The sequence below is a fragment of the Mobula birostris genome, chromosome 9, assembly GCF_030028105.1.
Source record: "Mobula birostris isolate sMobBir1 chromosome 9, sMobBir1.hap1, whole genome shotgun sequence".
NCBI lineage: Eukaryota > Metazoa > Chordata > Chondrichthyes > Myliobatiformes > Myliobatidae > Mobula > Mobula birostris.
In genome coordinates, this window is record NC_092378.1 from 42,730,998 (window position 1) to 43,019,355 (window position 288,358).

The 288,358-nt window shown below is 40.4% G+C and overlaps 2 protein-coding genes across 15 annotated transcripts; both read right to left on the reverse strand.

Moving 5' to 3' along the window:
• Nucleotides 1-42,211: 42,211 nt before the first annotated feature.
• Nucleotides 42,212-52,031, reverse strand: efcab10 (EF-hand calcium binding domain 10). Its single transcript, XM_072269415.1, has 4 exons — nt 51,909-52,031; nt 47,555-47,719; nt 47,378-47,468; nt 42,212-42,378 (listed from the first exon to the last, which is right to left on the reverse strand). The coding sequence occupies exons 1-4, from the start codon at nt 52,009-52,011 to the stop codon at nt 42,333-42,335; spliced, it is 405 nt and encodes a 134-aa protein (XP_072125516.1). The 5' UTR covers nt 52,012-52,031; the 3' UTR covers nt 42,212-42,332.
• Nucleotides 52,032-62,168: 10,137 nt separating this feature from the next.
• atxn7l1 (ataxin 7-like 1) lies at nt 62,169-231,499 on the reverse strand. 14 transcript variants are annotated; one of them, XM_072267913.1, is made up of 11 exons: nt 231,413-231,491; nt 180,818-180,859; nt 167,749-167,971; nt 131,866-132,158; nt 95,731-95,813; nt 95,163-95,419; nt 80,960-81,146; nt 80,722-80,843; nt 75,833-76,757; nt 67,359-67,440; nt 62,169-64,610 (listed from the first exon to the last, which is right to left on the reverse strand). In XM_072267913.1, the coding sequence occupies exons 2-11, from the start codon at nt 180,849-180,851 to the stop codon at nt 64,573-64,575; spliced, it is 2,244 nt and encodes a 747-aa protein (XP_072124014.1). In that variant the 5' UTR covers nt 180,852-180,859; nt 231,413-231,491; the 3' UTR covers nt 62,169-64,572. The 14 variants fall into 14 exon arrangements, with proteins under 14 accessions (XP_072124014.1, XP_072124022.1, XP_072124013.1 ...); XM_072267921.1 differs by lacking the exon at nt 231,413-231,491 and adding an exon at nt 217,253-217,447; XM_072267912.1 differs by lacking the exon at nt 231,413-231,491 and adding an exon at nt 217,275-217,361.
• Between the last annotated feature and the right edge of the window lie 56,859 nt (nt 231,500-288,358).

The window sequence follows — 288,358 nt, forward strand, 5'->3', positions numbered from 1 at the left end:
ATATTAAAAACCAAAGACACCGGATGGAATCAACTTGCACTTTGGGTTGGGTGGGGGGGGGGGGGGCAGGGAGGCAACTTCCAACAGTGAATCAGCCTTCCACAACATTCTCCACCAAAGACAATACTTCTAGAGGAAGCCATTTTTCAAATGGTTCTTTGTGAACAAGCATTTAATCACAAGCCATTTGGGTCTCCTTGACAAGTTTTGTCCCCCCTGAAAACTCTAGGACAGCTTTCAATGCTGAAGTAGCCAAATGGTTATTTTTGTCTGTATATTTAATATTTGAGAAGATGCAGCTGTTTAATCTAATCTTTCTTTTATGAAATATCAGGTTTGGATTGTCGTTCCTGTGTGGATTCTACCCAATTTTCTGAGTGTTTCCAGCAACTTTTTATAATACCTAGATTTCCTTCCCCAGGACCAACCCCAGTGGAATTTTAGTCGGGCTGGCTCAGTGAATCCTCATGCTCTGTACAGTGCTGAACATGGCCAGCAAGGTTCCCAACCATGCTTTTGGAGAGGAGTTGTGCCAAGAAGTATTGGAAGTGAAAGGATGCCAGGACTGTGAAGCCACTGAAGCCAGTAACAAAGAAAAGAAGCAACAGTTCAAAATAATAATATTCACACAGTGCCCATCCAACCAAGATACGTTTGGTGCAAGGATTCTAGCTGTGGCTAGTTTCATTCTAGATCCTGTATGGCCAGATGTCGAATTAATGAATTCATGTCGAATTGATGGGAATGATTTTTTTTTCACATTCCACTGACTTGAGCATGTCCAAACTAATATTGATGAGCAGGTTTAACAGCTGAAGTCAATTTGGAGGAAATATTGCAAGTGGTGGAGATGGGCTAGTTAATAGGGATGTTGCTCCTATCAGACTAGAATCTGAATACTACTTCAGGAGATACAGTTGCTGCTAAAGGGGGTAAATTTAACATAATGAAGAATATTACTCTCATCAATTAACAAGGACAGAATTACATATCATTTAGATTGTAGTTTTCCTTTGCTTTCTGTTCAAGGGTAGAAGTATATAAAGTTATAAAATCTATTCTGTGTGGATGTGAATCTGACTGTGCACTGCCTATTGCTTCTAAATATTTTTACAGCACCATGTCAAAAGTGGCATCTCATTAACATTCACGTGACTTTACAACGCACAGAAAAGCTGACACACTGGCCAATGTATACCGATAGTCATTTTGATTCCAGTAATTTTAGTGCATGAAAAGTCTCCAAAGTATTCGTTTGAGGCGCAGCAAGTCTTTTGTTACAAAATAGCATCCTAATGTCATCATCGTCAGGTGCCGTGCCCAGTTTGAGCTTTGACTGCCATGGCCCACACACTCCTGTTTCAGGTCAAGTGGATCAATTCATTGGTATTCATTTCCAGTTCTCTGGCTGCTGTCTGCATCATCATTTGTCTTTGTCTTCCTCTTGCTTTCTTCCCTTCAATCTTTCCCTTAATTACTGTGCATTCTAACTCCTCTTTTCTCATCACATGTCCAACGAAGTTACGTTGCCTTTTCATGATCTCATAGATTATTTCTCTTTTTGTGTTTGCTCTGTTCAGGACATCCTAATGTAACTGGGCCAAAAGGAAAGTTAGCCAAAAGGGCCAAATAGCAATACAGGGAAGGAAGCTGTCTCTTCCAATGAAGCGTGACACGGTAGTGTAGCAGTGACAGAGGACAGAGACCCAGGTTCAATTCCGCCGTTGTCTGTAGGAGTTTGTACGATCTCCCCGTGACCACATGGGTTTCCTCCAGGTGCTCCAGTGTCCCCCTACATTCCAACGATGTGAGGTTACATAGAACATAGAAGACCTACAGCACAATACAGGCCCTTCGGCCCACAATGCTGTGCTGAACATGTACTTACTTTAGAAATTACCTAGGGTAATTGTCACATGGGTATAATTGGGTGGTACAAGGCTTGCTTTGCTGGAAGGGACTAATGTACCTCTGAAAAATAGACAAGCTTTATACGGCTATATGTGAAGACGGTTGAATTCTGTATATTTGCCTACATTCTGGGAACCTAATGGGAATACCTCATCAAAGCATTTCTTTTACAACTAGGTATTGCAAAATCACATCATGAAAAGCTGAGATGGGATAGATAAAATCACACATTGGGTAAGCAGGAAAGACAAAGGATTATATGCAGCAATTGAAAGCAGCAAAAATTTCTTCACATGGAGAGCTGTGAGGATGTGGAATTTCATGAGGCAGAAACAATGACATGATATCTTTGATTTAGTAGGAATCTGGTAACAAGGTGGTGAATATGATAAGAGCTATTTCCACTAAGGGAGGACATACAGTATGCCTTGATGTTCAAGGTGACTGAATGGCCTGCCCTCTTGGGTTAATTTCAATTTTTTTGCATTGCTTATTTTGAAATTTATAGTAATTTTATGTCTCTGCACTGTCCTACTGCGACAAAATAATAAATTTCACTTCATGTAAGACAGTGATATATTCTCTTTAGTTACCATTATTCATTACCATTCACTTTCACTTTCATCATAATTAACTCAAGTTCTGCAAAACTTTTTCATCCTACCACTCAGGCCCAAGTGGACTGGGCCAGCAAGGTTTAGGATGGTCCTGTTTACATGAAAGCCTGACTGGATTGGCCTGTGTTTGGCTCATCTCCCTCTAAACCTGTCTCATCATGTACCTGTCCAAGTACCTTTTAAAGGCTGTTAACGTACCTGTCAATCACTTCCCCTGGCGGCTCATTCCATATTGACTACTCTCCGGCTGAAAAATCGTTGCTCATCTGGTTGGTATTTAATCTCTTCTCTTTCACCTTAAATTGTATTTATGTTGCATTTATGCTTTGAAATTATTTATGTGGAAAGCAAAGTTTTACACTGTACCTAGATACATTTGACAATAATAAACCAATTATCGATGTTCTAAATTACTTAGATTGGCTTTTGGATCACATTGGCCTTTTGAACATTTTGCTGTTTGTTCAAGGAGTGAGATAATTCATGCTGGTGCTCACGTCCACTGATGGAGAATTTATCCAGTCATTGCCAAGAAATAGACTGTATGAATTTACATTGTTACTGGTTTTCAAGTTGTGCTTCTCAATTTAAGTTTGTAGCGGTAGCTCAATGTTTGCAATGGCTCCAAGGCAAAGAATGTTTTATTTCAGGTCCCACTCAAAAGATTTCAGCACATTATCTAAACTGATACTACCGTTTGCTCTCTCTGGTTTATTGTAAACAATGACAAAAATTATTTAATCAGTTTTAATTTTGGCTCACCCCACTGAAGTGAAAGTTCACATGGAATTTGTATCTTTCAGTAACATTTTACCTCAGTAAAATGAACTAAAGCTACTCTTGAGCACATGTACAGAGAGCACTGCCAAAGAAAACAGCATCCATTATCCAGCACCTCTACCATCCAGGCCATGCTCTTTTCTTGCTGCTGCCATCGAGAGGGGGGTAAAGGAACCTTCGGTTCCACACCACTAGCTTTGTGAGCAGTTATACCCTTCAACCATCAAGCCCCTGAACCAGTGTGGAAACTTAACTCACCTCAACACTGAATTGATTCCACAACCTATGGATTCACTTTCAATGATTCTTATTTACCGTATTTACTTATTTATTATTACTGTTATTATTGATTTTTAATTTTTTTCTCAGCTCAAGCTGGTAAAACCTAAGGTGTGGGCATATCTAAGCACATTGATTTCTCAAGTGTTAGAAACATTTGGACTATTCTTGGGTATTTAATATTGTGGATTTCTAGAGAAGTACATAAATATAGCTGTGTAGGCCTAATTGTTTAATACTATTGTGTAGTGACTTTGGGATGACACAAGTTTTAGATATTACTATGAGGACAAAGTATATGAGGACAAAGTTCATGTTCCATAATCCTTCAATTTCCTCTTTTAATTTAGCACATTTCTGGTGTTTTTCCCTTATTAATTTCTGCATCTTAAGTGTGTTTGGAATGGCTATATCTATTAAATAAGTTGTTCTTTCTTATTTATCTTGTATTATTATATCCATATTGTTATTATGGATTGTCCTATCTGTAATAATGAATCATATAACTTGTATGACTGTAAAATTGATCATGCTTGTATTTATAGTCAGGTATGGTATCTTTTGTAAGTTTGTATTTTAAAGCAAGATTTTGGTGAATGATCTTTGCCACTTAATTGTGCCTGTGTAAGTAATCAGATTGAGTTAAGCTGCTACAGGATCTTGTAATGTGTTGGATCGTTACCAGATTTTCTTGGCATTTTCTGTATTTATCATTTTGAATTTGTATTTTTGATTTTTTTTGTGTTAACCACTTGGTACTGTATTGCCACAAGGAATACCTTTTTTTCCGGTAAGAGGTTTCCAACTCTGAGACAGGCATTTGACACTTCCTTGTGAACATCTAGTCTGCTCAGATCATGGGGATGTCTTCCATGGAGGGTCATGCTCTTCCATTGATTAACTTTTTCTTCTATAGTGACAATGTCTTCATTTTTCTGGGTTGTGTCTTCATTTAAGTTTAGTGGTGCGTACTTATCAGAATTACATTTGCTCACGTGCAGTGCTGAATCCCATTTTTGTTGATGAAAATGTATCCTTAGAAGTTTTATCTGACTTGTGTAAATTTTTGTCTGTTATTCCTTTTCCACCTTCCATCCTATGTAGTTTTAATTTAAGTGCATTCAGGACTTTCTAAAATTTGTCATTTTAGTTCTTATTTTCTTTGTAAATTTTCCAAATCAGTTTTGGACCAAGATATTATGCAAAGAGAATGTTTTAATATAGGTACAGCAAAAATGTTTACTGCCTTTGCTATATTTTTACTATTGAGCTCTTTTTGGCAGTCCTGAAGTAAATTCAGTTGAAAGTTTCCCTTTATTTCACTATAATTTATTTTTGTTGCGTGTTGATATCCCAGATATCTGTGTTTCATGTTCATCCATCGGTTGTATTGTATTCTGCTGCTCTGTTTTATGTTCTACTAGCTCTTTTGCACCTTCCTTTATTTTTAATAATCTGAACGTATGTAGTCCAAAGTTCAAGTTTACATCTTTAGTAAATAGTTAATAAATTGCTTAAATTGTATTAATTGTTTTTGCTTTACTGAAGAAGGAGCATATAATTTCAAACCACCCATGTATAGAAGGTGTGTTGAGGTATAACTTGTTTGATTGTCTCTGATTTGATACTGTATTTTTGTCGGACTCAGTACATTAGAGAATATGGTTAAAGCTAAATAAAACCATAGTGGGCTGAGAGAGTTGCCCTGGAAAATGCCTCTGTTTATTTTGATAATGGTGGTTCTTCTTTGGTTAGTAATAGATCGGGTGATTATAGTATACCAATGCTTCATCAGTGGTTGTAGGAATTTCACAGATATTGGAGTAGTTTATATCTTAAGAGCTTCTGTTAACCACAAGCGTGGGAAGAATCACATGCTTTCTGGTAGTCAATATAACAACATGAAAGATTTCTGCTTCTCCTTCAGGCTTGGTTTAGAGTTACAAAATCTATTATTAGTTGTTTGTTACATCTTTTCGTCCCCTTACGGCATCCATACCCTTACCCTTATTATTCTAGTTTCATTTTTTCCTCAGCTCATGCTGGTAAAACCTGAGGTACAGGCATAGCCAAGAACACTCATTTGTCAATTGCTAGGAACTTTTGGACTATTGCGGCTTTCTGGAGATTTACATAAATATTGCTGAGTTGGCCTAATTGTTTAATGCTGTTGTGTAGTGACCTTGGTATGATACCAGTTGTAGATATCACTATTGGGACAATGTAAACCTTGTTCATGTTCCATAGTCTTTCAATTTCCTCTTTTAAATCAGCATATTTTTGGTGTTTTCACTTATTGATTTCTGTAAGTTATGTGTGTTTGGAATGGCTATATCTATTAAATAAGTTGTTCTTGCTTGTTTATCCTGTATTATTATATCCAGACAGTTATTAAGGATTCTCCTATCTGTAATAATGTATTGGTCTTAATATAATTTGTGGGACTCTGACTCTAAAACTAGATCAGGCTTGTATTTATAGTTTTATTAACATTATTATTTGCGCAGTTTGTCTTTGCACGTTGATTGTATGTCAGTCTTTGTAGCTCTTCATTGATTCTATTGTATTTCTTTGTTCTGCAGGAAATTGAAACTCAGAATAGTATATGGTAACATATATGTACTTTGATAATAAATTTACTTTGAACTTTCAACTTTAAAGCTTGCAGCAGCCAACAAAGATGATGACTGAAGCAATTTTTCAAGACAAGGTTTAAAGGAAACTGCTTTATAAGCAGTTACATATTTTAAAAAATGACAAAGATGAGTAGAAATGCCCTTTTAAAATCAACAGATTAGAAATCTCTCAGGAACATTTGTTATTTTCCAGAAGGTAACATGTGAAGGCATAAGGTAAAGAATGAGAAAATGAAGACAGTGCATTTGATCTTATACCTGTACTGAGTGATCCGCTGTCTCAATACATTCCCGCCATCTACCCTTTGTCCAGGATTCTTTCCGTTTTCAAAAACCCATGAAACTTTTTGATAGAGAATGCCAAAATTCAAAACTCTGTGAGGATATCTCTGTTCTCTTCACACCTAATCTGTTGATCATTCATCCTGATCTCATTGGCACAAGGTTTGGATATCCTTGTCTCTTAGCACCTACCTTGTCAAGCTTTCTGTGGAGGTAATTTGCATGGACAGAGAGGTTAATGCTATGTTTTTCAGGAGAGAGGTGTTATTTATCTTATAATGAAAGTCTACATTATCCAAAGAGAGGGGACTGGTTACAAGGCCAATGGACATGGGAGAAGGCAACAGTCTTCAACTTGAAGCAACACATTCAAAATGCTGGAGGAACTCGGCAGGCCAGGCAGCATCTATGGAAAAAAAAGTACAATCAACATTTAAGGCCGCGAGCCTTCGACTGTCTTGCCGAAGGGTCTCCATCCGAAACATTAACTGCACTCTTTTCCATAGATGCTGCCTGGCCTGCTGAGTTCCTCCGGCATTTGTGTGTGTTACTGGGAATTCCAGCATCTGCAGATTTCCTCGTATCTGCAGATTTTCTCTGGTTTGTGGTTGGAGTCAGAAACTTCTCTCTTTTTCATCACATCACAAAAGTTTTACCATAATGTCAAGCAGATGCTACATTTTGAACAGCTTCTAAGTTACAATTTATGTTGTAGCCTGATACAGCTATTGTTTGCAGAAGTTTGAGTAAAAAATAGTCAAATAACTCTCCATCTCCAGGAACGGGACAGTATCTGGTGGTACCACCAGATGGGGCTAATTCAAACCAAATCAATGGATAGAAACTCAAGAGAGACAGCAGATGCTAAAATCCAGAGCAACACACAAAGTGCTGGAGGAACTCAGTAGGCCGAGCAGCATTTGTGGAGGAAAACATACAGACAAGTCATTGATGATCCATTTCCCTTGACAAATGCTACCTGACCTGTTGAGTTCCTCCAGTCCTTTGTTCAACATGAGAATTCATTCGGGAGGATATTTTGTTCCCCTGAGCTGATTCACACAGATCCCCTCAAAACATTGTTTTTTTATATATACTCACACATTCAGAATTCTATCTCAACACTAGTCCCTTTTTCAAAAATATTACACTTGCAGGTTGCAAATTTGCATTTTCCTCATTTGAGATTGCACCCATTGGTTTCATTATTATCTTGGTTACTAAAATGCCTTTTATCAAGGCCAAGCAGTCCATTATCAGAAACTTTCACCTTATCTCAGCTTTCTGTCTGTATCATTAACTCAGTTTAAACTTCTCCTTTGTGTCTCAGTGATGACGTTTAGCCACAGTGCAGACCGAGCTCTGACCAAAGTATTGCAACATTCCATAGACTGTAACAGTCACAGAAGAATGGGAAGTGACCTCAATGAAATAGTGCAGTGCCTGACAGATTAGGCGCAGGGATTTCATTGACTTCCTCCTTGACAGAGGGCACCAGGGAGAAGGGCATGCAGTTTTTCGAGGAATACACATTTCCTGATGAAGCAGCTTATGACTGCACCTCCATAACCTTGAGAACTCCACATCTGAAACTGATGATATTCAGCTACCACACGTGAATTCATTCTCTGAATTTGCTGTTGGGTTTGAAGCGGCTATAGCCCAATAGAGGAGCATTAAAATTAGCAGCAGGAATAGACCTTCTCCACCGCTCATCAAAATCATGGCTGATCTGCAAATTCAGTGCTACTTCCCTCTATTCCCTTAATAACCAGATTAGCTGCTCTTGTGCACGCTTGGTGGTTGATGTAAAGCCCATCGCTGAGGACTGACACACAATACTTGTGAGACAAAGATCCTCTACCATTATCACACAGGTTCACAACAAGACCTAGGAAGATGTGCACCAACCCCCTTATCTTTGCAGTCACCGCTCTGCAATGAGGCAATTCAGCAGCACCATCACAGTCTTTAGTCAGTTGATGAAAAAGGGTTTTGAAGATCAAGGCCTCTGACCTTCATAGCTTATGGATTACTGCTAACGACTGTGTTGCAACATACAGCACAAACCACATCATCAAGTTCGCCGATGACACGACCGTGGTGGGTCTCATCAGCAAGAATGATGAGTCAGCACACAGAGAGGAGGTGCAACGGCTAATGGACTGGTGCAGAGCCAACAACCTGTCTCTGAATGTGAACAAAACAAAAGAGATGGTTGTTGACTTCAGGAGGACACGGAGCGACCACTCTCCGCTGAATATCGATGACTCCTCTGTAGAGATCGTTAAGAGCACCAAATTTCTTGGTGTTCACCTGGCGGAGAATCTTACCTGGTCCCTCAACACCAGCTCCATAGCAAAGAAAGTCCAGCAGCATCTCTACTTTCTGCGAAGGCTGAGAAAAGTCCATCTCCCACCCCCCATCCTCACCACATTCTACAGAGGTTGTATTGAGAGCATCCTGAGCAGCTGCATCACTGCCTGGTTCGGAAATTGTACCATTTCAGATCGCAAGACCCTGCAGCGGATAGTGAAGTCAGCTGAGATCATCGAGGTCTCTCTTCCCGCCATCACAGACATTTACACCACACGCTGCATCCATAAAGCAAACAGCATTATGAAGTACCCTGTGCACCCTTCATATAAACTCTTCTCCCTCCTGCCATCTGGAAAAAGGCACCGAAGCATTCAGGCTCTCACGACCAGACTATGTAGCAGTTTCTTCCCCCAAGCCATCAGACTCCTCGATACCCAGAGCCTGGCTTGACACCAACCTGCTATACCCTCTACTGTGCCTACTGTCTTGTTCATTATTTATTATTATTTATTGTAGTGCCTGCACTGTTTTGTGCACTTTATGCAGTCCTGGATAGGTCTGTAGTCTAGTGTAGTTTTTGTGTTTTTCTCTTACGTAGTTCAGAGTAGTTTTTGTATTGTTTCATGTAGCACCATGGTCCTAGAAAATGTTGTCTCATTTTTACTATGTTCTGTACCAGCAGTTATGGTTGAAATGACAGCAAAAAGTGGCTTGACTTGCCAATAGACCTAACCCTTCAAAGAACTGGGGTATTTACAGCAGGTGCCTCAGGATTCTGAAAAGTTACCACCAACACTACTACTATAAAATCCTTTAAATTCACTTTAAGGACATGCAAATCAATGATAGTGGCCTCTTTCAGAACTGAGACTCTCCTTATAGTCGGTCACCTTCACTGTGCGGACACAATACCTGCACGCTGGAAATCAGGCTCCCAAAACAGGCATTCTTTTGCAAGTTCTGCCCAGGAAGGGATTACCAGGCAGGCGGTGAAAAGGATTCGTGAGTGTGCTCAGAGCGTCCTTAAAGTTACGCGGCATCTCCACAGAGTGCTGGGAATGCCTGGCCCCTGACTGCTGAAAGGGAAGGAGGAACATCTGGGGTGCTGTCGAGAAATGTGAAGGGCACATCAAACCCATATGAATGCAGCAGTATTTGAACGTCAAATACTGACCAAGTAAGGGGTAAGATCATATCATCAGATAAGAAGCACATTCGTTCACAAACTGCCCACCTCCTCAGGTATCTCCTAAACAATCTAATACCTGAAGGCCTGCGTTTAAAGCGAGAGGGGTAACCTCAGAGGAGACATGAAGGGTATTTTTATTAAACAGAGTTTTAGAAGCTCTGGAATGTTCTGCCTGGGGTGGTGGTAGAAGTAAAAACATTAGAGACTTTTAAGAGACATTTAGATAGACACAAGAATGTGAGGAAAATGGAAGGATATGAACATTGTGCAGGCAGAAGAGATTATTTTAGTTAGCTGTTTGGGGTATCCAAAACTAGAGGGCACAGCCTCAAAATTGAGGGGCGACCCTTTAGAACAGAGGTAAGAAGGAATTTTTTTTAAGCAGAGAGTAATGAATCTGTGGAATGCTCTGCCACGGACTGCAGTGGAGGCCAAGTCTGGGAGAATAGTTAAGGCGGCAATTGATAATTTCATGATAGTCAGGGCATCAAAGGATATGTTGAGAAGGTGGGCGTATGGAGTTGAGTGAGATCATGGATCAGACATGATGAAATAGCGAAGCAGACTCAGTAGGTTGAATGGCCTAATTCTATTCCTATGTCTTATGGTCTTATTGCTAATTTAATTGGTTCAGCACAGCAAGGTGGGCTGAATGGCCTGTTTCTGAGTTGTACTATTCTATGTTTTATGTTCTAATCTCATTAGCCATCTCAGATCCTACAAAACCAGAGTGAAAAAAGTCATCCTTAATCCCGTGGGGCTGCTAAAGCTGCCATGACAACAATCCCTAGAGCACACTTCTGCCCACGACCACCTCTGGCTTACAGCTGAACACAGACACATGGAGAGGCTACCAGCACCTGTTTCAGCTACAAAGTATCTCCATTTCAGAGGTGCACGCTGTCTGTGTTCAGCACAATCTTAAACTGGTGCAAGCCACTTGAAAGTTTGGATTCCATCCAATGCTGGATCCTGGTCATTCCCATCCCTATTCTTGGTCGATGTTCTCACCGTCTTTTTTTCCCTTCCTTTGAATCACAACATCAACACCTTGCCCCACAACTAACATGTGTACCTTCTCCAGCACTACGGCGATGGAAGAAAGGCCCATTTGTATGTTCAGTTGTACAACAGGATATTGCTGGTAATGAGAAGCAGGCTCTGATCCTGGATTGGTTGAACCCAACGACATAATGAGTAGTCTAACTTACCTTGATATGAGTTACAGAAGAATGAGGAGGGTGTTGATTGATATGCGAGAGAGAATAGCTGATAAGGAGATCAGAAAGGGATTAATGATGTTGTTCCATTGGAGGCTGGTATGGACACAATGGGCTGAATAGCCTCATTCTGTATCATAGTAAACAACTTTCCTGTCCTTTGAGATACACAAGGCCCTTGGACTTGAGCAAGTGCTTTCTATTCCTGTTTTCATCTTCTCTAATATTCCCAATTCAAAGAGACCCTGTTCCCAAGGATCTAAGAGGGACACATCCATAAAAGAAACAGGTTATGAAAGTTTCAGGGTTCATATGCAACATGCTCAATCAATGTTGTTTACGGTTGCACATTACACTTTCCATTCCCGGTATCTACTCTGTACTCCGCTACATACTAGTTTACTGGAGGGAATACAACCAGATGTCCACCCAGATGCTTACCCATCAGCATGTATGGTACTGTAACTGCAAAAATATTAGTATCAATGTGTCCTTAATTACACAGAGTCCTTTTAGATAAAGTATATCCCAATATGCATGTCTGGGAGCTTTGTAAATTAAATGTATGGATCTCTAAACCTTAGAAAGTGCTCCGTGCATTAAAACAAGTTTTGTTTGCAACTGCAGGATACAAATTTCTAATTTACCTGACATGCAATGTTCCATAGCATTGGAACTGAATAATATAATTTCTGTACAAACTATGCATCAATCACAAGTTTGTTTGAGAAGCAGAGACTTTATTCTATGATCTTCTGCAATGGATGGAAGCCCTTAAAATACTTAGTGGGTACTGTCCAATGAGATATAGGGCCCTTCTTGGAGTAAATTTATCCTCAAATCTCAGCTGGGTTATGGGGATTTCCACCATCCATCGTCCAGTTGGAGACAAGGATCCAGGATGGAGATCATCATCATTGGACCCTCCAACCAGAAGGATTTGGGCACATGGTCAACTTCAGGAATACCCATCGAGGTCGTAGGTTCACCTCACTGCCAGACTCACTGACAATAGTTCAGAAAGGATGATGCCTTTGGTTACAGCCTGCTTCAGGTTGTAGACCATGTTCTATGTTCATTGTCAGTTCAGCAATGGGCTTACTGATGCACTGAGGGATCATTTAGTTTGTGGAATTTTACAAGAAAGATTTCAAAAATGACTCCTAACTGAAGCAAAACACACAATTAAAAGAACATTTGAAATTGCTTTATGAACGGAAACAGCAGCCAGAGGTGCCACTGAGTTGCAGACAGGAATGAAAGTGAGTGTGAACAAAATGGCAACATCTGAACAGAAACCTGCCTGGCCAAACAAATTGTGTTACCATTGTGGCAGGGGCTTGCACATGCCAGAGTTCAATGCAAGTGTAAAGTCAAAACTTGCAGAAAATGCAACAAAGTTGGACACGCACAAAGAACATGTTGGGCAGACAAAAATAAAAGGACTGCACAGAGAAGATAAAAAGTCAGGTTGCAGTTTCCAAAAGTGCACTAATCTTCATGCCGTTGATGAACAATCTGATAATGATGCGAGTGACACAGGACTGCGTAGCCTTGAGATTTAAAATGTGAAAACTAACAGGAGACAGTCGTGGCTTACACCAGAAGTGAATAGCAAATTAATTAAAATGGAATTGGACACTGCTTTGCTGCTTCAGTCATTACACAAAAAGAGTTTGAATAGTATTTCAAAGATAATGAACAGAAGCCTGCAGATGTCCAACTTAGAACACAGTATACTGGGAAAAAGGTAACTCCCATGGAAGTACCATTTGTAACAGTGAAGCACAACTTCCAACAGGCCACATAGGCTGTAAAAACGGAAGGGCCAGCATTGTGGGGCTGTTATTGGCTAAGACAACTACAACTTAATTGGTGATCCATTCACCATTTGCATGGCACATCCCCTGCAATAGATTCAACTGAAAGCAAATTAAGAAAGGTACTGGATGATGCCACAGCAGTGTTAAGAATGACAGTAGAAAACTCCAACATAAAGTTTAGGGGTAACATGAGGGGGAAATTCTTTACTCAGAGAGTGGTAACTGTGTGGAATGAGCTTCCAGCAGAAGTGGTTGAGGCAGGTTCTATGTTGTCATTTAAAGTTAAATTGGATAGATATATGGACAGGAAAGGAATGGAGGGTTATGGGCTGAGTGCAAGTCGGTAGGAATAGGATAGGGTAAGAGTTCGGCACGGACTAGAGGGACTGAGATGGCCTGTTTCCGTGCTGTAATTGTTATATGGTTATAAAGGGTGAAATAGTGTCAAATGAACATGCCACAAGCAAGGTTTACAAAGCAAAACTTATTGATGGGAAACACTTCAGCAAAGTGGACTTAGCTGAGGCCTACCTACAGATGGAGATGGAAGAAGAGTGAAAAGTGTTTCTCACCATAAACACTCACAAAGAGCTTAATCACGATAATAGGCTTATTTTTGGAGTAGCATCTGCATCTACACTCTGGCAGAAAGCGATGGACCATGTGCTGCAAGGTTGCCCAGGCACTCAGTATTATCTGTAGGACATCATTGTTACCAGTAAGGATGATAAGGAGCATGTCCAAAATCTCAAGAGTGTTAAAAAGATGAGAAGATTATGGGCTCAGAACACAATGCAACGAGTGAGAATTCTTTAAACCTAGTCTCACTTACTGTGGCAATAGCATTGGCACACAAGACAAGATCACGTGTGCTGAGAAAATTCAAGCAGTACTGGATGCCAAAAGGCCAAACTATTTGTCACAGTTGTGGTCCTCTTTAGAATTTGTCAGTAACTATAACTGTTTCCTGCCAAACATGGTTACCATGCTCCCCCCCTTGAACTCATTACTACAGATCGGAAAGAAACGTCAATGGACAAAGCAGTGTGAGGTGTCTTTCCAAAAGACAAAGGAAGTAGTGATGGAAGACACTGTATTCACATGTTACAATCCACATTGTGCAGTGAAGCTTACCTGTGATGTCTCGCCTAATGGTATAGGTGCGGTCGTGTCACATGTTCCCTTACTGCTGCAGAGAAAAATTACACGCAGCTTGACAGAGAGGCCTTGAATCTGGTTTGAGGTGTAACTCAGTTCAGTCAGTACTTGTAAGGAAGAGCGTTCACCCTCATTACTGATCATCGACCACTAGTGTCCATTTTCAATCCACAGTAGGGTGTTCCACTAAAAGCAGCAGCGCAAACACAGAGAAGGGCTCTGCTTCTTGAGTCACACAATTACAAGATCAAATTCAAGAGGACGACTAATCATGGAAATGCAATGGATTCTCTCTAATGTAAATAAATATTAACAATTGACACATCACCTCCTCTTAAAGTGCAAGCACAATCTACATTCCCTGTGGCTGATTTTAACTCTGTAGGTAATTTAATGGGATTGATAGAAGAAGGCTGTTCCGGATCAGATTTAAACAAATCCTAGAAGCCTATCCTTTCCTCTCCATCACTTGAAATCATTCCAATATTATGTTTCTTTGTCCATTTCCCAGATCTAGCTTCAACTTTATTCCAACCTCCTTCCACGAACCCACACTCACCTGAACCCTCCATTTGCGGTTCCTTTTCTAGGTCCCTCCCCCCACTGAATCGACGCTATTTCCCAACATCCCCAACCATTCACTGACAGCAACATCAGCTGCAACTCCTCGAGCTGAGCCTCCATGCTCGAGCACCCGAACCGAGACAAGAGTTAGCCAAACCAACAACTTGAGCTGAGCTGCTCCAGCCAGCAGTTGGACCTTCCAGATACAGGCGCATTCTTACTACAAACAATTATTTTGTGTTTTATATTTGTAATTAATTTAGGTCACTTTGACATGAAAGTCTTTTTCTGTTGATCAGTGTCAAAAAAACAAATTAAATCCATTGTGATTCAATGTTGTAAAACAATAAAACATGAAAAGCTTCTGGTGGAGAGTGGTAAATACCTTTTATAGGTAGGTATATATATATACCTACCTATAAGATATATATATGTGTGTGTGTGTGTGTGTAAATTGAGATACATTGTATATTAAGTTGAAGTTTATAGCTAAGCAGGGAGGAGTGCTGTGTATTTAATATTTGAGTAATGTAAATATATTGTCTGATTAAGCATTCTTTGTTATTTACATAATTTATTATGTTATATGTAGAAGTATGTGAACGGCATATGTAATTATACCACCATGTCATAAGTCTGCACCTCACAAAGGTAATGAAAACTAAGCGTACACGTTCTCCTGGGGTCCAGTGTTTTTCTTTTGATTAATTTCTGGAGTTACAAAACATAACACAAGTAGGTAACATCACTTCATCCATAACCTTTGTCACTACCTCAAAAACCTGAGATAAGTTAACAAGCTGTGACTTCCCCCAATGAGCCATTCTGACTGACCCTAACTAGATTAGATTAGATTAGATTCAACTTTATTGTCATTGTGCCGAGTACAGATACAAAGCCAATGAAATGCATTTAGCATCTGACCAGAAATGCAAAGAAAAGTGTTATTTACAAAATAACTGCGAATAAAAAAAAGTGCTACAGCACACAAATATAAAAGTACTGAGACAGTACAATATGGGTGCAATACTGCTTAGCGCTGTGATGTGAGGTTCAGCAGGGTCTTCCTGTGATGTGAGGTTCAGAAGCTCTTCCTGTGCCTGCTGGTGCGGGAGCGGAGGCTCCTGTAGTGTTTACCGGATGGGAGGAGAGTAAAAAGTCCATGGTTAGGGTGAGATGCATCCCTGATAATGCTTTTCACCCTGCCCAGGCAGCGTTTATGGTAGATGTTCTCAATGGTGGGCAATTGGGTGCCGATAATCCGCTGGGCAGTTTTCACCACACGCTGGAGTGCTTTGCGGTCCAATATGGGACAATTGCCATACCACACTGAGATACAGTTGGTGAGTAAGCTCTCAATGGTACAGCGGTAAAAGTCCGTCAGTATCCTGGGACAGAGGTGAGCTTTCTTGATGCTCTGCAGGAAATAAAGGCGCTGTTGTGCCTTTTTGATCAGGATGGAGGAGTTCAGGGACCAGGTGAGATCCTCAGAAATGTGGACACCAAGGAATTTGAGGCTTGATACACGCTCCACTACAGCTCCGTTGATGTAGATGGGAACATGAGTGTGACTCCTGGCATGCCTGAAGTCCACAATGATCTCCTTGGTCTTCTGGGTGTTAAGGGCCAGATTGTTGTCCGTACACCACGCGGCTAGGTGCTGAACCTCATTCCTGTAGGCTGTCTTGTCATCCGCTCTGATCAGACCAACCACCGTGGTGTCGTCTGTGAACTTGATTATGGAGTTAGAAGCATGTACAGGAACGCAGTCATAGGTGAAAAGGGAGTACAGAAAAGGGCCCAGCACACAGCCTTGAGGCATGTCAGCATTCAGAGTGAGAGTGGAGGAGGAGAGGTTGTCTAACTTAACTGATTGGTGTCTGTTAGTCAGAAAGTCCAAGGTCCAATTGCAGAGGGATACGCTGATACCAAGCTGGTGAAGTTTGGTGCTCAGCTTGGAGGGGATCACAGTATTGAATGCCATGGTTTTCCAATAGCTCATAAATTCTATCCCACTAATCCTTCCAGTAACTTCCCTACCATTGACGTGAGACTCACCAGTCTATAGTTTCCAGAATTATCCCTATTTCCCTTTTGAAAAATGGAACATTAGCTACTCACCAGTCCTCCAGGACCTCCCCTAGGGCTAGATAGCATATTGGTCAAGGCCCCAGCAATCTCATCTGTTGCCCCTCTCAATACAATAACCTGCAGTATATCCCATCAGGCGTAAGGTTCTTCAGCAGACCTACAACTACCTCCTTGTCCATCTCAAAATACCCTAGCAAATTGGAGCACACCTCATTGTTCTCCCTATCCTCCATGTCCTCCTCGGCAAATAGTAATGGAAAACACTCATTTAGGACTTCACTCACATCCTCTGTCCTCAATCACATGTTCCCTCCTTTATCCTTCAGTGGTCCTCCGCATGCCCTAGTTATTCTCTTGCTCTTGTTTTACAGAAAGCCTTGGTAGTAACCTTTTATACTGCTTGCAATGACTTTCCATGGCACCTCCTGACTTTCCGAATTCACTCCTCAAGTTCTTTTCTAGCTTCCTTCTAACCCTCAGGGACTCTGTTTAATTTTAGTTTCTTAAATCTTTTACATTTCCTATTTCATATTGACTAAATTCACCACTTTTTCAACAACCTTGCCATCCTCATCCTTCCTCCTTACTGGAACATACAGAACCTATTCTGTACTCTGTATAGTTGGTCTTTTACACACCCTCCACATGACAGATGTGGACTTGACCAGAGGCAGCTATCCCTAATTAACTCTCCCTAGTTTCTAACTAACTCGCTTGTAATTTGCTCTGCTCCACTTTAATACTCTCCTGCATGGTCGCGCTCATCCCTATCTACAGCTATCTTATCATTTAAGGAGCTGTGATCAGCGTTCCTTAACATTCTCCCAATGTAAAGTTAGTCATCTGGTCTGGTTTGTTACCCAATACTATGCCCAGTATGGCCTCTTCTCTTGTTAGTCAACCCTCCTGTCTGCACCTATCAAATTCTGCCTCATCTAAGCTTCTTAGCCAGTCTGCCTGCATAACTGTTCCTCAAAGTCAGTGAGCATGGGGGTGGGGGTGGGGGTGGGGCGTGGTCTGTCGTATAATCCCATCACAGTGACTGCACCTGTTCTACTTTTCAGTTCTACCCATATAGACTCAGCAAACTTCGGTCCAATTAGAGTTTAGTTTTCCAATTAAAAACTGTTGCCGACCACAGAAAAATGTTGCATTGTGGCGACCCGCTTTCTGCGCAGGCGAACCGACTCACAAAATGGCGCGTGCGTCGGCAGAGAGGCCAGCCTCAAAATGGCGCTGGGCCTTCTTCTTCACCAGCAAGGGGAGAAAGCCCGTGTGCGGGAAGAGACTTTTGTAATGCACCTCTGACATCATTTCTGCCCGGAGAGGGCGGGAACAGAACTGCGTAAAAGCCAGTGCCGTGAAGTTTCAATAAATTAGTCTCAAGTGCAACCTGCAGAATGCACGTCGTTATTTCTAGCTTTGTGTGTAGCACATCGCTACATTGCTGACCCCAACAGTCCAAATGGGATTTGGACCAAAGATGATCGACTCTTCATCTGTTCACACAGTTTCGCTAAAACTGCCAACTTTCTGGACGCTGCGACCACGTGTGTGGTTTGACCAAGCAGAAGCCCAGATCCAGATTCAGCAGATATCTTCTGATTCCACACGTTACTATTACGTGGTGAGCTCCCTTGATCAGGAGACAGCCACCCAGGTTGAGGACTTCATACAGTCACCCCTGGAAGAAGGCAAATATGCAGCATTCAAAGTGCTGCTCATAGGGATCTTTGGCCTCTCACGGCGTGAGCGAGGTGCCCGCTTGCTGCACCTGGACGGTTTGGGAGACAGGCCACTGTCAGCATTAATAACGAGATGCTGGCCCTGGCTGAAGGACACAAGCCCTGCCTCATGTTTGAGCAGGCATTCCTAGAGCAACTACCCGAGGACATACATCTGCTGCTGGCCAATGCAGATTTCAGTGACCCCAGAAGGTGGCGGCCTAGGCAGACGAGCTGTGGAAAGCCAAGAGGGAGAGTGGAGCGTCCGTCGGACAGATTACCAAGCCACGCGCCCAACAGCAGGCCAGACCAGGCCCGGCAACGGAGCGCACACAACCCAGAGGCGGGAGTGCGGAGGCCAATGAACAGTGATGTTTCTACCACCAGCGGTGGGGCACAGAAGCCCGTCGTTGTCGCCCACCCTGCAAGTTGCCAGCAAAACGCCAGGGCCAGCTGCCACTAATGGCTACGGCGGCTGGCCACCAGGACAGCCTCTTGTACGTCTGGGACAAACAGTCGGGACGCTGTTTCTTGGTCGACACCAGAGCGGAGATCAGCATCTTACCCCCAACGGGGTATGACACCCGCAACAGGGTGACGGGATCCATCCTGAGGGCTGCAAACGGCAGCACGATTCGGACCTGTGGCACCCGCACAGTGCAGCTGCAGTTCGGTGCCAACCGGTTCACGTGGGACTTCACACTGGCTGCCGTGGCCCAACCTCTCCTGGGGGCAGATTTCTTGCGAGCCCACAGCCTGCTGGTCGACTTGCAAGGGTAAAGACTGGTCCATTGCAAGACTTTCCAAACGTTCTCCCTGGGTGAAGCCAACTTGCCGGCCCCACACCTGGACTCCACCACGCTGTCTGACAACAAATTCACCAGAATCCTGGCGGACTTTCCGTCGGTTCTGGCACCGCAGTTCACAGCAACCATGCCCAGACACGGAGTACAGCACCACATTCCAACCCAGGGACCACCCCTCCACACCCGCGCACAAAGGCTCCTCCCGGACAAGCTCCGCCTGGCGAAGGAGGAGTTCAAGAGGATAGAGGAATTGGGGATCGTACGGCGGTCCAACAGCCCATGGGCTTCCCCCCTGCACATGGTGCCCAAGGCAACGCGGGGCTGGAGACCATGCGGCGACTTCCTGGGCCATAGGATTACCAAAGACGGGGCAACACCTCTACCCGCCAAGGTAAACGCAATCCGCCACTTTGCCCGGCCCAACATAGTCAAAGGCCTGCAGGAGTTCATTGGTATGGTGAACTTCTACCAGCGTTTCCTCCCCGCAGCAGCCCGTATCATGTGCCCTTTGTTCACCTGATGTGGGGTAAAGGCAAGGACATTATTTGGGACGAAGAGGCCATGGCCGCTTTTGTTAAAGCCAAGGAACAAGGAACAACCTGCATACCCAAAGACCTGCAGAACTGTAAGTTTGTATTTGTACGAAGGGGCGCACACCAGGCACCGCTACAGTGGCCGTACGAGGGGCCGTTCAAGGTGATCAGGAACAACGGGTCCACGTACATTCTGGACATTGGAGGGAAAGAGGAGGTTTTCACGGTGGACCGACTCAAACTGGCCCATGTGGACTTGGCGCAGCCAGTCGAGGTTCAGGCACCGCGGCGCAGAGGCGGACCGCCCAAACAGAGACTGATCCAGACTGTAGACATTGAAGGGTGTATTGCAGGTTCTGGGGGGGTGGGTTATGTGATGACCCACTTTCTATGCAGGCAAACCGACTCACAAAATGGTGCGTGCGTCGGCAGAGAGGCCAGCCCCAAAATGGCGCTGGGCCTTCTTCTTCACTAGCAAGGGGAGAAAGCCCACGCGTGGGAAGAGACTTTTGTAGGGCACCTCTGACGTCATTTCCGCCCGGAGAGGGCAGGAACGGAACTGCGTAAAAGCCAGTGCCGCAAAGTTTGAATAAACTAGTCTCGAGTGCAACTTACAGACTGCGTGTCGTTATTTCTAGCTCTGTGTGTAGCACATCGCTACAGCATTACTGATAGAATTTCTAGCTGACTACTTCATAAAATCACTTTTGAATTTATACTGCACATAAATGCATAATGAATAATTAAATCCATATGTGAACATACATGAACTTCAGAAGTCAATAAAACATGAATTATATTTCAAATATAAATTATTTCAATCTGTGGTAACTTTTGTCATCTGAAGCTAAAATATGGTAAAGTGTGGTTAGCTGGAACAACTTCTGAATGTGAATACATGTTCTTAGGTGGATCTGACCAATTTGGATTTGCAATGCATTCTGATTATCTATTGTTATGGTGCTGCTCACATACTTTGCCTGTGTTCTGCATTTTAATACAGATAGTATGCTTGTGGCAAAAACAGGGCGATTTTGTCTCCATTGCACCTTGTTCTTGGTTAATGGCACCTTAAGTCTATGCAAGGGTTAAAAAAAAAGACAGTTCGTGAATCGTTTTCTGCTTCTGTGCTAATTCAGTGGTCCCTAGACAGTTTGCTTCAAAGAGGACCCAAGCCATCCAGACTATCTGCCTGTTGGCAACCATTTTTATTTCAAAGTTCTGTTTTTTTCATTTCAGAAGCTTCAGTTATTTTTTCAATGTATTTTTTTTCTGTCTGTGCTTTTTATATTGGAAGTTTTAATGTGGAACCCGTGCTTATTACAACTCCTAATAACAATGGGCTGAGGTTGGTAACTTCCATAGCTGGTGATATAATGATCACACAACATTCTGCATTAGAATTGCAAACAATTCATTTTGCCAATCAGAACCATGTTCAACTCCACACCTCCACTCTGGCAATCTGACTTTCTATTTTTTTTTAATCGCAAGCCATATCACCTCTATATCTCTATCTGCATCCATTGTCATTTACATTCCCTGACCTCTTCCAGATCATCTTCATACTGCACCTGTTTGAAAACACTTCCTCAGGTCTCTTACATCTGGATCTTTAACCTCTCAGCTCTCCAGCCTTTGACCTTTTTTCACAAAGATACTTTCTCTGCTGCCAAACCACTTCCTGTGTTCCACTGCTAATGGTGTTGCAAAAATTAGTCAAAGTAGTTGAATCCTAACTGCTTTCTGAAGTAGCTTAGTGAGCCACCTACAAAAATAGAACTCTCTTTCTCTCAACTTTCTCAGAAAACTTGAGAATGATGCATCTTGAAACAGTCAAGGAGCCAGAATGAACCACAGCAAAGAAACAGGCTCGTTGGCCCATTACGTCCACACCAACCATCAACCACCCATTTACACTGATCTTATATTCATTTTTTTTTGTTCTCCGCACATTCTCGTCAGCTCTCTCCTGGATTCTAAGATTCACCTACACACTAGGGGCAACTTACCGTGGCCTGTAAATCTACCAACCTATTTGTCTTTGGGACTTGGAGAAATCAGAGCAGACGAGAGAGAGGAAGTCCAGGCACAGTGAGAACGTGCAGACTCCATAAAGACAAGAAACCCGAGATTAGGATTGAACCCAGATCTCTGACACTGTGTGGCAGCAGCTTTAATACCTATGCCACTGTGCCATGCTAATTTTTTACAAATTGCCAAGATTTAAGTTTTGGCTTCAGCCTTGTCACAATTCCATCACATTCCCCATTGATGTCTTCTCACTCCTAACGGATTATCACAGGCTAAACCAGAGTGCCTTTTTTGCTGCCTCGGTAAAGTAGCCAACATAATCAAATACCCCACCCACTGCAGATACAATCCCTTCTCCCCCCTCCCATCAGGCAGAAGATACAAAAGCCTAATAGCATGTACTACCACACTCAAGGATAGCTTCTATTCCGCAGTGAAAAGACAAAAAATGGACCCCTAGTACAATATAATGGACTCTCAATCTTGCAATCTATTTCACTGACTTTGTACATTATTGTCAGCCTGTACTGCACTTTTTCTATAAATGCAAAATTTCATTCTGCATATTCTTTGTTCAGGGCCCCAAACAGTCCTTGCAGGTGAGTCAGCACTTCACCTGTGAATCTGCTGCGGTCCTCTATTGTGTCCGATGCAGCCTCCTCTACATTGGTAAATTAGGAGGCCACTTTGTCAAGCATCTTTACTCCATCCAACGAAAGCAGGACTTCCCGGTAGCCGAACATTTTAATTCCAATTCCCTTTCCTATTTCAACATTCAGTCCATGACCTCCTCTTGTGCCATGATGAGGTCACCCTCAGGGTGGAGGAGAAACACCTTATATTCCGTCTGGGTAGCCTCCAGCCTGATGGCATGAACATTGATTTCTCCTTCTGGTAAAAAAATTCCCTCCCCCTCCCCTCTTCTTCTATTCTAGCCTTTCATCTCCTCTCACCTGCCTATCACCTCCCCCCTTCCCTTTTCCCTATCTGATCAGATTCCTTCCTCTCCAGCCCTTGGATGGATAGTGAAAGTTGTTGTTGTTTTGCTTTGGAATTATGTATCTCTTACCTTCGACTCCTTATAAGACCACAGGACATAGGAGCAGAATTAGGCCATTCAACCTATCGAGTCTGTTCCACCATTTGATCAGGGCTAATTTATTTTCCTTCTCAACCCCATTTTCCAACCTTTTCCCCGTAACCTTTGATGACCTTACTAATCAAGAACCTCTCAACCTCCACTTTAAATGACCTGACTTCCATAGTCATCTGCAGCAACGAATTCCACAGATTAACTACCTTCTGGCTAAAGAAATTTCTCTTCCTCTCTGTTCTAAAGGAGTCTATTCTAAGACTGTGCCCTCTGGTTCTAGACTCTCCCACTCTATCTGTCTTTCAGTATTTGGTAGATTTCAAGGAGATCTCCCTATATCTTTCTAAACACCATTACTACAGGCACAAATCCATCAGTCACTCATCTTATGTTAACACTTTTATTCTTGGGATCACTCTCTTAAACCTCCTCTGGACCGTCTCCAATGCCAGCACATCCTTTCTATTATATTCAAGTCCTCTTGAAATAAACAGTAGCAAAGCCTTTGGCTTCCTTACTCCCAACTTAAAATTCAAGTTATCTTTTTGGGCGTTCTGCAGAAGGACTCCCAAGTCCCTTTGCAACTGCAATTTCTGAATTCGATCCCGTTTAGAAAATAGTCTACACCTTCATTCCTTCTACCAAAGTGCCTGACCAAACACTTCCCAACACTATATTCTATCTGCCTTTTCTTTGATCATTCTCCTGATCTGTCCAAGTCCTTCTGCAGACTCCCTGCTTTCTCATCACTACCTGTCCCTCCAATCTTTGTATTATCAACAAACTTGGTTACATAATCATTAATTCCATCATCTAGATCATTAACATACTGTATAATGTGAAAATGCCCCCTTTATTTCCATTCATTGCCTTCAGCCATTCAGGCAATTTCTGCCCATGCTCATATGTTTCTCATAATAACATGGGCTTGTACTTAGCAGCCTCGTGTGCAGCACCTTGTCAAAGGCCTTCTGAAAATACAAGTAAAACTGCCGGTAAAGATGGCACCACCGAACGTGTGCAACAGCTCCTTGGTAGTTAAAAAGAAAATAAATCTGATCAAAAACGTCACTAAAAGTACCTTTTCTGAGGTAATTTGTGTTAAGTTATTGCAGATTTGTTGCAGATGGCATTCCAATGCCTGTAAGACTGGCTCAGGTGCAAGGTTGGATTGCTCTGGGTACCAAGTTGATTTGAAGAGCTTGAGAGCAGCACTGGGCTGGGTGGCGATATCTGGGACCAGGGTGAGTGGTTGGGCAACATGGTCTAGGCCTGGAGCCTTTCATTGCAGCAGGGTCCTAGTGCAAGATACAAATCATTGTTTAGACAATATGAACACTGGCCCAGATCAGAGGCAAGTACCAATTTTGCTCATTCCCTATGATGATCACTCCTCTCTCCAAGGTGCTGGAGTCTTTTGCTGTCCGTTGTTTGGTCAAATTAAACACTGGCTCAGGTAGACTGAAAAGACAAAGTGTTGGGATCTGGAATAGAGCCGATTTTGCTCATTCTCTGCAATGGTCACTCCTCTCTCCATGTCGCTGAGGCTATGAAGAGTGCCACAGTTGCTGTGCCTGCTAATATGATGAACTGCTAAGTGAGGCTTTGGACCTACTCTGGGCTGTTCCAGGGTTCAGATCTGAGGGCACAATTTTGATTCGGAATGCTGTTGCTCGTTTCAATTTTTTGTATGATTGGTATTTTTTTTCTTTCTCCTGTGCATTGAGTTGATTTTTATTTTTATTTTTATTCTTTTTTTCTTTAATTGGGCTCTTTCGGGTTTCTTGCTTTGTGGCTACCTCTGAGCAAACAAATCTCAAGGTTGTATAACATATTTTGATAATAAATGTAGTTGAATCTCAAAGTGAACAATATCCACTGATTCTCCTTTGTGTATCCTGCCTGTTATTTTCTAAAAGAATTCCAACAGATGTCCCTTTAAAGAAACCATGCTGACTTCAGCCTATGTATCATGCACCCAGAAGCCTCCATTTTAATAATGGACTCTAACATCACGCCAACGATTGAGTCAGGCTAACTGACCTATAATTTCCTGTCTTTTGCCTCCCTCCCTTTTTAAAGAGCAGGGTGATATTAGTGACTTTCCTGACCTCTGGAATCACTCCAGAATCTAGTGATTCTTGAAAGATAACTGAAAATGCCTCCATAATGTTTTCAGAACCCTGGGGTGTAGATCATCTGGTCCAGATGTCATATCGACCTTCAGACCTTTCAGCTTCCCAAGCACCTTCTCATTAGTAATAGCAACAGCCTCACTTCTGTACCCAACACTCTTGAATTGCTGGCATACTGCTGGTGTATTCTGCAGTGAAGGTTGATGCAAAATACTTATTCAATGTATTTGCCATTTCTTTATTCTCCATTACTACCTCCCCAGCATCATTTTTCAACAGCTTGATGTCCTCTCACCCCTTACTTTTACTTGATATTTGAAAAAACATTTGGTATTCTCTCTTATACTTTTGGCTACCTACCTTAATATTCAGTCTTTTCTTTCCTTATTGCTTTTTCAGTTGCCTTCTGTTGGTTTTTAAAAGCTTCCTAAACCTTTAGCCTTCCAGTATTTTTTGCTATATTGTGTGCCGGTTGTGTTGCCTTTATGCTGTCTTTGATGTGCCTTGTCAGCCATGTGTGTTGTCTCATCCTCCCTCTGGAATACCACTTGTTCTTTGAGATGAACTCACACCGTGTCTTCTGAGTAACTCCCAGGAACTCCAGCCATTGGTGCTCAACCATCAAACTCTGCAAGTGACCTATCCAATCAATATTGATTAGCTACTCTGTCATATCTCTATAAATACCTTTACACTACTGTAACATCACTGTACTGATACATCCAGATTTATCTTCTCATACTGCAGGGTGAATTCTATTATACTACGATCACTGTCTCCTAAAGGTTCCTTTACCTTCAACTCCCTAATCCAACCTGGTTCATTACACAAAATTCAATCCAGAATTGTCTTTTCCCTCGTGAGCTCATCCATAGGCTGCTCTAAAAAGCCATCTTGCAAGCATTCTACCAATTCCTCTTGTGTGATATAGCACCAACCTGATTGTCCCAATTTATCTGCATTTTGAAATTCCACATGACTATTGTAACATTGCCCTTTTTACAAGCTCTTTCCATTTTCCATTGTAATTCTTACCTTGCATCCTGACCACTGTTCGGAGGATGTATATAACTCCCATCAGGGTCTTTTGCAATTTCTTAACTCTACCTACAAGGGTTCTGCATCTTCCGATCCTAAGTAATATCTTATTGAGAATTTGATTTCACTTTTTATCAATAAAGCCACCCCAGCCCCTTTGCTTATATGCCTGTCCTTTTGATATGATGTGGATAATTAGATGTTAAGCTCAAGGATCCCAGCCTTGTTCATCTTTCAACCATGAATCAGTGATACCCACAAAGTCATACCTGCCAAATTGAACTGTGTTACAAGATTGTCAACCTTATTTCAGATTCTATTGAAATATAACACCCTCAGTCCTATCACCAACAGGAGAAAATATGCAGATGCTGGAAATGCAAGCAACTCACACACAATGCCGGAGGAACGCGGCAGGCCAGGCAACATCTACGGAAAATAGTAAAGTTCCTCCAGTATCATGTGTGACCCTCAGTCCTTTATTCACCACCCTCCTTTTCAGTTCTGTATCCATAGTGCCTAAAGTTAAATTTTTATCCCTTTATAAACTTGTTTTCTTATTCTTTATTGTGGAGACTTCAGTAACCTCTCCTGCACTCTCCTTCCTTTTTACTTTATCCAGACTTTTCCCAGCTGTTGAACCTACCCCCTACTACTTAGTTTATCCACAGCTGGAGTTATGCAATTTGCCAGGGCCCTGGTCCCAGTGAGGTTCAGGTCATAAATCAATACCAATATAAATTGGTTATAAACCAATTCTTAAATACAGTTCATAAATTTTATTTAATAATGTTAATTTTTAAATGATAATCAATATTTGTGTAGTATTCATAATTATTATAGATGTTAATTTTATAAACCTCATAAGCTTCAGCTGAACAGGCAACAGTTCAACAAACTCCAAGGCACAGAACAAGTAGAAAGAGCCCACATCAGTTCATGTTTGTAGTCTTCAACCACATCTATGTAAATAACATTTCACTTAGATCATTTCAAAAGCTACTTCTTTCATTCCAAGCTCCGCTGTCACATGCTGAACGAAGGCCAATATAATGCATATGCCTGAGGTGCAGTGTCTCGTGAAAGAGCGTACTTGAAAATTATATCTTTTTCTCTTCCATTAAATCTGTTTGCTCTTCTCACTGAGATCATGCTGAGGAGTAATACTGTGATGTCTCTTTGGTAGTGTGGCTCTTCCTCAGTTGCCCATTTTTCTTGTGTACCAATAGGCAGTTAATGTCTGCAATATTTCATTACATAAGGACTCACTGCCAAGTCCAATTGCTTTTCGTATCCAATATACACAAAGGCATTCATCCAGTAAAGTCCATCAGTGGAAAACAGGCAGGGATGAAGAGAGGACTGGAATAGTTTATTTTTAACTATTCCTACTCAGGCCCTCTGTTGTGCTCTGGCAAAATCAAACACCTCAGCACTGACAAAGGTCAGACTTGGGGTATACCTCGTTCCGCTGTTGAGATCACATCCATCGGCCTGGCCTCAAATTTTGCTTCGAACTTCTGGTGGCTAGCTAGTTGAACAAAAATATGAGGTTCACCAACTCTGGCATCTCTCACCCATGGTGGCCAAGTGGCTTCAACTCACCACTGCACTTACCCTCTGTACAGGCTCTCCAACCACTTCGACAACCATACTTCACTGCATATATTCTCTGAGGCAATCCTTCTAACTACATTGGTACCTGCTTCCTGCTCACCCTGCACTGCTATGAACAATTGCCCCTTCCACCACTTTCACAAGCTCTAGGATACTCTTCTCCAACACTAAAATCTTGTCACATACCTTTTACCCTGCAAAGACCTTCCTCAAACTGTTCCCCCTCCACCCCGACCTCACACCCCCATTACCCTCACCTCTTTCAATGTGCTTTTGCTCAACTTCCACCCCATACACAAAAGTGCATGCAGACAGACACAAACTACATTCTTACATTTATCCTCCTGCCTGAATTTACAGTTGGATATCTTTCTGTACATGAAGGAAATTATAACTATTAAAGTTGACGTTTATCCATTTAGCTTGCAGGAATTGAACACTGCTTAATTTGTGTTTAGAAATTGCATATCTTCAAATTTTCAATTTCTAAACCTTGCTGTTCCATATTCCATATCACACAATTTGAAAGAGCAATTTTAGGTATATTTGAGAAGGGACACAATTTTTGCTGTTGGTACCTTTAAGCCCTGATTTCCCAAGGTTCCACAGAGGGACACTGCTGCACTGTGGAGTAGGACAAAACATAGACTTGGATAAGGAAGTCCACACATTGGGAACTAAGACATAAAGCTTTTTGTAACAAAGTGGTTTAGTTACGTTTAAGCTGAAGATGATTGAAATAGTTGAACTTGGGTTATCAAATGAGGGTAACAGACAAGCTGAAGCAGAGATGGAAAAAGGTAAGGTTATGGTGTTGAAAGCCACCCTGTTCAGAAGATTAGGGCAGGATCAAGGCCACAGAGGTCTTGATCAGCCTCGGAGTCCAGGGAGAGGGTGGAGTATGTGGCAGTAATCCAAGAATAGTATTTATCTGCAATCAGTTTTTATGCATGCAATATTGGATATTTTATAAGCAGTTCCACCAAGTTTCACCAAGGGGAGGAATATATTTTGTGATCCTAAAATGTTTGCCAAAACTTTTTTTTCTCAATCCACCTTTACTCCTTGAGCCAGTCTTTTCCCAATATTGTCTGGTATCATGGCTTTTCAACCATCCTTGGAAACTACTCCTCACATCTGCACTAAGGTTTTCAATGCAATATTGGAGTGGGTCCTCAAATTTGGATGCTTTTGCTAATGGCACTTTATTGAACTTCATGATGTACATTTTCCAGTTTGTGAATAAGCATTCCCAAGCTATATTGATAATGAAGTGTAAACAGTTTAAAATTATCCCCTCAGGCTGCTCAGGTGAAATACAAACCTCTTGAAATGTCCCACAGTCAGAGTTTCCCTTGCTTTGAAAACCCATGACTATAATTTTTATGGCTTGTGTCCTGGGTGTAATTTTGCAAATTGAAACTTAGTTTTCACAATCAAATCATTTCATGCCCGAAACTGGAAGACTTACGACCGGAGATCTTCAATTCATTAATGGTACCTCTGGGCTTAATGGAGCTCTTGATTTGTTATTGCTGAGTGCTCATACACTTCATGAAACAACTGAAATTATGTGCCGACTGAAATTCCTCAGCAGTTTTAGAAACTATCTCCATCGGTGTGTGCTCAAACGTTTCTAATTCCATAGCTTGGATTGAATTTGTTCGCCTGTTAAGCAGTATATAAACTTGTCCCAAGGTTGATGATTTAGGAGGGTATCTCAGTTACAATGTTGTGACAGACTCTTCATAAGTCAAAAACGACGTTCCATGACATTTCTAGCCCTACTGTTTCCACTGCTTGTGAGGGTACTAGATTAAAGGCAACCTCTTCATTACCTCACTGAACAAATGCTTTCTGTGCAGCGTTAAAGCATTCATTTCGGCACTGTAGCTGTCTGAGCCATTTCTGTCAGTAAGATCGTTTCTGAATATTTTTGTCAAGTTTCATTTAAACTGCTAGAAGTTTGCCCTAGGTTCCAACAATATCATGTGCCTTAAAGAGCATCTCAATCAGTTCAGTATCAGGACTGAAGGCCTCCTGCACTTTATATAGAGTCCAGGACTCCTGATATACTCATATTGGACCACCGCTGCCGTCTGGCACCTTTCCCATTCTAAAGTTAGAAAATTTAACTTGATAATCCTATAAAATAGCATTTAATTCATTGATGCTCAAGTCTAAACCAATGATGTTTTCACTCTACAATGCAACATGGTGCATTAAAGTATTAAATCATTTGAAGCTTTTAGCAACTTCACTACTTAGAACATAGAGCACTAAAGCACAGTACGGTCTCTTCGGCTCATAAAGTTGAGTTGATCTTTTAACCTACTCTGTGAACAATCCAACCTTTCCCTCCTACATAGCCCCCGCCCCATTTTTCTATCATTCATGTGCGTACCTAAGAGTTTCTTGAAAGCCCCCAGCGTATCTTCCCGTACCACCACTCCTTTGCAGGGTGTTCCATGCACTCACCACTCTCTGTGTAAAAAAACTTACTTCTACAGCCTTTGCCTTTGTTTTGCCCATCCAATGATTCTCTGGTATACTTTGTTCATTCTCTTTATTTTTGTGTAGTAGCTTGCAAAGAATGCAGATTAACATGTGGGCAACTGGGAAAGCTCTGAAATGAGTGGCAGTGTTCTAGCCTCTGACACTGAGAACACAGTGCTACCAACATGGTAAAACATCTGACAAATAGTACCACAATATTTGCATTTAACATCATCTCTGATCGGACGGATGGGCCGTGCAAAGCTAAAGTGTGGCGTGTCCATGGGGTCGTAGACGGTATTGGTATGGCTGTCGCAGTTGGAGTGAGCGACTTAGAGAGGAGTCAACACGGAAGAGGTCCGAGGCCCGTCCACCTAACCCAGGGTGCGAGGCTGGATCACTCCAAGCGCTGAGCCCATTTGATGAGATCAAGAACGTCTTCGGACTGGGCAGCCTAAGTGTGTCGCTGCACCTGGATCTGGGTCCTAGAGCGAGGCACTACCCGCTGCTTGACAATTTAGTCTGGGAAGCTCGAGTGTTGGGACCGGAGGCGAGGGTCGGGCTGATTTCGCTCGCTCTGCCGCAATGTTCGTTTCTCTCCCTGCGGTGCTGAGGCTGTGAACTGCTCTGGCGGCTGTCGTCTCTGTGAGTTTTTGCCCCGTTAATGTGATGAACTGAGATCGAGACCGAGACCGGGGCCTACTCCGTTTGCTCTGTCGTCTGCTCCTATTGACTACATGACGTATGTATGGTTTTTGTTTCCCCTCTTTCTCAGCGCAGTGGTTATGGTCTTTTTTAACTGGGTTCTTCAGGTTTCTTGCTTTGTGGTTGCCTGTAAGCACACAAATCTCAAGGTGTATAATTTATACATTCTTTGATTATAAATGTAAGTTGAAAGTTTGACCTCTCTAGAAAAATACCACCAACCATAAGATCTGTAAACTTCTGAACTGTGTTTTATGACTATCTTGAACTGTTTTGAATTGGCAGAATAGAAAAGGCTGCAAAAGAACAGCTAGCATCCACCCACGGAGATCTCCTGCTCTTCAGGTTGTTACTGGGTCAAAATCACAGGAATGGATGCAAAGAATAGTCCCAGTTTTGTCCTCTTTTATGTGCTAGAGTCACTGTAGACTGCCACTTACAAAGTGTGGGAGCTTCTGTCTGTGTCATAATGTGAAGCCAAACTGTATGGGCTTAATTTTATAATTATTGAGAAATTATTGCAGAGAGCTTTGTTATTGAATAATTTTGAAAATGCTTTGTTCTTAACTGAGCAATATTTTCTCAATATGCTTCCATTTACATCATATCTAGTGCAGGGGATGGAAACTCTTCTGGTGAGTGCAACAGAAGAGAAGAGACGGATGAAAGTTCTTTGTGCTTGTCACCAGTATAATCAGGATCCACACTTATGTCTAAGCATTTGGCTTGGCTTGTGGGGCCTGGACAAGTTCTCCCTGCGTCAGAAGAAAGTCTGTTATGATTCATGCCATGTACACCTGCAATATGCCACTAATCTCTTCCTATTAAGCATTTCCTTCCAAGCGACTAGAGGGAATATCTGTGAGAGTTATTAGTCAGAAATGCACAAAGGAGTCAAGCAGGTGCCGTGTTTGTAAGCAGAAGGTATTAACTGCAGAACATACATTGGATGACTTGTTCCCTAGAGTGTAGAGCAGAACCGATGGTACACAAAGACAAATCATGATTCTCAATATAGAACAGAGAACAGGAACTGGCCCTTCAGCCCACAATGTTGTGCTGAACTAATTAAACTAGTGACACCTATGCCCTTTTATCTGCCCATGGTTCATACCCCTGCATATCTGCATATTCATGTGCCTATCTAAGAGTCATTTAATCACCTATACCATATCTGTCTCCACCATCACCCCTAATCAATGCATTCCAGGCACCCACCACTCTCTGGGTATTTCCCCCATCACATTAAATGCATGATCTCTAATATCAAACATGCCTACTCTGCGAAAAAGTTACTAGATGTTAATCAATAATTCTCATGATTTTATAAGCTTCTATCAGGACTCCCCTTAAACTCTTCAATTTGTATTACAGTTTAGCCAGCAATATGAATCCAGTGGAGGAGGGAAGTAGGGGATGAGAGATGCACTGAGCCAATTTGAAGGTCTGTGGCCATTTTTTTGGAGCTCCCAGACGATCTTCAAGTGTGGCAGTCTATGGTAATTGCAGCACGTAAAGGCGGGTAAAACTGGGACTATTCCCTGTGGGTCTGACAGAAAAACAAGCCATAGAGCGTAAGGGTTCTGTAAGTTCACAGGTCCTACGGTTGGTGGAATGTTTCTAGAGGAGTGCTGAGGTATTGGTACGCCAGCAATAGCAAGGGTAAATACTGTAACATCATTTGTCAAGCACTGTATTTGACTATATTTGTATCATTGTGCACATGTTCCCAGTGTAAGATCCTTGCATAAACCTGACACACCTTTTAAAGCTCTCCAGGTTTCCTACAATCCAAAGAAAAGGAGAGTTCTTACCAGCACCTTTGCTGCCTCTTCCATCCATCTGCCTATCGGAAAAGTTAAAGGAGATGAAAATCCGTTGTAATTCTGAGGACAAATAAAATAACTTGAGGAGTTTTAAAGACTTTGCCATGCAAATGGAAATTTGAATCAGAAAGATTCCTGCAATTTTATAAAACATACGAGAAGTGAAGTGGATTTAATGATTTATTGGTACTTAGAAACATAGAAACATAGAAATCTACAACACAATGCAGGCCCTTCGGCCCACAATGTTGTGCCGACCATGTAACCTACTCTAGAGACTGCCTAGAATTTCCCTACCACATAGCCCACTATTTTTCTAAGCTCCATGTACCTATATAAGAGGCTCTTAAAAGACCCTATTGTGTCCACCTCTACCACGTTGCTGGCAGTGCATTCCACACAAACCCCACTCTCTGTGTGAGAAACTTACCTCTGACACCCCCCTTGTACCTACTGTAAAAGAAAATAGCCATTAAGCTCATGCCAGAAATTCAGGAAGTTCCCTAAATGTCAAATCAATCGGCATGCCTAGATTCACTCAGAGGTCACTTTATGCACCCGTTTATTAATGCAATCATCTAATTGGCCAATCATGTGGCAGCAATGCAATGCATAAAAGCATGCAGACATGGTCAAGAAGTTCAGTTGTTATTCAGACTGTATATCGGAATGGGGAAGAAATAAAATCTAAGTGACCTTGATTATTGGTGCCACCTGAGATGGCTTGAGCATTCCAGAAAATGCTGATCTTCTGGGATTTTCACACAGAATCATCTCTAGAGTTTACAGAGAGGTACAGGTGGTACCTCATAAAGTGGCCACTTAGTATAGAAAAGCAGAATCATTTTGCAGTGAAGAGACTACCAAGTACTGAGGCAGAAAGGGGGTCTTAAACATGGAACACATGAAGTTGGCATGCAAGCACTTCTAATATGAGGAAGTCAAACAGACTAACAGAATATTATTGCAATGAGAATGGAGCAATAAAGAGAAATTTTGAGATAACTGCAGAGCATTGATGAGATCACACCTAGAGAACTACATACAGTCTTCATCTCCTTATTGGAGAGATTATGATTGCTCAGTTGCAATTGAGAGAAGGTTTATTTGGTTGACTGCTAGCCTTAAGGGATTGACTTATGGGAAAGGATGAACAGGCCGATACTCATTTGAGCTTGGGAAAACGTAAGGAGATCTTATTGAAACATTTGCAATTCTGAGGAACCTTTACAAGCTAAATGCTGAGAGCACGCTTCCCCTTAGAGTGGAAATGAGGAGGCATTTTTCTCTATCAGGTAATTGTGAGTCTTTGAATTTTTGCACCTTGGAGACCTGTGGATGCTGAATCATTGAATATATTTAAAGCTGTGCTGATAGGTTTTTATTGTCAAAAGGAGCCCAAGGTTATGAAGAACAAACAAGAAAATGGAATTGAGACCAAGATCAGGTCAACCACGATCTTAATGAACGACGGAGCAGGGTTATGTAGCTTTATGTCTCATTCCTGACCTTATTTCTTGTGTTTTAATATTGTTATAAACTCCTGGAAGTTCTGGACTGTTAGTAGAAAAATACATTTGAACTGTTGTCAAAGATAATAAAGAAAAGAAGTTTGATATTAGTTATTAAAGTTCTCCACCCTGCTTCTGACAGTCTTTTTGACTTACCAAATCTTTAATATATCAAATTAAATTCTGATTTGATGAAGACAGTTCTGATTTGATGAAGACAGACATGAGAAGCAGAGGAACATCTGGAGAAATTTCTGGAATGCCTGGTTCACTGCTGTTGTTACTGCGCGATCGAGAATCTCCAAAGGGTAGGCCCCAAAATCCCCAGCTTTGCCTGCTGCTGGCGACTGAGGCTGAGGTCGAAACGTTCGGATAGAGATGGTGCTCGGTACTCGGTGTCGGAGGGCTGATCAGAGCTTGAAGTTTTCGAACGACTCAGAGTCGGACTGTGGTCGGGCATGGCAGGGAGAGTTTTCTTCCTTCTCCTGTCTGTGTGAGATGTGGGACTTTCGAGAAACTTTGAACTCTTTTACTGTGCCATGGCCTGTTCTTCATCAAGTTATGGTATTGTTGCACTGTTGTAACTATATGTTATAATTATGTGGTTTTGTTAGTTTTTCAGTCTTGGTCTGTCCTGTGTTTTTGTGATATCATACCGGAGGAATATTGTATAATTTCTTAATGCATGCATTACTAAATGACAATGAAAGAAGACTGCGTGTCCTCATAATCTAATCTAATCTAATCTTCATAGTTTTCCATGCTTCATATAATTCAATATATAATACAATTTGACTTGATCTTAAATCATTTGAGAGTAAATAAGTTGGGCAGCAAGGCAACCTGGGTAAAGAGGTTCAGGGAGATATATCTGGTAGCTAAAACCATACTGATTACTTCATTTCTGGATGTAGCTACAGACGTTCATTCAGAGTCCAAACTGGTAAACCTATTTTCTTCTCAAGCCCTGACCCACCCTCAAATGTTGTATACCAATTAGCCTTTAATTCATGCTTCAAAGCCATGTCTTAATGTCAGGAATTTTGTATGGAATTTGGATTTCGCCCTCAATTGATCCCTTGAACATATTCTGAGATTAGCTACATGGATGTCAGCAAGGCTTTTAACAAGGATAGTTAAGAAAAAGATCTAATGGTTCAAGGGATCGAACAGACAATGACAATTTGGATCCTAAATTGGGGCTGCAGCAAAAAGCAGAGGACAATGATTGACAAGTATTTCAAAGACCAAATGTGTTTGCCAAGACCTAGTATTCAATCTATGAAGAAGAGAATCTGGTTGTTTAAAATTAAGAAATAACAGACTTGTGATTACATTAGTGAGACCATTCTATAGACTAAAACAAACAGCAAGGGCTCAGCAAAGTAGCAGAAATGTGCAGAAGCCAAAGTGTAATGTAACTAAGGGATTTCCGCTATCCAAGTGTAGACTGTGATATCAATAACACTGGAGCCAATGAGGGTTGGAATTTCTTAAGTATTTTCAGGAAGATGTTCTTTGTTTTTATGTTTCTGTCCGACAAGGAAGGCAGCGTTGCTGCACTTGGTTCTAGGAAATTAACCACATCAGATGTCGGTGGAGGACAATAACTTAAGGTTTGGGAAGCCACAGGAAAGCATATGAACCACTCCAAGATAAAAATTGTTAATTGGAGAAGGATCAATTTCAATCTTCACCAAAGAAAATATAAGCGTGTGGTTGAGATTCTGAATGGTGTAAAAATTGATGAAGGAGACGTACTGGGAAGTCTAACTACATTTTAGATGTTTAAAAAAAAGCAACTCCTGGTCAAGATAGGTAGATGTGGCGGTTAAAAGGGCATGCATCATACTTTCCTTTATTAGCAATGTCATAGAATATAAGAGCAGGGAGAGTACGGTAGGAATGTATACAACACCTATTAGGTCAAATTTGAATGCTGTGTATAGTTTGATCACCATGTTACAGTAATTTTGTGATTGCACTGAAGTGGAATAGAGGAGACCTTTATGGATGTTACCAGGACAAGAAAGGTTGTGCCATGAGGAAATATTTGAATGGCTGAGGTTGTTCTCTCCGAAACAGAGACAACTTAGAGCCAGCTCAATTGTATAAATTTGGGGGCTAGATAGAGTTAATTGGAAGGACTTACTACCTATATGGAGGGTCAAAAGTCAGGGCACATAAATTCAAAGTATTGGTTGAAGAGTTCAGGAGATGATGAGGAAACAAATTATTTTCAGAGATGTTTGGAAGTTACTGCCTGAAATTGTGCTACCAGATACCCTTAGCACATTTTTAAATAGCCTGGATGTGAACTGAGTTATGAACTGCAAGATCTGCACATTACACGCTGTTATCTGGGAATAGATCAGGTAGCTCTTTGTCAACTAGCACTGATGCACAAGGACAAATAACTCCGAGTGTGTTGTAACTGTTCTATGCTTCCATGGTTGTGTAAATAATGACAGGGAAATAGCATGTGCTACGAGCATTGCACCTGGGAATGCCCATTGGTAGAAACTTGAAAAATAAATAGGTGCAAATACTTCAAAACATGAATTAAACAGTTTTATGCAGTTCACTCATTAAAGAAAAGCAAATCTGTTCAAATTCTATGCATATTTCAATATCACTGCAAATGAGAAATCCCATGCCTTTATTCTCTGAAATTAAACTGAAGCACAGTTATTTGGGTTTGAAGCCATTTTCATTAATCTTCTGCTGAGGGAAATAAAAATTAAGCAACTCCCTGAGATTTCTGAGCATAATTTGGTCCTAATTAAAATATATGTAGATAAGCACTTCATATTCTCTGTATTTGTCTTATAAGTATCCCTAAAGGAGAATTAAAAGAAATGAAGTACAGTATACAGAAAGGCATAACTACCATGGTTCAAGGAACTGAGGATCAGAAAATTAGATAAGCACTTTGGGATTTGAATTTTTTAAAGCCTCTGAAACATAACACTGGATGTTGGGAATACTAAGGCTGAAATTTGTCCCCGTCTTTAATCACCTGATTCAGAAAATTAAATCAGATAAATCATATGATCAGTTGATAGTTCTGAAGAAGCAATGTTGGCTATGCTTCCTCTCAGTATTGGTGTATGGCATTTGCAAAGTACGTCATAATGTTGAGTACATTTTGCATCATGTCAAGCCAAGCAAACTTTGCAAAACGACTTGCTTGCTCCACCTGCGATTCACTGGGGAGTTGTGACAGGGCGAATGTTCCTTTTGGAGTATTTTAATTGGGAGCCACTTAAATGGGAAGAGTTTTCCCATTTAAGACTCCAGAAGGTCATGAGTCTTTGGAATTCTCATCCTCAAAGAAAAGTAGAAGCAGGATTTTTGTATATTTTGTGGTACTTTGACCAACAGTTAGCCTGTCTTGTTTTATAGATTTTCTGTTTCAACTTAACAATTATGGTTCATCTTCATGTCTCACTAGGACATGCAACAGGTAGTGGAGCCTGGAGTTACATATAGGCAAAACAGGTAATAATGACACCATTTTCTGTTAGAAGACAAGGAAATCAGTGAAAACAGCAGAGTACAGTTGCAGCAGCAGTGTTGTTCAGTCTGATTCATTCGCAGCAGAATCTACCATACATCTCCCACATCGACTTTATGACTAGAGTTGCAGATCACATAACACAAGAAACCGGCCCTTCAGTCCAACTAATCCATGCCAAACACAGTTCCTCCCTGATAGTCCCAGTTGCACATGTTCATCCCATAATTCTGCAAACACCTCCCCTCCATGTCCATAGAGTCATAGAAAAGTACAGTACAGGCCCTTCAGTCAATCTAGTCTGTGCTGAACCATTTAAACTGCCTACTCCCATCGGCTTGCACCGAGAGCATAGCCCTCCATACCCCTACCATACATGTACCTACCCAAACTTCTTTTAAACATTGAAATCAAGCTCTCATGCACCACTTGCACTGCCAGCTCATTTCACACTCTGAGTGAAGAAGTTTCCCCTCATGTTCACCTTAAACTTTTTACCTTTCACCCTTAACCCACGATCTCTAGTTATAGATCTACCCAACCTCAGTGGAAAAAGCCTGCTCGCATTTACCCTATTTATACCCCTCATAATTTTGTATATCTCCCCTCAGTCTTCTACTTTCCAAGGAGTAAAGTCCTGACCTATTCAATCTTCCTCATAACTCAGGTCCTCCAGACCTGGCAACATCCTTGTAAATTTCCTCTGTACTCTTATAACATTATTTATACCTTTCTTGTAGGTAGGTGACCAAAACTGCACGCAATACTCCAAAATAGGCCTTACTAATGTCTTATACAATTTCAACATAACATCCTATCTCCTGTACTCAGTACTTTGATTTATGAAGGCCAACGTGCCAAAAGCTTTCTTTACGACCCTGTCTACCTGTGATGCCACTTTCAATGAATTAACCTGTATTCCCAGATCCCTTTGTTCTACTGCACTACTCAGTGCCCTAACATTCACTGTGTAAGACCTAACATTGTAGGTCCTACCAAAATGCAACCCCTCGGACTTGTCTGAATTAAGTTCCATCTGCCATTTTTCGGCATATTTTTCCAGCTGGTCCAAATCCCTCTGAAAGCTCTGATAGTCTTCCTCGCTGTCAATGACACCCCAATTTTGGTGTCATCTGCAAATTTGCTGATCAAGTTAACTGCATCATCATTCAGAGCATTGATATAGATGACAAACTACACTGGACCCAGAACTGATCCCTGCGACGCTGCACTAGTTACACACCTCCAGTCAGAGAAGCAACCATTTTCAACCTCTGTCTGGCTTCTCCCACAAAGCCAATGTCTAATCCAATTTACTACTTCACCTTGAATGCCAAACAACTGTATCTTCTTGACAAACCTCACATGTGGGACCTTGTCAAAGGCCTTGTTGAAGTCCAAGTAGACAACCTACACTGCCTTGACTTCATCACCTTTCCTGGTAACTTCCTCAAAACACTCTATAAGATTGGTCAGACACGATCTACCATGCACAAAGCCATGCTGACTATCCCTAATCGGTCCATGTCTATCCAAATACTAACATATCTGGTCCCTTAGAATACCTTCCAATAACTGATGTCAGGCTCTCCAGCCTAAAATTTCCTGGTTTATTTTTAGAGCCTTTCTTAAACAGCAAGACAACATTGGCTATCCTCCAATCCTCTGGTACCTCACCTATTGCTAAGAATGATTTAAATATCTCTGCTAGGGTCCTGCAATTTCTGCACTTGCTTCCCACAGGGTCCAAGGGGACACCTTGCGGATTTGTCCACCCCAATTTGCCTCAAGACAGTAAACACCTCCTCCTCTGAAATCTGTATAGAGTCTATGAAGTTGATGCTGCTGTGCCTCAGTTCTGTAGACTCTCTGTCCCTATCCTGAGTAAATACAGATGCAAGAAATGCACTTAACATCTCCCATGTCGCTTTTGGCTCCACACATAGATTACCATTCTGGTTTTCTCCCTCCTCTCCCCTCACCTTTTAAATCTACTCCTCATCTTTTTTCCTCCAGTCCTGCTGAAGGGGTTCGGCCCAAAACATTGACGGTACTCTTTTTCACACATGCTGCCTGGCCCGCTGAGTTCCTCCAGTATTTTGTGCGTGTTGCTTGGATTTCCAGCATCTGCAGATTTTCTCTTGTGATACCATCAACATTGTCTTTTTCTCAGTTTAGAAACTCAACCCAAGGACCAGACCTATCTTTGTCCATATTTACTTTGAAACTAATGACATGATGATCACTGGATGCAAAGTGTTCCGCTACATGAACTTCTGTAACCTGCCCTGTCTCATTCCCTATTAGCAGATGAAGTATCGCACACTCTCTCATTGGGACTTCTATGTAGTGATTAAGGAAACTTTCCTGAACAGATTTGACAAACTCTATCCCATCTAGTCCTTTTACAGTATGGGAGTCCCAGTCAATATGAGGAAAGTAAAAGTCACTTTTTATAACAACCTTATGTTTCTTGCAGCAGTCTGCGATCTCTCTACAAATTTGTTTCACTAAATCCCATGGACTGTTGGGTGGTCTGTAGTATAGCCCCATCAACGTGGTCATTATCTTTCTTATTTCTCAGTTCCCAGTCTAACGGTGCACCCATAACATCTCACTAGATGAGATCTCCAATCTGTCCTTGTTCAGCACTGTTGTGACATTTTTTTTGATACCCCTCCTCTGTTAGTCCCTCCCACTCTGTCACTTGTAAAACAATGAATGCCAGAACATAGAGCTGCCAGTCCTGTTCCTTTTGCAACAAAGTCTCACTAATGGCTACAATATCATACTTCCATGTGTATGCCCTGAGCTCATCTGCCTTTCCTACGATACTCCTGTCATTGAAATATACACAGCTCAGAACATTAGTCACACCATGCTCAACTTTTTGATTCCTGACTTTGTCTGAGGTCTTAAGAAGATCTGTCTCCACAACCTCTCCACTATCTGTTTTGGTCTTCTGGTTCCCAATTCTAGTTTAAACATCCTCCCCACCCCATGCAGCATCAGCAAACCTTCTGGCTAGTGGCGGGTGTTTTGTGTGTGTATGTTAAGCTGTATAATCTTCCTATTTCTGGTCTCACTCACGCGTAGCATGGGTAGCAACACTGAGATCATAACCCTTGAGGTCCTCCCCTTTAATGTAAACCTAACTCCCTGAACTCACTTTGCAGTAACTTGTCGCTCTTCCTACCTATGTCGTTAGTACCTACATGGACTACGACCTCTAGTTGTTCACCCTCCCACTTAAGAATCCTGAGGACTTGATCCGAGATGTCCCAAACCCTGGGAGGCGACGAACCATCCAGGAATCTTGTTCTCATCCACAGAACTTCCTTTCTGTTCCCCTAACTAATGAATCCCCTAGCACCACAGCTTGCCTCTTCTCTCTCCCCCCCCCCCACCCACCTTTCATTCAAGTCACAGAGCCAGACCCATTGCAGAGACCTGACCACTGTAACTTTCCTCTGCTAGGTCATCCCCCCAACAATACCCAAAGTGGTGTAACTGTTGCTGAGAGGGATGGCCACAGGGGTACTCTGCACTGGCTGTGTAACCTCTTTCCCCTTCTTGATTGTCACCCAGCTTCCTGTGTTCTGGTCCTTGGGTGTAACTACCTCTCAATATGTCCTTTTCTATCACCCCCTCAGACTCCCAAATGAACCAAAGTTCATCCAGTTCCAGCTCCGACTCCATCATGTGGATATACCACAGCATATCCAAATGCTTCATAAATGCTGCAATCTTACCCACCTCAACCACTTCCCTTGGCAGCTCATTTTACATAGTCACTATCCTTTGTGCAAAAAAAAGGTGCATCTCAAATCAAATTCAGAAGACATCATCTTTTATGTCCAAATGACATGCAATCTGGTCTTGTGACTGTTGCATCCCACTAATAAATGGAAGGAGACCTACTGCACGAAATGGTCAACGTGAACACCTTCACTTATATTCTTTACCCAATTAAGAGAGAAATTTCAGCTTTTTAAACATGTCTTCTGGGTAGTTTTTCAGTATTTTATTAAATTAGATGAGGGAGAGTAAGAACAAAGTGTCCAAAGTTCCATGCAGTTTGACTGTTTGAAGAATCAATTTATCTTTGCCTACTTATCATTCATGCATATTCTTTTGTCTTTCAATGTCATATTGGGTCAATTCTATATCGCTCTGAACCACAGCAGTAGTTGTCAGACATTCAAGTTGATCAAGGTACCTCTCTGAATTTTCACACTGGAATGTGCATTAGATAGTCCCCTGACACAGGGTTCCAATAGAAACCAATAATAATGTTAACATCAAAGTCATGGTAAATATTATTTATTCAAGTACATGTAGCGAATATTATTGTTTGTCTCAATTTTACACTAAACATATTGAGATGAATGTTTGCTACGATTACTCAGTTACAGCGAAGGTTTTTATTTATCCAGCTTTGTACGGAGAATACATCTTCATTAATCCAGCTTTCCTGATAACATGAAAAAAACAAATATTAGTTCTAAATTGTGTCTGGTGGTTATTGTTTTCAGTACCTTTTGAGATAAGTAAGTAAGTTTTAAGAGCTCTTGAAAGCACCAAGGAATCTTGAGCGGGGTTACTCTGAGTTAACAAAAGACTCATCTTGGCTGCTCATGACTGCAATATTCCATCCTATTACTGAATACACATACTAAAATAAACAATTACCATATAAAAGCATGGATTTTGCTGATGTTGGCCTACCTTCTATCCAGTGTTACCCCACACCCAGCCTAACCAATCTAGATACAAATAACATTCTGATAGAAGTGTCTCTCAGTTCACCTTGGGCATTCCTATCTTTTAAAGCTGCCAAAGTTTTTTAGTGTTGATCAATGTCTCTTACTTTTAAATATTTATAAATTAAAGGATATCTAAAACATTAAAGAAAAACAAATAATTAGAAAGGAGATAGTTCCTTCCTTTCTTTGCCACAGCCTTTAATCGCCATTGAAGGCACTTAGGTTACCATTTAAGCATTAGGATGAACCAGTATAATTTCTAGTAATGTCAGCAAATGACGATCTGCTGCTAAGCTCCATGGGTAAACAAGTGATAGACCACACTGTTAAATATGTCACTAACAGTGAGTATGTTTGACAATACTGTACAAGCAAGGACATTCTGAACATTTGCATTTACTCATAAATTCCAGGCTAACAATTCTAGCTTTACTTTTACTACTTTACGGCCATTAGTACAGCTAGCAAACTGCTACACCCAAACTCCAGTGGGCTGTGTTCAGACCTAATCTTCAATGCTCTCTATGTGGACCTCCGAATCAGAATCTGAATCAAGTTTAATATCAACAGCATATGTGGTGAAATGTGTAACCTTGCAGCAGCAGTACAATGCAATACATGATAACAGAGAGAAAAACAAAACTGTGAATTACAATAAGTTTCTATTTATTAAATAGTTAAATAAATAATGAAAAAAAGAGAAATTTAAAGAAGTACTGAGGTGGTGTTCATGAGTTCAATGTCCATTCAGAAATTGAATTAGATGACAGAAGGGAAGAAGCTGTTCCTGAATTGTGGAGCATGTGCCTTCAGACTTCTGTACCTCCTTTCTGATGGCAGCAATGAGAAGAGGACATGTCCAGGGTGATGGACGCCACCTTTCTGAACCACTGCTCCTTTAAACTGACTTGGATACTGGCTTGTACCCATGGTGAAGCTGGCTAATTTTACCACTCTCTGTAGCTTACTTTGATCCTGTGAAGTAGCAGCACCCCCCCCCCGCCACCACCAAAGCAGCAGCCAGTCAGTATATCTGTGGAAATTTGCGAGTGTTTTTGGTGACATACCAAATCTTTCTCTCTCGGATTGTGTGATTTTCCTCCAAGGAGTCTGATATTCGTAAACATCCCAAACTCATTTCAGTAAGTAAATTAATTGGCTACTGTAAAATGCACCTCATGTGTAGTTAACTAGTAGCATCAGGGGGAAATGGACAGGGAGAATACAATGGGAATAAGATAATATTACTGCCCTTAATCCTCAGTTATTGGCATGGACCTGTTCGGCAAAAGGACCTGTTTTTGTGCTATATGACTCTATGACTCTGAAAAAGTATAATTTTTTTCTAAATGTGTAAAGTGTTAACACTATCAATAAATTAACAGTTTTACATTTTCATAACAAAAGATTGCCATTTGGACTTCCGTTTCTATTAAAATGCAAAGCACAATACTTTTCTAACTGAAATATCAAGCATCCAGATACTACGTTCTGGCAAATTGCTAAAAATAAGGCAACACGTTAGCTTAGCTGCTCCCATATTCTTTTTGGTTTTCACAGGGAAAACAAACAATGAAAATTATGGACAATTTCTCCCTCCAAAATAAATGAAGAGTGAAACAAATCATAGAATCTCTCAAAATTCTCATTGCATGTATTTTAAAATCATTTTGGTATTTTATGAAATCAGCAAATGTCACTGGCAAGATCAGTTGCTCATCCCTAGAGGCCATGGAGGTAAAGGTGGTAAGCTTCTACTTAAATTACTTAGACTGTATAACTAACGTACTCCTATCGCATCGTAAGGAAGAAGGTTCCAGGATTTTTGACAGCATCTAAGGAAGAGAACTCGGAAATAATGGTACTCCCATAGCTTTTGTGACATGTGTCCTTTTACATGATGGAAGGTGTGCTCAAAGAAACCTTAAATCTTTATCACACAAGGTCTATAGAAACAGATCGCCAGGGACTTAACAATTTGTTTGAATCATTTTTTTTCTAAAATACCTATATGATATATTATTACACATATTGAATTACATATGCAAAAAAAAACAATTAAGAGAAAAAATCTGCAAGTCCAAGTATATTTAACATTAGCATGTTTCCCAGATTGAAAATTCAGATCTAGATTCAAAAATATCTGAACTCTAAGCAGGTGTCACAGATTGAAAGACAGTGAATGTTTTTCTACTGTTTTAAAAAGATGTAGGCGAAAAGTGGGTAACTATAGGCCAGTTATTATAATGTCTGTAATTAGGGACAATGCTGAAGCTATCATTAAGGAAGAAATAGCAAGACATCTGGATAGAAAAGATTCCACTGGGTAGACATAGCAAGGATTCATGAAGAGCAGGTCCTGTTTGAGTTCTTTGAGATTTTAGAGGGAACTGATAGATGTTGTATACATGGATTTCCAGAAGGAATTCAATAAGGTGCCACATGAAAAGCATTCATGGAGGATGCATGGAGTTGGGTGCAATCTATCAGCATGGATAGAGGAAAGAGGATTGGTTAACCAATCGAAGGTAGACAGTTGGGATAAATGAGTGTTTCTCTGGTTGGCAGTCAGTTGTGAGCACTGTTTTCTTTAAGCCGCAGGTGCACGCCGCATAATAACTGAAATGCTCCCACGCACATAGCCTTTGTTGCCACGCAGCTGTAATTTTCTCTTATAAGACCATAATATAGAGGAGCAGAATTGGGCCATTTGGCCCATCGAGCCTGCTCTGCCATTTCCTCTCAACACTAATCTCCTGTCTTCTCCCTGTATCCCTTCATGACCCGACCAATCAAGAATCTAATATAATCTTCTTATATAACGTTAACATTTAAAGTGCTGTGCACTTTTCAGGCCATGTAAAAATTTCCTGCTCAGAGCTATGGTTGGTTCATGTGTAAAAATAATTAGAGGAAATGTTAGTCATGAGCAGAGTGCTGCAGGGGTCAGTGCTGGGCTCACAACATATACAATATACATTAAAGGTTTGGGAGAGGGTACTGAGTGTAGTATATCTAACTTTGCTAAAGGCACTAAACTGAGTGGAAAAGCAAGTTGTGCAGCTGATATGGAGAGTCTGCAGAGATATATAGATAGATTAAGTGAGTAGGTAAGGGGCTCCTGTTGTGCAGAAAGACTTGGAAGTGCTTGTTCATGAACTGCAAAAGGTTGGTTTATAGGTGCAACAGGTTATCAAGAGAACAAATGGAGTTAGCTTTTATTGTGAGAGGAATTGAATTTAAGAGCTGAGAGGTTATGCTGCAACTGTACTGTGTACTGGTGAGGCTGCACCTAGAGTACCGTGTGCAGTTCTTGTCTCCTTTTGAGGACAGATATACAATCTTTGGAGGCGGTGCAGTGGAGGTTCACCAGATTGATTCTGGAGATGAGTGAGTTAGCCTATGAGGAGAGATTGAGTCACCTGGGACCGTACTCACTAGAATTCAGAAAAATGAAAGGGATCTTATAGAAACATATTAAGTTATAAAAGGGATAGATAAAATAGAGGTAGGAAAGTTGTTTCCACTGCAAGACAGACTAGATCTAAGGAATATTATCTCAAGATTCGGGAAAATAAATTTAAGATGAAAATGAGGAGACACTGCTTTTCATAGAGAGTAGTGAATCTGTGCAGTTCTCTGCCCAAGGAAGGAGTAGGGACTATTTCATTACATATATTAAAGACACAGTTAGATAGATTAGGAGGGAATAGCAGGGAATAAAGATTTATGAGGAAAAGGCAGGTAGGTGGAGCTCAGTCCATTGAATGGTGGAGCAAGCTTGATGGGCTAAATGACCTACTCCTGTTCCGATTTCTTATGTTCTTAAGGTATCAGCCACACTGCTGTAGAGAAGAAAGGTCAAATATGGTTCCCAGCATAGCCTGTTTACCGATGGATCCAAAGGAGATATTTGATGCCTAAAGGGCTCAAGATAGGAGACTGGCAGAAAAAAAATCTAATTTATGACATTTATTTAATTTCCTTTGCAGGCACAACCAGTTTCTTCCTTTGACCTCCATCACCCAGGACATGCCTTCTTCTCATTGCTACCATCAGGAAGAGGGTACAGGAGCCTGAAGGCACACACTCAATGACTCAGGAACAGCTTCTTCCCCTTTGCCATCCAATTTTTGAATGGACATTGAACCGATGAACACTACCTCACTACTTGCAGTATTTATCTAATCTATAATAAATATTTACTGTAATTGACAGTTTCATTATTATGTGTTACATTATACTGCTGCCACAAAAACAACAAATTTCCAGTAATATTCTGAATTTGATAAATTAAGTCTCCATATCTTTATTTCCCTATTTATAAAACCATTTTAAAAGATTAACTTTCTAGTTCCTTTTGCATTTTTAGACTGAATTTTACATAATCTCATCATCTTTTCATTGTTCTCTTTTCAACACCATAAGTAATGTAAGACTTCAAAAGTATATTTATCCATCTACACATATTTTTTTCTAATTGTTGAAGCGAAAGAACTGACAGTACCAAGAAACTGACAGATTTAAGAGACACGATGTGATTTCCCATATAACAGATACTACCATTGGACAAAGCAGCAAAATATTCTGTATTTCTATTCTGTATTTCACTTCTGCATCACAGATAATACTGGCAACATCTTCAACTTCTCGCAGATAATTTAGAAGTTACTTGTGCGATCCTAAGAGCAAGACTTCTGTACTTACGCCTCGGATTTGAATACTGCCAGGTGGATTTTATTGTCATGACCACCTGATGGCACCTTTGCAAAATCCTTTACTCCAAGGGTTTTCAAAGCTGAAATGATTCCAAACAGAGTAAGCGCTGAGCTTCAAAGTTTCACAACAGTGCAAATCATAGAGAATGGGACATGAAATCCATACCTTCTGTGTACTGCTTCAGAGTTATATACCCTTGTTTTGTAGGATCCAAAATCCCAAATACAGCATCCAAATTTGATTCATCGAACAAGCAAGGGTAATTTGTTTGAGTGTTTTTGGCAGCCTTCAATTGCTCCAATTGCTCTACTAAAAACTCCAGAGGCTTAGCTGCAAATATAAAACCATATTTAACTAAACAACAAGAACTGCAGTTCAATCAACTATGTTACTGATGTTCCTCAAATTAACTAAATTAAACAAAAATAAATAAAATAAGGTTTTATAAGAACCAGGTCACAAATTTAATGGGAGGGAATCATATTTTATAACACAATCCTAACTAATTTCTATTGGTCAGCCACACTTCTGCCTTTCTACTCAATCATCAAGAGGCATCACACCAGTCAAACCTTATGTGAGGTTAATCCTCATTTGGTGAGGTTGGTACATTTTATTTTAAAGGTGTAAAGGATTTGTTTTATTAATCTTTAGAGAACATTTTCCATACTCTTCTATGAGAGGTTGCAGATTCTCCTCCAGTGTTTAAAGGGCTCTACTTATTTGTAGCTGCTGATTTTGAACATCTACTGTGGAATGCATTGGTGGATCTACGATGTTCTTGTCCACCTCCAGTACCGGATGTAGCCTGTTGGAATGATTGGTTCAGGAGCCTGCTTGTCTTCCACGTTAGTCACAAACAAATGGTTTTCACCAGAACATTGTGTTCTGTCATGGACTGAACACCGGCAACAACGATAAACGGTCCTGGCGTAGGGTTTTGGCTCGAAGTGTCAACGGTACCCTTTGCGGAAAGATGAACTAGAAAAACTCATACTCTCTGGAAAGATTGAGGGGAGAAAACCTAGAGGAAGACCTCGGCTTATGTACATCAAAAGCATAGCCAGGTGGCTACACATCGAGGAAATGGAAGTCATCCAAAAAACGAAGAATAGATCTATATGGGAAACTATGGTCACCAAAGTCCGCATCGGATATGGTACCTAGACAGACTCTTCTCCATAGATGCTACCTGGCCTGCTGAGTTCCTCCAGCATTTTGTGTGTGTTGCTCGGATTTCCAGCATCTGCAGATTTTCTTGTTTATAAAACTTGCTGATGTTTTTGTTTCTAAAATAGGAGACCTCTGCTTGGTTTTGACTCAATATAAATTAACCAAGTAAAAAAAAGTATTTTTAATCTACTACAATTCTGACTACTCTAGGAGTGCTGTGCCACACATAACCTGAAAGGAGTTGTGGCGAGGAGCTGGCACTCTGTGCTGGGCTTCATTAGGTTCAGTACGCTCCACAAAGTGAATTGTCCCTTCTTCAGTATGCCTTTCTGCATGGGAAAGGCACACTAGGATTCACAGGGAATCTATAACATTCAGTGATTGTGATGCTATCAAGTTGACTGAGCAGCTAATCAGACAGAAGACAACTTGCAGATGACAAGTAGGAAAGTAAAAAAGCACTTATTTCACCTAAATGTTCAATTACCCTTGAGAAGGCAAGATCAAGTTTGACATGTTTTAATCTCAAACTTTATCTCACCACTGGCAAAATTCCAGCAGAATGTTATTCCATTGTTCAAGAGAGTAGCAAGGACAAGCCAGGAATATAGGCCAGTGAGCCTGACTTCAACAGTAGGAAGGTTATTGGGGGGAATTCTGAGGGACAAGATCTACCATCACTTGGATAGTCAAGGCCCGAGCAGGAATCGTCAGCATGGTTTTGTGCATGGGGATCACATGTGATGAATCTTTTGGAATTTGTTTTAGAGCCAACTAAGGGGATATATGAAGGCAGGGCAGTGGATGTTGTCTGTATGTAATTTAGTAAGGCATGATAGGCTGACCTGGAATGTTAGGTTGTGTGGAATTCAGGGAAGCTAGGAAGGGGGATTCCAAATTTGCTTGATTATTGGACACAGAGGGTGATGGTTGAAGGTCAATTCACATCCAGGCTATTTATGTAAATGATTTGGATGTGAACGGACATGGCACAATTAGCAAGACTACTTATGATACTAAATTAGGAGTTCTTGTTGCTAGTGAAGTAAGTGACGATGAATTGCAAAGAGTTAGGGAAGGTGGAATGGAAGTAGCCAGGGCATCAAAGGTTATGGTGAGAAGGCGGGGGAGTGGGACTAAATGGGAGAATGGATCAGCTCATGATAAAGTGGCAGAGCAGACTCAATGGGCCGAATGGCTGACTTCTGCTCCTTTGTCTCATGGAAATGGATTCCAACAGCTAAGTGTGAGGTGATGCATTTTGTACAATAAAGCCAGATAAGATTTATACAGTGAATGGCAGGGCACTGATGAGTGTTGTGGAACAGAGAGATCTGGGAAGACAAATGCACAGTTCACTGAAAGTGAACAAGTAGACAGGATTTTGAAAGTGGCACTTAGCACGTTGCCCATCATCAGTCAGGATGTCAAGTGTAAGCGCAGGGATGGTATGTTGCTGTCATATAATTTGTTGGTGAGACTAGTTGGAATATTGCGTACAGCTTCAACTACCATGATACAAGAAAGGCATTGTCAAACTGGAGGGGGTGCACCAGAGATTTATGAGGATGCTTTCTGGACTAAAGGGCCTGAATTATAAGGAGAGTGCAGCCATACTAGACCTTTATTCTGTGGAGCACAGGAGAATGAGATTGACCTCACAAAAGTTTATAGAATCATGAAGGGTATGGATAAGGTGAATGACATCATTTCCTCAGGGTTGGGGAGTCCAAGACGAAAAACCACAGATACAAGAAAAACAGGGAGAGACTTAAAAGAGACCTGAGAAGATAACTTCTTTAAGCATTACTCTATGACTCTAATGGGATCAAACAGAAGTCTGAAATATGCACAATTTTTTAAAAAAATGCTTTTAAAGCCATGAAACTTTCAAATGGTATTCTAAGAGAATGACAAACCTCAAGTATAATTTAACAATGTGAGAAAGATTGTTCAATAGCAGACTTGGTGCTGGGATAGGATAAGTGTGATGGGTGAGGTAGGGCTTTAGGCTGTGGTGTTGAGTGCTTGATGCTAGATTGTGGTGGACAAAATAGTGCCTGGCATTGAATGGTTGAAGCTGGGTAAGGTGGGTGAAACGAGTGTTAATGTGATGTTGAATGTGTGTAGATTGGTGAGAAGTTTGGAACAATGCGGAGAGTCTTACTGGGAGTGGCATTAAAGGAATGATACTAGGGTGGGGTAGTTGAGGTGGTTGACATGGGGTGTGACAGAGGATATCCATGCTGTTAAAGGAGATTTTAGGGTGTGGCGTTGACAGGCTGGTGTTGGGGTGGGGTAGCTGAAAGGTGGCAAATTAGGGTGTGAAGTTGGTTGAGATGATGCCGGTGTGGTGGGTGAGGTGAGTGAGAATGTGTTTGGGTGGGGCTTAAGAGCTGATGCTTAGATGGCGTACGTGCAGTGGGTCAGACAGGGTGTTAGGGTGTTGCATTGGAACTTTGATGCTGGGATGGAATGAGTTGGGCATGACAAAGGATGTGATTTAAGGAGTTGATATTGGATGTGGTAGATGAGGTGAGTGGTATTGAGAACTCAATGTTGGGGTAAGGTGGATGCAAGTAAGTGAGGGATGCCAGGCTATGGTTTTGAAATGAGATGAATGCAGTGGGCGAGATAAATTCAGGTGGTTTGTTGCAGTATGGTGTGGGGTTGTGGGCATGGGACTGGTGTGGTCAATGAGGTGGACTGAGTGGGGTGAAGTGGGATTTTGATGCATGATGCTGTAGTGAATTCAGGTGGGATTTGGAGGGATGCATTGGCTGAGGAGGAATGTGGTGGGTGAGATGGGGTGAGGTATAACGAAGACGGAAAGGGGGCAGGTGTGATGAGCAGGAATGAGGTGGGGAAGTTCAATGAGGTGGACCGAGGAGAGTCAGGTGGGGAAGGTGTGATAAGAAGGGATGAAAGGGTGAGGAGGCAGGAGCAAGATGTGGAGAGATGTTATGTGGAAGGATGAGGAGGAATGAGGAGACAATTAGATGAGAAGAGGGAAAATGGGAATATGAGGATGCATGAAGAGGGATTGGGATGAGGAAGAATGAGGCATTAGATGGCATCAGGAGGATTGAGGGTTGAGAAGGAATGAGTGTAATTGGGGTGAGGACAGATGGGGGTGAGGAGAAATGAGATGAAAGGAGGAAGGATAATGAGATGAGATAAGGAAGGATGAGATGAGATCAGCAGGGAATGCGAAGAGAAGAGGATGGGATGAGGAGGGTGAGGTGGGTTGAGCTGGTCATGACTGAGACCGGCTCGGTTCCTCCCCCGGACCCTCGAGTCGACGTATTCCTTATGCCCAGGGCCTCGGCCACGAGTGTCCACGTACCCGGCCGGTGGTAGAGCAACATGCTGGTCAGACTGTCGATCAGCTCCAGTATCTGGTGCTCCGCCAGGTACTCCAAGGCCTCTTGCTCCCGGGAAGACGCCATGCCGTTGTTGCTGGGTAACGGATCGGAAGCTGAAGGATGACGCAACGTCCGCTCATGGTCCCCACCCCCTCCCGGACGACGAAGTGTAGCTGTTTCCCTCACAGCCGGCGGAATGACGGAGCTTTCAACGCCCCCGGAGAGCCGGAATGTTAACCGGGCGCCGGTACAGGCGGCTGGGTGCTGGAGGTCGATTCCGAGCGTCCTCTGAACTTGACCTGTGGCCGATGCATAAGAGTCGGGGTTCTTGGAGTACCTGGGTCCGGTCCATTGGCAACTCTGGTGCCCAGTCCGAACAGTGCCGGTACGAGTTGTTGGAGCCTGTCACCGAGGGATCTTCAGATCAACCGAATGCGGGACACCTCGGGTTTGATACAGCAAGCGAGGAATCCAGTGTGCTACCAATCAAGCGTCCAATGCTTCTCTGGTGTTAAATGACCAAAGATACATTTCTACCCCACGAACTATACTGGAAAATTAAATCGAAGGATAACCATACCGCTGCTGCAGACCATTCCCCCGAAAGGATTTCAGTCCCAATGAATTAAGGTGACGAGGATTACAGTGGTGTGCACCACAAAAAAAATCAGCTTTTTAATCGGTAAAAGATTACAGCGAGTTCGTTACAGGCAGATTGGCTGACTACAAAGACAGGTGGGAAAGCAGGTTGCCAGGTCAGATAAAGTGGGCTAAACAAATCTCGGAGTAGAACGTACGAAAAATCAAGAACAAAGCTAATATATAGACATAGAAATAATTCGCAGCATGAATGGTCAGATTGTCTTTTATTGCAGAAGGGGGTGAAGAATGAAATCTTGGAAGTCTTGGTATACCTGTGAACAGCCTACAATCTTGGCATTAGAGGCATTTCAGAGCAGCTTTACTAGTTTGATGAATGCTCTGTGACCAAAATCTTAACTTTGTTTCTCTTTCCACACAGGTGCTGCCTGAACTGCTTAATATTTCCACCATTTAGTTTGTTTTATTTCCTCAAATGAAGGGGTTGACTGAAGAAACATTTGAATACTTTGGGCTTCTGCTCAGGGTTTAGCACAAACAAGGGATTCCAGAAGGGTTTGACAATGTAGATCCTGTGATGATTCCGCTGAGAGTACCTGAAAGTAGCAGCTTATTTTCAGAATAAGGGGGTCATCCATTTAATGCACCATTTACAATGAGAGGGAATAATTTTCTGAGGTTCATAAATCTTTGGTATTCCCTACCCCAGAGAAATGTGAAGGCAGAATCAATGAAGGCTGAATTTTTGCTCCACAGGTACGTAAAGGGTTAAAGGCAACAGATAGGGCAGTGGAGCTTTAGCCAAGATCAGAGTAGTTGTGATTTTTTAGAATGGCGGAGTAGGCTTGAGAAGCAGAGTGACCTCTTACCTGTTATGTTCTTGCCTCTTATATTCCTGCCTTTGGATTTTTTAAAGTTATATCCTCGTTTGTTGTGACCCCAACTGCAGCTATTAAATGTTTCCATGAATGATGCAGTAATCATGGGAGAGGGCAATAGCTTTTATGCTTTACTATCTATTCCTTACTGGGATCAACTGGCATTCTGTATGGTGGTGCACCATCAGGTGCATTCTTGAACTTTACAAAGCCCTGATTATCTTATTATTCTCTAATTATATTTCTGGACCTGTTAATCACGGAGATTGCATTTATGCATGATGCCAGATTTTGTTGTTGGTAGGCTTAGTTGAATCTTGCAGTGTGATTTACGTCCAGAAGTCGTGATTAACTGTTAGGACATTTCTCCCCAGCCGGTTCTGCTGAGTGCTGCATAACTATTGTCCATCTGGCTGCTCTCAAGTTGGGTCAGTTCATGGGATTCTAGCTCTGCCCTGGCCCATTTCAGTGAGTGTCATGCCTTTTTTTTTATGTTGGCATTTTGATCACTGTGACTCTGTTGTATCTCCTCCTGTATTGTTTCCCCAGAATCATTCTGGAACATTTCCCTTTCAGGGTTTGTCCTCCCGTGGTTTGTCCCACACAGCTTTTGCAATGTACTTCTGAATACTGTCTTGCTGTTCTCTGGTCTACTATATCTTCTCATGCTTTCAGCTGTTTAGTCTTCCCCACTGAGGCTTTCCTTGTGCTGCTTTTTCTTGCATCTTTTTGCATTCTACTGCCCTGACTTCCTGCACATCTCCCGTTTCCATGCTCTCCTGGTGCTCGAAACTTGCAGACTAGTATGTTCTTCCTCCCTCTATCCTACTGACTTGATTGATTCCCAAGAAGGCTCTTTTATTCTCTCCATGCTATGAGATGCACGTACCCTGCTGGTAGCTCAGATTCAACATCACATTATGTTTTTAGAGGTAATCTATTCAGCTTTCAGATATAAATTTATTAATATTAGTGGTGGGGTGGAGATATGTTTCTACCAAAGGAGGTGTAAGGCACCTTCCCTCTGCTAGCTTGCAGGTCACCCTTGGGCAACCTGCTTAGCCCCCTATCAGGGTCACATGAAGCTATGGGAGCAGGTGGTGAATGATTGTATGAACAGCCGATGTATATCACAAGTCCTGGGTATGAGACCACTGATGCCAGGCAGGCAATCTCTGAAGAGTATTGATAATGGTCGGGGCCACCTGTCTTGTAAAGACACTGCCCAGGAGGCGGCAATAACAAACCACTTCTGTAGAATTTGCCAAGAATAATCATGGTCATAGACCATAATCACCCAAATCATACCTGACACATGATGTTGATGCATATCAAGTAAATATAAAAGGTAAAGTGCCTTTCAAAACTGTTAATTGTGCAGTATTTTTTTATTTCTTTGAAAATAAGAGTTAAGTATATATTTACAATTGAGAGACTGTGGTCAACTTTACAGATTTCACCAGCTGCTCCTTAATCTTTCCCCTTCACTTAATCAGTCACCATTTCCTGTTAACCTTGGCATATGAATATCAGATTTTACTTTGACTATCTTGGCAGTGATGCCACACACCAAATTGGATGAAGGTGTGGCATTGCCACATGCCTTTCCAATCTTGCTATTACATTTGTAGATGTAGAGGGGTTGGGAGGTGATGTAAAAAAAGACAAGTTGTTGTAGTGCATTTTATAGAAGGGTCATTGAGTATCAACAGTGTGCTGGTAATGGAGAGAGTGCATATATAACTTTAGGCCTGTTAGGGGTGCAATTTGATATCATATCTCTTAAGTAGGACACTTGTCAATACAGAACCACTTGTGGTTTGTAAAGTGCTCAAGGATTTTGTGACTATTTAAAATTCCTCTACCTGTGATCATTTAAAAATCATGTTTCATTTTAAAATCTGAGATTGGAGATCACCCTATTATTGAAGGACTCCTGGATCTGACAGTTCCAATTACAGCCAGGCGAGTTAAAGAAGGAACAATCAGCCACAAATTAATAGTACAGCAACTTGTGAGCAGTATTCACAATGCAAATATAGCCTTAAACATCACAATTTTAGAAATATTGTAAATGCCTGTTCCCTACTCATAAAATACTTTCATCAAGTTAAGACTTTTTCTGCATTTTCTACAAAACACTTCTGGGAATATTTCAGGGGAAACTAAGATTGTGAGCAGAATGCTCCATCCAGTGGCATAACTTGGAACTGAGAGCTTGCAAGTTGCCCAAAGGTCAGTGATGGCTGATGGTAGAGAGGACTTTTGACACTACAGTTTAATAAAATGGCATGGAGTGTGAGACATGGTCTTTAGCAGAAAGCAGTAATTAACGAGTAGTGAAGAAATCAGAGTAACAAGATTGTTGTTCATTTTCTTACATTAAAATTTAACACACAAGATAACATCAAACCTGGTCTTTTGCCTACCACATGCTGTGTATACTAATTCCATATGTCTGTGAAGATGCCTCTTAATGGTTGTTATTGTTCCTTCCTGCATGGTCTCTAGCAGCCTATTCTAGTTGCTGGGTGGAAAAATGTCTATTTTATGGATAAATGATTGATTTAATAGTAATTTCAGAATTACATTGCTTAAAAAAAAACCCTTGAATTACAATTTTAATATTTTTAGGTGAAAAACAGGAAGTTTGACAGGACTGCCACTTGATCAAAAATGACAGCCAGAGAATTCAGAAGCTATACCAGTCTGATTTATGATTTAACCATTCATAATATTGCTTTGATAAGAGTACTATATTTTAAGACTATATTCAACTTACATGGCTTGTTAAAATTTCTTATTTTCAAGATGTTGATTGAGTCCCAAATGGTGATAATGGAAACACTAATGAAAATTAACAAACAACGGGTCAAAATGCTGGAATACGAAACACACAATTGATCAGCGGTTACACAATTCCAGGATTTTAACTTACCCATCAGTACTTTCGGAGTACCTTCCCTATACAGGTGGACCACATTGAATGCTACATTTCATCAATAAAGGAATGATGTAGAAAGATCTCTTCAAAAACAGAAAAACCAAATGGTTGAAATACAGAAAACTGGATCTGTTAATTTCTGTGAAGAACCTTTATAATTTTGTGTTATCTTTAAATAGAACAGAATAAGTGGGTAACTGAAATGAAATCATTAGTTTGATAGAACATTTTCTCACTTTTGTAATTTCATTAAACACATCACATATTTCAGTTCTCATAGTCAATAGCCACCACAGATGGAGAGTCTCAGGCCAGAGGACACAGCCTCAGAACAGAGAGGCGTCTTTTTAGTACGGAGATGAGGAGGAATTTCTTTAGCGAGAGAATGGTGAATCTGTGGGATTCTTTGCCACAGGCAGCTACAGAGCCCAAGTCTTTACGTATATTTAAGGTAGAGGTTGATGATTCTTGAATGGTCAGGGCATGAATGGATATAGGGAGAGGGCAGGAGATTGGGGCTGAGAGGAAAAATTGGATAAGACATGATGAAATGGTGGAGCAGACAATGGGCCAAATGGCCTAATTCTGCTCCTGTATCTTACGGTCTTATATGTTTCAACATTTTGCAGACTCCAACAAACCTGATCAGTATTTCCAGCAATTCAGAATTTTGTTTACAGTGAATAGAGTTAACCTGTGGGCCTTTTGTCTGTCTGAACAAGTGGGCAGTTTGCCAAAAGAACACAACATTGAAGGATCATTGCAGACAGAAATGATTTCCATGACCTGCATCATGCCTTGTTCCAATAACTTCATTGGTTAAGCTGCCTTGTTCAACCTTTTTTTGCAAAAGGAAGCAGTTGCCAAGTGGAGTTCCTTTAATGCTTTTCCCAAGTCGCAGGAAACGTCCTCAGCGGTATGTCAGTCTTGAGCTGCAATCAGTTTTACTGCCTTCATTCTCTTTATTCTCTAGCTTTTGTTAAAACTTTGTATGGTCTTTTCTGAGACGCTCATTAATATTCATTCAGCATATCATGTGTTGAAAGGTGTTTCTAATTAAATACTGTACTAGGATTCTCAGCTCAAACCTAAATGTTCCCAACCCAACAGTTGATGGTGAGAACATTTGGTAAACATTTAAAGGGTGTCCTGGTAATTTATAACTATCATTAAATACACCCATTCTTTATACTTTCCGTCACAATTTTAATAGCAAATAGCAATCTTCACTCCTGCTCACATCCATTTTGCCTCCAGACCACCTGTTGACCGCTATTCTTCTATGACCTTACTCTTTTTTTTTTGACGTTCCGGACTGGTTTTCCAACTACTTAGGGAACCTCTAATAATCTGATTTAAAAATCAAACCCCTAACTAAGCATTTCACTGATGTTGCCAGTATTCATTCTATTTCGAACTGTGAAAATCTCAGGGGAAAACAATGGCTGCTGGTGAGCTCCTTACAATTTAAAAAAAATGTCTGTGATTAGGATTAGGATTGTGATTGCAGTGGTGATTTAATACCTAATTCTGTTGTGAAGATACTTCTGCTTGAAGTGACTCTCCAACACACCAGATTTGCTTTAGCTGAGATAAGGGTTCTATATTAATGACAGGTGGATTACAACACTGAGTCTAATAAATAAATGTTTACAAAGGCATGCACATTTTGATTTCTGAATTGTATTTGCTAGAACCCACAATACAATGAAACTTGAAACAGAATTGAACTATAGCAGCAGCTTGGAGCGTTAACGTGGTTGTGTGAGCATTTGAGGCAGGGTTTGGGGATTTGGTCTAACAATAACTTGTTTCTACACTTATCAATGTGGTGTACTTGTACATATTGAAAGTAGGAAACAAGCCATTCAGCATGTTTACTATGTGTTGGGGGTAGTGATGAAGTTTACCTTCTAAGGCCCAGTGGCCTGTCAACATCAGAGAGGTCCACCTGTGAATAACTGCTACTTGTCTTTAACTGAATGTCTTTGCAAATACAATTTTGAGCAGCTAATAGATATTGGCTACCTAAATTGTTGGAGACATGTTACTTAATTCTAAGCTTAATTAAGGATTAAATATTAGGAACTCCAATAGCAGATGATTCATTGAACAGGTGGTGTTTATTTTGATATACCTGTTGATTAAACTACAAAAATATGTTGCCAAGGTTACCATGGTCCTTCATGAGTCTGTCAGGATAACATCATTCAGTCAGACTTAAGGCAATGGAATACAAACTGCCATCAGGATTCTGATTTAGATTGTGTTAAAATGACAGAACAGCATTTTTCCAGTGGTCAAATGAAAACTACAGTAACAGGCAAAAGATTAGAAGTAAATGCTACAGTGTGTAACAGTTTGATCTGTGGCTTCACAGTTCCAGACACCCAAGTTCAGTCCAGACCTTGGGTGCTATGTGTGACGATGTGAATTAGATAATTATAATTTATTAGTATGATTATGTTGTGTGACAAATTATTCATTATGACAGTCACTAACATAAATAAGGGCTTTGATCCTGACAAAACTCTTGATGGGGGCATAAGATATAAAAGCTATTACATATTTTAAATGTATTTCTTTGATGTGGAACTGACACTTAGATTATGAATTAACTTTCTGTATATTAAGTTTACTTTGCAAAAAAGGTACGAATAAACTGAATATAAGTTTTAAAATGGAATTTTAATTATGTGTGGTTTGAATTATACTTAAGAATTGGTCTGTGATTTAAACTTTGCATGCACTTTCTTTCTCTCTCTCTCACACATAATACACACACAATAATATTGTAGGTGACAAGAGCATGTACAAGTTTCCATGTGTTTCTCGGGGCATCTGTCAAAATTAAGGTAATTACTATTCATCAAGGCATATTATCATAGTCCTGGCCTCTATGGGGAATCTCTGTACATGTAAGGAAGTCACTTTTTTTTTTGCACATACTAAGCTTCATATGCCAGTCATTAATAGATTATCTTCCTTTAACTTGAGTGGATCTAATCAAAGTACAACCAATTTCTGAGCTTGCCTGAAAAAAAAGTATTCAAAGTTAAACTGATGTGGTTAATTAATACTGTATATAAAATAGTAAATATGGATCTGAATACATGATCAAATATTAAATCTATCTGAAACAAGTGGTTGTTATTATCAATTTTGGTTCCAAAAGTTGTACTTGTACTTAAACTTGCAAAACTGTTCTGTCCATAATCACAGTGCTCACTCACCTGGATCTTTATCATCAGTGTGTGCCCTGTTGCCACTTGGTTAGCAAATAGACAATTTAGATCTTAAACAATTGTGGCCTATTTAGAATAGAATAACCTCCAGGAATCAACATGATGGCACAACACGCTCTCAGCAAGGCATGCGTAATTTCTTTTGCAAATTGGAACACTAATGCTACATTCAGCATCTCAGGAACTGACCCAAACACTGAAGCTCATTGTGCATTGACATAAAGTTCATGAAAGAAGAATGAACACTAGTACTCTTAAGCCTCAAAGGCCAGGAGTACCTTTCATCTCAATTTTAGGATTATTCAATGCAAATCACACACGTTGGATAGTAAGTAGGTCACAACTATGAACATAGTTTCATGTAAATTTATATATATTTACACTACGGTGGGAAATGCTAGAAGCTGTTTTAGAACTGACCGAGAATCACTTATATTTTGCTCAGCTGCAGTGATCATCTTGAAAGAATTTTTGACTGTTACAATTAGTTCAAAAAATTCCAATTTGTAGAAAGAGGACTATGAGTATACTTTATATGTAACTTAGTAAATGTATCCATTTGCCATTGATAAGCATGAAATTCAATACTTTTACACAATTTCTGCTTTTAAATCCATGATTTTGAAGAACGAAATTTAAACTTTTATTGAGCATGGCTGCAAATTAAAATGCCATATTGTAATAATGAACACTAAAATAAAATGCTGCATGTGGAGGGGAAAGGGTGGGAGAGAGGAGATGGAGAGGGTTAGGGGGAAAGAGAGAAAATGAGCTGCAGTGTAATACGGAAAAATGATCACAGTGGAATGCAATTGAGGGGACATTCAGTTTTGTAATTCAGCTTGTTTTCCAAACCTTGGCCCTTTCAGTTCAGAAATTTAAGCTTGGCATAAACTATGCACAGCATACTTATCGACAGGTTTAGTTGCAACAGATCATTAGCTGGAGACTTATTCCAATGAATTGGATATTCCTCTTCCTAAAACTAGACCGCAGAATGTTTGCAGCTTCAGATTATTTACCTGCTTATTGTTGTGGAGCTGACAGACACAAGCTATGCTATCAACTTAGTTCGCTTTATGGTTAGAACAAAATTAATTCTACTCAAACTAAACTGTTCAATAACATCTATATTCAGAAGAATTTGGGGTGACCTAATTGAAATTTATCGAATGGTGAAAGGCCTTGATAGAGTGGATGTGGAAAGGGTGTTTCCTGTGATGGGAAAGTCTAAGACCAGGCAACCCAGCCTTAGAATTGAGGGGCGTCCTTTTAGAACAGAGATGGGGAGGAATTTCTTTAGCTGGAGAGTAGTACATCTGTGGAGTTCTTTGCCACAGGCAGCTGTGGAGGTCAAGTCTTTATATATATTTAAGGTAGAGGTTGAGAGATTCTTGATTGGTAAGGGCACAAAGGGATACAGGGAGAAGGGGCTGAGAGGAAAATTGGATCAGCCATGATGCAGTGGTGGAGCAGATGCGATGGGCCAAATGGCCTAATTCTACTTCTATGTCTTATGGTCTATAGCCATTTAACTTCTAACGTTGAAACAGTGACCACTAACTAACACACCTATTAACATTCATAAAGAAGCTCTGAGAAAATGTAGGAACAGAAGCTTGTATTTGCATCTTTTTTCAACACCTTGTGAATGAAGTGCAGTTGAAAGGATTGAGAGTTTCAAGTTCCCAGCAGTGCACATCAGCAATATCCTGTCCTGGTCCAATGATGAAGATATCATGACCACAAAAGCTCAACAATGCCACTGCTTCATCATGAGCCTATAGAATTTTTGCATGCCCCCTTGACCCGCACCCATTTTTATTGATACACCAAAGAAATCATCAAATTTGGATGCATCACAGCATGGTAAAACACTACAATGCCTGTGACCACAAGAAATGCAGATGAGTTGTGGAAACAACTCAGCATATCACAGAAACCATTTTCCCCTCTATGGACTCTGCACTGCTCACTGCCTTGGTAAAGCAGTCAGCATAATCGAAGACTCTTCCCACCCCCACCGGTTAGAAAATTCAAATGTCTGAAAGCCTATACAACCAGACTCAAGGACAGCTTCTATCCCACTGTTATAAGATTATTGAACAGTCCCCTCTAATGATAAGATGGACTCTTGATCTCACAATCTACCTCGTTATGGCCTTGCACCTTATTATCTGCACTTCCTTTGTAACTGTGACAGTTTATTCTCTGATCTGTTATTGACTTACTATAAACTACTGTGCCTCAATGCACTGTTGTAATGATCAGTATGGGTAGTATGCAAGACAAGTTTTCCTAACAACATGCAACAATAATAAGACCAATTTATCACTACAGGTCAGAGATCCTAGAACTGGCATTATGACAGGTGAGCAAATTTGATTTTCACATCCAAATTCCACAACAATGAACCGATGCAAAATTAAAACCACATTTCATCACTCTCAGTTGCTGACTTTATCTTCACTTAAATGGCTGACGAAACATTTTCTCACCCAGGTTCAAAAACAAATTCACTAACAATTGAAGGAAGTCCATAAATTGTAGTAAAGATGCAACAGGAAAGTGTACTTCTTAGAAACATATAAATTATTTTTTTTATTTACAAAGCCTGTTACAAAACAAAACAAAAAAAACATCCCTCACTAGAGAATATCTCCAGGCTGGGTGTTGAACCATGGCAGTGTCAATCAGAAACAAAGTTTGTTCAATTTATACGCCATTGAATTAACTATTTACAGCTATTCTAGACACCATTCTGTTAACAATACCACAAAGATGAAGATAGGCATGGAATGAACACAATCATACTGCTGGAGGAGAGGTGGTGGGTAGAGAAAAAGATGGAAAGTGCACAAAGCAAAATGAAAATGTGTAGTGTATAAAATTCATTTACAGAAAAGCAACAGTTACAGTATGGCACAGCTGATGAATTTTTACATGCTTTTGATATCTCTGAATGGGAGATGGGTAGAATTTAAATCTGCAGTAGGAAAGCACAATGAGGCAGGTGCAAAATCTTATCTGTGCAACAGCAGTATTAACTCACCCATGACAGACCAGCAACGCAAAACCCACAGAGTTTTGTCAAAATGCCATGGGTCAACAGTGCAACAAAAAAATAAGGTGTAAATAGAAAAACTTTTTCCCCAAGAATTCACTGAGATTCAGCAATAATATAATGCTGTATAAACTATTTTCTACAAATTTTTGATCAGCTTTATATACAATTTCAATACAAAAGAAGGCATACAGTAATCTGCTGTCTCTTTATGGCTGACAGGTTTATGCATTGTGTCCATGATTTGTACTGGTAAAATATACAATACCAAGGCCCACAACGTGGGCAACTACTGACACGTTATAATTACCAAACTGTCCCCTTCAGTCACGGACTTTTCTTGCATCACACTATCCAGTAGCAGTTCCTGACCAACACAGTCAGTTTTAAAAGGAAAGTTTGTATTTGTGACAGACCAGCATTATTTTTAATATATTTATATTTATATATTTATATATAAAAATTATTCTAATTACTGGGAATTCATTTCCCACCCCCTGTAGTTTTATAACAACCCACAATAAATTAGAAAAATTAAAATACTTAAAAGCTCCTAAGCTAATCATGACAAACATTTGTGCAAAAATAACAACAGATATGTACACAATCTTCAGTCTAACAAAATGTACATAGCAAAAATTCAATCCAAATTTATTTAAAAAATATATAAACACACAACTTCTGACATTCCTAAATTCTATTTCTGAACCTATCTTGGCCAGTTAGAGCATTAATTGATAAATCATAAATTAATGAAAATTAATATTAACAATTAAATGAACTTTTTAACTGTGTGGATGGTGATTAGCCTAAGAAAAATAGTTCTCTGTGCTGCAACTTCATTTCAACAGTCTCTGCACACCAGCTTTATTTTGTTACACAGAACAGCCTTCACTTGTAAAATACCACTATTAAAACCATAAAAATCCATTCTTATTACAGGAAAGTCCTTGTTTACTATAATCCCTGCTTGTTCTTTTCTAATTGGGAAGAATCCATCACAAAATAAGTGCACTTTTAACACTGAATAATAAGACATCATTAACACTTCCTATGCTTTTGTCTCAATTACCTCTCAATAGTCCCTCTGCAACTTCACTCATTACATTATCACACTAGAAAACTCCATTTTATAATACCTTCCAATACAAAGCTGGTGACAATCCAGTTTCTGCCACTTGCCTTTTAACTTAAAAAGATACTCTTTCAAATTTCCACCTCCACTAATTAATGAAACAAATTTTGCTATTTGCAAAGATAAATTCCATTTGAAAAGCTTTTTTTGTATTCATTTTGCTGAAGTCTCTACACAGACATGGAATTATAAATGGAACAGTAAAGCATAAGAGCCAGTAGAACAAAGATCAGATATTTTTTCTTGAACACTCCGCACTGTGAAAGTCTACCATGTCACAAAACAACATTTTGATGAAAGCCGGTATCATTTATATTTTAAAAAAACTATAGGGATACAGATCAGTGTGATCATGTGGGATTCAATAAATCCTGCCAATTGTCAAAATTTTAAATAATATGGGGTAAAATATGATTTGATAGGTTTGAACTTTGTGTACATATCAAGTCAATTTAGATCATAATTAACATTAATTATCTTTTGTCGATGGGGAGGGGATAATCATGATTACCCTGGCTTTTATAGAATCCGGCATATTGCATTACTGGGCAACCCTAAACCACCACCAAAAAGACAAGTGATACAATTCAAAAATCACCACAAGGTCATTCAGCCAGCATTGCTCATAGAATGGGGTAAAGGCCGCTCAGAGGTATTGACTAAGATGGAGGCTACTTCACATCTTCGGAGCAGAGGTTCTTGTCTTATCGGTGCAGTCCATTATGCAGTTGAAGGTAAGTACCAGAGCCAGTTTGAACTACTGAATCTTTTCAAAACCACTATCCCATGAAAAGAGTTTTCACTGCTGGAGTTTTGGCTGCAAAACAAAAAGAAAAAAAAATTAAGCTGTATGAACTGAAGAGACAAAACACTCAGCTAATTGCATAAAGCAGGAGTAGAATTAAAGGAAATATTATCCAAAAAAGGGGATCCAGTTGAAATGCATTCAACTTTAGTGTAAGTAGTTTCAAGATACTCCTGATGGCTTTGGTTTTGATTTGAAGATGAAATATAAGGATTTTTTAAGCAACTGGCTTAGTGGCATCAGTGCCAGATTTCGGAACGAAAGGTCCCGAGTTCGAATCCAGCTGGCTTCCCTGCACGCTTTCCATCCGTGCTGGGTTATGAGCTGGTGATCTCTTTGGAAGCTCACCCGGCAGAAGGCAATGGCAAACCACTGCTGTAACTTGCCTCGTACGCGGTTCCCCAGTACGTCAGAGAGGCGTGGAGGGAAATCGTCCGCTAACTGGAGAAACTCCGGATGTGACTTACCTTTCCATAAGACTTTAAGGAAAATAAGACATTGATCTATTTTACTATATTAAAGGATTTTAAGTAAGTCTTTCTTTCAATGAGAACACAGATATTGTTTCCTCAATCTTCAAAACAAAATGACAATTAGGTTAGCAAAAGAGGGGGTATAGAGATTAGGTGAAATAACAACTGATCAGACATAGCATCGGATCGCAAAGACTAATGGGCTACATCCTCAACTGATCTAAACTTGGGCATATGCAATCACTGGCTGACCTCAAAACATCTAGAGCATTTTGTAGTCAAATCATAAGAATTTGCAAACTATTTTATTCAGGCTCATGTGTTTATTATCATTGGTATCTTTCGAAATTTGTGCTGTACTGTTACATGTTACTGTTCAAGGTAATAAGTACAATAAAATTGTTTCATGTCTCCTCTTCAGAACCTACTTCCCTCATTGCACTGGAAGACCAACTCTTTCAAATGGATTTGTCTGGGACTCACACCAGTGTGTACCACTTTTTATTATGTTAGCACGTCATTATACTGCTAAGGAAGTGCGCTTCATTAATTGCTGCTTTAATTTGTATATGCTATGCTTCCGGAAAGATGGCAGCACAATCAGTTGCAGTGGCCTCCCTGGGTCCGAACAAAAGTGGAATTGTTTGTCCTTTGCATCTTTTTTGTGAACGCAAGACACTGCTGAACACTGGGAACATTATGTGCTGTAGGTCTGTCCCACTGGAGAGTTGCTCGATGATGGTGGAGCTGGATTTACTCCTCATGGTGTTGCCACCTGCTCCAGCCATCTGAGAAAAGAGCATCAGAGGCAGTGCACGATCTGGAAAAAGCTGCAAATGATTGTCTTGGATGTTTTTCGTGTGATCACAGGACCCAGTTGGACATTGATAATGTAGAATACTGCAAGTTTGGTTCACAGGTTCATCGATGAGGCCAATGTCAGGGAGCTTTATCGACTTGGTTGTTGCACACACAGGCAAATTTTGCTCTTTAAACATTTAGGGAGTTGTGATGTACATGTCTTTTAAAAATCTTGGTATAAAACAGCCTCTTCCACATAAATAAAATTTTATACCACAGGTGGTTTTCATCCTTAACAAAACAAGGAATATCAGCATTGTAGTTAACTGTACTAAGCTATTTGATTCCACTGTTTTCTTTATTAATCCTCCCTTGCTGTGAGCCAAAGTTTTAAATAGATTAAACTCTTTAAAATTTGAGGACATTTCTACCATATAGCAGCTCCCTAATTTTTGAGAGCAACATGTTTGGCTGAATAAGAATTTCAAGCACATTCTTTTAACCGGTTTCTATTTCTCCTCTGCTGCAGTTTGAGCTGGGTGAAAAGTACCGATGTAATGTTTATTTATTTTCTATGTACTAGTAGAGTACATATGTTCAAAATACATAAAGTATATCATTTTATCATATATTTTATGCTTCTGGTAAGATGACGACACGCTTGCTTGGTCACAGCGATTTCTTTGGATCCAACAAATGGTGCAAACGTCTGTCTTAAATGATTTTCTTGGAATTGCAAGACCCAACTGGACAATGGTGATTCAAAATACTGCAAGTTTAGTTCATTGGAGAGACAGAAAACAAGGGTGGAGTAAGGCCTTGGTTATTGCGAGGATCGGGCCATCATGCTCTGGCATTGGCTGTTACAGCCACCCTGGGAAGGGGGTGCTGAAGGCAGTGTGAGAGAGAAGAGAGGCACAGTGGTTGCACTGGAATCTCTGCCAGGTCGCAGGCTGGCTCTCTTGTCAGGACTGCTCACTCCTGAGAGGACAAGCTGGAATGCCTTTGTCTATGGCTGACCTAACACAAGATGAAGAACTGTCACATGCTTGTTCTTGCAGAAACGTGGCTCCATGTCAACATCTCATGCAACATCAATCTCCACGCCATGACAGTCAGGGAATTGTGCTAACATTATTTTATGATCGTGTGTGTTATTCTAACTATATGTGCAGCATTTTGCACCTTAGCCCCAGAGGAACACTGTTTTGTTTAGCCATACACATGTGTATGGTTGAATGACAATTAAACTTGAACTTTATATACTTGATGTTAATTGAATCTGCGGTTGTTTTGCAAGTGAACATGATTTGGATCAAACTGCTTTTGTTTCTATGGTGAGCAGGATTTGGAATGAAAATAAAACTGTTTGCTTCAAGTTACCACACTAAAGAGTCAATTACAAAACATTCCTGCCATCAAAAGGTCACTCAGATGAACTGCAACCCTGCAGGAGTCATTAAAAGTTATAGAGATATTCTGTTACCTACTTGTCTGTTACCATGTGCAAGGCTTGTTGTGGTTGAAGGACTGGATTGTGATAAAGATATACTGCTACTTTTTCCTATCTGTATAAAAGAAATGAAAAGGTTAAAAGAAAATCAAGACCACACATGAACATTTCAACAGCAAGTTATCAGGTGGCAAAATGAAATGCATTATTAAAATATAAACCTCTTGCAATATTAAATCACTCTGACCACATGAACATTTATCTTTTCAAAATAATTATCCAAAGTTAGTTTACATAAGCATTTTCAGGACAAAATTAAATGTCAAACTTCATTAAACTATAGAATCAAATCCATTGTCAACACTGCTTTTGGAGACACACCTCTTATAAGCAGGCTAAATAAGCAAGAAGTTGTCAAATTACTGCCATCAGCGCAATAATAGAAACCATTTTGGCCCAGTAACCTGGTGGTTTTGAGAAGCAATTATTTTTAAGGTTCAGCTAAAAGGATTGTAAATACCATCACATTTCCACAGATTTGAATGGAAAAATGCTGCAGTTGGTTCATCTTGTATAGACAGGTAAAATGTTAAAAATGAGAACAGAATGCTAGAAGAACTCGGGGGGGGGGGGGGAGGGGGGGAGGGGAAGGGAAGGGAATCAAGCAGCATGCATGGAGCCAAAAGGTATGTCGGCATTTCAGATTGAGATCCTGATGGCTGAGAGGAGACTGATTTGGAGGTGGGTGGGGATGAGGGAGGAGTTGGAAATTAGATTTGTTCTGCTCTTTGTGAACTTGATATATTCTGGCTATTCTGTATTTGGCTGAATGCCAGTATTGCATCAGTACCAGAGCAACTTGGCTCGAGGTGTAGCCAACTCTGGAATGCTAATAACTGGAATACAGTTGGGTTCAATAGCTTTTACTTTGTCAACTCATACAGCAGTTTCTCGACTTGGTATGGAGTGAACTGAATTGTCTACAGTCTGGTCTCTATAACAGTGGAGACCTCAGGCATAGACCAGTACTGTCGTTGAGGCATTAATATGAAAAAGTCATTATCACAAGCTTTCTGCAATTCTCTAGAGATGAATATAATAGTGGTTATTTTCTTAAGATTTCTGCATGTAGAAGTTTTAAAGAATGTGGAAATAATGGCACATTAATCCAATTTCAAATCTGCTTGGTACTGAAAAGCAGCAGATAACAATTTTTTCTGCATTAGAAATGGAATTGTGGAGTTCTACAGTTATTTGTTTGTAGCACTGTGGTGTGCAGCCAGGGGATGACTTTGAGCTCAAAAATTATAAAATTTACAGTAAAAACAAACATGCAGGAATGTCATGAGGTCCTAAAAGATCCTCCAGAAATCTGTGCTTTTTCTTTGCAAAATTTGTACCTTCAGAGAAGCACAAGTCCAAAAAGAAGCAACAAATTTTGCACATGCAACCAAAAGCTATTTATTAAAATTTATTTTCATTGAAGAGGGCACCACTGAAGAAGACAGTCAGATCATGACAATATCTTTCCAGTATCCAAAAATCCGTAAGGCACAATCTATTTGGTGTAACACTGTACAACAAATCCTGTGAATTTCTAGATACAGAGATTTCTTGTGAAAACTAATGTTGTGTGGATTCCTTCATTATTATCATTCCTTCATTAAGTCCTTAAGAATTGGGGGGGGGGTTTAGGACTACTGGTAAACTAAATGGGACACAATGGCTCTTTGTGGTACAACAAGTTGTCTTTATTTAACAATTGTTTAAATATCACATGGATTGTGATGTTGACTAGATTAAAATGTTGCCATTCTGCTAATTACCTTTAGGAATCAAGAACTATTTTACTGACCCTCATCTTTCAATAGGCTTAAGAAAGGCTCTAAGAATAAACCAGGAAATTATATGCCGGTGAGTCTGACATCAGCAGTGGGAAAGTTACTGGAAGGTGTTCTAAGGGACTGGATATAAAATATTCGGATAGTAAACACGGCTTTGTACATGGTAAGTCATTTCTAAACAATTTTATAGAGTTATTTGAGGAAGTTACCAAGAGAGTTGATGAAGGCAAGGCAGTCAATGTCATCTACATGGACTTTAGCAAGGCCTTTGACAAGGTCCCACATGGGATACTGGTCAAGAATGTGCAGTCGCTCAGCATTCAAGATGAGGTAGTAAATTGGATTAGACATTGGTTTCGCAGAAGAAGCCAGAGAGTGGTTGTTGATAGTTGCCTCTCTGACTAGAGGTGTGCCACAGAGATCAGTGCTGGGTCTGTAGTTGTTTGTCATCTATATCAACAATCTGGATGATAATGCGGTTTACGTGGATGACAGCAGGAAGCTTGCAGCTGGATCTGGACAAGCTGGTGAAATGGGCTGAAAAATGGCAGATGGAATTTAATGCAGACAATTGTGAGGTGTGGCCCTTTGGGAGGACCAACCGGGCAAGCAGTAGAACAGAGGGACCTGGGAATACACATCCGTAATTCTTTGAAAGTGTCGTCACAGGTATAGAGGGTCATAAAGAAAGCTTTTGTATATTGGCCTTCATATTTCAATGTATTGGGCACAGGATTTGGAATGTTATGTTGAAATTGTATAAGAGGTTGGTGAGGCCTAATTTGGATCCAGGTACTGCATCCAGGTTTGGTCACCTAACTACAGGAAAGATGTAAATAAGATTGAAAGAATGCAGAGAAAATTTACAAAGATGTTGCTGGAACTTGAGAACCTGAGTTATAGGGAAAGATTGAATAGGTTAGGACTTGATTCCCTAGAATGACGAAGATTGAGGGGAGATTTGATAGAGGTATACAAAATTATGAAGAGTACAGACAGGCTAAATGCAAGCAGGCGTTTTGCACTGAGGTTGGGTGACACTAGTACTAAATGTCATGAGTTAAGGGTGAAAGGTGAAATGTATAAGGGGAACATGAGGGGGAAGCTTCTACACTCAGAAGGTAGGAGTATGGAACAAACTGCCAGAGCAAGTGGTGGATGCCGGATCATTTTCAACATTTAAGAGAAATTTGGATAAGTACATGGATGGGAGGGGTATGGAGGGCTATGGTCCGGGTGCAGGTCGATGGGACTAAGTAGATTAATGGTTTGGCACATACTAGATGGGCTGAAGGGCCTGTTTCTGCACAGCAGTGTTCCAGGACTCCATTTCTTAGCAGTGAAATATATGCCCAAGACATTTAATTGCACTGATTTCTTTCCCAGTATCATGCAAATGAATATTTTTTCCCCTGAAGTGAAATATGACAACCACTTCTGCGTTGCTTCCATTCTTCTAGAGATCCTACAACCAGTACCTTTTACGAGCCTGTTGCAATTCCAGCATTAGGACAGGAGAGGTGATTCCACACACTCACCTTTGATCCTGACCATTCTGGCTGCCAAAGCTCCAAGTCCCACGTGCTAACTTGCTACCTCCCAACCTCCCAATTAATGCTGTCAATCTCAGTATCGCTCCCACTTATGTTATCAGTTGAGACTGCATTTCAATCCTCCTTAACTTCCACCATGCAATTTTTTTCTCGAAGCTCTGGGTTCCAATGCCCTTTCGTTCAAGTTTACTGTCATTTGACTGTACATATATACAACAAAATGAAACCACGTTCCTCTAGGCCACAGTGCACCAATACATATATCACACACAGCACATAAAACAAAATATCACAAGTTAATAAAATGTATTTCAAAATGCATGTGAAGTGCTCAACACAGGTAAACAGCAAACAATATAGTCAATAGTAAATAGTGAAGTGGTCTTTCCATGATTACAGTGAAAGCCAAATTAAGCTCATGAGTGCCAGTCAGTACCTTGCTATGCCCCCAGTTAGCTCCCCAACCCTCTTAAGTTTCCAGTAGGGGGTCAACTGCCAAACTGCACATCAGTGTCCAGCTATTTTGTGCAACAAGAATTTAGTCAGTGTTACACCACACATTTATTATTCTGCTGTTGATCTGCAAATCCTTCAAGGCATAGAGTCTAAATGCAGTGGATTCTGGATAAATGGGCAATCTGTTAATCAGGGCAGCCGCTTATTTGGGACAACTTCTAAAGAACAAAAACTAATCCAGAAAATAGCTGGGATTTCTTTTGTTTATTTAGGGCACTCTGCCGCTTAATTGAGACAGAAGGCTGTTGCTGAAAAGTTTCTAACTAGCATCAGATGCAAGTACTTATGTGGTGATTAGACACTACATTGTGCTTGGAGCAAACTTTTTAAATGGCATCAGTTGTGTGTGTTTGTGTCAAATAGCAGTGATTCTTGTCACTAATAGAAGGTGAGAAATAAGCAGTAAGACAATTCTGAACTGTCTTACTCACTGCAGATTTAAGCATTCAGGTTTGGAGATGTGAGAAACAACCGGAAGCGAAAATGAAATGTTTTCACTATTTCAGCAAGTTAGGAACTGTGACGAATTTGAAGGTATCATCAATCGATATTTTGAATGTTACAATGTAAATGAAGATTTGGAAGATGCACAAGTCTGTAACTAGCGTGGGTCACCTACACTTGTGTGGCTGTTAAGACACCACACCGTGCTTATAGTGAACTGTTTTAAACAGTGTCAGTTGCATATGCTTGTGTAATGTTATTTATTGAGCACTGAATGAAGGTAGTCCATTATCTGCACTAGGTGTCTGCACTGGTTTTGTTCATTTATAGTCAATCAAAAGAACACTGCAGCATACACTGGATGACTTCCTCCATCAACAACTATTGGGAACTAATGCACAGTTTTATAGTATTGTGAGATACTGGTAGTGTTCTAATTTTTTGTAAATACACAAGGTAGTTTATCCTTTTTTATACTTTTTTTAAACTATTTCCATGAAACAGCCGTTTAATTGGGCCGAAATAATCGGAGCAAATAGGGAGACAGATTCTAGAAAGGTAATAATAACAGGATTGTAGTGGTGGGAGATTTTAATTTCCCAGATATTGATTGGCATCTCCCTAGAGTGAGGGGTTTAGATGGGGTTGAGTTTGTTAGGTGTGTTCAGGAAGGTTTCTTGCCTACAAGAGGAGAGGCTGTACTTGATCTGGTATTGGGAACTGAACCTGGTCAGGTCTCTCAGTGGGACAGCATTTTGGAGATAGTGATCACAATTCTATCTCCTTTACCATAGCATTGGAGAGGGATAGGAACAGACAAGTTAGGAAAGCATTTAATTGGAGTAAGGGGAAATATGAAGCTATCAGTCAAGAACCTGGAAGCATAAATTGGGAACAGATGTTCTCAGGGAAATTTACGGAAGAAATGTGGCAAATGTTCAAGGGATATTTCTGTGGAGTTCTGCATACGTACGTTCCAATGAGACAGGGAAAGGATGGTAGGGTACAGGAACCATGGCGTACAAAGACTGTTGTAAATCTAGTCAAGAAGAAAAGAACTTACAAAAGGTTCAAAAAACTAGGTAATGATGGAGATTCTAGGAGATTATAAGGCTAGCAGGAAGGAGCTTAAGAAAGAAATTAGGAGAGCCAGAAGGGGCCATGAGAAGGCCTTGGCAGGCAGGATTAAGGAAAACCTCAAGGCATTCTACAAGTATGCGAAGTGCAAGAGGATAAGACGTGAGAGAGTAGCACCAATCAAGTGTGACTGTGGAACAGTATGACTAAACACACTGATGATGGTAGAGCAGTAGATGTAGTGTAGTGTATATGGATTTCAGCAAGGCATTTGATAAGGTACCCCATGCAAGGCTTATTGAGAAAGTAAGGAGGCATGGGATCCAAGGGGACCTTGCTTTGTGGATCCAGAATTGGCTTGCCCACAGAAGGCAAACAGTGGTTGTAGATGGGTCATATTCTGCATGGAAGTCGGTCACCAGTGGGGTGCCTCAGGGATCTGTTCTGGGACTGCTCCTCTTTGTGATTTTTATAAATGTCCTGAATGAAGAAGTGGAGGGATGGGTTAGTAAATTTGCTGATGACAAAGGTTGGAGCTGTTGTGGATAGTGTGGAGGGCTGTCAGAGGTTACAGCGGGACACTGATAGGATGCAAAAATGGGCTGAGAAGTGGCAGATGGAGTTCAACCCAGATAAGTGTGAGGTGGTTTATCTTGGTAGGTCAAATATGATGACAGAATATAGTATTAATGGTAAGACTCTTGGCAGTGTGGAGGATCAGAGGGATCTTGGGGTTCGAGTCAACTGGACACTCAAGGCTGCTGCGCAGGTTGACTCTGTGGTTAAGAAAGCATACGATGCATTGGCCTTCATCAATCATGGGATTGAGTTTAGGAGCTGAGGGGTAATGTTGCAGCTATATAGGACCATGGTCAGACCCCACTTGGAGTACAGTGCTCAGTTCTGGTTGCCTCACTATAGGAAGGAAGTGGAAACCATAGAAAGGGTGCAGAGGAGATTTACAAGAATGTTGCCAGTATTGGGGAGCATGCCTTATGAAAATAGGTTGAGTGAACTCGGCCTTTTCTCCTTGCAGCGACGGAGGATGAGAGGTGACCTGACAGAATTGTATAAGATGATGAGAGCCATTGATTGTGTGGATAGTCAGAGGCTTTTCCCCAGGGCTGAAATGGCTAGCACGAGAGGGCACGGTTTTAAGGTGCTTGGAAGTAGGTACAGAGGAGATATCGGGGTAAGTTTTTTTTTAAACACAGAGAGTGGTGAGTGTGTGGAATGGGCTGCCGGTGACAGTGGTGGAGGCGGTTACAATATGGTCTTTTAAGAGACACCTGGACAGGTATATGGAGCTCAGAAAAATAGAGGGTTATGGGTAACCCTAGGTAATTTTTCAGGTAAGGACATGTTCGGCACAGCTTTGTGGGCCAAAGGGCCTGTTTTGTGCTGTAGGTTGCATCTGTCCCAGAAGTTGGTTCAAAACTCTCTATGACTGACTTTATAGTAGGATACCTTCATTTATTCTATCGAAGAACATACAAAGACTCGGAGGATATATGGTGTACTCTCAGTTCATTTAAATTGTATTGTTCATGCATTTTACTGGGTTCAAGTAAAGGTTCTGAAAGAGAATGCATTCAAACATTTTGGCTTAGAAGATTATCTAAATCAAATAAGCTATCGCCTCCTAGCAATAACACCCCACATTGAAATTACTTCCTCTATCAGCGTCTTTTTGCTGAAATTATGCAAAGATGATTACTACCTCTGGGCCATGCTATCTCAGTAACACAAAATGACAAAATGCTAAATTATGAACGAACAGGATGTAATAAATTGCGTGTCCAAACTGTCGCCTGGAGTCTGGTCCATAATTTTCAGAAAACCAGTTCAGTTGTATGCATACTACTTAAATCTATACTTTGTAAATTAGAAAATAAAGTTTTAAGAACTATTAAATTTGAACACCAAGATAAGCCAGTATAACATTTGAGAAATCTACAAATTGTGCAAACCAACAAGAACACCGATTATATTTCACATATTGATAAGGTCCTATTTTAACTGTGGTTTTGTGGCAATTATGAATCCCACATTCTTAGTCCTCTGTTGCAATTTTTTAAAAAAAATATGGCAAATGCTGGGAACTGCCCTGCTCGCTCTACCAAGAAAGTATAGAAAGGTGGAGATCCTGCAACAATGGTACAAGAGGGGAGCATCAGCAGCCATCAGATAGCGGGAACTTCCATGGGTCTGGACAACTGCAGAAATTTTGACAAGGGAAGTCATCCCACTAGTGAGCAGACCAAAGAGTCCTGCTCCTGAGACAGCAGGATTAGACAGAGCACTGGAGCCACATTCTCCACTAGCTCACAGTGTGATGTTGTCATTTCAATCAGACTGTAAGCCAACAGCACTGAAGACCATCCCGCTCGCCTCCCTGCGAAAGGATAATGCCCGACCAGAATGCAGAAAGAGAGTGGTTGATTCTCAACAGGAGTCAGTAAACAACATCATTATTCCCAAGTATGAAATATTTTGAAAAAATATAAAAAGCCCTCAGGCAATTATATCTATTTTGCTCCCCAGAAAGAGCACATCACTTTTCAAATTAAGAATGTAAAAGAATACAAAGATAATTTTGTCGCTCTTTTCCACAACTCATTCCAAATTTCTGAAACTCTTCTGACAGTGGGGGGTTTACATATGTTTCACAAACACCACTGAATACAAAGAGTAACATACACAAAATGCTGGAGGAACACAGCAAGTCAGGCAGCATCTACGGAGAGGGATAAAGAGTCGACATGTCAGGCTGAGACTTTTCATCAGGATTTCTAGCATCTGCGGAATCTCTTATGTTACTGAATGCAAGGAAACTTTCACTTCTGGAATGCCTTTCATGGTCTCAAACTTTTAACCAATTAAATTCATCCTGTGTTGTCACTACAGCAGTGCAGAAATCAACTTGTGTTCAGGATGATCCCATAAAGACCACCGAGATAAATAATCTAACAATCTCTTTCTCCAGTAATGCATGCAAATACATAAGACAACGAAATAATTTGCGTCCCCACATTACAGCAAGTTTTCTTGAAGAAAGAATCAACATGCTCACCTGGCGGGAGACAGAATTGTTCGAAGTTTCCGAGACTGAAGACATGACGTTGGCAGCACTTCGTTTGTGAACACTGTTCATACCAGGCATTTTGGTTATTTTATTGGATTTACTGCTGGAACTAGAGTTTTTACGTTTTTTACCTTCTGACTTGTCAAAAGGAAGCGGCAGCGAAGACATAGCATTATGTGCTACTAGTGCATGGTCCCCTGGGTGATGCACCAGGGAGGAAACAGACAAAGTGGGGTCAATACTGCTTACCACCATGCTCATGTGTTTAATAGAGTCCGTCGAGCTGCCAGGCAGAGTAGTCCGTCCTGAGGGGTCTATTTTGGCACTGAGTGCGTTGGTTCCATTGTTCGTATTGTGCACAGACATTGCGCTGTAGGAAGATGTGGCTGGAAATGAGTTCAATGCAGTGCCAGGGTTCAGTAGGCAGTTCCTTTTGTGTGATCCTGAAAACGATGGCATTGAAGCTGAGCTCTGTAACGTTGAAGGAAATGGGGAGGAGACAGGAGGTGGAGGTTTCTTCCTCTTACTACACGAGCCCCTCTCACTGCGGGTAGGAAGGTCCTTAACTTTGGACGATCTGCTGGTTTTCGTTTTCGGTGATTTACTGAGCGATGGGGAAGGTACAACAGCAGGTACTGGTGACAATAACGACGGGGCTTTGAATGCAGAGTCCATCAAACTAAATGCAGTGGCTGCATGTGGAAAGGCAGCATTGTACGACATGATGGGTTTGGTGTCTGTTGTGGTCACAAACCCTGCAGATGACAACATGGGGGCTGTCATTACGTAAGAGGGAGTAATTGCTGAGCTTGAAGGAAGATAAACTGCAGAAGGGCTGCTTAAAGGCTGCAGCACTGATGTGGAAAAAGTTGTGGGTGATGGCATGGGGCTGTCCGCTGCAGGAGGAATTTTCCTAAAAGTGTTGGGTAAGAGACAAAGAGAAATATGTTAGAATTAATATTTTAATGTAGTACCGACACTTATAAAAATGACATTAAAGACAGAGGGAAAACAATTCTAATTTCAGTCTCCTTATGATACAGGACACGTCTGAGGGAAGATTCTGGAACGTGTAGCAAAATCACAAGGATCTTATTACAATTTTGCATAAAACACATGTACTCTTTCAATGCAGCTTTGTTGCCCAATTGCACTTTTGAATATATCCTCAGACCTCTGCTGGAGAATTCCTGGATAACCACGGAAATAAATGAAGGCATTAAGCTAAGTGCCCATGAATACAAAGTCACCAAGAGTAGCGGGAAACTGAAAGATTGGGAGAAGTTTAAAAAGCAACAATGAACAACTAAGCAAGCAACAAGAAAATGGAAGATAGCTTTTGAAAGCAAATATGCACAAAATATGAAAACATAGTAGAAATAGAAGGTAAAGAGGAAAAGGGTAGGTAAAGAGGAAAAGGGTTGCTAAAGTCAGCATACGTCCCTTGGAAGATGAGAAGGGGGAATTAAAATTGGGTAATGTGAAAATGGCCAAGGCTTTGAATGACTATTTTGTGTCAGTCTTCAAGGTGGAGGATACATCTAACATACTAAAGAGACATGTAATAGATGCAGTGGGAGGTGAGAATCTCAATACAGTCACTATCACTACAGAGATAGGGTTGAGTAAATTAGTGGGCCTAAAGGTAGACAAGTCTCCTGGTCTTGATGGAATACATTCCAGTGTACAGAAAGAAATGGCAAAAGTTAAAGGAAGAGTTATTTGTGATAACTTATGACAATTCTCTTAAGTCTGAGCAGGTCCCAGAGAACTGGAAGACAGTGAATATCATGTCCCTGTTTACAAAAAAAGGATGTAGGAAAAAGGCAGGTAACTATAGGACACTTAGCTAAATATCTGTAGCTGGGTAAATGTTTAAATTTGTCATTAGGGAAGAAATAGTGAAAGTCTTAGGCACATATATATAGCTAGGATGCCCAAGACTTTTTCACTGTGTTGTATTCGTCAATATGGAGCAGAGTGAGTTTGTAAATCTGGTGAGAGCAAAGGATGTTGGGAATGGTGAGAGTACAGCGCCATGGGAGGGGTGTGGGGTAGATAGCAGAGAAGACAGCCAGGAGTGGGGATGGCGCAGGTAGACACACCCAGCCCTGAGACACCAAACAATTGGCTTATTGATCATTACAGAATGTCTCTCTGGTGTTTCTCACTCCTTTCTCCTCTTCCCCTTTTCCCAACCGTGATTCCCCTCTCCCTGCCCACTCTCAGTCCACAATAGAGACCCATATCAGAATCAAGTTTATCATCAGTCACACATGCTATGAAATTTGTTTACTGATTTTGCAGCAATTCAGTGCAATACATAAAATTACTACAGTACTGTGTAAAAGTCTTAGGCACCCTAGCTATATATACATATGTGCTGAAGAGTTATGGACAGTACTATATGAATCAGGATGCATGAAGTTGAGGATGATGTATTGGCATGGATAGACAATTGGTTAACCAATGAATGGCAAAGTATAGGATAAATACGTGTTTCTCTAGCTCGCAATCGGGGAGCAGAGCGCTGTAAGGATCACTGCTGGGCTCTCAACTGTTCAGAATAAACATTAATGATTTAGCAGAGGTGACCAAGTGTAGCATATACTTTATTGTCGCCAAACAATTGATACTAGAACGTACAACCATCATTGCGATATTTGATTCTGCGCTTCCCACTCCCTGGATTACAAATAGATAGTAAATATTAAAAATTTAAATTATAAATCATAAACAGAAAATAGAAAAATGGAAAGTAAGGCATATCTAATATTGTTGATGACACTAAATTGAGTGGAAAAACAAATTGTTCAAGGGATGTAGAGAGTTTGCAAAGAGATACAGACAGGTTAAGTGAGTGGGTAAGGGTCTGGCAGATGGAGTACAACACTGGTAAATGTGAGGTCATCCACTTTTGAAGGAAAAACAGAAGATCAGATTTTTATTTAAGTGCAGAATGCTGTGTGCAGAGGGACTTGGGACTTTTGCATGAATCACAAAAGGTTGGATTGCAAGTGCAACAGGTTATCAAGAAGGCAAATGCAATCTTTGGCCTTCACTGCTAAAGAGATTGAATTTAAGAGCAGGGAGGTTATGCTGCAAATGTACAGGGTACTGGTGAGGCCACATCTGAAGTACTATGTGAAGTTCTCGTCTTCTTGCTCAAGAAAGGATATACTAACTTTGGAGGCTGTGCAGGTTGATTCCAGAAATGACTGGGTTAGCTTATGAAGAGAGATTGAGTCAACTGGGACTATATTTGCTGGAAGTTAGAAGAATGAGAGAATCTTATAGAAACATATTATGAAAGAGATAGATAAGGCAGAGACAGGAAAATGTCTGTAAGTGAGACTAGATTCAAGGGAATAGACGTGCTGGAGATGAGCAGGGGGTGAATCTGTGAAGTTCTCTGCCTAGGGATACAGTAGAGGCTATCTCATTAAATATATGTAAGCAGGGAAATTAAAGGTTACGGAGAAAAGGCAGGTGTAGGTGGAACAAAGTACAAAGAGAGATCAGCCATGATTCAAAGGTACAGATGTCTTACTCTTTGCTCCTATTTCTTACGTTCTTATGTTCCATGAAGAAACTTCTCCAGATCTCAACCTTAAATGCCTCATACACTACCTTGTTCCTATAGTATTTAGTTCTAATTTTTGTAGCTACACCGGGAACAGCCTCTAAAGATCTACCTTTCCTCTCAATAATCCTTCATTTCCTTAGTCCAAAAGCCTACTGATCTTGGCCTTACATGTACTTAACAACTGAGTATTCGCAGATATCTGAAGTAGAGCATCCTGAAAACTCACTACAGTTCAGGAAAAGAAATTTCTCTTCCTGACATTTCTACAGTAAGTAGCCAAATCTTATTCCCAAGACTGCACTAATATAGGCCCTAGTTACCTACTTATTACATCCGTTATTTTTACAATGACTGCAAGGCTGTTTTTCTCTACTACTCCAAGATTTCCACTCTACCAGTTGATCATTCCTGAGCATGGAGCTTCTTGATATTAATTTTAAACTTGCTTTCTATTATAGTGCAAACCAGTATCTTTTGACCTTAATGTCATCTCAGCCATTTCCTCTTAAACCAGATTAATGTAGATTAGAGTTGAGATTTATGGGCAGCATGCCAATCAGCATTCTTGCCATGCCCTGAACTTCTTTGTTACCCTGGTGATTGACCATTTTGTTCTATTCACATTTTCCATCAATTAGTGTTTAAATTTTTCCCACCAATATTTATCTCCAATTAGCATTACATTGAGAAGCATGATTCAAAACAAATATCAAACTACCTAACGATGGAGTTGAAAAGCAAGCATGCTCAATGATGAAGAATAATGCAGGTTTAGATCTTTGTTACTCAGTCCTCTGAAATGAGGGAAGAGGCTCTCAGCTCAACTGCTTCTGGTTGCCATCAACCAGATGAGTAACGAAGTCAAGCAGCTGAACTCCAGCTCTACTGCAGCACCTCAGATCGACAGCAGTAATGCAACATTCTGCATGCTGTCATGGGCAGTAAGACTTTCTCCCTCTGCTGCAAATGAAAATAACCAAGAATAGACAAGGTGCATCCCAATTCAAGGGGACTGACCTAGTGATCAGAAAACAACTTTCAGCAGACCAAAAAGTTACCTCATTACCATTATATTATTCTGCCATCCATCTCAAAAGTTTGATAACATTTACACTCCAGGCAAGCCAAAGTGGAAACACACCTGTTATATTTTGGCATTCATGCACGACAGGTTTTTAAGAGAGTGATTTACAAAATGCTCAGCAGGTGTTTATTAGGGACAGAAATATAATCTTCATGTTCAAATTCTTCTCACATTAATCTCATAGACTAAGGTGGGCACTAGACTCACTTCCACATCTGTGAATTCAGGTGCTTTTCTACCATTGAATTAAGTGCCAGTCGAAAACGGTTCCATCTTCTGTCAAAGACATAGAAACCTCTGCCCATCAGGCGACTTCCAAAAGCGCAATACTACAAAACAATGCAAAGCGATTATTTCAAACCACATATACTGAGATGAAATAAAATTCCACAAATGTCAAGTGTTGGAAGGTAACAATGAACCGTAAGTAAAATGAACAGCATACTCCTAGTGGCTTTGGGTGGTGCCCAGAATAATGACAGTCCAGTTTTTCGGTTTCCTCTGAGCCATCCACTTCTCCTTCATCACTGGACATCCGGTTTGCTAAGTCTCCGATTATGGACAATGGCAATTCCAATACTGTTGCACTGTTAGATGCCATATTATTTACACTGTTGATGGCTGAAACTCGGCTGAAAGCAAAACATAAATACTCAATTAATTTCAGAGCGGGTACATCAGATGTCAAATATTGAACTTTTGGGGAGGACAAAGAGCTCGACAGGAAGGAACACGGCATGAAAATTACAATAAAAACAGATAATTAAGCCCAACCCTTCCATTTCATTTTTATCACACACAAAGACGTGCAATTTCCAAGTCCTTGTTTGTTTTCAGATCCTTTTCAACAACACAACTAAATGACTCTTAGAAATCTCTGGTTCAATCACTAACTCTGGTAGTCCACATCACAATCTTATAACCCTCTGCAAAGGGCTCCTCCCTTTCTATGCCCTGAATTTCTTACATTTTTCTCTCATTTGAAAATGTCATAGGGTAATACGGTGCAGATACAGGTCCTTCAGCCCAATGAGTTCATGCCCACCAAGCTAGTCCCAATTTCCTTCTTTTGGTCACATCCCAGCCGGCCCTCCATGTTCTTATCTAAGATACGATACTATTGTATCTACTTCAACCCCTTCTTCTGGGAGCTCATTCTATATACTCACCCTTTGCGTGCAAAAAGTTGCTCCTTCAGTTCCTTTTAAGTCTTCCCACTCCCCTTATGGTAAATCTTCGTCCCTACCTTGGGTATCAAGAATAAAGTCGCCACTCATTCTCCTACATTCCAAGGAATAAAGAACCAACCTGGCCCACCCCTCCTTATAACTCAGGACTTCTCGCCCTGGCAACAATACTCAAAAACTTTTCCTCTGTTCTTTTCCAATTTGACCATATTTTCCCTCTAACAGGGCTAACAAAGCCACACACAGTATTCCTCACAGCTATTACAACTCAAACTTAACGTCCCAACTCTTATACTCAGTGCTCTGACTGATAGAGGGAGGCCAGTGTGCTAGACACTGTTTTCACCACCCTGTCTACCTGTGATACTATATTCAATGAACATGCACGTGTACTCCTTCACCCATCTCTTTCATTACACTCCCTAGTGCGCTACCATTCATAGTATAAATCTTACACTGTTTGGTTTTCCAAAATGCAACATCTCTTACTACCTCAATTGAAATCCATTTGCCACTCCTCAGTCCACTTCCCAAACTGATCAAGAACCTTCTTCACTATCAACAGCACTTCCTAATTTTGCATCATCCACAAACCTACCAATCAAGCCTTGTTCACTCACTTCCAAATCATTTATATAAATAATAAATAACAAGGATCCCATCACTAACCCCTGCAGCACACCACTAGTCACCAGCTTCCATTCCAAGAAACAACCTTTAATCATCATCCACTGCTTCCTATGACTGAACCAATTTTGAATCCAGTTGACTACAAATTTCCTGGGTTCCAGGAGACCCAACTTTCCAGGCCAGCCTATCATGTGGGACATGTTGAAGGCCTTGCTAAAGTCCAAATAGGCAAAATCCACTGTCTTACTCTCATCTACCTTTCTGGTTACTTCTTCAAAAAACTCTTAAAAGATTTTCCAAGCATGACTTTCCATGCACAGAGCCATGCCATGTCTGATAATCAGATCCAGTATAACCAAACATTGGTAGATCCCATCCTTTAGAATACCCTTCTGATCTTCCCAACTCCAGATGTCAGGCTGACTGGCCTGTAGTTTCCTGCTTTCTCCTTGCTAATGTTCATAAACAATGAAACAACATGAGCCACCTTCCATAAGATCATAAGACACAGGAGCAAAATTTACCCATTCAGTCCATTGTGTTGGCTCCATCATTTAATAATAAATCATTTATTTTCTCTCTCAACCCAATTTTCCAGCCTTCTCCCCGTAACCCTTGACACCTCCACTAATGAAGAACCAACTTCCACTTGAAATATACCAAATGACAGCTTCCACAGTCACCTGTCGCAACAAATTCCACAGCTTTACTACTCTCTAGCAAAAGAAATTCCATTTCATCTTTGTTCTAAGTGGACATCCTTCTTTTCTTTTTTTTTTATTATTAATTTTTTATTGCAACACCAACAAATTAAATTCAATACAACCAATTGCCAATTACATTTTGACTGTTTAACCCAGCCACCCCTCAACCTTCATCACCACCCTCCACCCCTCTCTCCCCACCATCCCTCTCCCCTCCACCAACCAACTGAATAGTAGTACATACACAAAGCATTCCTATTTTAACAAAAGATCTTTTAAGTTAGATATCAAATTTGTCCATGTTAAGATTGTGTTTGGTCATGCATCATTTACTCTTGCTGATGAAAGTTCCAGGTAAGAAATGTCCAAAAAGCTCCGAAGCCAGTGAGTATTTGAAATATCATGGGGAGGTTTCCAACGCTGGCCTACAATCTTCTTAGCTGCAGTCTGGCCTTCCAGCCAGATTTTGCATGTTTTTTCCATAAGGGAAAGGTGGGAGTCATCATTTAGAAGATGTACAGCGGGGTCCATTGGTAATTGTGCCCCTGTAAGTTCTGTAAGAGTACTGATAACCTTCCCCCACAAACCAAAAACCCCTGGACATTCCCATACAACATGTATAAACAGCCAAAGGTTCAGTGGGGGCAAAATGAGCAATGTGGGTCAGGAACCAGTCCCATTTGATGTCTAATTCTCGGTGTTAAATATGCTCTATGACAAAATTTCAAGTGCATATACCAATGATTTGGGTTTTTCGAAGCACTGGCAGCATTATCCCAAATCACATCCCAGTTTAAGTCTTGTCCTAATTCAGATACGTCTCTATCCCAGGTTTTCCTTCCCGATGTGGACATATAATTCTGGGAGTTTAATTTATCATAGATATATGACACTATCTGTCCTGGAGCACTCTGTATCCAACTTAAAATGGGATGGTCCTTTAAATCTGACCCCCAAGGAAAGCCATAGGCTTTACAAGCTGATGTAACTCAAAAATAGAAGAAAAGAGAGCGTTTATCAATATTATATTGACATCCTTCTTTTCTGAGGCTGTGCTCTCTGGTTCAAGAGTCCCCCACTGAAGGAAACATCATCCCCACATCCACTCTAGCTAGGCCTTTCAATATTCGGTAGGTTTCAATGAGATCTCTCCCTCATTCTTCTGATCTGTAGAAAGTATAGGCCCAGAGACATCAAATGCGGCCCATCCATTAACCTTTTCATTCCTGGGATCATTCTAGAAAATTTCCTTTGGATTTCTCCAATGTCAGCACATTTTATCTTGGATATGGGGTCCAAAACTGCTCACAATATTCCAAATGTAGTCTGACCAATGCCTTGTAAAGACTCAGCATTACATTCTTGTGTTTTATATTCTAGTCCTCTTAACCTGTTCTTTAACAGATTTGACATTGTGGCCCCTGCCCATCCCCCACAAGTCATCTGTTGTCGGCCCCCAACCAACACATATTCCACTCTCCCCTCCTACCCGTCCTCACAGTCCCCCACCCTGCTCTCATTACTATACCCCTTCCCCACACGAAACCACCATGGTGGGCTTCACAGCTGAACAGCTGAGAAGACAGCTGAAACGTCTCAACCCAAGCAAGGCTGCAGGACCGGATGGTGTCAGTACCAGGGTGCGCAAAGCCTGTGCCCCTCAGCTATGTGTTCGCCATGTCTTCAACCTGAGCCTGAGGTTCCGGAGGGTTCCTGTATTGTGGAAGACATCCTGCCTCGTCCCTGTGCCGAAGACGCCAGGCCCCAGCAGCCTCAATGACTACAAACCGGTGGCATTGACCTCGCACATCATGAAGACCCTGGAGAGACTTGTTCTGGAGCTGCTCTGGCCTATGGTCAGGCCACACTTAGATCCCCTCCAGTTCGCCTACCAGCCCGGACTAGGAGTTGAGGATGCCATCGTCCACCTGCTGAACCATGTCTACGCCCACCTGGACAAGCCAGCGAGCACTGTGTGGGTCATGTTTTTTGACTTCTCCAGTGCGTTCAACACCATCTGCCCTGCTCTGCTGGGTGAGAAGCTGACAGCGATGCAGGTGGATGCTTCCCTGGTATCATGGATTCTTGATTATCTGACTGGCAGACCACAGTATGTGTGCTTGCAACACTGTGTGTCCGACAGAGTGATCAGCAGCACCAGGGCTCCACAGGGGACTGTCTGGTCTCCCTTTCTCTTCACCACTTACACCTCGGACTTCAACTACTGCACAGAGTCTTGTCACCTTCAGAAGTTTTCTGATGACTCTGCCATAGTTGGATGCATCAGCAAGGGAGATGAGGCTGAGTACAGGGCTACGGTAGGAAACTTTGTCACATGGTGTGAGCAGAATTATCTGCAGCTTAATGTGAAAAAGACTAAGGAGCTGGTGGTAGACCTGAGGAGAGCTAAGGTGTGTACATCCAGGGGGTCAGTGTGGACATGGTGGAGGATTACAAATACCTGGGCATATGAATTGACAATAAACTGGACTGGTCAAAGAACACTGAGGCTGTCTACAAGAAGGGTCAGAGCCATCTCTATTTCCTGAGGAGACTGAGGTCCTTTAACATCTGCCGGACGATGCTGAGGATGTTCTACGAGTCTGTGGTGGCCAGTGCTATCATGTTTGCTGTTGTGTGCTGGGGCAGCAGGCTGATGGTAGCAGGCACCAACAGAATCAACAAGCTCATTCGTAAGGCCAGTGATGTTGTGGGGATGGAACTGGACTCTCTGACGGTGGTGTCTGAAAAGAGGATGCTGTCCAAGTTGCATGCCATCTTGGACGATGTCTCCCATCCACTACATAATGGACTGGTTGGACACAGGAGTACATTCAGCCAGAGACTCATTCCACCGAGATGCACCACAGAGCGTCATAGGAAGTCATTCCTGCCTGTGGCCATCAAACTCTACAACTCGTCTCTTGGAGGGTCAGACACCCTGAGCCAATAGGCTGGTCCTGGACTTAGTTCCTGGCATAATTTACATATTACTATTTAACTATTTATGGTTTTATTACTATTTATTATTTATGGTGCAACTGTAACGAAAACCAATTTCCCCCGGGATCAATAAAGTATGACTATGACTCTTGAAATGAATGCTCACATTGCATTTGCCTTCCTTACTACTGACTCAACCTTTAGAGAGTCTTGTGCTAGGTCTCCCAAGTCCCTTTGCACCTCTGAATTCACTAAATTTATAAAATAATCTATGCCTTTATTCCTTCACCCAAAATGCTTGCTCATACACTTCCCTGCACTGTATCCCACCTTTGTCCATTCTCTCCTCTGTCTAAGTCCTTCTGCAGATTCCCAGTTTTGTCAACACTACCCGGGCCTCCACCTATTTTTGTATCATCCGTCCTCATTGTTCCCATCTTCAGCAACTTCACCTGTGGCTAACAATGAAGAAATTATCTCTGCAATTTCTTCTCAAGCCTTGTACATCATCCAGGCATGCAGGTGGTAGTCCTGAGTATTTATCCACTTTAATTGCTGTAAGGCTGCAAATACCTCCTCCCTGGTAATAACAAATGATTTCCGAAACATCATCACTTTTTTCATTCATCTCTTGAACAACAATTAGTAACCAAGATATATTCGTGAAAAGTCTCACCCTTTGTGGCTTGAGACATAGGCGGCTCTGCTGAGTGCTAAGAGTACTCTTTCCCAAGTCAGTACAGTCGAGACTCTTCGGTAGGACTGGTCTCAGCCCCAAATATCTCAACTGTACTCTTTTCCATAGATGCTACCTGGCCTGCTGTGTTCCTCCAGCATTTTGTGTGCATTACCCTCCTTTTGTCTTTCTGCTTTTGCTCTTAAAAGCATTCTTAATCTCTTTATGGTTAAGGGATTCACTAATCCCTCACCTCTGAACCCTAATGTACCCTTCCTTCTTTTTCTTGAATAAAGCCTCACTATCTCTTATCAGCCAGGGTTCCCTAATACTGCCAGGTTTACCCTTCACCCTAACAGAAACATAAGGCCGTTAGACATAGAAGCAGAATTAGGCCATTCGGCCCATCGAGTCTGCTCTGCCATTTATTATGGCTGATTCATTATCTCTCTTAACTCCATAACCTTTGAAGGCTTGACTAATCAAGAACCTATCTACTTCTGCTTTAAATATACCCATTGAATTGGCCTCCACAGCTGTCTGTGGCAATGAATTCCAGATTTATGCTGCTCCTGAACTTTTGATATCACACTGTTTAAAGCCTCCCACTTGCTATTCATTCCTTTTCCTTCAAACAAGTTCAATCAACCTCTGCTAGATTTTGTCTAATTCCTCAAAATTAGCCCTGTTTTTCCAGAAAGTACTAAGGTCAAGTTTTGCTTTCAGTTTCTATCTGGTTCAGTTCCATGACATATTTTAATACAGTAACGCATATAAAATGTTGAAGGAACTCAACAGGTCAGAAGGCATCTATGGAAATGAATAAACAGTCGATGTTTCAGGCCGAGACCCTTCATTAGGAAGGAAAGGAAAGGGAAAGATGCCAGAATAAGAAGGTGCTGGGAGGAGGGAAAGGAGGACAATCTTGAAGGTGATAGGTGAAGGCTGGTGGAGGGGGAGAGGTGGTAAGTAGGAAGCTGTGGTGTGATAATTGGAAAGGGCAAAGGCCTGGAGAAGAAATCTGATAGAGGAAAGTGGATCAAGGGAGAAAGGAAAGGAGGAGGGACACCAGAGGGAGTTGATAGACAGGTAAGAAGAGATAAGAGGTCAGAATGGGAAAATGAAGAAGGAAGCATGAGGGGAAAAATTACCGTAAGTTAAAGAAATCGAGGTTCATGTCATCAGGTTGGAGGCTACCTAGATGGAATATGAGGTGCTGCTCCTGCACCCTGAGAGTGGCCTCATCGTGGCAAAACAGGAGACCATGGACTGACATGACTATATGGGAATGGGAATAGAAATTTAAATGGCTGGCACTGGGAAGTACTGCTTTTTGCAGAAGGAGCTAAGGTGCTTGACAAACCAGTCCCCAATCTACATTGGGAACACTGGATACAGTAGACAACTCCAACAGATTTACAGGTGAACTGTTGCCTCACCTGGAAGGACTGTTTGGGGCTCTGAATGGAACTGAGGGAGGGGGTAACTGGGCAGGTGCAGCTGGGACAAGTGCTAGGAAGGAGATTAATGGGGAGGAATGAATGGACAAGGGAATCACAGACAGAGTGATTCTTGCGGAAAGCAGAGAATGGGGGGGAGATGGGAGGAAGAAAGCAAAGTTGTGTTTGGTGGTAGGGTATGGTTGTACATGGTGGAGGTTGCAGAGAATGATGTGTTGGATGCAGAGGCTCAGGGGGTGGTGGGTGAGGACAAGACGAACTCCACCTCTATTGAGACGGCAGGAAGAGATGGTGTCCAGGAGATGCAGGTGAGGGCATAATCAATGCTGGAGAAAGGAAACCTCATTCTTTGAAGGAGAACATCTTTGATGTCCTGGAAAAGAAAGTGTCATCCTGGGAACAGATGCAACAGGGACAAAGTAACTGAAAAAAGGGAATAGTATTTTTACAGGAAACAGGATAGAAAGGGGTACAGTCGAGATAGCCCTGGAAACAGTGGATTTATTATAGATATCAACAGATTATTTGTCGCCAGTGAAGGAGTCAGGGAGATTAAGAAAAGGGAGAGAGGTGTCAGAAATGGACCAAGTGAATCTAAGTGCAGTGTGGAAGATGGAGACAAAGTTGATGAACTTGACAAGCTTGGCATGGGTGCATGAAGCAGCAGCTTCAATGCAACGCATCAAAGAATTTGGAAGCATTACCAGAGAAGGCTTGGAACATGGACAGTTCTACCTAGCTAAGGAAAAGGCAGGAATAGCTGGGACCCATGCAGGCGCTCTTGGTTACACACTGAGCTTGTAGAAAATGGTAGGAAACTAAAAAAGAAATTGTTGAGGGTGAAGACCAGTTTTTCTAGATGGAGGAGGGTGGTGGTATAAAGGAACTGGTTGGGTCTTTTGTCAAGAAAGAAGCAGACAGCTTTGTAGCCTTCTTGATGGGGTAATAGACATATATAGGGACTGAACATCCAAGGTGAAAATGAGGCAATCGGAGCCTGGGAATTGAAAGTTGTTAAGGAGATTGAGAGCATGTGATGTGTCATGAATGTAGGTGAGAAGGGACGGAAGGTATGCAGACTCAAGTCCAGTGGGGCAGGAGCAGGCAGAAACAATTAAGTTTGTGAAACTTGGGTAGAAGGTAGAAATGTGCAGGGTAAGAGAACTATGAGATTGGTGGCTGTGGAAGGGAGATCTTCAAAGTCGATGAGGTTGGTAATAGTGTCAGAGACAATACTCTGATAGTCCTGAGAGGGGTCATTTTTTAAGGGGTAAGTAAGAAGAGGTGTCTGAGAGTTGCCGCCTGGCCTCAGCAAGGTAAAGATCAGTCCATCACATTACAACAGCAACCCCTTTGTCTGCGGGTTTGATGGTGAGGTTGGGTTTGGTGCAGAGAGAATGGAGGGCACTGTGTTCAGAGGGGATAAGGTTCAAAGAGGAGAGAGAAATGCCGGCCAAGCCATTTGATGTCTGGTAGAGAACCAGTGCAGTGTCTCCAAGAAGAGGAGGGTGGTTGGATATGGGAGAAAGGGTTATCACTGCAGGGTGGGGAAGTCTTGGCAAAGAAGTAGACTCAGAGACAGAGGCAATGGAAGAGTTTGGTGTCGCGATAGGTGTGGAACTCACTGAGGTGCAGGCAAAGGGGAACAAAATTAAGGCCTTTGCTGGGGACAAAACATTCCGCCTCAGAGAGGGGAAGGTTGGAGAGATTGATGAATATACGGCAGGGACTAGAGCTCAGATCAGAAGTGGGAAGAGAAATGGTGGCGTCAGAGAAAAGGGAAGGATTGGATGTTCAGGGAAGATGTTTTGAGACAAAGATGGAGGCTCTGAGAACCCAAAAAATGATGGAGGAGCCTGACAGACCCGAGGTTGGGAAGTAGTGGTGAAGGAAGTGGAGCCCAAGGCCCCAGTGGCAGTGGGAACGATCTTAGCTTGGAAATGGGGACGGCTAAGGTTGGGGCTGGAGGACACGTAATTCGCAGTCTGGTGAAACCCAGGGTGGTTGGAACCGGAGTTGGAGACAGTGGGATCTACAGCCTAGAGGTGTCCAATTGAATCAAGGGTCAAGCGAAAGACAGAAAAATCTTTAGTCTGGAGGTTCCCAGGACCATTGGAACCAGATTTGGAGACAGCAGAATCCATGGTCTAGACTCATCTGATCGAGTTGATGTCTGAGCAGGAGGCAGTAAGGGGCTGCAGTTTTAAAACGGGTGATATTCTGATCCTTCCTCAATGTGAGGAAGGTGAGGAACCAGCAGTTGAAGGCATGGATCCGGCAGAGGATGAAATGTTGGAGAAGTCCATGGCAGGCAGTGGAAAGAGAGGCCCAGAGCTCTGGCAGAGACTGAGACAGGGCCTACAGGTATCTCTGCATAGTGGAGAGAGTGCATAGAGTACGGAGGGAGAAGCAATCAATCAAATGCAGATATCTGGGATCCAGGGTTGGTCCACACTGAGAAGCCTGAAAACAAAGCTGGAAGTTATATGGAGCAAGACGGAGGTGAAGACAAGTTCCCAGGAAGGACACATGGCTGTGATAGCGAGTCTGGGTGAGCACATGGCCGAAGAGTCTGACGGCAGCAGAGATCACAGAGAGGGAGCAGTGAGAGAGAGTTTCACTGAACTCCCTTCAAAGAGAAGAGTTAAGTTTCTTCAGGGTGGGTGATTCTACACATTAAATCAACCCAATCCTTTCCTCAAACAAAATTAGCTCCAGGTTTTCAATCCTTCACCATATCTGCACTTTCTCATATCTCTGAGCACACCAGTGAATCGGTGCTGGTGCTCTCTATTTCCTTGTTTGCCAGCTGGAATGTTGAGTCCCAAACAGCACAGAATATTCTAAAATGTTGTCTTAAACTTCTAAGACTAATTTTATATTCTGATTTTCCTGTAATTTGTTCAGTAGATATTCAGCCATTAAGTATACGTATTCAGTGTAAACTATCACAATACTTCACAAGGGAGATCACCTGAACAATATAAATATTGAATTATTGAAGTGGCAGAAAATTTGAAATAGGAAAGTGCACGAAATACTCAGCAGGTCAGACAGCAGTGTGGAATGAGAAATAAGTTTCCATTTATCTTATAAAGTTTATACCCTGCTAGTGCTATTTTCCCTCGTGTGAACCACAAGGCAAAGTGCCAAGAGGCGGTTTGACCCTAAGCTGATAATGTATGTTCAAATTTTAATTTTATCCTCAGCCCAAGTCTGTACCAGAATACTTCAAAGAGAGTTCTTTTGTTTTGGGGTGGGGGAGGAGAGATTTAAATGGTCAATGATGCTCTCTTTTGAGAGACTGTAATGATTAAGACAAAAACAAGCAGCATGGCTGTCCTACAGACAGATAAGGTGAGCATAAGCAGGCTGAGAGAAGTCATTTCAATGAAGTAAGAGGGGGAGGGCAGTCACACAAGAGGGGGTTCAGGCCTTTCTCAACTCTGCCTGTTACTTGGGCAAGGCCATCCAAACCACCATCAGCTGGATCTTCTGCCAATTTCATGGACGTTATGTTGCATCTCCATCCCTTCCCACCCTGGGCTCAGCTGTTGTCTGTATAGTGCAGGAGACAGCAAACAACAGTATGGGAGGCAAAACAGATTGCAGATGCTGTAATCCTGGATCAACAAACAACTGAGCCAAGGAACTCAATGGGCCAAGCAGCATCTATGGAGGGAAATGGACAGTCATTTTGGGTCGAAGCTCCTCATCTGGACTTGACTACTGATATCCCACCATAGATGCTACCTGACCCACTGAGCAGCTTCTTTGGGTTGATTGAAAAGTATGAGGTAATTTGCTGAGTCCTGGGTGTGTCTCCAGAGTGCTGTAGCTGGCAGAATTTGATGCCATTTTTCATTTGACCCCAGCTGGCCCTTTGGCTTTTACTGAACGGCAGAGTAGGGACAGAAGCCAGCAGCCAAATGTTGAGCTCTGGGTCTTGAATTCTGCCAACACTAGGAGAAAGCCTGGAATGTCTTCTGCAGAAGAATAATTAGTGCAGGAAGCAGCAGTGAGCAGCAAACTGTGGGGCACATCACAGGACAGTTGCGGCTGCCTGCGAAGATGTGGAGGATAAAAGCTTTGGGTGACAGGGAATTTGACTTTCATCAGCAGAGCAGTTTAATGGAAGTGGAAATGGGTTTATTGTTGTTGCTTGTACCAAATTACAATGAAAAGCTTGACCTGCATACTGTTCATACAAATTAAATCATTACACAGTGCATTACTGTAGAACAAGATAACAGAATGCAGAATAAAGTGCAAAAGCTACAGAGAAGTTGCAGTACAGCTAAACAATAAGGTGCAAGGTCACAGCGAGGTAGAGGGTGATGTCAACAGTCCACATCATGCTAGGGAACTATTCAGTAGTCTTAAAAGAGTAGGGTAGAAGCTGTCCTTAGGCCTGGTGGTGTGTGCTTTCAGGCTTTTATATCTTCTGCCTGAAGAGAGAATGACTGGGGAAGGGGGAGAAGAGAGAATATCTCAGAATGTTGGGAGCAGTTGAACCTACCTTTGGGAAAGATTATAGATCTTTCTCCCAGCTAACTTCATCAACAACCTCCAAAAGCATTACTCATCAGAGAAGCCAAGCAGGTGGATCTCACCAGACAGTGGATAGTGCCTGCACTCCTTCCTTTGGACTTCTGCTACCCCTAACATCTGACGCACAACATCAGCTCACGTGGTATACCAGTGAGTCTTCCAGGGAAGCAACACTGGTAAGAGAAAAATAGCGGTAACCCTCACTCAAAATCGCAGTCAATGTGAACACGGTTCAGAATCAAGATCCTGTTCTGCAGTGGAGTTTATGAGTATGCACACAATGTAAGAGCAGCTCTTCAAAATCAAGCTGCTGCTAAGAAATACATGTTGTGATTGAGCAACAACATGGAAGAACATGACATGTTCTAGTAATGTTTAAATTTCTGACAAATGCTTCCTGAGGAAAACTGGTGTTTGCAAGCATCATATTGGAGTAACGTTGGTTGACTGGATAGAATGATGTGATACAGATGAGAAAATTGCATTATTAACTATTTCCCCCAAGAATTCATCTTCCAGCGGACATTGCTGTAAAAGCCAGGTTGATGCTGAAAAAAATGTCAGCATCTTTATCAGCCAGTTACTTAAGGTTGATTTGCATTAAAAATTTCCAAGATTATTTTTATGATGAACATCCTTTTACAAGACATCTTTTTGGAACAGAGATTAGGAGGAATTTCTTTAGCTAGAGGATGGTGAATCTATGGAATTCATTGCCACAGACAGCTGAGGAGGACAAATCATTGGGTATATATTAGCAGAGGTTGATAGGCTCTGGATTAGTAAGGGCATCAAAGAGTACCAGCAGAAGCCAGGAGAATGGAGTTGAGAGGGAAAATAAAAATAAAAATAAATTTGTAAAATAAAAATCAGTCATGATGGAATGGCAGAGCAGATTCAATAGGCCAAATGGCCTAATCTTGCCCCATTATAATTTAAACAAACCATCTACTGTTTTTGTTTTCTAAACACTAAATCATATTGTAATTTATAAAAATGTCCCCAAATTAGATACCCATTTCAATTTATTACTACAATGATGCAACTTGTAAAATTCTCCCAGCATTGCTCATCAGGATTCTGAGCAGTAAAGCAGTCATACAGTGAGCTCTTATACAATAAGGATGAATTCATGACCTACCTGTCATGACCCGTGCATCTTCATTTCCTATCTGAACTTCATTTTCCCTGTAACTGTAACACTATATTCTCTACTGCTATTACTTTTATTATATATTCATGTTTGGAATAATCTTTTTGGATTACATGCAATTGTTCTCACTGTATCTCAGGACATGTGCCAAGAATAAATCAATTCCCAAGATTCCCATTTTTAGTATATGGTGATATAATGTGCAGGCTGAAGTTTTCATTGTTTGCTATGTTTTTTTAAATCAAAAACTAAGTATTTTGAATGATGTGGTTGGTGCATGTACGACAAGGCGGCATTTGTGGAAAGGGAAACAGAATTAACTTCCCAGGTCAAAGGCTTTACATCAAAACTGAAGAGAAAAGGAAATGTTAGTCTTCAAGTGCAGAGAGAGTGGAGAAGGGATGAATAGGACTTAAGGAATATTTCTGATAGGAAAAGGTCTGGTCTGCCATGGAGATAGGTTGCAGAGCTCATCATGGGTTAATGAGGGTTGATAGAGAAAGAAATGAACAAAGGCTATGAAAAACGAGCAGCAAAAGAGTGAGATGACAAAGGAACAGAAAAGGTATGAAATGCAGAGCTATGGGTTCATGCCCAGCATGTCTAGTTGAACTAATGGAGAGAGAAAAAAAAACAGGTGTATGTCAGAGATGGATTATTTGCAGCAGAACTGGACAGATCTGATGCAGACAGAGAAAGCAAGTTAACTGAAGCTGCTATCTACTTGGATGGAAATTGAGGTTCAATTCTCAGCTTACATTACATTTATCAAGGAAAAAGCACAAGAGACTCAGACACCTTGCTATGAGATAGATATGTAGATATGTAAAATAAGCCAGATGGACCAGGGAAATGAAAAGCAGCTGTTGTCTGCCATGTTATCTCATCCCAATCTGACCTATCTTCCCTGTGACCTTCTGCACTGATATGACAAGACTTAGTGTCAGCTTGAGGACCTATCTTCATCGAATACACACAAACCACAATTGTACATGGAAGATAAGCTATGGTTCAGGAGTTGAAGTACATGGTTCCAGGCTAGAATAATGCTGCATCAGCTCCAGTATAATAGCTGGTGCTGACAGAGTTCAAAACTCAAATGTAACAAACCGAAATTGCTTTATCCATTTGGCAGCCTGAGTTTACTTATGTTGTACTCAGGCCAACAGACTCGTGCTGATGGATGAACAGGCCTTACAATTTCCTTGGCAATTCTGAGTGCTGCTTTAAGCAGTAGGAACATATTCATGATACAGCTTGAAATCACTTGATAAAGTTCTTAAGTTAATTTTCAGAACAGTGTTGACAAATACATACAAAAGAAAAATCAAGAGTGCAACTCACCTAGCAAGAGCAGTGTTCAATGATCTAGATTTTGCTGGCGATGCAAGTTTAGTCTCTAAACCAGAGTTTGTTAAAGATCCTGTAACCTGCTCTTGTGTAGGCATTGATTGGCTCTGAAGAATGTCCTTTGACATCTGAGGGTGCTCCTTATCTTTCACAGTTTCTTTCTCCCTCGAGCGAGCTTTGTGTTCAGCAAGAAGAATGTCAAATTGTTTCCTTCGACCCGGCACTGCTCTCCGATGGTTAAGTGAATGGGTCTGTAGAGAGGCCGGAAGAAAAATTAAGGAACGAACACAAAATACCAAATCTGGGATGAAATGATGCTTGCAATCATAAGGCAATTAAAAAAATTACACAAGTTATAAATAGTAAGTCTTACTGCATTGCTGACATGATTAAAAGTATGACAAATAATTTAGATGTGAGGTGGCTGCCTTTTTATTATGTATTTAAATACTATACTATTACGTATGTACAATGACAGGCTGCAAATTAAATTCTCTCCTCAAAACTCCAACACAAATATTACAAATGTAAGACAACCAATCATTCTGAGCAAAAGGAATACCTTGCAGGTAAGCGACCTTGTACATGGCTTCTTTGTCTCAGGATCCATAACACCACAATGTCTGTTGGGATCAAATTCCCTCTCTGTTGAAATGAAAAAAGCACTTCAATATACTAACCATCTACCAAGATCAGGCATATCAAGATTTTCCTCTGACAGTGATGGGTTATAAAACACACAAAATCCCAGAAACGTCTTATGTGTCAGATGAGGCAAACTTTGGGAAACTGCACCTCTCACATGACTTGGGACTTCTGTCTTGTAGACACATTTGTATGGAAGTCTCAAGAAGTTTTATTTTTACGGACAGAGATACAAGCTGTTCCAAGCAGAACTGCTGGCTTTTCTGAGAGAAACTTAGGGCACTGCTTTCCAGGCTTCTAAGAAAACAAAAGGTTTCAGGTTTTACCAGATACATCAAAAGACAGAAACATTCAAAAAAAGTCACGTGCAATAAGCAGACTTAAAATGTTATCCATTCACAAGTTTTGAACATTATAAACAGACTCTAAAAAACTTTATGACCTAATTTATGGGAGGTTAGATTATATAGGCACAGTATTCCAAATTGTTATGAATAAAAACATGGAGATTTATAACAGGAATCAGTGCTTTAAAAGGAACAATTGAAATATGATAGCTAAGTTTTATGAACAGCTACATATGCAAACCTAAGGGTTTTCTTTTGACTTACATTAATCAAATTAATGAAGGGCATACCTTAAGTCTTATTTTCTGTTCTATTTCTCCAAAGTTAAGCAGCTGCAGCAATGATTTCTTATTTGACTTTATTATTTCAATCTAAGCATTAAGTGGGAGGGCAAGCAGCCAGAAGTCGTTATAGGCATTGGTACTTATGATGGCAGTAGAAAAATGAATGTGGTGTACAAAATGAACAAATATAAAAATGTAGGACATTGACGGTTGTAATCTCTGGATTATTCCCTGTGCAATGAACCAATGAGGGTCTAAGTAGGAGGATAATGAAAGTGTTGGAAAGATTCTGTTTCATGGGGCAGAGGGGACTTCTCCAAGAGAGACAGGTTGTATCTGAACCAAAGGAGGACCCATATCCTTGTGGGGAGAATTACTTTGGAGGGCTTGAACTTGTCTGGCAAGGGTGTGGTACCCAAAGTTGTACTGTATAAGATGAGAAAAATGAAGTAAATATAAAGAGATTAAAGTGAGAAAGTCAAGTAGTCAGAACAGGGAGGGAGAAATACACACAATGTGCTAGAGGAGCTCAGCAACTCAGCAAGCATCTATGGACGGGAATAAACAGTTGACATTTCGGGCCAAAACCCTTCATCAGAACTGGAAAGGAAAGGACAAGAAGTCAGAACAAGAAGGTGGGGGGAGGGGAGGAAGAAGTACAAGGTGGCAGATGATAGGTGAAACTGGAAGGGGGGGGAAGAGGTGAATTAAAGTGCTGGGAAGTTGATTGGTGAAAGAGATAAAAGGGCTGGAGAAGGGGGAATCTAATAGGAGAGGACAGAAGACCATGGAAGAAAGGGAAGGGGGAGGAGCACCAGAGGGAGGTGATGGGGAGGTAAGAAGAGAAGGTGTGAGAGGGAAACAAGAGTAGGGAATGGTGAAGGAGAGGAGTGGGGAACAATTAATGGAAGTTCGAGAAATCGATGTTCATGCCATCAGGTTGGAGGCTACCCAGACGGAATATAAGATGTTGTTCCTCCAACCTGTGTAGTCTCATCTTAACAGTAGAGGAGGCCATGGACTGACATGTCGGAATGGGAAAGGTAAGTAAAATTGAAATGGGTGGACGCGAGGAAATCCTACTTTTTGTGGCGAACATTGCAAAGGTGCTCGGTGAAGTGGTCTCCCAATCTATGTTGGGTCTCACCAACATACAGCAGGCCACACCAGGAGTACCGGATACAGTAGATGACCCCAACAGTCTCGCAGGTGAAGTGTCGCCTCACCTGGAAGGACTGTTTGGGGCCCTGAATGGTAGTGAGGGAGGTGGTGTAAGGGTAGCTGTGGCACTAGTTCCTCTTGTAAGGGTGTGCCAGGAGGGAAATCAGTGGGAAGGGACGAGTGGACAAGGGAGTCACGTAGCGTGCTATCCCTTTGAGGGAGCTTTGTTAGGCTAAACTGTATTTATTTTAATGCAATAATCCTGACAACATACTATTGCCATTACAGAAACATTGTTGAGATATGGGCAGGACAGGCAGCTCAACTTTCTGGAATATAGATGCTACAGGTATCATAGTGGTGAAGGTTAAGAGATGAGTGGGAGTTGCACCATTGATAAGTGAGAATATCATGACAGTACTTAGACAGCATATCATGTGAGTAACATCTAGCAAGGTCATATGGGTAGAACTCAAGATGTAAGTAAATTATTTTGATAGAATTATACTACAAGCCCATCAATAATCAGTGGGAATTTGAAGAGCAGATAGGTAGAAAGGGAAATCATAAAATTGAAATAGCAGGTGATTTTGACAAGGGATATTGGGGTCTGGTTCAGTAGCACAGGCAGCTGGGATCAAACAAGTCCCTGAAAGAGTATAAGAGATGTGGGGAAGGGGGGCAAAAGGGGAGACATGAGATATTCCTAGCAAATAAGGTAAAAAAGAGAATCCTAAATGATTCTATAAGTTTACAAAGGCAAAAGGGCAACTAGAAAGAGTAGGACCTCTTAATGAACAGTGCAGTAATCAACATGTATTTTCACAGGAGATGGGTGAGACTGCAAATAAATACTTTATCATGGAGAAAGACATGGAAGTTTGCGAATTCTGGTAAGAGAACACTGACATCTGGAATCATACAGACATTCCAAAGGCCGTGGTGCAGTCAGCTGTGAAGCATGTAAAGGTGGATAAATCCCTGGGACTTGATCAAGTGTATCTCAGGATACTGTGAGAAGCAAGGGAAGAGACTGCTGGGACCCTGGCAGAGATTTCTGTATTTTCATCAGCAATAGGGAAGTTACTGGAAGACTAGAAGATGGCTAAAGTTGCTGCAAGGACAAGTCAAGGAACAACAGACCAGTGAGCCTAAGATCGGAGGGTAAATTAAAGTGAGGGATTCTGAGGGGTAGGAGTTAATTGTATTTGGAAAGGCAAGGACTAAACAGCAGAGCTTATTTATGGAAGATCATTTCACACAAATTTGATTGAAATTTTTTTGAGGAGGTGACAAGGTCAAGCAGTAGATGTTGTCTACACGTACTTTAGTAAGGCCTTTGGTAAGGTCCCGCATGGTAGGCTGGTTTAAGAGGTGCAAATCTATGGGTAGCTGAGTAAGATAGCCAAGTACAAAATTGGCTTGGCGGTAGGAGGCAGAGGGTCGTAGTGGAGGGTTGCTCCTCAAATTGGAGATCCGTAACCACTGGCATGTCAAAGGATTAATAAAAATTCTGTTTGACATACTGTATATATGTTAATAATTTGGGAGAGAATGTAGGTGAGATCAAAATAAAATTTGCACATGACACCAACATTGATGATACAACAGAATCAAGATCAGCTGGGAGAGTGAGAAAAAGAATGGTTGATGGAATTTAACTCAGCCAAAATGATGTATTTCATGGAGTTACGCCAGATAAGAACATACAGTGAAAGCCAGGGCCCTGGCAGCATCATTGAATAGTGAGACCTAGGGGTACAGTACAAGTTCCCTAAAAGTGGCGACACAAGTCGAAAGAGTGGTGAAGAAGACATACAGCACACATTCTTTCATCTGCTGAGGCACAGAGAATAAATGTAGGGATGTTAAAGTTAAACAAATCATTGGTTAGTCCACACTTGGAATACGTGCGAGGTTCTGGCCGTTATAACATAGAGATTCACAAGGATATACCTGGACTGGATGGATTGAAATACAAGGTCAGATTGGATAGGCTGGTACTGTTTTCCTTCAACCGTTTGAAGCTGAGGTGTGACTTTACTGTGATTTATAAAACTGGAGGGGCTGAGAGAGGGTAAATAGCCACAGTATTTTTCCTAGAGTTATTCCCTCTGCTGGCTGGGGTTGGCCATGTCTATGTGATACGCAAGGCAGGATAGTACGATATAGAGAGCAAGCTGTTGCCCATGCAGCAGGCTTCCCCTCTCCACGCAGTTCATGAATCCACAGGGAAGGCAGGGACCGACACAGTTTAGCACCAGCAGCATCACAGGAGTTGCCAGTCAGAGTTGATCTCATTGTAGGACTGCCTTAGGAATAACAGCTCCAGATTTTTCCTTGGGGTTTACTCCTGAGTCTTCCCCATGAGTGTATATAGCCACAAACAGCGGAGGTTTGAGATCAGAGTTTTCCTTCTCCTAGTTGCGATGCCAAACACTGCTGATGAACCCCATCTGCCCGAATTTCCCAAGGTATGAGAGTTTAAAACTAGAGGGCACAGATTGAAAGCGAGAAGGAAAAGATTTAAAGGGCATTTGTGGTCAAGGTTTTCCACACAGAGGGTGCAGGGCATATGAAGTGAGCTGCCAGAAAGACATTTGGACAGGTATGTGGATAGGCAAGGTTGAGAGGGATATGGGCCAAATGCAGGCAAATTAGATTAGTGTGGATAACCAGTTTACTTAGCATGGACATGTTAGGCCAAAGGGCCTGTTTCTGTGCTGCCTAACTATGACAGGGGTTCCCAAAGTTTTTATGCTTGGACCAAAACCAGTGAACAAGTGGAACAGTGAACAGTGAACAGTGGAACCCAGGTTAGGAAACCCTACTCTATGAAATCACTCGGAAATGTTTTTAATTTTCAGACTCTAAATTCTTCTGTAATGCAAGTTTATAAAATTCCCTACTTTATTCCTATCTATCAAAGTTCTAAGTACATTTATTATCAACGTGTACTATATACAACCTCAAGATTTTTCTTCTTTTAGGTAGCCACAAAATGAAAAGAAAACAATAGAACCCATTAAAAAAGACTGTCAAACACCCAAAAGTACAGAAATAAAAACAAATCGTGCATACAATAAATGCAAGCAAATAACATTCAGAACTGAAGTTCACAAAAGTGAGTTCACAACTACAAAGCCATTCAGCACTGCAGCCGATCTAGGAGTCCGTTAGTTGCAGGCCACAGCCTTCGCTCAGTAAAGAGACAAGTAAACTTTGCCAAGCTGCAAGCTGAACACCAGCCTGTCCCTCTCCTCCAGCCCTGACACCCTGACCTTTTCAATCTGGCCCAGCATTTAAACTGGCCAAACCTCCGGTTGTTCAACAGCACAACAGTGAACCTTGCTGCATTGCAAATAAAAAATATTTCCAAGTTCTCTGTGGTACTGCTCTCAGGCTGCCTGGTTTAATAAAGATGAGCATCCTATTATGGTAGGTGCAATGTATCAGTTTGCTAACCAAGTAAAGGCATCCATTTAACAACATAGAACAATGCAGTTTCTTAAGCAGTTCAGTTAACCAATACATATTTGCCGTTGAAGTTAGATAATTATTATCTATTTGAAACATCAGGCTGCAGAATACATTCCAAAAGTTCAAATGAAAGATTATTGACCTGAACCATTAACTTTCTTATCTTTGCAGATGTTGCCTGACTTGCTGAATATTCCCAGCACTTTCTGTTTATAGTTAGGATGTTTTATATTCAAAATAAATTAACAAAAGTGGATTGTAGACATACCATTTTTATTCTAGTAAACAGTAAGCCAGGAATACATATTGTACATATGTGAGAACAACATTGATTTATACATATGTGAGAGCAATGTTGATTTATGATGAAAAATATTTATTTTCTTTTAAATCTGGAAATTTTTCCCATTGTATTCTGTAATTCTATTGATCTACACAATGACCAAGTCAGATTCAGCTTTTACAACATGGTATTCTGACCTGAGAACTGAAGGCTAACAGGTCACTAATCACAAACTGGTGAAGACAGCTCAGGTTCAGCTAAATGTTTCTCTTCCAGTTGTTATTACACTCACTTAAGACAGGGTACATATCAAGCACTATTGTACATCAGCCGAGCAAGATTTTCTAATGTGCATGCCAAGAAGATAATTGTCAACACATTCTTTAATCATGTGGGCTTCACTGTAGATTCTGTTCCTCTTTTCAGCCAATATTTAAGCAATTCAAGGTGATGCCTTGACAGCTGATTGTTCTCCAAAAATGCTCAAGCTATTTTAAGACAACATACCCAGCACCAATTTAATGATATACATGTTAACCATGTTCTAATAATCAATTCAACATTTCTAAACTTTAGATAACTTTTTGATGCTTCTTCAGCTCACCACACAATAACTGTTTCAAATTTTTAAAGAAATATGTCCGTCACAATAAACATTAAATGATATCACATTGACTTACAGCTAAACAGGAAATGAAACTAAATGTTTCAGGACACATTTCAAAATCATTTCCTGTTGATATGCCTTTGGATAAAATTTCTACTTTCCAACATGTGGTGCCTTAACTCTAATTTATGATATTTGAAGCACAGGCCATTTCATGTAACAAAACTTTACGATATATTCACAGAGGCAATACCTTATTGGCAGTAAATATACCTTCAATTTCAAGTTAACCAACAACAATACAACATGAAAACATCAGTAAAATACATGCTGGATACACTTTCTTTCCATTGTACTGGAATTATTTTAAATGAAAAGATTCAGCATCAAATTTATCGTCACTGACACAAGTCGAGAAATTTGTTGTCTTGTGGCAGTAAATTCTGGAAATGTCATAAAAGATAATGCTGGAAATAGTGGTCACGCAGCACTAGTGGCAAACAAACAGAAATCAAGCAATTTTTCATTGGTGGAGAAGGGGTAGGGTGGACCAGTCCAACTTAAAAGATTAACTGGTTTCCTCTCCACAGACACTGCCTGATCAGTCAAGTACGTCCAATGTTCTTTATATGTTTCATTCTCTCTAATGCAAATTCTATCATCAATTTGTTTTCTTGTGCTACATGAAACACCATCACAGGAAAGCAACATGCATCATCAGGGACCCCCACCATCCAGAACATGCTCTCTTCTCGCTGTTGCCATCAGGAAGAAGGTACAAGAGCCTCAGCACTCTCACCACCAGATTCAGGAATAGTTATTACCCTTCAAACATCAGGCTCTTGAACCAAAGGGGATAACTTCACTTGCCTTATCTTTGAAAAGTTCCCACAACCAATGGACTAAGTTTCAATGACTCTTCATCTCATGTTCTTGATATTTATTGCTTATTTACTTATTATTATATCTTCATCTTTTTGTATTTGCACAGTTTCTTGTCTTCTGCACTCTGGTTGAACGCTCTAGCTGAGCGGTCTTTCATAGATTTCCTTATGGCTATTATTCTATAGATTTACTGAGTATGCCCACAAGAAAACAAATCTCATGGTGACATTTGGTTGAAAACAAATTTACTTTGAACTTTGAGTAGGAAGATTTTTAGCTAGAGGGTAGTGAACCTATGGAGTTCATTATCAAAGATGGTTTGAAGGCCAAGTCATTGGGTACATTTAAAGTGGAGGTTGATAGGTTCTTGATTAGTCAGGGTGTCAAAGGTTACAGGGAGAAGGCTATGATGGGCTTCTCAATGGGGTTGAGAAGGATAACAAATCACCCATGAAGAAATGGCAGAGCAGATTCACTGGGCTGAATGACCTAATTATAATCCTCTGTTTTATGGTCTTATAGTTAAATAGCATGGGGTAAAGGTGCTGATAGCTTATTTTCCAAAACTAATTTGACAGGGAATGGGAACTGGAGTGAGAGGGCAGGGGATAGGGCTGTTGGTTTACAAGCAAAGGCAGTGTGTAGTGAGAGTGTCAGGAAGGACAGGCACATGATAGGACAAAACTGCAATTAGTAGAATAAGTTGCAGTGTAAAGGATGTTGGATATAGGACTGAGCTTTTAATATCTAAACACATGTAGTTTATGGCATAAAGGAGGGGAGGAGAAGATGGCGGCACGACGTAGCGAGCGCGGCTGCTCTGAAATGATATTGTATTTGATGGAGACAGATGTGAAGAAGCACGAAGGAACATCCGGAGAAACTTCTGGAATGCCTGCTTCACTGCCGCTGCTACTGTGCGATCGAGAATCTCCAGAGGGGAAGGCCCCAAATCCTCGGCTTTGCCTATTGCCTGTTGCCGGGGTCGAAGCGCTTGGCAGAGATGGTGCTCGGTGCTCGGCGGGCTGGTCGGAGGCTCGAAGTTTTCGGACGGACTCAGAGTCGGACTGTGGTCGGGTGCTTCCAGGATGCTGCATCGGCAAGTTTGCGGCGCTGGAAGCTCATGTCAGGGAGAGTTTCTCCCTTCAACCTTCTGCATGAGATGATGGGACTTTCGAGAGACTTTGAGACTTATTTTAAACCACGCCCATGGTCTGCTCTTCATCAAATTACGGTATTGATTTGCACTATTGTAACTATATGTTATAATTAAGTGGTTTTTGTCAGTTTTTTTTAGTCTTGGTTTGTCTTGTGTTTCTGTGATATCATTCTGGAGGAACAAATTGTATCATTTCTTAATGCATGTGTTACTAAATGACAATAAAAGAAGGACTGCGTGTCCTCAATCTAATAATCTAATCTAATGATCTTTTAGCACAGCTAGTGATCAGCAGGTTTGCTGTTGTGGGCATCATTGAGCCACAGCTGAAAGTAGATTAGAGTTGGGAGCTTAACATCCAAGGATACGTACTGTATAAAAAGGATAGACAGGTAGGCATATGGGGTGGTGTGGCTCTGTTGGTAAAAAATGAAATCAAATACTTAGAAAGAGGTGACATAGGATTGGAAGATGTAGAATCCTTGTGCGTAGAGTTAAGAAACTGCAAGGGTAAAAAGACCCTGATGGGAGTCATAAACAGGCCCCCCGAACAGTAGCCAGGATGTGAGCTACAAATTACAATGAGAGATACAAAAGGCATGTATAAAGGGCAATGTTACAATAATCATGGGGAATTTCAATACGCAGGTAGATTGGGAAAATCAGGTTGGTGCTGGATCACAAGAGAGAATTTGAAGAGTGCCTTTGAAGTGAGTTTGTGGTTGAGCTCACTAGGGGGTCAGCTATTCTGGATTCAGTATTGTATAATGAACCAGACTTGATTAGGGAGCTTAAGATAAAGGGACCCTTAAGAAGCAGTGATCATAATATGATGGAATTCAGCCTTCAATTTGAGAGGGAGAAGCAAAAGTCAGATGTATCAATATTACAGTGGAGTAAAGGCAATTACAGAGGAATGAGAGAGGAGGAGCCAGCCAAAGTTGATTTGAAAGGGGCACTAGCAAGAATCACAGGGGAGCAGCAATGGCTGGAGTGTCTGGGAGTAATTTGGAAAACACAGGATAGGTATATCCCAAAAGTATATCCTAAAGGCAGGATCACGCAATTGTGGCTAACAAGGGAAGTCAAAGCCAACAAAAAAAGCAAAAGACAGGGCATATAATAAGGCAAAAATTAGTGGAAAGCTAGAGGATTTGGAAACTATGAAAAATTGATGGGGGGGGGGGGAAGGTGAAATATGAAGGTGAGCTAGCCAACAATATCAAAGAGGGTACTAAAATTTTTTTCAGATATAGAAACATAGAAAATAGGTGCAGGAGTAGGCCATTCGGCCCTTCGAGCCTGCACCGCCATTCAGTATGATCATGGCTGATCATCCAACTCAGAACCCTGTACCAGCCTTCCCTCCATACCCCCTGATTCCTTTACCCACAAGGGCCATATCTAACTCCCTCTTAAATATAGCCAATGAACTGGTCTCAACTGTTTCCTGTGGCAGAGAATTCCACAGATTCACCACACTCTGTGTGAAGAAGTTCTTCCTAATCTCAGTCCTAAAAGGATTCCCCTTTATCCTCAAACTGTGACCCCTCATTCTGGACTTCCCCAACATCGGGAACAATCTTCCTGCATCTAGCCTGTCCAATCCTTTTAGGATTTTATGTTTCAATAAGATCCCCCCTCAATCTTCTAAATTCCAACAAGTATAAGTCTAGTCGATCCAGTCTTTCATCATATGAAAGTCCTGCCATCCCAGGAATCAATTTGGTGAACCTTCTTTGTACTCCGTCTATAGCAAGGATGTCTTTCCTCAGATTAGGGGACCATATATAAAGAGAGGTGAGAGTAAATATTACACTGCTGAAAAAAGATGCTGGAGAGGTAGTAATGGGGGGGGGGGGAGCAAGGAAATGGCAGATAAACTGATGAAGTATCTTGCATCAGTATTCACTGTGGAAGACACCAGTAGTATAACAGACTTTCGAGAATGTCAGGGGGCAGAAGTGAGTGCAGTTGCTATTAGTAGGGAGAAGATGCTTGGGAAACTGAAAGGTCTGAAGTGAGATAGGTCATCTGGTCCAGATGGACTACATCCCAGGATTCTGAAGGAGGTAGCTGAATAAATTGTGGAGGCATTAGTAATGATCTTTCAAGAATCACTAGATTCTGGAATAGTTCCAAAGGACTGGAAAATTCTAAAAGTCACTGCACTCTTCAAGGAAGGAAGGAAGAAAGGCAGAAGAAAGGAAATTATAGGCCAGTTAGTTTGGCCTCAGAGATTGGGAAGATAACAGGTCAATTGTTAAGGCTGTGGTTTCAGGGTACTTGAGACACATGATCGAACAGGCTAAAGTCTGCATGGTTTCCTCAAGGGAAAACCTTACCTGACAAATCCGTTACAATTCTTTATCTATCCTGCTTGTTAATTCTTCAAAGGAGGATCAGTGGATGTTGTGTCCTTGGATTTTCACAACGCCTTTGATAAAGTGCCACACAAGGCTGCTTAAAAAGGTAAGAGCCCATGACATTACAGGAAAGGTACTAGCATGGGTAGTGCATTGGCTGCTTGGCAAGAAGCAAAGAGTGGGAATAAAATTAGCCTCTTCTGACTGGCTGCCGGTCGGGTCGATATTGGGACCACTTCTTTTTTAATGCTGTATATCAATTATTTGATGACGGAATTGATGGCTTCGTGGCCAAGTTTGCGGATGATGTGAAGATAGGTGGAAGTGCAGGTCGTGCTATGGAAGCAGGGAGGCTACAGAAGGACTTGGACAGATTTGGAGAATGGGCAAAGAAGTGGGTAATGGAATGCAGTCTCAGGAAATGTATGGTCATGCACTTTGGTAGAATGAATAAAAGCAGAGATTATTTTCTAAACAAGGAGAAAATTCAAAATTCTGAAGTACAAATTGACTTGGGAGTCCTGGTGCAGAATTCCCTAAAGGTTAACTTGCAGGCTGAGTCAGTGGTGAGGAAGGCAAATGCTATGTCAGCATTCATTTCAAGAGAATATAAAAGCAAGGATGTAATGCTGAAGATTTATAAGGCACTGGTGAGGCTTCATTTAGAGTATTGTGAGCAGTTTTAAGAAAGTGTGCTGACATTGGAGAAGGTTCAGAGGAGGTTCACGAGAATGATTCTGGGAATGAAAGGCTTATCGTATGAGGAGCAATTGATGGCTGTGAGCCTTTACTCACTGCAATTTAGAAGAATGAGGGGGTTATCTTTGAAACCTATTGGATGTTGAATGCAAACAACAGGAATTCTGCAGATGCTGGAAATTCAAGCAACACACATAAAAGTTGCTGGTGAACACAGCAGGCCAGGCAGCATTGGATGTTGAATGCTTAGGGTTGACATGGAGTGGATGTTTCTTATAGCGGGGAAGTCTAGGAACTGAGAACACAGCCTCAGAATAGAAAATCATCCATTTAGAACAGAGATGAAGAGGGATTTCTTTAGCCAGAGAGTAGTGAATCTGTGGGATTCATTGCCATATACAACTGTGGAGCCAAGTCACTGGGTGTACTTAAGGCAGAAGTTGATCGGTTCTTGATTAGTCAAGGAGTGAAAGGTTATGGGGAGAAGACAGGAGATTGGGGTTGAGAGGAAAATGGATCAGCCATGATGAAATGACAGAGCAGATTCGATGGGCCAAATGGCCTAATTCTGCTCCAATGTCTTATAGTCTTTTGTGTCTCCAGCTTAAGCAGTGCGAACTCTGTTCTGGTTGTGGTTGGAGTCACTCTGTTCTGCTTGTGGTTGGAGTCACTCTGTTCTAACTGCAAGGCTGAGAACACTTGTGCAGAGCATACTGGTAGTCACAATGCAGCTTACATGTGAATAGTCAAAGAGGGATTGGGTAAATCCAGGCAAACGAGAAGGCAGGTAGTACTGGAATGCCTTGGATCAAGATCCTCCCTTTAGTTGGTAAGGGTGATAGTTCCACAGGGGACTGCAACCACAGAAAGAGGCATGGCTCCTCTGGAAGCTCAGTTGTACAGGAGGAGAGGAAGGTACGACAATAGAGCTATCACCACTGTGGAATGAATAGATCGAGGAATAAACAGGCACCTCACTGGAAATGGACATCACCCCAGGATGATATATTGCTTTCCTGGTGCCAGAATCGTGAATGTCATTAAACATCCTGATGATGGAGAGTAAACAACCAAAGATCAACTGCAAAAAAATCCAGAGGGATGAAGTCCTGCCAGCAGAGTTTAGAGAGCTAGACGGCGACAAAATTCAGGGTCTGTCTTTTTCGCAAGCACAAAAATAAGGAGGCAAGACAGATGAACATGTGGCTGAAGAGATGGTACAGGGGAGGTTTTCAATTTCCGAGAAACTGAAGTGGTATCTGAGGCAGACTGGAGCTCTACAAGTTAGAAGGACTGCACCTCAACGGGAATGGGACTGAAATCCTTGGGAGGTGGGGGTGATATTAGTGATGTTGCCAAGGGATTAAATAAGAGTGGCTGGGTTGGAGTGGTAATTTGAGTGTAGAACTGGAAAGAGGAAACACTAATCTGGAAATAAGATAGTATGGAGGTATTCTGGAAGAAAAGACAAATCAGTGTTTAAGAGGAAGCAGCAGACTGTACAAATATACAAGTGCATCAGTAAACAAAGCCAGGATAGGGCTCAATGGAAATATATAATTAAAGATAAAAGCGGGAACAACAGTTCAAATTAGATTAGACTAGCAAAGAACTGTATTGGAGGTAAGTGAAAACGGTAATGAAATGAGTAAAGTTGATTTATCATTCATGTATGTGAATATGTGGATTGTGGCAAATACTATTGGTGAACTGCATGTACAGAGTGCTCTATGGGAAAGTGACGTGGTGGCAATAACAGAAACTTAGATCAAGAAAGGGCAGGACCTGGCATTAAATATTCTTAGGTATATGTAAGAGTAAGGAGGAACAAAAGGAGATGGAGTGTTAGAAGAAATAAGATGTGCTTATTAGATAGAACATTAATAGAGACAGGGCACGTCGCAAGAGTTCAATGTTTAGAAACACTTCTTGGGCTTCCAGCTGGGTACAGGTATCGATTATAACCGACATTTCAACGGCATACTCTGCTGTCTTCTTCAGGGAGGCTGCCTGGGCATGTCTAGTCCAGTGGTATTTATAACCACGCCACTCCCCCCCCCCCCCCCCCAGCCGTAGTCTGTACCTCCTGATTGGATGAGGATTAACCAATCAGATTTCCGCTCTCCCTCCTTGTTTACAAATGAATTCCAGTTCTTGCTTAGAGTGAGAACTTCATCTTTGTTAGAACAATTTTCCTCTAGGTTTATTTCAATGGCTTCCTTTACCAGGTGATCCCAAAAGCCACTGGCGCAGCATTGTAGTTTTGTGCCAAAGTCAATCCTACGGCCATTGCAAATGCAGTGTTCTGCTACCCCCGATTTCTCCAAGTAACCCAAACAGATACACCTCCTGTGCTTCTTTTTGTAGGTTTCCATGTGTCCAGTCTGTTTGATATATGCTTCTCCGCATACACAGGGAATCCTGTAAATAACCAATCAGGAGGGACAGTCTACGGGGGTATAAATACCACCAGACTAGACATGCCCAGGCATCATCCTTGAAGAAGGTGGCAGAGATTGTCATCGAAATGTCAGTTATAATCAATCGATACCTGTACCTAGCTAAAAGCCAGAGAAGAGTTTATTCGTTATTTATGCCAGGAAACTAGATCCTTTTTCGAGTTCAAAGTTTGTTTGAATAGAACAAAGCAGTGGGAACATTACACCTCTGAATATATTCAAAACCTCATGAACAACTGGAGTGATGCAGACGAGATAACATGGGAAAATTACAGAGGACTGATAAAATTACTGTAGCATAGATTTAATGAAGGGCTTCAATGATGTCAACATGAACTGGGATAGTAACAGCACTAAAAGATGAGAGGATGATGAGTTCCAAGAACGACAACTTTCAAGAACAATATTCTGAGGGTACCATTGAGCTTACTTTGCATTTATCATCACAAAGGAAGAGGGTGCTTCCAAAGTAATGGTGAAGGGAGTGACAGCTGAGCCACTAAATGCAGTAAAATTTACAGCATGGTGTTATTTGGTTAAACTAAAGCAGGCAAGTCCCCAGAACCACATGGGGAGTACAGGCAGAAATGGCGGGGACTGACCGTAATTTTTCAGTGCAATTTGGATATATTAGAGGTGCTGCCAGATAACTGGAAATTATTAAAGGTTAGTACCTTGTTTAATAAAAAAAAGCGCAGTAACTATAAATCAGTCAGTTTAACCTTGATGGTAGGAAAGCTTTCAGTAACATAGATCTGGGACATGATTAATAGTCACTCAGAACAAAATGAATTAATTAAAGCAAGCCATCATCAATTTGTTCTTGGCAAATTGTATTTAAGCAACTAAAGAGATTTTATTTGATTATGTAACAGGCAGAACAAATGAAAGTAATGCAGAGGATATGGTGCCCATGCACCTACAGGAGGTGCCTCTAAATTGATGGATGAGGCAAAAAAAGGACATTGACAGCAATACTAACTAACCAATGAAAGCTCATCACGGTTGTTTTTCAAATTGGTAGTAGATAAAAAGTGGCAATCATCAGGGATTAGGATTAAGGACCTTGACCAAAGTTTCTGAATTTGTGATTGTCAATAAACTTGGCAGTATCATGCACTGTGAAGATGATGATGATAACTTGCAGCAGGATATAAACAGATTGGTGGAATGGGCAGGCACACAGCAGATGAAGTTTAATGCAGAAAAATGTTAAGTGATGCATTTTGTGAGGAAGAATTAGGATAGACATTATAGAATAAAGGATAAGCATGAGAAAAATCGCAGATGCTGGACATCTAAAGCAACACACACAAAATGCTGGAGGAACTCAGCAGGCCAGGCAGTGTCTACAGGAATGAATAAATAGTTGACATTTCGGCTGACACCCTTCATCAGGACTGGAAAGGAAGGGGGATGACTACAGGATAACAAAGTGGATGGGAGGGGAAGGAGGCATTAACAATAAAAGGTCAGAGTGTAAAAGCAGGGAGGTCAATATGAACCTCTATAAAACAATGGGTCTGGTTTCAATAAGAGCACTGTGTTCATTTCTGGTCACCACATTAAAGGGAAGATCTGAAAGCATTATAAAGGTTCCAGAAAAGATTCATGAGAATGGTTCCTGGGATGAAGAACTACATTGACAGGGACATCTACAATGACAACAACAAAGAGAGGACTGGGTCTTTTTGGAGTAGAAAAGGCTGGTGAGATTTGCAAGAAGAACATAAAATGATGAGGGGTCTGGATAGAATGAGGGACTTTTCCCTTTGGAATATGGGTGCAAAGCAAAGGGGAAGAGAATCGGAAAAAGTACTAAGGTAGTCATGTGGCTGGAATCTGGAGCACACTGAAGAAGTGGGGGAATCCGGTTCCATTGTGGTGAAGAGAATACTGGATAAATGTATGATGGGGAAAATCTGGAAGGCTATGGAGGAAAGGCCAGTGGTTGGAACTAAGGAATGACCTCCTTTTGTGCTGTAACCATTCTATGATGCTCCTCAGGTCTCATGGTAATGGCCTCCTGAATAACTTTTGTGTCCTTAATAATAATCAAACTTAAGCAATGCAGATATTGGAACTTCCAAACCACCCATTAAAGTTGTTATTACTGTTGAAAACTATCCTTTATTTCCTATAAATTGTTCAAATATTAATCAAGAATACAAACTTCATTTTAGGTTGCACGAACTTTTCCTTGACATTTAACTGAACTTGTGAGAAGCATTATTAAATTTTCTTTAAAACTGATTAAGATTGCATTCTATTATTGTAGATAATTTTCATAACATTTTCAAAGTTTCTTTAGACATAACTTACTTTTCTGAAATCACTATTTTGTCATCAAGTCATACAGTATACAACCTGGAAACATGCCCTTTGGCCCAACTGGTTCATGCTGGCCATACCATCTTCCTTACTAGTCCCAGTTGCCCACATTCAACCCATAACCCTCTAATCCCCATCCCTCCATGTACCTATCCAAATGCATCTTAAATGTTGCAACTATACTTGCCTTGACCACTTCCTCTGGTAGCTCATTTCAGGTACTCAATACCCTCTGTGTATAGAAGTTACCTCTCAGGTCTCAATTAAATCTCTCCCCTATTACCTTGGATCTGTGCCCTTTAGTTTTGGACTCCCTGAGGAAAAGACAATGATCATCCACCTTATCCATACCCCTTGTGATTCTAGGAGGTCACCTCTCATTTTCTGTGCTTCAGGGTAAAAAGATCCAGCATGGCCAAGCTCTCACTATAAACAACTAGGCTCTCTAGTCCAGGCAGCATTCTCGAAAATCTTTTCTGCACCCTCTCCAGTTTGACAACGCTTTTCCTATAATTGGTTGACAAAAATTGTGCACAATACTCCAAGTGCTGCCTCTTCTAATGACTTATATTACTACAACATTATATCCCTCCTCCTTAACTGGATGCCCTCACTGATAAAGGCCAGCATGCCAAAAGCCTTTTTCACCAGCCTGCCTACTTGCACAGCTGCTTTCAGCAAACAGTACACTTGAACTTCCACATATTTCTGTTCCACAAGACTTACACTGTAAATGGCAGGGAACTGACAAGTCTAATCCTGGTGTGACTGACCAAAATGTGTTACCTCATACTTATCCAAGTTAAAATGCATTTGCCATTCCTCAGCAATTCATTGTTACCTGCTTCACTCAAGAAGACAGAAGATAATTTAGTATCATCAGCACATTTGCTATTAGTGCCATGTCCATTCACATCCAAATTATTGACATAAATAATGAATAACAGAGGTCCCAACACTAACCTCTGGGACACCCCAGGAGGCACAGGCTTCCAGTCAGAGAATCAACTGCAACATCACCACCTGCTTCCTGTCATTGAGCCAATTCTGAATCCACCTACCTCACTAGCTCCACCTGAATCCCATGTGACCTAACCTTCCAGATCAGTCTGCCATGTGGGACCTTGTCGAAGGTAATTGCTATTGTCACAAGACAAGCAAAGTCAACAAGAGAAGTGCTTAACAAGAGAAGTCAAAGCCAACATAAAAGCCAAACAGACAGCATATAATAGAGAAAAAATTAGTGGGAAGTTAAGGAGGATTTTAAAAACCAACAAAAGGCAACAAAAAAGTCATTAAGAATGTAAAGATGGAATATGAAAGTAAGCTAGCCAATAGTACTAAAGAGGATACCAAAAGTTTCTTCAGATACATAAAGTGTAAAAGAGAGGCAAGAGTGAATATTGGACCCTTGGAAAAAGATGCTGGAGATAGTAATGGGGAACAAGGAAATGACAGACCAACTGAATAAGCGTTTTCACTGTGGAAGAAACTGCTAGTATGGTGTAAGTTCAGGTGCTGGGGGGTCACAAAGTGTGTAGTTACCATTACTAGAGAGAAGCCTCTTGGGAAACTGTAAGATCTGAAAGTAGATAAGTCACCTGGACCAGATAGTGTTCGCCCTGGGTTCTGAAAGAGGTGGCTGAAAAGATTGTGGAGGCATTAATAGTGATCTTTCAATAATCACTAAATTCTGGAATGGTTCCAGAAAACTGGAAAATTGCAAATTTCACTCCACTCTTCCAAGAAGGGAGAAAGGCAGAAGAAAGGAAATTAAAGGCCAGTTAGTCTGACCTCAGTGGCTGGAAGATGTTCGAGTCAATTATAAAGGATGAGGTCTCAGGGTATTTGGAGGCACATGATAAAATAGGCCTGACAAATCTGTTGGAATTCTTTGAAGGAATAACAAGCAGTATACACAAAGGGAAAATTGGTATATGTTGTGTACTTGGATTTTCAGAAGGCCTTTGACAAGGTGCCAAACACGAGGCTGATTGACAAGCTACATGCTCATGGCATTACAGGAAGGATTCTAGCATGGATAAAACAGTGGCTGATTGGCAGGAGGCAACAAGTGGGAATAAAGGAAGCTTCTTCTAGTTGGCTGCTGGTGAATAGTGGTGTTTCACAGGGGTCTGTGTTAGGACTGTTTATTTTTAAGTTATAGTCAGTGATTTAGATGATAGAATTGATGGCTTTGTTCCAAAGTTTGCAGATAATATGTAGAGAGGTGGAGGGGCAGGTAGTTTTGAGGAAGAGAGAGGCTATAGAGAACTTAGATCAGGAGAATGGGCAAAGAAATGGCAGGTGGGAAGTGTATGATCATGAACTTTGGTAGAAGAAATAAAAGTGTTGACTATTTTCTAAGTGGAGAGAAAATACAAAAATCTGTTGTCCAAAGGGACTTAGGAGTCCTTGTGCAGGATTCCCTAAAGGTTAATTTGCAGGTTAAGTTCGCAGTGAGGAAGGCAAGTGCAATATTAGCATTCATTTCAAGAGGAGCAAGGGTGTCATGTTGGGACTTTATAAAGCACCGGTGAGGCCTCACTTGGAGTACTGTGAGTAGGTTTGGGTCCCTTATTTTAGAAAGCCTGCACTGAAACTGGAGGGGGTTCAAAGGGTGTTCAAGAAAATGATTCCAAGATTGAACGGCTTGTTATATGGAGAGTGTTTGATGGCTCTGGGCCTGTATTCACTAAATTTCAGAAAAATGAGGGGCGAACTCATTGAAACCTATCGAATGGTGAAAGGCCTCAGTAGAGTTGATGTGGAAAGGATGTTTCCTATAGTGGGAGAGTATAAGACCAGAGGACACAGCCTCAGAACAGAGGGAGATGAGGAGGAATTTCTTTAGCCACTGAGTGGTGAATCTACAGAATTCTTTGCCACAGGTAGCTGTGGAGGCCAAGTCTTTATGTCTACTTAAGGCAGAGGCTGATAGATTCTTGATTAGTCAGGGCATGAAGAGATACAGGGAGAAGGTAGGAGGTTGGGGCTGAGAGAAAAATTGGATCTGCCATAATGAAATGGTGGAGCAGACTCAATGGGCCAAATGGCGTAATTCTGCTCCTATATGTTATGGTCATATGGTCATCCCTGTTTCAATCAAAATTCTTAAATTGCTTCTTTTGTGATGGAACTTCGAACAGAAGTTATGCAACAAGCTGAATTCAAAAGCAAAACAGCCAAGTACTGGGAATACAATTGTTGCTCAAAAGAACAGCTAAAATTGTGGATGAGGTATAGAACTATGCAAATGAGGTTATTTAATAGGGGTCCAAACTCATTGGTGTTAAACTGAGTTTTAATGACAATACACCTTGTGTAAACTTGAAGTCATACTAAATACTGAGACCTACATCATAACTTGAACTTCATATTTACCAATCATACCTGCACACTGGCTTATAGCCAGCCTGCAATGCTCTGCTTTTAAATTTATTATTGGTTATCATTTGCTCCCAACTACTTGCTATGCTTGGTAACTTTGCAATCTCACCCCTCCAAGACTATTCTACACCCCAACCCCGTGCTTCTCTGATTTTACCCTTTTCAAAATTCAAATTTTAATATCTTTGCTTGCTTCTAACGCAAGAACACTGAATTATGACTCTTGACAATACTCTGAAGTTAACTTATGTCCAGATATCTTAAATAGTTGACCATGGATATTATTATTTCTGTGGAAATGTTGTCTGCTGATGTGATAGTTATGATCATCACAGGAAAGCAGGGCCCTATGACAGGGTTAACCAGGGTTGAAAATTTTAAACTTTTAACCACTGCCTCAACAAAGTGCAGAAGCACTACTGGATTCTAATGTTTTTGATCCAAGGTTCTTTACAAAGTTAGGAAAGACGCACAGAACTTATTGCTTCACGGTAATTTTATTATCAATCTTATCTCTAAATCACTAACAGCCTTTCCAGATTTATCCTTTCCCTTAGGCATTCTCTAGCTCTCAATAAACTTAACGTTGTTGGTATGTTTCGTTCGGACTTTTTCCGTTAATTTTATCAGACTGAGCATTTAAACTTTGCAATCATCCTGCCAACCACGCCAATAATTGGATTCTGATGCTTTTGATCAAAAGTTCTTTCAGAAGTCAGGAAAGAGGCACAAAACCTGTTGCTACATAATTGTTTTATAGAACAAAGGAGAGTTGGACAGACAGTAACAAAGGTCTACTAAGCAAAGAGAGAGACAAAGGAATTAAGAGACTAAGACTGCCTTGTGATCAGCTATTTTTATACTCCATAGGTAAGAAAAAGTCCATTTAAATTTGTAGATCAGAGCCAACCAACGACCAAGCTCTGTTCAATAATGCAGCACCAGAGAATCTTCCAAAATCATTCCAGTACAGCATTAGGGGACTGAGTGAAAAACTGCATAGACACACTGTGACCACTTGACAGCATACTCAACTGTTACATGCATATAAGAACTACTTAAAGTACAAACAGCCAATTAATTGTTAAAATGCAAAGAAAATAGCAATTTATCTGTTAGATTTAACAGCGCCAATCAAAGTTCATCACAATTACCCTATTGGAGTAGTCATAAAGAAGGCAAGGAAACAGCTATATTTTATTAGGAGTTTGAAGTGATTTGGCATGTCAACAAATACGCTCAAAAACTTCTATATTTGTACCGTGGAGAGCATTCTGACAGGCTGCATCACTGTCTGGTATGGAGGGGCTACTGCACAGGATCGAGAGAAGCTGCAGAAGATTGTAAATCTAGTCAGCTCCATCTTGGGCCCTAGCCTACAAAGTACCCAGGACATCTTTAGGAAGTGGTGTCTCAAAAAGGCAGCGTTCATTATTAAAGACCTCCAGCACCCAGGGCATGCCCTTTTCTCACTGTTACTATCAGGTAGGAGATACAGAAGCCTGAAAGCACACACTCAACCGTTCAGGAACAGCTTCTTCTCCTCTGCCATCCGATTCCTAACTGGACTTTGGAGCTTTGGACACTACCTCACTTTTTTAATATACGGTATTTCGGTTTTTGCACATTTCTTAATAATTTATTCAATATACGTAATTGATTTCTTCTTTATTTATTATGTTATATTTTATTTTATTTTTTTTTTCTCTCTCTGCCGGATTATGTATTGCATTGAACTGCTGCTGCTAAGTTAACAAATTTCACGTCACGTGCCAGTGATAATAAACCTGATTCTGATTCCTATCATATTGAGCATCTGCAGGATCTCTTGTTATGGCTTTTTGCAAAGGTGGTTTTGCTTGCAACCTTAAAAAAGGACTTTTATTCCTTCTGTGTAGGAATTATCCATAGAGAGTCTTGTGGATTGTATTTTAATGCTAAATTACCAATGTGTCTGGTACATGAATTATTCCTTCTCCAAGCAGGGATATCAACCCTTGCCATATAGTTATACCAGTGGCGTTCAACATCCATGTTACAACTGACCCTTATGTGGAATGTTCTTTCTGAAAACATTACTTATTTTTTCAATTCCTGGCTAACTTCAACTTCCCTCATATTGATTGGTGCCTCCTTAGTCCAAATGGTTTAGATGAGGCAGAATTTGCTAGATGTCCAGGAAGGATTCCTGACACAATATGTGTACAGATCAACCGCCGGAGAAGCCTCTCAGGATCTAATACCAGAGAATGAACCTAGTCACAGGTGACAGATCTTTTGGCGGGTGAGCATTTTGGAGATGGTGACCATAGTTTCCTGCCCTTCAGTGTAGCATAGACATATATTCTATGTTTAATGCCATGCACTAGATAGAGTACATTCCTTTCAAGATAAAAGGTCACAGAAAATTGTACACACAATCAAATTAATAATTCTTGGATCCTGCACCAGGTTTAATCTGACAGGCAGAAGATCCAAGAGGCAATTCTCCCAAATAAATGATGAAAAATCGGTAAAACTGAGCTCAGAAGGAATGTCTGCAGCACAGTGGAATTACTCAACTTTGTCTCTAAGTTTGAAAGTTAAGACTACAGACAGTCTGTATTGGCAGCAACATCTCTACTTCTATCATGCTGAGCACTGGTGTCCCCCGGGGCTGTGCTCAGTCCGCTGCTGTTCACACCGCTAACACATGACTGCACTGCCCAATTCAGTTCTGACCAATCATTAAGTTTGCTGACAACACTACAGTGGGTAGCCACATCAACAATAGTGATGAAACAGCATACAGGGAAGAGGTAATGCAGCTTGTAGTCTGGTGTAAACACAACAACCTGAGTCTCAATGTGGACAAGATTAAAGAGATGATTGTGGACTACAGGAAGGTGCAGGCTGATGACTCTCTATTGCACATCTCCATGGAGAGGATCAGGAGCATCATGTTTCTTGCCATACACATTACTGATGACCTCACTTGGTCCCTCAATACCACCTCTGTAGCCAAGAGAGCACAGCAGCACCTTCACTTCCTGATGATACTGAGGCAAGTGAGGCTCCCCACCCTCACTCCCCCCCCCCCCCATTCTTATCACATTCTGCTGGAGCACCATTGAGAGTGTTGTGACAAGCTGCATCGCTGTCTGGGATGGAATTTGCAGTACATCAGATCACAAGACCTTGCAACAGATAGTGAGGGCTGCTGAAAACATTGGCAAGGTCTCTCTCCTCTATCTCAGAAGCGCTGCATACCAATTCCTCCAGCATTGTCAAGGACCCTTCCCATCTCCCCAACAACTTCTTTGACTTCCTGTTGTCAGGCAGAAGGTACTGCAGCATAAGAACCAGAACTGTCAGGCTGGGTAACAGCTTCTTCCCCCAGGATGTTAGACTTCTTAACACCCTGCTGCCACCCAGCACACGTGCACCCTGTCTGAATCCCCTGCTGCCTTCCTCCACACCCTCACCCTGCACTGGCTATTTTTCATCTTTTATTGCTGCAGTTGCACATGTTTATATGATTGTTTGTTTTATAATAATACCAGTAACATTATACTGTCTTACATAAACATGCACCTCACACTCTATGTCAACCTGTCAATCTTCAGGCCATGACACGCAGGGTGTTAATATTATTTTGTGACTGCTTGTGCCCGATTGTAACTACAGTTATGTGCTGTGTGCTACTATATGTAGTGTGTTTTGCACCATGGCCCCACTGGAATGATGTTTCACTTAGCTGTATACATGGGTATAGTTAAATGACAGCAAGCTTGAACTTGTACTTGAAAGTTCAGAATTGACATCAAATGTACAGTCGGCCCTCCTTATCCGCGAGGGATTGGTTCTGGGACCCTCGTGGATACCAAAAAACGCGGATGCTCAAGTCCCTCATTCAACCTTAGGACCCAGTGGAACCCCGGACCTTATTTAACCTGTCTCAATGCAGTGGACATTAGGACCCGGCGGCGGAGCTCTGAATCCGCAGTGTTCCTGTTCATGAAAATAATCACGATCACGATTGAAAATAAAGTGGAAATAATAAAGCGATCGGAAAGAGGTGAAACGCCATCGGTCATTGGAGAAGCGTTAGGCTACAGTTGGTCAACGATTGGAACAATTTTAAAGGATAAAGTGAGAAAGGCCCTGCCCCGATAAAAGCTACAATTATTACTAAGCAACGCAGTGCTTTGATTATTGGATTTTGGGGTTTTGGGTTTTTGATCTTCCACATCAACCCCGCACGAATGGAGAGCGCACTCAGGAGCGGTCTGTCACTGGATCGAATTCGGGAACTTCCGTTTCCGAGCCCGGCGCTGAAACATACGTTTCTTAAGTGTTTTATATGCAAAGAAAGGCAAAATATATACTATATACTAAGACTAACGCTAAGTAGTACCGGATGTACCTGTTCCGACTTACTTAGTAAGAGAACTTCCATTCTTTTTTTCGATCCTGATCCACGATAACCTATGCACATCCTCCCATATACTTTAAATCATCTCTAGATTACTTATAATACCTAATACAATGTAAGTGCTATGTAAAATAGTTGTTATACTGCATTGTTTAGGGAATAATGACAAGAAAAAAAGTCTGTACATGCTCGAACAACAAGTGCTGGGAGAGCACTTCTGGGTTTTCTCGATTCACGGTTGGTTGAATTCGCGCATGCGGAACTCACGGATAAGGAGGGCCGACTGTACACATTTTTCAGACTTTATTGCTTTCTCTTTGGGTAAAATGCAGGCAACTGTATTTGCAACAGCCAGTAAGAACCAATCCAAAATCTCTCCTCAGTTTGCAATAATTACAGTGGTGCATAATTAAAGTTTTGTGATGCAGGAGGACCATCATTGAGACCCTGAAATACAAACTTTATCAGCTCATCCATTAATTACAAGTCAGCAATGCCCTACTGACAATCAGTTACACTTACCTCAACTGCAACAAATTCCATATAGTGTCTTATCATGACTAGACTTAGGAAAGGATTCTGAAGATATTCACCTTTTTAAAAATAAACAGTGCTATGGCTCTGCAATCACTGAACCAACTCCTGATGTTTGTTTGTATCTGACATTATTTGTGGAGAATATTTCAAATTTAACAAATTTCACATCACATGCCAGTGATAATAAACCTGATTCTGATTCTAAAATGCCTATCGACAAGACATACAGCATCTATTCAGTGTAAACCACTGGAGACTAGAGCTGTAATAGATAACTCTTCATTGGAGTAAATATGAGCTGTGCTGGATAAACCTCGGGGCAGTGCTTATTGTGCAAAGCAAGTTTATTGTGCTTTGCTACTTAAGTAACCAGACTGTCCTGTGCAGTGCTAAGCTACACGCATAAGAAAAAACTTCTGACTGACACTCAGTATGCTTTTGTGAGGTTGGTGGAAGGGCACCAATCGCTGTAATCATTTTAATGCCTTCCCTAATTTACAACAAAGCTACACCTCTGTAGGTGATCACACAGAGTCGCATTTGAGCACCCAGTGCAAAACTGATGGCAGAATCCCACAGTGGAAAAACAGATAATGTCAAGTGACTAAAGCAAGAGCACACTGGAGCACGAGATATGAGTAAAGCTAAGAACAGTTGTAGAGGAATTGGTAAATGACACTTCAGCTCAATGAGAAGTGGTGGGTGGGGAGAGTTTCAAGTCAACATCCGTCTCAATTGACTGGAATGTCAAAGAGGATCAATGTATTCAGTGAAAAAACAAAACTTAGAAGTTGCTGGTTAAACTCAAAACTTCAGTTTGTTACTTAGGTGGTGTAAACAATGATGGGTGTATAGGTGATATGTTACAACAGCTGCCAGCTAGGAGCTTGTGATTTCACTGCAACCCAGCAATCTGCTGGGTCTGCAGCTTACACTAGAGTTCGACATGCTGGATTACTGGAGTATCAGAAGAAGGTTAAAGGCCAGATGTGGATGATAGGAAATGGTGCAAGATATAACATGGACCCTTTGAAGAGGAAGCTTTAATGTCATGATGATCAAGTACAGAGGGATGTAAATGTAAGAATAAAGTACAGACACCCTCATCAGTGTATGACAGAAGCCTCAGCTTTTGCCCACACACTGAAGGTATCTGCTTGCATGCAGAGATAGAGTCAAAGTCTGCAATATAGATGAGAACTCTCACCATGAGGCCATCGCAACGGAAGAAGTCTTGACAGTTCTTTAACCACATGTAAATTACCATAGGGACAAAAAGATTAGATGATTAATTGTGAGATCGGAAAAATGTTGAGAGAGTCAGGGGTTTCAATTCCTGCAACATTGATACCTAGCAATGGCAAAGGAGAGGGATATTCCACTGGGCTGATTCCATTTAAACCGAACAAGAACCAGTTCCCTGACAAATCAAATAGCGATGTGTAGGGTTTTAAACTCATAGAAGAGATGTGGTGGGACGGAAGGGTGATGGTAAGGATAGATTTGGAAACAGGGAAGGCACCTTCAAAAGTCCCATGAGTAAAGTCAAAACTGCATATCAGTATTGATATGACCAAAAGTGAATAAATCAGGAAATAGTTTTTTTTTTGTCTGTGTAATTAATAGGATGGTGAAGGAAGTGTAAATGAATGTGCAATCTTTGGATTCTCAAAAAACCACTAAGGTGCCACTTAAGAGGATGTTACACAAGATGTTACACCTTACAAAAGAGAATAATGTATTAGCTTGGTTTGATGATTGATTAATGAACTGAAAATAAGAGTTGGAACAAGCAGATTATTAAGAAATAGACAGTATGTAATAAAGTACCATAAGGATCATGCTGAGGGTTCAGCTGTCTATAGCAATGAGGTTCTATGTACCATGTATCCAAATTCGCTGACAGTACAGGTGGAGGGAAAGCAACACAATAATTTTTAAATGATTGAAGATATATATCACAGTAAGCAGTCATTGAGTCTATTATATCTGTGTTGACCACAAGACAGCCTAATCCTGCCTTCCATTCGCCAAGATTCCTACAACGGCACTCAAATACACATGCAAGCACTCAATATATATTAAAAGTCTTTCTGCTTCCACCCCTCTTCCCCCCCACCCACCATCCTTTAGCATGAGGAAGCTCTTTTTCAACTACCGCTCAGCATTCAATACCATCATCCCCTCAAAACTAAGCAATAAGCTCCAAGACCTTGGCCTCAATGCCTCCTTGTGCAATTGGATCCTAGATTTCCTCACTTGTAGACCCAGTCAGTTCGGATTGATAGTAAGATCTCCTCCATGAATAACATGAGCACAGATATATATTTGCTTAGCCCCCTGCTCTACTCTCTTTATACTTATGACTGTGAGGCTAAGCACAGCTCCAATGCCATATCCAAGCTTGCTGATGACACCACTATCGTGGGCCAAATCAAAAGTGGTGATGAACCAGCATATAGGAGGGAGACTGAAAATCTGGCTGACTGGTGTCATAACAACAACCTCCCACCCAATGTCAGCAAGACCAAGGAGCTGATTGTAGACTTCAGGGAAGGGAAAGCAGAGGTCCACGAGCCAGCACTCTTTGGAGGATCAGAGGAAGAGAGGATTAGCAACTTTAAATTCCTGGAAGTTACTATTTCAGAGAGCGTGCCCTGGACCCAGCACGTAAGTGCAATTGCAAAGAAAGAACGGCACAGCCTCTATTTCCTTAGGAGTTTGCAAAGATTCGGCATGACATCTAAAACTTTGACAAACTTCTATGGGTGTACAGTGGAGAGTGTACTGACTGGCTGCATCACAGCTTGGAATGGAACCACCAATGCCTTTGAAAGGAAAGTCCTACAATATGTAGTGGATTTGGCCCAGTCCATCCATCACATTTAAAACCCTCCCAGCCATTGAGCGCACTTACATGAAATGTTGTCGAAAGAAAGCAGCACCATTATAGCAGTGATAAGATTGGGCCGAGCCAGCATGGATTTACCAAGGGCAAATCATGCTTGACTAATCTATTGGAGTTTTTCAAGGATGTCACCAGGAAGATAGACGCGGGAGATCCAGTGGATGTGGTGTACCTTGACTTTCAGAAGGTACCACATAGGAGATTGGTAGGTAAAATCAGAGCTCATGGCATTGGGGGGAGGATATTGACATGGATAGAAAACTGGTTGGCAGATAGAAAGCAAAGGGTAGCAGTGAATGGGTGTTTCTCGGAATGGCAGGTGGTGACTAATGGGGTGCCACAGGGCTCGGTATTGGGACCACAGCTGTTTACGATTTACGTCAATGATTTAGAGGAAGGCATTCTGAATAACATCAGCAAGTTTGCTGATGATACTAAGCTGGATGGCAGTGTGACATGTGATGAGGATGTTAGGAGAATTCAAGGTGACTTGGATAGGCTGGGTGAGTGGGCAGAAACTTGGCAGATGGTGTTTAATGTGAATAAGTGTGAGGTTATTCACTTTGGGGGCAAGAACAGGAAGGCAGAATATTATCTGAATGGTGTGGAGTTAGGTAAGGGAGAAATACAAAGAGATCTAGGAGTACTTGTTCATCAGTCTCTGAAGGTGAACGAGCAAGTGCAGCAGGCAGTGAAAAAGACTAATGGAATGTTGGCCTTTATTACAAAGGGAATTGAGTACAAGAGCAAGGAAATCCTTCTGCATTTGTACAGGGCCCTGGTGAGACCACACCTGGAGTATTGTGTGCAGTTTTGGTCTCCAGGGTTAAGGAAGGACATCCTGGCTGTGGAGGAGGTGCAGCGTAGGTTCACTAGGTTAATTCCTGGGATGTCCAGACTGTCTTACGCAGAGAGGTTAGAGAGACTGGGCTTGTACACGCTGGAATTAAGGAGATTGAGGGGGGATCTGATTGAGACATAGAAGATTATTAAGGGATTGGACAAGAAAGAGGCAGGAAATATGTTCCAGATGCTGGGAGAGTCCAGTACCAGAGGGCATGATTTAAGAATAAGGGGTAGGTCATCTAGGACAGAGTTGAGGAGGAACTTCTTCTCCCAGAGAGTTGTGGAGGTGTGGAATGTGCTGCCTCAGAAGGCAGTGGAGGCCAATTCTCTGGATGCTTTCAAGAAGGAGCTAGATAGGTATCTTATGGATAGGGGAATCAAGGGTTATGGGGACAAGGCAGGAACCGGGTATTGATAGTAGATGATCAGCCATGATCTCAGAATGGCGGTGCAGGCTCGAAGGGCCGAATGGTCTACTTCTGCACCTATTGTCTATCAAGTCATGCTCTCTCCTCACTGCTGACATCAGGTTCAAGGTACAAGAGCCTCAGGATCCACAGTTAATACCCCTCAACCATCAGGCTCTTGAACAAAAGGGCATAACTGCATTCAACTTCACTTGTCCCATCATTGAAATGTTCCCACAACCAATGATCTCACTTTCAAGCAACACACACAAAATGCTGGCAACCTTAGCCCAAAACATCAACTGTTTACTCTTTTCCATAGATACTGCCTGGCCTGCTGAGTTCCTGCAGCATTCTGCCTGTGTTGCTTGGATTTCCAGCAACTGCAGATACTCTTCTGTTTGTGATCTCCTGTTCAAGGACGCTTCCCCTCACGTTTTCGTTTTTTATTGCTAATTATTTATATTTGCATTTGCACAGTTTGTTGTCTTCTGCACTCTGGTTAATTTTTCATTGATCCTGTTATAGTTATTATTCTATAGATTTGCTGAGAATGCTGACAAGAAAACGAATCTCAGGATTATATACATTGACAGATATTGCCTTTGATAATAAAACATACTTTGAACTTTTAACTTGGGCTGAAAACCTTTTTCCTCATCTTGCTGAAAATACTTTCTCTATGGATGTTTTCCAGTCAATAACACCACAGCACTGAGTCTGTTCTGGTCAAGGTTTTAAATGACATCTGCTTAAACCATGATGATGATAAAAGATCAGTTTTGCTTTTACTGGATCTTAGTGCTGCTTTTGACACAGCTGACCATGGCATATTACTAGACAGACTGGAAAACTGAGTGGGACTTTCCAATACAGTCCTAAAGTGTTTTAAGTTGTATTTATTTTATTTTATTAACAGTCAGACCATCTTGTATCGATTGGTAGCTGCATATCTACCGAACAAAAGTGACATGCAGAGTGCCTCAAGGGTCCACACTAGGGCCTCTTCTGTTTAACATATACATTCTCAAACCATGGTAAGCAACAAAATATCTTACCTTAATTATGTAGCTATCACTCAAGATTTGTATAAGAGTGTCATCAAGTGACTATGGTCCCATACAATTACTAAAACACTGTATTGAACAAATCATTGACAGAAAGTGCCAAAATTTCCTCCAGTTAAACACAGAGAAAACTGAAATAATTGTTTTTGGTGCCAAAAAAGAACGATTAAAAGTCAGTGCTCATTTAGAATCCCTGTCATTACAGACCACAACTCAAGCCAGAAACCTTGGTGTTGCGATGGACTCCAGCTTAAATTTTAACTGTCACATTACGACAATTACAAAGTCAGCCTACTATCATCTTAAAAATATAGTGAGTTAAAGGGCTTGTGTCTCAGCAAGATAGATAAACTCATCCATGCATTTATTTTTAGTAGGCTTGACTACTGTAATGGCGTTTTCACAAGTCTCCGTAAAAAATCCCAGATTGCTGCAGCTCATTCAGAACGCTGCTGCTAGTGTCCTAAAACCAAGAAAGTAGAACGTATCACTCCAGTTCTCACTGCTACACTGATTTTCTGTCCATCGGAGATTTGACTTTAAAATATTACCACTGGTTTATAAAGCATTGAATGGTCTCGGACCAAAATACATCTCTGATCTCCTGCTGCATTATGAACCTTCCTGAGCTCTCAGGTTGTCTGGGGTGGGTCTGCTTACTGTCCCCAGGGTCAAAACTGAACATGGTGAAGCAGCTCTTTAGCTACTATGCTTCTTGTATCCGTAATAACCTTCCAGAGGATCTGAAGTCTGCCCCAACTCTAAGCTCATTTAAATCGAGGCTTAAAACTTTTCTTTTCGCTGTAGCTTTTAATTAGAATCTCCTGCACTGTAACTTCTATCTATTTTCTGTGTGATTTTACTCTCTTGTATATTATCTGAAAATTGGTGTTTGATTTTTATATCTTGTTCTTTGTAAACACTTTGAATTAGCTTGTGTTTGAAAAGTGCTATACAAATATATTTGTTTGCTTGCTTGCTTACCAATGAACATAAATCAACTTTTCCGATTTTCAACCTTTCAGCTGAGGGCAGAAGTCTGGGACTTTTATCTAGGAATCTCAATTAAGTTCCTCCTCAGCCTCCTCTGCACTAGAGTAAAGCACACCCAGTCAATCCAATCTTTCTTCAATGCTACAAATTTTACAGTCCTGGAAATGCATTCTTAAATCTTCTCTGTATGTTAGCACGTGACTCTTGTAATATGATGACCATAACTGTGTGCTGTACTCAAGCTTTGGTCTAATTAGTGCTACAGAGATGATAGTTCCAGAATAACCCTCACCCCCGCCCCCAAGATCTTAGAAGTCCATACCTCAGCTAAAAAGCATTTGGTATGCCTTTTAATCACTTTCTTTTCTTGTTCTGCTACCTTTAAAGGCAGCAGACATGTCCAATGTTCCTGTATTGCTCAATCTTCTTCTTTGTCTTAAATTCACTCGTCTTGTTGCCACTTCCTAAATGCATCACTTTGCACTTCAAGGATTCAAATCCATCTACCATTTTTTGCCAACTTGACCAGACCATCAAAATCTTCCTCAGTCTGAAGGTCTGCTTTTTCAGATCAACCATATGCAAAAACTGACCACATCTACAATTGCCTTTATCATGGCCCCTACATTTTAGTATAAATTATTAATTTATATTACAGAGCACAGTGATTAAGTACTTGATTTGTAGACTAGCCTTCCAGACAAAAGAACATTCATCAACCACTGTCTTTGCTTCTTGCTAATGAACCAGTTTTGGCTCTTATCTAGTATTGCAGATGTCTTTAATTTTCTGAACAGGGTATCATGTGGAAGTTTATAATTAAGCTTTACTAAAATCCATGAAAGCTATGTAAAATTCATTATCATCACAGAATATTAGGAAGAGATGAACTATTAAGTTAGTCAGACAGGACCTTCACTTAACAAATCCATGTCGATTATCCTTGACAAAGATATTCTTTCTAAATGAAGGCTTATGCTATCTTTTAACTTGGATATCTATTTATTTATTTAGAGGTAAAGCACTGTAACTGGTCTTTCTGGCTCAATTACACCTATGCGACCAACTAATCTACTAACCTGTACATCTTTGGAATGTGGAAGGAAACCAAAGCACCTGGAGGAAACCCACATGGTCACTGGGAGAACCAACAAACTCCTTACAGACAGTGGTGAAATTGAAACTCATATCACTAGCACTGTAAAAATGAGATGCTAACTGCTACACAACCATATTTCAATAATATTCCTTCCAAAATTAAACTATGCTTACTTGTTTGATCCCTTTCTGCTTTCCTAAGCAATGTTATTAAACATCTATAATTTCCTTCCTTTTTAGTTTGTAATCAAAAAGCTTGGTAAAAGGCTAGAAACCTCCTTGGCTTAGGCGTCTTTCACAATTCCAACAACGTCCAATGTAAACTCAACAGGATCTCATCTTCCATCCAGACATATATTATAATTGTGCTCCTCCATACTGAATATTTGGAAGAAGCACTGAAAGTAGCAAATGCATAGAATACAATGAAGGCAAATGGCATTTTGGCCTTCAGTGCAAAGGGGTTAGAGTTTAAGAACAGGTAGGTCTTGCTACAGTTGTACAGAATGATGCCTCGCCTGGAACACTGCATACAATTCTGGTGCCCACAACTACAAAAAAATACAGTAACATTGGAGAGTGTTCAAAAGAGATTCAGCAGGCTAATTCCTAGGATGAGTGGGCTATTGCCCAACCAAGAGAGACAAATTAGCTTGGGCCTCTATTTCTTGGAATTTAGAAGAACAAAGGGTAACATTATTCAAATGTATAAAATCCTTGGGGGGAGGGAGGGGAGGTTTGCCAAGGTAGACGTTGGGATGTTTTCAGTTGTGGAACTGTCTCAAACAAGCAGTCATAACTTAAGGGGACCAGTCAGGGTGGTGAATCTCTGGAATTCTCCATCCCAGCAGGCAGTGGAAGCTGGAGCATTAGAAGTTTGGAGAAATAGTATAGAAGACGAGTTGAAGCCAGGATAAATCGGTCATTATTGTAGTAAGAGGAAAAAAAGGGCTAAAGTTCCTGATGGCCTTCTTCAACTTCTCTGTTCTTGTGTACTCTAGGTGGGAGACTTCATGTCAATCACTGAGTGGCTTGGAAGCACTAACATTCACCAATTCAACCCAGTCTCGAAGGTAAGAAAATAAAGTATGAAGAGGTGAATGACATGTTAGATGAATGGACAAAAATGCTGCTGAAGTAATACATCATGGCGAAATATAAAGTTATTTACTATAGAAGGGGTAAAAAAAAACAGGGCATCTATAATGATGTAAAAACAGGAATTCTTTGTATTCAGTAACAGAGACAAATCAATAATAATTAATATGCAGGCACAGTTGTGAGCTGTTTCATTTGCAAATGGAGAAACTGAATCTGAATAAACCTGGAATCAGAATTAGGTTTAATATTACTGGCATATGTCATGAAATTTGTTGTTTCAACTGAAGATAATTGAGCCCAGGGCATGATCCTGGAGAACACCTACATTGATGTTCTGGGGCTGGGATGATCTGAATTTAACAAACTCAACAATCTTCTTTTGTGTGAAAATCAACTCATCCATGTTTCCTTGATGTCCAGTTAATCTGGGCATCTAGATGTCACACTCAGTCAAGTGCCACCTTGATAGCTAGGGCAGTCACTCTGGAAATCAAACCTTGGAATATGCTTGGACCAAGGCTGTGCAGAGGTTTCGTGCTGATTGGTCCTCCTGGTGAACCCAAAACTATGCACTTGGAGGCCACTTTGTTAGGTACACCTGCTAGGTAATGCAAATATCTAATCAGCCAATCATGTGGCAGCAACTTAATGCATAAAAACATGCAGATGTAGTCAAGAGGTTCAGTTGTTGTTCAGACCAAACACGAGAATGGGCAAGAAATGTGATCTAAGTGACTTTGGTTGTGGAATGATTGTTGGTGCCAGAAGGGGCGGTCTGAGTATCTCAGAAACTTCTGATCTCCTGGGAATTTCACACACACCAGTCTCTAAAAGTTTACAGAGAATGGTGCGAAAAACAAAAATCATCCAGTGAGTTGCAGTTCTGTGGGCAAAAATATCTTATTAATGGAAGAGTTCAGAGGAGAATGGCCAGACTGGTTCAAGCTTGACAGGAAGGCGACAGTAACTGAAATAACCACGTTACAACAGTGATGAGCAGAAGAGCACCACACATCGAACCTTGAAGTGGATGGGCTACAGCAGCACAAGACCACTAACATAAATTCAGTGGCCACTTTACTTGGTACAGGAGATAGTGAGTGTACATTGGTGAGTAAATGCTACTTAATAGCACAGTCAGCAACTACCAAAACTGGGCAGTAGTTAGCTGGATTTGATTTATCTGTTTTTTTTTGTGAACACAACACACCTGGGCAATTTTCCACATAGAAATGTGGAAAACGATAGGTGCCAATGTTGTAAGTGTACTGGAAGTGCAGGGGAAGCTAGATCTGGAGCACAAGTCAAATCTCACAGGCTTTTCAGTAATCCTTGACATCACCTTAAATCATTTGAAATATGCTCATAACTTTCTCATATGACAATTACTTTACACCAGGAATCAGCCTACTGTGCTTCTGAATTGCTTCCAGTATATAATCCTATTAAATAATGAGTTCCATTCAGTATTAAGGACTGTTAAGAAATAGAAAGACGTGACTACTTTTCTTCTATCACTCTTGCACTGAACTTGTCATTAAAAGAATGCTACAATCTATTATAGTGTCCTTGAAACTATCAGATAGTTATGAGAAATCGATTCACAAATGCCCTTCAGGGAAGGAAATATGCTCATCTCAGCTGGTCTGACCTTTATGTAACTTCAGACACATCATTATGCTTTTTTCTAATTCGTTCTTCGAAATGTTCAAAAAACAATTAGGTACAGATGATAAATGCTGGCCTTGCCAACAAACATACATTCTGTTTCATTTTTTGAAAATACACAATTCTTTTCTTTTCTTTAATTCCACCTATGAAGCCTATACAGCTTATTTATCACTTGTCATATCCCCTGAAATCACTGAAGTTATTTTACTCTCAATCACACAGACTACTCTTCGTCCTCTACCATTTTCCAGGTTGACCTTAGATCTTGGTGTATTTAATTTTGAGTTTGGACCTGTAATTCATTCACTTCCTGACCGCACTTTATGTAGATGTATAAATTAAATTGTTTCAGTTACACAGCCTATCCTTAGTCCCTTCATTTTTTTAATACTATTCCTTTCATTTTAAATAAGTTAACATTTTTCAGATTTCTTCTTACTCCATACTGCCTGAAGTACAACTTCTGACCACCACTTTAACTTCTTCTTGTCTTTTAGAACTCCTATTCCTTCTTTACCTCCTATTTACAAGATTAACTTTTGACCAAAGCCTTGGCAGCTTTCCTGATGTGTGGAGACCAAAATTGAGAAGAATGTTGCAGCGGAGGCTTATCAGTGACTTAAGGTTTATCATATTTTCTTCCCTTTTCTACATTGTCTCCATTTATGGAATTAAAAATTCCATTTTTAAACAGCTTTCTTAACTTATTCTCCCATTCCTCCAAGATTTGAGTTGAAAAGTCCAAGGACCTTTCCATTTTCATGCCACTTTGAAGTTGTACCATTAAATTTACATGATCTTTCCTTGCAAAATGTTATCTTTACACACCTTACTGCAAACCTTGCTGCCACACATCTACCAATTTTGCCTCTGCTGCCTATTCCTCCTCCTTTATTTCACTTTTCATACATTGTCACATCTGGAAACTGAGCCTCTGAAAATCCATTCCTATAAAAAGTCACTTTAAAAATAACACCGGAGCACCACTGCTGTTTCCCTTGAATTCTGAAGAATAACTTTGCATCAAAGTTCTTCTGCCTGTTGTTTGTACCCACTGTGCTACTGTCCCTTTCATGCCTCAAGTTTCCTTTGCTGAAACTTTAATCCGTTCGTTATCCATTGGAAACAGGTAAGTTCTGGTACAGAACCCAGCTCAAGTTACCAGCCTTCATATCAAACGTCAATGTGGTTTGACGAATTATAATTATGAACCTGAGCCATGCGTCCTCTCTGAAGATCCAATAATGCATATTGCAGAAGGACATCCTGAATACCAATCATAATAGCAACTCTGGTTTATTTGTTCCTTCCTCAGCCGATGGACACCAGGGCACATTTTTTCGCAGAATCCCCAAATTTTCATTTGAGAACACACAAGTACACACTTTTAAAAATAACTATTAATACATATAATGTTAAATTATCCAAAACATATTTTACACAGTTTTATTCATCCCCATCTCCCAAAAAATACCTTTTGTAGATTTCCTGCTCATCGTTATATTAAACAATGACAAAGGGCAAGTTTATGGCAGAAGAAAGTAGAGAGTAATGCTCACCAGAAAGTCTTTTGTGCGACTTGTTACTACTTTTAGCACCATTCTGATGTTTCTTGTCTACCACAGGTGGCACTATTGCTTTCCCATTCAAAATTTTCTCAGATGAAGGTGGCACAGACTTTGATGTTGTTGATGTCAAACCAGATTTAACCAAACTTGCAGAAGATGTGGAGGATGAGGAGGCAGAAGAGGTGGTAGAGGTGGTAGCAGTGGTGGAACTCATTTTAACATTGGCAGCATCTGTTTTCACCAGGTTAGGCATCTTCTCAAGGCTGACTACTGGGACAGGAACACTGCAAGAAAAAAGTCCCACCGATTAGGAATGTCTCAGTATTTTAACCCTATCATGGGCACAAATGAAAAACTAAATTTAGAGGTGAATAAACCACTTCAGGCAGTATTTGTTCAGTATTTTGCCCAGGACATCATTTTAAATCAAATGACAGTTTCACAGTATGGGATCCCTTGTGAATAAAATGGATGCAGCGATATAGGCATTTTCTAATTTGTAATGAGCTATATAAAGTATTCAGCAGATCCAGAACTTTTGCATTTCTAATTTCAACTACACAAGGCTGGAGAGCAAATGAAAAGAGTTAGTGGACAAAAATGATTTGATACTATTAGGTTTGATTTCAAAACTTAATTCAACCAACAATTAACAAACATTGCTACACCTACCCATTAGCTTTGTTGACTAGCCAAGCCATTTCAAAAACAAAGGCTTAACAAAGTGATCAGAAATAATAGCATATCCAAATTGCATTGTTACACCAAGCAGCATTAATGAGATTGTTTTTGCTAAAATAGCCAATATTTGCCTTAATTTCCTGGAGGTTAATTACCCCAACGTGTTGGCGCATGGCCAAGTGGTTAAGGCGTCGGTCTAGTGATTTGAAGGTCACTAGTTCGAGCCTTGGCTGAGGCAGCGTGTGTGTCCTTGAGTAAGGTACTTAATCACACATTGCTCTGCGATGACACCGGTGCCAAGCTGTATGGGTCCTAATGCCCTTCCCTTAGACAACATTGGTGGCGTGGAGAGGGGAGACTTGCAGCATGGGCAGCTGCTGGTCTTCCATACAACCTTGCCCAGGCCTGCGACCTGGAAACCTTCCAAGGTGCAAATCCATGGTCTCACGAGACTAACGGATGCCTATAATTACCTCAACATACTCAGGCTGGGGTTAGGAGAGAAGAGAGATGATTAGAATCACCGGTTAGGGTTCCAGTTTCTGATTTCGGTAATTCCTGCAATAGCTACGTATCACAGGATCCAGCTGAGTAGTACTAACTTTTACAGAGCAACAGCCTTCTGGCACTCATTGACAGGTCTGGCAAGAATATTACCAGAAACAATGTAAACATAATCAAACATTACTATCTACAACCAAGGCTTAACAAAAATAAAGTGGATGGAAGAAGTAAGGAGGACAAAAATCTAGCTTTTGTGGCAAACGTGAACCATCTCAAAATGTGGAAAAGCAATATTCATCTTTCAGTGTTTAAGTACTAAACACTAACAACAGTGAGGACGCAGATCACCATTTTTGAAAATAAAGTACAGATATTACATTATCTGGTAGTCAGGATATTGAAAATGCAGCCTGAGAATCACAAGTGCAAAATGTTGTTCACCGATGCCAAAATAAATATTGAATCTGAACAGAGTTTGAGGAAGCAGGCAAAATAAGATCTGATGACTGGTTGGAAATTAAACTGACCTAGTAGGGTATAATAATGGTAAAGTTGTTGGTGTTAGCAGAATCTATAGGGAATGATTTATAGCATGTCCTTGAGCCTGATCAGCATCACCAAAATTTGTGCAAGCTATAGTTGATATTACTTTTCTGGATGTAGAACTTTCTTAACAGGATCTAAACAGAACAGCATCTGGGCAGACCCTAACCACATTATGAAGCTCTATTCCTCCCAGAACAGATGATTTAAGTTCAAGATCAAGTTTATTTGTTACTGAAACATAAACATATATGCAGCTAAATGAAACAGTGTTCCTCTGGGTTCCAGGTGCAAGACACAGTACATACAGTCACATATAGCCCATATAGTCACATATAGCACATACAGGCACAATAGCCCATATAGTCACAAAATAATATTAGCACAAGTCCCTGCAAACATGGCCTGAACATTCATAGTCCATGGGATGTTGGCCTGGAGCCATGTTTCTGTAAAAAAAAAAGCATGCAGTAGTTCCTCATCTCCTGAAGCCGCAGATGACAGCAATCCAACTTGTCTTCACAGAGCAAACACAAGAGAGCAGCACTGACCAGAGAGCGGCCTGCAGGGGCCGGCCCCCAACCCAGCACAGTTTCTAGCATACCTGTGAAAGATGACCCCCAAAAGGCATCAATCCAATGGTTGAGTTTACTAGTAAGGCTTCAGCAAGAGTCTGTGTTATCATATAACATCCAGTAGGTGGCAAGTTATGTACAAACTGGTCTTGGTTGGGTCCAAGATAAAGCTACTAGTTACTGGACTGGGAAATAATGGTTATGATGGGTACCTTAATAAAAGACAAAGCTTAAATACATTCTAAATCCAGCACAGTGTATTCCTCTTCCACTCCCATCAAAATCATGTTTAGGCGTAGTTGTGCAAAGCTAAGTAAACTGACTAAGTAAAAAGCAGGATTTTTAAGGCACTTTTCACAATGTCCGGTCATCCTGAAGAGCTTTACATAGTAATTAGATCCATTTAAGTGCAATGCAACAGAAGTAGCAATCTACCTCTGCACCACAATTTCTCATCAATAGCAACAGAATAACAAATAGGTAACCAGATTTTGGAGACAATGAGTGAGGAATAAGTTATTCCTCCGCTCTTAATTTCAAAGAGTTGTTTTAATACAGATAATGTTATTTGGCACATCAAATCCAATCTGGTTCTCAGGTCTCCGTGCCTATTCTATCCCAGTTTATTTATCTCTAATGCTTACCCAATTTCTTTCTGAAATGAACCACCCCCATAGGCAGCAAATTCCAGATTTCTAAAAAAAAAGTACTTCCTCACAACATTGTGTACCTTGCCCTGGACCTTAAATACACAACTTCTTGTCATTAGTATCATTTCTAAACCTGTCATAATGTTGTGCATATCAACTAAATTTCCTTTCAACCTTCTTTAATTCAAAAGAAACAACCACTGCTTTGCCAACATACCCTTGTAAATTAATATCCCTCAGCCCCAGATCAATCTGTTAACTTAAATCTTACCTTCAAAGGCCAATCAGCAAATGCACTAATTCGTGGTGACCAGAAATGGACACAATTCTCTAGCCATACCCTAACCCAGGGGTTCTCAACCTTTTTAAAGCCATGGAGTGCTAAAATTAACTGAGGGGTCCATGAACCCAGGTTGGGAACCTCTGGTCTAACCAGAGCTTGACATAGGTTTGGCACACAATTTACTTCAATTTATAAAATCCAAATCCCAGAAGTATTTTGCTAATATTCCCTCACATCCCTCTGTTGTAGCTCACTCTTTAGAAGTGTTATCAACTCTAGTTTGCTTCTCCCTCCTGCTTCTCTGTAATAAATTCCATCTGACAACCGTCGGCCTAATCTGTTTGCATAGCCATGTTCTGCCGAGGTCACGTGGGATTATACTCACTGCTTACCACAACTCCCAAGTTTTGCATCATGAGGAAATTTTCCATTTTTACACTTTTCTTCAATATCTGGGTAATTTATATTTAACCTAATACAGCTTTGGTCTCAGCATCCACCCTCATGGAAGTCTGCTGTCTACTACTCACAGTCTGAAAACAACCACATACTATTTTCAGTCCTCCAGCCGAACACATTCCAGCTGACGTTAACCCTCTTTTGCCATATGCCTCAATTCTGTTATCAAAGAATTGTTAAATACTTTCTAATAATTCATACAATATACACTGCAATCTCTTTACCTACCTTCTTATTAGTTCATCAAAAAAGCACGAGGTTGTACACACCAGCTGTGTGGTGAAAAAAGCACAACAGTGCCTCGTTCACCTCAGATGGTTGAGGAAGTTTGCTATGAGCCCCCAACTTTCTACAGGGGCACAACGGAGAATATCCTGACTGGATGCATCACTGCCTGGTATGGCATCACTTCCCTCAATTGCAGGACTCTGCAGAGAGTGGTGTGGACAGCCTAGCACATCTGTAGATATGAACTTCCCACTATTCAGGACATTTACAGAGACAGGTGTGTAAAAAGGGCCCAAAGGATCACCCCAACCACAAACTGTTCCCGCTGCTACCCTCTGGGAAATGGTACCACAGCATTAAAACCAGGACCAGTAGGCTCTAGGACAGCTTCTTCCACCAGGCCATCAGACTGATCAACTCACACTGATTTAAGTGTATTTCTACAAGGGGTGATTGATAAATTCATGGCCTAAGGTAGAAGGAGTCAATTTTAGAAAACGTAGCACACTTATTTTTCCTACATTTACACACTTAGTCCAGCGGTTGTGGAGCATACGGATCTCTTCATTGGAGAAATCGATGTCTTGGACCTCCAGAAGTGGTCCACAGCAGGGGTGATTGATAAGTTTGTGGCCTAAGGTAGAAGGAGATGAGTTATTAACCAAACTTTCTGCATTTTCACTCCGAGTTGAACTGCATGTGCATGTAACGAGAGCTGTACAACATCTCTTTCTACCTTAGGCCACAAACTTATCAATCACCTCTCATATGTTACATTGACTGTTTTATTTAATATGAATTACTGTGATTGCACATTGCACATCTAGACGGAGATGTAACATAAAGATTTCTACTCCTCATGTACGTGAGGGATGTAAGAAATAAAGTCAATTCAATTAGTGAGTCATATCTATCCCAAATGGCCGTAAACTCTTCCCTAATTAAAAAAAGGATCTACCACTTTCCCATATATAATGAGTAAACTCTTCATAGGCTTCCAGCCGGGTACAGGTATAAATCATTACCAATTGTTTGATGCCAGACTCTGCCACCTTCACCTGGGCATCTCTAGTCCAGTGGTATTTATACCCTTGTTATCTGTCCCTGATTAGTTATTTGTCATCCGCTGTCCTACCTTGTTTACAACCGAATTCCAGTTCTTACCTAGAATGAGAACCTTCATCTTTGTTAAAATTCTTTTCCTCTAGTTTTATTTCAATGGCATTATTTACCAGATGGTCCCAAAAGCCATTGGCATGGCACAGTAGTTTTGTGTCGTCAGTCAATTCTATGGCTTTTGCGAATGCAGTGTTCTGCTACTGCCGATTTCTCCAGGTAAGCCAACGGATATACCTCCTGTGTTCCTTGATGTGAATTTCCACAGTGCATCCTGTCTGGCTGATATACACTGCCCGGGTCACCCACACAAAACTATAGTGCCACGCCAATGGCTTTTGGGACTGCCTGGTGAAGGAAGCAATTGAAATTAAAATAGAGGAAAACAATTTTAACATAGACAAAGGTTTTGCTCTAAGTAAGAAGTGGAATTCGATTGTAAACAAGGTGGGACGGCGGAAACCTGATTGGATAAGGACTAACCAATCAGGTGGGACAGATGATGGGTATAAATACCACCGGGCTAGACATGCCCAGGCATCATACCTGACGAAGATGGCAGAGTTTGTCAGCAAAATATCAGTTAAAATTGATACCTATACCCGGCTGGAATAATAACTCCCTGATTATTATTACTAAAACCTTACTATCACTGATGCTGAACAGACTGGCTTTCAGTGATTTGGAATGCCCTTATACCCTTTCTTGAACATTTGCCGCTCACTAATTCTGTCATCTCTCCCACAACTGGGAAGTATGATGATGCTAAGGCTTCCTGTCAAGACCAGCACCGCTTCCCCCATTAGTCTAAGAAACAAGCCATCAGAACAGTGACCCATCTGCCTATAGCACAGAAACTAGTCACGAGATAATTATATTCTCAATGATCTGTAGCTGACACCGCACACTATGCAAGTGGGGAGGATGAGCAATTCGGAGAAGAATGAAGGAAACAAGCCTTGATGTAATATATTCTTTGACATACCAGGATATTCAATACCTTGATATTAAATGGGCAGAACCGAATGTCATTCCCTCGAAAGCCGGCAGAGCAAATCAAAGACATCCCTCCCCCCAACTTTTCGAAGGTTCAAATTTCATTCCATTAATTTTTCTGGAGAAATAGTCTTCATAGTGGTGGTGACGGGTGAGGAGAATGGGGTAAGCTGCCGAAACAGTAATCACAATATCTAACCCACTTCCTGAAACAATATAAGAGATTCATGAATTAACATGTTAGAAATGTTACGTATCTTTACATCAAATAATTCCAGAAGTTAGACCTCATTAAGGAGACAAACTTACTTGAAGATACTTGGAACTTCTTTATATAGCCTCAAATGGCAAGTGCATACAAATCAGAAAATTTACTTGAGCAAATAGTTAAATTATTTTGTGACTCCAGATACTACTGACAATTCACAATTGGAGGCTTTCTAGTTTTAAACATAACTCTATTGTTAATGAAGACTTTTCACATTGCGTTATATGACATGACAGTCAGATCATTAATACTAATCATAAGCAATGCCACAGGAGATTTGCTTGATATAGGAGCACAATATAGACAGATTTATAACAGCCATATACTTGACTGATTCATGTTTCATATTTTTGAAAGAGCAATAAATTAAGGTGTAATAATGTGCTAATTGTGAACCCATAAATAAACTTATTTAATCAAGTGAGAACTAATCCATAGAAATTGATTAAGGACAACAACATCATAAAGTTGGTCCAACTTCTTGATGCTATTTTGGATCCATACAAGGTGAAGAATATACTGGTAGAACTTAAGTCAAATGTAGATTTATTCCCATCTGACTGTACATATATACAAGCAAAAGAAACAATGTTCCCCTGGACCATAGTGCATATATCATACTCAGACATACAGTAAAACAAAATATTACCGGAAATAAGTTGATAAAATACAACTCAAAATGCATGTAGTGAGCAGCACAGTAAACAACTTGCTGTGCTTGTGACGAGACCTCAGTGGTGGCAGGGTATTCATTAGTCTCACAGCCTGAGAGAAGAAGCTGTTAGCCAGTCTGGCAGTCCTTGTCCTGATGCTTCTGCACCTCCTTCCACACAATAATGGGTCTAAGAGATTGTAGGATGAACAGTAATGATCCTAAACAATGCTTCCAGCCCTTCAGATACAACATTCCCAGAAAGTCACAAATAGGGGGAGGGAGACCCAGAGAACCTCTCAGCAGCTTTTACTATCCTGTATAGGGTCTTGCAGTCTGATGCCTTGCAGCTTCTGTATTCACAATGGTACAACCAGACAGGACATTCTTGATGGTGCTCCTGTAGAAATCGGGGTGGGATGTCTTGCAGACCTCAACCTGCTCAGAGAGGGTAGACCTGATGAAGGGTCTTGGCCCAAAACATCAACTGTACCCTCTTCCATAGATGCTGCCTGGCCTGCTGAGTTCCTCCAGCATTTTGTGTGTGTTAAAGAGAGTGTAAACGTTGTTGTGCCTTCTTGACTAGTCAGTAGGTGTTGTGTGTCCAGGTTAGATTGTCCATTATGTGCACACCAAGGAACTTCATGTTCTTCACTCTCTCTAAGGCAGAGCCATTCATGTGTAATGGAGAATGGTCAGCCTGCACCTTTAAGTCCACAATCATCTCTTGTCCACGTTGAGTCTCAGGTTGTTGTTCTCAAGCAATTTGACAAGTCTCTCTACCTCCCCTCTGTACGCCTGCCAAATCTATTGGAATTCTTTGAAGAATAACAAGCAGGATAGACAAAGGGGAAATCGGTATATGTTGTGTACTTGAATTTTCAGAAGGCCTTTGACAAGGTGTCACACAAGGCTGACTGACAGACTATGAGCCCATGGTTTTACAGGAAAAATTCTAGCATGGATAAAGTAATGGCTGACTGGCAGGAGGCAAAGAGTGGGAACAAAGGGAGACTTTTCTGGTTGGCTGCCAGTGACTAGTGGTGTTCCACAGAGGTCTTCGTTAGAACACATTACTTTTAAGTTAAATGTCAATGATTTGGTTGATAGAACTGATGGCTTTGTTGCAAAGTTTGCAGACAGTATGAAGATAGGTGGAGTGGCAGGTAGGTTTGAGGAAATAGAGAGGCTACAGAAGGACTTAGATAGATTAAGAGAATGGGTAAAGAAGTGGCAGATGGAATACAATGTCAGGAAGTGTATGGTCATGCTCTTTGGTATAAGAAATGAAAAGGTTGACTATTTTCTAAGTGGAAGAAAATACAAAAATCTGAGGTACAAAGGGACTTGGGAGTCCTTGTGCAGGTTTCCCTAAAGGTTAATTCACAGGTTGAGTCTGTGGTGAGGAAGGCAAATGTGATGTTAGCATTCATTTCAAAAGGACTAGAATATGAAAGCAAGGACGTAATGGTGAGACTTTATAAAGCACTTACTTGGAGTATTGTGAGCAGTTTTGGGCTCCTTATATTAGAAAGGATGTGCTAAATCTAGGCAGGGTTCAAAGGAGGTTCACAAAAATGATTCCAGGATTAAACGGCTTGTCAAACGAAGAGCGCTTAATGTCTCTGGGCCTGTATTCACTAGAATTCAGAAGAATGAGGGGTAACATCATCGAAACATATTGAATGGTGGAAGGCCTTGATACAGTGGATGTAGAAGGGATGTTTCCTAAGGTGGGAGAGTTAAGACCAGAGAACACAACCTCAATATACATGGGCGTCCTTTTAGAACGCAGATGAGGAGGAATTTCTTTAGCCAGAGAGTAGTAAATCTGTGGAATTCTTTGTCACAGGCAGCTGTGGAGGCCAAGTCTTTATGTATATTTAAGGCAGAGGTTGATAGACTTTTGATTGGTCAGGGCATGAAGGAATATGTGGAGAAGGCAAGAGATTGGGGCTGAGAGGAAAAATGGATCAGCCATGATGAAATGGCAGAGCAGACTCGATGGACCAAATGGCCTAATTCTACTCCTTATAGTCTTATGGACTCATCATTGTTGCTGATGACACCGACCGAACCCTTTTATATCATCAGCGAACTTGATGCAGTTTGAGCTGGATCTGGCAGTACAGTCATAAGTCAGCAGTGTGAACAGCAATGGGCTGAGTACACAGCTCTGTGGGGATCCAGTGCTCAGTGTGATAGAGCTTGACAAGTTGCTGCAAACTCAGATTGACTGGGGTACTTCCGTCAAAATGTCCAAGATCCATTTACAGAGAAGGGTGTTCAATCCTAACAAGGACAGTTTATCCACCAGCTTCTGAGGGGTGATTGTGTTCAATGCTGAGCTTAAGTCAATGAACAAAATCCTGGCATATGAGGCATCATTTTCTAGGTAGGTCAGGATGGAGTGCAGGGCCAAGGAAATGGCATCATTAGTGGACCAATTTGAGCAGTAGGTGAACTGGAAAGGTACCAATGCAGCCGGAAGGTGGTATTTTACACAATCCATTACCAGCCGCTCAAAGCACTTAATGAACTGAATCTGTATTTGGCTGAATTCCCTGTATATTTATCTCTTAAACATTCTGAATTTTACTAAAAGCAGGATGCTTAACAGTTGACAGACCAGTCCAAGTGTTATGGGATTTACACTCAGTGGCCACTTATTAGGTGCACCTGCTCGTTAATGCAAATATCTCATCAGCCAATCATCTAGCAGCTACTCAATGCATAAAAACATGCAGCCATGAAGAGGTTCTGTGGCTGTTCACACCAAACATCACAATGGGGAATAAATGTGATCTAACTTACTTGGACTGTGGAATGACAATCAGTGCCAAATGGGGTAGTTTGAATATTTCAAAAACTGCTGATCTCCTGGAATTTTCATGAGCAGTCTCTAGACTTTACAGAGAATTGGCAATAAACAAAAACATCCAGTGAGTGGCAGTTCTGTTGATGAAAATGTATTGTAAATGAGAGATGCCAGAGGAGAATGGCCACAATGGTTCAAGCTGACAGTAAGGTGACAGTAATTCAAATAACTACACAACAGTGGTGTGCAGAAGAGCAGATCTGAATGCACAACACGTCAAACCTTGAAGTGGATGGGCTACAGCAACAGAAAACTGCGAAGGTACACTTCAGTGAGTGAATGTATGTTTTATAAACTCTTCTATCTACTCCTGTTTTATGTTAAATTCTGAACATCGATATCCATCAAGAAACTTCTAATGAAGTTGCCAGTTTAAAGCTAATTTGAAATCCCTTCCATGAAATAATAAACATGCAATTTTTAAATACAAGGAAATGACCAACTCAAGCATGATTTCATATTCATAATACAGCATATTATGTGATCAATTAAACCTTGAAGTTACAAGAAAATATGTTATGAACTAAAATATATTTTATTTGTTTTAGCAAATGGGATGGCATTTTCTGGTAAGTTTAAAGAATATGCAATATGCCCAATAATAGGTTAATTTGTGTACAGAACTACTGTATATGCCCTTCAGCTCTGCATTATTTGTGCATAATACCACAAAGATATCTGTTAAAGGAAGAAAAACACAATTTTTTCAATATTTTCCTGAACCTTATATTCATCATCAGTCTCTTTGAAAAGAAACTTCCTATGCACTCTCATCATGAAGACGCATGATGGAACACAAAATATTCGTGTTTAAAGATAGACTTAGAAAAACTGACCTCTGATTAGATTTGCAAGCAATAGTTTATATAACTTCGGTTCGAAAATACACTTCTGTGACTCTAGCAATTCAAGGCTGGTTTTGGAAAGACCAACTCTTCCGAAGCAAATCAAACCAAATTAACTGCTATGCCAGAATGACTGTTAGAGAATTTATAGACTGTTCATTTACAACAAAGACAAAGAGGGCATTTTCCCAAAGCAACAAACAATCTGCTAGAGGAATTCAGTGGATCGATTATCAGTTCCTTCCCCATCTTCCACCCCACCCCCCGCCACCCCTCTGACCCCACAGATGCCGCTCGACCTACTGAAGTCTTCCAGCAGATTGTTTGTAACTCCAGATCCCAGCACTGGTAGTCTCTTGTGGCTCACAGGCATTTTACCCCAGGTTATTTAGTGATCTTAATCGAGATTATTCCAGATAAGAACATTTGAGTAATAACTGCCTAGAAAGCCAAGTGTAACTAGCACGCTGTGTATTCTAATGGTCACCCTGAGCATCGCAGTAAGATTTCCAAAAATATTTTAAAGTTGTAGCAAATTTGCTGATCATTCGAACCAAGATGCCAAAATTAAGAAAGTATTTGCTGCTTATTTTTCAATTATGTTATGCAATTGGCTGATATGCAAAACAAGTGAGCCTTTTTTTTTCAGGACACACATAAAGTTCAAATGTAATTCAATCTGAAGGTTATGGCAAAGAATGAATTATTTCAATGTATCGCTCTCAAAAATAATCATAAACAGGTATACCAATGGGTTAAAACAAAACACAAATTGCACATTGGGGAGAAAAAACCAAGATTAGAAAATGGACAGAAAACCTTTGAAAACTTACAGTAGTACAAGTTGCTACATCAAGATTTTTATTTGTTATCTATATCAGCCGATCCAAAAACATTCTGAAATTCATGCTCTCGCAAGTTCCTACTCATCTTCAATTTCAATCTTTCTACTTTTGAGAGTTACGCCTCAACTCTCAAGGTCCTTAGTGCTAAGAGCCAAGGCCCTAAGCACTGGAATTCTCTACTAAAGCATTTCTGCATTGCTGCTTCCCAACCTCACCCCCTTTGAAACACTAGTTAAAATGAATCCCTTTGGTTAGAGTTCTGGTCTGCCTCAATTTCTTATACAGCATGGTGTCATTTTTTTGGTCATGCCATAATGAGGGACTTATATTTGATCACATTGGAGAAGCTACTTAAATACAAGTGGCTATTGCTGCTGCTGTTGCGAGAAGGAACTGATCTGTGTCCTGTTAACAGAAGTTAATAGTACACATTCAAGAGCAGGAGCAGCAGGTTGCACTGCCTCTATTAGCTGAGTACACAAAGGCATCATCCCTATAGTACTATAACAACATTTAGAAGACATTTGGACAGGTACGTGGACAGGGGTGTGATAGAGAAATATGGGTCAAACCACAGGCGAATCATATTAGTGTACGTAGGAATCTCAGCATGGACAAGATGGGCCAAAAAGCACTTCCATGAATCTATAAAACATATATTAGGTGGTTCTGTTCTTAAAATGAACGGAATACAGGACCAAATACCCTGGTTGATCCATACATACAGCTATTTACAAAGCAGCACTCTGTTTGTTTAGCTGTCTGATCTAGAGCTTTCTCTTTCATCTCTGACTTCTTGGCAGATAAGTACAAACGGGAAGGCTCAACCAGATTAAGTATGGTATAGCTGTTTCTCCAAAAGAGAGATGTTATGGTGGAAACCTGAGAAAACAGAAAGAGCTCAATTGAAAGAAGTACACATTGGAAGAAAAGATCTGAGCTGCCTTTACAATTGTTCTATGCTTGACAAGGCAGTCTCATTGAAGGTTACTCATCATACTGCATCAAGAAAGAAACAGAAGCCAAGGATACATTCCATGAACTAAGTATAACGTACCCCATGTCTAAAGTATTCCCATCTACCTGATAAACTGCTATAATATTTAACCATACTAAATTGTGGTGGATTTTCCTTTCCTATTGCTTCACCTCTAGCATACTCCTGCCCATAGAAATTCATTGTCCCTTCTGGCTTCCAAATGTCTGGAGCCTCAACCAAGCGTTCCTGATACTCTACTAATGTCATTATTTTCCCACAGAGCAGTGCCCACAAGGAGTTGGTGCCCAATGCAAGTACAAGTGGTATGATAGGCATGAGAGCAGATGAATGTGCTGTGTGTCTGGGAGGCTGGTGTATACGTACTCAGTGTCCACATTTAACTAGTTCTCAAGTTAGTTGAAAAAAATATTCATTCCTTTCTTTGGACATAATCCAACAGCCACTGATGACCATAAACTAGCACTAAATCCAGCAATGGTGGAATCACTCATTTCATTACTAAAATAATTAATCTGGGAAACTGAACCAATTACTAACATTTATAAATCCATTTAAATGACATTCCTCATATTATTGTGCATGACAGATAATTATATTTGTAGCAGAGACTTTGAGCTTTCACTCAGAAGGCAGGAATAAATAGAAGCACTTACCAAATTGTACCTTGAATGTTATCAGAGAGTTAGTGGGGTTGAGATTAAGCAGATATTCTATAATCTGGTGCTGAGTAATTCAAAGTGACAGCTATCCTTTGTTCTAGACTGACATCTAAACTGAGTGATATTCTTTTAATCATATGACAAAATCCATTACGTGCTTTGTTTATTTTGTAGTACACCCTTGATTCCCCAATGAATGTAACATGCTACCATAAACTGCTTCAGTGTTTTTTGTCAATTGCTCTGTAAGGGAAAAATACAAGCATCAGAATACTGAAGGGATTTGTTAGTGTTACTGTTACAGTTCTGGGATTTCCATTTTGGAAAGGTGTTTAAATCTAACCAAGGATAAAATTTCCTTTAACTATTTCAGCCACTTTAAACTGAAGGACAGGGTATTTATCAATGGCAGTGCAATCCATTCCCTCAAATAAGGGGCTTGAAAGATCCTTTTCTACAATTAGTACAAAGTTATTCTCCCAATGTGAAATTTACTGAGTATGTTCCACTCTCTCAACTGTACAAGGTGCACAGTACATCAAGCAATTCTTTCATATGCTGTCAGCAAAGAAAATACCTCCCCTCTGACAAGTTTGCCAAGCACAGACATTATCTGATCAACATGTATGGTAGGCACAGGTCTAAACTGAAGTAAAAAAATTGATGATGTGGGAAAATAGGAGAATGTTTGAATGTAAATAAGTGACATTATTATGTCCATGACAAAGAACAAAAAGCACATTTTGTACTGTGCTGGGGTGTGGTAAGTAAACTAACATGCAATTGTACAACAGGAAAATGTAGAATTAACAAATGAAGCCTGGCTGCACACTGGGCGGCAATAAAGGCAGAACAGGGTAAGGGTAATGTCAGTGTCACGGAGGAAATACTTATGGCAGAGGAAAATTGTACAGATAAAAATAATAGTTCAGAATTAATATAGTCTGTCAAAAGTTTTACAAAGAGGTATTGTCTCATTAGCAAGTATGTACTGTAGGGTCCGAAATTGTGAAAGGGTAATGGGCGGGAAAATGGAAGAATTTACAGCACAAAATTGGCTGAGTGTATCCACTCTGGTATTAACACTACCAATCTACCTCAACTTACCCTTTGAGCATAGCCTTCCATCTGTTCTCTTCCTCTTGCACTTAACAAGTTTTTACAAAATGAACCTTTGCTCCACCCCTCAACCATTTCAACTGGTAGTGAATTCCATATTCTAATTATTCTGGGAGTTATTCAAGACTCACAATTCTGGATATGCTTTACATACAAACATCATCTTAATGCCTACCCATCTCAATTTCTTCCCATTATTTTGAAGGTCTCAATTATGTCCTTTAGGAAAGAAACAGCACCAGCCTTGTACTGGCTGATGGTAGGTAGGAATACTGCTCTAGAAGATTCCAATTATCCATTCAATGATCAAGAGAGGGACATATTGGATTGTAATGCCTAAAATTTATGTAGAACTGCTTCTAGAGTATGATTCCTTACCAATATACTATTGCCAAAATTGGATCTGGGAAAATACGACCTGATAAATTAAACAGCATTTAATAACGTTTAAAGGCAAAATGTCAGTACAGAATGAGAGAGAGCAGATTTACGAAAGACTAGGTTAGTATTTAGTTCCAAAACAAAGATTAGAAAATTGCAGATCATTTACCTTTTATAAAAACTTCAGATTCTTACCTGAACTTCATAATAAAAATTGCACTTGAAGAGGAAAATATGAAGAAAAATCAGAGTATGAAAAACAGATTATAGTTGAGGAAAAAGAGGAACAAACTATGAATACATAGCCTCAAAAGAATATTTTTTAATCTAAATGCATATTCCAAATCAGAAAAAAAACAGAAATGTCATACAGGATTCAGAGAGGAAAGGATCATTTATGAGAGGAAAACTCTGAGCCATCACTCGATAAATCCAAGGATCATAAAAAAAATAAACTGGAGGGAAAGGAGAGGGCAATTGAGACTATAAATCTACTATATTATTGTATGACACCCAAATGGATGCATCAACCTGGCATTATAGAAGGAAACTAATAAACTAGTACAGTTGCGAGCTCCTCTCTGCTCATTTAAGTCAATCTGGATAGTTTGGTACCTTGGGTAGGAAGGCTAGGGTGGTGGAGTTGCATGCAGCTGATAGTCAGAAAGAGGTTTGGGAAAATAGGTACTATAGATTAGGGCCAAGCATGGAAGGATATTGAAGTCTTTGAGTCAGTGAATGATATGGTTAAAGGGAGGGTAATGTTAAGAATGTGGTACAAGTAGATTTAAGGAAAGCCTTTTCATGGTTTACCACTCTTGGGCATCAAGGGATAAGAAAATACAGAAATAGTAAACAACTGAATTCTAATCAGAAACAAATCACGAGGCAAGGACAGAAATTCAATGGTTGGTAAAAGAGAGAGGATGTCTTACAAGATTTGGTTCTAGGATTGCTTTCATTTCTGTGTACATGAATGAGTTACACATGGGATCAGAGGGAGCTGGAGCCCTCCGAAATAGATAGTCACACTCACAAAATGCTAGAGGAACTCAGCAGGTCAAGCAGCATGCACAGAAAGGATTAAACAGTAAAGATTTTGGGCCGAGACCCTCCAAAATACTATTATTTTCTTATAATTATTTTCCATTCATTTGAAAATGCAATAATTTCATCTTTCCATTGCCGAATTTTCTGTCTTAAATCTTAAAACAAATAGCCTGCAGGTTTCTTATACTGACAATTTTTTAAAAAGGAATGCTGTGCAGTATTAATTTATGAAGGAAACATAAACCTGAGCAACTGCAGATATACCAGCAGTACAGGGAAAGAATAAAAAAAATTCCAAGTACAAGCCTGTTCCAGCTTATAAATGTTCGACTTACTTTATTTAGAGATACAGCACAGTAACAGGCACTTGCATCCCAACAAGCCTGCACCGTCCCATTACACACGTGACCAATTAACCTGCTAACCCACATGTCTTTGGAATGTGGGAGAAATTGGAGCACCCGGAGGAAACCCATGCAGTCATGGGAAGAACATACAAACTCCTTACAGACAGCAGCAGGCCATGAACCCCATTTGGTGGTGCTGTAACAGCATTGCCCTAACCATCATGCTACCTTGCTGATTTATGCACACCTTCTACATACAATCAAGCTTCCATAAATACTAAATGCAAATGAAAACCAGCATATCACATGTTTACATGTTACCCTCCCAGTTACGAGATACCATTGTCTCTTAAGGACAGAGGCTGCCAGTTTCACCATAAAAGGCCACTTAATAGAGTTGATTTGGAAACTGGCAATCATTTCTATTGATTCCAACACAATAATTCTGTTTTTAAACAATGTGACAAAGTACATCCTGATTCTTCACCATTATAACCAGAGGAAGATAATATATAAATGTTCATGTCAAATGCTCTCATCAACACCAATCATAACAAGACTGCGATCAAGTGATTTTGTGCATTTTCTAACTGATGAACAAATTCAACTTACAGACATCTGTAAAGATGGAACCCGATGGTGACCGGGGTGGCCTCTGTATCTAATCTCATGGAGAAGAGGGAGAAATTGCATCAATATGTGAATGAATCACTCAGCTGAACAAGATGAGTAATTAGTTTTTTTAAAAAGCTGTAGATTAAATACATCAACTATAGGATGAAAGGGGTGTCAATGTCGGTGATGCGTCACAACTTGAGCATGTGCAATGTAACTATCTGGACCACAATCCTGGATGTCACATGAGTGTAGTAAATGCCTACAGAAGAGGCACCATGATAGCATAGCAGTTAATGCAATGATATTACAACTTGGGGCACTGTTTGATGTTCATTTTAAGGAATTTGTACGCCCTCCCCATGAACGCATGGGATTCCTCCAGGTGCTATGGTTTCCCCCAACATTCCAAAGACAAACCAGTTAGTGGGTGAACTGGTCATTGTAAATTGTGCTGTGATTAGGCTCGGGTTAAGTAGGTGGCTTGCTGTATGGTGTGGCTCGGTGGGCCGGTTCCGCACTGTATCTCTAAATAAAATGAAATAAACATTTTTTTTATAATATAATTTTTATTGAGTTTTCAAAAAGAATACATGAAAAGATAAAATCTACCCTCCCCCCTCCCCCCTCCGCCATATATAGTCCTACCTAAAAAGAAAGAAGAAAAAAAAAAGAAGAGCCGCCTGGGTATTGGAAGGTTTCCACATGCTCCATGGGATTCAAAATAAATTTAGTATAATTATTCGTTACTTTCCCCAAGGGACCAAGATCTTTATCGGAGCACTTAAATATGCCATCCTATCTTTTGTAAATAAGGGTGCCAAATATTCAAAAATGTTACATATTTATCTCTTAAATTATAAGTAATTTTTTTGAGTGGAATAGAACTAGCCATTTCATTATTCCAACGATCCATACTTAAATACGAATCAGATTTCCAAGTAACTGCTATAGTCTTCTTAGCTACTGCCAATGCAATTTTTATAAATTCTTTCTGATATTTATTCAATTTAAGTTTCGGCTTTATCCCTTCAATATCACCTAATAGAAATAATACAGGGTTATGTGGAAGTTGAGTTCCAGTAATTTGTTCCAATAAGACTCTTAAATTTATCCAAAAGGGTTGAATTTTAAAACAAGACCAAGTAGAACGTAAAAAAGTACCAATTTCTTGATTACACCGAAAGCATTTATCGGATAGATTTAAACTTGAAATAAACTTGTGGAACCTCAATGCTTAGTTACCAAGCTGATGTCTAAAATGTAGACAGGTCAAGGACATCAGTAAAATGTAGTTATCAAGAAACTAAATTATCGTGTGGCAGACTTGTGTGACTGAGACAGGAATGGAACACCTCTGGTGAAGTGCTTCAGAGGACTCAATCGTTGCTCTTTATGAACAAGCACAGAATTCTTTCTAAGTGAATGAAGGCAATATCAAGAAGATAGTGGTAAAACTTAGCATGGATCATCGATATGGGCAGCTGTTTAGGTAGTAAGAGTGCAGAATAATTTTCTGGGTGTATGACAGCACAGTCAAAAGGAAAAATACTTTTCCTGGCAACAAAAAATTTCACAATGCTATTGACAGGAGAAACTTCACAATGTCATGAGATTATTGGGTTTTTGCAGTCCATGATAGAAACAGAACCAGGAATGAATTTCTGCTGAAGAGAGTTTTAACGAGTTGTGGTTAACATTAAACCATGAATGACTGCATGATTTATTTCTAGGATTGTAACCCAAGCCTCATATAAATTTACATTGAATAATGTATTCCAAGAATACATGCAATTGAAGAATGATGCAGGAAACAAAGTTTCAATTGAATAAAGAGCTCAATACTGGGGGAGGAGAGAGCTCTACTATTGAGATAGGCGCTACTGAAACTGGAACCCATGTTCTGGTGAATCAGCCAATCCTGACAACTAATGGGATTTTCAACAAGCTGGGGAGGCAGTGGGTTGGTAAAAAGACCAAGGAAAGGCAAAACTCAGAAGCAAAAAGAAAAAAGTCAACATGATTGAGCAATAATCTGGGCAAAAATAAGTAGATTGGTCCAAGAAGGGTCACTGAGTTTAGCATCACAGTGACTAGAGCACTACAAAAAGTATTAAGTGTGCAACGCAATTACAACGAAATAGGAAACAGGACAGAACAAATAGAAATGAATTATTCTGGAATACTTGATTTTTAACATAAGTAATCAAAATAGAAAAGCAGAATTAAGATATTAATGATCCCTATATAATAAAGATGGGATAAAGGCAATAAAAAAAAGACTCCAAACTTGGGACAATCACAATCTAGCATCAGAATAGGTGGAGCTGTGATGAAATACAGGGCTGGAAACATTGATATGAATAGTTGATGAGCCACTTTATTCATTGTTGTAGTGTAAGGTAGAGCAGCGGTCCCCAACCACCGGGCCGCAAGGAAACGATATGAGTCAGCTGCACCTTTCCTCATTCCCTGTCACGCACTGTTGAGCTTGAACGCACGTGAGGTCATTAGCCGCGCGTCGTCCATGTCAGCGCGGGAAGGCGATCAACTCCTCGAGTTTGCAAATGACGGCAGGCTGAAAATTATGTTTGCTATAACATCTCTGCGGGCATTCTGGATCAAAGTCAAGGGCGAATGTCCTGAGATAGCCACGGAAGCACTGAAAACGTTGCTTCCATTTCCAACTTATCTCTGCGATGAATGTAACAAAAACTAAACTGCAGAATAGACTGGACATAAGGAACCCCGTTCGAGCATCGCTGTCTCCCATCACCCCTCGATGGGACCTTCTTGTTGCAGGGAAACAGGTATTCAGCCCAGGGCTCCCACTGATTCAGCGATATTGGTGCGTTGCAATGATTTTATATGTTCATACGGGGAAAATATGCGCTGTGTGTTTAATATCCAAACGTTACTTAAAATGTTATGATGCTATTGACTTACTTATATAACCATATAACAATTACAGCACGGAACAGGCCATCTCTGCCCTTCTAGTCCGTGCCGAACGCTACTCTCACCAAGTCTCACCGACCTGCACTCACCCCATAACCTCCCATTCCTTTCCTGTCCATATACCTATCCAATTTAACTTTAAATGATAATATCGAACCTGCTTCTGCCACTTCTACTGCGAGTTCATTCAACACTTACTTCAAGCTCGCCTGTCCTCCCCTGATAACTGACTTATCACTATATTCATGCAAGGAAAATATGCGCTGTGTGTTTAATATTAAATTCATTAGATAAACCGTTTTAGAAACGAAATTGAGTGTATTGGCCACTTATCACCGATATTCCGGTCGTGATTAACAGCGCCTCCCTCCCGAACAGAATTGCCAAAAACGATTTGTAGCAAAAAAAAAGCACGTGCACGCATACGCAAGTCACGCATGCGCACTGGTGCCCGCGCAAGGCTTCATGGTCATTGTAGTCTTTTTGGAGTAAACACAACGTATTTGACTGCTACTGTACTCTTGTCCATTGGCAACCATCCCCCCCCCCCCACCCCCCGATCGGCCGGTCCGCAAGAATATTGTCAATATGAAACCGGTCCGCACTGCAAAAAAGGTTGGGGACCCCTGAGGTAGAGTATAAAATCAGGGACGTGAAACAAAGAGTAGTCTCAGAGAGTCACTCAGATTAAGGATGTCTTGATTCCACTCTGATTCTGTGACTTCTGATTTGAGTGAGGAGATGAAATAAGTCCTGTAGTACCCATAAAAGATGGGCAGGAGGTAGTCAGAGCCAAAGAACAGAGAAAGACCTTTCAGCCCACTGAGTCTGCTCTGGCCATCAAGTATCAGAATCAGGTTTAATATTATCGACACGCCTTGATATTTGTTGTTTTTGCAGCAGCAGTACATTGCGATACATAATCGTACAAACTGAATTACAGTGTATATATACATATATAAAGTAAGTAGCACGAATAAAGTAGTGAGGCAGTGTCAATGGGTTCAGTGTCCATTCAGAAATCTGATGGCGGGGGGGAAGAATCTTTTTTTTAAGATTTAGATTATGAGGACACTCGGTCCTCAATTATTGTCATTTAGAAATGCATGCATTAAAAAATGATACAACGTTCCTCCAGAATGATATCACAAGAAAACACAGGACAAACCAAGACTAAAACTGACAAAACCACATAATTCTAACATACAAAGCAATACCATAATTTGATAAACAGCAGACCATGGGCACGGTAAAAAAAAAAAGTCTCAAAGTCCTGATAGACTCATCATCTCACGCAGGTGGCAGAAGGGAGAAACTCTCCTTGCCATGAACCTCCAAGCGCCGCCAACTTGCCGATGCACCACCATTGGAAGCACCCGACCACAGCAGCCTCTGAGTCCATCCGAAAACTTTCAGCCTCCGACCAGCCTCTCCGAGCACCATCCTCTGCCGAGCGCTTCAACCCTGCCCCCGCCACTGAGCAACAAGCAAAGCCGAGGACCCGGGGCCTTCTCCTCCAGAGATTCTGGACCGCACAGTAGCAGCAGCAGCGGAGCAGGCATTTCAGAAGTTTCACCAGATGTTCCTCCATGCTCTCATGTCCGTCTCCATCAAATCAGGATTGTGCACGGCACCCAACTTGACAAATAACAGACATCACCACCAGAGTGGTCGCTGCGAGCTGCATCGCGCCACCATCTTCTCCTCCCGCCTGCTCAGCCCTCTGCTCTACTCTCTCTACATTCAAACTCCTAATGAAATATAGCCGCTGTCCTCCCTTCTTGTAAATCGATCAATATTTTGGCCCCAAGATAGATCATCAGAGATATTTACAGCCAGGAACTTAAAATTGCTCACTCTTTTCACTTCTTATCCCTCTATGAGACTTGTGTGTTTCTTACCCTTTCTGAAGTCCACAATCAGTTTGAAAGTCTTATTGACACTGAGTGCAAGGTTATTGCTGTGACACCACTGAACTAGCTTATATATATATCTCGTTACTGTACACCTTCTCTTCATCCATCTGAAATTCTGCCAATAATAGCTGTGTGGTCAGCAAATTTATAGATGGCATTTGAACTGTGCCTAGCCACACAGTCATGGGTGTAGAGAGAGTAGAGTAGAGGGCTGAGCACACATCCCTGAGGTGTATCAGTGTTAACTGTCACCGAAGTGGAGATCTTACTTCCAATCTGCAGAGACTGTGGTCTTCCAGTGAGGAAGTCGGGGATCCAGTTGCAGAGGGAGGTACAGAGGCCTAGGATTTGGAGTTTTTTGATCAGAGCTGTAGGAATGATAGTGTTAAATACTGAGCTGTAGTCAATAAACAGCATCCTGACATAAGTAGTAGTATTGTCCAGATGATCTAAGGCTGTGTGAAGAGCCAATGAGATTGCACCTGCTGTAAACTTATTGTAACAATAGGCAAATTGCAGTGTGCTCAAGTCTTTGCTGAGATAGGAGTTGAGTCTAGTCATGACCAACCACTCAAAGCACTTCATCACCATAGACGTGAATGCTGCTGGACAATAGTCGTTAAGGCAGCTCACCCTGCTCTTCTTGGGCACTTGCCTTTTTGAAGCAGGTAGCCTGGTTACATTTATCCTCTTATTCTCCTTGTATTTTCATCAGCGTCCCCCCTGCTGCATGTTGTAACATCCACCTATATGCTATGGTCAATTCACAGAGGTCAAGTAGACAACCACCTTACCTGTTTTTTGGTACATGGGACAAAAATGGAGCATTAAGGGAAACCCATGCAGTATAAACTCCACACAGGTGACACTGAAGGTCAGGGTTAAACTCAGGTCCCCGGAACAGAGACAAAATGCTCTGCTACCACCACAGCTTTGCAGCCCCTACTTGATCAGATGGATGGGTGGGCTTATTGCGAGGTGGTATGCTCCAACCAGCATTTATTCTGAGCTTCAGTGTGCTCCTGATAGAAGGACTTGAGGTCTTAGTGCCATTCCATATGCTCGCTCTCTTCTCAGGGGTAACAAGGTCTTGATCTGCCCAGTAATTAGTGGAGATGTTACATTTCTTTGAGGCAGATGACTGCATTGTTGAATCTTCTCCTCTGTTCACTTGGCAATTGCTGAACAGAGTGCCATTTTGGGAATCCAACTGGTCAGCCGACATGCAAAATAGAGCTCTCTCTTCCATGCCTTCAAGTGCCAACATAGCTAGTTCCTCTCTCAGAACCATCTTGGAAAGATCATTGCTGCACAACAGACCGTGATTTTTGTGCCAAGATTAAAGACAATCTTCAGTGGCCAAAGGCTGTCCTGGCATCCTGAAAGGCAGGGTGAGTTTCACCACCCACTTCTACCTTCAGTGAGAGATGACTCCTGAGATTGGGGATGTGGGTCTCACTATGGACCTTTATAGTCAAGACAGCAGTGTTGCACCAATGGGGACAGGCTGGTGACAGATCCTTCTTTGCAGAAGTTGAGTGCAAGCTCAGCTCCCAACGTATATAGAGTCATACAACACGGAAACAGACTCTTCCGCACAGCTTGTCCATGCCAACCAAGTCATATAGCTGAGCTTGCGTTTGGCCCACCTCCGTCCAAACTTCTCTGTCCAAATGTCTTTTAAACATTGTAATTCTACCTGTCCCTACAGTTTTCTCAGGCAGATTGTTCCATATACCTCCCACCCTGTGCAGAAATACAGACCCTCAGGTCCTGTTTAAATCACCCCTCCCCCTTTACCTGAAATCTGTGCCTTTAGTTTTAAACTCCGGTACTCTTGTAAAGACAGTGAACATTCACCTTATTCTGGTCTCTCGTAAACACAAACATTTCCATATTCCAGTTCAGCTACTGAAGGTCAGGTTCTGGAGTACCGGCAACATGTGTAGAACAGTCTCCCATTGTAAAGTAGTTCTCCTCCAGATGGCATACAAACAGAAACTGCTGGAAATACTGAGCATTTCAAGGAGCATCAGTGGAAAGGGAAACAGTTAATATTTCAAGTATCAGTCCCTTCATGAGAAGTGATCAATTCTGACGTAACATTCATTCTATTTCACTTTTCAAAGATGATTCCTGGTTTGCTGAATATTTTCAGCATTTTCTCCCTTTATTTCAGATTTCTGGTATCATCAGATTTTTTGACTTTTCAGCACCTCAGTAGGAAGCATGTTGGAGGCAAGATACAAAATTTTGGTGAGAAACATTGAAACAAAGATCAGGCCAATGACATGACCTTGCTGTACATTGGTCTGCACTGATTAGTACTCAATTTGTTAGGATCATGGTTTGCATGCCACAAAGTGCAATAATCAAGCAGCACTTCAACTTTCATATGGACAGCACAGAGCAAATCTCTGTGAAGGATACAGGTTTCTTAATGTGTATCTCAAAGAACCATATTGAGAAAACACACAGTCAGATCTAGTATTGTCAACAAAAGGGAGCTAGTTAATATCTTTGTAATACAAGAACCTCTGAGAAAGAGTAATTAAAGTTTGATACTGAGTTTGAGGTTTACTTAAATCTGTACAAAACAAACTGCCTCGGCATGAGATTGAAGTAAAGCAGATTAGGAAACACATTTGCATTTAAGTAATTAAAAAGTAGTCCAATTGCAGTTACCAAGTTACAGACAAACTAAATGGAGCAGGTTTAGATGCCCAATCTGAGGAATGGGAGTATTTGAGAGTTCAGTCAAGATTGCCATAAAATTGAAAAAAAGGAAGTGAAAGTGAGCAGACTCCGTAACCCATCAAGGTACATATTGACACTTGGTAAAAACATCCATAATAATATACAAACAGGTCAGTAAAAATAAACAAATGTAAGATATTACACTGATAGACAAGGAACTGACAGATATACATATAAAACATGTTACAATTGCCTTTGCAGCAGAATACAAAAAATACATAAGTAGTATGAAACCAAAGACAAGGTTAGAATGAGTGATAAGAATATTAATTGTTACCTGTAAAATACAAGTACTCAACAAATTAAAAGAATAAAGCTGACAAACTTCTTGGACGTGATGACCTACATCTTGGAATTAAAGAGAGGTAGGTGTACTGCTTCTGATTCTCCACAATTCTACAGGCTTCAGTAGGCTAATCAGCTTGACAAAAGCAATAGAGAAAATACTGACATGGTAAAGGGCAAGTAGAGATTTATTGTATAAAAAGGTTGGACAGGATACAGGGTTTTAGGAAAGAATACTTTATTTGACAAAAGGGAACTCAGTGAAGAGTGTGTTTAGAGTTTCAAAACACATACCACAAAATTTTATTACATAAAAATAGACTCCTAGCATTAGAATAACACATTAGGATTGATTTAACACTGCTTTATTGATCAGAATACAAACAGTTGTGCATTGAGAGCCAGGTATTTACAATCTATGTCAATAAAAATAAATTAAGTGACTGAATGTGATGCATTCATAATTACTGGCAATGGAGAGCTAGATGGGAAAAAGGCAAAGAGAATGCAAACAAGATGCAGAACACTTAAGTAAATCCACAAGAACATCACATATGAAATATAAAATGCGCAGAAATATGAACTTGCCAAGTTTGGTAGGGAACCCCAAAATCTATTTTTCTAGGTTGCAAAAGACACGATCCCAATATAGAAAGAATGACAGTATACAGAGAGAACTACATATTCAAATATAACAAAGCTAGTTTGCAAGCTTAGCAAGCAATAAGAAATGGTCTGTTGGCCTTTAAAGCAGGAATACTGGAATAACACATAAAGAAGTCTTACTGCAATTATATAGGGCCATGGAACCATTACATATAAAATACTGTGTAGCAGTCCAGTCGACTTAATAAACACAAGAAATCCTTCTCTGAAAAAAAGCATAAACATGTTTCGTCTAATTCCTGGGGTGCAGAAATTCTCCAGTGAGGAGTATTTGAGTGGACTAAGCCTATGTCCTCCATTTTTATATTTTTTAAATGGAGCTTGAAGGAAATAATGTTTTCCCTTACCTGGGGAATGATATCAGGACAGCCTGGGAATCAATAAAGGATTGATCTTTCATGACAGCTAAAGAGAAATTTCATCACAGGAAGGGATATGCGTATTTCAATTTTCCTACACTATGTATGTTAACTTATTGAACATATTCAAGGCTGAGATAAATAGTTTTGGACACCAAAGAAACAGAAATTAGTGGGGAAATAATTGGGGAAGTGGAGTTGTGGAAAAATAACACATGACCTTCACAAAAAGACAGAGCAACTACGGGGTTTAAGGTCTTACATTTCATCCTTTTATGTTCCTTACCAAACCTCCAAATAGAATTAAAATTGTAGGCATCACAAATCAGTTTGAGGACCAAAATAAGCAGTATAGAGATATAGACAGCAATGACCAAAAAGAGCCAAATGTCAATTAAATATGAATTGGTAAATTTTGGCACACTGAATCATGAAGAACTGGTGATATGGAGAAGAGTGGTTTTGATTCATAGACATCAAAGCAGCAGCTTAAGTGGATATGGCCATAATTTGCAAGTAGACTCTGGGTTTTATGGCAAGAGACACAGAATGAATGTGCTGTTGTCAAAATCTCTCTAAAATGCAGTAGAGTCACACAGCACTACAATTGAGAAACAGGCCCTTTGCCCATCTAGCTTGTGCCAACCTTTCTTCTGCCTAATCCCATCTACTGGCACCCAAACCATAGTCCTCCATACCCCTCAGTGCAAGTTCTACCTTGGTCTGTCCTGCCAAAGTGCAACACCTCATATTCGTCTATGGTAAATTTCATCTGCCATTTTTCAACCCATTTATCCAGCTGGTCAAGATCACATTGCAAACTTTGGCAGCCTTCCCTGCTGTCCACTGTGCTTCCAATCTTGGTGTTATCCACAAATCTGTTGATCAAATTTACCACATCATCATCTAAATCAACAACATGGACTCATCATCAATCCCAGCAGTCCACTACTAGTCACAGATTGCAGTCAGAGTCAACCATCTACTATTATGTCTTCTCCTGCTAAGTCAATTTTGAAATAATTTACTACTTCATCCCAAGTGTCATGGACTAGACTCCCATGTGGGATTTTGTCAAAGGCCTTGCTGAGGTCCATGTGGGATTTTGTCAAAGGCCTTGCTGAGGTCCATATAGACAATGTCCATAGCCTTCTCTTCATCAACCTTCCTAATCATCTCCTCAAAGAACTCTGTAAGATTGTTTAGACATGACCCACCATGCACACCATGTTGTCTATCCTTAATCAGGCTATGTCTATCCAAAATCTTATGTATTCTGTCCCTTAGAATACCTTCCAATAATTTATCTGCGACTTATGTCAGGCTCTCCAACCTGCAATTTCCTGGCTTATTCTTAGCACTTTCTTGAATAACAGAACAGTATATGCTGTTGTCCAGCACCTCACCTGTGGTTAAGGACATTTTAAAAGTTTCGGCCAGGGTGTCTGCAGTTTCTGCATGAGCCATCCACTAAGTCTAAGGGGATACCTTTTAGTCCCTGGGGACTTATCTATCCTAATTTGCCTCAAGACAACAAACATCTCTTTGTAATCCACATATGATCCATGACCTCACTTCTTTTTTTGCCTAGTTCTAGAGACCCTCGCAAGGAAATACAGATGAAAAAATTTCATTAAAGATCTCCTCCATCTCTTCCATCTCCATGCATAGATGACCACACTGATCTTCAAGAGGACCAATTTTGTCCCTTACTATCCTTTTGCTCTTGATATATCTATAGAAACCCTTGGAATTCTCTTTCACCTTGTCTGCCAAAGCAACGCCGTGTCCTCTTTTAACCTTCCTGATTTCTCTCTTAAATGTTCTCTTGCATTCTTAATACTCTCCCAAGTGCCTCATTTGAACCTAACTACATATACCTAATGTATGCCTCCTCCTTCTTCTTAACCAAGACCACAATATCCCTCAAAAACCAAGGTTCCCAAAACTGATAGCCTTGCCTTTCGTTCTAACAGGAACATACGAATTCTATACTCTCAATATTTCACTTTTGAAGACTTCCCATTTACCAAGCATCTCCTTGCCAAAAAGGAACCCATCCCAATCCACGCCTGTCAGATCTTTCTCAATTCTTCCATCAAAACTGATCTTTCTGAATTTAGTATCTCAACCCAAGGACCAGTCCTATCCTTCTGCATAATTATTTTAACACAAATGGAACTATGATCACTAGATCCAAAGTGTTTACACACTTCTATTCTGTCTCATTCTCTAAGAAGATATCCAGTATTGTATTTTCTTTAGTTAGGATCTCCACATACAGTATTAATAATGGAAATTTTCCTGAACACATTTGACAAACAGAATCCCATCTAGTCCTTCTGCATTATGAGAGTACAGTGCAACATTTATATCAGGTATTTGTAGTAAAGATCAAATGAAGCACTTGCAAGAGAACATTTAAGAGAGAAATCAGAAAGGCTAAAAGAGAACATGAGGTTGTTTTGGCAGACAAGGTGAAAGAGAATCCCAAGGGCTTCTATAGATATTGATTTCACAGCAATGACGGTAAGCCAAGAGAGAGCATTGAGTGAATTCACCTGGTTTCAGCTTGCCACTAATGCAAAGAAATACTTGGAAAATTTGGCGCTGTTTTAATTACTATTGAAGAATTTTATATGTGTTTAAAATAACAGAGACAACTGATAGAAATAGAGACAGCTTAAATGAATGAGTAGCAGCGAGCTAAGGGACATGTAGGTAAATCTAAATGCATGGTACTTGGGCCAAAGCATGAGAAACCATTTTAATGAAAGTTTGCAAGAATAAGGAATCAACTGTGATTGAAACAAATGTCACCTTTTACCTTGGTTAAGTAACTGGTTGAAGGAGAGAATACAGAGACATGGGAACAAGGTGAGTACATAAGATTAAAATTATTGCCCATGTACAATACAATTACAGACTGATTGAGATGCATGTGTAATAGCTACTTAGTAATTCTATTATATCAGGATGATGCAGGGTAATTTGTCCATGTTTTGGACTTCCAAATCTCAGTTGTGCTGCTGTGCCAAAGCATCAAGTAGAAGCCAAACAGCCCACTATAAGTGTTGGGTGGATTGAAAGAAAAAAGGTGATGGAGTTGCCAATAGGCTGCTATCAATGCTTGTGAACAGCCAGCTGAAGAATGTTATAGGTGGAGATGTTGGACCAGCTCACCTATCCTTCCTTATGACGGCAGCAGAAGGAGAAGCATGTTCTAGTGAGACCACAAGGGAACAAAGAGGATGATACACCTTTAAAAAATAAAGAGAAATTACGATTTTCTTCATGTAAAGTGAAAGTGGAAAAATATTTTTCCCCACATCATTTTAATTGTTCCTCCCCTCCTGGAATAATCATAAATTGAGAATCTATGTCAATCTAGAAAATGTGTTTCATCTAAATTGAAAAATCTTTACATCATGCACGAGGTTCCTTGCTCACCACTGCCCTAAAGAATATCTATCACTAAGTATTGAACAGATTTAGAGAAGGTCAATGCATAATAGATTTCTTGATGAGACTGCAACAATTACTGCACAGGGTAGGTTATCATAGGACGCATCAAAACATTGCTGGAAAATGTTTTCAAGCCGATTAAACAACATTCAATGACAACAAGTTGGTATACTCTGTAGCAGTGGTCCCCAACCACCGGGCCGCAGACCGGTACTAGGCCGCAAGGCATGTGCTACTGGGCCACGAGTGAACGATATGAGTCAGCTGCACCTTTCCTCATTCCCTGTCATACACTGTTGAACTTGAACATAGGGTTGCCAACTGTCCCATATTTCCCGGGACATCCTGTATATTGGGCTAAGTTGGTTTGTCCCATACGGGACCGCCCTTGTCCCGTATTTCCCCCGCTAAGGTAGAGCGTTCCTATGAAACCTTTCGTGCCAAAATGGCGTAAAGCGAAGGAGCAATTACCATTAATTTATATGGGAAAAATTTTTGAGCATTCTCAGACCCAAAAAATAACCTACCAAATCATACCAAATAACACATAAAACCTAAAACAACACTAACATATAGTAAAAGCACGAATGATATGATAAATACACAGCCTATATAAAGTAGAAACAATGTTATGTAGAGTGTAGTCGGGAAGATTAAGCCAAAACCGATTTGTGGGGAAAAAAATCGGCATGTACGCGCACGCCACATATGCGCACATCACGATAGGTGCCCACACAAGGCTTCATGGTCATGGTAGTCTTTCTCGGGGACTAGTGTCCCGTATTTGACTGCTACTTTTGTCCCTTATTTTGGAATGAGAAAGTTGGTAATCCTAACTGCAAAAGACATATTGAGGTGAGTTTAACCCTACTTGAACCCCGCCCCCCCGGTCGGCCGGTCCACAATAATATTGTCAATATTAATCCGGTCCGCGGTGCAAAAAAAGTTGGGGACCCCTGCTCTATAGGTCCTTTTAGTTTTACACAGTCCTGAATTTAACAATTATCCCATAATAGTAAATGGTATTTAACCAATAATTTAGAGTACTTTAATGTCAAGGCAAGGTATTCAATTGGTGGGTGTGAATTTGATTCTCGTCTCCAAATGTAATAAGCTTTGATGGCTCTAGTTCAAACAAGACTAGGTAAATTAAAAATCTGTAAGAATGAATCTACTGTATAACAAACCTACTCGATTCATACTAACATACCAATAGCAGCTGTGAATAGGCCTGACAAGTCATTCTCTAACTGTAGGACCATGACAGAATCTAGCAAGAAAATTAAATTTATTGACCTACTCATATTCCTCATTTGCTAACAACTGAAATATTCTTAGTTTGCTAACTTTCTTCACATATATTGAGGTTTGGATTTGACAAAATCATGATGACTATATAGGAATAAAAATATTGAAATCTCAGCAGTCCTATGCCTCTTCTCATTCTACCCAGCTACGAGGAAGTATAGGAGCCTGAAGACCCACACACTCAATGATTTAGGAACAGTTTCTTCCCTTTTGCCGTCAGATTTCTGAATGCTTCATTAACACTACTTCGTCATTCCTTTTTTTGCACAATTTATTTTTAATTTATAGCAATTTTTATATCTTTGCACTGTACTGTTGCTTTAAAACAACAAATTTTACATCATATAAGATAGTGACAATTATTCTGATTCTTCATATGAATAGGATAGCTGAGGTCACTTCATGACTTTCTCTCATTCTGCAGATAGTTATGCTGCATTAAGATTTAATTTTATAAAACCAGTCATAAAATGTAAATATAGGCCTTTTGGCCTGAGTATGCACCAAACCATCAACGATCTATTTAAATCAATCCTATTCTATTCTCCCCACATCCCCATCACCTCCCGCAGATCCTACCACTTACCTACATGCTAGGTACAATTTGCTGTAGCCAATTAATCTACTAATCCAGGTCTTTGGAATGAGGATGGAAATATCTTTTCCTTGAATTGTGTCATCCGAAGTCAGGTTGAAGTATTTTATTTATCACACTGAATCATTGGTACACTGCAAGAGACACTACAATTTACATACTCTTCAACATTTTATCAAGACCGAAAAATATCAACCAAATGTCAAGGCCGTTTGGTTGTGTCCTTCAATAGCTATACCTTCCTTTAGTTTTTTGATATGAAGTAATATTTTTTTCAGATCCTTAGTGGTATTCAAATAATATTGTACATGACAGCAAGTACCATTCTAGCTCCTTTATTCAAAATGGAAATGATTCAAGATCATTGTAATTTCAATCTTAAACTAGGTTCAAAGTGGCTTCACCATAATTCTAGTTTAAAACCATAAATGCATTAGCCTTGTGGAAATGATGAGGTTAATCAGCAAAGGTCAGAATTCACTACACTTTTAAACTGGGAATCTTATAAGCAATAATAAAGGACTAGGACACTTTTTTTTGGAAAAAACTGCAGCAAATGAATTATAATGTGGGTACAACATATGTACATTGGAAGTACAGAAAAACATTGTTGTAATAAAAAAGGGGAGGACTAATAAATCTTGGTATGCAGAGGGACTTCAAGATGAATCAATTTTTTTACATTTAGGTTCATTAAACAGAAGGGAAAATCAGACATCAGTTATTATTACAAGTAGTTTTAAATAGAGAAGTAAGGAAGTCTTGCTGCAATTACGTAAGAGTTTTGTGAGATTGTGCCTGAAGCTTTAGTTGAGGCTGAAATGAAGGTTTGCTGGATTGATTCCTGTGGTAAGCCGTTTGTCCTTCAGTTCATACTGAGTAAAATGCAGCTATAATTTGCATGACCTCACCAAAATGTACAAAATTCTTGGGGGTTTGGTGACATTCAACACTAAAGATTACAATATCAGCCCCTTGGGATTGGAATAAGTTTTACTGACAAGGTTACTGTTAACCTTCAGAATTCTCTATGTGGAGGCCTGTGGATGTTCAGTTACCGAGTATATGCAACTCTGAGTTTATGGCTGAGAAATTCATTTCACAGCAGGGTATTTTGGAATTAAAAACAATCTGAATCAGAAATTTAACAACAGAAGTATGTACATTTGTCCATAGTTTGGTTTTGTCTTCCCATATTTTAAGTTATCACTGTACTTGCTTCAATCATTTGTCCATAACTACAATAAAACTCCCAATACTCCAGCATCCTCAAGGCTTGTGGTATCTGACTGGACAGATTTTCCAGACTATTAGATGTTTGTAATGTTTAATACATTTCCGACACCTTTCTTTGTTTTAAGATGTTACATGGCAGAATAAACTTTCCAACAAACCAGAAGAATTTAAAGAGGTCAAGAAACAGGACCCTGACAAGTTTGAAGGGAACGTTGGCCCTATTCACTTTAAAGGCAGCATGCACAACAGGGCCCTGGTGAATTAAAATAGACTATAGGAAACAGGGCTCCAGTGCATTTAAATGGAGTGTGAGAAATGCGGTCCCAGCGAGTTAACAGGGTGCACAGAAATCTCATGACTAAGTGCCTTAACAGAATTTCCAAACATCTATCAGGAATTTACTGTAACATTAACGAAATTCCACTGAAATCAAATATTGAAGGGAAATCGAATTGTCTAGATGGAGATGATTAAGAGATTCAGTATCATTGAATCATTATGGCACGTGGCCAAGTGGTTAAGGCATTCGTCTAGAGATCTGAAGGTCGCTAGTTCAAGCCTCAGCTGTGGCAGCGTGTTTGTGTCCTTGAGCAAGGCACTTAACCACACATTGTTCTAGTGTCTGTGCGAGGAGTGGCGCCCCACACAGACTTCCAATCTGCACCTTGTAAGGCATGAAATGAGTCATGCCTCATGGTATGAGTCGACATTGCCTCCCTCCCATTATGGCACAAGAATGCAGCTATTTGGTCCATCAAGCCAAAGCTAGTTCCAAGCAGAGCAATCCAATTAATCAACCTCATTACTCAAAGGATTGGACATTATTTTCCCTCAAGACAGCATCCGGAAATGGCCAACTGTTTAGTGTTGCTTGTCCTCTGGTATAGAAGCTGAGAACAAGAGGACAAGAGGTATTAAAATATTGTGCCATTTTGGGATGGGATCAGGAACTATTTTCCTTCCTATTCCAAAGGTTATGGATATTCCAAACCTTTTTCCCCAAAACAGACACAGTTAATTTGGAAAATTCCACAACTGAAACAAATATTTATGGCTTTAATGACTAAATTTAGATTACAGAACCAATGTGAATAAATAGCATTGGGATACAGTTCAATCCTAATCTGATCACTGGTATGTCTTTTAAGAGCCAAAGGGCTTACTAAATACCTAATTTATAAATTATTCCCAAGTAACTACATGCATTACATTAAATGGAAAAAATCAATTTATTTACTTCATCATAAGATATGGTTAATGTGCCAGAACATCAGTATTTATTTTCCAACCTTAGGCAGAGGCAATTAAAAGTCAAACAAATCAGACACGCTCCCTCCTCCTCCATCTGTCTGTCATCCCTTCACCTGGACCCCCGTACCAACTCTTGCTTCTCCCCTTTCCTCCACTATTTTATACTATTTGGCTATCTCCTGTTTCTATTTCAGATAAAGGGTCTTAATCCGAAATGTCGATTGTCTATTTACCTCCACAGATGTTTCCAATACAAAGACTTTTCACTTAAAATTCCAGATTTATTCAACATGATTTAATTTCCCAGGCCACCATACTAGAATTCAAATGTCTCTGGATATGATTCAGATGTTATTGACAGCTGGGGAGTAACTTAAGCACACCATATTGAAACACACACAAAATGCTGGAGGAACTCAGCAGGTCAGGCAGCATGTATGGAAAAGAATAAACAGTCAACATTTCAAGCTGAGACCCTTCATCAGGACTGGAAAGGAAGGGCAGATGTTAAGAGTTCACATTTGTCACACCATATTGTACCTTGATTTTAGTATTTCACTTTTTCAGTACTTTCAAGCCATGACAATACAGAAATATTGACTAGAATTCACAGCAAAAGTGTAGGCATCTGTAACACAACTATATTTGGTGTTGCAGAATTGGGAACAAAAATATCACAGCAGCATAGGCCACATTCGCCTTCATTTGCAAAACAAACTACAAGGCTTTTTGGTCAATTTTTTTCAAGTTTCTAATTGTGTATTCCGCCATTAGCTGACAATCATAGGAACTCTCCTGCTTCAATGTCCCACAGAGGTAACAATGAAAATCTCATGAAAGTAAAGGCTACTTTATAGTTGTGCGTACGGGCTACACCATAGCCTACGCCATAGGCCTGATTTATACTTTTGCGTAGCCCTACACTGTAGCGAGCATGCGTAGTTGTGTCTGCATTGCTCTGCAATTCACCACCAAAACGCTAGTTGGCGGTGGGGTTTCTATGCCACTGTGTTGAGTTTCTCTGTGAGAGACATGGACGAGGAAATGCATTTCAAATATTTTCAGATGTCAGCAGGTAGATTTGACGATTTGGTTCATCGTCTCCAACCATTTATTTCGCATCAGTGTACAGACTTGGCAGGGAAAAGCAACCGGAAATGCGATGCTACCAAGCAGACCAATCACAGTTGCTGCAGTCTGCGTCGCCGCGATGCGCGAGTTACATTTTTGGGGAGGTGCATGATACCCTACGGCGTAGGGTACACGGTACCTACGGCGTACAGTTGACGCAGAAGTATAAGTTGGGCTTAAACCGTGACAAAATGTCAAAATGTATTGGAAAACAGCATCCATTTCTTGTTTTTGTTTAAATCACTAATGTAAAGGGACCACTTTAATTCTAGATGGTGTTGTTAAAAAAACATCACAATGACCTTACTTCCAAGAAATCCCTGAGCCTCAGTCGTACTAAGTTGCACTGGACTGATGACATTGCAACCGTAATTCATTTCAGCAATGAAGTGCACTGCAAATCAGGGACTCCTGTTTGATAATTTACCTTGCAGATCATCTGCCAATAGTCACTACTCAGCCTCAGAATGTGAAACATTGCTCTCAGGTGAGAAATTCAAGGACAGTTGATTCTGTAGAACCAGAAATGGAGTTAGCTTCTGAAGTAAGACTGGGAAAATAAAGGAGTGGATAATATATTAAAGTGGCTTTCAAAATTACATTAGAAAGTTGGTTTTGTTACATAACAAGGAGCTACAGGCTTGATCACAACATAAACAAGAATACTTTTTTCCGTTAGTTTGCTGGTACATAAGGGAATGTGAAGAGGCAAGCCTGTTCTGGGTTCTTAAGTACTTAAAGATCATCTGAATATTAGCAACACTAGCCCATTTCCCCTTCTAAAAAGTTAATCACATGAAAGCTAGAAACTTGGCTTCATCAAGAACAGATTTCTTCACAGATGTTACTAGTCTGGAACTGCAATGATTTGGAACAAGAAATATAATTGAAACAAAGGAATTTATGGAAAAATAGATTAAATTTTCTTTTACAATAAAAAGCATCTTTATGAACTCATGTAAATATAGTCAACCGAAACACTATATATTCAGCTTAAGGACAGCCTATTCATAAAACATTTATTTTAATTAATCAAGCTACTCAGAGTTAATACTGATTAAAACTGCATTTGCTTATAGAGCATACAACTCAAATTAGTGACGATGATTTCAGACTTATTAAATAGTACAACCTCTATGAAATGGTACTGAAATGGTACTTAGGTGAACAAAATTGAGAAGTAGTTTTAATGATCTCCATTTTTAAAGCAATAATAAAAAAATCCTGATAAATATCAAACTAAAGATACCCACCATGATTTATCTTTTGTTACTTTGGAAGGAAAGACTGCCTGTTGCTGCTTATTACTGGAGGTTTGTAGATTGTCTTTTGGTGTCTTGAATGGCTTGGAGTTGCTACCGATGGTGGTATGGCTACTGCAGGCTTTGGATTTCATTGGGATCGGTGATGTTGCGGAATTGGAGGTTGATGAAGCTGGTGAGAGGGTCGCCTTACATGAAGAACCATGTCTTCTTTCTGAAAATATACAGCAAGTGATTAGAGTGAAAGACACAACTGGGGAAAAGTATTTTTCCATTTAATTCTTCTGTGAAACTTGACTTGCATTACAGAATATATCTAATGCACTGAGGTACAAAAATTGTACACCCAGTTTTACAGACTTCTATTGGGAAAGAAATGAGTAGTTCTCGCAGATGAGCCATTTGACATACCCATGACTAAATTAGTTGTTTGGACTTATGGGTCTACAATTACATAGTATGATAGTATAATTCACAATTGACACTTCACTATAGGCTGTATGCATGAATTATTAAAATAAAAAAGCTGCATTAGTATTCCAAAATAAAAATCAGAAAAGGCAGGAAATACTCAGCAAGTCAGGATGCATCTGTAAGAAAAACAGTTAACATTTCAGGCTGAAGTGAAAAGCTCGTTAAACTGCAGAGAAGGTTGCTTGAAATATTATACCCGTCCTGTTAATGGCAATTAGCCGAACAGTAGTTCTGAACTTCTACCTTTGTTAAGCATGATGAACTTCCACTGAGTTCTATCTGTAAAAGTCAGCATTTCTAAGTGAAACTCGCAGGTTGGGAGATCAAGTGGTTCTTGTTTGCTTAATTTACGTATTAGATGTCAGCTGGTTTGATGGCCAAACACTTTTGCCTCTGAAAAGGAAGTCTGTAAATGGAGACTCCAGATGTCTGAGGTCAAAATCGTGACTGACACTTGGATGACACTGCAGCACCATCTTTCAAACTGAGGGCTTTCTCATGTATACACATTAAATCTTCTGCAACCACCATACATGTTCAGTAGTCTTGCTAAGAACAGATGATATCCCCTTTATTTTAATTCTGTTTTTTTTTTGGGAACTTGCTGGTTACAAATTGCAGTAACATTTCCACTTGACCACATTCAGTGAAACAGGTTTTCAATCTGGAATGTGTTGGGAACTTCTGAGATGATGAAAGTTGTGATGTGAATCCAAGTCTTTCTGAAATTCTCACTTTGAATTTAAAATCTGTTTGAAATACTGATTCCTGCCTTAATGCCTACAGGGAGCATTGTATACCTGCCTTTGCAGTTTGCTTCTCTCCCCCATTCTGAAAGCACACACTTCTGCCACCTCCACTACCCCAGGAAACATCCTGCAGCCTAGGTCCTGTTAATGTACCAGGAATGGGCTTTTCATTCTTACTCTCTTAGAAACAAAGAGTAAAATCAAACAAATTTTAAAAAAAGCTAGAAATAGCTTGAAGAGTAAATTTTGCACAGCAATGGTTTCCTGGACCTCAACTGGGTAAAATTCAAGAGTTTGCTTATTGCGTAAAGGTAACAATTATTGCGCAACTGCTTCGAACAATTAAACAGACTGCAAAGCATGGTGCTAGTAAAGTGCCTTTTGAACACATGTCCAAAAAACAGAGAGTGCGAGGAAGCGTGCAACTTTTACTTTTCTGTTGTATTTCCTACAACTATTTGATGTTCCATGTTAGAAACTGTCAATCCTCCAAATAATAATTTCAAATATTATCATCCAGAATTATCCCAGCCCTTGGCACTTCCTCCCTAATGATCTTAGAATCCTTTTCCACAGTTGGTACACCTAGGAGGCACTTTTAATTGAGCCAAATCCTTCTGTACAACAGCTATCTGTAAAACCATTATCAATTTTCCAATGCTTGTAGGAGTAAATGCCATTTAAATGTTCCTGCCCAATCCACAATATCACTACCAAAACTTTTACCACCACCGACATCCTTCCCTTTGTAAATATCCCAAGGCTCCTCCTCTAATGTTTCTGCAACCAAAGTTCAGTACTTTTCCCCAATGGTCCTTCCAACTATTCCTAAACTTGAACCTTCCTCCAACCTTTTCCCAGCACACTCTAAACTTCCTCTAATTGTTTTCAAGCCTCCTTCAGCTATTTCCAATAACCTTAAAATGGTCTGTTTTTGTTCTCATCTTCGCTTATATCATCCAAAAAATTCATGTATTTTTCTCACCTCCAGCAAAGGCCAATCCCAAAGCTGATAATGACGACACTTAGTTATAAAGTACAGCAATGAATTTTTGAAAGTTAAATACATCAAGGAATATGGAAAACACTTTCCCTTCAACGACAATCCTAGCCTTATAAAACTATTTCTTGGCTGCTATAAATGTGAATAATGTCACTAAAAATTTATGCTCTCTCCCCCATTAGTGTCCATTCATTTTCTCCTGCTATTGTACATAATCTCAGTTCCTTTTCCTTCTTCTGCTATGCAGTCACACTTACAGAATTTTCTCTCCAAATTTCTGCTTCTGCACCTTCCATCCAATTCTAACAACATTCCTTAAAATACATCCATTCTTTTGCTTCAAATTAAATTGAAAATGATTATGTCCCTGTGAAGTGCATCAAAACATTTTAGCGCATTCAGTGCTTTGTAATTTATAACTATTTTAAATATGTGATTTTCAGAACCCAGGTATCACCAACAAGGCCAGCATCACTGCCCATCCCTAATTATTCTTGAGAAGGCCGTTTTCTAAGCCACTGCAATACTTCTGGTGAAGGTATTCCCACTATGCTGTTGTGACGGAGGTGTCTAGATTTGAACCCAGTGACAATGAAGGTAAGACAATCTACTTCCAAATCAGGGTGGTGAGTGACTTGGAAGGGAACCAGTGGGTGGGGATGTACAAAAGCACCTGCTTATCTTTGTTGCTGATGAAAGTCACTGGTTGGCAGGTGCTGTCAAGAGTAACTCAAGGCCTGTAACTGCAGAACATTTTGTAGATGGCACATAATGCAAATGGTGGAAGGAATGAACATTTAGAGTGATAGATGCGATGCCAATCACACAAGTCACTATTTTTTTGATGTTAAAGAATCAATGATGGAATTTCCTCATCCACCCATTAAAAGTTCTTGAGACTGTCATTTAAATAGAAAATATTTCAGAATTAAGATACCATAAAATGCAAATTTAAATACACATACCTCAATTAAAATGCTTTAGCGGGTCTACATAACACTGCTTTCAGCCAATGCTGTTGTGCACAAAAGAAACACTCTACCATGCAACTGAAAACCTATTATTCCACAGCTATGGTGAAGCTTATGTTTAGGCTGAGCTGTCATTTGAATACAACAATGCCTAGCTGCTGTTAACAGGACCACAATGTGATAATTATAATTGCTGCTGAGAGTCGATCCCAGATATCACTGTGCTTAAAAACATAAACCACCAGCTAGCAAGCTTCTAGAATAATGCTGGCTCCTGCTTGCACTTTTGACATTTTGACTTCTGGTGGATGAGAAGTGCTCATGGCATCAACAGAAATACAGTTGATATATGGTGAATGAAGTGTGCAAGAGAAAATGCAGTGGAGTCCAGTTAATTAGGCCAGCGGTCTCCAACCACCAGGCCGCGGACCGGTACCGGGCCGCAAAGCATGTGCTACCAGGCTGTGAGGAAACGATATGATTTGGCGATATGAGTCAGCTGCACCTTTCCTCATTCCCTGTCACGCTCACTGTTGAGCTTGAACGCACGCGAGGTCATTACCCGCGCGTCAACCATGTCAGCATGGGAAGGAGATCAACTCCTCGAGCTTGCAAATGACGACAGGCTGAAAAGTATGTTTGACATAACATCTCTGCGGGCATTCTGGATCAAAGTCAAGGCTAAATATCTTGAGATAGCCACGAAAGCACTGAAAACGTTGCTTCCATTTCCAACATATCTCTGCAATGAATGCAACGAAAACTAAATTGCGGAATAGACTGGACATAAGGAACCCCCTTCGAGTATTGCTGACTCCCATCACCCCTCGATAGGACCGTCTTGTTGCAGGAAAACAAGCCCAGGGCTCCCACTGATTCAGCGATATTGGTGCATTGCGATGATTTTATATGTTCATACGGGGAAAATATGTGCTGTGTGTTTAATATCCAAACGTTACTTAAAATGTTATTATGCTATTGACTTATATAACCATATAACAATTACAGCACGGAAACAGGCGATCTCTGCCCTTCTAGTCCGTGCCGAACGCTACTCTCATCTAGTCCCACCGACCTGCACTCAGCCCATAACCCTCCATTCCTTTCCTGTCCATATACCTATCCAACTTTTCTTTAAATAATATCGAACCTGCCTCTACCACTTCTACTGGAAGTTCATTCAACACTTACTTCAAGCTCCCCTGATAACTGACTTATTGCTATATTCATGCGAGGAAAATATGCGGTGTGTTTAATATTAAATTCGTTAGATAAACCCTTTTAGAAACAAAATTGAGTGTATTAGCCACTCATCACCTATATTGCGTTCGTGATTAACACCCCCCACCCCCCCCCGGACCAAATTGCCAAAACCGATTTGTAGAAAAAAAATCAGCATGTACACGCATGCGCACTGGTGCCTGCGCAAGGCTTCATGGTCATTGTAGTCTTTCTCGGGGTAAACCCAACGTATTTGACTGCTACTCTTGTTCGTTGGCAACCCTACCACCCTGCCCCCCCCCCCCCCACCGCTGGGTCGGCCAGTCCACAAGAATATTGTCAATGTGAAACCGGTCCACAGTGCGAGAAAGGTTGGGGACCCCTGAATTAGGCCATCGGTTAATTGGGGCAGCCACTTATTTGGAACAACTTTTAAAGAACAAAAACTAATTGAGAAAATAGCCAGGATTCCCTTTGTTTATTTGGGACACTATGCCACTTAATCGGGACAGGAATCTGTTGCCGAACACTTTCTAAATACTGTCAACACACAGAGAAAATGTTAGAGGGAGTCCGCGCGCTAGGGTACATCTATGGAAAAGAGAACAGTCAACATTTCAGGCCAAAACCCTTCAGCAGGTCCCGGCCCGGAATGTTGACTGTACCCTTTTCCATAGATGCTGCCTGGCCTGCTGAACTCCTCCAGCGTTTTCTGTGTGTGCTTAGATTTCCAGCATCTGCAGATTTTCTTTTGCTTGTGATCTAAATACTGTCAGTCACATGCACTTGTGTGGCCATTAGACACTACATCATGCTTTGAGCGAACAGCTCTTAAATAGCGTCAGTTGTGTACATTTGTGAAGAAAAACTGATAGCTGGCGAGAAATAAGCAGAAAGATAATTCAGAAATGTTTTGCTCACTGCAGTTTCAAGCTATCAGTATTGATAATTTCACTACTTCAACAAGTTAGGCACCTCCGGACAAATTTGAAGGTATCGACAATCATCTTGAATGTTACAATGAAAATGAAGATTTGTAGGATGCTATCGTCGAAAGCACTGTATGAAGACAGTCCATTATCTGCACCAGGTGTCTGCACTGATTTTGTTCATTTACAGTCCAATCAAAAGAATACCAGCATATACTTGATGAATTCCTCCATGAATAACAATTAAGAACTAATGTTTCATAGTACTGTTGTAGTATTGGTAGTGTTCTAATTATGTATTTCTTTGAAATGCATAACTTGTTACTCAGCTAAAGGGTAGTTTGTCTTGTTTTATACCTTTTTAACTACTTCCATGAAACTTTGGCTCACAGAGGCAGCTGTTTAATTGGGTCAAAATGTACTGGTCCTGATGTGTCCCAATTAACCAGAACCCATTGTCCTTCAGTGGGAGACCATTTTGGAAAAAGTGATCACAATCACATTTGACTTAGTCTGGAAATGAAAAGTATTGGTAACATTCAAAGATGACAATACTCCACTTGAAGCGGGTTGATTTCAGTTAATTGACCAGAGATTTGACATACGGTCCCTTGTAAAAGTATTCATCCAGGGATTTTGAACAATTTAACTGAGTTTTTATTTGTGAATCACGTTTCTTTTCTCCCGCCACAGTAGAGCCCAAAAAACAGCGAACACCGTAAAGCATGAAGAACAAAAAATTCAAAAACTGAAATGTAAGCACTTCAAAAGTGTTCATCCCCCTTTGTTCCGTACTAAGTTGAACCACCTCTCGCAGCTACTGCAGCTGGTAGTCTTTTTGGATAAATCTCTTATTAACTTTGCACAACATGTTGGAACAAGATTTGCCCGAATTGCTCAAGCCATGCCAGGTTAGTTGGGGAGAGACGGTGGACATCAATCTTGATATCTTGCCAGAAATGTTCGATTGGGCTAAGGTCAGGACTCTGACTGAGACACTCAAGAACATCAATTTTCTTCATTTGAAGCCACTCTATGGTTGCTCTGACAGCGTGCATTGGGTCATTGTCCTGCAGGAAGACGAACTTCCTCCCCAGTCTAAGCTTTCTGGCAGGATTTAATCCAGGATCTCTGTGTTTAGCAGCATTCATCATAACATTAATCCTGACCAGATTGCCAGCTCTGCTGCCGAAAAGCAACCTTGTAGCATGATACTTCACCATACTTTACAGTAGGGATGATGTTACCTGGCTGATGCACAGTATTAGATTTATGCCAAATGTACTTAGTGGTGAGGCCAGAAAGTTCCACTTTAGTCTCATCCAATCGAAAGACCTTCTTCCACATCTTTAAAGTATCTTCTAAACGACGCTTTGCGAAGTCTTGATGGGCAAGGACATGCTCTGTTTTTTCACCCAAGGCTTCTTCCCTGCCACTCTTCCACAAATACCCTTTCTGTGCAAGGCCTTATAGAGCCTTGAGCTTCTGCAGATCAGAGTGACTGCTGGTATCACAGTGGCCTCTCTTACAACTGCCATTCTTCTCCAATGACTAAGTTTAGAGGGGCAGCCTGCCCTAGATATTGTGACTATTGTTTCATACCATTTCCACTTTTTCACAAAGCACTGAGCCCTGAGCTCAGAGGTACGTTCAATGCCTTTGAGATGGACATGTACCTTTCCAGGTTTGTGCTTCTCTCTTGTCATTTTCATGATGTAAACACAAGAAAGTCTGCAGATGTTGGAAATCCAAAGCAACACTCACAAAATGCTGGAGGAACTCAGCAGGTCAGGCAGCATCCGTGGAAATTAATAAAAAGTCGATGACTTGGGCCAAGACTCTTCTTCAGTTCTGGCTTGTCTTGAATGCTCTCTTTTCTTCATTTTGGTTTGGTTTATTGAAAATCTACCTTGGACCTTTCAGAGAGAGGGTATTTTATTCTTATGAATTCAATGAAAGCAGGTGATCCTCCAATTTTCAACATCAAAAAATTGGATGAGTTGGTAAGATAATACTGTTTATTGCACCTGAAGAGAGTTAGTGTAGTAATTACAAAGGGAAAGAATACTTTTTCAGCCTCACAACTTTGGTTTTTAATTTTTACTAAATTGTGACAGATTTTGGAATTTTTCTTTTAATTTGACATGATGCATACTATTTTGTCAATTGGGTCAAAAAATCCTATTTCAATATATTTTTAATTTAGAAAATGAGACAGTAAAATGTGAAAGTTGTGGGGCTGAATATTTTTTCAAGGCACTACAAGTGGAGTGAAAACAAAAATTGGCAGGTTAACTGCTAAATGGGCAATGATAATTTGGAAGCATACAGGCACATTACAATGCAAGGGAAAGAGGCATCCAAAGCTAGTGTTGCTTAAATAACTAAAGATTAAAATGAAACAGAAAAAGACAATATGTAAAAAATGTCAGATGGCATAATAAAAACTTTTGCAGAATTCAAAAATTACATAACAGGGATTGTATTGAAAACATGCTCAAACATCTGGAATGAAAGCTGAACCTACAATTTAATGCAAAGGCAAGAATGCCACTGCTGAACCAGAAAGTGCATTCTAAGAGGTTTCCTGAAGCCTCCCCACTAATAAAGGAAACGTAACAATTTAAACATTCTCAAGATGAAAACGTTCAATGTAAAATACTACTACACTTCTGAAATACCGAACTGTTCAAGTACATGCTTAATTTATCAGTAAATGGCTCAAAAGGAGCAGAAGTAAAAGGGAACACCATTTTAAAGAACATAATATAAAATGGTATGCAATAAATATTGTATGGCTCGAGGAAACTAAGACATAAGTATTATGACACAATACACACTGAGGAGGACACTTGTGTTCTGTCTTCCCTGCGTACATTTCTGAGCTTCCACACACAGCACTGCTGATATTCTTTGGTGCCTTCAAGCATCCCCACTGCATTGCCCATTTTCAAGTTCTTCAGAATAGGGAGGGGACTATATATCTGAATAAACATAGCTCAGACTATTATCATTTTTGAATTATGTATGTTACATTTGAAATGTAGGAGTAATAATGATAAGGAAATGTGCCGTAGATACAAAACTTAGTTGTATGTTGGCAGTAAGAAGAAACATCTGAATTACAGAAGAATTTGGTCAGCTGTGTAAGAAAATGGACATCAGTATTTAATCCAGAGAAATGTGAAATAATGTATGTGAGGAGGCACATAATTATGAAATATAAAGTAAGTAGCAGGATATTGAGTGATGTGGAGGAACAAATGCACATTCCTAGATCCTTAAAGACGGCAAGATAGGCCAATAAAGTGATTAAATAGGCATAAGAAATGTTCCCTTTACTGTCAAGGGGGCTTGGTTAGAACTGTATACAACTCTGGTTAGAACTGTATACAACTCTAGCTAGGCACAGCTTGAATATTGCATACCAACTGTTTTCATCACTGTGTTATCGGGTAGGCTGTGGAAGGTGCAAAGAAAATTTACAATGTTGCAAGAAAGACTGGAGAAATGTATTCTCCTTTGGAACTGATGACATTGACAAGACCTAATTGAGCTGAAAAATTTATGAAGTGCTTAAATGGAGCAAGGAGGAGGAATCCACTTTGCTAAGCACAGGGGATGAAAACCAGCAGGAATAGATTGAAAGTAATTGATTTACAGAAGATGAAAAGATTATTCACTGATCATTCACTCATCAAATTTATAAAGCACTTGGAAAAGCCATAGTGTATATGGCTATAGGCCAATGGATAAATTAGCTCTTTTACATTGTTTACAAACAAAATAGCCAACTGGCCTCCTTACATGGTGTAAATTTTTTATGACTGCACAATGAACCATGAGCATGAATGAGGCATGCACCATGCATTATAGGACTGAATACACAATTTTGTACTTGTGACTAAGTAACTATTCAATGAAATAGCAGCAAAGTCCAGCATCTTGTAGTGATGGTATGACTATGCTACAGAAATACTGGTAGCATCACACAGGAATACTGACATTTAGTTTTAGCCTTCACAAAAGTTTGCAACTCTGGATAAATACAAAAGTCCTAAATTGTGAGGAGTTCCTGATTGCCCCATGGTGTTAGACTCTTCATGGTTCAAAGTGATGGTGCAGGAATGCCAGCTGTTTCCCCAGCACTTGTGCTTCACATCTGCCTGTTGAACCTATGTCAGTTTCGACAAGGCACAGGAACAGAGAACTCATTCAGCTGAACTGAGAGGGCTAGCAATGACAAAGAAGGAATACATGTTTCCTATTGAACTGTATTAGTATAAATTTAATACTTTCTAGAGTTCTGAAACTATTTTAACATTCTTCCACATTTTAAGAAATTTTAATAGTATTTAGAAGACACTTTTTCTCAACTTTTCCTTAAGCATTTTTTGTATGCCAGAGATATTCATAAATGCTTTTGCTCTTTGAAAGGTGGCACCTCCTGGGTTTATGTAAAACCAACTATGATTATGCATAGTCCCCAAATATGCAAATCTGCATATTTTATACCAAATATGTGAGTCTGCTTCCTGAGAGACAGCTGTATGCTATAGCAGGTGCTGTGGAAGGAAAACTAATCAAGTCCGAGTATCTGAATACAGAAGAAGAGATTCACATTGCACAATTGTAACGGTGGAACTCCAAAGGCGTGCTAAACAAATGTATTTATAAATCAAGCAATAAAAGTGACCAGAGGAAATCTTCCTTTAACAGTTCTAAAAATCACTAACACAGTGGGAAATTTCTGGCAACTGCTGAGATTACAATATTACTAGCACAAAGATGATAGCACTATAATCAGAATATCGTTAAAATGCTGTGACCATTTATGAAGCAACCAAGGATACGTTTATGCATTAGACAGAAAAGCAGCAACACGCAGCAACCAGGGCAAAATCTCATGCTTCAATTACAACACCGCAAACACACAGGAAGCTGAACAAACACTTGCACTCTGCTCATTCTGTTAGCACAAATGCAAAGACTTTTCTAATGTATTCTTACAGAAATGTATCACTTTACTTTAACTGTAGAAATTAAGACAGACAACTTTAATTCAGGGTAAAAATAAGCAAATCATACTGCATACTTCTAGGATCTGCACTTAATAAAGACTGATCTGAATGGCAGATTTCACAAAGCATTTATTTCCTTCTGTTTGCTCTCGATCTAATCCACTTTCTTTTAAGTTGAGGAATCCTCAGAAAATAATTTTAATTGCTAATAGAGAGAACATTTCTTTTGAATATTAAGCAAAGGATTCAGTTTTTCCTGAAAGAAATACATTATGCACCGCGAGCCAAAAATAAGAATGCTTTCCTCACATATGCTAATGTGCCCACGTTCAATACTGAGACCTGTACCAAAGTTCTGATGGATTGGAAATAAATACAGAGTTATAATGTTAGGCCAAGAACTAAGTGATCATGAGGAGAACCAGAATGAGAAATAAAAACAGCTGACAAAATCATCTGATCCTAGCTTCTCAACTACTCAGTCCCAACTACCACAAAGCATATTCATGTTGTATAAGCAACACACATCAAAGTTGCTGGTGAACGCAGCAGGTCAGGCAGCATCTCTAGGAAGAGGTACAGTCGACGTTTCAGGCCGAGACCCTTCGTCAGGACTAACCAGTTAGTCTCGGCCTGAAACGTCGACTGTACCTCTTCCTAGAGATGCTGCCTGGCCTGCTGCGTTCACCAGCAACTTTGATGTGTGTGGCTTGAATTTCCAGCATCTGCAGAATTCCTGTTGGTTGTGTTCATGTTGTATAATACAGCTGATCACAAAGCACTAGCAAATAGAACTCTGCAAGGCTGTTTGTTGACAGCTACTCAATTGGCGAAACATGTAAATCCATTAACCATCATAAATAGCTAAAAAGAGAAACATTTTCAAACTAAAATAGATACTTTAATAATCTACACAACCGTAAAGTGGGGAGCTTGGCGATAAAAGTAGGCTGTGACATTTTAAAAATTACATTTTAAAATTAGAACCAGTATAAGATTTAGTTCTAACTTAAAAGAGCGGCTGTGACAGATTTTAGGATGGTGATAGATGCCAAAGAAGAGCAATTTTAAAAATGTTTCTAATACAGAGCTGGCTATTTATCTCTGTTGGTATAAGCAGATACAGGAAGGTGTAAAGCACAGGTAAAAGCTGTGATACTATTGAAAATATGATGCTCACACACTGTTAAGCAGAATTTAACATTTCCAGAAGAACAAAGATTTGAATCAGTTTTGCCGTTCCAGGGAACTCCAGTCCTTGGTGCACAGATTTTTTACAATTATCATTTGGCACAACTACAGTCACAAAATACAGTGATACATTTATATCCTGTGGAAAAGTTCTTCAAATTTTTATTTTTGGATCAATGGCACAAATTAAGCACTTGAGCCTGAAAGAAGTTAGGATCAGATGGAACTTGTACTTCCGCAGCCTAGCAGCAGCACAGTGATCCCTTTTTAAGAAATCGGATCACCAGGGGACTCTGAAGCATTCGCAAGTCAATGCATTTAGCAGCACAAGCCAAACATTAGCAGGTTCAATCCCAATCAGTGAGGGATGTGCTAATTTCACCAATGTCACCAGTTGAATGCTACAAGAATGTCAGCACTCTATCGTCCAAGTCAGACATTAAAAAGGGGAGCCAGCTGGCCTTTCAAATGGCTGCAGAAGATCCCATGGCGTTATTCTAAGATGACCAGAATCTTCCCTCCTCAGGGTACTGGCCAACATTTTACGCCTCAACTCATATTTAAGACAATTTATTTGATGTTGGTGGGAGAGTGATGTTACTGATATTGTTAACCTTCATAACTCACTATACTTTAAATATAAAATATGTTAGGGAAAATTTAAGTTGTAAAAACATCATATGCAAGCAACCCCTATTTTTTAAACAGTCTATATTAGCATCTTTTGGGTTAGACAGAGAGTAAGTCAGAAATTTTTGTTCTCAATTTATAATTAGTGTTCTTACTGTGGATGTTAGATAAGAACCAAAGATTGGCCCTTTATGCCACCTAAAGTAAAATAATCTGCCAGCCAGGTTCCAGCAAGAAAAGAAACAATGGATGCACTGCAGCCAATGAGAAAGCAGCCCAGCATGACACAACCCTCAGGAAAAGTGGGGATGAAAATGGAAATGTTTGGGTGGGGGTTGGGGAACAGGTGGAGAAGGGGTAGAAGGAGAAATTTGACTGCATTGTAAGAGCAAGTTCAATATTAAGAAAAACACAATGATACAGAATGAAAAGGAGTTGTTTGTCTCAATGTGCTTGCACTACTTCTTGCAAAAACCATTGGTGATTCTTGGTAAAGTACCCAAGCCATGTATTCTGAGGGAAAAAATAAAACTACATATCAAAAAGGAGGAGCTTAGCAGGAGCAAAGAACAGTCAGGGAAAAAAAAGGCACAGTTCATTCGCCCACTACAAGCATGTCCCATCAATTAAAAGTTAATAATTAACAGACCAGTGGTGGATTAGTATGTACATGTCCCCAATCCATACACTAGCAAGCATGTGCAACTAGCCTCCCGCAACTAGGTAGCCAGGAATCAGGTGAATTCCCCAGAGGGAGGGAGTAAGAGAAACTGAAAGTTACTGAATGAGTCAGCCCAAGGCTGCTCTCACACACCACTCAGTAACTGGTTCAAGAGCAGCAGTGGCAAAGGCCTGGGAGCACATCACCTACCTTGCCCTTTTGGCCGGGGAATGGTGTGTGGCATGGGGAGACCTAAAAAGAGGGGGAGAAGAAAAAAAATCCATTAAAAATGTGAGGGTGAGAAAAAACAAAGGTTTAAACACACTTTTTTGACCCACACATTTAGGCCAAAAAAGCAACAAAAATAACTCAAAGAATGACTTGCTAGTTTACCGCAGTTCTATTATAGAGTAAAAAATAAGCTTCGTAAAACAAATGAATTCCATTTACAGATGGCATACACTATTTCTGACATGAAATAACAAAGTCCTTGTCTTGTTGCAGAGCGAGATTTTTAATCATTACTGACTCCAAGTGGTAGAAGCATTGTATTAGTAGGAAAGAGCAATGAAAAAACAATAAACCAACAATTGTAACAACAATTTAACAAATGGAGCAGACCAGAAAGCTGACAAATCGAAGGCACTATCTGGATTTGAACAGGACTCTCACATACAGAAACAATTTACAAACTTAATTAACTTACAAGATTTAATCAGAAAATATAAGAATTGACTATATAGGTAAACCTAGGTTTCTAACCAACTGCATACAGAAGTGTCCTTGCGAGGGGCAACCAGTTAGTGCACCGCCCATTTGCGTGAGGTGGCCACATTAAAACCACTCAGCGCCTTTCTCAGGCTATCACAAAGTATTTTATAATCAAACTGTAACTGAGAAGCTGTGGTCACTGTGGTAATGAGGATGACTCAGGAGTCAAACTGTATACAGCAAGTCTTCTCAACCCAAACAGTGATGAGATAACGACTAGATCATCTGGTCTGAGTGACAGTTGAGGGATAATTATTATGCTCAACATCGTGCTCAATTCCATGCACTTCAAATTATGCTGCAGGATTTTTCACATTCTTTCAAGAGGGCAGACAACTCCTCGGTTTAGCACTTCATCTGAAAGGCAGCACCTCCGAAAATGCAGCACTTCCTTCACTATAGCACTGGAGTACCCAAGACTGGCTGTGATGCATCAGACCTAAAAACTGGTTTGCATGACAATTGCTGCTTTACAATGTGTAATCAATGTCAAATGGTGCAAACTGAACCACCTGTAGCTCAACATCAGTAAGACACTATAAGACATTGATGGATTTCAGGAAGATTAAGCCTGCACTGCTCCTTGTTAATATTGATGGTGAGGACCTGGGGCTGCACCTGGATGACAGACTTGAGTGAAGCACCAACACAGAAGCTGTGTACAAGAAGGGCCTGAGTTGCCTCTACTTCCTGAAGAGACTGAGGTCCTTCGGAGTATACAGGCCTCTCCATCGCATGCCTGTTGTTGCCAGTACAAACTTCTATCCAGTGGTGTGCTGGGGCAATGGCATCAAAACGGGTGACGCCAACAGGCTCAATAAACTGATTAGAAAGGCTGGGTCTGTAATAGGAGTCAAACTGGACACACTGGAGGCTGTGGTAGAACAAAGGACCCTCTGGAAAATCTGGGCAATACTGGACAACATTTCTTACCCTCTGCATGCCACCTTGGCTGAATAGAAGAGCACTTTTAGCAACAGACTAAGACAACTGCACTGCTCCAAAGAGCGCTATATGAGGTCATTCTTACCCTCAGCCGTGAGGCTCTATAATGCGAGAACCTACAGCCAGGGAAGTAATGACTCCCATCTGTCAGACTGTTTGAAGAAACTTTTTTTTATTCTTTCTTACTTCTCTTCTAATATTCGTATATCTGTGCACCTGTAACGCTACAGTGACACTGTAATTTCCTTTGGGATCAAAAAGTATCTATCATCGTCATCAAAGTGAAACGAAGACTCGCATTAACAAGTTGCATTTCACCACTGCAGAGCACCGTAAATTTCATAACCAACTATGTACTTTTGCAGGGCGCAAGAGGTTTTGTTTACACAGGAAATTTTAAGCACGAGAAAGGATCAATGATATGCTATTCATTATCACATAACTTTTTACAGTCTACTTGGGGCTGATGGTGAGCAAGGTGCTGGTCCTCAGGGGTTGAAGTAGACTTGGCATTGAAACAGGTGCCAGGCCCTTGGTACCAGGAATAAGGGTGTTGGCAATCTAAGCATTACCTCATTGGACCAGTGAGCAGGACTGTGGGTTACAAAATTAATGGCTGTGACTCACAAACACTCACTGCACGGCCATAGTTCAAGACTACCTTGCAAAAAGTAACCAATGTCATAGCATTTCAAAATGCACAATTTTTAAACACAGTATGCTTTTTAGTACACAGTTTTAAAAGTTAGGATATTCTGTTGAGATATAGGAAATACGGTAACTCTCCCACCAACATTAACAAAGTAGGAACTCTAATTTTATATTTAGATGAAAGATAAACGCTGACCAGGGTAACTATGGTGCCCTGTATTCGCTCAGGTTTAAACAGGTTAATAGTTTACAGGGTCCAAGGAGCCTCTCTGTATGATGCCCACAAGCAGTGCAGCTCTCACTCTACACAACCAAAGCAAGAAAAGATTAACAACATAATAACTTGATGAGATACCGACCTATGCTGCCACAATGAGGAATAAGTGGCTTGCTGTCGAGGTAGAGACAAACCCCATTAAAACCCAATGATGAATGTACTGAACACAAGCAGCGATGCATTTTAAATATGTTGGATCAGTGATGATGTAGCAAACAGAAACAACAATATCCACCATCTCAACTCATGTCCTTAGACAGCCAATTTCAGACACAGCATTTGCAGTATGGTGTTAAGTGGCTGGTGGATGTGTAAGTCATATCTGGAATATTTAAATTGAGTTACTTTAAGAAATGGAAGAATTTCTAAACATAGCAGTGGTTTTTAAAAGGAGCAAACTGACATAGTGACATGACTACTGGCCACAGTCACACACAGAGTTCTGCTCTGTGGAAAGATTGCTTCATTCAAGCATCAACTTTCCAGTTGAGAATGTCAGTGTCAAACATCCGTGACACCACGCTTTGTGATCTGTTTATAATTGGCTTCATCTGGTGGTTAACAAAATTGGGGGGAGAGTGTTTGAATATACAAATACCAGTGTAATGTATTTTAAAAGTTTAATTTGCACAAAGTGTTAAAATTTCCCTACTTAAGAATAGCTACTCGTAGAAAATTATAAAATAGACAGAGCTTGCCAGATGAATATGAAAGAGCTGCAATAGATCAACAGAACTTATTCTATATCACATGTCAGCTCAGCTCAGAGATCTTAACCAGGGGAAAATGACAATATCTGGAGAATACAATCAGCTCCAAATTAAACACAATCTCAATCATCCTTTATTGTTTCTGGATTAAAACCCAGTAAGCCTCATTTATTCTCGTCATTTAAGCACTATCTACACAAATACTGCAGGTTCAATAAGGCTTCCATCATGTCCCAGGGCAATTAGAGATAGGTCAGTTTTTATGTAGTCTTGATTACATACCCATTGCTAATAAATAAAGCAAAATGCAGAAGGCAGGCAGGAAAAAATAAACAACAAACAACTGCAGAAACAATCATTACTTCTGTTATCCTTTCCCTTTCCACCTGAGTGTGGGTGGGCAGTTGCTGAATTAGGGTAGAGTTGATTGATAGGTGAAAGAGAAAAGGTTACAGGGAAAATAAGTGGGGGAAAAGAGATTGATTTGGGAACTGGCAGAGACTTGATGGGCCAAATGGCCACCTTCTATGTTGTGAGAATAATATAAAAGAAAACAAGAACATATTAGCATTCAGTACAATTTTCCAGTCCTGTTTGAGTTTCTGCACCCATCTTCACTTAAATACCAAAGTTCTGACTCCATAACGCTTGTAAATACACTCCACTACTCAAAAGCACATGCTACGTCAAGGCAACCTTGATGTCAGGGACACTCTAACTCCTGATAAATGGTCTTCATGCGGCATGTACAGAGACGTAGGACCAGTTTCAAATGCTGTTTTTAAAGAGACTTTAAAGAGTTCCTTGTTTTGAGAAAGAAAAAAGAATTGCAAAGGAAAATAGTTGCACTTTCTGTACAACCTGAGAAGCCTTGTTGTAGCATGAATGTCACAGTAGCCAAGATGTAAATTATTCAAGGTTGTAAAGGTTTATAATAAATTTTCTAATTTTCAGTTCCATCCCTTTTGCAAAGGATAAGCAGTTTGGTTCAATTTACTGAAGTTTTAAATCTCTGTGATTTTTGTGCATTTGTACTCTAAACATATATTTATTCCCCAAAGTTAATCTGGCCCTTTCAATTTCCCATCAAAATAAAGCACCATACAGTTGTTATAATTGAAGTTCATTTGCCATTGACATGAATATTTGTCGTTCCTCCTCCTTATAAATCACACACCTCATTCGTTACTATGTGAAATGTGTTGGCTTTCTGAATCCAAATCACCGATTTCAATGGTGAACAGTGCTCACTGCATTGATCCTTGTGGAACAACATTTCCCATCTTTGACCAGCCTGATTAGAAAGTAATTAAACTTGACTCTCTTAGTTGTAGTTTGCTAAATATCCATCTCTCTTCAAGGCTGACACCCGATCTGCTGAGTACTTTGAACCTGGTTTATTTTTCAGGTTCGTAGCATCTGTACATTTCAGTTTTTGATATACCTTATATTCCCTCTATCACTTTACCCACATGCTGATTGGAGCCATGAGACAACTAAAACATTTTCAAAGGCCTTTCAAAATTATAAACACATTACCTCCATTGTACTCATCTTAGCTTAGAAAACAGGACAGTACAGCACGGCATTGCAACAGGCCCTTTGGTCCAAGATGTTGTGCCAATCTAATTAAGCTAATAATACCCACCCCCTAAACTCAACAGGAGCAGCAACAAAACTGAAAGTCACTCTGGTTTCACAGTTCAGGTACCAAGATCTTTCAACATTGGCATGGCTGCCCTTAACAGCAAGCATGAGACAGCCAGATGAAAGTACATTGGAGTTCACACTGCTTCCAATGTATCAACACAGCTTTGACACTGAAGGAAAAGTGCTTGAAAATGAAGAACAACAACCAGTTAAAAAGGATCATAGTCAACTAGGCAGAAATGATCCCTGCTTCTGGCATATGGACTACCTGCGTCAAGCACTGGGAAGCCATTGCCAACACCCTTGTGGCATTATCCTCCAAAGTGACAGCAGGACCAATGTTACCATCACCTACCAGACTGCCATCCTTGGGTTGAAAGCTCCGCCGCCAATGGACAGGCCACATCACCTGCATGCCTGATACTACATTCCCAAAGCAGTTATTCTACATTGAGCTCTATCATGGCAAGACACATTTAGAAAGACAGAGAAAATGCTTCAAGATGGTCTCAAAACCTCGGTAAAACATGTAGCATCCTTAATAACTTCTGGAAATCTCCATCCTGTAACCAATCTCATGAGAGAAGGAACTTCCAAAAAGGCGAAGAGAACCTCCAGCCCATGAAAACCCAATAACAACAACGGAAGGAGTGCAGCACTTCCCATACTACCCAACAAGTTACCTGCCCCCATTGTGGCACAGCCTGAACATCCACATAAGGCTGAGTCGGTGGTGAAGAAGGCGAATGCAATGTTGGCATTCATTTCTAGAGGAATGCAGTGTAGGAGCAAGGATGTGATGTTGAGGCTCTATAAGGCACTGGCAAGACCTCACTTGGAGTACTGTGGGCAGTTTTGGGCTCCTTACTTAAGAAAGCATGAGCTGACGTTGGACAGGGTTCAGAGAAGATTCACTAGAATGATTCCGGGAATGAGAGGGTTAACATATGAGGAACGTTTGTCCGCTCTTGGACTGTATTCCTTGGAGTTTAGAAGAATGAGGAGGGACCTCATAGAAACATTTTGAATGTTGAAAAGGCATGGACAGAGTGGATGTGGCAAAGTTGTTTCCCATGATGGGGGAATCTAGTACAAGAGGGTATGACTTAAGGACTGAAGGGCGCCCATTCAGAACAGAGATGCAAAGAAATTTTTTTAGCCAGAAGGTGGTGAATCTATGGAATTTGTTGCTACGGGCAGCAGTGGAGGCCAAGTCATTGGTTCTATTTAAGTCAGAGATTGATAGGTATCTGAGTAGCCAAGGCATCAAAGGTTATGGTGAGAAGGTGGGGGGGTGGAACTAAATGGGAGAATGGATCAGCTCATGATAAAACGGCGGAGCAGACTCGATGGGCCGAATGGCCAACTTCTGCTCCTTTGTTTTATGGTCTTATAGTCTTAAGTTTCTATAAATTGGTCTAAATTTATTGCAGTTAGTAAATACAAAATAACTGATCGCATAATTACTCACCCCCTTCAACTCAGTATTTAGTAGATGCACCTTTGGAAGCAATTACAGCCTTGACTCTGTGTAGATAGGTCTCTATTGGCTTTGCACATCTGGACACTGCAATTTTTTCCCATTCTCCTTTACAGGTTTCATGGGATCATGAGTGAACAGCCCTTTTCAAGTCCAGCCACAAATTCTCAATTTGGCCACTCCAGGACATTAACTTTGTTATTTTTAAGCCATTCCTGCATAGCTTTGGCTTTATGCTCGGGGTCATTGTCTTGCTGGAAAACAAATCATCCCCTAAGTCGCAATCCTCTTGCAAACTGCATCAGGTTTTTCTCTAGGATTTCCCTGCATTTCGCTGCATTCATTTTACCCTCTAACTTCACAAGCCTTCCAAGGCCTGCTGCAGTGAAGCATCCCCACAGCATGATGCAGTGAAGCATCCCCACAGCATGATGCAGTGATAGTCTGCTTTGATCATGTGCAGTGTTTTATGCCAAACAGCATTTAGTATAATGGCCAAAAAGCTCAATTTTGGTTTCATAAGACAATGGAACCTTCTTTCAACTGCCTTCAGTCTCCCACATGCCTTCTGGCAAACTCTAGCTGAGATTTCATTTGAGTTTTCTTTCCCCCAACGGTAGCTTTCTCTTTGCCACTCTCCCATAAAGTTGCAATTGAAGCACGCAAGCAACAGTTGTATGCACAGTCTCTCCCATCTCAGCCACTGAAGCTTGTAACTCCTCCAGGGTTGTCATAGGTCTCTTGTTGTCCTCCCTCACTAGTCCCCTTCTTGCATGGTCACTCAGTTTTTGAGGACAGCCTGCTCTAGGCAGACTTACAACTGTGCCATAATCTCTCCATTTCTTGATGATTGTACTCCAAGGAATATTCAATGACTTGGAAATTTTCTTTCATCCATCTCATGTTTTTCAATAACCTTTTCGCAGAGTTGCTTGGAGTGTTCTTTTGTCTTCATGGTGTAGGGTTTGCCAGTACACTAACTCACCAGTAGTTGGATCTTCCAGATACAGGTGTATTTTTACTACGATCAATTGAAACACCTTGACTGCACTCAATTTCCAAAAACAGATCTTTATTTAATTAATTATGTGACTTCTAAAACCAATTGGCTGCACCAGAGATGGTTTGGTGTGTCATATTGAAGGGGGTGAATACTTATGCAAATCAATTATTTGGTGTTTTATATTTGTAATTAACTTAGATCACTTTGTAGAGATCTGCTTTCACTTTGACATGAAAGAGTCTTTTTTTTTGTTGATCAGAGTCAAAAACTCCAAATTAAATCCACTGTGATTCAATGCTGTAAAACAATAAAATTTGAAAACTTCCCGGGGGGGGGGGGGTGAATACTTTTTATGGACACTGTACAGGGATGGGAATGACAAAGGGAGTATCTCCAATAAAGTGAGGCCAGCATTGCAATGGATATAAGCTTTAAATTAGGTAATAGAGTCAATGACAGATGGTGGCCATGATAGAAGACAGCGCAAGGTGTGGTGAACAAAAGAACATCAAAGCCATGAAATGATGACTGCTCAAGACTGAGGACACAAACATAGGAGCATCAATGTTACAACACAGAGGGCTGTAGGTCCAGCCTAGCAGATCAAAGGGAGAGAGAAAAAGTGAACTAACATTACAGATGAGCTGGTCAGTTCTGATACAGAAAGAGAACGTCAAAGTACGTTATTATCAAGGTATGTACACTAGTTACAACCTTGAGATGTGTTTCTTTATAGGCAGCCACAAAACAAAGAAACCCAATAGAACCCATTAAAAAAGACTGTCAAACACCCAATATGCAGAATAAAAACAAATCATGCAAAGAACAAAACCAAGCAAGAATGTGAATTACTTGAATTTATAGAACTCAACATCCTATCTGGACAGTTGCAAGATGCAGAAGGATGAAGTTCTGTTCCCTTGAGTAATTTTAGGCCTCAATATTATAGTGCAGTGGGATACAAATAGGTCAACAGTGAGAGTGGGAGTAGAATGGAAAGTGGAAATGCAGCAGGAAGCTCAATATCGCCCTGCTACCTTGACATAAATGCTCCAGAAAGCTGTCACCTCATCTGTATTTGGTTTCTCATGGTTAGAAGAATCATTGCTTTGTTGGCAGAACCTTTAGGGTCAGTGGAACATGAGGAGGGAAGAAATATAAACTGCATCTTCTGCAGCTGCTTGCAAAAGAGCCATGAGAAAAGGATTAATTAGTGGAGATAAAGGAACAACCAAGGAGTTATGAAGAGAATGTATCTGGTGGTGGAATTTTGTTGGAGAGTTGAAAATTGAGAGGGATGATCCATTGAATCACCATGGTTCACGAAGATGGGAAACATCTTAAGATATATTTGTGTGGAAAATGTATAAAAACAATGAAGATGGGAGAACCAGGCACTCAAAAAAAAATAACCCTTGCATTTGTACCGTTATCTACAATCCTGCGATTCCCACCAAAATTAATGTAGTCTTGGATCCCGCTACCATTCTCACTGGAAAACCTCTAGAATACTGACCTGACCTGTGTGAACTGGTGGATTTAGCTGTCTGAATTTTTCAATAAATCTGGACAAATCACAGGGTGGTGCAGTAGAGATGGTGTGGAGTTTACAAGTTATCTCTGTGATTGTGTGGGTTTCTCCAGCTGCCCAGATTTCCTCGCTCAGAGATATGCTGATAATTCTCTACTATTAACTGTCTGTATAATGAGTGAATAGTTACAAGAAATTAAGTAGGATAATGAGATTGCTCAGAGAGCCAGCACAGACTCAATGGGTTGAATGGATTCCCTTTATGTCATAATGAAAAATAATAATAATATAAGTGAACATCTGGGTCAATCCCAGATTTACTTCTGTTGTAACAGAGATTCTGAACTTTTATTTTCTGATTTGAGCGAGTCTTTATTTTTAGGTTGTCATCTTTTAACTTTGTGGAGTAGTTGTTAAATTTGAACTAATGCTCATAACAGCAGAGTGATTTAATCCAGGTAGCATTTGATTTAATTTTGAAGTATAAAATAAAAGGTCTTCTTCTTCAAGTAAACATAGTGCTTCACATGGGATACGGTCCAACAGGCCAGCAATACCAGTTCCAATTAACATGTTGTGGTATTCGTTATCTGTTAAGTCAATCAGGTACAATTGTCCTCCACATGACTCAGCTCAAAAAGGAACACAAAACAATGAGTATTTCTATTGCTGGTTCACAAAGGCTAAAACAATGTACTCTTACTGAGAAAATGAATGGAAGCAGTAGTTGGGGATGTGGGCTAAGTACGCAGCTGGAACTAGGGGTTGGTATTTGTGTTAAGTGTGTGAATGGAGTAAAGTGCCAGGAAGAGGTCCTGCATGTAGCCTGGCTGAGTGAAAGGCTCCTAGACCTGAAACTGTGCATGCTTACATATGTGCACACATACAATTGAATGGCACCGACTGGAAAGAGGCAACACATGCGCCCACCTTCATAAATAGCCATTGACAGCCACACAGCAGAGCCTGGTTTCCATTTCTCTTGAAACCTCTTGCCAAAGATTAACGATCTTGCTACCTCTGCCCCCCCACCCCCCGTTAGCCATTACCTGCTCCATCCATGGAAGAGCCTTCTGTTCCCACACTGCCCTCATTAGTTACCTCAGAACCCACAGGGTTACACTGAAGTTTTGTCACCCTCAGTCTAAAGCAACTGTCTAAGAAAAATACAAGACCACAGAATATAATACCTGAAAGATCAGTAACGGTGCCACATAAAAAATAAGGAATTTACTTCTTCAGCTGTAACTACTTAATCATCAGACAAATAATAACAGGCAGAAGTCAGAAGAATCTGCTGAAACACAGGCAAAAAAATCCAAACAGCTAAAACAAAAACTAGGATTTATTTAAAGCATTGTAAAGTAGAACCCCAAGCCCTTATTCTTCAGTGACTTGGCTGACAGATTGGAATGTGGAACAGTAAAGCTTTGGACTCCTCCAAGAGGTCTACAATGTTCAAACACCCTCAAAGCACTCAGTTACATTTCAGAGAGAGATTAAAAAAAGAATCTAACATCCTGTGCACATAGAGCAATAGCAGATTTGAAACCAAATGTCTGAGCAAACGAACAGCTAGCATATATCAAACTTTCTGGTAGGTTTCAATTGCCTGGTAACCAACTAAAATTGGTGGTGACGCAATGTGCATTACCTGCCAATAAAAACAGAACGTGTCAGTGCAACAACTTAAGAAATGGATGTTTGCAGGCTATTGTAGCAAGGAGCATCACAATGAAATACAAACTTAACTCATCCAGTAATTTTCTCAGCACGTTGTTTGTGTGTAGGCCAAGATGTTAAAATGTTTATTTCTCTACAATGGTTAAAACAGGAAATCTGAAATAAAAGCACAAAATCCTAGAAACACTCAGCACCATGTGGAAAGAGAAACAAAGTTAATTATTCAGGTCAGAGACTCCTTAAACAATTCTGATTTTCTCATTTTATTTCAGATTTCCAGCATCTGCAGCAATTTGCTCATTTCCATTTATTGAATTCTGTACTTTAAAGCAATGACCACTGTTTTACCCTTTGGGGTAAATATCTTGGCTGACATACGAACAAAGTACAGGGTGAATTTATGAATAGGGTCAAGTTTAGATGCTTCTGTCACACTTCTATGCCATTCTAGCCTGCCAACATGCATGTGCTAAATTCAGGAACAAAGAATGATAAATTGGGGAAACCTGCAAAAGGTAGATGGTCCACAGAGAACTAGACCCCAAGAGATATCCACACCTTCAAAAGGTAAGACGAAGAAAAAAAATTAGCAAGAGCAAAATTAAGACAGCAACACATCAGACAAGTCAAAATATTTTAATTTGTTCAAGTATCACCATTATCATAATCTTTAACTTTACTGGTGCAGAATAAACACAACGTCAAGCCTTGCAGACTCAACAAACTGACCTGTGTAAATCAAGTTTTTTTCCCAGAGAAGCGACTCTGTATTTATCAACAAAAACAATCATTTAGATCATTGCTGTTTGTGGAATGTTGCTATGAGATAAATGATTAGTTAATCGACTCTTGCTGGCTTTGATCAAGGGAAGTATGTTAACTGAAGCACACACTGAACTCTCTGCTCTTCCTTGAATAACTTGGGACATTTCATTGATATCTGAATAACTGGAACAGATAGTTAAAGGCTCTGATTTATCATTTCATCCAAGCCTCACTGTGCTGAACTCTCTCCGCAGGTTACCTGCTGAAGCAAACAACTAAAACTCAAACCTCAGACAAACCGGTTTCACAATATCAGTGAGAACATTGTTTTGATATATCAAGTGGCTTAACAGAAAGGTAACCAGGCAACCATGATAAGGAAAACTAACAAAGTGCTCCGAGGTAAGTAGGTTCTAGCAGCCAAACTGAAAATTCATCCAATGAAAGCAGCTAGGTGTAACTGGGCTAATACATAATAAACGATACAATCTCTTATGACATCTTTTGTTCTTGAAAAGGGAATGTTCATGTGTTTGGTGTGAAGTTCTTGCTTTAATGAGAACTAGGAGCTTCTATAATACCATCAGCCTGTGAGCCTGGGGAAGGGCAGGTTCAGTTGTGTGAGACTTCAATTATTTGAAAGGTAGGTATCCAGGAGAGGAAACAACCACAGGTATTTAAGAGTGCAAAAGGCTCTACATTTTGCAGAACCTTGATCAGCTGGGAGCAGGACTCTGGCAGATAACTGAGTCCAGGACCACATTGGAAGAGATTGCCTAGTCCAAGGATACACCACCAGGGAGTTCAAGTGACATTCTGCTCACCAGAAGAAATACCCCCACTGCCATGTTCATGCTGGTGGGTTATCAAGCCAGGAAAGAGTTTAAACTTCAATCTCTCTCAAGTATTACCAAGCAGTTTCATCTAAATTGTTGTTATGGCTTCAATAACACAAGATCAGGAACTCTGGACTGCAGCCTGCTGGGTTTCTTTTGCCACAATTCTAAACTCACCTACTTCACAGCTAATAACGTCAAACTGTCTCAAAAATATAAAAATTCTGAAAATTTATAAGAAGCCAAAAAGCAGAATAATTGAGAGCCCAGAAGGAAAGTAAATGGTTAATCACTTAGGTGCAATCTTCTTCATGAGAATGCATCTTTGTATTCAAATCTGAAGGTTTGAACTTCATTCCCTTTGAGATACCTCATATCGTTGACCAGAATTTTCTGCTTTTAATTCAACTTATTTACATTTTTTCCTTGTATAGTTTTACATTGCAAATATTGCTATCACCAGTAAAAAAAACAGCCACCCATCAGTAACCTGAAAGAAATGTTTTGTGTAGCAATATTTCAGCAGTCAGTCAATATTTCAGATAAGGAGAAGAGAAAACATGGTAAATCAAAAACTGAGGAAGTGTTGGTGATACTTGCCACATTGTTGATTTAGGGGCTTTGTGATTATTGCAAGTGCTGAAGTCATATGATGCATGTCATTAAACAATGCAACTTTACCATTCTGTTTTACAAGCTAACAGTTTCAAAGGATCTTGATAGCCAAAAGCATAAATGTTTGCAGCAGCTTAAGTAATACGTAGAAATATGTGCAGGATTATTCAAAAAACTAATTTTTATCTTATAAGCGCACGGATTTTTCATGTGGTTTTCTTCTGGTATAGAAGGGTATCATTGGGCACAATAGGCCCAGTCTTCATCTTCTAAAACTCAAAATTCAAGGTTCAAGATTGTCATTTGCAGTTCATTTGTCATGTACAATGTCATATGATGTGGGTGACAATGGTTTTTCCATCACCATGATTGTTCTTGGCAATTCTTTCTGCAGAGGTGGTTTGCCTTTGCCTTCCTCTAGGCAGTTTTTTTTTACAAGAAGGGTGACCCCAGTCATTATTAATACTCTTCAGAGTTTGTCTGCCTGGCGCAGTGGTCGCATAAACAGGACTCATACCAGTTGCTCATACGACTATCCACCATCTGTTCCCATGGCTTCATGTGACCCCAATCGGTTGGGGGGGGGGGGGCTAAGCAGATGCTACATCTTGCCCAAGTGAGGAAAGCAGTGACTTACAACTCCTTTGGTAGAGATGTATCTTCACCCATTTCCAGAACACAATTGTAAAGAAGAATGAAATAATTGTTACTCTAGGTCCGATGCAACTTAAAGGAAAACACAGCAAGTTAACGAACACAGTAATTTTTAAAAAATGAATATAAATACATCAAATAGATTATATAAACAGATTGAGATTGATTGTATGTCCATAAGGTAACCCTAGGTTTTAAATAAGGTGACAGGAAATAATAAAAGTTGTGGTGGAGTTAGTGGGTGGAATTGTTGATCAGCCTTACCACTTGGGGAAGTAATTTTTTTTTTAATCTGGTGGTCATGGCATGCATGCTAGGTAGCCTCCTCCTTGATGGGAGGGGAGCAAATAGTCCATGAGCAGGGTGCATGGGATCCTTCATGTTGTTACTGGTCTTTTTCTGGCATCTTTGAATAAGGGAATTATTTTCGCAGTTTTCCAACATTTCAATACCTTTCTAGAATCAAATGCTTTTGGGAAGTTTGGAACCCATTACTTACTTTGGTTCACAAAGATGATTCTGGGAATGAATGGGTTAACATAGGAGTGTTTGGCAGCTTTGGGCCTGTATTCACTGGAATTTAGAAGAATGCAGGAAGAATCTCATTGAAACCTTCTGAATGTTGAAAGGACTAGGCAGGGTAGATGTGGAGAAGATGTTTCCTATGGTAAGGACATCCAGAACTAGAGGGCACAGCCTCAAAATTGAGGGGCGCCCTTTTAAAACAGAGGCAAGTTTTTTTTTAGCCAGAGAGTAGTGAATCTGTGGAATGCTCTGCACCACAGGCCAAGTTGGTGGGTATATTTAAGTCAGAAGTTGATCATTTCCTGATTGGTCAAGGCATCAAAGGATATGGTGAGAAGGCAGGTATATGGGGTTGAGTGGGATCCAGAATCAGCCATGATGGAATGGTGGAGCAGACTTGATGGGCTGAATGGCCTAATTCAGCTCCTATGCCTTATGATCTTATGACCTTTCTGTATACATGCCCTTGAAGGTGGTTAAACTGGTGCTGGTGATGCGTTAGGCAGTTCAGACAAAACGCCAGTTCCTGAAGCAATTTCAGCAGAAAACGCATTGGAATACTGAGACTGAAGGATAAGAGGAGACTAGTTGGAGAGGGCACAGGAATGATGCTGTTACTGTGCTTCATATCTGAGCAGCATTCATGTGGTCAATACACAAGTGGAAATAAAACAAAATGGTAGGGCCACAAAGACACACATTAACCACAAATCCTTCACCAGCAAAATAATTTCAAACATTTAGAAAGCTGGATAGTATCTTAACAGGCACGTTGTTGTTAAGACAGTTGACCAGCAGTTCTCAACCTTTTTGAATGAGAGCCCAACTTGCATTTAGTAAATATGCACTCTTGATAACTGTCATGAGTCAATCCTTGTAAGGAAATGGGCTGTTCTACAGACTTGCAACACAGCAACAGTCAGATCAGCCAACATGCCAAGTATTTATTTTAAAGACACTTACTGAGCGAACTTTCTTACTAGATTAGCTCATTTTTACTCTGCAAACCCCTTTTAATCTTTGCCCTTCCATGCCAACTAGTAGCTTGCATGATCTGCTTTGGGAATCATTGCTGTAGGTTCCTAAACACATCATATGGCACTAATGTCTCAGCTTAGCTCAGTGGTGCTTTAAGCCAGAAGTTGAGGAGGTTGAAGCACCAGTTTCAAAATGTGACCATGTTATTTGAACAAACATTCCACTGTTGAATACTATGATTAAGCAGGATCCTGTGAGCTGTTACCATTCTCAGGTCGATTTCATGCCTTTATTGATAGCACAGCCAATACTACAAAAACAATTGATACTTCAAAATCATCAATATATACTGAAGCCAAATAAACTTCACTTTTGTCTCATGCTCATGCTGCAATTATGACTGGTGCTGCAGTCGTCTCTTGGGTGCGGTATTCTGAAACAGCAAGCATAAAAGAGCAACAGTGTGTAATTCAGAATTCTTTTTTGAAAAGCACTGCTACTCTGCTTTTTTCAATTATTGATGTCTGGGACAAGGCAACCTTCAAGTGCTGCCCTGTCCATTTACTTTTCAATTCTGTATATGCACCAGGCAGAAACTCCATTGTTTAACAGAAGGTAAGCACAGAAACCTGCTCCCTCACTTAAACTGGTTGCACATTAAAAACATGCTTACATTTCTGAAAGTACCATAATTTTCCTCAATCAAGTCACTTGTGGTACAAAGGGCAAGTAACCAAGGCATGTTTGATTCATTCTGTATGTTCAAATTTTGTCTTATCCTCAATGGCCTGAACGAATGAAAAACAGCTACTGCTAGCTACCACTTTCAGAAAATCAGAGATCAAAACTGATGCTAATCACAAAAAGCATCAAAGTATAGAAAGTGAGAGAGTCACAGAAACATAGAGATGCAATCTTTTTTAAATGTCATTGTCGGTAACCACAGCAAACCAATGATGACTTTAAAAAGAACACAAAGCAAAGATAATGAGAAAAGAGACTACAGAGCACACTCAGAAATATTTTTAACAGTCAAGTATGTGCTAAAACGTGCTAAGCAGTGCTAAACCAGGATTGTATTCATAAAATTCTTTCTGAAAAACATGTTAAAGCAAGGCCCCATCAGTCCCTTAGAGCTGTAAAATGGTCTCATGACATTATTCAATGAGCAGAGAATTGTAATGATACCCTTGCCAATGCTTATCTCTCAATCAACTGCATTCACACAGATCAGCTGTTCATTTATTGCACTGCTGTCTGCTGTATTGGATTTGTTGTGCTCAGATGAGTTGCCAAGAATCCACAAAGCGCAACACTTCAAAATTATTGAGCTGCTAAAAACTCTTTGGGACGTCCTGATATTATGAGGAGATCCAAATAAAAATCAACAATGGTAGTTATTTCTGTCCCCTCTGTAATATGAAGCACTGAAATGTTCTGGCCTTTCAACATGGATTCACTAGAAACTTCAAAGCAAAATTGCAAAAACAAAATAGCACTTTTTGCTCGAGTTGCTTCAGTTCAACATCTGAAGAAACAATGTAAAAATTAAACAATCTTCAAATGCAGTATTTTAAAAATTGATTACTCTGGCTTCATGGGGTACATACACTAAAATCTAGCGTTCACAGACAGGCCACATTAGGTAAACACTCACAAGGCAAAGACGTGTGAAAATCGCTCAACAAATCACCCTCTGACCACACCAATCCCAGAGCAGTTCTAGTGATCAAGCAGGGATGGTCATTTGTAAACAAAAGTAAACAAAACAAGGCAGCCTCACAGCGAAGCAGCAAGAAGAGAGCCAAATTCAGAATTCAAGACTCAACACAAGGTGAACCTTCAGATTAATCCAATTATTCCAGTACTGATAATCACAAATCTGTCACATGCATTTACCTGAATAAACTACAGAATTGCAATGTTGCACTCAGGATTTTGAGTTAAACTTGAAGACACCTGAGAGCAAATGTAGGTTTACTGCTGCCAGACTGAGCAACACATCAAAAGGCATTGATCCTGGAATTAAAAAAGATGAAGCAATAGCAGACTAAACTATATTTGCTAGAGCAAAGGCACGGTGTGGAAACGGGTAGGTTTAGATGTTTCTGTCAGAGGTTTACAAATATTTGCTAAAGTCACGAAAAGAGGACACTCTTTAAAACTGATGTGCGAAATCTTTATATTTGGAAGTGCACGTGACAATCAGAGAGTTACAATGAGAGAGGCAGAGAGACAGTGTGAGGATGTGGGCGCTATAGTGAGGGTTCACAGGAGACGTACCAGGATGCTATTTTGAATGGAGACATGTTTTATAAGGACAGGTTGAGCGAGCTAGGGCTATTCTCTTTGGAATGAAGTAGGGAAATGAGGTAAGAAAATCAAGATACCCCCTGTCACACTCACCTCAATTATAAGCAAATGCCTTCAAAAGCTGGATAAAGATTACATCTGCTGCATGCTACCACCCACACTGGACCCCCTACAATTTGCCTATCAACGGAACTAGTCTCCCGCTGGTGCTATAGCCACAGCACTACACACCATCCTCACTCACCTGGAGAAGAGGGATGCATACATTAGAATGCTGTTCCTGGACTACAGTTCAGCAATCAACACCATAGTTCCCTATAGACTTGACAGGAAGCTCAGGAGACCTCGGCCTGCACCCCACCTTGTGCAGCTGGATCCTAGACTTCCTATTGAATCGCTGACAGGTGGTAAGGATGGGCTCCCTCACCTCTGACTCTCAACAAAGGTTGCCCCCAGGGTTGTGTTCTAAGTCCCCTTCTCTACTCCCTTTACTCCCACAACTGTACTGCCACACACAGCTCTAATCTGCTGATCAAATTCACAGATGACACAACTTTGATCGTCCTTATTTCTAGCGGTGATGAGACAGCCTACAAAGGAGAGGCTGACCTGGTTGCACTTTTTGTATCACACTGGCCCCCAGGCACAACCTTCCTCACACTTCAGTGTGATCCTGTGCAGCACCAACAGAGTGGCTTTGACATCCAATGAGACCCAACCACAGGCTCATGAGTAGTCAAAGATACCCAGTTATATACAGGTCATTTAAAAAATTAATAATATTAAAATGTTCAATATTTAATAGACTCAAATCATTCAAATACTAAACAACAATTAAACGACTCATTTATCTTCCTCCTAGAAGTAACTATTTCCCATTCATCTCACTGGGAACTGCCATGCCCATTGTAGTTTTAACCTTGCCAGGTTCCACATGCAGGCTTCCCACCTGAGACTTAAGTCCTCCACGGAAGTTCATCGTTCTCCATGGAACTCAGTTAAGTCCTATTAATAGTATGGTCATTGGGGTAGACATTCCAGGCTAACACAGTCACATCGGCAGACTAGAACAAGCCCTCCCCACAACTCTCTAACAGCTGACAACTCGTATTACCCGTCGGGGCTTCCTACATTTGGGAATTCTAATGATTGCTTCCAAATGTTTCTGAGATTCAAATATACTAAAGAACGATAAGTATAAAAATTAATTATGAAACACAACTTTAATCAATATTTTACTTAATAAAAATATTTTTTACAAAAGGAATCTATGAAATACTCATATTTCTCTAACAGTTGTTCATTTCCACTGAAATGCATGGGCTTGTTGTGCTACGTTCAATTAGAAGAAAAATTCAATTCCACATGTTTATGCTACACCATTGAACCCCATGAAGCACAAGATACAATCAAAACCTCATCAGCAAAGTCTGACTATCAACTTCAGGACAACCACATTTTGCAGAGGAGCTCCTGGGCTTCCTGAACTCACAAGGGATAAACACTGGCAGTTCATAGCAATTCTGGCTGCTAAATCTCTTTCCATAGCCACTGCCCAACACCCTAATCATTGTCAGAACGTTATCTTGTATACCCAATTTACTGATATTCAGTAATTGCAGTCTTTCGGTTTCACAGCAGAACCACAAGATGGAAGAAAAGTGATCCCTTAAATTAATACCAAACAAAATGCAGGAGAAAAGTAGAACCATACTGAAAACCATCGGCTGACTCCGACACAATCAAAGTGATTAGTTGTATTGCAAGACAGGGGTGCAAGTTGTACGAAGAAATAAAAATTGTCTCATTAAGTTAATAAAAAGGCAACAATAGAATCCAAGCTAAACAGCAGAGTGAGACAGTGAACCAGCATGGACAGAACACTTAACAGTCCATGATTTCCAAAAAGCAGGCAATAAAATACAGAAATAAAGAGAAATTATCTTGTCATTTACATAAGGAGACAATCAAGATACAAAGCTATCCCTTAGACAAACACAAAAAAATCCACAGATGCTGGAAGTCCAAAGCAACACACACAGAATGCTGGAGGAACTCAGCAAGTCAGGCAGCATCTATGGAAAAGAGTAAACAGTCGATGTTTCAGACCGAGAGTCCTGAAGAAGGATCTTGGCACGAAACGTCAACTGTGTATTCTTTCCTCCAGCATTCAGTTTCCATTGCTTATCCCTTAGACAGACCTATAGGTGTAGAATCCATGAAAGAACCATCTTTAGATGAAGTGCATAGCCCTAAAACCTAAATTTCGCTGACTTTTCCCACATAACAACAATGTGCATCTCTCAAAGCCTTCCTGTCCATGAAAATACAGTAAACCTCTAATAATTTAGTATCTGATTTTTCAGAAATCCCAGTGGTTCAATATCTAATTCATTCATTACTCTACATACTAAGCAAGGAATCTGGAGTGTGAACCAGGTTCCAGAATACCAGAGATCAGGAATGTGGGTAAATCTGCAGCCAGGGCAGGAATCTAAACTGTTTTTACTGCACATCTTGGCTTTTAATGACAAACCAGAATGTAGAAGTTAGAACCCATCAGGCCCTTTTTCCTGTTTACTCTAATCCCAGTGAAAAATTATAATCTTGGAATATATATTATAAAAAAGAAAGACAAGTTCTTTGCACTATCACTAGGAGTAATATTGAATAGTCTGGAAAATTTGTTAGTTGCGCAACAAAGTCCTAAAAATGTTAATGTACATTGTTAAGGTCCACAGTTTCTAAATTCCAGTCAATTGAACAAGGGAATGAGGTACCATCCCCAAGTATTATTTGGACAGCAGAGGCCAAAACTTAGGAAAAATGCATGTATGCGGGGGGGGGGGGGGGGGGAATGAAAATCACTGGAAACTTAAACATATAAGATTCTGCAGATGCTGGAAATCTAGAGCAACACACACAGAATGCTAGAGGTCAGATATTGAGGGGAATAAACAGTCAACGTTTCAGGGCAAGATCCTTCATCAGGACTCTGGAAACTGACGAGATATAGCCAGGAAATCAGAATCCAACCCCTATTTCCTCTCCGAAAAAAAAGAATTGAGAGGTGTGAATACATTGTTTAATAGTAGTAGTAGTCAGAAATCGCTATGAATGAATATTGGGCCCTAAGCAAAAGTTCTAAGAGAGGTGTAAAAATAAGTAACACAGAAACATAGAAAACCTACAGCACAATAAAGGCCCTTTGGCCCACACAGCTGTACCGAACATGTCCTTACCTTAGAAGTTACCTAGGGTTACCCATAGCCCTCCATTTTTCTAAACTCCATGTGCCTGTCCTGGAATCTCTTAAAAGACCCTATTGCATCGTATCCAAGTGATTGAATTGTGTGGAAAAGATAGAAAGATTGATAGTGGAATGAATAAAGAAAAATGTAATAAATGTAAGGGGGTTTCGATTTTTATGTTACTGCGGAGGCTAATTAAAATGGCGTTTTTGTTATGTTCATTTGGGGAATGCGGCTTTGTTGTGCTTTAACGCTGAGAAAGTTTGCGCTAGCAGCTTATTGTGGTTTAGAGGGTGATAAGAAAGTGCTATTAACCAATTGGGATAGTTGTTATGGTTTTGGTGTATCTGAAGATACTGTATGCGCGGGGTTTTGGGGCAGAAGGCGGGAGACCGAGACAGAGGATGGACCAGGTGCTGTGAGTCCGCTAACGGGGTCGGACCCCGAGCGGGACGTTCGGCGAGGAGACGGAGACGGAGACGGACTCGTGTGGAGCGTCTGGTCGACCACCGTTGTTAGTCCCAGGCGGCCGGTCGAGGTGGTCCGAGGGGTCACAGGGTGAAGAAGAAGGTCCTTGAGCTCCAACGGTTTTGTGCACGAAGAGATTGAACTTTGATAAGTGTGGCGCCTTTTATTTTCCTTTTATATTTTATTCTCTTTTAATTATATAGTTCCAGTAATATCTATAAACTGTAAATCATTTAATTGCATCTGGTGTATTGTCTGTTATTTGGGCGGGGTGGGGTACCTCACACAGCATCCACACAAACGAATTACCCAGTTTGGCGGGGCCGAGGCTGTTTCCCTAGACGACAGCAAGCCCAGCGACCCTGAGGGTGGCCAGGGGGGCTACATTGTGGGGGCTTTGTCCGGGATGCTTGAGTCTGTTGGTATGCTGTGTGGGTGCTCTGATTAAATCTGTAATGTGTGTCTCTGTGGGTTATTTGCTGTTGATTGCTGTATGCGTGGTGGGTGAAGTCTTTGTTCGAGTGCAGAGTAGCATTGACGAGTTAGAGGTGGCACTCGGGGCTGTCCATGCAGTTGGGAGAGAGAGGAAAGAGTGGTCTGATTTGGAGGTAGAGTCTGCGAATAAATGTTCTAGCTCTGACAGGCTCCGCCTGGCGTTTGGGATAGTTTCCACCCCAAGAGGGGCGGAGCGGATCTCTGTTGTCAGATGAGTGGCAGTGCTTGGTTGAGGGGGATCATTTCAGGGGATCAGTTCTTCAGCTGATCAGAGAGGTGTCGGGAAACTTAGTGGAGGGCCAGTGGGGGAACGGCCTGCGGTCTCTGGGGAAGCACGTTCCTAGCAATGTACCACTGAACTTCCGCAAGGAAAAGACCCTATTCCTGAAGGCTTAGAGGGACCACGCCCCAGGGTGACGTTATGGATAGAGGGAAGCGATTCTAAAGCCATCCTTCACCCCGGGGCACAGGTCAAGTTGTTGGACAGTTCGTTTTACAACCGGTGTCTGAAGCATTTACCCTTGACAACTGCAAGGGCACTGGAGACTTTGGGTACTAGTGGCAGTAGTTATCCAGAAGACGATGATTGGTTAATGACCCTGGAGTTCATGGAGGCATTGTCTGGGCACCCAGCGTGTCGAGTTGCTTCTGAGGACGTGTGTAGCAGCCTTGAGCCGGTACCGAATTTAAACGAGACCCAGCGGTGGTACGGCTTGGGGAAAGTAGCTGAGGGTGAGACCCTCTTAGTAGATGCTCCGAACCACCACGAGGGAGGGGAGTTGACCGCTGAAGACAGTGAGAGAGAGGTCGCGGCAACTGGACCCTGGCGGCGTGGAAGATGAAGGCAGCGTGTGTGTGGATGATGCGACGTGGTTTAATGTGCTGCATCTGAGGGGTGGATGTTGCCAGATCCTGAGGAGTGCGGCTGTTGATCCGAAGATGGCCTTTATTAGTTCCCTAGGATTCTTCCGATCCGAAAAGATGCCCAAGGGCATATCCGGAGCCCCTGCATCCTTCCCGCGGGGCATGAGGAAAACCGTGGGGGAAGTGAAGGTGTGTGGAGTTTTGACGTATGTGGATGACCGCCTAGAGCTTGGATTCGCCTTGGGGGACTATGAGGCGAGGCGAGTGGCTGAGCCCGGGCGACCGAAGCGAAGTGTCAAATGTGGAGGAGTTTTTGGCTGGAGGAGTTTGGTGCAATGTGAGGAAAATGACCCGACATACCAGTTGAACTTCCTGGTGTTGGGACAGATGGTGGTGGACCGGGGGATGGAAACCCAGGTCATCAATCTGAATGAGACACAGGGAAGAGAGGGGATTTGCACCGCACTGCGGTCATATACTGACAAATTAATCCAGCGAGAAGAAACAATGACCCATCTTCGAAGGTATCAGCAGAAACTCAAGACGTCCATTCAGAACAGATTGGAAGATTTACAAGTTGGGGAAGATCAAGGAAGTGTTCTGACTAAGGTCAACAGAAAACCGAGAGCCCAGGGAGGGGAGTTTGACTACACTCCCGAGGAGGTAAAGAAATGGAGGACAGATCTCGGAAAAGGGAGGCGGACGCTTGAAAGGAACCTGAAGGTGACAATCGTGAGTTTAAATGAAGTGGAAAAACTGAAGGTTGACCTGGAAGACGTCCTCAGGAAGAAACAACCGGAGGCTGAACATTCTTTAACTGCTGCTTTTCAAGTCAGGGTGGAAGAAGCTGGTGGGGTAACTGCGTCCCAGATTGAGATGGCCAGGAACCCTGAGTCAGAACTGCTGAGGCTGTGGCGAGAGTTGAAGGAGTCCCCGAAGAAGCTGACGTCTCCACTGCAGGAGGCTGAAGGGGTAGCCCCAGCTAAATGTTTCAGTTTGGAGAAACTCAAACAGCAGCTACCGATCGAAGGAATGAGGAAGAATACGGATTCGAAGGATGATGTGCTGCACATGTGGGACATGCTGCCTTTCGCTAACTTCCCCGTGATTGAGGAAGAGACCTTTGGCCCTTCTCCCACTGAGTCAGGTGTAGTGGGGAGGGCTAGCTGTGGGCAGTCTGAGTTACAGCAGGATCAGGAAGGAGGAGAGGCGGGGCCCCGGCCACGGGACAGGGGGCTCCGAGCTGTAGTGGTGGCCTGAGTGAGAGAGGAGTTGGCAAGCAGGCCCGAGGTATCCCTAGTAGTGTCTGAGCCTTGTGGGTTTAGGTGAGGGGGTACGGAGGTCTCAGAGGGTTAAGAAGCTCCCAGATAGGTTGGCCTATTTAGCGCCCGTGGGACGGGAGTAAGGTCTACTGTTTGGGGAGCACTGTCACTGTGTGTATCTGTGTATGTGTGTGTTGTGTGTCTGTAGGACTGGGTGGCGAGTTATTTAGAAGTCATGAGGACATGACTTTATTTGGTGGGGGGAGAGTGTAAGGGGGTTTCGATTTTTATGTTACTGCGGAGGCTAATTAAAATGGCGTTTTTGTTATGTTCATCTGGGGAATGCGGCTTTGTTGTGCTTTAACGCTGAGAAAGTTTGCGCTAGCAGCTTATTGTGGTTTAGAGGGTGATAAGAAAGTGCTATTAACCAATTGGGATAGTTGTTATGGTTTTGGTGTATTTGAAGATACTGTATGCGCGGGGTTTTGGGGCAGAAGGCGGGAGACCGAGACAGAGGATGGACCAGGTGCTGTGAGTCCGCTAACGGGGTCGGACCCCGAGCGGGACGTTCGGCGAGGAGACAGAGACGGAGACGGACTCGTGTGGAGCATCTGGTCGACCACCGTTGTTGGTCCCAGGCGGCCGGTCGAGGTGGTCCGAGGGGTCACAGGGTGAAGAAGAAGGTTCTTGAGCTCCAACGGTTTTGTGCACGAAGAGATTGAACTTTGATAAGTGTGGCGCCTTTTATTTTCCTTTTATATTTTATTCTCTTTTAATTATATAGTTCCAGTAATATCTATAAACTGTAAATCATTTAATTGCATCTGGTGTATTGTCTGTTATTTGGGCGGGGTGGGGTACCTCACACAGCATCCACACAAACGAATTACCCAGTTTGGCGGGGCCGAGGCTGTTTCCCTAGACGACAGCGAGCCGAGCGACCCTGAGGGTGGCCAGGGGGGCTACATAAAGAATACATGTAAAAAGAATCTTAAGAAAGAAATCAGAAAAGCTGAAAGAAGACATGAGGTTGCTCTGGCAAGTAAGGTGAAAATAAATCTGAAGGGTTTCTACAGTTATATTAATAGCAAAAGGATAGTGAGGGATAAAATTGGTCCCTTAGAGAATCAGAGTGGACAGCTATGTGTGGAGCCAAAAGAGAAGGGGGAGATTCAGAACAATTTCTTTTCTTCGGTATTCACAAAGGAGAAAGATATTGAATTGTGTAAGATAAGGGAAACAGGTAGGGAAGTCGTGGAAACTATAATGATTAAAGAAGAGGAAGTACTGGCGCTTTTAAGGAATATAAAAGTGGATAAGTCTCTGGGTCCTGACAGGAGATTCCCTAGGACCTTGAGGGAAGTTAGTGTGGAAATAGCAGGGGCTCTGACAGAAGTATTTCAGATGTCATTAGAAATGGGGATGGTGCCGAAGGATTGGCATATTGCTCATGTTGTTCCATTGCTTAAAAAGGGTTCTAAGAGGAAACTAACAATTATCGGCCTGCGAGTTTGACGTCAGTGGTGGGTAAATTGATGGAAAGTATTCTTAGAGATGGTATGTATAATTATCTGAATAGACAGGATCTGATTAGGAACAGTCAACATGGATTTGTGCGTGGAAGGTCACGTTTGACAAATCTTATTGAATTTTTTGAAGAGGTTACTAGAAAAGTTGATGAGGGTAAAGTGGTGGATGTTGTCTATATGGACTTCAGTAAGGCCTTTGACAAGGTTCCACACAGAAGGTTAGTTAGGAAGGTTCAATCGTTAGGTATTAATATTGAAGTAGTAAAATGGATTCAGCAGTGGCTGGATGGGAAACGCCAGAGAGAAGTGGTGGATAACTGTGTGTCAGATTGGAGGTCGGTGACTAGTGGTGTGCCTCAGGGATCTGTACTGGGTCCAATGTTGTTTGTCATATACATTTATGATCTGGATGATGGGGTAGTAAATTGGATTAGTAAGTATGCAGATAATACTAAGATAGGTGGAGTTGTGGATAATGAAGTAGGTTTTCAAAGCTTGCAGAGAGATTTAGGCCAGTTAGAAGAGTGGGCTGAAAGATGGCAGATGGAGTTTAACGCTGATGAATGTGAGGTGCTACATTTTGGTAGGACTAATCAAAATACATGGTAAATGGCAGGGCATTGACGAATGCAGTAGAACAGAGGGATCTAGGAATAATGGTGCATAGCTCCCTGAAGGTGGAATCTCATGGGGATAGGGTGGTGAAGAAAGCTTTCAGTATGCTGGCCTTTATAAATCAGAGTATTGAGTAATGTTGAAATTGTACAAGGCATCGGTAAGGCCAAATTTGGAGTATTGTGTACAGTTCTGGTCAGTGAATTATAGGAAAGATGTCAACAAAATAAAGAGAGTACAGAGAAGATTTACTGGAATGTTACCTGGGTTTCATCACCTAAGTTACAGAGAAAGGTTGAACAAGTTGGGTCTTTATTCTTTGCAGCGTAGAAGGTTGAGGGGGTGACTTGATAGAGGTATTTAAAATTATGAGGGGGATAGATTGAGTTGACGTGGATAGGCTTTTTCCATTGAGAGTAGGGGAGATTCAAACAAGAGGACATGAGTTGAGAGTTAAAGGGCAAAAGTTTAGGGGTAACATGAGGGGGAACTTCTTTACTCAGAGAGTGGTAGCTGTATGGAATGAGCTTCCAGCAGAAATGGTTGAGGCAGGTTCAATGTTGTCATTTAAAGCTAAATTGGATAGCTATATGGACAGGAACAGAATGGAGGGTTATGGGCTAAGTGCAGGTCAGTGGGACTAGGTGAGAGTAAGAGTTCGGCACTGACTAGAAGGGCCGAGATGGCCTGTTTCCATGCTGTAATTGTTATATGGTTATAATAAAAATATCTTACAAGGTTCATAACTGTTTCTGAGAACAGAGTGAGACAAATTTAATAACAGTAACAAAGTAACTAATACACAAATGGCAATTGATTATCAAAGTAGCAAGAAATATTAAAGAATGATAAGAATATCAGAAATAAAACTGGGCCCTATCAAAATAACAATAGCATAAATTATTCACGACAATTAAAAAAGTAGCCATTATTAAACATTTTGTATCTGTCTTTACTGTAGGGTGCAATGTCACTATGGAACTTAGAGCAAGTCTTGCAGAGATTAAGGGAACTAAAATCAGACAAAGCCTTTGGATTTCATAGCCAGAAAGCTGTTCCGAAACAGACTGGAAGGTAACAAATGTAACTGTATTACTTCAGAAAGGAAAGAAACAAAATGGGGAACAATTGACAAATTACCCTGGTCACTTGTCGCCAGCAAAGTGCTGAAATCCATTTATAAGCAAGAAATCATAAGGCACTTAGAAAATAATAAATGAATTTTAATGATGGGAAATTGGGGCTCCACAATTTTAATAACAAATTCTTTTTATTTTAAAAAAGGATCTATCCAGTGGAGTAGGTAATTGAAGCAGTCCATCTGGATTTCCATAAAACATTTGATGATTGTCATACAAAAGTTGTGGCAAGGTTGGAGTAACACATTAGCATGGAGCTTTGACTGCTAACAGGAAGTAAAGAGTAGGAATAGGGAAGTGGACAAGAAGGTAACTTGTGGCATATAATATAGAAAAGCTGATAGTAAATTTCAGAGTATGGATTCAAGAAACACAAAAAAATCAACGTGTCAGTTCACAAATCATCAGAAACACAGTTAGTACATTGGTCTTCAAGGGGCTTGAAATACAAAATAAATGTCTTGCTGCAATTTTACAAGGTTTTGGTAAAATCTTATTTGGAGTAATGTGGTGTTTTGGCCTCCATCCCCAAAGGGTAACATATTTACCTGGAAGTCAGTGCATTTTAGATTCACACAGCTGACAATTAGAATGAAGAGACGGTGTTATGGAGAGAGACTGTCAGGAAACAACGGCTTATATTTTCCGCTTTGGAAAAATGAGAGGTGATTTCATTAATACAAATTCTGAAAGGGAATGACAACACAGATGCCAAGAGGTTGTGTCTTCTTTCTAGACAAGCAGGACAAGGGATCAGGTCTTTGAAATTCTCCACCTCTAAGAGCAATAGATGCTCATTCATTTGGCATATTCAAGGCACAGATTAAATTTTGGGACACCAAAAGGAATTAGTAAATACGAGCATTGGGTGGCAAAAATGAACTGAGGAAATTAATAACCAAACAGGCTTTGGGTCGTATATGCTGCTACTACTATTTCTTCAGACTTAAAGATGGAATCAAGGATGTTCTGATGTAATTAGCATTTCACTGTTGAGAGCCGATATGGCAGTTGATGATGGAACAAATCCAGAAGCTGCCATGTTGGAAGGAAAGGAAGTGAAGTTAAGTTAAATCTAAGAAATTGAATGGTCACTGACAAAAGTCCTGATGGTCATATTTGAGGGCACAGCACATATTAGAATTCCCAAAACCACATCATGCAGAACAAAATATGCATCAAGCAGTACAGGTGGCAGTAGTTTTAAGAGGATGTGGGTTTGTATTTGATGCCCACACAAAGTCCATTGCCAGAATGAGATACCAGCAAGCCAAGAAGAGGAATGATTCAGAGATGGGGGAGGAGATCGATGGAAACTGGAAGTCAGCTTGAGCAAAATAAGATCTGCTATAAAGCACAGACAGCATATGACTTGAATTGGATTTTTTGGATTACAAAGAATGGATTAGCAATTATGGGACAAGTACAGGTCACCATAAACTCTTTCTTTAAATCTGGAAAATGTATGTGAAATCATATGACCACTAATTACTATTAAGTATGATGAAAAGAGAAAGGGAAATGCAAGGAAAAAAGCAGATACTGCTGAATAGGCAGAATCAATCTTAGTGATGTAGTAGCGCATGAGTGTAGCTATTAGAGATGTAAACATTGAGGGAAAGTAATTTAAAGGAGACATTTGTTAGCTGAAACTAGAAACAAGGGTTCTTTTGATTGCAGGGGTAATTGGACATTTCTGATTGATAATTAAGTACTCTTCAATCAGATCTACTGATGGTCTGCCAAGCCAGATGAACATGAGATTAACTCCAGACGACATTTCTGGACTCTCATGTGTAAAGACCAGAGCAACAAGGTTGAGAGATTGTCTACAAGAAGGGTCAGAGCCGTCTCTATTTCCTGAGGACACTGAGGTCCTTTAACATTTGTCAGACGATGTTGAGGATGTTCTACGAGTCTGTGGTGGCCAGTGCTATCATGTTTGCTGTTGTGTGCTGGGGCAGCAGGCTGAAAGTAGCAGACACCAACAGAATCAACAAACTCATTCGTAAGGCCAGTGATGCTGTGGGGATGGAACTGGACTCTCTGACGGTGGTGTCTGAAGAAAGGATGCTGTCCAAGTTGCATGCCATCTTGGACAATGTCTCCCATCCACTACATAATGTACTGGTTGGGCACAGGAGTACATTCAGCCAGAGACTCATTCCACCAAGATGCAACACAGAGCGTCATAGGAAGTCATTCCTGCCTGTGGCCATCAAACTGTACAACTCTTCCCTTGGAGGGTCAGACACCCTGAGCCAATAGGCTGGTCCTGGACTTATTTCCTGGCATAATTTACATACTACTATTTAATTATTTATGGTTTTATTACTATTTAATTATTTATGGTGCAACTGTAAGTTGAAACCAATTTCCCCCGGGATCAATAAAGTATGACTATGACTAGATTAGAACTCTTCTCCGAACAAGAAGATCAAAGGCATATGGAAAACAGCAACTGAGAAAATAGAAATGTCCAGAAACATCATGGTGAATGGGCAAAGTATGAAGTTCACCCAGAAATAAATGCTAAAAGCAAATGAGCTCTGAATACATACCACAACGTAATAATCAACTGTGTCCTAAAACCTAAATGGAATTATCCTCACTCTTCCTTCAGTTAGTCCTGACGAAGGGTCTCGGCCTGAAACGTCGACGGCACCTCTTCCTAGAGATGCTGCCTGGCCTGCTGCGTTCACCAGCAACTTTGATGTGTGTTGCTTGAATTTCCAGCATCTGCAGAATTCCTGTTGTTTGGAATTATCCTGCTGACCACCAAATGGTTAAACAGGAAAAAAGATTTTTCAGAATCCGTTTGAAGATGGGCACAGCAGACTGACAAGCCTCGATGCTTAGGACTGATTGTTCACAATAAAAGTTAGCACAAAAGCTATGCAACAAAATAACCATCTGAAAGATGCAACATCAGGGACTGATCATGCAACTGAACAAAACCAGTGGACAATGTGGATAAAGAACAGGAGATAAAACATCAGTGCTCTATTCAGAGAAAACAATGTAGCCAAGTAAACTCAAGAAAATGTAATTAAGTAGTGCATGTCAGGCTAGTCTGTAAGCTTAGATCTCATGGGATTCAGAGAGAACCAGCTAACTAGATTCATAATTGGCTCAATGGCAGGAAGCAGAGGACAATGGTGGAAGGTTGTTTCTCAGACTGTTGGCCTCTGACTATGGTTGTGCCTCAGAGATCAGAGCTGGGCCCTTGTTGTTTATTATTTACGTAAACAATTTGGATGAGAATGCACAGGGCATGGTTAGTAAGTTTGATGATGATACTAAAATGGGTGGTATCATATACAGCGATCAAAAATGTTTGGTGGGGACCTTGATCAGCTGCATAAGTGGACCAAGGACTGGCAAATGGCTTTAAATTCGTACAAGTATAAGGTGTTCCATTTTGAAATGTCAAATAGTACTATACAGTGAGTAGAAGGGCCCTGGAGAGCACTGTGGAACAGAGAAACTTAGCAGTACAAATACATAGCAACACATATAAAAGTTGCTGGTGAACGCAACAGGCCAGGCAGCATCTCTAGGAAGAGGTGCAGTCGACTGCAGCTCTTCCTAGAGATGCTGCCTGGCCTGCTACGTTCACCAGCAACTTTTATGTGTGTTGCTTGAATTTCCAGCATCTGCAGAATTCCTGTTGTTTGAGTACAAATACATAGTTTGGTGAAAGTAGTGCCACAGCTGGGCAGAGTGATGAGAAAGGGATTTAGCACACTAGCCTTCATCAGTCAAGGTAATGATGTTATGTTGCAACATACAAGACGTTGATGAGGACACACGCAGTACTGGGTACAGCTTAAGTCACCAGGAAATAGTACAGAAAAGATTTACACCATAAGATATAGGAGCAGAATTAGGCCATTTGGCCCATCAAGTCCTACGACATTTCATCATGACTGATCCATTTCTCTCTCAGCTCCAATCTCCTGATTTCTCCCCAAATCCCTTCATGCCCTGACTAATCAAGAATCTATCAATCTCTGCCTTAAATACACCCAATGACCTGGCCTCCACAGCCACTTGTGGCAATGAATTCCACAGATTCACCACCCTCTGGCTAAAGAAATAACTCCTCATCTCTATTCTGAGGCTGTCCTCTAGTTGTAGTCTTCCCCACCAGAGAAAACATCCTCTTCACGTCCATTCTATCGACTCCTTTCAACATTCAATAGCTTTCAATGCAGTCACCCCTCATTCTTCTGAATTCCAGTGAAAATACAGGCCCAGAGCCATCAAATGCTCCTCATATGATAAGCCTTTCAATCTCAAAATCATTTTCAAGAACCTCCTTTGAACTCTCTCCAATTTCAGCACATCCTTTCTTAGATAAGGGCCCCAAAACTGCTCACAATACTCCAAGTGAGGCCTCACCAGTGCTTTAAAAAGCCTCAGCATTACATCTTTGGTTTTATATTCTAGTCCTCTTGAAATGTATGCATTTGCCTTCCTCACCACTGATTCAACCTGAAAGTTACCCTTTAGGAAATCAAGACTCCCAAATCCCTTTACACCTCAGACTTTTGAATTTTCTCCCCATTTAGAAAATAGTCTATGCTTTCATTCCTTCTACCAAAGTACATGACCAGACACTTCCTAATACACTATTCTATCTGCTATGTCTTTGCCCATTCTCCTAATCTGTCTAAGTCCTTCTGCAAGCCTCTCTGCTTCCTCAAAACTACCTGCCCCTCCACCTATCTTCATATCATCTGCAAACTCAGCCAGAAAGCCAACAATTTCATCATATAACTGACATATAACATAAATAGTCCCAATACAGACCCCTGTGGAACATCATCAGTCACCGGCAGCCAATCAGAAAAGACTCCCTTTATTCCCACTCTTTGCCTCCTGCCAATCCGTCAATGCTCTATCCATGTTAGTATCTTTCCTGTAGTACCCTGGATTCTTATCTTGTTTAGCAGCTTCATGTGCAGCACCTCGACAAAGGCCTTCTGAAAATCCAAGTATACACCATCCACCGATTCTCCTTTGTCTATCCAGCTTGTTATTTCTTCAAAGAATTCCAACAGATTTGTCAGGCAAGATTTTTCCTTAAGGAAACCATGCTGACTACAACCTATTTTATCAGATACCTCCAAGTACCCTGAAACTACATCCTTCACAATCAACTCCAACATCTTCCCAACCTCTTGAGGTCAGACAAACTGGCCTATAATTTCCTTTCTTCTGCCTCTCTCCCTTCTTGAAGAGTGGAGTGACACTTGCAATTTTCTATGTTCTATGTACCATGTCAGAATCAATTGATTCTTGAAAGATCATTACTAATGCTTCCACAATCTCTTTAGCCATCTCTTTCATAACCTTGGGCTGTATACTATCTGGCCCATCTACCTTCAGACCTTTCAGTAACTTATCTACCTTCAGTCCGTTCAGTTTCCCAAGAACTTTCTCCCTAGTAATGACAAGTTCATACACTTCTGCCCCCTGACACTCTTGAACTTCCAGCATACTGCTAGTGTCTTCCACAGTGAAGACTGATGCAAGATACATATTCAGTTTGTCCACAGTTTCCTTGTCCCCCATTACCAACTCACCAGCATAATTTTCCAGCACTCCAGTATCTACTCTGGCCTCTCTTTTACACCTTATATATCTGAAGAAACTTTTGGTATCCTCTTTAATATTATTGGCAAGTTTACCTTCATATTTCATCTTTTCCTTCTTTAGGACTTTTTTTTAGTTGCCTTCTGTTGGTTTTTTTTGAAAGCTTCTCAATTCTCTAACTTCTCACCAATTTTACTCTATTATATGCCCTCTCTTTGGCTTTTATGTTGGCTTCCACTTCTCTTGTCAGCTACGGTTGTGTCTTTGTACTTTTAGAATACTTCTTTCTCTTTGGGATATATATATATCCTGCACCTTAAGAATTGAAGCCAGAAATTCCAGCCATTGCTGCTCTGCTGTCATCCCTGCTAGTATCCTTTTCCAATCAATTTTGGTTATCTCCTCTCTTATGCCTCTGTAGTACCCTTTACTCCACTCTAATACTGATACATCTGACTTTAGCGTCTCCTTCTCAAATTGCAGGATGAATTCCACTATAATATGATCACTTTCCCCTAAGGGTTCCTTTACTTTACACCCTCAAATCATTACACAACACCCAATCCAGAATAGCTGATCCCCTAGTGGGCTCAACAACAAGCTGCTCTAAAACGCCATCTCATAAGTATTCTAGGAATTCCCCCTCTTGGGATCCATAACTATTGTAACATTCCCCTTTTGATATGCATTTTCTATTTCCCATTGTAATTTTAGACCACATCTTCATTACTGTTTGGGTGTCTGTTTACAAATCCCATCAGGGTATTTTTACCCTTGCAGTTCCTTAGCTCTACCCACATCGATTCAATGCCTACCGATCCTATATCACCTCTTTCTAATGCTCTGATTTCAATTTTTACCAACAGAGCCCCCTCTGCCTACCTGCCTGTCCTTTTGGTACAGTGTGTATCCTTGGAGATAAAGCTCCCAGCTATAATTTTTTTTCAGCCACAATTCAGTGATGCCCACAACATCATACATGCCAATCTGTGCAACAAGTTCATCCACCTTATTCTGTATACTGCATACATTCAAATATAACACGTTCAGTCCTGTATTCATTCTTCTCAATTTTGCCCGTCCTTTACCTTTCAACTCTTCCTGTTGACTGCAATTTTGTCCTTTCGTCAGCCTCTCCTTGCTAGCAGTCTCACTACACACTGCCTCTGTTTGTAAACCAACTACCTCATCCTCAACACCATCACTCTGGTTCCCAACCCCATGCCACTTACAAGAATGTTGCCAAAACTCGAGTGCTTGTGTTATAGGGAGAGATTGTACAGATTAGGACTTTATTTCTTGGAATGTAGGAGATCGAGGGTGGCCTTACAGAGGTGTATAAGATAACCAGAGGCACAGATAGGGTGAACGTGCAGTCATTTTCACAGGCAAAGGAAAACAAAAACTCAATGGCAAAGGTTTAAGGTGAAGGGGGAAAATTTTGGAAGGACCCAAAGGGTAATTTGTTCACACAGATAGTGATGCATTTGAGGAACAAACTACTTAAAAAAGGAGTTGAGGCAGGTACAATAACAACATTTAAAAGAACATTTAGGTAAGTACAAATGTTTAGATGGACATGGGCCAAATGGGATAAGCTTAAGCAGGCACCTTGTTTGGCATAGACAAGTTGGGCCAAAGGGCTTGTTTATGCTATGTTACTCTGAGACTCTATAGCATGTCAGTTTAACCTGATCTAGAGCAGCAGAGCAGTTTAAGAGATTTGTAATAGTAGTGATTGTATTGATTGCATCTGAAGGATGTATAATCCAATAAAGTTATTTGATTATATTCATCTGTCTTGTTGTGCAGCACATAGTGAAGTAGAGCTTAAAGAAACAGAGGGTTACTTAGACTTTGATTCTACAAACATAGACCTCGAATTTATTTCTCTATGTACACATTTTAATTCATTACTTTTCACACACCCAGAAAAAAACTTTTCAAACTGCTTTGGCACGTTTGACAATCCTATCTCAATAGTTTTTCTTGGCTAAGGGTGGAGAGGGATGCAAGGTTGACAAGGGAATGGAAGGAGGAGGATGTGGGGGGGGGGGCGATAGCAGTTCGAGAGCTTTTTGGGATTGATCCACTTACACTGCAGCATAATGCCCACCACTTCATATTCAAGTCTCCTTGAAACAGCAGCTGAAACTCTATTTGCATTTTAAATTACATCTATCATCTTTTAGTAGTTTGTGTCATGGACAAAATACCAAGAACTTCTGCTTCCCCACATAGATCTCACTTTCTTAAATCCAATTTGTATGTCGCCATCCATGTGACAAAGGCTTCCCATTCTCTGAAGGCACTTTCATAAGACTGTTTAAATGTGTTCAATCTATTATGTTATGGTTGTGTGGTGCCAGGGGTTTGTTGTGGTGAAGGATATGTGGAATTTGTCTGAGGTGACTTAATCAATGGTTCAGATCGTGACAGGAGAGACGTGACCCATTTTATATGACAGGAGAAGCCAAAGGAGCACAGAACACCCTGAACCTGAATGAGAATGAGGGCACGGCAGCACTGTGATGTGATAAGACTGAGCTCACTGTGTACAAGAAAGACTAAATGCTGTGGCAAAAACTGGAACAAGACAAGATGCTGAAGGAAATCAAGGTACTAAAGTAACAGCAAATACTTCCTAACCATGGCTCAATGATATGAGGCTTATTGTGATTGTCTAAATACAGTTTGGATAGCTGGTAATATGATTCAGTACACGTTCCTGTTTGCAGTATGGTCAATAATTTTGTTTTCTTATACAGCTGCACAAATATATTAACCTGTTTTTATAAACTTAATTTGAATTCTCAGTCAAATATAAACAAGCAATTACTTGGAATTTCTACAAAATAAAAAAAAACTTTGAAAGTTGACACTGCGTAACATCTAAATTTCTACACACATACCAGTTCATAAAGAGCTCCTTGATAATGAAACTTTTCTTCTGGATACTTGACGCATTAAAAAGCTAATCTTGCTTTTATAATCCTGTGCACAATTTCCCTGATTAAAAATATATTCAAAATAATTTGTACAAATATAAATTCTTTGCTCCGCTATTAATATAAACTTATAAAAACTTAAGTACATCCATGTACTGGGTCGTGTTGTAATTCTTATTTTCAGATAAATATATCTACATTGGTCAAAAATAAGTTTCGACCTTTTATTTTCTCAATTTTACGATCCTCTGGTACGTTTGCATTAAAGGGGAAAACATTTTCTTTGGGTTTATTTTCTACAATGAAATTATTAACCAGCAGCGCCCTTTCAACTCACCTTGACTAGCATTTTCATTCCGATTAAGATCTATGTGTCAAAGTAACCTTTCCATCACACGTGAAACTACCATTGCCAGGCCATGATTAAACTTCGCTTTGGGTATGTTGCATTCAGAGGGGTGGCACATTCAAAACTCCCTCATCAAAACCTTACGTTGTGCCAACTATGCCCAAAATTAAACGTGAACAAAAACGGAACTTTGTTTCCCCAAGAAGACGATAACACCCAAAGGAAACAAAACGGTAACGCGCGCTGAGGCTTGAGAACAGAAGCTCCTGCTTACGACACAGGAGGCAGTAAAGGCGTCCAATAAATGGGCCATTAACTGGGGTCCAAACAACTCACTCAATTATGTTGCATTCTCAACAGTGCAGACCGCCCACTTGTTGAATCCACCCATCGCAAGGAAATGCCGACATCATCACTTTCATGTTGTTATTACGTTCTGTTTTCACTCGACATCACAAAGCAAACGGGGATGGGAAAAGGAAGAGGAAGGGGGCTGGAACCCAATAAACATATTCAAGAATGATAGCGGGGGGGGGGGGGGGAGAGGGTCAGAGGCAAATGACTGCGTACACCCGTCAACATTCCTCGCGGCTTTTATCGACATTAACCTACATTGTGCGCACACGCACACAACACCACAAAGCTGCTACAGAATGAAAACAGCAAACACTGCCCGGGAATCCGACTGCACGGAGCACGTCCAATAACACCATTATCAGATCTGCACAAGAACCTACTGTAGAGCAGAAATCCACGTACTGAGGACTGGGGCAGCAGCCTAATCTGATGACACAATGACTGTAAACATGCTGGACTTCTCAGAACTTGGAGCACTTCACATTGCCATGGATACTGCAAGCAAAATCCTGCCGCAAACCTTTCGGTGGAGACGAGAACCCGCGGGGTGGAAGGGGGCGTTGGTGCTGCAACGTAGCGTCGTCTTTAGGAGAAGTGATGATAACCCAAGACAGGAAATGTCAGAACTGAGCCTGTGCAAAATGGTCGGTTTGACAGGCACTGGTAAAACACCACACACGCACGCACACACACACACACACACACACACGAAAAAAGTTTCAGGTCCTGCCAATGGGACATCGTGAGTTCGTAGCAAAACTTGAACTTCTGCCAAGATCAACAAACACTGAATCCTGTGCAGCATTTCCCCCCTTGTTTACCAACCTCTGGGTCACAAGAGAACACACAAACACCAGTAAAATCTCCCCAGAGCGACCGTCTCGGTCAAATGGGTTTGCTTTTACAACAGCTGGGAGTGCAGGAAAGCTTCAGCCTTCAGAAACCAAAAGCGATCATAGGCCTGAAACAATTCTCCTCACCTCCTCGCTTGCAAATCAACACACTTTGCCAGCAAAGTAAAATGACACAAAAAAAAACAAAAGCCAATAGTAATGTTACCGGATCTAGTTTCGCTTTGCCAGAAACAGAAGGAAAATTCCCAACAAGACCAGAATTGTACGGGCGATTAATGAAGTTATTTGAAAAACAAAGCAATAATATTTTTAAATGTAAAAAAAATCAATTAATTTACTGTTATAATATCAAGGATACTGGCTCAAAGTTTACCAAATAATTATCAGATTTGTTTTTTTTTCCAATTACCTGGCATTTCTATTTCTTTTAACTAATTTTGCCAAACATTACTGCAGCAATCACGTGTGACAAAATAACAGTTGTAAAGTATAATTTAATCTTTTTGAAAAAAGTGACATAAGTTCATAGGTCAGCAGTGCCGTCCCCACTGCCATGCAATGAACCGTAGTAGTTTTATTTATTTGCATGTTTCAGAATACGCCAGCTTGCTGAACACAACTCAACCTGTCATACAGCATTCCAATTTCCCAACATTTCTTGTTTAAATCTGCCGATCAAAATGGCCAACAATCCAACGCAGTCTCTGAGTGGGATTAATCCTACTCACTCCTGAAATTAATTTTGCACAAGATTCCGGATCAAAATGGCCAAAATGTGGCATATTGTCCAAGCTTCCCCCTACCCTCAATGTTTAGTTTTCCCCTTGCTGCTAACAAAATGCTTGGCAGAGTACAGTGTGGAGATCACATGCATAACAGGCACGACCATCACGCTCGAGTCACTTAAAATAGCCTCAGCTAACGTGCCTGCACCTTGTAAGTGCTTCCTCTCTGGAATGGCAACAATTGATCGCAGTCAGCCACGGATGAGTACTGTATAACACTTGAGTTTCTGATTCAGTCCCCATCTTGTGCAACAGATTTAAGCCAGTGCTCTCCGGTGCGGGGCTGAGGAAGTAATGCCCTGCACATTGGATGAGACCTTAAAATGGCATGGCATGTCTTGTCAGGAGTCAGAATCTGGTTTAAATCACTTGCAAGTGTCTTGAAATATATTGCTTTGTGGCAGCAGTACATTGCAATACATAATGATAGAAATATTATAAATTACAATAAGAAATATATTGTAGACACACTAGGTACACCATCAGGGCCTGATGTCTTTCAAGGGTTCACCCTCATGAAAGATGTTTTGATATCAGCCTCAAGTCAGGATGGCAGTAAAGATCCCTGACATTATGCAAGGAACAGCGAGGCACATTTCTCTCGTTTTAATATCTATCAATTAAAATATCTGAAACAGATTATTCAGCCATTCTATTGTTGCCATTTGTGGGATTTTACTATATGCAAATTGACTGTTATGCTTCCTAAATTAAGACAGTGCTGGATGTGATAATAGTGTTTAAATTGCTGGACTAGCCAGCAGAGTTAAAGATACAAGATCAAATGCCAACACAACAGCTGAGAAAGTTAAGTATGAGTAATTTTTAAACCAGGAATCTCAATATTGTAAAGATAAGCACAAAACTACTTGATTGTCTTCAGTAAAAGAAATCTGCTACCTATTCCTGTCAGGACCACCATGTGACTTCAGACTCGCTCCAAAGCCCTCCACATTCCTGGGGCCGCAAAAATCACACAGCCTATAATGAATAAAAAATTATCTGTCTGCAAATGGTCTTCAAATAGCCTTATGTTGTGAAAAGTGCAGTATAACTCCCAGTTTTTTTCATTATTTGTGCTTTGGAGGTTAGGGGGCACCTCTACTTCCTTAGGAGTTTGCGAAGATTTAGCATGACCTCTAAAACTCCACCAAACTACTATAGATGAGTGGTTGAGAGTATATGGACTTGGTTACAACACAGCCTGGTATGGAAACACCAATGTCCTGAACAGAAAATTCTACAAAAAGTAGTGGATACAGCCCAGTCCATCACAGGTAAAGCCATTACCACCATTGATCACATGTGCATGGAACATTGTCACAGGAAAGCAACATCCATCATCAGGGACCCCCACCACCCAGGTCATGCTCTCTTCTCACTGATGTCATCAGGAAGAAGGTATTGGAGCCTCAGGACTCACACGACCAGGTTCAGGAATGGTTATTACAGCTCAACCATCAGGCTCCTGAACAGAAGAGGATAACTTCACTCAATTTCACTTGCCCCATCATTGAAATGTTCCCATAACCTATCGACTCACTTTCAAGAGCTTGTTATCTCATGTTCTCCATGTCTATTGCTTGCTTATTTATTTATTCATTCATTCCTTTTTTTTTAAGATAGATAGACTATGAGAACACTCAGTCCTCTTTTATTGTCATTTAGAAATGCATACATGCATTTTGTATTTGCACAGTTTGTTGTCTTTTGCACACGGCCGATCTGCCCATTGGTGCGGTCTTTCATTGATTCTATTATGGTTATTAGATTTACTGAGTATACCCACAAGAAAATGAATCTTGGGGTTATATATGGTGACATATTATGTACTTTGATAATAAATTTACTTTGAACATTGAGGGAGAGAAGTAGACAAGAGGTGAAGCGAAGAAGAAAAGGGCAAGATCAGAGAAGGTTTGGAAGGGAAAGGAGGAGTGAAGACGATGAAGGTAGTAGTGGTGAAAGGAGGGAGACAGGTGGACAGAGAGTACAAACTGTGCATTCGAAAATTCCTCTGTTGGTTTTTGTGTTTCTCCTCGACCTGATTTGGAATCCAGGTATCATGAATCCTCAGGCCCTACATCCTTATTCTTTATTCCTTCCACTATTTATTGAACCCTTTATTTCTTTAAGACACAGGAAACTGCAGATGCTTGAATGTAGGAACAGAGAAAACAGAACACTGAAAGAACACAGCAGTTCAAGCTGCGTCTGCAGAGGCAATAGATGCAGGTCAACATTTCTTGATGAGATCCTGCATCAGGCCTTAGAAAGAAGAGAAAAGATTTCAGTACATAGCAGTATGGTGAGGTGAGGTGGGGTGGGGAGCTGGGGAAGCTGGTTGGTAATAGAACTCAGAACAGTACAGCACAGGAACAGTCCCCTCAGCCTGTGATAACCTGTGACAACCACAATGCCAATCCAAGCTAATCTTATCTATCTACACACACACATGGACTATACCGCTCCATTCCTTGACTGAAAATGTGCTGTCCACGTCTTTAAAATGTTGCTAACATGTCTGTTTCCACCCTGGCAGGGCATTCCAGGCATCTATCACGCTCTGTGTAAAAAAAACTTGCCTCATTAATCTCCTTTGTGCCCTCACGTATTTATTTCAACACTGGGAAAAAGACTGACTACTTATCTTATCTACGCCTCTATTCTACTTTTGTTAGGTCACTCCTCAACCTCTGAGGCTTGAGAGAAAACAATCCAACAATCCTTATAGCTAATACTCTCTAATTCAGGTAACATGCTGACCTCTTCTCACCCTCTCCAAATACTCCACATCCTTTCAATAATGTCATGATCAGAACTGCACACAATACTCCAAATGTGACCTAACCAAAGCTTTACATAGTTGCAGCATGACTTCCTGACATTTATATGCAACACCTCAACTGAAGATAAGTCTGCTGTAAGCCTTTTTTTCCAATCCTACCTATTTTGCATGCCACCTTCAGGGATCTATGTACATATAACCACAGACTCCCCTGTACATCAATGCTCCTAAAGGTCATGCCATTTACTCTATACTTTCATCTTCAATTTGGCCATCTCATATTTCCTCAGATTATTCTCCATTGGCCATTCCTCTGCCCACTTTTCCAAATGCTCACAATCCTGCTTATCCCTTGACAACTTCCCCCATGATTATAAATCTGACAAATTTTGATTTGTCTGAAAACTTACTAATTAGCCCACCTATGTTTTCATACAAATATCTATATTATCTATAAAACAATAAAGGTCCCGGCAATTATCTTTGCAGAATACTATTAGTCGTATTCCTCCAGTCAGAATAACATCCCTCCACTTTACAGAGCCTTTGACAGGGGAATAACATCCCCTGTCTTCTATAATAAAGAAGGGTTAAAAGAAGAACACATGAGGCTGCTCTGGCAGACAAGAGAATCCCAAATGCTACTGCAGACATATTAAGGACAAAAGAATAGCAGGAGACAAAATTGGTCCATTTGAAGATCAGCATGGTCATCTAAACATGTAGCTAAAAAAGATGGGGGAGATCTTAAGTGGATTTTTGCAACTGTATTTAGATGGGAGATAGGCACAGGGTCTTATAACACTGAAGCAAAACAGTAGTGAGGTCATGACCATATCCAGATTTCTTAAGAGTTTGCTGTCTAGAGGCAAGTTAGGGTGGATAAATTCCCAGGGTCTATCAAGGTGTCCCCTTGGATCTTTTGGGAGGCTAATGCAAAAATTGCAGGGGCCCTGGCAAAAGGATTTAAAACATCTTTGGCCACAGGTGAGGTGCTGGAGGATTGGAAGATTGCTAATGTTCCATTGTTCAAGAAAGGCCCGAAGAATAAGCTGGGAAATTATAGCTTGATGAGCTTGACTTCAGTAGCAATAAGTTATTGGAAGGTATTCTAAGAGAAAGGATGCATTAGTATTTGGATAAATAGGGCCTGACTTGGAATAGTGAACATGGCTTTGTGTGTGGTAGGTAGCTCAGGTCTAATCAATCTTATACAGTTTTTCGAAGAGGTTACCAGGAAAGTTGATGAAGAAAAGACGGTGGACATTTGTTGACAAGGACTTTTACAGAGCCCCTGTCAAATTTATGCATAGTTTGATCCAGAAGTTTCAGCTGCTTGGCATTCAGGATAAGTTAGTAAATTGGATTAGACATTGGCTTCATGGAAGAAACCAGAGTGGTAGTAAATGGTTTCCTTTCTGACTGGAAGCCTGTGAATAGTAGTGAGCCACAGGGATCGGTGCAGGGTCCCTTGTTATTTGTCATCTATATTAATGATTTGAATGATAATGTGGTAAACTGGATCACCAAATTTGCAGATGACACCAAGACTAGGAGCATAGTGGGTAGCGAGGAAGGATATCAAAGCTTCCAGCAGGATTTGGGCCAGCGGAAAAAATAGGCTGAATATTGGCAGATGTAACTTAACGCAGACAAGTGTGAAGTGTTGTACTTTAAGAGGACAAACCACGGTATGACACACACAATGCACAGCAGGGAATGGAGAAGTGCAGTAGGACAAAGGGATCTGGGAGTAAAGATCTATAATTCCTTGTCAGTGACACCACAGGTAGATAGGGTTGTAAACAGAGATTTTGGCACATAGACCTTCATACATCAAAGTATTGAATATAGGAGTTGGGATGTTACGTTAAAGTTGGTGAGGCCAAATTTGTAGTATTGTGTGCAGTTCTGGTCACCTACCTTTAGGAAAGATCTCAAAGAGATTGAATGAGCACAGAAAATTTACAAGGATGTGACTGAGACTTGAGGACCTGAGTTATAAAGATAGGTTGAATAGGTTTTGACTTCATTCCTTAGAATGTAGGAGAATCAGAGAAGGTTTGATAGAGATACACAAAATACGAGGGACATAGATAGAGAAATTGTAAGCATGTTTTGACCACTGAGGTTGAGTGAGACTAGAACTAGAGGTCATAGGTTAAGGATAAAAGGTGAAATATTTAAGGGGAACCTGAGAGGAAACATCTTCACTCAGAGAGTGGTGCAAGTGTGGAACAAACTTCCAGAAGAAGTGGTAGATGCATATTTGATTGCAACATTTAAGAGATTTGGATAGGTACATGGATGAAAGAGGTATAGAGGGCTATAGTCTGGATGCTGGTAGACGGTACTAGACATAAAAAGAGATCAGCGCAGACTATATAGAGCTTGTTGAAGTGCCTGTTTCTATGCTGTAGTGCTCCATAACTCTATCCACTGAACCTTTGATTTCCATTTGTTCACTCAAGGCTCTGCAATCACAGAAAGCAGCTTATTTCTGTCCTTAATCTCCTTTAATTTTTATCAACCATATTAAGTAATCCCATATATTCAGCCCAAAATAACTGCTTATAACTGCTTAAAAAAGATATAATTAATGATTAGAGTTGGACAGATTTGAAAAATGTGTACTTTTTGATAAAGGGTTAACCTTAACGAGATCAAGATTGTAATAAGGTAATCAGCAAGAAGCTGTTCCTGTTAATTGGCAAGCTCATTTATGCTATATAATTTATGTAATGTTCACAAAAAGGCAAGATTTATATAAAATTGAAAGGGTGCAAAATTCTCTGCTGTAAATCATCACTGAAACAATGTCCATTCATTATCCCAGAGTTGAAATATCCAGTACTAGAGAGCAGGTGTTTGAAGTGAGAGGAGGAAAGTACAAAGGGGATGTGTGAGGCAAGTTTTTTTATATACAGGGAGTGGTGGAGGGGCCTGGAATGCATAGCCGGGGTGGTGGCACAGGCAGATACAATGGATACATTTAGGAGACTCTTGGATAGGCACATGAATATGCAGAGGAGGGAGGGATATGGTCAATGTGCGGGGAAGTGGGATTTGGAGACATTGATTTAATTAGTTTGGCACATCATGGGCTGAAGAGCCTATATTGGGCTGTACTGTTCTACATTTTATTCCTTTAAACCAGGGGTTCCCAACCTGGGGTCCATCGGCCCTTTGCTCAATGGCATTGGTCCATGGCATAAAAAAGGTTGGGAACAAATATTGATCCGTGTATGAGAAAGGAATACTACAGGACAAAACCAGTAAACACGAAAGTGGAGTTAGACTAGGTGGCTCATGTGAGAAAAACATTGGCACACCAAATTACCTACTTTAGTGCTGGTGCATGATTTTTAGGAGAGGAAGGGAAAAACCTGAGAAAAAATATATATTAACAAAATTAAGTTGATGCCAAGAGCTGTTTGGTTAAATCTGGATAGGCATAGTCGAGTACTACATTGATAGTTTTCACAGATTAAGTTTGTTAGCCCACACTTTGAATTAGATTTGAACCTTTTATTTTAGCACTTGCTAATCAGATGGCCTGGCTCCATTTGGAATGTTATGCTTACTACCATGTTGGTTGCAGGTAAGGCTTATTTTTTCCATGTGACCTAGGACACCTTTTCTCCTGGTAGCTTTGTGTCACATCCTTAAATTCACCTTGTTAGTTTCACAGACCAGAAATATCGGCTTACAGCTTGTCTATTCTCTTTGTTATATCCATTATAATACCATTTTTGTGACCCTGTGTTTTCAATTAATCCATTACATATATCCCACTGAATTTGATTGCTTTCCCTAAACTGAAATGATATCCTGAGTCTGACATTATCAGTCGATCTCTTCAAATCCTGGAGATTTTCAGAGACTCCTGTATAACAACCTCTCCCTGAGATGCATCTACCTTCCAAAGCCATGAATTTGTAATCTCCCTCAAAGCCCTCTGTTAATTAACAATATTGGAACATACTTTGCTCTGTCTTCCAAGATTTCTAAATTATATCTGATACAGTGGAGAGTTCTAATGGTGGGTGAGGGAAAGACTGTGGTCTGGGAGAGGAAGTTTTTGCTATACATTTGGAAAGCACAAGAATCTGCTAGGTTCCTGCTTGAGGGAGGAAGGTACACAGGGAAATATTCCTTTAAAATAAAAATATCCATTTCCCTCAGCAAATTTCAATTCAATGCCAAAAATAATTCCATTTGCAATTCACTTTACAATCTGCAATTCACCCTTGTATAGTTTATCTTGCAATTCATCAGGAGCAATCGTAAACAACACTCACTTAAAATCAAAATTTAAAAATATATCCTACAGTACATCAATAAATTCTCTTTATAAATTAAATTACTACGGTCATAGAGAGATACACCAGAAAAACAGGCCCTTCAGTTTACCAAGTCCGAGCCATTCACTACTACCATCAACCATAAACACGAGATTTTGCTGAAGAACAAAATGGTGGAGGAACTCAGCAAGTCTGGCAGCATCTATGGATGGGAATAAACAGTTGACATTTCAGGCTGAGACTCTTCATTAAGAATCACCATCGGATCTCAGTCACCCTCCACCTCATTATATCCTCTCAACAGCCTCTCCAAATCAGTGGCCACCCTTAAAGTAATTGGAGTAAGGCAGACGGTATTTAAAATTAACAGAAGTGTGATGTAGGCAATATTATGGGCAGAACTTGTTTTGCTCCAATCCGCATTAAAGTTCATGTTGTCACATTTAACTGTGGTCAAGTTTCTAATGCTGTTCCATAGTGGGCATCTGTAGCTTGGGCACAAGCAGTAATTTCAATTCCTCAGTGTCAACATCTCTGAGAATCTGTCTTTGGCCCAACACATTGATGCAGTTACAAAGAAGGCACGAGAGTGGCGATATTTCATTAGGAGTTTCAGCAGATTTGGTATGTCACCAAAGACACTCGCAAATTTCTACAGATCTACCATAGACAACATTCCAATTAGCTGCGTCACCATCTGGTATGGGGTGGGTGGGCACAGCACAGAATTGAAATAATGTGCAGAAAGTTGTAAACTCAGTCAGATCGATCATGGGCACTAGCCTCACTAGCATCCAGGACATCTTCAAGGAGAGATGCTTCAAAAAGGCGGCAACCATCATTAAGGACCCCATCACCCAGGACATGCCCTCTTCTCATTGCTACCATCAGGGAGGAGGTACAGAAGCCTGAGGTACACGTTCAACAATTTAGGAACAGCTTCTTCCCTTCTGTCATCAGATTTCTGAATGGACACTGAATGCATGAACACTACCTCACTACTTTTTTTGAATTACTTATTTAAAGATCAGGCTGGTGGCGTAGTGGCATCAGCGTTGGACTTTGGAACGAAAGGTCCCGAGTTCGAATCCAGCCAGCTCCCCTGCACGCTTTCCATCCGTGCTGGGTTACGAGCTGGCCATCTCTTTGGAAACTCGCCCAGCAGAAGGCAATGGCAAACCAGGGCTGTATTTGCCTTGTACGCAGTTCCCTACTACATCAGGGAGGCATGGCAGGAAATCGTCTGCTAACCGGAGAAACTCCAGATGTGATGTATCTTTCCTTTCCTTATTTAATTTAACATTATATATTTCTTACTGTAATTCATTGTTTCTATTATTACGCATTGCATTGTACTGTTGTAGCATAGCAACAAATTTCGTGACATATGCAGGTGATATTAAACCTGGTTGTGATTCTGATTCTGATCTCTACCCAATTACCACGTTCACCCCAGTTGACACTCCCCCTTCTGACATGTCAATTCTCACTCTGTACATGATTCAGTCTGGATAACTGGGAGGTCTCATCATTACGGACAAGTGGTCATTCTTTAAAGGCTCTGCAATTAAAATGCCTCTAAGGCTATTCCCCATCCAGACATTTTGGTTCCACGCATTCCTCCAAAAGAGACTTTCTCACTTCAAATACAGTCCCACCTGGCCTTATCCTATCTTCCATTTTGAATCACATTCCCCCTCCAATGATTGTGAGAGGACTAAACTGCAACTCCAGTACCCAGTACTCTGCATCCCTCCCTAGGACTTTGATCCTCCTGCAATTCACTTATTTTTAATTCATTGAGATACAGTGTGAAATAGGCCCTTCCTGCCATGCTGTCCAGCAACCTCTGATTTAGCCCTAGCTAATCCTGGGACAATCTACAAAGACCAATTAATCTGCCAACCGATACGTCTTTGGACTGTGGAAGACAACAGGAGCATCTGGAGGAAACCCACACAGTCATGAGGGAAAACGTTCAAACTCCTTACGGAGAGCGGCAGGAAATGAATTTAGGTCACTGATACTGCAAAGCATCGTGTTAACCACTATGATACTGTAGTGCCCCTGGTTCCTATAGTCACCCTCTAACCACAATGTCCAGTTCATACTATTGCCTTTGTTGCACGGCACTGAAGGGTTAACACAAGATTAACAGTCATGCTTGAACTTTGAAGACTGAAGTAGGGAAGAAAAGTCACCTGATCATGATACACCAAAATTCAGTTTGATGGTACATTCTACAGGAAAGTTATTAACCTAAAACCATAACACTGCTTTTCTGCCTACAGATACTGCCTGATCTGCTGAGTATTTCAACTTTCTATGTTTTTATTTCATATTTCCAGCATCTACAATATTGTGCCTACAGAGTATTACAATTTTCCATAAAACTGGTGACATCTACTGAGTTTTAAGAACTTAATTTCTTAAAGACACCCGTGTAGACTGGCAGATTATTCTCAAACTTCTACTGCCTTTGCTGAGGAACTGAGTTCGCAGGTCAGTCTCACAATCAGACTCTAATTATTTTAACTAAGTGGGATATCAGCCCAGATAATGGACTGGATAATATTCATGGCACAGATATAATCACAGAGACAAAACACCAGCATGAAGGTGAAATTGGCACAATTACTTGAACTCTACAATACTGTATCAGTCAATAGAAATGCTCAACACACACATGCAAAGGCAGTAAAAGGTTAAATACATTACAAGGACAAGAAAATCTGCAGATGCTGGAAATCCTAGCAACACACACAAAATGTTGGAGGAACTCAACAGGCCAGGCAGCATCTATGGAAAAGAGAAACATCAACATTTCCTCCAGCATTTTGTGTGTGTTGCTTAAATATATTACAGTTTATTTTGTTAAATTTATATATATATAAAAAATTCTACTCTTCTTAAAAGAAATAGGATTATAGTATGTACAACAAGTTATCCACATGGGTGGTGTAACAAGAAACTTTAATAGTTCCAAGAGTCAGCAGTATAAAACAGCGCCAAAGGAACAGTATGACTGAATAGTTCAATAGATTAAGGGTGTTGTCCTCCCTGACAATGTTATCACATTATAGAACATGAGTGAATTATTAACCACAAAGTTGTTAATATTCCAGCATTTTGGCAAAAGAATACACTTTTTTATTCTAAGTACCTGATTTCGTTTGTGACCTCTCTGTTGACTCCCAAGTGAGAGAGTGAATTGTATGTACCTGCTTTTCCAATTTTAACATGGTACTGTGGCAGCATCTCTCACGTGGAATTCCGCATTTCAACCACAGAACCGCAGAAATAATCATATTAAACTCATGATACACATGGCCATTTGATGTGTTGGGTCTGTGCCAGTCAAAAATTTAACACACTTGAACCCAATTTCCAATGCCATGTGTGTTGTCCTGCAGACAAATCCATGTACTGCTTAAATGTGATGAGGGTTTCTGTCTCCAGAACCCTACAAGAGAATTTGTTGTACAACTATTTGGGTAAAAAGATTATTCTGTTCTCCTTTCATCTATATTCTCCAATATAGGACTGCATAGTTATGTGTCCTAACAAAGATCTCGGCCCGAAATGTCGACTGGTTATTCCTATCCATAGATGCTGCCTGACCTGCTGAGCAACTCCAACACATTGTGTGCATCACTCTAGATTTCTGCAGTACCTCTTGTGTCTATAGCTAAAAGAAAGGTGTCCTCCCTAGCTGGCCTTTCTAGGCCTTCAAATTTTTATGCAGCCGAATTAAGTCCTCCCTTGGCCTGCTCCAAACTAAAGAAAACAACAGGTCAACTCAATTTTCTTAACCAGGTTACATCCCTGTAAATCTCCACTGCTACCATTCCAATATACTTTCTCCAGTTTCTGATAGAAAGTATTCTTCTTAACATGTCCCTCAGGGTTGAGAATGCCTTGTTCTGAGGAGTGGCAGATGTCATTGTGTGAATTATTTTAATGTGGGTTTGCTCCTGGAGATCTGCTACCACATTATTTTAAAAGAGGGAGGCTGTGGTTCAGTGACAAGATAGTCCAAAATGATTGGAGACCATGCTTTCTTGCATAAACATGCATGTACATGGACACAGATACTCTATGCACAAACAAGCACACTCTCGCTACTTACGCAATCTTTTTACATCCTTTTCTCCCAACCCAACAAATCTTACCCTCTAGCTCTTTAGTCTCCCTTCTTCTACTTTCTGCACCTATGTGCTTCTCTTTGACCCTCACTGCCACTCTTAGTTTCCATCCCTTTTCCTTTCACACGCAATTTCCCTATTTTCCAAAGTAAGGACCTCTGCTTCTCACTTGCTTCAGGGCCATACCCCATGGCCAATCATCTTCCTCATCCCCCAAGAATGAAGATTGCAAACTAGCCCAGATGGCATCCTACCTCTTTGACTCTCCTCTTGGGCTTTGCCCAGTAAACCTCAGGAGTAGTCAGTAATTTTCTAATTTTAAGAGTTTTTGAATGATTGTAATATATGTTGGTGCTTTTGGAATCTACGTTAATTGTTGTAAGGGCTGAACTACAGTCACTTTCAGCTCTAGCATAATTTTCCTGCTTAGATTCAATGCCCTGGCTAAGAAAGAAAATTTAATCACTTTATTAACATATCCTGCTATCTTTCAGGATCAGTGACTGCCCACTTCAAGTCTCCTGTGTCCCTTTACATTACTCAATATCCTGTAATTTATTTGTATGTTCTCCTCCCATCTCACCCCACTCCAGAGTGTTGCCTCACGTGCCTCGAGATTCAACTCCATTTTTCATTGTCAGCCTAACTGTTCAGACCATCTATAACTTGGTCATTCTTCCTCGATTTTACCCAGGCTAGCTTTGTATATTCAGCAAACCTGTTTAGAATATCCCTTACAACAATTAACACACATTCCAAAAGCACTAACATATATTACAATCCTTCAAAAACTCTAAAAATTAGAAAATCAATAATATGCCTCGGAGAGAATCGGAGAAATAAGTCTTTGAAGAAATATTATGAATAAAGATATGCCAATTCATTTCCTCAAAATTTCTGTCATTCAGTTAGTTCATAATAGATTTATACCTCGATTGTATTGTTTTGTCTCTGATCCATATTCCTTGATAATTCTGCTTAACAAAAATCTATCAGTCACATCCTTGAAAGCTCTCGTTGTTCCAGCTTGTAGAAAACAGATTTCTAAACTTCTGCTACCTTTCATCTGCACAAGGACTTTACTGGAACAGGCAGTTTGTGATTGAAGTCAAAAGTAACTTACAGGAAAAAGACCACACAATTCATGTTTAAATGTATCCATAAAGAAAACATTGCACATCGCTGGAGGAAATTGCTCTTATCACATATAGCTTTAAAAATCTTAGCTGGATGGCAACATAAAAATAGATGATTCTGGGTACAAAACAAACCCCATCAAACTGAGGTTGAGATTTTGAGCTCATCCCTTTATGTTTGGATACACATGAAATGTTACTCAGTGCAAAAATAATAAGGACTTTCCTCATACCAATGAGTAATACCATGAGGAGATGGAATTCCCTTTAAGAATGGAAATCAAACGAAATAGCTCCTATTAGGCCTACAATTGTCTTATAAAAAATACAGTTATATTGTGGAAAGTCAATTGACTTAAAAATGGCTAAACAACCTTCCTGAATATTCCAAGTTTCAAGTGGGCCTTCCAGTCTGCTGCTGGTTAGTGTGTGGTATATCCACATGGAAATAAGTATTTGTTTCAAAATAACAGAAATAGTATCAACTACCAGCTGCAAGCAAAGCAGCAGCCTAAGTGAAAGTCATACCTGACGAACACTTCCAATCTTTCCAGACGACACTAATGGAAATGTGGATTATAGGAAACACTTCGTGGGCCCAGTTAAACAGAAATGCATTTCTGACTTCCAGGTCTGCAGATGGTGCTGTATATTAGGTCAAGCATTTTTTTTGCACATTTAGTACTATCTTGTCGTGTGACATTCTGTACGCACAGCACCATCTACAGGGCTGGAGCAAGAAAGCAGAAACAACAGTCAATACTGCAATTTCAACTTTTTTTTAAAAGGGTCAATCTTGCTCAAGCAATGTGAAAGGGAAAGTTGTTCATTCATCACTAAAAGGTTTTTACAAAACAGGCCAACTTCACTAAAACTTGTTTTCTTAGCTGGTCATTTGTAACTTTTAATAGATACAATAACTGAATATTGTGCTCAACAGTTTTCCAATCACATAAGAAGGTACATTGCTACAAAACTGTTCCGTTAGTGATTTTCTTCAGTGAACTCAAGTTCTGCTATTTAGTCATCATATGAACAGCAAGACGTACTTGTGAACTATATTAGTGTCTCTTTTCACCAAGATTTGAAACAATTCTGTTAAAAATCATGATAAATTGATTCATTACATGCTTTTATGGTCACAGCATGTTTATACAACTGGTGGAGTTCACTGCTTTCAGGTTAAGTATTCTCAACAAGGGTGATGAAAGGTTCAAACAATTATTTAAGGATTATACAAGTACAAGAATTAGAGCAGAAATTTCACTTTCCTCTCTCATACAGCCAATGGCAGCGCCTCAACCTCTTTAATAGTTAAACTTTGTAAACAACACCTACTCTTTAACCAATTGAAGAGGTGCTTAATGCCATGACATGTTTTTATAGAGTGATTGGATAAAATAATGGTTACAATTTAACAAATAACCTTCCAGAGAATACACCACTGTTTAGTTCTAGGCACCACATTAGCAAGGGCATGATCACTTCAATGTCAGTATAACAGAGACGTTAACCAGAAAGATTCCAAGGGTAAGGCCTTTTTGGGCTGAAAAAGCAGCCGTTGTTTTCTTCAGGGTGAAAACAAGGAGGCGATGAAGAAACACTTAAAATCATAAATGATTTGAATAAAGCAAGAGGAAAATAGTTTCCAGTGATAATCAAAAGTCACATATTCAAGGTAGCTCGCTAAGTTCCAGAACCAAGTCTTGGAAAAAGCTTACTTATGCAACTTAGGGGGCTAGAAACAGATTAAGGGGATGATAAAAAAAGACTCAAATTGATCTTCTGAAGCAAACTAGATAAACATTTGAATGAGAACTATGGCATCACTGGATGGTCAAACTAAAATGAAATCCTACAATTCCTCTTATTGTTTAAGACTGTAGAAAACATTACTGTACGGTGATTATTTTGACACTAAAGTTTAAACTCTCACTGCAGATAAATTTTGCATATTGTATACTGTGGACTTTGTACAGGGGACTTCTTACACCAGAAGAATGTGCCCGAGAAAAAAGAATCTCACTACAATATTGTTCATTTTTTGGAGCTGCGTGAATGAATACCAAGACCAAGTAGCTAATAGAATTCCCAAAGTTCCTGTGTGTCTGTTCTGACAAGTCATAACATGGCAAGCTCAAGGGGTTTCAGTCCAAACCAAGGAACCATTTACTGCTCAGGGCTGATTTTCTCCCGAATGGTTTACTGCTGAAGCTGACATTCAGCAGGACTCAGGGTGGCAGACTCACAGTACTACCAGTCCTCTTGGATTCTTGCACAACTTACAAGCAAATGGTGTGCAGGTGTACTTGGTACTTGGCCTACAATCAGCATCTTTATTGAAGTCCTGTTGCAATTTTAATACACTGGAAAAAAATACAGGGAAAATCTGAATAAATTAGATGAGTGGCAATTTTTGTTTTGTTTACAAAGAGCTCCATCTGCAGGAGTTAGCAATATATTGTAATAAGTTTGATCACAACAACAATAACTGAAATAACTAAGGAAGTTAGCAAAAAAATAAAAACTAGAAGTTATTGCATCAGGTCATTTTTCTCATGTTTCACTTCTCCCTTTATGTTTCTTTATCCAACCAGAGAACTATGATAAATGTCAATAATGGAAACTCAAAAAAAGCATCTGGCAATCCAAACCATTACCAGAAAACAAAGGGCATGCACACTAGGTAGTATCTTTTCAACCTCACCTGGTCCCTCAACACCACCCCTTTGGTCAAGAAACCACAGCAGCATCTCCACTTGCTGAGGAGATTGAGACGAGCAAGGCTCCCCTCACCCTAACTCTTATCAACGTTTACAGGAGCACTGAGAGTGTCCTGACCAACTGCGTCACTGTCCGGTATGGGAATTGCAAGGCATCTGACTGCAAGTCCCTACAAAGAATTACAAGGACCGCTGAGAGGATCATTGGGGTCTTTCTTCCATCCATCACAGATATTTATCTGGAGCGCTGTGTACGCAGAATGCTTAGCATTGTCAATTATCCTTCCCAACCGTCCAACAACCTCTTTGGTGCCCTACCATCAGGCAGGTGGTACTGTAACATGAGGTCAAGAACTGTTAGGATGGGAAACAACTTCTTCCTCCAGGCTTTAAGAATACTGAAATCCCTGCCACCACGTAGGTCTCATCATGTACGAAGCTCCAGTTTCATTATACTGTTTACTTTTTAACTTGTGTCATAAATCTACCTTATTATTTGTTAATTTATTTGTGGTAATATTATTTTATTTGTTGTGTGTTTGAGTTATATATACTGTGTTGTGTACCTTGGTGTGAAGGCATGTTGATGCATTTGGCGAAATATGTGTGTACAACTGAAGAACAATAAACTGAACTTCAAGTTGAATTTGCAGAACAAGTGCTGTAGAGTTAACATTCCAGGTCAAAGTTAATTCAATCTCTCTCTCTGCAAACGTTGCCTGACCTGTTGAGTCATTTTTCTGTTTTATTTTAGTTAAATGAATAACCCATGAGACTTCATTAAGGGTTGTTCTTCCAAACATGCCTCAAACATGATTGACTGTGAAGAACTTTTAACTAATCATGAACTGGCTCAGGGTAGGTGGTGAAAAATTAGTACATACTCCAAAATAGATGAGCCAGTCTATGAAAAGAGGAAGGAAGACATTGTTTTCATTGGCAATAATGATAACATAGATGATTCTTCAATTGTTATTTAAGGGTTTAAAATATTAAATCTGAGCTGTTAAGGATACACAGGTAGCTTAATGTTGACATGCAATAAGAAATGTTTGGTAACATTTACAGAGTAAGGAAAGAGAAGAGGCAAAACAATGGAAAAAAAAATTGCTGTTTAAAAGAAGAGCTGCATACTTGATAGGATAGATGGCTTTCTCCTGCAGACCGAAATACGTTATCAATTACAAAGCAGAGGCCCAATTTCTTTTAGAACTGAATGCACTGTAGTAATTCAGAAACATCTAAAAGCAATTCAGCACCTATATTTTATTAATACATTTTATACTTCTTTTTAAAAGGATGAATATTTTCAATTCCTTAGTCCACTTTACAAAAAAAATGGTTATGGAAAGTTATTACTCCTTCTCCTGAATGATGAAACTTCCACTTGGAGGTAAGTGTAATTTCAATTAAATAAATACTGGAAGGAAAGTACAATGTGGAAAGTTATCAGAAAATAGATTTTTTTAAATTTCCATGTTACTTTACATGTTAAAGTTCAAATATCCCTTAAAATTTGGAAAATGATCCCATCCTAGATGTGTGTCCCAACAGGAAGAACCCCAACTGTACCAAATTCAAAGTGCAATGGTTCTTAATAATTTAAGGGAACCTGGCTGACTACCTTACAGTAACTATTAATAGAAACCCAAACAATAAAAGTGTACTGTAAGAAAGTATCCATTTGTTACTCCAAAACAGATTCATACTATTCTTTACTCTGCCAAAAATCTCATTATATTTCTTAAGTAACTAACAACATGAAAGATTTGAATAGATGAACAAAATACAAAGCCTATTGTGCACACCAGTGTAATAAAATGTTTATCTAAACTACTGTGCAAAAGTCTTTGGCATGTAAAAAATTCTATAAAGCAAAGACGCTTTCAAAAACAAGGAAATTCAAAGCTTTTAAATATCAAGAAATTACCATAAAGAGCAGTAAATTGTAAAAAAAATCTAAATCAAAATCAATATTTGCCTTTAAAACTGCATCAATTCTCTTAGGTACATTGTCTGCAGTGTTTTTATGAAAATTGGCTGGTAGATTGTTCTAATTATCTTGGAGAACTTGTCACAGTTCTTCTGAAGACTTTGGCTTGCTTCTGTTATACGACTTTCTTGGAAGAACAACAGTGAATTCAAGAACATTTTCCATATACAATTCAGATCCCATTTATTTTGCAGACTAAAATTAACCCCATTTGACTGTTAACTAGCAGCAAACTAATTCCAAATCGTATGTTTAATGAATTTAAAATATTGAGCCTACTACCTCAACAACAAAATTACATCCCATCAGGAACTGAGTACCATCTATTTTGTAGCTTTTGCCATGCAACTTGCATTAAGTATGAGACAAAATGATTGAAACTAATTTGATACTAATGGTTCATGAAATACTTTTATCAAGGTTAAGTATTATAAAATAGAACTAGCTTTTAAACCTGGCTCACAGGAAGGATCTGTTTGCACTAGAAGAGATGCTGAAGATATTTACAAAGGTACAGTTAAGTTTCTCCTGGTTTTATAGAAGCACATTCAGAGCAAGAACAGTAAATGAGGAAATAATGTGCTGAAAATTACACAAACATGCCCCAGAAAAATAGCTCGAGTTAGAACAGACTTTGAACTAACCCAATAAAGACCAGTGCTAACCTGGAAAATACTTTTGATTTTTATTCCCTATTTGAAAAATGTTTTATTGGAAATAATGACCGAGAATTCCCATTTCACTATGAACACATATTGTCAGTGCTCTCCTAACTTTGAGGTCCGTGCTTACCTTAAGCAGACTTTCAACAGCACCTGCTTCTTTGAAGTCAGCTCTGACCTGCATAGTCTAATCACAAATGACATTGTGTAGGGGGGCCGGAATTCCCCTCATACACAGAAATGCCTCGATATTTGCTAGAGCCATAGAGTATCTCAAGGCATAGCTGGTCATCAAAGGTGACAAACTATATAACATTTGTGAATATCTCAGGCAATCACAAGTTAAAAAATGAAAAATGGTAGAATGCTCTAGAAACTCTAAATATGTAAATGTAAATTCCTCCAAAATTTGCCATTGTCCCTTGATGCCATTCCTCTCCATGAACAGAATGGTTGAACCCGTGAGAAAAAATTTCTATCTTGATGTGGATTCATCAGACAGATGCTTTGGTACAGCTACTGGGTAATTGCAGAAAGATGATGCTCTGTCAATCGACTTCACTTTCAACTCAAAATTGTGAAAAATCACTGATGAACGCCTCAGATCTTTAGGGAGCTTTGCACAATGTGCATACTTCCCATGAGATCCCAAGTCTCTTTTTGCTTCTACATGAAACCGCTAACATTTTTCTCAATGATCCACACCTATAATTCTGTGTAAACGTCCTGTGCCTTTAAAACCACAACAACACAAGGCTGAAAACTGATCTCTGCATTCAGCTTCTCCCACAGGAAGAAGAAAAGCCAACATGAACAAATAAATGCTGGTACAATTTAGAAATTGATTCTCTGGATAAACAATGGTTTTCGAACTTGGAGAACAAGCTTTTCACCAAACCTGTTAAATGGGGATGATCCAGGAAATAACTTATGCACTAGATTGACAAATATCTTTAAGAACCACAAAGAGAACTTAATATTTCAACCAGAATACATTGTCTGGAAGATTGGAAGTTTCAGACTTTTCTTCCACTCTAGCCGCATGATTCTCTAAATTCAACCTGCCTGAATCTGTTCAAGTAAGATCAAGTGAGGAAATACACTTCTTATATTCCTCTTCAAAAGCTAAAATGGACTTTTGCCTGGTTTAAAACTTTTGGATCATGACTAGCTGCATTTGTTTTGGAAGAGTGCCAAAATGGAGTAAGTGCGGAAACAGATCCAGTTTGCCTCTCCTCAATAACTGTGTTATACGGTCAGTAGGAATGGCCAGTCCCCATAAAATACAGGGTTGTTTTATTTGGGCTTTTTTTATTTGATCTTTCACCAGGAATACTCGGTACGGTAGTCTGAAGATTCGGTAATATTCTGAACTTGGCAGAGTGTTAGGAAACTTGCTTCAGCAAAATATAAACAACAGGAATTCTGCAGATGCTGGAAATTCAAGCAACACACATCAAAGTTGCTGGTGAACGCAGCAGGCCAGGCAGCATCTGTAGGAAGAGGTGCAGTCGACGTTTCAGGCCGAGACCCTTCGTCAGGACTAACTGAAGGAAGAGTGAGTAAGGGATTTGAAAGTTGGAGGGGGAGGGGGAGATCCAAAATGATAGGAGAAGACAGGAGGGGGAGGGATGGAGCCAAGAGCTGGACAGGTGATTGGCAAAAGGGGATACGAGAGGATCATGGGACAGGAGGTCCGGGAAGAAAGACAAGGCGGGGGGGGACCCAGAGGATGGGCAAGAGGTATATTCAGTGGGACAGAGGGAGAAAAAGGAGAGTGAGAGAAAGAATGTGTGCATAAAAATAAGTAACAGATGGGGTACAAGGGGGAGGTGGGGCATTAGCGGAAGTTAGAGAAGTCGATGTTCATGCCATCAGGTTGGAGGCTACCCAGAGGGAATATAAGGTGTTGTTCCTCCAACCTGAGTGTGGCTTCATCTTTACAGTAGAGGAGGCCGTGGATAGACATGTCAGAATGGGAATGGGATGTGGAATTAAAATGTGTGGCCACTGGGAGATCCTGCTTTCTCTGGCGGACAGAGCGTAGATGTTCAGCAAAGCGGTCTCCCAGTCTGTGTCGGGTCTCGCCAATATATAAAAGGCCACATCGGGAGCACCGGACGCAGTATATCACCCCAGTCGACTCACAGGTGAAGTGTTGCCTCACCTGGAAGGACTGTTTAGGGCCCTGAATGGTGGTAAGGGAGGAAGTGTAAGGGCATGTGTAGCACTTGTTCCGCTTACACGGATAAGTGCCAGGAGGGAGATCAGTGGGGAGGGATGGGGGGGACGAATGGACAAGGGAGTTGTGTAGGGAGCGATCCCTGTGGAATGCAGAGGGGGGGGGAGGGAAAGATGTGCTTAGTGGTGGGATCCCGTTGGAGGTGGCGGAAGTTACAGAGAATAATATGTTGGACCCAGAGGCTGGTGGGGTGGTAGGTGAGGACCAGGGGAACCCTATTCCTAGTGGGGTGGCGGGAGGATGGAATGACAGCAGATGGATGTGAAATGGGGGAGATGCGTTTAAGAGCAGAGTTGATAGTGGAGGAAGGGAAGCCCCTTTCTTTAAAAAATATATTTGTTGTTGGGCAATAATGCCAAACCAAATATATCGCTACAGTTTTTAAAAATTTTAAATATATGAGTGGGATCAAAAAGTGGAGCATTTGAGTTTTCTGCTGTAATAATCTCCTCACGAAATATTCTCTCCCCCCCACCCCCATACACAACAGAATAATGCAGTTTAATGCACAGTGCTGAAGTACTGATCTTTGTATTCCAGAGGAAAACCCATACTTTCCGAGTCTTAATTTTAAAAGAAGCCAAGATTTTCATCAAAGATTTAAAGAACTGCATACGTTTATGATGATGGCTTTTCAAGACAAAAACGTGCAAGGATTTTGTTAAATTATAAAGAACAGTTGCTTAGAAACTCCAAAGCACTTTAAAAGGTGTGTTGGATTAATATTAAAGCTAAACAGCGATTGTTCTGGATATAGTCCCACTGCATCAAAGTTTATTTAAGAATGAGCCCAAGGTCTTAATGGTCACTAACACTACACATCTATGTGTATGAAAATGTGTTGACCAGTTTTCTCTCCCAGAGCTGTTTAAGCCTGATTTGAGAACTGCGCAGTGAAGAGTTTAGTACTTTTAAATGGCATGGACTCTGGGTACTCCCTCACAGCTTTTCAGATTTTATGCATGGTGTAGGAGAGGGGCTAAGAGGCATCCATCCTGGTTCTATATTGACAGAATAAAATCAGTTTCTCTTACATTCCAATGATGAGGATTTCTGAATATTGGCTGAGATCTTATCTTTAGAAGTTTTGATTTGTCACGAGGGTTAGCCCTATCTGGTTGCACTTTCTTTTTCTCATGAATTTGTCACACCATCTTTAACCTGTAGCGATCTTCAGTCATGCAACCTTTCCTCCCATCTCCATCTATAACTAAAAATTAAAATCTTCAAAATAGTGGAAAGCATCACAGCATTTTTAGTGCGTTTATGATTGTTTTCCCTCTGAGTTGCCTACAGTTTTAGTTGAGATTAATTTGTAATTTGGGGATTTTCTGAAACAGTCCTGGGGATTTATAATCCTATTGCTGTTTATTTATGCTGTGTTCAGGACTCATTTCAAGTTTGGAATGTAATAGAGAAAATATAAAGAACACAAAAAAATTCCGATAGGAAAAAATGATTCAATAAATTCCACATTGTTGCTGTGTAATTCACCTTTAGAACCAATTCTCTTTCAAATGATCAATGTCATTTAAGTACATCGATGATAAATATCTACCAATGGTTTGTTGGTGTCCTAGAGCAAAGCCACAACCTATCATGTTTCATGGATTATGTCTGATATGTCCTTGGAATTGATACGACACTTTGATATGATGCCAATCAAACACAACCATTAAGCAAACCTAGCAGAGAATGCTTGTCAGACAATACAATAATTTATCTGAACTCCAACTCCAATGAAAACCTTCCAAACTCTATGTTGCACATGCTTTTGTAGAGCAGCAGTGTTAAGTAAGCCCATGTATAAAGTGATTACAACAGATCTGAACCTGCCATGGTGGGAATCTTTGGGAATTCCTTCACCAATGGTTTTAAGTTTTGTTTTCTTCCTCCACAAACTCTCAGAAATCTCTACAAAACCACGAGTAACCTTGGCAAAGAAGAACACCCACGATCAATGGTAAATGACTACTCCACTTTGTTAAGTAGAAATGAGCATCCGCTAAAGATAATTCTGGGAGCAGTTTGAAATGACTTAAATTAAACCAAGAACAAAATAACAGTTACATTTTATTCGTAAGAAAATGAATGCAGAGTGATTCTACATAATGTCTGAATACTACATAAATCTTTGAAAAAGAAACATTTATGTAGTACTCAGTTTAGTCTGTTGCTAATAACAAAATAAATTAGAACCAAATAAATATTGTATTGCTAACTTAGATTTTAAAATGATTTCTGAACTCTTGAAATCTGTTAATTATTTGTTAAAGCTGTACTAATCTAGCACAATAGGATTTTCCTTGAAACCTCTTTGCATCCCCATCATAATCCCACTTAATTTAGCGTTGTTAGCAAATTTTGAAGTATTATGTTCAGTTCCTTTACCAAGTCATTGACATATGTTGTGGAAAGCTGGGACCCAAGCACAGACCCATGGTATCCTACTAGATATGACTGCCTGCTGCCCCAAGATAGATCCTTTAATTCTCATTCTTGCTTTCCTGTTTGTCAACCAATTTTCAATTAATTGCCAGTATGTTAATCTAGACACTATTTACTCTGATTTTACACAATAAACTCTTATCAAAGGCCTTCTGAAATAGTTAATACAACCATGGCTTAGCACTTTGTCGAAGCCTTTCTGAAAATGTGAATAAACCACATGCATTGGTTCTCCCTCATCTATTCCACCACTCACACCATCAAAAAACTACTGGGGAGTGTCAATATTCTCCTTAACAGCAAACCATGCTGACATTATCTCAACCCATTGGTTCCTTCCAAGTGTCATGTTATCACTTCCTTCAAAATAGACTTTAGATTTTTTCCTTCTTCTGAGGGTAGTATTTCAGATGTGCCACTTCAGTATGCAATTTCTGATGTTCTCATTCTCTCTCTTCATTTTTAAATTACGAGGTTAATTTGAGATGGTTGCTATACTGTATTACGCTACTTAACAACATTCTACCTCAGCTAGACGTGCAATGGCATATTGAACTTAATCCTGATAAGTGTGAGGTGATACATTTTGGCTGGTTTATATATACTATGAACAAAAGCACCCAACAGAGTATTGAGGAACCTGGACGGTGACAGTACAGGTAGTTAGTGTGGTGAAGGAGGCGTACCTTTCTCAGCCAAAGCATAGAATATGAGACAAGGGAGATCTTGATACAACTTTACACAACACTGGTTTGGCCAAAGCTGGAATATCGTATGCAGCTCTGGTCACTGCACCATAAGAAGGATGTGATTGCACTGGAGGGTACAGAGATTCACCAGGATGTTTCTTGGGATGAAATGTTTCAGTTACGAGGAGACTGTACAGGTTAGGTTTGTTTTCCTTGGAGCAGAGGAGAGATGTAATAGATGCATACAAAATTATGAAAGGTATAGATATATTGTAACATCTTTTCTCCATGCCAGAGGGCTCTGAGACCAAAGGGCATAGGTTTAAAGTAAGAAGCAAGAGGTTCAGAGGGAATCGAAAGAAGAATATTTTCACCAGAGGAGGCTGCAATCTGGAATGTACTTCCTGATAATCTGGTGGAGGCAACTATCTTCACAACATTTAAGTATCTGGATAAACACTGAATCACCAAACCATAGTAGGCTAGTTCTGGAAAATGGGATGAGACAGATAGCTACTTAATGGTTGGTGTGGACATAGTGGGCCAAAAAATTTCTTTCAGTGCTGCATGACACTATGACTAAATTTCAGAACTACTTTATTCCGTGGAACCCTGAGTTATTCTGACCAGACGATTTGCTCCATATGTCAGTATATTATGTGATAATGAGAAATGGATACATGTTCACATGTTAGACATTCTCTTTATGCAGATGAAATATAACAACAAAGTGGAAATTTACTGACCACCGTACAGGTTCTTCCAGGGTTACAACAAGGTTTTGTTCCTGTCAACTGTCTGTAACAGAAGTGCATCCACAAACCGAGTGCTCAGGCAGCAGAAGATGCCTGCAACCACACAGCAGCCAGAAAATGCATCCCACTGATCTCCAAAAATCACATTCCTACATTTAGGCTGTACATAAGTCAGGCGTCCGTAGCCTGGGGAAGACCTGTACTGTTACAGTTTTCTCCATAGGGTTATTCTTTGACTAAGGGATATTATTTGCTACTTTTATAAGGAAAGCTGGTTGACATGACTAGAAACCTAATAGATATTTTTTCAATATTTCATTTTATCTTCTAGCATAGGCAACAATACACTCAAGTTCGCTCTTGAAGGTTCCCCATCAGTCTCATCCCTCAGTTACTTCCTTGCAACTTGTTCTCTGTCCCATGCCCATCAATTTTCCTGACACACATCTACACTAGGCAAAAGTTATGGTAGCCAATAAATGAACCAAGCAGCACATCTTTGGTTCGTGTTCAGAAAATGACACACTAGGGACGGGGAAACGTGCAGTTGCAGAGTACGTGCAAGCTCCACTCAGACAGCACCCGTGATCAGGATTGCACCTAGGTCACTGGAGCTGTGCAGCAGCAGCATTATCTGTGGTCCAATTATGCTGCATAAATATACTCTTCTGCTGCTACTAGTTCCTAATATCTGTGACAATTTCCAGCATCTGCAGATTTTCTCTTGTTTGTGACAATGACCAAATGGTGGAATTCTTGAAGGTGGATCATTTGAACAGTGAGATGGCTGAAAGTTCTGTCAGTGAGACACAACAGAGCAGATAACAGGAAGTACCATCAAAATCATTTCAATGTATCAGTGACAATGCATAAATCCAACTAGAATTGTTATAACTAATCTGATTCAAACCCTCTGACAAAGGCTTTCACGTGGGAGGTTTTAATAAAACTGTGCCATGTTACTAACCTCACGTATAATCAAGATAATTTGTAAATGGATGTGAAAAACAAATTATATTCTAAAAATAGATGCTGGGATACTGATTCCCTGGGCTAGAAAGTCACACCTCCAAGTTACTTGAAATGGTCTAAGTAACATACAAACCTGGCAAATTATCGTCCATTCAAAGATATTTGCAAAAAAACATGTCTGGTAAAATGTGGAAATAAACATTAAATATTCACCACAAGGTTATCCTGGGATAAAAAAAAAAATGAAACAATAACACAAGGAAAAAAGCTATATTGCAATTTTCAGGATCCAGATCTGTCTTTATTTTTTTTTATTTAAAAAAACACTGTACAGTGACACCTAGAAATTTTGCAACAGTATTAATTTGCACACTCTAATGCAACAAGTTGAACTTGTTTTTACAGATCCAGCTCTAAAAGGTCTCACAAGCACTTAACATGACTTAGAGAAATATGCCGAAAAATGTTTAAATTCCATCAACATTCTTATTTTCATTACTTATTTTGTAATGCAAATAATTCCATCTATCTGCAATCTTACGGTTTAAACACAGAAATACAAATCAATAAATGCTATACACACACTATAAATTATAAATTATCCATTGAGTGAATAAAGACTGGAACTACCAAATTCTTTCATAAAACCAATGCTTACCTAATGTGTAATAATAATATGATTAATGTAAATAACCAATACTTTTTGGGCAATAATATCTATAATAGAAACTTCAAAAAAATCAAAAGCATCAACGCTATAATTCCCAACAGAAAACCTAAATATGTCACAAACAAATCCAGAAAGAACCTACCTGTATTTCAATCAATATTTAATTGAAGCCAACTCATTTGATGCAGCTTGAGCAATACAGGTATTACATTTGAGAACATAACAAGAAGCAAGAGCTGGGCATTCATCCCTTGTAGCTACTCTATCTTTCAGTAAGATCATGCACCACTTTCCCACCTGGCAAATAGAAAATCTTCTCTGCCTGTTTCAACCCAACCTGATTAATTTCCTCTCACAAAACGTATTTTTCATAACCCCCTATGAATTAATCTAGTGAACCCATATTGCAGTCTTATGCCAAGCTTTTCTTTCCTTTGGTAGGGAGGCCAAACTAGTACATAAAATTCTCCACACCATCTGACAGTTCCTATATAAATGATGTAAAATATCTTTCTTCTTGCTCTCCATCTTCTGGAAGTAACAAAAGCCATTTTTCTTCTTAACTGCTTGTTGTACCTTCTCATTAACTTTCAGTGATTTGTGTACAGAAATACTCAATTCTTCTGCCTTTCTGTTATATATACCCAAGTAGATAAGCTCAGGTTTTCCACACTGCATTCCAGCTGCCAGTGTGCAACTATTTGAAGCCTCTCTCCATCCTCCTCAAAAACCACATTGCCATCTAGCTCTATATTGTCAGCAAACATATATATTACACTGGATTGCTCAGTCAAATTGTCTAGAAGTACAATAACTAAGGCCCTGGAAAAAATTCCTTTTGCACCTCACAGGCCATAATTGTAACCTGAAAATGAACCAACTCTTTGTTTTTTCTCCAATATTAGGCTTCAATCTGAGCCAGTAAATTATTACCAGTGCAATCATTTGTTTCCTCTTGTATGGTATGTTGAAAAAAATCTTCTGAAAATCCAACTATACCACATCCACTGGCTCCCCCTATCCTCTGCTAGTCACAGTCTGAAAAATCTAATAGATTTTTAAAAACTACTTCCCTTGCAGAAATCCACATTGATCCTATCCAATCTTATTTTTTAACATGCCCTGCTATCACAGGCTAATAACAGATTCTAGTATTCTCCTCCAAACTACCAACTGGTCAAGGTTCTCTTCTTCCGTTAAGATGATGGTGCGCTCAGACGCAACAGCTTCTCAGGATTCAACCCAAGATGTGATTGTTTGTCCTTTATGCCTTTTTCATGATCACAAGACACTGCTGTTTATCAAGAATATCAGGTTGTGCAGTGAGTTGCTGGATAGAGATGGAGCTGGACTTGGCGCACACCATATTGCAGCCTGCATCAGCCAACAAGGGAAGAGGGAATCGAAGGTAGCACACACTGCGCGATCCAACAGACGGGGTTGATTGTCTTGGGTGTTTTTGTTGTGATGGCAAGACCCTGTTGAACATGGTACTGTAGAATACAATTCACTGGTTCATTAGTGAGACCGATGGGGGGGAGGGGAAGGCTGCGTGGCCTTGGTTATGGCATGAACCAGGTCTCATTCATGCCTCAGGGTGGCCTGTTGTGGCTACTAGGGAAGGAAGCGCCGGAGCTGGCTGTTGGACGCACTGGGTTGGAGGCTGGTCCCTCTTGTCAATGCTGCCCTCCAGTGTACGCTCGATGGGAGACAAGCTGGATTGCATTTGACTGCAGCTGTACTGTGTGATATGAGGAACTGCTCCAAGCTGTTCTTGCAGAAATGTGGCTCTGGGTCAAATCCATGCACCATCAATCCGCACCATGACACTCAAGGATTTGGGCTATGTTTTTTTTTAATACTATTTTAGGTAACTATGTTTTTCTTGCTATTATAATCGTACATGCTATATGTGCTGTGTGTGACTGTGGTTCTGTGTTTTGCACCTTAGCCCCAGAGGAACACAGTTTTGTTTGCCTCTATTCATGTGCATGGTTGAATGGCAATTAAACTTGAACTTGATTTTCACTCTCCCTCTTTCTGTAAAATAGTATATTTGTTACCTTTCAATCTAAGGAAGATGTTCCAAAGTCTATGGAATTTTGGAAAGTGATACTGAGAACACTTTCTTCACACCCAGCTCCTTTAAAAGTTTGGGATAGAGTTCATCAAATCCAGGGAATTTGAGAGCATTCTGTCCTATCTATTTCACCATTTTTTTTCTGTTGCTAATTTCTTTTATGTCCTCATTGATCTGGTATTTTGCAATCACCAGACAGTTTTCTACATCTTTCATGTAGACAGGCATTGCATATACATTTAACTTCTCTGCCATATCCTTATTCCCTAACATAATTTTTCCAATAAGGGACTGCATTAACTTTTGGGCATACTTCTCCTTTCTATTTACCTTGAGAATTTCTAAATCTGTTTTTTGTTCCTGTTGAATTACTCTTTTATTCTTCTTACCAACTGCTTATTCCTCCCTTTGTTAGAATCTGAACCTTTCCAATCCAATCTTACTATTTGTTTTGCCATCATGATAAATCAATTGCTTTAATCCAATACTACTCTTCTCTTGTTAGCAGTGGCTGGGTAACATTATTACATTATTGTGCCTTTAGGATTATATATTTGCTGTAAACCATATATTAATACGGTAAATGGCAGCCAATGGTCATTTACCTTCATACCCATGATTACAGCTTTCCAGTATGTACACCAAAGCCACTCATACCTCTTACCTTTGTAGCTTTAAATTTTAGATCCTTGTTTCAGACTAAATTACATCACTTGCAATATTTATAAAACTTTCTATATTATGACCACTCTTCCTTAAAAGACCCCATAACAACCAATTAATAATTATCTCTTTCCCAAAACACAACTGTAGATCAAAAGGAGCCTGCTTCTTTATTGATACAGAAATATATCTCTTAAGTATCTTCCACTCTACCACAGCTAATTTGATTTGACATTGGGGATACATTCCTTTGTAACTTTTAGCAAAGAATACAAAAACAGAGAGGTAATGCTGAAACTGTATACAAGATTAATTAAGCCACAACGTGACTGCAGCTTACAGTTGTGGTCACTATATTACAGAAAAGAATTTAGAGAATATTTACACAATGTTAACATGACCATAAAATTATAACCAAGGAAAGAATGGATAAGCCAGAGTTGTTTCCTTTAGAACAGAGGACACTGACAGTGAGGAGTGACTTAACTGAGTGGTCTAGGTAGAGTAAATAGGAAATATTTCTCTCTCACACACTACTGGAGCATGGATGTCAACTAATAGAACAAGCAATTAACGAGAAGATAGAGAAAGAGTTTTTCATCTACAAAATTGTGGGGGTTTGGCATTCACTGCAAAGTTTGAAATCCCAAAGCAAAGAGCTGTCCTGACCTGCAAGTTTGTGGACCTAATAATGTAAGGTGAAATTCGGTTGGATATAATTCCTCAAATGGTTTAGGCATCCTCCAATGTTGTAAAAATTTCAGAGGTTCTATGATTCAAAAGGGGCAAAAGAAGAGACCCAAGAATACAGAAAGTAGCAAGAGAAATAATACGCGATATTTTCAAGCTGTATAGATGATGGATTTATTATTATACATGCCATTGCACTGTGAAATTGACAGCAATTTGGAATTTCTGTGAATGGGCAGTTCAACATCCTTAAGTTACTGTCAGTGTTTCAGGTCTACTCCATAAGCTTCACCAACATGAAAAACGTGGACTGCAATTTCCTTAAACAAAATGCAAAATCATAATGGACTTTGAAGTTTCACTTTCATAATATTTCAGCCTCTACTTTAGTCATATAGACATTCTAATCTTAAATTTGTTCTCTATAAAATATTTAAAATAGTACCAAAAAAGCTATTACCGTAAAATTCAGGACTTTGGTCTAGACCAGTCATACCCAAAGTGGGCGATATCACCTCACTCCCCCGGGAGCAGTGGGAGTTTCTAAAGGAGCAATAAAGATAAAGGGGGGGGGGGGAGCCGCTCAGTAGCAAGGGGGTCAGTTGAGGGATTACAGGCTTAATTTAAGAAATGAATTACTTATAAGCAGTTGATCCTCAATGCCTCATAATTGATTATAATGATCATGTAATCACCTCACCACATGTTAGCCTACTGTTCCCTTAGACTTTGCTCAAAGCGCATTATAGTTGTTGAGAAGGAACATAACACTTCTGCATTTGGCATATCATGAGAAACCTGGACTGAAGAAATCGTGTTATTTCCAGGCCCAACACTACTGTAGTACACATGTTAGCTAGTATGATTCCCATATTCTAATCATGGTATAAAACAATTCCTGTGAATTAGGGTATGGTGGTCAATAGGGGTAAAGTCAGAATCTGCCCTTCTGAATGGTCTTGACTCTATTTCTTTAATCCATGGCCCAACTGAGATATTGTGCTCCACTTTATGAAATTTCAAGCAGAGAGTGAGGTTTTGCCTGAGCTATGATGACATCATAACTTTCCCCTTTATTAACAGCAGCGCTTAAGGTTGGAGCTAAGCAATAATCGATTGACCATACTCAATAATCCATAAGGAAACTGGCAGAAGCAGACTAAATAAAAAAGTGCAGACAGTATAATGTTAAGAATCTGAAATATGGATTATACCAGCACCAAGCAATCAAAAGCAGCCAATGTGTCTATTGTGTGAATAAAAGTTTTTTTTCCAAATGAGGCAATGAAATCATCCAGAGAATACACCCTGATAAGGCAAACAAGAACTTGGCTTATTTTCCATGAAAACTCTCAGAAACAGAAAACACTTCAAAACATATTTGCCAATACTTCACCAAAAAAATAGTCTGCGTGCTTCATACATTTCATTGCTCATTGCTAAATCTGGAAAGACCCATACAAGTAAGGGAGGTTCTGAGTACAAGTTTGCATAAATCACCAGACCAAATAATTAAAGTGATTCCACTCAGTGGCAACTCTGCTCAAACACAAATGGACAAAATGTCTGAGACTATGGAAGACATACTGTGCAACATACTTAGGACAACAGAATTCACTCTGCAGTTGGATGTGTCAACTTTCTCAGGCAACAAATCCTTACTTGTTGGTTATGTTTGCTTCATAAAAGATGAAAACATAGTTGAAAAGTTATTATTTGCAAAGGGACTAGAAACAGATATGAAGGGGATGTCAGTATTTCGGGTTGTTGCAGAACTTTTCAATGAAAAGGCCATTCCGCTCATCAACATTCTTGCTTGTGCAACAGATGGGGCACCATAATGACAGAACTCCACTGTGGAATTATTACTTTCTTGCAAAAAATTCTTTCAAACATATTTATCATTCATTATGTAATTCACAAACAACATCTAGTTGCAAAAAAAACCTAAGAGATCAGCTACACAAATGGTTAAATGCTGTCATAGTGAGGTAAGTAAAATCAAATCTAATGTCCTCAACTCTCAGCTATTTTAAGAGCTTTGTATTGAGAATGATGAACAATTTGAATGCTTGCTGTTGTACACAGAAGTCAGATGGCTCTCAGATGGAAACTGCCCGAGACACTTTTACGCACTTTTTGAAGTTGTCATAAAATTCATTAAATCCTTGAATGCTTCATTCAGTAAGCAACTCAAGAATATTAGACATTGTATTGCTTATTTGTCAGAATTATTTGCAAAGTTCAATGAAATCTATTTTTAATTGCAAGGAAATGATGTGAATCTTATCAAAGTCAAATCAGTCGTCTCCATATTTCTGTCCAAGTTAACCCTATTTAAGTGCATCAATGGCCATTGCAATCTTTTCCAATTTCGGAGCCTCTCTGAGTTCGAAGAGAAAGAAAGAAAAGCAGTTGATGAACTTCAAGTATACTGTGCCCACCTAGGTGAGCTGCATAAAGACCATAAGATCATAAGACATAGGAGCAGAAGTAGGCTATCTGGCCCATTGAGTCTGCTCCACCATTCAATCATGGCTGAACCTTTTTTCTATCTCCTCCTCAACCCCAGTTCCCGGCCTTCTCCCCGTGACCTTTGATGCCATGTCCAATCAAGAACCTATCGATCTCTGCCTAACGACCTGGCCTCCACTGCTGCATGTGGCAACAAATTCCACAAATTCACCACCCTTTGGCTAAAGAAATTGCTCCGCATCTCTGTTTTGAAAGGGTGCCCCTCTATCCTGAGGCTGAGCTCTCTTATCCTAGACTCTCCCACCATGGGAAATATCTTTACCACATCTATTCTGTCTAGGTCTTTCAACATTCGAAAGGTTTCAATAAGCTCCCCCCTCATCCTTCTGAATTCCAGCAAGTACAGACCCAGAGCCATCAAATATTCCTCGTATAATAACCCTTTCATTCCTGGAATCATCCTTGTGAACCTCCTCTGGACCCTCTCCAATGCCAGCACATCTTTTCTAAGATGAGGGGCTCAAAACTGTTCACAATACTCAAGGTGAAGCCTCACCAGTTCCTTATAAAGCTTCAGCATCACATCCTTGTTTTTGTATTCTAGATCTCTTGAAATGAATGCTAACATGGTATTTGCCTTCCTCACCACCAACTCAACCTGCAAGTTAACCTTCATGGTGTTCTGCACAAGGACTGCCAAGTCTCTCTGAATTTCAGATTCCTGGATTTTCTCCCTGTTTAGAAAATAGTCCGCATGTTTATTTCTACTACCAATGTGCATGACCATGCATTTTCCAAGACATGTCAGAGCGATTTCAGAATCTTCCCTCAATCCAAATTCCAGACTGGGTAATAAATCCATTCTTGACCACTTGTAAAGAGGAATTAGCAGGAAGAATAGAGGGAGAACTAATCTTGCTATGAGATGACTTTGATCTGAAGCTGAGTTTCAGAAAAAACATATCAAGACATTTGGCTGCAGGAAGAACTCTCTGAATGCTATTCTGCACTGTGGAAAAATGCCAAGGTGTTCTTTATTGCCTTACTAACATCGTATTTAGGATTTAGTGGAGTACAATTTCAGTGTAGTCACCCAGCTTCATTCACAGCAATGACACAGATTGCAAATTACTGTATGTGGGGATCTGAGACCCCTGAGTGACATTCAGCCTAATGTTGAGAAGCCAATATCACTGCACCAAGCCCATCCATCTCATTGAAAGTGAAAAAGCAGTGAAGAAGCGAATAGTTAAGACTACTAATGTATGCTCTAAAATTGTTGATGAAAATTATTTCTACTATAATTAATTTTATTTGTAGCTTTATATAGATTTGAATTTTTTTGCAATTATTTGTTATGCTTTGAATTTGTAGTTCCTATTTTAGTTCATTGTGCATCATAAATAAAATTCTTTATAGCTTTTATGTAATGGCCAGATACGGAGAGGGAAGCATTGGGAATGTGGTCTTGGAACCAACATGGTGGTAACCGAAAAACTACCAGACCATAGGATCTTATTAATACCCCATTGCACTTTTAATTCACTTTCTGTTTAGATGTTACACAGTAGAGTAATGCAAGAAGTCTGCTGCTGAACCCAGCAAGTTTCAAGGACTTGCAAGAAATGGACATTCCTGGTGAATTTAAAGGAAGCAAAGGAAACAGCAGTTTAAAGGAGGCAAGAAATGGGGTCTGGTGAATTTAAAGGGACCATAGATGACAATCTGAGTTTAAAGGGAGTGCTGTAAATGTATTTCTTCTTATGAGCTTAAAGGGAGCACCAAAAACATCACCCAGGTTTCTGGACAATTGAGGAGTTTTACTCCATACACTTTCAGGTTTCCTGTGTGACGATAATCCAGCTGCAGAAACAGAGTTCCTACTTTGTGCTGATTCCCAATAGCAACACTAAAGGGGAAGTCCACATTACAAGGAGAATTTGTGTGCAAATGGAACTCGGTTTAGCCAAAAGAGCTCAAGTAGGCTCTTATTATCCAACGTCAAACATATGGTATGAGATAATAAATTCAGACAGAGGAGTCGTCCATGCAATTCAGAGTCCTTTCCATTCAAAAAGGCCACACTTCTATACAGATTCAGACTTATTTATTTATCACATTTACATCCAAACATACAATGAAATGGCTAGTTTGCATTTACAACCAGCACACCCAAGGATGTGCTGGGAACAACCTCCAAATGTCGCCACACATTCCTGCATCAACATAGCATGCCCACTATGTTCAATACAACAACAACACAAGTAGCAACAACAACAAAAAGACAACAACAGCAAAACAAGCCCCTGTCCCATCACTCCCATGCCCAGACAGGCCTCTAACCCCAGGAAGGCACTTTCAGGCCTCCAGTACTTGTCCTGGATTCTCAAACATCAGGCCTCCAACTTCAGACTGTATCCCACAATGGCAATAACAGATTTGACCTTTGGGCCTCAACTTCCACCTGATGACCCAGACCCTTGTGACTTCTTTGGGCCTCGAACTTCGGTTTTCAACCTTCAGGTTTTTACCTCCATTGTACTCTGGACTTGGTCCTTCACCTTTGCCCTCTGGACCACTGGGTTCTAACTTCAAGCCTCTACTTCCAGACTCACACAAACTTGTGATGCCAATGACTTGATGATCCACCAGCCTCACAATTCCCACTCATGCCCAGGCTTTTATACCCACCTTGGCCTCCAACCCAGTCCTGGTTTCTGACTTGGGAATCACTAATCTCCTCAGTGCCTGCAAAATGACTTCCAGGATTGCTGATGTTCAACCATGGAGTGCTTCCACCTAGAATCAAACTCCTCCTCAGACTCTTCTTTTACTGTCCCTGACCTCTAACTCCCCGCATTCCTGTACCTAAACCCTAACCTGGACTATTCCAACATGTCAGTTCACAGCCTCCTCTACTGCTGCGATAAGGCCACACTCAGGTTGTAGGAGCAACACCTTATATTCTGTCCGGGTAGCCTCCAACCTGATTGCATAATCATCGATTTCTCGAATTTCTGGTAATTAGCAGACCCCTTCACCTTCACCATTTCCCATTCCCGTTTCCCTGTCACACCTTATCTCCTTACCTGCCCATCACCTCCCTCTGGTGTTCGCCCTCCTTCCCTTTCTTCTGTGGTCTTCTATCCTCTCCTGTCAAATAAACCCTTCTCCAGCACTTTATCTCTTTCACCAATCAACTCCCAACTCTTTACTTCATCCCCTCACCCTCTCCTGGTTTCACCTATCACTCACCACCCTGTACTTCTTCCTCACCTTCTTACTCTGACTTATCTTTTCTAATGAAGGGTCTTGGCCCTAAATGTCGACTGCTGACTCTTTTCCATAGATGCTGCTGGGCCTGCTGAGTTCCTACAGAATATAGGCGAATCTTACTCACTGCACTGGCAAGACAATGCCTTTGTTTGGATGGGCAAAGTGGTCAGGATGGGCATGGTAGGATAAAGGACCAGTTACTGTGTTTCAAGCTCTATCCAAGAATTAATCTAGTAAATCTATGCTAAACTACTGCCATAGAGACCAGAACTACCCACAGTAGTCCACAATAGCCTTGTACGGTTAAAGTAAGTCTTTCTCAACATCATACTATATAAATTTCCAGTGAAGAATTACACTTACTGACTGTGCTACATCGAGCAAATGCAGAATCCCTGGATTGAAAAACTTCTTACTATGCATGCACAATTCTATACTCTAAACCCAGTGCATCTCAGCATATCAGAACATGTATATTCCCAACTAAATGTTACATCTGGGTTATGCAAACATCAGTCTAAAGTTGCATTCTTTTGAATGAGCATCAAATTAACTACGAAGTGAAGACTAACTGATGTAATCCATAACAAAATAAAGTGCACAAATAACCCAAATATTTTCCAACTGGTTATAAGACATTTATCGGATGAGAAACATATTTGTGCTCTGCAAGGGCCTGAATTTATTTCAGCCAGTTAACTTTTCCCCCCACATACAAGATCCATACACATATAAGTTTCTAATGAAAACAAATTAACCTTGTTTAACCTTGGATATTTTAACACAACTTTGAGAAAGCACCTAATAAAATTTCAGTTGGAGAAATTTTGGGATTGATCTTTGAAGAGTTGTGCTTTAGCATTCTCCAGTACACAAAAAAAGTTAATTTTGTTTGCTCCATAACCTCAACAACTTTCCATCTGATGTATTATACCAAGAAACTAACTGGTAGTTAGTGATCTCAATTTTCTTCTTAGAGCTCATAGCCACAATTGTCTAGTTGAGAAGTGAGATCTCTTGTGGCCACTATAATTAACTCAGAAAACAGTTAGTGCCAAAATCAAACATTGGATCAGTTTAATTGTTCAGTGACAAACATTCAAGTGCACCAAAAAAAAACACCAGAGCAAGGACTTGATAACATCAAAAAGGAATGAACTGCAATGAAAACATGTTGCAATTTTCAAAATGGCTATCTACTCGCCTTATTTTAAACAATAGGCTAATTGCATTGATTTATTCAAAGCACTGGCTATACATGAAGACACTGCCAACAGATTAAGCTTCCAGTAAAAACATGTGGAAAATATAGTTTGATGAACAATTCCAATCAGGTAAACATTGTCCATGGTTTATATCTACTACACCTATCAATAGGTAGAGTTTTCTTTCACATTTTGTCATTTACATTAACGCAAATAAAAATATATGAAAATGACTAATTACACTCTTTTTGGATAAAATGTTATACCATTCAATCACCTTTGTTACAAAGCTTCAATAATTCGGTCTAACTGGGTCAAAGATCAGAGGCTTTTATTTCTTTCCTCCTCTTCACAAGCAAGAAGGTGAGGAAATATACTAATTCAAGAAGACTCATCTAAGCTCATCATACATGTGATGTCTTGATTAGGCTGTGAACTTCCAGCATGATGTACCTCTGCAAAGTATTATTTGCATAGAACTATTCTGTAGCTTACCGCAGTGCCCATTGAAAGCTTGTGGCTTGACTACCTGGTTGCAGTGACTGCACACAACTAGGTAAAATTCATCATGAGCTGGACAGTGGCCAAACAAGTGCATATCTGTAACAGAAAGAATCTGTGTCATTGTGCTGCAGAGTTGTACATTCCAAAAATACTGAGCATGCACAGTGGAAGACACATTCAAATGAAGCTCTGATCCAAAAGCTTTTGTGGAACTCTCAGTGTCTAATATGTACAACAGTAAGCAAAGTTACTGTGGAACCATGTCTGACAGATTAAAAGGTAACAGTGAATGGTCAGAGAGGAAGAAGCACAAACATAGAATAAGTAATGACCTTGCAATTACCAGAGCTGAAATACAGATATTCCCACAGGGAGCAGAAGTATTTGTTGGTGTAGACATCCATAACATGCTATCTTCATATCTATATTTCTTTCTATAATTCCAAATAACTTTTTCTTCATTCCTATTGTCACAGCCAGTGAGTCATAGAACACTATAGCACAGAAACAAGCCCTTCAGCTTATCTATTCTGTGCTGAACTATTATTCTGCCTAGTCCCATGGACCTATACCTAGACCACAGCCTTCCATACCTCTCCCATCCAAACTTCTCTTAAATATTGGAGTTGAAATTGCATCCACCGCTTCTCTACTTGGCAACTCATTCCACACTCTCACTCTCCTCTGAGTGGAGAATTTCACCTTCAAGCTTCCCTTAAATATTTCAATTTCACCCTTAAGCTATGTTCAAATCTTACCCAACCTCAGTGGAAAATGTTTGCTTGCATTAACCCTATCTATACCCCTCATAATTTTGTATACCTCTATCGAATCTCCACTCATTCTCCTACACTCCAGGGAATCAAGTCCTAGCCTATTCATTCTTCCTTTATAACTCAGGTTCTCAAGTCCCAACAGCATCCTTATAAAATTTCTCTGCACCCTTTCAATTTTACTGATATCCTTAGAATCATTTTTTCTAGAACAATATATCTTTGTTTCTGATATGATAGCAAGTATGATCGCAACTTTCATGTAAAAAGAAAAGGTTTTATTATAACAAGGAAATAAATTTTTACTTGTATTTTTATCAGCAGTTATTTTGTGCATTGTAATTTGTTTCTTCCCACAGAAGACAGGTTACTTGAAAATTTGAGGTACCTTGAAAAGACTTGTAACGATTGAAAACAAGAAAAAATCTGCATATGCTGGAAATCCTAGCAACACGCACAAAATGGTGGAACTTCTGTGTAAATACACATTGTAAATGTTTTTTGATTTACAAATAGTGGATGGGATGCCACTTTAGGTTGGCACAATATCCTACCAGCTGACACTGAGATGTAAAGGACAATTAAAACTGAATTAATTCAAGCAATCTAAATTTGGCTCTTCATGTACAGCCTGAAGCATAAAACTACCTTCAACTAAGAAGATGTTCCTAATTTTTCCCTGCCAACACTACATCCACAAAGAAGACAAATCTAAATATTTAAGCTTCTGGCGTTCAGAAACGTCAAATTAACAAAAAACTACATCAAAACTAGTTTCATCTTAAGCTGCGTTTGACACTAAACATCCTTTCTATTCTTGCCACGATTTCCATCTCTGTTACGAGGTTTTCAAGTCCTCTCCCTGCTGGTCGGAAATCATAAAAGTTCCAAAATATGTTCTAAGTACTGCCACAAAAAATCCTGTCCTACATTGGGTCCACTCAACCCTCAGTTAACTTGTGGGTTTTTTTCCTCTACTACATTAGCACTGCTGTCATTATTAAACTCTTCCACTGTATTGTCAACTCTTCAATCCAGTCTTCTCCATACAATCACTTACAAGTCCTTTTCTCAAACCTGTCTAATATTCATGCCCCCCCTCACTCTCTCTCTCTTAGTCACAACTAGTGCCACAGTTCCTTGGAGTTATGCTTTGGATACCTTTGATTTAAACCCCTCGTGCAAACGTTCACAATTATGATGTAGAAAATGCTAAGCAGAAGGCATAATCAATAAATTGCATGGTAAATCAGAGATGGAAATAGGACTACAGGAAATAAGACAAAGGCTAAATTAAAACAAAAGATTTAAAGAAGGGTCAGAGAAGATAAGGGAAATGACTAGTTAAATCAGTTTAGTGCAGGGAATTCCAGATCTTGAGACCTAGAAGAAACAGGATCTAAAAGAAGCTAACATCAGAACAGATTTTAGGAGTGTAGGTTTGGTGGGGGAAGCTGGGAGGTGGGATTGCAGAATAGAGGAAAATAACAATTCATATTTAGAAGGATCATACAGACAAGAAAGTGGAATGGTTATTTTTAAAAAATAATAAGGCCCTAATTTTTTTTATCAATTTTTTGCTTTGGCTTACATCAACTTGTGATATTCCAGGGAATGAAATGTAGAATAAAATTGTGGAGCTACACTTCCAGCAGGCTTCCTGTTGCAATTAATCTCTTCACAGTCCAAATGGACAGCTGGTCAACCCATGCAGATGCAAAGGTACTCAGCTTTAGTCGTGAGGCTGAAGTACAAATATACACACATTCGGATATGGCTATGCCTAATTCACAGTCAATTCATCCACTGAAGCATCTGACAGAGTGGGGCTTGCACTGAATATCTATAGTTTAAGTCCTCTGCCAACCCATCCCTTCTGAACTGCACCTCTCACTGACAATGAGATAGCAGTCCAACATGAGACTCTAAAACCTATGGACCACTTTCCATATTTTGTCAACCACCAGTCAATTTAAGATAGACTTGAATCATGACATTCACGATTGCCTTCACTGTGTCGTCAACACAGCCTTTGGCAAACTGAAGAAGAATGATGAAGAATATCAAAACTACAAAATGGGCATAATGCTCGTGATCTAACAAGCACCGTGATCCCTGAGAAATGGGCTACCTACAGCAGCCACCTCAAAACAATAGAAGTACCAGCGATGCTTCCTCTGCAAACTCCTCCAAATTCACTAGCAATGTCAGTGCTACCTCTAAGGCTAATACCCTGAATTACAGTTGATAGAGGACTTAACCTTGTCAGTGTTTAGTTCAGTAATTTCCTGTGCCCACCAGAAACAGACACACTATTCCAAACTCTGTCCTAACATGAAATTAACAGATAAACTGGTGAAAAGATTCAAGAACATGCCCAAATCCTCTCTGAAAAAGTGCAACACTCTCACCAAATCATGAGAATCCAAGGCTCATCATCATCCAAAATGGAGAGTTTTCGGGGTGGCATGGAAAACTCCAGCAAGGACCACTCAACTTTCCACTTGCCCTCTCTCCAACCCCCAAGCAACCTGTGACAAGTTCTGTGAATCCCATAACGGGTTCTTCCGCCACCTCAGAACTGAAGTAAAAACAAGTCATCCTCAATCGCTGGGGACCTCCAAGGTAGCAGTAGAAGAATAGGGTAGCATGGTAGCGTATCGGTTAGTATAATGCTTTACAGCAGCAGTGATCTGGATTCAGTGCCTGCCACTGTCTGTAAGGAGTCTGTACATACTCCCTGTGGCCATCTGGCTTTCCTCTGGGTGCTCCAGTTTCCCCTCACATGCCAAAGAAGTGCAGGTGTAGATTAATTGGTCAAATGGGTGTAACTGGGTGGCATAGGCTTGTTGGCCGGAAGGGCCTGTTACCATTCTGTATCTCTAAATAAAAGTAAATAGTAAAGCAAGTTAGAATAGCAGAAATAGTAGTGGAAGTATTAATACAAGTACTAGTTATAACTACTAGTATGGGTATATACACATTGCTGTTAGGTAGAGATTTCCAGGCTTTTGACTTAGTGATGGTTAAGGGACAATAAACATATTTCCAAATCAGGATGGTGTGTGGTTTGGAAACCGTCTTTTACAGCTCAGCATTCAACACTACCACTCCCTCAGTACGAATAACCAAGTTTCAAAACCTGGGCATCTGGATCTCCCTCTGCAACCAGATCCTCCACTTCCTCACCAGGAGACCACAGTCAGTGTGAATCAGTAATAATATCTCCTCCTTGCCAGCAATACAAGCGCCTCTCAAGGATGCGTGCTTAGCCCACTGCTTACTCTCTCTACACCCTTGACTGTGTGGCTAAGCATAGCTCAAACACCATCATTTATTCGCCAATGACAGAATATCAAATGGCGATGAGGAGGCATCAACTAGTTGAGTGCTGTCACAACAACCTCACACTCAACATCAGTAAGACCAGGGAATTGATTGTGGACTTCAGCAAGAGAAAGTCGGAAGAGCATACACCAATCCTTATTGATGGATCAGCGGTGGAAAGGGTAAGATGCTTCATGTTCTTTGCAGCAACATCTCAGAGGATCTATCCTGGATCTAACACATCGATACAATCATGAAGAAGATATGTCAGTGACTCTACTTCATTAGGAATTTGAGGAGAATTGGTACGTCACCAAAGATTCTTGCAAATTTCTATATATGTATAGCAGAAAGCATTCCGACTGGCTGCACCACAGCCTGGTATGAAGCCTCCAACGCATAAGATCATAAGAGGCTACAGAGGGTTATAGATTCAGCCATCACGGGCAAAACCTTCCACAGCATCAAGGCCATCTTCAAGAGGCAATGCCTTGAGAAGATGCCATCCAGGGCATGACTCTTTCTTGTTACTATCATCAAGAATCAAGTGCCTGAAGATCCATACTCAATGTCTTATGAACAACTTCCTCCCCTCTGCCATCAGATTTCTGAACAGTTGATGCACACTATCTCTTTAATCAATTTTTTATACTATTTATCTTTGTAATTTATAGATTTTTGTACTGTACTGCTGCCACAAAACAACAAACTTCGCGTCATATGTTGTTGATTACAATAAATCTTATTCTGATTCCAAAGGTGCTTTCTATGACATCTTTCCATAATCAATGGTTATTTTGTCTTTCCATAATAAAGAAGGTGTTGCTGTTATCAGAGGGGTGCAAAAAACTAACTAAAGTAGTTTGCATACAATCCTTGTTAATGTAACTGACACTGTGCTAAGGCCGATAGCAGCTATAATTATTTTTCAGTACACTCTTTTCTGATAACCATTCGTGATACATGTTATATAGTAAACGCTGATGCTAAATTTAATGCACTTGGCTTGTGTCATTTATCCATTCAACCATTAAAAGCCTACAATTTTTGATTCTTGAATGTCAAACTTGTAACTGTTCCCACAATAAAAAAAATCAACTCAATGTTTCTACCCCAGAATTTATCACTAACATTTCTGCATAATTTTCCAATAACAAAGTTCAAATGAATCAAAAGAGGGAGAACAGCGTTGAAAATGTCAGAAAAATTACATGACCAGCAGAGATGTGTCACACTATGATCGCAATTTCTACTGTGGAGGCTCCATATGAGAAATTGTGCTCCCCCCCCCCCCACATGCTCTCTTCTTGCTACTGCCATCAGAGAGGAGGCAGTGGAGCCCGAAGAGACACGCTCAACATTTTACAGTTTCTTCCCCTTCGCCTTCACATATCTGAACGTCCATTGAACCAACCCGTGAACACCACATTATTTTTGCTCTTTTTTGCACTACTTATCTATAATATTGCAATTTATAGTATTTTATATATTGCCATGTACTGCTGCTGAAAAACAAAAAAATTCACATGTCAGTGATAGTAAACCTGATTCACCTAAACGTACTTAACTGCTCAAAGGATATTTTCTCAAGAAAAACAAATCTGATCTCTGAAATATTGACACTAAAAAGACCTTGAACATATTGTCAGATAATTTACAATAACGATTTGTGTCTCTAACATAATGAAACACCTCCAAAGTTAACAAACTGCAGCAGTGTAACTACATTTTACTGAAGCTGACGAAGAAATTCTGCGTATATGACAAAATACTTGGAAGTAGAAAGTAAGGAACATCTTAGGAAGAAGAGAAAAATATGGAGGGCAAGGTACTTTTATAGAAATCACTCCAGGCCTTTGGAACAAGACAGGTAATAGTGAAACAATTAGTAGTGGGATATGAAAAGAAAGTACCACAAAGAGCTAAAAGCTGTTGGGAGTTAAAAAAAACTTTAGGAAAGCATTTCAGAGATATAGTGGATTGCACTTAAGACCACTTAAGATATAGGAGCAGAAGTAGGCCATTCGGCCCCTCAAGTCTGCTCTGCCATTCAATCATGGGCTGATTCAATTCTTCCATCAACCCCACTTCCCTGCCTTCTCCCCATACCCTTTGATGCCCTGGCTAATCAAAAACCTACCTCTGCCTTAAATGCACTAAATGACTTGCCCTTCACAGCCGCTCATGGCAACAAATTCCACACATTTACCACCCTCTGACTAAAGTAATTTCTCCGCATCTCTGTTCTAAATGGATGTCCTTCAATCCTGAAGTCGTGCCCTCTTTTCCTAGACTCCCCCACCATGGGAAATAACATTGCCATATCTAATCTGTTCAGGCCTTTTAATATTCGGAATATTTCTATGAGATCCGCCTCCCATTCTCCTGAATTCCAGGGAATACAGCCCAAGAGCTGCCAGACGTTCCTCATACAGTAACCCTTTCATTTCTAGAATTATTCTCGTGAATCTTCTCTGAACCCTCTCCAATGTCAGTATATCCTTTCTAAAATAATAAGCCCAAAACTGCAGACAATACTCCCAAGTGTGGTCTTGCGAGTGCCTTATAGAGCCTCAACATCACATCCCTGCTCTTACATTCTTATATTCTATACCTCCAGAAATGAATGCTAACATTGCATTTGCCATCTTCACCACCGACTTAACCTCTAGGGTATCAAATTAATTGGGCCATCAGTTAATCGTGGCAGCTGCTTATTTGGGACAAATTTTACAGAACGAAAAAATAGCCATGATTCCCTTCATTTATTTAGACAGTATGCCACTTAATTAGGACAGGAGACTGTTGTCAAACAGTTTCTAAACTAGCGTCAGTCATGTGCACTTGTGTGGCCTTTAGGCATACACCGTGCTTATGCCAAACAGTTTTTAAGCAGCGTCAGTTCTGTGTACTTGTGTTATGTTATCCTACTTCGTGCAGGAAGGCAATGAAGACAATCCATTGTCTGCTCTAGATGTCTACGCTGATTTTGCTCATTTACAGTCAATCAGAAGAATACAGCAGCACAGATATTTTTATAGTTCCGTAGTACGGCATTCTAATTCGTTTTTATTTCATTTCAATACATAATTAGTTACTCAGTCATAAGGCAGTTTGTCTTTTTTATCCCTTTTTAGTTACTTCTACGAAACTTCTGCTTATTGGTGCAGCCAGTTAATTGGGCCAAAATGTGATCCTGATGTGCCCCAATTAACCGGAATCCACTGTACTAGCAAACCAAATATCGCAGGAATCAGAGAGAGGATGAGGCCATAGTCATGAGAACAAGAACAAGGCTTTTACAATTCAGGCTTTGTCAGAACAGAAACAAGTATGGATCAACAACCAAGGCAAGCAGTAAGATACAGGCAGTGAAGTTTTGGATGAACTCAACTTTTTGCTGGGTGGAAGTCGGCAGGTAGCCTGGAGACCACTTTAACAGTCAGACTCAGAGAATGCTGGAGTGTTACAGCATGGAAACAAGGCCTTGAACCCATCAAATCCACACCAATCATCAATTACCCATTTTATCATTAACCCTACCTTAAACCCATCTTATTCCGCCCCCCCCGCAGATTTTACCACTTATCTACCTACAAGGGGAAATTTGCTCTAACTCCCATCAAGAAATTTGCAGATGATACTGTCATCTGTATCCCACGGTCAAACAAGCACACCATTGCATCTATCTCCTCAGGAGGCTAAAGGAATTTGGCATGTCCCCTTTCACCTTCACCATATGTTATTGATGCACCACAGAAATCATCTTATCCGGATGCATCACGGCTTGCTATGCTAACTGCTCTGCTCGTATCCACAAGAAACTATCGTTATGAACACAGCTCCGCACATTACGGAAATCAGCCTCCTCACCATCAACTCTGTATACACTTCTCTTTGCCTCAGAGTAGTAGCAGACACCTCCCACGCTGGATATTCTCTCTTCTGCTCTCCCCCGCGCCCCCCCCACCCCATTTGGGCAGAAGATACAAAAGCTTGAAAGCACATACCACCAAGCTCAAGGACAGCTTCTAACCTGATGTTATGAGTCTATTGAACGGACCACTTGTATCATATAGACTCAACCTCACATCTACTTCATTATGATCATGCACCTTATTGTCTGCCTGCACTGCACTTTTTCTGTAACTGCAACACTTTATTCTGCAATCTGTTATTATTTCACCTTGTACTACCTCAATGCACTGTTATACGGAATCAATTGTATGAACTGTATGAAAAACAAGTTTTTCATTGTACTCAGTACGTGACAATAATAAACTAATTTACCAAATTTACAGAGGCCAATTAAACAATCACCCATTGCACTTTTTGGGATTTGGAAGGAAAACGGAGCACCCAGATGAAACCCATGGTCACAGAGGAAATCTGCAAACTATACACAGGCATCACTAGAGGTCAGAATTAGAGCTATATAGAGCAACTATACTAGCTGTGCCATCTGTCTTCACAGGAAATTAACAAAAGGTATAAATAGTAGCTTCAGTAGCAAAAAAGCTGATGGATGGCCAGGGTTCAATAATATTAAGGAGGTGCAAATATCTTGCTTTAGTAATGGAGTGTGCATATAAACTCCACCAGCAAGGTTAACAACTGTCTGTCTTAACTTCATGAAACATCCTGCGATGAGACTAGTGGCCAGAGAAAGGAGTTTTTCAGGGAGAAAGACAGTGGCTTCAATCTTCACCACAGTTACTTGCAGGCAATTTTTGCTCCTCACACATGAGTCAGATAGTGCAGTATCATCGGCATACATACATATCCTGATGTTGTGTATCCAAATGATGTCGTCAAGAGGTAGCATGTGGGAAGAGTCCAAAGTTAGATAGATTCTTCAGAGATTTCCAGGAAGTATCTGTGTGGAAGTGTGAAAAGAAATATTTCTGCAATGTATGGAAAACCTTGGCAATTTATGGTCCACATTCTTTATATTATACAGTATTAGCCAAGGGTATACAATTGATCACAGCAAGTATACTTTTATACTAATCATACAACTAGAACACAAAAAAGTCTGGACTGGACCTCAAAAGGCTTAATATGTCATTAAGATGGGAGAAATAAAGTAAAGTGGTTTTTGACAAAGATATTTTGGAATGTATCTAGCAACGAAGAACTGGGAGAACTAATGGATACAGTACATCATGATTTTCAAAAGAAACTTGTTAAGTAACCACACATAACATTACTACATAAAGTTAATAGTATGGACAGACTGATCAAAGGATATAAAGCAAAGGTAGGAGTAAATCATTCATTTTTAGGTTGGCATATGCCATCAGGATTAGCAAAGGATGCACAGTAACTTGCAATTTATATTAATTATTTTGAATAAAGATACTGGAACATATCCATGTCTGTAGGTGACCTGAAATATTGGGTGCAAACATGAACTATACAGAGGATGATACAAAGAGTCTGGAAAGAGCTAGATAGATTAAGCAAATAGTCAAAAGGTGAGAAATGGAGCACAGTGTGGAAAAACATGAGATAACTCACTTTGGCACAAAGATCTGGAAAAATAACATAAACAGTGAGATCACAAACAAGAGGAAATCTGCAGATGCCGGAAATCCAAGCAACATACACAAAATATTGGAGGAACACAGCAGGCCAGGCAGCATCTATGGAAAACAGTTAAACAGTCAATGTTCTGGGCAGAGACCCTTCATCAGGACTCAATAAAACATTGACTGTTTACTCTTTTCCATAGATGCTGCCTGGCCTGCTGAGTTCTTCCAATATTTTGTGTGAGAAACTAGAGATACCTACATGAGCTTAACAAGCACATATAGAAAGCAATTTGGTCTTCTTTACAAAGGGGTTAGAGGTGAAGTCTTGCTGAGATTGTACAGGGTTTTGGTATGGCAATATTTAGAGTTTACTGTGCTATTCTACTCCTATACCTTAAAATAGAAGTATAGGTCCTCCTCGGGTTGTGAACACCCACCTTATGGGCACTCCATACATGCAAGTGAACATTTTCAAGACTGTTGGGATAAACTTGCTGGCTGCTGCAGGGATGCAGGCGCCTTCTGTCAGGTAGGAGCAGATTCCATCACCCTTCACTGTCCACCGTCAAGATGTAAAAGGCCAAGCAGAGCTAGGAGCACTGAGCAGACTCACTCACTCATGAGTCTGAGGCCAACTGGCAAACGCTGTTCTCACGCCCGCTTGCTCTCCTGTCACAGCAGTTTCTGTGATCTTCTCCAACACATTGTTTCTGTTCATTTCTAACATAAGAACAGTTCAGGTTACGAACTGTTCTTAGGAATGGAACCCTGTTGTAACTTAGGAACTGTTCCTGTACCGGTATTGTCTTAAGATAAACATTAAACAAGAATCATTTATTTTAACTCAGAGTACTAGCAATGTACAATCTGAATATTCTTTACTGAATAACATATTATCAGAGGCAGTACAGTAAATCCCAGATTTTGTAACGTAAATGATAGTTGCTCATTATGTTACTGGCATTGTTTAGATAGTTTGTTCAATATAATCTGTAGCACTTAGTAATTGACAAGAATTTGCCAACTGTTCTCCATTTCAAATCTCTAAAATGTTGTGCCTTCTTAAAGAACTAAGTTTTTAAACGGCAAATCAATAAATAATTACTGCTCAACAGCTTCTATTGCCCCAAGAAAAACTATGAAGTGATTGTGTAGCGTTATTCTCTCAAGTGATTATTTGAAAACTTAATTTTTATTTTTCTTCCAGGTTTTTGATATTATACTGCTACCTTAACTCTTGCTCGTTCCAATCTTTTTTTCATACTCTGTACAGTTAAAAGATGAGCTTTATAGACCCCAGTCATTGAGGACTACAATAATTCTTCAATGGGATTGGTTCCCCCCAGTAGATGACATTGATGTTGTTAGACCCTGGGAGTCAAAGTACAAAAATTTAAAATAAATTTATTATCAAAGTAGATATACAACCTCGAGATTCATTTTCTTTGAGGCAATCACAGTAAATACAAGAGACACTATAGAATCAATAAAAGACCACACTTAATAGGAAGGACAACCAATGTGCAAAAAAAAAACAACAAACTGCAAATACAAAAAGAAAAATAAGAAAAAGAAATAATAATAAATAAATAAGCAATAAACAGAAAACATGAAGGTAAGTCCATAGATTGTGGGAACAGTTCAGTAACGGGACAAATGAAGTTATTCACTCTGGTCAAGAGCCTAATTTTTTAGTTAAAGTCTGTCCCGAGCCTTTGTGGCCCATCAGGCCGGTGCTTATGCCGGTTTCTGTGGTGTGAAGCAACTGAGAGTACGAGACTCCCACCTCCCCCCCCCCCCCCCGGATAGGACGCCAGTCTATCGCGAGGTTAACCCCCAGCATTTTGCAGTGGTTAAGTGCTTTGCTCAGACACAACATGCTGCCTTGACCGAGACTCAAACCCACGACCTTCAGATCACTTGGCCACGCACCACACAAAGAGCCTGATGGCTGAGGATAATAACTGCTCCTGAACCTGATGTTGCTGAGGCTCTTGTACCTCTTGCTGATGGCAGCAGCGAGAAGAATGGTATGAATTCCATGTAACCTTCTACTAACAACCAGCAACAAAAGGGGAAACCCATATGAGGCCATGAAAAATCTTTGCAGGCAATTTTTATCTTGGTCATTGCAGGGCGCTATTTCTTCTCTGTTAAGTGAAAAATCATGGGCACCAATTTGCATAGCTACATATTTGTACATTGGTTCGTCAGTACAGGTGTAAATAGGAGCAGAAGCAGGTTACTCAACCCTAATCTTGAAATTCTGCCCTCCTCTTCAAAATGATGACAGCACTCTGCTGTAGGCCTCATCCCTTCTTCTGCACCAGTTCCCCACAGCCCTCAATCCCCGATCTTTGAAAAAATTATCTACTTCTTCTTTAAATGCTCCTAATTACCTAGCCTTCATAACCTTCTGGAGTTAAGAATTCCAGAGATTCTCCGGCCTCTGAGAGAAGTAGTTTCAACACTTCTTGTTTTTAAATGATCATGTTTTAACCCATGTCCCTTCATTTCAGATTCCTCCACTAATGGAAATGGTTCAAATAGACTGAAAGAGGGTATAGAGTACCTGCTTTGTTCATTGAAACTTACCGAACATTTACGTTTCCTATAGTGGGTAGGTCTAGGACCAGACAAGATGGCCTTAAAATACAAGGACTTCCCTTTAGAACAGAGATGTGCTTGCATGTCTTTAGCCAGAGGGTGGTGAGTCTATAGAATTCATTGCCATGGATAGCTGTAGAAACCAAGTCAGTGGAGGTTGATAAGTTCTTGATTAGCAAGGGTATCAGAAGTTACAGGAGAAGGCATGAAAATGAGGGTGAGAGGATGATAATCAGACATGCTAGAATGATGGAGCAAACTTGGTGGACCAAATGGCCTAATTCTTCTCATATGTCTTGTATACTTATGGAATGAGTTGCTAGAGGAAGTGATCGAGGTTATTATAATCGCAACAATTAAGATGTATTTGGATAGGTACATGGAGGGGAAGCACCTGGAGGATTAAGGGCCATACGCAGATAACAGGGACTAGCAGGGAGTATGTTGTGGTTGGCATGGACAGTTTCGGCTGAAGGGCCCGTTTCCATGCTTTATTACTTTATGAGCCCATGTGAATTAATAGCCAATCAAACTTGTGGATGACTCTAAGATTGGAGGCATAGAGGATAGTGAGGAAAGCTCTCAAAGCTTGCAGTGGGATCTGGACCAGCTGGAAAAAAATTGAGCTGAAAAAATGGCAGATTGAATTTAATGATGACAAGTGTGAGATGGTACATTTTGAAAGGACAAACCAGGGTAGCACTTACACAGTGAAAAAGTGGCATCACAGGTAGATAGGGTCGTAAAGAGAGCTTTCGTCACATTGGCATTCATAAATCAAAGTACTGAGGTCGCGTTGGAATGTCATGTTGAAGTTGTATAAGACACTGGTGAGGCCTAATTTGGAGTACCGTGTGCAGTTCCGGTCACCTACCTACAGGAAAGATGTCATTAAGATTGGAAGAGTGCAGAGAAAACTTACAAGAAGGTTGCTGGGACTTGAGCACTTGAGTTATAGGGAAAGGATAAATAGTCAGGACTTCATTTCCTGGAGCACAGGAGAATGAGGGGATATTTGATAGAAGTATACAAAATTATGAGGGATATAGATACAGTAAAAGCAAGCAGGCTTTTTCCATTGAGGCCAGGCAAGACTAGAACTAAAGGTCATGACTTAATGGTGAAAGGTGAAATGTTTAAGGGGAACATGAGGCTGGAGCAAACGTCATCCCTCAGAGGGAGGTGAGGGTGTTGAATGAACTGCCAGTAGAAGTGGTGAATAGGGGTTCGATTTCAACATCCAGGAGAAATTTGATGAATACATGGATGGGAAGGGGTATGGAGGGCTGTGGTCCCAGGTCCAGGTTGATGGGACCAGGCAGAATAATATTTCGGCCTGTTTCTGTGCTGTAGTGCGCTATGACCAATCCTCTTCCTTTCATATATAAATACTGGTCCTGATGCAGGATTTCAACCCAAAATGTCAAAAATTCTTTCTTCACAACACCGCCCCCCCCCAACCAGCCTACACAATTTCTGTTTCACTTGTTGCTCCAGATTCCAAAATCTGCAGTCTCTTGTGTCTTTAAATGTTGGTTATATTTTGCTTACCTTTTTAAGTTAAGCACTTCTTGAAATGTTTGAAACCACTGTTGAGATGGATCCCTCAACTACATTATTAATTGGTTGCGTGATCTAGGCCTCACTAAAGAATTACACTCTGAACAGTGAATTGGAGTTTTTCAGTGCAACTTGATGAATAAGCTGAAGGGTTTTTTTAATTTAAGAGTTTTGGTAGAATATTTACTTTAGTATTACCATTATGGGCACATCTCACTTTTTTATTAGTTAAATTCATATTTTACATTTCAAACAGTTTATTAAGGGCTTGTTACAGCTCCTGGAAATTACTCTCCAGTCATTTTCATTGCCTGCACATCATATGCACCACTTTTGACAATACCTGAGGAGAAAGAGTAATCTGTGATATACAGACAATTTATAGTAAATTAAGCAACTGGGAGGTACATTTTTATGGTATTTAATCAAAAAATGTTCTTCATTGTTAAATATTCATGATAAATAAACACCATCAAGTTCACTGTCACAAGATAAATACAACATTTTTCTTCCTTCGTATCAGTTCTATCTTTATATCAGTTTTCACTTTTAATGTTATGACTAATGCGCTCCGTAATTTGCTTTACAGACCCCAGGCACCTATATGGCAACAGGCTAGCAAGTAGCAAGACTGAACAAGATAAATCCCAATTAAAGAACAAGCAGAGTACTAATAATCAAATCCTTCCTATGGTGTAGCAACCAAAAGTGCATACAATATTATATGTACAACCTCATCATTAAAGCAGCCAACATAAAAGATTAAGGATAAAGGTTTGCTTTATTTGTCGCATGCATATCGCAACATACAGTGAAATGTGTCATTTGGGTTGAGGAGAGCTCGGGAGCAAACCACAAGTGTCGCCACACTTCCAGCACCAAGATGGCATGCCCACAACTTACTAACACTAACCCAAGCATCTTAAGGAATATAGGAGGAAACCAGTGCATCCAGCTGAAACCCACATAGTCAAGGAAGAAGGAACAGAGTCCTTATAGACAGTGGCAGGAATTGAACTTTGGTCTTACCGTTGGCATGCTGTAAAGCATTGCACTAACAGCCCTCCCATCCTGACCATTCTCTTTTCTACCCTCTCCCGTCACAGGCAGGAGATATAAAAGCTCAAGAGCACATACTATGAAGCTCAAGTACAGCTTCTATACCACTGTTATCATTCTTTTGAAAGGATCTCCAAACTTTGAACACTTGATCTCTTAAGCGCTGTGTCCACAATGAAAAATTATAAATTGCTGATCCAAAGTGAAGAGTGTTTACACCATTTCCTTTTCATTTTATTTGCCTATCTTTGTAACTGTAATGCTATATTCTGCATTCTGTTTTCCTTTTTACTACTCAGTGTTGTAAGTGCAGCATAATCCTAATTTCCCTCTGTTTCTAATTTGTTTTCCCCCTCCTTTTCCTTTACACATATGCATTCAATTTCCCATTGACATTAATTGCAGAATCTGTTGACTCCCTTCAGGCAGTAAATTTATCTCATTATTCATCTCACTAAGCAAATCTGTCCCTCTACCACTTAAATTCTTTTACCAATTTCCTTCAATCTCTTCCTGCAGTGAGCAACTCACATTATACTATAATTTCTTCTAATTACCTTTAAAAATTTGTAAAAAATCTCCTCTACATAGTCGACATCTTTAAAAATGAAAAATTATTGATCCAAAGTTTTTTCTGCATTCTGTTGCAGAAACTCTAGTGTTTACAACATTTCTATTCTTACCCCAGTTAGCGAGTATCTCTGCATAACTAAAATCACTAATAATTGCCATCATTCTTCTCTGAAGCTTCTGCAATAGCTTTTAAGTGTACTGCTCAGAACTAGCCAAAATGCTCCGGCTCAGGACCAGCAAGTGACTTATAAATTTTTAGCATTACCTTCCTTGTTTCATTTGCACTCATTTATTTCACCTATTGATTTTTCTCCATCCAAAGGTCAGCATTCTAAATCACTCTTCTAGTGCTTAAATGCTGAACTTTCCATGCCTCTCAGAAGTAGAAATAAGAGACAAATAGATTAACAAGTTCTTACAATACGTAACACTATAAGTCATCGAAGCAGAATTAGGCCATTGGGCCCATCAAGTCTACTCCACTAATCCATCATGGCTGATTTATTATCCCTACCATATTCTCTTGCCTTCCACCTGAAACCTTGACACCGTTACTAACAAACCTGTCAATCTCTGCTTTAAATATTCCTAATGACTTGACCTCCACAGCCATCCATAAAGAATTCCACAGATTCACCACCTAAGGGGATGTCTTTCTATTCCGAGGCTGCGTCCTCTGGTCTTAAGACTCCCCTGCTATAAGGAACATCCTCTCCACATCACTCTATCTAGGCCTTTCAATATACAATTGGTTTCAATGAGATATCCAGCAAGTACAGTTCCACAGCCTTATACTCCTTATACGTTAACCTTTTCATTCCTGAGATCACTTTCATGAAACTCCTCTGAACTCTCGCCAATGCCAGCACATCCTTTCTTAGATAAGAGGCCCAAAACTGCTTGCCATATTCCAAATGCAGTCTAACCTATGCCTTACAAACCCTTTAAATTACATCCTTGCTTCTATATTATAGCCTTCTCAAAATGAATGCTAATATTGTAATTGCCTTACTACCAACTCAACCTGCAAATTAACCTTTAGGGAATTCTGCACAAGGACTCTCAAGTCCTTTTGCAGCTCTGATTTCTGAATTTGCTCCCTGTTTAGAAGACAGGCTACACTTTTATTCCTTCTACCAAAGTGCATGACCATACACCTCCCAACAATTTATTCCATCTGCCACTTCTCTGTCTATTTTCCAAATCTGTTTTAGTCCTTCTCCAGAATCTGTGCTTCCTCAGCACTATCTGCCCCTCCAGCTATCTTGGTATCATCCAAAAACCTGGCCACAAAGCCATCAATTTCATCATTGAGGTCATTGCCATATAACGCAAAAAGAAGAGGTCCCAACATCAACCCCTGCAAAACACCACGAGTCACCGGCAGCCAACTAGAGAAGGCCCCATTTATTCCAATTCTTTGCCTCCCAGCAATCAACCAATCTCCTATCCATGCTAATATCTTTTCTGTAATGCCATGGGTTCTTCTCTCATTTAGCAGCCTGGTTTGTGGCGCCTTGTCAAAAGCCCTTCTGAAAATCCAAGTAAACATCGACTGACTCTCTTTTGTCTGCCCTGCCAGTTATTTCCTCAAAGAATTCCAACAGATTTAGTTTCCATGTACTTCGTTTATCTTTTGTAACTGGACAGCCTAAAGTGATGTCTAAGTGTCCTTATATTCTGAGGCTGTGCCCTCTGGTCCACAACTCCCCCACTGTTGGAAACATCTTCTCCAAGTCCACTCGATCTAGGACTTTTAATATTCAACAGATGAGACTCCCCCCCACCGCCCCCACCCAAGTGTTCTAAATTCCAGCAAATACAGATTCAAAGCCATGAAACACTCCTTATGTGTTAACCTTTTCATTCCTGGGATCATTCTCATGAACCTCCTCTGGACACTCTCCAATGCCAGTAAATCCCTTCTTAGATAAGGCAGATTTTGAAACATAGAAATTGCTAGATAAGAAACAAAATAAAGGCTCATCTTAAATGCATTTAACAGTTATTGCAGTCTATTATGAACTTGATTAGTTGGTTCACAATGGACACAGAAATGGCACAAGGAAAATGCTGGTACTGGAGTGTTTGAGAATTGTGGTAATCTTTGGTTTTCCGAACAGTTGTCAGTGGTGCATCTCTGATTATTCCTGTCCAGTTTATAGTGATTGGTAGATCTAGGTTATGAATAAAGTCACAGTTCAGAATGGAAAGCTAACTTTCTATAGTCAATAAATTATAAGACTCTGAATTTTATTTCCAGAATTATCAGAGGTGTGAACATTTACGAATGAGAAATGAGTGTAGATGAATGCCATGGGATTAAAGGAACACAAGACCAAAATAGAGATAAGAACCTCACTTAGTCTCAAATCATCAGATTCTAGGGCTTTGAACTTCAACATAACACTGGTACAATTTACATGCTATCCTTAGTTTACAGCAGTGTTAAACATGGTGTACAAATGCTTTTGCCAACAAAACAATCACTTTTCATCAAATACTAACCCTTCGTCCTCTTAATTTCCTTTCTGAATCACTTTTCAACCCATCACGTTTAGCAACCCTTAAGTTCCCTGGTTTCCCTTACAGCATCGCTTCATCCCTGGTTGCCTTCCATTTTGCAGCCTTTCGCTGCTCCAGCATTTTGCCTAGAATGGTGTGCATAAAGCTTTAGACAGTAACCATCAGCTTGTACGTACATTGCCAATAAAGTTTTAATATACAAAAATGATATTGATAGTCTGAGAAAAAAAAGTAGAAGTCAATCAAATAAACCTGATGCATGTACAAATATGTAATTGTCATTGAGAAAAGTTTAGATATATTTTTAAAAAACCTCACTCTGTTGACATGTAGCAACGGACAGTCTTGAAGATGTATTCCAATTTTAAAAAGTATGAATAGAAAGTTATTTGAGAACCAAATGCTTTACATTTTTAAGACATGGACAATGTTCAAATTCAAATCTGGCTGTCTTATCCTTAATGAATATCAAATTAGCTAACATCATGTACACAACAACTTGCAAGTGTGAACAAAAAAGGTAGAAAGTATATCCATGCGGCGGTTAATGGAAGATTTTAAGTTTGTGTTTATGCAAATAAGTTCAGTTGGAAATGTAAACAATAACTTCTTTTCAGAAGACAGTTCAACTTCATGCACATTTTGCATTGTTTCCTTTTTGGTCCAACCCAGAAAATTTGGCCCTTAATATTTGTTTTGGAAAAAAAATCTTTTAAATATTAAATCTGCAATATTTACAGTATGGAGAAGACAGTGTTCATGTTAGAATCCTTTTTAAGTGAACTGCATAATTATATTCTGAACTTTTAGCATCTTAGAATCCTTTTCAATATTTGACTCAAAATGCCAAGAATATTTCATTAAGAATATTTCACAAGACAATTTCAGCACTGATGACAAAATATCAGGAACAAAATGCTACTACTCAACAGGATACTGAATTCTGGGGACACTATTGCAGAAGCGATTTATTTTGGGCCTGTGGAATCTTAACAGAGTTTCAAACTTCATAAAATAATCCTACTATACTTGTGCACTTTCCAGAGTTAACAGAGTTAACAGTTGTTTATCTCAGTCTTGGTGCAGCAGTTGAAAGCTTCTATTGCAATAGCTAAAGCACCAGTTGCTTTGATTCAGCAGGCAGAGTTGCAATCCAGTTACCACCACCCCCCATACCTCTCTCATCCCAAAACAAATATCTGCCAATGCTAAAGGTACTACAGAAGTACCTTCTATATGGACCAGCCAGCAATCTCATATGTGAGATATTACACTTGCATAACATTGTGAGATAGTGAGGCTTGATCCTGCAGAAGGTACAAAGCACAGTCATTTCCGATCATCCCAAAGAGATTAAAAAACAATAAACAATATGGTGCACACTTTTGGCTGGCAAGCCCCAAATGCACTCTTTATTGTGAGGTTCCATTTGACTCCATCAGTACACACATGTGACAATCACATTAGGGCTGTCAAATAATTAATCACTTAGCTGAAGCCCATCACAGTCCAATATATGATTGACTATATCTTAAGATCACATATGGAATAAATTCAACTAAATGAAATACATTACTATGTTCCAATGTCTATCAAAAGTGCAACAAAACCTTACCTCACAACATTAAAAATTGAAAATCCCAGGCATAGCTTCAGTTCCCATATGATCCCCAGTACCTTTTCTGAAAAGCCTCAGTGTACAATAACTCAAGAGAAGAATGAACCAAGTTGTCAGACTATGCAAATCATCAAACAACTTGGTTAACATTACTGACAATTTTAGGGATGAGGAGCTCTTTTGATTTTGAATAAAATACTGCAAGATGATTGGTATTAATGAAATCATATATGCTTGCTTGTTTTAAATATTTCCCATTTCTTCAATAGCTCCTCCCTCACCTTATAGGACAAGGATAGTTGGTACATGAAAATGTCACCAACTTCAAGTTCCCCTCAAACAGAAAGAATATCCTTAATTTGTAATTGGTATCATTATTGAAGGTAGAGCAGTGGATGTTATAAGGTATTTGGTAAGGCCCCTCATGGTAGGCTTATCTAGAAGAATAAGATCCATGGAATCCAAGATGACTGGGCCATTTGCATCCAGAACTGGATTCTCTAAAGAAGGCAGAGAATAGTAGTCCATGGGTCTTACTCTGGTTGGAGGACTACAGATTTTCCAAAAAGAATTGTAATGGGATGTCATTTATGACACATATAAATGACGTGACTAAAAATGTAGGTGTGTGGGTTTGTAAATTTGCAGTGAACACATATATTTGTTGTTTTGTGGATAGTGCAGAAGATTGCCAAAATACACAGCTGGGTTATATAATCAGTTGCAGAAATGGGCAGAGAAATGGCAGATGGAGTTTAATCTCAACAGATGTGAGGTGTTGTACTTCAGGAGACCAACTGTAAATAGGCAGTACAACAGGAATTCTGCAGATGCTGGAAATCACACATAAAAGTTGCTGGTGAACGCAGCAGGCCAGGCAGCATCTCTAGGAAGAGGAGCAGTCGACGTTTCAGGCTGAGACCCTTCGTCAGGACTAACTGAAGGAAGAGTGAGTAAGGGATTTGAAAGTTGGAGAGGGAGGGGGAGATCCAAAATGATAGAAGAAGACAGGAAGGGGAGGGATGGAGCCAAGAGCTGGACAGGTGATAGGCAAAAGGGATACGAGAGGATCATGGGACAGGAGGTCCGGGAAGAAAGACAAGGTGGGGGGGGGGGGGACCCAGAGGATGGGCAAGGGGTATATTCAGAGGGACAGAGGGAGAAAAAGGAGAGTGAGAGAAAGAATGTGTGTATAAAAATAAGTAACAGATGGGGTACGAGGGGGAGGTGGGGCATTAGCGGAAGTTAGAGAAGTCGATGTTCATGCCATCAGGTTGGAGGCTACCCAGACAGAATATAAGGTGTCGTTCCTCCAACCTGAGTGTGGCTTCATCTTTACAGTAGAGGAGGCCGTAGATAGACATGTCAGAATGGGAATGGGATGTGGAATTAAAATGTGTGGCCACTGGGAGATCCTGCTTTCTCTGGCGGACAGAGCGTAGGTGTTCAGCAAAGCGGTCTCCCAGTCTGCGTCGGGTCTCGCAAATATATAAAAGGCCACATCGGGAGCACCGGACGCAGTATATCACCCCAGCCGACTCACAGGTGAAGTGTTGCCTCACCTGGAAGGACTGTTTGGGGCCCTGAATGGTGGTAAGGGAGGAAGTGTAAGGGCATGTGTAGCACTTGTTCCGCTTACACAGAAAAGTGCCAGGAGGGAGATCAGTGGGGAGGGATGGGGGGGACGAATGGACAAGGGAGTCGCGTAGGGAGCGATCCCTGCGGAATGCGGGGGGGGGGGGAGGGAAAGATGTGCTTAGTGGTGGGATCCCATTGGAGGTGGCGGAAGTTACGGAGAATAATATGTTAGACCCGGAGGCTGGTGGGGTGGTAGGTGAGGACCAGGGGAACCCTATTCCTAGTGGGGTGGCGGGAGGATGGAGTGAGAGCAGATGTACGTGTAATGGGGGAGATGCGTTTAAGAGCAGAGTTGATAGTGGAGGAAGGGAAGTCCCTTTCTTTAAAAAAGGAAGACATCTCCCTCATCCTAGAATGAAAAGCCTCATCCTGAGAGCAGATGCGGTGGAGACGGAGGAATTGCAAGAAGGGGATGGTGTTTTTGCAAGAGACAGGGTGAGAAGAGGAATAGTCCAGATAGCTATGAGAGTCAGTAGGCTTATAGTAGACATCAGTGGATAAGCTGTCTCCAGAGATAGAGACAAAAAGATCTAGAAAGGGGAGGGAGGTGTCGGAAATGGACCAGGTAAACTTGAGGGCAGGGTGAAAGTTGGAGGCAAAGTTAATGAAGTCAACGAGCTCAGCATGCATGCAGGAAGCAGCGTCAATGCAGTTGTCGATGTAGCGAAGGAAAAGTGGGGGACAGATACCAGTATAGGCTTGGAACATGGATTGTTCCACAAAGCCCACAAAAAGGCAGGCATAGCTAGGACCCATACGGGTGCCCATAGCTACACCTTTAGTTTGGAGGAAGTGGGAGAAGCCAAAGGAGAAATTATTAAGAGTAAGGACTAATTCCACTAGACGGAGCAGAGTGGTGGTAGAGGGGAACTGATTAGGTCTGGAATCCAAAAAGAAGCGTAGAGCTTTGAGACCTTCCTGATGGGGGATGGAAGTATACAGGGACTGGACATCCATGGTGAAAATAAAGCGGTGGGGGCCAGGGAACTTAAAATCATCGAAAAGTTTAAGAGCGTGAGAAGTGTCACGAACATAGGTAGGAAGGGATTGAACAAGGGGGGATAAAACCGTGTCGAGTTATGCAGAAACGAGTTCGGTGGAGCAGGGGCAAGCTGAGACAATAGGTCGGGCAGGACAGGCAGGTTTGTGGATCTTGGGTAGGAGGTAGAAACGGGAAGTGCGAGGTGTGTGAACTATAAGGTTGGTAGCAGTGGATGGGAGATCCCCTGAGCGGATAAAGTCGGTGATGGTGCGGTACACAGTTAATGGCACGACTCTTAATGATATTTATGTGCAGAATGACCTTGGCATCCAAATCCAGAGCTTGACGAAGTTGATAGGATGGTAAAGAAGGCATACAATGATTACCTTTATTAGTCGAGGTACTGTTCAAGAGTCAGGAAGTTATGTTGCAGATTTATTGAACTCCTGTTAGGCCACATCTGGAGCATTCCTTTCAATTCTGGTCACCCTATTATAGAAGATGGTGCAGAAGAGATCTACAAGAATGCTGGCTGGATTGGAAAGCAGGTGCTAGAAGGAGAAGTCGAACAAACTTGGACTGTTATCTCCAGAGTAATGGACGCTGAGAGGAGACCTGATAAATAAATAGACCTGAGAGGAGACCTGATTATAAAATCTAGAGAAGCGTAGAGATAGTAGATATACTCTATCTTTTTCCCCAAGAGCCTAGATGTTGAATACCAGAAGGCATGCTTTGAATCTGGGAGGGAGAATTACAAAGGAGATGTAGGTTATTTTTAAACGGAGACCAGTGGATGCCTGGAATGCATTACCAGAAGTGGTATTGGAGACAAATATGATACATGCATTTTAAAGGCTCTTCATAGGCACACGAATATGCAAAGATTGGAGAGGTATGGACCTTGTGAAGTTTAATTAGTTCAGCACAGTATGATGGACTGAACGGTCTGATCCTGCACTGCAGTGTTCTATTTTGGATCAAAATACTACTCAATACCATTCTTGATGCATTATTATTATACAAACGTACTAAATGCAATGATTGAAACAGATAGCTCACCTCCACCCTGTCAAAAGTAATAAGGAATGGGTAAAGAAATACTGGCCTTGCAATGGGTAAATAAAAGCTGATCTTGCCAGCAAGATCCAAGTGCGATAAATGAATTTTAGAAAACCATCATTCAATGTGGCATATAATAGAAAAGCGATTAAAAATAACAAATTGTTTTGACGTCGATAACGGATGCAAAAATAGCAGAGGGTTTGCTTCAAGATATAAGAAAGAAGAATCACAAACAAGAGAAAACCTGCAGATGCTGGAAATCCGAGCAACACACACAAAATTTTGGAGGAACTCAGCTGGCCAGAGCATCTATGGAAAAGACTACAGTTGATATTTCGGGCCGACATCCTTCACCAGGACTCTTCTGAAGGGTCTCAATCCGAAATGTCAACTGCACTCTTTTCTATAGATGCTGCCTGGCCTGCTGTCTTCCTCCAGCATTTTGTGTAAGAAAAATGAATATTGTGCATGAGCTGGATAATTAAACGGCCAGGGACAAGAATGAAGTTTTTCATGCACAATAGTATGTTCAGTTCTTCCTCAATGTCTCCATTAAGTTACCGAAGGACCAAAGACATCTAAAGTTTAATGAGTATTGAGCACAAGCCCAATGCACAATTTCCACTGCCAAAGACAGTTTATGAGTCTGGTAGGACAATGAGAAGAATCCCAAGCAGACTATTATGCATCAAATAGATGCAAATTAAAACAATAAAAGTCAAACACTTGTGTATGACTAACAAATATTCACTGGAAAATGAACAGCTTGATGCGACATCTGATTACTTGCTTAAGGTTTCCTGACAATCATTAACATAAAATAGGTAAAACAATAGGTTTCATAACAGAAACTGAGCATATCAAAGATCTGAGCCTGTGCAGGTTGTTAGCAACACAAGATTTAGAACTTATCATTTTTGCAAAGGCCACAAATACATTGGAGATATTTCCTAGGCAGCAGGAATGATTCCACGATCTGTGGTGTGAGCAGTTCAAGCATTATACCTTGCTTTGTTTTAAAAAAAAGTGTAACACAATGCAAGCACTCAGACTTAAAAATACAGAAGCACGTGGCTTTGTGTTGCATTCTCAGAGACACAAAAAAAATTTGAAAATTTGTTTAGCATTTTTGAAAATAGTACTCCTTTTCTCATTTGTATTAGTTCTACATGAATAAATTGTGCCCTTGAAAAATTACAATTAGGTCACAAAATGCTTAGTTGTATTATTTTGATATTTCAATGCCAACACAGAACTAAATATAGAATAGAGTGATGATTACCTGCTTCTGCGATCAATTCTATCTACTGCAGGAAAATGCAGTACTAGAAAGTTTAGCAGAAGCATGTCACAAACCATCCAAAAAAGTACATGCACTAAAAGTATTAAGTTGCTTCCAGATAAGAAAACAGACATTAATTTAGTTGGAAGGGTATCTACTACAAAAAAACAATCAGAAGGTTCAATATTTAACTGTCCAGTAACCATTTGTGGTTTTCAATAGCTGGCAGAGGGATAGATACAAGGCGAGAAATTCTTTGAGCTTAGTATTATAGCCCAAGGCTCAGATATTTCAAAGCCCACAACAATGCCAGTATAGCCTCACACAGTCAATTCTTCTGCTATCAACATAGAGGAGCTCACAGATCAGAGAAAGATTGTGGGAATGCAGACTTGGGTTGGGAGGGAGGAGGGGGAAGCAATTGCAGAGGTGTTGGGAGGAAGAAGATAGGCAGAAGAACACAGAGGATTGTGATGGTGATCAGGGAGAAGTTCAGGGAGGCCATCAGAAAGATCAGGAGTCAAAAAGAACACCTGGCATGCCAGGGACAAAATGGTTGTGGAGAGACTCAATGGGCCATTGAATCTCGGCAGAAAGTGGAAACCAACCTGAGTTAGGGGAGGAAGGGGAATTTACAAGGATGTAAACATAAAAATGCTTCAGACTCCTTAGCAGCATCCAAAGTAGAAACTTAAGGATAAACCTCTGGCCCATATATAAGACCATAAGACATATGAGCAGGAGTATCGAGTCTGCTCCGCCATTCAACCATGGGCTGATCCAATTCTTCCAGTCATCCCCACTCCCCTGCCTTCTTCCCATACCTTTGATGCCCTGGCTAATCAATGACTTGGCCTCCACAAAAGCTCGTGGCAACAAATTCCACAGATTAACCACCCTCTGACTAAAGTAATTTCTCCGTATCTCTGTTATAAATGGACGTCCTTCAATCCTGAAGTTGTGCTCTCTTGTCCTAGACTCCCCTACCATGGGAAATAACTTTGCCATATCTAATCTGTTCAGGTCTTTAAGCATTTCGGAATGTTTCTATGAGACCCCCCTCATTCTCCTGAACTCCAGGGAATACAGCCCAAGAGCAGCCAAACGTTCCTCATATGGTAACCCTTTCATTCCTGGAATCATTCTCGTGAATCTACTCTGAACCCTCTCCAATGTCAGTATATCTTTTCTAAAATAAGCAGCCCAAAACTGCACACAATACTCCAAGTGTGGTCTCATGAGTGCCTTATAGAGTCTCAACATCACATCCCTGCTCTTATATTCTATACCGTTAGAAATGAATGCCAACTTTGCATTTGCCTTCTTCACCACTGACTCAACCTGGAGGTTAACCTTTAGGGTATCCTGCACAAGGACTCCCAAGTCCCTTTGTATCTCTGCCTTTTGAGTCCTCTCCCCATCTAAATAATAGTCTGTCTGTTTATTTCTTACACCAAAGTGCATGACCATACACTTTTCTATCGCAAACATGAGGAAATCTGCAGATGCTGGAAATTCAAGCAACACATAAAAAATGCTGGTGGAATGCAGCAGGCCAGACAGCATCTATAGGAAGAGGTACAGTCAATGTTTCGGGCCAAGACCCTTCGTCAGGACTAACTGAAAGAAGAGATAGTTAGAGATTTGAAAGTGGGAGGGGGAGGGGAGATCCAAAATGATAGGAGAAGACAGATGGGGAGGGATGGAGCTAAGAGCTGGAAAGTTGATTGGCAAAAGGGATACAAGGCTGGAGAAGGGAGAGAATCATGGGGCAGAAGGCCTAGGGAGAAAGAAAGAGGGAGGAGAGCCCAGAGGATGGGCAAGGAGTTATAGTGAGAGGGACAGAGGGAGAAAAAAGAGAGAAAAAAAAGATAAATAAATAAGGGATGGGGTATGAAGGGGAGGTGGGGCATTAACAGAAGTTAGAGAAGTCAATGTTCATGCCATCAGGTTGGAGGCTACCCAGACAGAATATAAGGTGCTGTTCCTCCAACCTGAGTGTGGCTTCATCTTGACAGTAGAGAAGGCTGTGGATAGACATATCAGAATGGGAATGGGACGTGGAATTAAAATGTGCAGCCACTGGGAGACCCTGCTTCCTCTTGCGGACAGAGCGTAGGTGTTCAGCGAAATGATCTCGCCAATATATAGAAGGCCACATCGCAAGCACCGTATGCAGTATATCATCCCAGCCGACTCACAGGTGAAGTGTCGCCTCACCTGGAAGGACTGTCTGGGGCCCAAGTGGTGGTGAGGGAGGAAGTGTAAGGGCATGTGTAGCGCTTGTTCCGCTTACAAGGATAAGTGCCGGGAGGGAGATTGTTGGGAAGGGATTGGGGGGACAAATCTCCCAGTGGCCCCACATTTTAATTCCACGTCCCATTCCCATTCTGATATGTCTATCCACGGCCTCCTCTACTGTCAAGATGAAGTCACACTCAGGTTGGAGGAACAACACCTTATATTCCGTCTGGGTAGCCTCCAACCTGATGGAATGAACATTGACTTCTCTAATTTCCGTTAACGCCCTACCTCCCCTTCGTACCCCATCCCTTATTTTTTTTTCTTTCTCTTTTTTTCTCCCTCTGTCCCTCTGACTGTAACTCCTTGCCCATCCTCTGGGCTCCCCTCCCCCTTTCTTTCTCCCTAGGCCTCCTGTCCCATGATCCTCTCCCTTCTCCAGCCTCGTAACTCTTTTGCCAATCAACTTTCCAGCTCTTAGCTCCATCCCTCCTCCTCCTGTCTTCTCCTATCATTTCAGATCTCCCTCTCCCACTTCCAAATCTCTTACTATCTCTTCTTTCAGTTAGTCCTGGCGAAGGGTCTCAGTCTGAAACGTCGCCTGCACCTCTTCCTATAGATGCTGCCTGGCCTGCTGCGTTCACCAGCATTTTTTGTGTGTGTTGCATACACTTTTCTATGTTGTATTTCATTTGCCACTTCTTTGCCCATTCCCTTAAACTACATATTTAAGTCTCTCTGCAGGCTCTCTGTTTTCTCAATACTATCCACTCCTCCACCTATCTTTGTATCATCGCAAATTTAGCCACAAATCCATTAATCCTATAGTCCAAATCATTGACATACATCGTAAAAAGCAGCGGTCCCAACAACAACCCCTTTGGAACTCCACTGGTAACGAGCAGCCAGCCAGAATAAAATCCCTTTATTCCCAATCTCTATTTTCTGCCGATCAGCCAATGCTCCAACCATGCCAGTAACTCCCCTGTAATGCCATGGGCTCTTTATCTTGCTAAGCAGCCTCATGTGCGGTACCTTGTCAAAGACCTTCTAAAAATCCAAGTACACTACATCTACTACATCTCCTTTGTCTACCCTGCTTGTAATTTCCTCAAAGAATTGCAATAGGTTTGTCAGGCAGAATTTTCCTTTCAGGAAACTATGCTGGCTTTGGCCTATCTGGTCATGTGCCTCCAGGCATTCCATAATCTCATCCCTAACAATCGATTCCAACAACTTCCTAACCACTGATGTCAGGCTAACAGGTCTATAGTTTCCTTTCTGCTGCCTCCCATCCTTCTTAAATAGCGGAGTAACAACTGCAATTTTCCAGTGATCTGGTACAATGCCAGAATCTATCGATTCTTGAAAGATCATTGTTAATGCCTCCACAATCTTTCCAGCTACTTCCGTCAGAACCCAAGGGTGTATTCCATCAAATCCAGGAGATTTATCTGCCCTCAAATCATTAAACTTCATGAGCACCTTCTCAGTCATAATTTTCACTGCACATACTTCACTTTCCTAAACTCTCGAATGTCCGGTATACTCCAGACGTCTTCCACTGTACTTCAGTGGATCAAGATCTGAGCTCTTTGCAAATTATATTTGCATGATAAAATTTCTTGTAAATTCTGCCATTCATGCACTACTCAGAAAACAACACTACTAGGCAGCAGACTTTAGCATTTGTATATCATACAAAAGAATGCATGAATTTATTTAACAATCAGATTCTGGATAAAATTCATCCTATTAGTACAAAAAGAAAGAATTTGCATCTTACATCATCCATAGGGCAGATTGTCCCTTGAACTGGCTATCAATTGCCCATTTTCTAGCTGGCAGTTTCACTTAAAACGTATTTAACAATTCTAGTTATATTTCTAGATAAACAATCTCTTCAAAATTCTCAATCCAAAAACTAGAAATACTGGGAAATCAAACATACTTTTCAAAAAAAAACATCCTTTACAAGCTTATTTTCTATGTAATACACAAACATCACTGGAAAGATCAGCACTTGAAATGTTTCTCCAATGTCCTCTAGGCCATTCACTGTACAGTCAGCAGTCGAACATGTTCCAATGGGTCTGGTATCACTTACAGGCCAGACTGGGCAATGTCAACAGTACACCATAACTCAAAATTGTGTTTTCTTTTTGCTATCTTTGAGAAGTTTGCTATGCAATCAGCTGTTCAGTTGCACAATGATATCCCATGAGCTGAACACCAGAGACCGTTTGAGGTAATGGCAAATTACACCAGGAAGAAAGACTCTTTGCCACATGAAATACTTATTTCAGCATAATCATGGAAGGAAAAGTGACCGTAGATATTTCTATTTCTGTCCCACATATTTGCATCCAACAAAAATGATTGTTGAGAAGTTAAAAGTTGATAAAACTTGTGTATTCTACCACACAGTGTGTGTATTAAAGAAACAATAATCGTTAAGTGATTAAGAAAAAAAATTAAAGGAATATTCTCCCATAAATTCACAGTAAGTGATATATTCTTTTCTTTAAATGCACAACAGAGTACATTATTTTTGTCCTTTACTAATGCATGATCTGAATACCAATTATCTTTTTTTAATGGAAAAACAAAATCTACAGTGGTTAATTTTATATGATTCTCCAAGTTGCTACGTACCCCGTAACTGGGTTGCCAAACCAGCAGAAATGGATCACTCAGTTGGAGTCTGGATTACTGGAACTAAGAAAGTTTTATTAAAGAAATAAGCAACACAATACTCTAATAGTAAGGATATAAATGCAACAGGTTAACAATGAATAAACACACATGTACACAGAACTAGGATAATAGGATCAATCAAGCTCTATCGTCGTCTAGGGGTAAATGACCAGTTTCAAAGTGACAGAGTTCAGTTTAGTTCAGTTCGCAGTAATCGCCGTCGCCGTGGGGGGGGGGGGGGGGGGGGAGGAGAGAGAGAGAGAGAGAGAGAGAGAGAGAGAGAGAGAGAGAGAGAGAGAGAGAGAGAGAGAGAGAGAGAGAGCAAATGAGTATTCAAATCAGATTCCAAACAGATCTTCGATATTCCTCACAGTCAGCTTTTGGGCGAGCCCTTTGTAATGTCTTCTGAGGTCACCGAGTGTGACCCCTCCGTTTCAGATACGATCGATCGATAGGAACGATCGTTCCTCTGCAGTGAACCTGGCACCCAGGCAAGGGCGGACACACACCAGGTTCCCACCGATCGTACCTTTCCACCCTGTGCATCTATGGCTTGGTCCCGCGACCAGCCCTCCAAAACTCCCACCAACTTGTGGGAGGTGCACCGCTTCCAGGGTCTCGTTACCTCGTTGTGTCGTGTGTGTCGCCTTAGCGAACCTGTCCTTTTTTATCCCCCTGTTGGGGTATCGCCTGTCCATCACTTCAAACAGTTCAGGTTCAAAGAGGAGCCGATCTTGACAGCTCTCAGACCGTGTCTCCTTCCGTTAAACTCTCCCGTCTCTTCATTAACATTTCCAAATGCTGCTTCATTGTCTTCCTTATCTCTCTTTCTCCTGAAGACAGGTGGCAGATCAACTGTTGATCCCACTGGTGCCAGCACAGGACAGTTAACATCTTAATCTATGTGTACTCTTTGTAACCCTCTTTCGTCACAAAGTAAAGGCAAATGACTTCCAAGTTACACCCAACCTAACAAGTAGTAGTTGGAAAACACTTTACTAAATCTAAAATTGAATGTTTGAGAGCAGTATAAACTGCAGAGACAAACACTTTTCTCAATTTATTTGATAAAAATGAAGCTGATTAGATGCATTTGAATTTTAAACAATCTCCTTAAAAGAAATGATTTTTGTACTAAATATGTATGGCACCAGGAACTGAACTTAGGCATTGATTCAGTTTTGTGGTAGACACTGTTTTGCTGAAATCTGTAAGTTTACAAGTAGTATTTTGGCAACTTGAACAGTAATTTCAATCTTCCCTTGTAAAAACAAAGGCTGACATCTCAGCTTATATTCAACAAGTAAATATTTCCAATTTCCTTATTTTACAAGATTAACAGTGTAGCAATATTCATGTTAGAATATTTATTTGCTACTTATCACCTTGTTAAAGAACATTTATAACAACAGTATACATGATGGGCTACACAACCTTGATACCATCACAGCTGCTGGACTCCATTAAGTAATAGCAACATTTTCCATTAAGTAATAGCAACATTTTCATTTAATTTTTCCACTATCTGCAGTATTTGATTATCTCTAAATGGAAGAGACAAGATTACAGCAGAACCTCCAATACTACCTCAACAATGTCCATATATCAAAAAAGGACTTTTAAAGATATTTTTCCCACTGCCATCCTCACCGTTTTCCCAGTAAAATTGCTAATTCTATGCTTTCTATTTAGGACTGAAACCACTAACAGCATCTTATCAAATTTACTGCATGTAAGCTCTTAAAAAGATACCATAAAGTTGTGGTATCTTTTTAAAAAATCATTATTTCATTGATTTTGTTTTTCATTCCATTCTTAATAGCATTGACTCTTGTCAAGGCAGTGACTCATTTGTACAAGGACCCGTAGGTGACTCATTTGGATGCAAATCCATCTTTGGCTACTTAATGGGTGCCTCTCATCTCCGAACTTAAAAAACTATTTCCCAACCTGTTTGTAATCTCCAGATAGATCTGACTCATATGCCTTTCCTATCTAACCACAATATTCAATATGGTCAACCCTTCCCACACTGGCAGTTAATATGTCTTCAACAAAAGCAGAAAAGTTATTTCCTTGGTGAACAACCATAATTTCAAAATCATTCTCAAAACTTAAGGAACATTATTAGAAGAAGTTGCTGCAGGGATGTTTATTTTGAGAATCAAACCTACCTTCACTTGACATTCACATACAGCTGCTTTTTAATTGTGGTGCAAGGTGATCACAAGATAAGGGTTTGTTTTCCCTGTTTTAGGTAGAAATAGTGAACATGGAACAAGAACTGTAATGGTTTGAGATCACACTTGTCTGAAAACAGTATCAGCTTCTAAATGTTCCAAATGAATCATCAGAAGGGCATAGGGTTTGATAAAAGAATAATCTCTTGCAAATGATATAGTTTCCTCCTTCACATTCCCACAGCGTACTTTGTCTCCTTCTCCTCAGCAACCTCCACATCTTGCGTTAATATACTGTAAAATCTAAAAATCCAGCATCTCACGGTCAGAAATCCACTTGGTTCAGTATCTGGCTCACTTATTAGTTTGGAATGTGAATTGGGTGTCCAGTGTGCAAGCAGGTTGTGACAGGATCTAAACTCTGGGCAGGCTGCACAGCTAGAGACAGGGTTAGGTCCCAAACACCAGGAGATGGGACCAGCTTACATTTATGATTGGAGGTGGGGTATGGAAAGCTTAAATATTTCCTGTTCCCTTTAAAATTACCAGAAAATTAAATATTTCTTGGAAAATTACTTAACATAACCTTACAAGATTTTTTAACTTCCATACCTATATGACCATAAAATCATAAGACATAGGAGCAGAATTAGGCCATTCATCCAATAGAGTCTGTTCTGTTGTTCGATCATGGTTGATTTATTTTTCCACTTAATCCCATTCTCCTGCCTCCTCCCCATAACATTTGACACCCTTACTAATCAAGAATTTATCAAACCTCCACTTCAAATATATCTGGTGACTTGGCCTCCACAGCCATCTGTAGCAATGAATTCCAGATTCACCATCCTCTGGCTAAAGAAATTCCCCCTCATCTCTGTTCTAAAGGGATATCCTGATACTCTGAGGCTGTATCTTCTGATCCTAGTGGACTCTACCATTACTAGAAACTCCTTCTCCATTTTCACTCTTCTCCATTTCCACTCTATCTAGGCCTTTCAATATACAATAGGTTTCAATGAAATCTCACCGCCCCCATTTTTCTAAACTCCAGTGACCACAGGCTCAAAGCCAAACACTCCTCAAATGTTAACCCTTTCATTCTGGGATCATTATTGTGAACCTCTACTGAACTCTCTCCAATGCCATCACATTGTTTCTTAGACATGGGGCACAAAACTGCTCTCTATACTCCTAACATGGTATGACCATTGCTTTATAAAGTCTCAGCATTACATCCTTGTTTTTATATTCTAGTCCTCTTGAAATGAATGTTAACATTGCACATGCTTTCCTTACTACCATCTCAACTCACAATTTCATCTTTAGGGGATCCTGCACCTCAATTTCTCAGTCTGCTCCCATTCTAAACGTTTATTCCTTCTGTCAAAGTGCATGACCATACACTTCCCTACAGTGTATTCCATCTGCCATTTCCTTGCCTATTTTCCTAATCTGTCTCAGTCCTTCTGCAGACTACCTGCTTCTTCAACACTACTGTTGCTCCACGTATTTTTGTATCATCTGCAAACCTGGCCACAAAACCATCAATTCCAACATCCAGATCAGTAACATATAACATGAGAAAAAGCGTACCCAACACCAACCGCTATGGAACACCACTAGTCTTAGACAATCAACCAGAAAACGACTCTTTTATTCCCACTCTTTGCCTTCCACCAGTTAGCAATCATCATCCATGCTAGTTTTTTTTTCCTGTACTGTAATATTATAGGTTCCTGTTTAGCAGCCTCATGTCCTGCAC

What these genes read in the sequence shown, in the direction of transcription:
- efcab10 (XM_072269415.1), bottom strand. Translation starts at nt 52,011, where the DNA reads ATGGCGTCTTCCCGGGAGCAAGAGGCCTTGGAGTACCTGGCGGAGCAC. An exon ending in GTTGCTCTACCACCGGCCGG is followed by an intron (nt 47,720 to 51,908) that starts GTACGTGGACAC and finishes TTATATTTGCAG; the next exon opens with CTAAGCCTCTGGAGTTTTTA. An exon ending in GCAGTATTCAAATCCGAGGC is followed by an intron (nt 42,379 to 47,377) that starts GTAAGTACAGAA and finishes TCATGTTATCAG; the next exon opens with GAAAGCTGGATTAATGAAGA.
- atxn7l1 (XM_072267913.1), bottom strand. Translation starts at nt 180,851, where the DNA reads ATGCCACACACCATTCCCCGGCCAAAAGGGCAAG. An exon ending in GTAACAAAAGATAAATCATG is followed by an intron (nt 132,159 to 167,748) that starts GTGGGTATCTTT and finishes TTTTTCTTGCAG; the next exon opens with TGTTCCTGTCCCAGTAGTCA. An exon ending in GTCGCACAAAAGACTTTCTG is followed by an intron (nt 95,814 to 131,865) that starts GTGAGCATTACT and finishes TCATTTCAACAG; the next exon opens with AGAGGGAATTTGATCCCAAC.